We start from the raw sequence: 242,694 nt of genomic DNA, 5'->3' as shown, positions 1-242,694 counted from the left end.
ATTCTAAAGCACCAGGAATACCTCATTAATATTTTTCCTGGTAACAGCTGTTGCTCAGAGGAGTGGCACTAGCTAAGCAATATGTCAGCTTTCAGCAAGGAAGCCTCTTGTTTGTCTTCTGGAAGTCTATGGTCTTCTCAGCTAATCCTTTGTTGATTTTTCTGTATTCAGGGAAGTTTCTCCCTTGGCTTTCCCATCACATCACACTGTGTTCTTATTTTATTCTGCTCCACCTCAATTTTCCCTCCTCTGAGGACAAACCTTTCAGGCAATTCCAGTCTTCTAGACAAACTAATAAACTTGAAAAACACTGTTTACGATATAAGACGTCCCTCCTCCTGTTACTCTCCCATTTCATAAAGCCATCAGTCTGGGGGAAACACTGGCCTTGTGAGCTACATAAGGAGGTCTAGGACCTTGCAACCACAGTCTCAGCTGTGATCTCTATTAGTTCATACCGTGCCAAAATTTTTTAAAGATTCATTGACTCAGGCCATGTCCAGCCTACTGTGTACACAGGCTATGGAATTTTTTCCAGGAGGAGATTAAAACACATTCTTAAGAAGGGTGTTTTACAAGCAATGGGCACAAACCAAACATCAGGAAACACTTTTTTACTGTGAGGGTGACTGAGCATCGCACAGACTGTCCAGAGAGGTTGCGGAGTCTTCATCTTTGGAGATATTCAAAAACCATCTGGACATGTTCCCAGGCAACCTGTTCTAGATGTCCCTGCTTGATGACCTTTAGAGGTGCCTTCCAACTTCAACCAGACGGCGATGATTCTGTATTTCCTTTTCCTTGCAAAGCTCCAAGCAACAAGCTACCATACCTGTGCTAAGCCATTCCCCTCACTGCTTCTGAGAAACAAAGTCAAGCTGAATTTGTGTAACTTCAGCTCTACTTTCTCATGCCTTTGTCAGAAAATACCATTGTCATAGTTTAGGCCCAGTCAGCAACTAAGCACCATGCAGCTGCTCGCTCACTCCTCCTCACTCTGGTGGGATGGAGAGGAGAAAATATAACAAAAGGTTCATGGGCTGAGACAAGGACAGGGAGGAATCACCCACCAATTATGGTCATGGACAAAGCAGACTTGACTTGGGGAAAAAAACAGTTTAATTTGTTGCCAAGCACATCAGAGCAGATTAATGAGAAATAAAACCAAATCTTAAAAACACCTCCCCCTAGCTCTCCCTTCTTCCTGGGCTCAGCTTTGCTCACAAATTCTCTACCTTCTCCCCCACAGCTGCACAGGGGGACACAGAATGGAGTTTGCAGTCAGTTGCCACATGTTGTTTCCGCTGCTCCTTCCTGTTCACGGGAAGGACTCCTCACACTCTTCCCACAGGAGACAGTCCTCCACAAACTTCTCCAATGTGAGTCCTTCTCACGGGCTGAAGTTCTTCATTAACTGCTCCAGTGTGGATCCCTCCCATGGAGTGCAGTCCTTCAGGAACAGACTGCTCCAGCAAGGGCATCCCACGGAGTCGCAGCCTTCTTCAGGCACAGCCACCTGCTCTGGTGTGGGGTCCTCCACGGGCTGTGGGTGGATCTCTGCTTCACCATGGACCTCCATAGGCTGAAGGGGGCAGCCTGCCATCTCACGACAAGCTGCAGGGGAATCTCAGCTTCGGTATACCTCCTCTCACTCCATCTTCACTGATCTTGGTGTCTGTAGAGTTGTTTCTCTCACATTCCAATCCTCTCTTCCTACTGCCTCGCTGGGCCTGACCGGCCTGATGAACCCCAGAGGCTCTGGTGAGACAAGCTTCACTCAGCGGGCACTCCAGAAGCAGGGAGCTTCAGAGCGCTCCCCGCGTCTCGATTTAAGGGAACAAAGGCCCTTGGCCAGTGCCACCGGGCTGCAGGTTGCCACTCCCTGGCCCAGGACCATGCACAGGGCTGCGAGGCACCTGGCTGCGCTGCTGGGACCAGTGTCCCACGGCCAGGAGAGGGGCGGCAGCCCAGCGCCGACAGGTGCCCGTGCAGGAGGCTGGTGGTGAGGGTTTAGGGATTTTTTCCCTTCTTAAATATGTTATCACAGAGGTGCTACCACTGTCGCTGATGGGCTCGGCCTTGGCCAGAAATGGGTCCAACGTGGAGCCAGGGAAGCTTCCAGCAGCTTCTCATGGAAGCCACCCCTGTAGCTCCTCCTCCGCTACCAAAACCCATCCACACAAATCCCATACAGCCACGTGTGTGTGCAAAACACTGCTAGTGCCACATAACAAAGTTACTCCTGTCAGTTACATGCCGTAGTGGCACCAAGCCATTTCTGCTCACCAGCCCTTGGGTCAGACCCCCCCTGCCTGCAGAGGAGGTTACACTAGTGATAGGGGTCCTACAGGAAAGCAGCAGAGGAACTTTTTACAAGGGCATGTAGTAATAAGACAAGGGGTAATGGCTTTAAACTGAAAGAGAGTAGATTTAGATTAGATCTAAGGAAGAAATTCTTCTCTCTGAGGGTGGTGAGGCACTGGAACAGGTTGCCCAGAGAAGTTGTAGATGCCCCATCCCTGGAAGTGTTGAAGGCCAGATTGGATGAGGCTTTGGGCAATCTGATGTAGTGGAGGGTGTTTCTGCCCACAGCAGGGGGATTGGAACTAGATGATCTTTGAGGTCCCTTCCAACCCAAACCATTCTATGATTCTACCTGAGCAAGGCTGAGACGCCATCGCCCCTGGGCCACTGCGCCACCTCGCTTTGTTGGGGAGCACAGGCAAAATGCCAACCCCAACCTGTACCTATGCAAACAAAATAACTGGATGAAAAATTACGAGGTAACAACATGAGAAGTGCCAGAAATGAGAAGCATTAAATATATGATGACAGGGAAGCAGTAGCTTGAAGGAACTGCTGACCCAAGTAGAAAATACAGAGGCTTTACAGTACGCTGTCATACCAAAGATACCGCTGTCAAACCAGTCAAACTGGGGGCAGTGGGTTGAAAGCAAACAGGACAGTCTGTTTGGGAGGGGATGAGGATGGTAATGGGAAAGAACTTAGGAGGAGAATGGTGTTTGCTGCTGGTCTGCCCTGGTGCGGGCCAGCTGGCTGGCTCTGCTCTCCCTCACCAGGTCTCCTCGGATTCTTTTGTCCTGGGCTGGTATTTGCTGCTTCGCCTCTCTCCTTGCCTGCAGGTGGGTTTGGCCATCGGACGCTTTGCTGAGAGCATGTAGCAGCCAGTGCAGCACTGGTCTGTTTAAAGCACCATGAGTCTATGTGAGCTGGGCAGACAGAAAGGTGTGTCAAGCAGGTACAGAGGGACAGGAGAGGGAATGGGTTAGCTGGCACAATGATCGTGCAGGGCCAGGTCCCTGTGGGAGAGCTGCTGAGCTCCTCTGGCAACCCCGCAGCTCAGCTGGCCCTGAGGAGAGATGGAGGAGCTGGGAACAGCCAGGGGGAAGGGACAAGGGAGAAAGCAGTCAGATCCTCACCAAAGAACTGGAGAGGAGAAGGGCTTCCTGGTGGCTGAGAGCAGGAGATGTCCTTGTCCCTTGGTCCTCCCTGAGGACAGGTCAGCAGACAGCTGACTGTCAGCGTTGTGGTGCCAAGCCATGACCTCGGAGTAGAAAAAGTCTGTCTTCACCAAAGCCATGAGTGTCCATGGGGTCTCTCCAGCACTGTCACTGCAGGCAGTATTTCAGAAGATGTTGGCCTTCTGTGCAGGGAAAAATGACATCAGAGGCACAGCAGGGAAGCTGCTGTCCCAGATAGCACCCAGCATCTTACTGTCTGCTACTGTGGTGTCTGTGACATGGTGGCTGGGGTCACACGTGCAACTGATGTTCTCCGGCTGGAAGTGGGTTTCCCTTTACCACTCATTTTTCTCGGAGGAATAAACTAACACCCTGTGTGTACGTGTATACGTGTGTGTGCGCGCGCACATGTGTGCCTTTGGCCGAGGCTCGTTGGGGTCTAGCGGTGCCACACTGCTGGCTGGCGATGGCAGCGGGCGGTGGCCAGGCTGGGTCATGGCAGGCAGCGCAGGCTGCTCCCAAGGAGCAGCCGAGGTGATGGGTTAGGTGCGGAGGCCTGATGCAAGATGAGGCCTGAGGCAAAAGTCCCTGCCTAGAAAAACTCAATGAGGAGTGTTTACAGAAGAAGCAGGAATGCAAGGCATTGAGCTTGGGGGACACGACACACAGACAGTGTGACCTCAGGATCAAGGAGCAAAATGAGGACAGGCAGGGATGGCCGGAAAGCCTTGAGAGGGGTCCTGCCCAGCTGCCACTGAACCACATCTTTCTAACAGCAAAACCTTCACCACATCACACTCTGAACTCACAGAGAGCAGCGAGGGCGAGAGCAGGGGTTTGCATCACCAGATGTCACTGCAGTGCTGTGGGTACCACCTGGGCACAGGATCCTGCCAGCTGCCATGCCATGGGAGCAGAGAGGTCTTGTCCCCAGGAGGGGACCAAAAGCGGTCAAAGGAGTGATAGGAAGCACAACTGCCCGTCCAGCGGCTGTCATTGTCAGGTACAGTTTAGCAATACTGAAATTCAGCATCGTTGACTGTTAATGCAGAACTAATGTTGTCACCAGCTCCATAGGGCATACACAGAGACGTAGCATTCCTGCACCCTCGCACTCAGCCTGCATCACTGATCATTCTCTGCACCTGCTTAGAAAACCTCTACTCATTTCTTTGGAGCTTCTGCAACTTTGCAGATGTTTTTCAGCTTCTCACTTGGTCCGCAGCAGCTTTGTTTAGCAGATCTAGAGGCTATTTTTTGAAGATTATTTTTTCATGGTGTTCACTGTGTCTGGAAACCCCAAGATATCCAAAGCGCAGACAGAAGTGTAAACAAGTTCTTGCATACCATCATCTGACTTACTTTAAAGCTTTCTCTTAACAGATGCCACCTGTAATTATCTAAAAACACACACAAGTGTTACAGGATGTTCTTGATAAGATCAGAGTTCGGGAGCCTGCAGTGTATTTTTTTCCCTTCTTGGTAACTGTCAGATTTGTTTTGCATTGAGCAGGGCTTTGCAGTCTGTCGGCAGTGCGTATCAGCCTGGCAGAGCACCTGTGTGTGAACTACCACAGAGTACATCCACTCCTGGAAAGGAGTCTCTACTGACGTCTACATATCCAGTCGAACCTACCCTGCCCAAACTCATTGAAGCAGATGCTCCTTTCTGCTAGATATGGTCCTTGATAGCTGTATTTCTGTGTGCTATTTCCTTTGTGCCCTCAGAGTTCGAGAAAATGATGTTTCTCAAGAAGTGAAGCCACACGTATCCCAGACACCAGACATGCCTGATGCACAGGAGTGTTCATGCACTACCAGGAGCAATGGCAGGCACAGAGGCTCTGGTCAGTGTGTCTGTAGGGCTCCTAGTCCTGGGTAAAAGTGATGCAAAACACTGAGCTGGTAGAAATGTGCTCAATGGTTTGTCCAGAAAGTATTGAAGAGACCTTCAAGCAGTATCAATGCTGGCTGAGGTCCCTCACTGTATGCTGGTTTGGGTATCACCTGTCATCCTAGGGCTGGCCTTGAAACTGATGTAAAAGCATAAAGTTGGCATAGACCCTATGTCATGTGCACTAATTCAACAGAAACATGTGTTTGCCTCCAGGCGACTCAGGTCAGCTTTGTGTGCTGTGTGACCTGGGAACCAGCACTGGTGTTACTGGTGTGGGACAATTCTCCTGCAGGTCACAGCAGAGACGTACCCTGAAATCAGGTGGAAAAGCTGAGATCACTGCATCTTCTGCTGTAGCTGAGGGACAGATGCAGTTAAATATTAATGTTGCTGTGATGTAGCTACAGCCTGGCCCAAAAGTGTATGTAATTGCACATGCTTTATCACTCACTTGGATGTTCCCCACAAGTATGACTAACCACCCTGCCCACCCACTTCCACTCTTAGGCACTCATGGAGATGTATTTAATGATGATTTAGGGTCACAATTTCCTGGTACACTCATAGTCCACTTACTCTTGTATTTATGGGAGCAGCCCAATAATTCAGAAGTTGCTGGGAACCTCTTGTACTGAATGGACAGCTTGCTCCATAGGAGAGTCAGGACGTATATTTTACAAGGTCACTCAGTCCTAAATACCTCCCTGGAGAGCTGCCCATGCTGCTGGCTCTGCTGCCTCAAACTTGGGAAACCAGAGTGGGACCAGCACTGTTTGCACGGCTGGCCACGCAGGTTTTGGGGAAGCTGTTCGTCCATCACCTGCTGAGTAACGCAAGACCCTCCCTGCACATACACCACCCCCACGTACACACACACAGGGATACACTGCTGTTCCCGTAGTTGGATTTGCGGCTCCTTCTGTGAATGCTTCCTGAACTTTGTCCTTGCTTTTATCTTTATTTGACTTAAGAGGCTGAGCTTCCGCACTCACTTCATTAACATGCTTGACTTGTTGCCTTAGTTTCAGGCCACCGAGACGGGCTCTTCCGCAGGGAGTTCCCCTGCCTTCACTTAGCCAACTCCTCCGAGCTTGAGAGAGGACCTGCTCCAGCCCAACAGTGCCCTGCATGGGATTTATGGTTCATCTGTACAAAGTGCCAAGTCCAACGATCTTGTTCCACCCACTCCCTTAGCTGTAAAGTGGCTAGGCTTTCCCAAGGCTATTTCATAGAATCATAGAATCATCTGGTTGGAGGAGACCTTCAAGGTCATCGAGTCCAACCATTCACCCTGCACTGTCAGGGTCCCTAAACCATGTTGCTCAATGCCAAATCTACATGTTTTTAAACACCTCCAGGGATGGGACTCCACCACCTCCCTAGGCAGCCTGTTCCAATACTTCACAACCCTCTCTGTAAAGAAATTCTTCCTGATATCTAACCTAAATTTCCCCTGGTGCAACTTGAGGCCATTCCCTCTTGTCCTGTCATTCATAATGTGGGAGAAGAGACCAACCCCCATCTCCCTACAACTTCCTTTCAAGTAATTGTAGAGAGCGATAAGGTCCCCCCTGAGCCTCCTCTTCTCCAGACTAAACAGTCCCAGCTCCCTCAGCCACTCCTCATAGGACAAGTTCTCTAAACCCTTCACTGGTTTTGTTGCCCTTCTCTGAACCCGCTCCAGCACCTCAATGTCCTTCTTGAAGTGAGGGGCCCAAAACTGGACACAGTACTCCAGGTGTGGCCTCATCAGTACTGAGTATAAGAGGACAATCACTTCCCTGCTCCTGCTGGCCACACTGTTTTTGATACATGCCAGAATTCCGTTGAGTTTCTTGGCTGCTTGGGCACACTGCTGGCTCATGTTCAATCAGCTGTCGACCAGCACCCCCAGGTCCTTCTCTGCTGTGCAGCTTTCCAGCCACCCTTCCCCAAGCCTGTAACGCTGCAGGGGGTTGTTGTGGCCCAAGTGCAGGACCCGGCACATGGTCTTGTTGAATTTCATACCATTAGCCTTGGCCCATCGATCCAGTCTGTCCAGGTCCCTCTGTAGAGCCTCCTGACCCTCAGGCAGATCAACACTACTTCCCAATTTAGTGTCATCTGCAAACTTGCTGAGGGTGCACTCGATCCCCTCATCCAGAGCATTGATAAAGATGTTAAAGAGAACAGGCCCTAACTCTGAGCCCTGCGGAACACCACTGGTGACCGGCCGCCAGCTGGATTTAACCCCATTCACCACTACTCTCTGGGCCCGGCCGTCCAGCCAATTTTTGATCCAGCAAAGTGTACACCCGTTCAAGCCATAGGCAGCCAGCTTCTGCAGAAAAATGTTATAGGAAACAGTGTCAAAAGCTTTGCTAAAATCAAGGTAAACAACATCCACAGTTCTTCCCTTATCCACTAAATGGGTCATTTTATCATAGAAGGACATCAGGTTGGTCAAACAAGACCTGCCCTTCATAAATCCATGTTGACTGGGCCTCATCATCTGACTGTCTTGTACATGACACATGATAACACTAAGGATGATCTGTTCCATGAGTTTACCTGGCACTGAGGTCAGACTGACAGGCCTGGAGTTCCCTGGGTCTTCCCTCTTACCTTTCTTGTAGATCGGCGTCACGTTTGCCAAGCTCCAGTCAGCTGGTACCTCCCCTGTTAGCCAGGATTGTTGGTAAATGATGGAAAGTGGCTTGGTGAGCACTTCCGCCAGCTCCCTCAGAACTCTTGGGTGGATCTTATCCAGCCCCATAGACTTCTGCACATTTAAGCTGTGCAGCAGTTTGCTTACCATTTCATCTTGAAAGAAACCTTGATAAAGCTCTCCATCTCCACCATTTGGTTATAGAGGCATATCACCCAGTGAGTTAGTCTGACCATTAAACACTGAAGCAAAGAAGGCATTGAGTACCTCAGCCTTTTCTTCATCCTCAGTTACTATTTCTCCCCTTGCATTTAGCAAGGGGGGGGAGATTCTCCCTCACCCTCCTTCTACTGTTAAGGTATTTGTAGAAGCTTTTCTTATTGTCTTTTATGTTAGCTGCCAGATTAAGCTCCATTTCACTTCAAAGTTGCTTGTTCAAGAGGCGACCAACCCTATGGATGTTCAAGGGTAACAGCATGATCTCACTGAAGCATGTGGGCAACTTCTTCTCACCTACTGCTGTCCCAAACAGTATATCTAATGGTGACCATCACTGTCTCATTGCTTCTTCCATCACCAATATCCACCCATTGCCTCATTTCTTACACTGGAGGCAGTTATTGGGGCACCTACTGCAGTGGGGAAGGGAGCATGGAAGCCTGCTGGGCAGAGCACCAGGACAGTTAACCACTGTGGGGGAAGACTCAACCAGAAAACATCAGTGTCTATTTCGGAAGTCCTATTCCACATGGTATATATTTGGCTTCAACCTTGCCTGCTAGCTAGTTTTCTTGCCCTTGAATCTGACTCCCCTTACTTCTCAGTTATAGGCTGCCCAGGGAGGTGGTTAAGTCCCCATCCCTGGATGTGTTTAAGAACAGGGTGGATGATCTACTTAGGGATATGGTTTAATGGGGATTAGGGACAGTTGGACTCGATGATCTCTAAGGTCTTTTCCAACCTAGAAATCTATGAATCTATGAATCTGCTCAGTCTCTTTTAGTCTAGTTAGTCCCACCAAAATTTCAGCAGCCCTGGGGATAAAGTGAGGCAGGGCTGTCTGCATTCATGATGGGTCTGAATGTGAGGCAGGGCTGCAGCATTCAGCCTCAATTCTCTACTGAAAGCCATGTGCTTGTCCATGAATGTTGGGTCTGTATGTTCACCTTGGACTTAAAACTACGGATGCTTTCTTGTCATTGCTCCTTGGCAGCTTTCTTTATCCTTGCAAACCCCAAAAGATTGTGTTTGCATTATCTCATTTGTAGCTGCAACTGGATTTGTGCCATCAGTATGTTTCATTATCTCCCAGAACTGTAGACCGATGTCCAAAAGTTTGTAAAACCAAATTACAAGATATCAAAACCACAAAATTTACAACACAAGCTAAGATATGAAAATAAAACTTAGGAGTAGGAGCTTGCAGCTTCTCCAGAAGGGAAGACTTAAGAACACCTATCGTGACAAGTAGTGTTGGATACCTTGTCTTTACTGGGGCAGCACCTCTCTTGCATCTGTGTAGTGTCAGAGGCAGCAGACCTGAACACTGAAGCTCACAGACAAACGTGCCATTTCTCAGCTACGAAAGGGCTGATTTTATAAGCAATTTGAACAGAAGCAATAGCTTCATACCCCACTGAGTAGAAAGCCCTTTTAGAAGCATAAATATTAGGGTTAGTAACGATTGTGTAAACAAACACTGAGAAAACTGCATCACAGCTGTGTGCATAGAATACTCCTCAAATATTCAAATTTGCAGAACATATTTGAACTCCTTTTGCATCGAGAAAAAATATATTCAAACTCAGAGGTAAAAAGTCTTTCACTAAATCTGTTGCACTGATTGATCCCCAATTATCATTTTTCTGGTCCGTTTTAACTGCTCCATGCTCTTTGTAATAAGTGCTGTGTGTCTGATTGCAGGCCTTCTGTCATGTGAAAAGCAATTTATAACCACACCAGAAGAGATGGGTGTGTTTACTCATTTCACAGAAGTGTTAAAATGGTGCTTTAACTGAGGACCATACAGAAAATCCAAGAATAATCTGCATAAGGACACTGAAGCTGAAGTCTTCTGGCATGGTGTAGGTGGGGGATTCTGTAATTGCCTGTCTTTTATTAGACCACGTTCACACCAGTGACCTTAACAGCTGCACGGTGATACACAAGGAGCAGGGCTGTCAGAAATTCAGAAAATCAGTTCTTATAGTGTTATACCACTTTTTATTCTATTAGGACTGGCTTGAGACAATCCAGCAGTCCAGTTAATGGTATTTTACTGCCTCAAGTATCGAATGGGATTTCAGCAGGGGTCAGGTCAAAGACAGGGGCTGCAGGAGGAGTCACGGGGGTCTGCCACAGGTTGAGGCAGGGCAGAGAGGTGAGTTTGGGGTCTTCAAAGAGAACTGATTGCTCTTGAGGAACAAGAGCAGTCTCTCCCCATGCCCTCCTGGTCCTCACCATCTTCCCTGGGTGAGGACACTTTGCCCCAGTGCAGTCTTGTCTGATGAGACAAAGGGTCATTCTCTCCTCCACACAGCCACCCATCCTTCAGAGAAGCACCCCCTTCTCCCCCTCCCAGTGGGACCCCACAGGGTAGGTGCTGTCCTCACTTTGTAGAGGTGGAGAAAGGCATGGGCCAAGGCAGAGCTCCAGAAAGCAATCACACCTCCAAGACCTTACTGTAAAATTAAATGTTTGTGATTATCTACGTATTAAAGTCTTGGTGACAGGGTCAGTTCTCAGCCTTTGTAGAAACATCAGTGTCCTTTGGCTGTCCTGACAGTAAACCTGCTTGCTACTTGCCAGTTTGTTTTTTCCTATGTTTTCTCTTTTTCTCTTTCAAAATCACAGGCTTCCTTTAAGCTGTGCTTGACCTGCAACCTACTTAACTCACCTCTTCCCTCTTATTCAAGACACGAAGCAGCTCCCACTGCTGCAGGGCTGCCAGTTCAAAAGGAGCATCTATACGTGGGAGAGAAGGAGTCAATATGTTTAAACCACCCCAGAAGTGACTACGCCCAGGGTGAGAGCCCTGGCCAGGTAGCTGCCGGTGCAGTTATCCAGTAACGCAGTATCTGACAGCGAAACCTACCTTCGTCTCCAGCAGAAACACATTATGCTGCCTCCTCAGTCCCCAGATTCACTCCATCCTCACTTGTTTATCCGGTCCCTTGTGTAGGATCTAGCCTTGTGACACCTGTACTGTTTGCACTGCTCATCTCATGTCAAGTCCTGCTACGCTTAGAGCAGGTATCAGCAGTTCACCTATCAGCAGAAATAACAAACCCAGGACTTAGACTGCTTGTTCTTTGCAGCCATACATGGCTGCTCAGCAGAAAGCTGAAGCCCTGGGACTGGGACCTGTGTGCTTCCCAGTCACATCGGTGGCTGTAACAGCAGGCTGAGTTGAGACACGAGGATAACTGCGGATGGCCTATACTGTACCTGTGCTGTCCTTTCCCAGAGCTGGGAAGGCTGTTCCGGCCAGGTCCAGCCTCAGATCTGCTGCTGGATGTAGTCACCCCTTCCAGTCAACTCTGGGAGGAGTTTTGTGAACTGGATGAGTGGGTGCGCTTAGAAGAAAGCTCTGATCAGCATTTAACAAAACCTGTGTGCTTTTCCTGAAGTGCCTAGCACACTCTCCAGGCTCTGCGCTGGTAGTCACAGGGCTGTCTGGACTGCTTTGCTGCCCTTGGTAACCTGTTATCACAGCCCCATTTGATAAGAGCAGCTATGTAAGTCCCAAGCACATTGTGGGGTGACCTTGCCGTCTCCTTGGGAAGTCAGCACAAAGCAGCAGGACCCTGGGGACCGTGGCACAGGTTCACAACAAGCCAAGCTGCCCTAGGGCCAATTCCCTTTCCCCAGGCAGCAGGAGCACCCCTCACTGTGGCCTAAGCAGCTCCTCACACAGCACTCAGGCAGCTCATGGACCCAAATATCAGTGCTACAGCAGCTCAGCAGTGCTCCCACCCTGGGCAAAAGCCATGCCACCTCGTGATTCCAGAAGTGAAACGTTCAGAGGACAAACTTCAGCAACACGTCCTGCGCTATGCCACGGCAAAAGCCAAGGAGTGAGGACTGTGCACTGAGCTGTCTTTGTCATAGAGGAGTTATTCCTAGGTTGCACAATACTAAGTGGCAATTAGTGTTCAATGAGAAAATGAGCTCAAGCTATGACTTTTGGATCAAAATAATCGAAAACTAGAGGGTTTTGCCAAATACAGTGTGATTATCATCTAAGAAAAATGTACTAGTAGTATGTGAGCCAACGATAAAGTACACTTTGTTTCTCTCAGTTATAAAATACATTCTCATGGTGCAAATAAATATCAAATGGAAACACATGTTGTTTGAAATAACTTGAGCAGTCTAAAAACAAGGTGTGTAGGCTCCCTCTATAGTCAGCTTGTAGATACCTAGCCCTCAGCGCTGATCTGAAGAGCCAAGATCCCATTACACAAAGCACTGGTGTATCACAGACTCTTTTGCAGTTCAAATTTGCTTAAACATTTTCTGACGGGCACCTTTCTCCCAGCAGGATTCACAGGAGATCGAGTATTGTCTGGTCACCCACAGTCAACCCCACCGTGCTCAGCACTCTATGCTGTGGTTAATTTGAAGAAATGTCCCCAAGTGTCAACATCTCGTCCAGATTAGCTGTGTACTGTCTCTTCCCTTGTGCTTGTTCTTCCTCAGCCCTTCACTGAGGCCCTATGATGACTGACTACGGTGAGATAAATCTAAACAGATATTTGCTAGAATCAGCCTCTGCCTGCTTAGCGAGTTGACTTAATTCGTGGACTATAGGACCAACAAGTGCCAGAATGGGCTGTAGAAAAAGTGATGGAGAGTGGGACATTCACACCAAGAAATCAGACTGGCTCACCCTGCCTCACATACCTGCACTCTAATGCAGACAGTGAGCCCCAGTGGGAGTACGACACACTGCTTGTTTGGATGGTTCCAGTGTTTCTCCACCGCATTCCTCTGAAAGTAATATGTGCTGCTCAGGTCCATGGTAGCACATGATTATGGCAGACAGCATTGTGCCCAAAGCTCCCTGTTAAACAGCTATGCTCTCATTATACTGACAGGAAACAGAGCTCTGAGAAAGTCCATATGAACAGGTAAGCACCTAACCAAAATCATTACTAAACGATGTGGATGAAAGAATAACTCACTGGAAGGAATTCAATGCAGAAATGTTTACTCATGCAGAAAGGCTGTAGGAGAACATCTGAGGAGGTACCTGAATGGAAATGTCTATCTGAGGCACCTCTAGTACGTCAGTTTAGCCTAAACTCTCACAGACCTGAAAACAAGTATCTCTGAAGAGCTAGCCTGTTAGATCCCTCTGCCTCAGTTTCTCGGTCTTCAGGAGTGACTAGCTCAGGTTGTCCCCCTCTCTCCATTATGATCTCCACCCCTGGTTCCTTTAGGGCAAGTTATAGGGTTAACATTGCAATGAACTCGTCCCCTTGCTCCCAGCCTGGCTGGCAACAAGGGGTTCCTGCTATGTCATGGGCTTACCTATAGCCACATGCTTCGAGATGCTCCAGCATGACTTCATGCACAGCCACTAATGATTCAAGCTGTACCTTCTCCCATGTGGACTTATCCATAGCCATAGATGCTTTAGGGTGTCTTGCTCCCACATGGACTTATCCACAGGTCACAGTCCCTTCAACTCAAGTTCACAGTGGAGTTCCAGCTTGTCCAGTACAGCAGCACAGAAACAGCAGTGATGCCCTGGTCATCTGCCAGCCCAGACACACGGCCATTGCTGTTATCAAAACTTTCCCGGCACAGCAGAGGAACATGATAAGCACTACAGCAAGCAGTAAAAGCAAAAAGCAGCTACTAACGAACACCAGCCTCTGATTTACACTAAAGGCAAATAAGCCCCATGGCAAGCACAGGAGCCTGCTGATTAATGGCTAAACACCTATAATTTCATTCTAACACATTCCAATCAAATCTGTCAGCGCAGGGCCACAAAGATGATTAAGGGAGTAGAGCATCTCCCTTATGAGGAAAGGCTGAGGGAGCTGAGTCTCTTTAGCTTGGAGAAGAGGAGACTGAGGGGGGACCTCGTTAATGTTTATAAATACGTAAAGGGTGACTGTCATGAGGATGGAGCCAGGCTCTTCTCAGTGGCATCCAATGATAGGACAAGGGGAAATAGATATAAGCTGGAACATAGGAGGTTCTGCTTAAACATGAGGAAGGACTTCTTCCCAGTAAGGGTAACAGAACACTGGAACAGGCTGCCCAGAGAGGTTGTGGAGTCTCCTTCTCTGGAGATGTTCAAAACCCACCTGGACATGTTCTTGTGTGATCTAATCTAAGTGGTCCTGCTCCGGCAGGGGGATTGGACTAGATGATCCTTTGAGGTCCCTTCCAATCCCTAACATTCTGCAATTCTGTGATTATCTCCAACCCTTTGAGCCCCACATCAGGCACCAAAAAGGACTGTCGTGGCCTAACACTGGCTGGTAACTAAGCCCCATGCAGCCGCTCGCTCACTTCCCCCTGATGGGATGGGGGAAGAATCGGAAGAGTAAAAGTGAGAAAACTCTTGGGATGAGATAAAGACAGTTTAATAGGAAAAGCAAAGCAAAACAAGGAATCCATTCACTGCTTCCCATGGGCAGGCAGGTGTTCAGCCATCTCCAGGAAAGCAGGGCTCCACCATGCATAATGGTGACTTGGGAAGACAAACACCATCACTCTGAACGTTCCTCCCCACCTTCCTTCTTCCCCCAGCCTTATATGCTGAGCGTGACATCGTATGGTATGGAATATCCCTTTAGTCAGTTGGGGTCAGCTGTCCCGGCTATGTCCCCTCCCAGCTTCTTTTTCACCCCCAGCCTACTCGCTGGTGGGGTGGGGTGAGAAGCAGAAAAGGCCTTGACTCTGTGTAAGCACTGCTCAGCAAGAATGAAAACATCCCTGTATTACCAACACTGTTCCCAGCACAAATCCAAAAACGTAATCCCATGCTAGCTATTGTGAAGAAAATTAACTCTATTCCAGCCAAAAGCAGCACAAAGATGCTTTCAGGTCTCTGAATTAGGGCTATTGTTTGACAGCAGAGTTATACAGACTATCATTATCACTATGCATTGCTTTTATGGATTAGACCTGTCTTGTATCTGTTTTTTTTTTTTTTCAGCAGTGTTTTAGGCTTTGCTTTGTTCACATTTCACCCAACCCTGTGAGCGTACATCTAAAGCTCAGAAAGCTCAGAGTATGGGAATGGTTACCTCAGCTTTTGGAAGGCTGAGATGTTTTAAAGCAGGCATGGTAATGCTTCACTACTGTAAACTCAAGGGATTACTGATTATCTGCAGCAAACTTGCCACAGCTAACATTGCTTCATGAACTTGCCACTACAGGGCAATACGGGTCTTCTGTGGGAGGCACGGATGCCCTCTGCTAACACAGGAGGTCCGGCTTTGTTTACTTTGCTTCTCTGGCTGCCTTACACGTTATACACTGATTGATGTCGTGCTGCTTTGTCACTCACCGGCCTGGGCTGCAGCTCCAAGGATGCTATTGCATCTTCCGCACCCAGGAGGAAATGGCCCACCTTTTGTAGGCAGGGTCTAAATCTTAGTTAATTATAACTATATTCAATTCAGGCCAGATGGGTAATAATAATTGGATGCCATAATTCCCCCTTTTAGTTTTACAGGTTTTTTTGTTTTCAAAGGTTTTTCAAGAAGGCTTTACAGTGAGCAGAGACCCAGTCCATTCATTCCAACTCCAGCACACTTCCCTCCCACGAATATCACATCAGGGCTTGCAGCTTTACCTTCTTCACCAAAGGACTCTTGCTCCAGCTCTGGCTCTTTTTGGCTCTGGCTCTCAGCTCAGGCTCTGGCAAGAGAGTCAGGGTTGCAGTCTTCAGGGTCTGTCATGTTTGTATCACGTCGGGGTCACCAGATGTCACTCACCAGCCTGGGCTGCAGCTCCAAGGATGCTATTACATCTTCCACAGCCAGGAGGAAATGGCCCACCTTTTGTAGGCAGGGTCTAAACCTTAGTTAATTAGTTAATTATAATTATATTCAATTCAGGCCAGCTGGGTAATAATAATTGGATGCCATACTGCTTCTGTGCGAATAGATAAAACAGTCAGGCTCATTTTTTATTGCCAGCAGCATGGGGCCTGGCACAGCTTACATCTGTATGCACCATCCCCAGCCAGAGTGATCTTTTCCATTCCGCCTACCAAAAACCGCCTGTCCAGCATTACCACCCCAAACACGCCCGGGCCTTGAGAGGACTGTGCTAATGGGAATTGGGCAAAACAGTATGAGGGAGGATGGTAAAGATTAAGTAGGGTGGATACGGGACAGCGCTTGAGCCCATACACAGTTCCGTTTAGTTTCTCAGTATGGATTTCACCCTGGCAAGCTGTCACACTGCCCCTGTTCATGAGGGTGAAGGTGACAAGTATCATACACTCTTATGTTGGTGGGGCTTCACATGCCATTATGCTCGTGGGATGGCCCACTCAGTTCCCCTAAGATTGCCTACACAGTTCCCTTAAGATGTTGCCATACACAGTTGAGAGCAGCTCAAATGTCAATATAAAAAGCCTCTGGATGTCACTCAATATCTGAAGCTACTCAGTTGTCACTCCTACTGTAGGACAATACTTTGCTCACTGGTGATACAAAAGAATACTCAAGTGACACTACAGGTTTTCCAAGAGAAAGAATATCAATTTACCTTAAAACTGGAGCTACAACCTTCTGCCAGCATAACTGGCATATGACACAACTGCATTGGTCTTCCTTCTTGCTCTCTCCGCCATGAAACTACACTAGGCAGAATCAGGAAAGGGAGTAAAGCACATTTCCAGGATGCTTTATGCACTTCTTGTTGCATTTAATTTGGCTTTGGCTGGCCCAGGTTTTAGCGGTTAACACGTGTCGAATATGTGTGCTGCTGAGTAGTCTGTGTGCAGGTGGGTGCAAGGTTGAAATGTTGCTATTGCAGTGAGGTCCTAGAGCATTAACAGAGGCAATAGCCCATTCCCTCCTTCTGATGCAAACCAGATCTGAACAGAGATAGGTAAACTTTTTAGTTGTAAACGGTCAAAGGTCCTGTCTTTTCTTAGCTGTGAAAGATGTTTATTGCAAAGTAGCAGTCCCGTTTGTGATTCATGACAGTTCCTAGGTATGCCAGTCATTGTAACTCAGCAGGGCTTGTTATTAATAGCCCTTAAAAATAGCACGTTACTTATCACCTCTATTTTCCTCCAAAGTTCATCGTTTAATTTTCTGCTTCATAAAACTCAGAGAGGCCAGTGAGTGCTTGCTCCTTGGGTGGAAATCAACCCAGTGACAGAAGCCTGCTCAGGGATTCCCTTCAGAAACACTAAACAAGCTATATAGCCATTTCAGTCTAGCTTAGAAAAAGGGGCAATAAAACCTATCTGCAGAAAATTTGCAGGCAGAGATCTTTGCCCATAGATGTTCTTTTTGTCCACATTCACACTTCTGATGTTCAGCTGCCCTGAACCTCTTCCAGTCCTCCATCATTGCTTACATTATTTGACACAAGCTAATTGTTTACAGGGCAGGCAAACAGGGAACAACATGAAAGGACGTTGTGCAACCGTGGCTATGGGAACACAACATAATCCTTCCCCCTCAGCAGAAGAGGCTGAGGATGTCTCCATTGCTTAAGCACACACTTACATTTTAGCATTGTCTGATAAATTCACATGAAATACCCGTAAAGTGTTGGTGAGACGGGGCTGTGGTTTATGGCAGCCTCTGCCTGCCACCTCCCCAGGGTACAGGGCAGGAGGCAGAGGGCAGGGTGGGCAGATGAGGGCTGATGACGGGTCTCTGGACCACTCTCAGCTCCTTGGGTGTGGGGCAGCCACATGTGAACCCTTGCAAGTTCAGTCTGGGCACCTCTGACTCAGAAGTGCCACCTCGTACTATGGCGGCTGGTTTGCTTCCTATTTGGGGCACAACACTCTTCTTTAGCTATTTTAGGTGCCTAAAAGAAATCTACCGTGTCATGTCTTCTTTGCTTTGTCTTCTGCAATGCATGCAGCAGCATGCAAGCAGTCATTTATATCCAGTGTAATTTTGAGTATAAAGTCCCCCAGTTGTATATACACGAGAGAGAGGACAACATTGCTTTTATGGCATTTATGGCCTCTGAAAATACTGGACAAAGGAATTACTGCCTATCCCATGCTGTGCACTGGCAGACTCTCAGTGACAGACTGAAAAGGCTATCATCTAAGACATCAGCTCTCGTATTTCAAGCGTGTCATATACAAAACAAAGTAACAGTGGAGGCCAAAACAAGAGAACCAAAGTTTGTTTAGAAATGGCTTTTGAGAAACAAAGGTGTGATGCATGGCTTGACAACTGACAACGTTAATTAATTATTTGCTTGTGAGTTTTGAGCAAACACTTCAGCTGTTATTTAAGCATGTACTGAAGGGCAAAGCCCTGGAAAGCAGCTAAGTTAGATATTTTAATGAGTTGCAACATACAAAGATGGCAACCTTGGATGACATTTTAGAGCAGATTGGAGAATTCGCCTTCTTTCAGAAACAAGCCCTCTTTGTATTATGTCTCCTTTCTGCTATCTTCACTCCCATTTACGTGGGGATTTTTTTCCTGGGATTCACCCCTGAGCACCATTGTCGCAGCCCCGGCGTGGCTGAGCTGAGCCAGAGGTGCAGCTGGAGCCTGGAGGAGCAGCTGAATCACACAGTTCCTGAGTGGGGTGGCCACGGGGCCAGTTTCGGCAGCCACTGCAGGAGGTACGAGGTGGACTGGAACGCGGTGGGCATCAGCTGCACTGACCCCCTCAGCAGCCTCATGGGCAACCGGAGCACCGTCCCACTAGGTCCCTGCCAGGACGGCTGGGTCTACGACTCCCTTACCTCTCTCGTGACTGAGGTAACACATAGTTTGTCCAGCAAAATCACTCTTGCCTGCGCACCTTGAAACTAAAAGATATTGGATTGGTAAAGTCTGCTTTTGGTGCACAGCCTGAGCCTGACTGCTAACAAATAGTGAATATCAGGACTTGCTAGGGACTGAGAGCAAAGATTTGTGTGGATAAATAATGGGAAATGATTGCTTTTCCTGGGAGGATAATACTGCAAGCTTGTCATCAATCACACAATGGCTATTCCCATAATTCGGTATTTCAGTCACCAAATTGAGGGTAACACCCCACAGCCCAAACTGAAGAATTGCACGTTTGGGTGATAATCCAAACAGACAATCACATACAATGAACAAGAAGAAGAAATGGGCTAAATTTGTGAGATGATGAGTTAGCAACACGGCATTCTTCTCTTCGAACTTACATTATCTAAACCAGATAATTTAGAAAGTGAAAAACTGCAAACCAGTATGAACTGTCTACAAGCCATGTAGACACCTGAAGCATAGGAAGGACGTCAAGAGAGATCTCTTCTACTTCTCCTCCAGTCTCAAGCCTGTATGAACTATACCTAAACCATGCCTAGCAGATGCTTCTGTAACTCATTCTTCTGGGTACTTCACAGCTTCCTTGGGCTGGGTATTCATATTCCCTTGCTTTACTACTGTCACCATTACAAAGCAATTCCACCTCACTTTCTCTTGGGACAGATGGGCTGAGGTAGAGAAGAGCACTCCCGGCTGTCCTCCACATCATTCAAGCCAGGGAAATCATCCTGAGCTGTTTGGTATGGCTCCAGCAAACTTGTCCGGGTTAGAAAGAGTTTAAAAAAGTAGACAAAGACATTCATGATTCTTCCTAGGTTGACGTCTAGCTACACCTGAATGAATACTTCTAGCTGTAGACAAGTTAATACCACTTTACCCTCCTCCCCTTGCTGGGTGCAGGTTGGTAACCTGTTAACTGTAAATCAAAAGCAAGTGACAGAGTACCGGGTCACTGTAGAAAAAAGTCAACCAAATCATGGGCACTTTGCCAGTGCTAATGAGGAGCAGGACAGTCACCTCGGCTCCCCTCCGACAGGGCTCATGGCAGCCCCGCCACCTCTCACGCCTGGCACTGCCTTCGCACAGCGAGACAATACACACACAGGCCCTGGCATCCGGGAAGGAAGCGATGCTCCAAGCATCCTCCAAATTTCAGTCAGATGGGTGGGGAGGAGAGTGAGATTTTTCTGAACATTCTAATTTGTTCAATCAAAGTTTCTCTCCCTTTCCCACTCTCGTTATGTGTCATTGTGCAATCATTTTCCAGGGTGTAACTTTTCCACAAAGTTTGGGAAAATCCGGACTAGATGCATGGCAGATGTTAGTTTAAGAAATTAAAAGATTTATTTTCTGGGGCCTGTTTCCTGGTTGTGTGTCACTGGTTTCATTCCATTATCCTTCCTTGAAAAGCCATGTTTTGTGTTGAATGTTCCCGCTCTTCTAACTTTGGCTGCCCTTGCAGTTTAGCCTGGTGTGTGAGGACTCCTGGAAGCTGGACCTCTTCCAGTCATGTGTGAATGCCGGGTTTTTTTATTGGATCCATGAGCATTGGCTACATAGCAGACAGGTAGGTAGTATAGACAGGTGTGACATGAACTGTTTCCTCAGGTTACTTGCTTTCTGCACGTCACTGAACAACATTCACGATTCAAAGAGGAAATGAATGTACTTAAACCTTGATCCAAAAGGCCCATGTGTCACTTACAAAGGGGTGGATGGATGGTGGTTCCTAAGCCCCAGCTTTCAAAGGCTGTTGTGATCCAGGAATCCATGGAAATGCCATGGTGTTGCTCCACTTTTATAGCCTCTCAGTGGCTCCACAGGGAATCTGCACATTCACAAGTGAAGAGATTTTGTTTTCTTCCGCAGTGGCAAACTGCAACATGATCTCAGATCTTGAGATGAAATTTTAACTCACATACCAAGATCTATTTGCCCGTCTTCATGACAAATTTGTTTCACATTAATTTTTGACAGTATCCAGATGGCCATCAATCAGTTTCAAAATAGGAGTGTTTAGAAATAGAAGTTGCTCCTTCTTAAATTTTCTTTGGTCCCCTTTTTGTCAGCTGGCTCTGTATGTAGCCAGATCTTGACCTTATTATCGCTCACCTCCTCTTTTCCATCACAAATGTCATCATACCATAGATCTGCCCACTGGTGTTTTGGTTTTTTAGGTTAGATTCTAAACAAATTTAATACTTTCTAGGTGACTTTCCTGTGAGTGTTTACCAAATTTTTCAGTAAAATGGTAAGAGAGGCTAAGATTGGAACTGGAGAAGTGAAGGTAACATAGGGTAAACAATCCTTCCGTAGAGCTAGTCTGTCTCGGAGAAATGGTTTTTTTTCCTTTTAGTCTCAAAACATACAAGAGCGCTGATGAGCAATAGCTTTTTCCCCCCATGCTGGTCAGACCTCAGAATCATCTCTGTTGGACAGATATTGCCACTATTCCCTTCTTTTCACTTTTGCCCTCCTCCACAGGGGAAGCTCTATGGGAAGGGGCACAGACATCCTCCATAGTACTTCTGCAGTGTTACAAAACAAGGATGGGACCGTGTTTGTCTCGCTGATCCCCAGTCCTGTGTTTCGTTGTGGGCAAACACATCATCTATTAGGTTGTGCACACCACCTTTGTGAGGAAAGTGGCTACCACAGTCCCAGCTAACCCCAACCTGTCCCTTCACAAGGACAAACCATGCACAGATTGGACTGACCACTCTCCAGTCCTCAGTAAACCATTACCTTACTGCCAGTGAACCAGACAATGTCGGAAGCTCTCTGCTTAAATGGATTTGTTATCAGAAGATAGTGATTTATCAAAGAAACTCTTCCTGGCCACATCTTGTGTGGGGCTGCACTTTTGGCAGAAAGCTCTCTCAGGTGAAAGACATCAAATGGCTACAGTAGTACCACAAAGATCCTACATCCAGTCTTCAGTCCTGGTTTGGAGTCCCCTGTCTGATTTGAAGGACAAAGGTTGACACACACCAATTTTTGCTTTTCTTCATGTGCATCTTGAAAGATTTGGTTTCTTTTTTGTGTCAGAAACATATGTCAGTCCCTCATCCTCTCTTTCCCTTAAACCCAATTCTTCTTTTCTGGCCAGTCTTCTAGTGAATTTGAAAGTATTACATCCTTTTTCCCAGAACTGATGCTGGGATAATGATGAACAGCTCACAGGAGCGAAGGAGGGTATACATGTCAGCTACTCGTCCAGCCATGACAGGACATGAAACAGCAGCAAGCAGATCCCATGACCATCAGAGGCACCATTCTTCAGATCACCTTTTCAGCACAGAGATGGATTAAGCAATAATGTTCACTAGCAAAGGCATTTCTTGGCAGCATATGGCTGTGCAAGCCAACAGAAACCGGAGCTCCCAAACCCACAGCCATTTATATCTGACATGGTCTCTCTCCATGTCAAAATACTGAAGGATCTTTTTACCAAGGCTTATTATCAAGCAGAAGTATGAAAAGACATGAGGGAATAGGATATTATTGCTGCTAAGATAACGCACACGCATGTCATAGTGTCAAGGGTTTTTCTACTGTTCTACTCGCTACCATTCTGCCAGTTCACCATGGTCCTAAAGCACTGCAAGCACCCAAGAGCAATACAAAATCCCATACCCATAGAGAGTTGTGCTTAGGGCAAAAAGAATCCCAGAAGCCTCAAATTTAGTAGAGGGAACAGGAAAAAGGCCCATGATTTTTTTGTTTCCCAGATTTGAAACACTCATCTTCTTGTCAGACAGCCTGAGTGCATCTGGAGTGCTACTCTTCCCCTACATGAGATTGCTGCAACTCTCTGTACTCAGGACAACTCCTGCACACGTTTTAGGTGCTCCAGGGAAGGTTTCATAAGCTCTTTCCAAATGCGCTTCTCTCGGAGGGATTGGACCTACTCATTTGCTTGATCGGTCACTGGGCACCCATCCAGGCACTGACTTTGACATTCCAGAGTCATAGGTGTCTTGGAAACGGCATGCCTGTTTCCCTAGACTGCTCCCGAGGTCAATGCTAACATGCAGCACTTGCACCTCTGACATTGAGAGCTGGGGCACTGGGAAAGGGCCTTAGAGGAGAGGGCTCCTCTTATGGTTTGATGAGGCTCTCTAGGGCTGGAGTTTAAGGCAAGTCAAAAACATCTGTATGTCAGGCTCATGACAGGAGGAAAATTTGAGCGATGGCATCTGTTGATGTTATTGTAGATAACAAAAGACATTTATTTGGGCTGGCATTTATTATCATGCTATTTTTGTGAGTGGACATTGACTAATTTAATGTTTTTCATAGATTTCATAGATTTCTAGGTTGGAAAAGACCTTAGAGATCATCCAGTCCAACCGTCCCTAATCTCCCATTAAACCATATCCTTAAGTAGTTCATCCACCCTTTTCTTAAACACATCCAGGGATGGGGACTCAACCACCTCCCTGGGCAGCCTATTCCAGTGGCTGACAACCCTTTCAGAGAAGAAATATTTTTTAACATCCAACCTGAATCTCCCCTGACTAAGCTTATACCCATTTCCTCTTGTCCTATCACCCATCACTAATGTAAAGAGCCCTTCCCCCACCTCCCCACCATCCCTTCTCAAGTATTTGTAGGCTGTGATGTATGTATGTAGTATGATTTCTATAAATCATACTTCTAACTGAGTATATATCTCTGTCATCTAGAAAATAAATGCCTTTCCAGTGTTCCAGTAAGCTTATTCCTTTTGGAAACAATTTATTTCTGACTACCAGTGAGTCACAGCGATACAGGGAATGACAAATAACAAGGATGTGCAAAACCCTCTTCAAGAAGAACTCAATAGCCAGTCAAGGTTGAGGAGAAAATAGGTAAAGATCACAGCTATCAAACAAGATCCCCATTAAAAAGCTATTGCAGCTTTCAAAGATGAGCTGAAGAGCCATATCAGACCGTTTCTTGAACTCATTAACTAAGTCATTAACCAGAAGTAATGACCTGAAAACACAGGACAGGGGAGTCCCCTGAGATTCCATTGAAGCACATGAAAACATGAGAACATGGAAAACATTGCAAAGGAAGGAACAGATGGAGACTCCTACTCAACATGAACAGGGAAGATGGGGACAGGGACTATCTCCAGCCTCTTCAAACCCTGTGGTTTGCCACCTGACCCTGCCAGCAGTTGAGCCTCTTCATCACTTTTCTTCTTTCCTTCCACAGATTTGGTCGCAAACTCTATCTCCTGGTCACAGTCCTCATCAATGCAGTCCTCGGGAGTTCTCATGGCCTTTGCACCGGCTACAGCTGGACGGTGATCTTCCGCCTGATACAGGGACTGGTCAGCAAGGGGGCCTGGCTGACAGGCTACGTCCTCAGTTACGGCAGCTTGCAATTACACTTGCTGGGCAGGAACCTCAAGGTTTAGCAGCAGGGCTGACCCCACTGGAGCCATCCAGCTGGAGCCAAGTGTAACCAGAGTAGACAGCGACACTGTGCTATATACCGCCAAAGTGCACCTCTTGCTTAAATGCAGGTGTTTATGACCCAAGCTTGCATCAGCTCATAGACATAAGTGGGATAATTAGGAGGCAGCTCTGAAAACTAGGGAGTGTTCATACCTGAAGAGACATGTGCCAAAACGAAGGACAAAGTCTAGAGACAAGAAATAAATGCTGCAAAGATGTAAGACACTTTTCTGGAAAAGGCAGCAAGTAGTGCTATGAGAGGTAACACTTGTGTTTCACGGGCTTTGTGCCAAAACAATTTTTACTGTGCAGTTTCACATGCTTGACAGAGAGGGATGCTCTGTTCCCAAGCCATATGGGAGGAGGGAGATGGAGACAAGCAGCTCTCTTTTATTTTCCTATTTAGTTCTCAGCTAGAAGGAATGGGAGGAAGAAAGCAACCTTTGCCCCATGTTGATGGGTGAGGGCCTGACACCCTCGAAGGCAGGGGCAAAGTCCCCAGCTGACTGATGGAGGATGAAGGGTCAGGACTTGCCCTGTGCTCTACACCGGAGACCCAGACCTGCTCTCATTTCCCATACAAACTCACATCCACACACTACACCATAAGGGCATGGCTACTCACAGGAGCTCCACATGGTTTTAGCTGGAAGGAGCTTTGGAGTCTCTCCAGCTCTCCAAACCAACTTATTTTCTCTGTGCCTCATGCAACTTGTCCTTGCAGTTGCAGAATTTGTTGGCTCAAACTACCGGAGAGCAACAGCTATCACTTACCAGATTGCCTTCACGCTGGGACTCCTCATCCTCACTGCCTTGGCTTACATGATTCCACACTGGAGGTGGTTCCAGCTCACAGTCACACTGCCCAATTTCTTCTTCCTGCTCTACTATTGGTAAGTGCCCTCTGCTATAGCTCACAGCAACGTCAAGTCAAGGACAGCGACTGTAACTGGAAGATGAGGCTTCTCAGTAGGGATCAGCCACAGTGCTACACACAGGATTTTTAAGACAACATCAGATCAGATCTGTCACTTTTCTGTTGTTCTGTTCCCCCTGCCCAGGGCTTTAGTCTGAATCACCTAAGAGCAAGAGACTACCTGCAACTTGTCGTAATGCTTCTCTGTTTGGAATCCTTGCCACCCGTCACAAACTAATCAGTCCTAATTCCTTGAACAGTGCTTGAGCTACTGTGAGAAGTGAGTTTTTCTAACAGTTGACTAAAATTACTTTTCTTTAAAAAATGCAATCAACAGACATTTGTTGAGTATTTGCAAAAAAAAAAAAAAAAAGAGTGAAAACACTCCTTAAAAAATTCCATAACCAGATCAGGGAACAGTTTTTTGTTTGGCTTTTTTTGCAAGTTTATTTTTAACATGGAGAAGCTGAAGGATCAGGTTTACAGATGTTCTTTTTTATATCCACAGCCTATTAGCCATTTCTAAAACATGTCAACAGAATTTGTCTCAGACTGATGCTTCCAAACTATAATAAACTGGATTAAGCCTTTAAAAAATTAAAAGGCTTAAAAAATTAAGCCTAAAAAAAAAATTAAAAATTGGGCTATGTTGTCATTCAAGTGGACCACAAATCAGAGTGCAATCACTGACAGATACAGCTACCGCTGAGTTCAATACCGCCTGTGGACATCCAATACACCATAGGATCCTAGCCTGAGAAACTCAGTTCCGTTTTCGTTTTCTGTGCAACAATAACATACATTTTCTTTCCTCATAGCTGTCATGCTTATATGTGTTGCAGGTGTCTGCCTGAGTCTCCCAGGTGGCTCATAGCTCAAAAGCAAAATGATAAAGCTATGGAAGTTATTAAGCGCATTGCCAAGGGAAATAAGAAGCAGCTACCTCTCTCTTTCCAGGTGACTGCACTGCATTTGCTGCATATGTGCAAATCTTGAGGCAAATAATATTATGAGTTTAGGATTGTTTTGGGTTTAGAGTAGGGAGCAGCTTGGCCACCAAAAGCACTGTAGTTCCCTAATGCAAAGGCAAGTAAGTTTTCTGCTCTTTGACTGCCTAGGACGTTTGCAGAGCATGTTTTGGAAAAGAGGCTTGAAAAATAGCCAGCAGACAAGAAGAATTCTTCCTTTCAATAGTATAGATCAACAGTAAATTCGCCAAATCTCAATGATTTAAAATTTCAGAACATCCTTATTCATTACTTTTTAAAATGCTGCTTCATGCCATGCAACAGCCTTATATAAATGGCTACATGGATATGAAGACTCTCTATATAAATTTTCATTTTTCCTTTCCCCAAAACACTCCGGAGAAGTTATTTTGCCCTCAGTTACTTAACTGGTAAATGAAAACCCTTTTCCTCCATTAATCCATAGGAAAATATTCATTGCAGTGTTCACCATCCTCTCCCCTGCCTACTGTAATCTCTTGTCCCTCTGTAACTTGTGCTCCTAGAATCTCAACACCAAAGATGAAGATGGAGAAAAGCTGAAACCTTCATTTCTAGACCTGATCAGGACACCTCAGATAAGAAAACATACGCTCATTTTGATGTACAGCTGGTAAGGGAATGCTTTTGCAGCCCGAATGGAGGTGTGTGATTCAATGCCCTAAATCACTGTCATTGATTTAAACCTGTTCTGCTCCTGACGAGCTGCAAATCTTGGTTCTTTGCAGAAACTCTCTGCCAAAGGGTTTGGCTTCATTTGCACCCTGTTCTCTGCCCAGGTTCACAAGCTCCGTCCTCTACCAGGGGCTCATCATGCACATGGGAATAGCTGCTGGGAATATATATCTGGATTTCCTGTATTCTGCCCTCGTCGAGTTCCCAGCTGCCTTCATCCTCTTGCTGACACTGGATCGCATCGGCCGTCGCTACCCATGGGCTGTGGCAAACGTGGTGGCAGGTGTTGCTTGCCTCCTTACAGCATTAGTCCCAGACAGTGAGTCATGCAAACCTCCTCCAACAATTAATTCTCTCCATATCTCTTGGTTATTGGCCTTGAAAATGGAAAACCATTCTTGCTAACCTGGCCCTTGTTAGTATTGTGATTCAATGAAGGCAAATACCATAAAAGCTGATTTATGTCCCACCATCAGCATTTATAGCAGCTAATGAGAGGCTGGACAAATGGGGTGAATTACATTTCAAAAATGGCATCAAATCAAATGGCAAGTCTGCAGGTGCTAGATCATGAAACAAGCCACGTTAAGTTCCCAATTTTAGTCTGACCTAAAATTTGGATTTGAATGTACAATTCAGGGTTTTCATCAAAAATACCCATGTTTTCAGTTTCTAAAAAGGAAAACGTACAGGCACACACACACACACTTAAACACCATCTGGGAGCTGCTGCCATGAATGTAGGATGTTGAGCAACCACAGTAACAGGCACTTGGCTTTTGTTTAGCTAAGTGTTTGCTCCAAGGCCATATTCTCAAAGCAATGTGTCCCTTAAGGGCCACTGAATGAAACATCTTTCCTTTTTCTTTATGGAATACAACTAGACTGAAACCACAGACAAAACAGTGCCAAACAACTATCAGTTCACAGGGGAACAAGGACAAAACCACAAAATGTTATGGAAAAACATCATGGGGAAAAATAACAAAGTGTCTGGACAATAGAAACTCATTTTCACAAGCAGCTGGGGAGTGCAGGGGCTATGCAAGGGACCGCTGGGTTTTGTTAAGGGAGCGCAGGGGTGGGAGTCCCGTGGTCCTGCAACTGCTGCCTGAGCCAGGGCACAGGAAGCAGCAGCTCCTGAGTGAGCACGTTGCACCAGAGACGAGTACAGCCAGTGAAGACACTACTGCCAATGTGGCTCAATCCACAGTTTAAACCCCTCCAAGCTTGGCAGCAGCATCCACCAGCAAAGACCCCAGTCTTCCCCGCTTTCTGGAGTCAGCACCACCAGCCCCAAGCTGAGCCACCTTCAATGCCCATAGCTCAAAGTCCAACCCTCCAGAAAAGGGTTGTTTTTCACCCAGACTGGCTCTGCAGAGCTGGTGGGCAGACAGAGCCACAGCAGGGAGGAGGAGATGGCTTGGGGCTCCCACAGCTGCAACTGCTGCAAACCACGTGCAGTGGTGGCTGGTGTCTCTGCTCTGGAGAGGCTCTGCCTCTGGAAAGGCAGCTATCAGTCAGTGAAGTACTGCCCAGGGCTTGATGCATCCCTTAGCTGGCTAAATGAGAGAGAAACTCAATGCTCCTCATGCGCTAATAGCTGAAACATCTGAAGCTGTGATCCAAGGTCAGTTTGGGATCTAAAAAACCCACGTGGCACACAGAGGTGTCCTGGACTGACTCTACATGCAGAGCTGGGATATTCATTTATTTGCAGCAGACGTCTGTAGCTCCAGGTGTAAAAGCAATTGTAGAGCACATACTGGGAGAAAGTGGGACAACGCAAACTTGTCCTAGCCTGAAAGCCATCAGAGTCTCTGTGGAAAAGTATGGAGCATCTTGCTAACAAGCAGATTTCAACTACCAAACAAAGCGGCTGTCCTTTCTTTAGTTTTAATGCAAGCAAGAAATGGTGATTTGCATAAGCTTTTGGTTGATGTATTGGATAACTCAAACTACTTTTTACCATCGGTTTCTCCTAGAAAAATCTCAAGTTATGGTTATTTGCTTGAATCCCAAGACAATTGCACTATGAAATTGAATATGCGGGTTGCAAATGAAACAGAACACCATCATGTGCTACTCTTCTGCTGTCCATTCATGACAGCAAACTTATTCTTTCCTGAAGTTAAATCTTTAATGCTGTTTTATATTAAAAAAAAAAAAAAAGAAAAAAAAGAAAAATTGTAGTTTTGTATTTCAACCTTAATGTTCACAATGTCTTTCCAGCTCTTTATTGGCTTAAAATGACTACAGCTTGCTTGGGCAGGATGGGAATTACCATGTGCTATGAAGTCATTTGCCTGGTAAATCCTGAGCTGTATCCAACATTTCTCAGGTAAGTGCACCATCATCTGTTAGCCGGTAAAAGCGCTGGGTGTTTCTCCGGGAGAGACCGCAAGAGGCCGACTCAAGGCTGTGGATGCAGTTGAGGAGCATGTGGCTCATGCACTACCCTGGAAAATGAGTTTGTATGTATAAAACAAACCTTTGCAAAGGTAAAGAAGAGCTTCTGGGTGGTGCAGCAGGAACCTGCCACCTTCCTTGGGCAAATCCCTTCCCCACTTCTGAGCCCAGCAGGTTTCTGAGGGGATGTGCAAAAACCTTCCCAGACATTCTCCAGGCTCCCCTTCCAGCGCAGTTCAGCGAACCAGAAGTCAAATGCTCATTAACATCTCTCCTCCATTATGGGGCTGGTCTTAACATCTTGCCTTGTCTAACTCCCTCGCTCCTCACCCGTTTCATCTTGCATTATTTCTCCGCAGGAGAATGCTCTGCCTATGCTCTCTTTTGATTATGTTCACCGCGACAGGGGCCAGACCTTTCTAAGTTACTTCCTAAAACCCAGGGTGTTATCTGCCTTTTCATCACTGAGGCTCATGGAGCACCCCTGCTCCCACCAGCTGGAAATCCCCTGAGCAGCGTGCTGACCTGCTCTTCAGACCCTGCTCCCAACTGCTATAGGTCCTGCTGGGACACTGAGGTGCAGAGCTGCACGAGGCGCCCCCAGGCAGAGTGGTGACATGTGTATGCACACATGTGCACACGTGCGTGTATGTACGTGCTTTGCAGGAACCTGGGAGTCCTCGTCTGCTCCTCCATGTGCGACATTGGTGGGATCATAACACCCTTCCTTGTGTACAGACTAGCAGAGCTCTGGCACGATCTGCCCTTGGTCATCTTTGGTAAGAGAGCTGCCAGACGAACCAGTTGTTCACAGTCTAGACAAACAAATACCCAACAAATGAGTTGGGTGACCTATTTCCCACCTTTGAAAAAAAAACGTGGAGAGATGTATATACACATGTATACACATGTAAGATATAGCTTGGTAAGTCCATTTCATCTCAGTGTTTGGAAGTCGTAGCAAAGTCACCTCTTAGCCCTTTCTGTAGTGAAGGGGACCCCATGTTTTTGAGATAGCTCTTTCAAACTTTGGCTTTCTCCTGCTGAGCCCTTCCCTAAAGAGGAAGGTCTTTGGGTTCTGCCTCTCTCACCTGCGGCATGGTTACAGCACCTGAGGTCCGAGCAGGATGGCCTCTTTTCTCCCCACACAAAAGTCACATTCCACCTCGTGCTGGCACCTCAGGGGGCCCAGTCTGGCAAAGATGCCATGGCAATTTAGGGTGGCAAAGCAGCATTTCAGCTGTGGCTTCACTAAGGGCAAACTGTGCCTGACAAATTTGGTGGTCTTCTACAATGGGTTTACAGCATTGGTGGATAAAGGAAGAGTAACTGATGTCATCTGCTTGGACTTAAAATTGCCAGATGGGCTGGTAGCAGCCTTTCATGCGTGTCCCTGTCCAGCCAAAAGTCAGGGTGAGAGCTAGCTAGTGTCACCCCCATCCCATATCAGCTGGACAACCAGAGCCAAAACCTGTTTCCTTTATATTGTGTGCATAAAGCAAGGGAGCCAGACCATCTCTGGATCTATGGCCCAGAATTTCTTTCCAGGCCTCAGATGCACCTCAGTAATGTCAGCAATTACTCTGAAAAATGAGAATCATGTAGATAAAAAGCCAAGTGTTATTGTCGCTCTGAGGAGTCATTTAATCATCGGGGCAGCTATGTCTCAGTGGAGATTAATTCATGACTTGGAATTAAACTCAGGCATGACTATTGCATTGCCTTTGTGATCCTTGTTCTATGTTTGCAGCTGTGATTGCTTTAATCAACAGCAGCTTGGTTTTACTCCTACCTGAGATGAAGGGAAAGACTCTGCCCAAAACCATTGAAGATGTTGAAAATCTGCACAGGTATGGCATTAAGCACCCTCCCACAGAGCACAGCAACTCTCCTTTATTTCTGCAAAATCTGCTAAAAGCAAACATTTATTTTACATCTCCGACAATCTGTTGGGCTTTGTTGTAGACATATAAATACAGCAGATGGCTGGTGGGTAACTCGTCCCCACTAGGAATATCAGGCTCTGAGCTCTCCTGTGTCATCTGAGCAGAATCCACTAACACCTCATGTGGGAGCCAGACAGTAAGAGAAGGTGTGGAGGTCGGTTGCACAGGCCATCTGAAAAGCATCAGTGTGGGCTTTGGTTGCTCCTTAGTCAGCACGTGCAGCCGCTCTGCCTTGGGAGGCACCTGCCAGCGCAGGGAAACGTGCCCTCCCTTCCACAGCCAGTCACTGCCAGCAGCTGAAGGTGGCTTTCAAACAAGAAAGCACCTTGGCACGGTGGCAGGAGCTTTTGGCAGCTCATTCTGCCATCCTACCTGCCCAGGGAAGGTGAGGCAGAAGAGCAAAGGCACAACTCCTAGAGGAAAGGCGAGCAGGTAAATGGTATGGAAACCCTACTCAAGCTGGCTGTTATATCTGTGTAAAGTAAAGCTGGGGAACATCAACCCTGTTTCATCCTGAAAACTTAGTGGTCCCATCTAAGCATCTGTGGCTGCCAGCTGCACACTGCATGTGCCCAAGGATGCTCACCACCCTGGTCTCACCTGCCATTCGCAGCTGTGCCAGTAAGGGGCCTGCTGATGTTCCCAGAGGTGTTCACATCTGACAGTGAGAAAGCTGTCTGAGGTGTGGTTTTAAATTTGGGGAAGTAATGCAGGGAAAAGGACCCAGCCTGGACAGAAAGGAATGATAAATAGTTTATTTTAAAAAATTAAAGGAATTATCTCCATGTTCTGACTTCCGAAGATGCCCCCAACTAAGGATGCATTTTGCCCTGGATCTGCCTTTGTTGGGGCAGGGAGGCAGAAGCGAGTTGGCAGCACAGCGTAGAGCATGGAAAGGTTGCCTCTAGGAAAAGTTAGGAAGTCCACACATGCAACCACACACCCAGGCGTTACTTTAGAAACCACCTAGAATAATAGCTTTTACAGTAGGAAACATCACAATTAAAGTTACTAATGCTACTCTTGTGATAGAATTTCCAGACAGTAATGTAGCTGCAGTGAGGACCCAGAAAGTCTCCAAAATAATCTAACCTCATTTGAAAAATCGCCAGTAATGAAACATCCATTAATTCTTGTTTTCAATGAATGTAAGCACATGGATTATTTGGTGGATCATGCTGTTAGCCACCAGGAACATCATTTGCCTTTTCCCTTTTCCTTTCACAGCCAGGAGAGAAGCAAAGAAAAAACTATTTATCTCCACGTTCTGACTTTCGAAGATGTTCCCAACTAAGGATGCATTTTGCCCTGGATCTGCCTTTGTTGGGGCAGGGAGGCAGAAGCGGGCCGGCAGCACAGCCGTAGCAAGCCCAGCCCCTGACCCCACATGCAGAGAATGAGCCAGGCCAATGCGGGGATCTTTTTCCCATTGCCCTCTCCCAGCTGACAGCAGTTTGTGGCCTGGGCACTTTCCAAGCCAGAGGTCATCTGCCCACATTTCTATCCCTCATGGACCGCCCTTCCGCAAATTTTTCTGTTTGCCTTCCGAGCACATTCTAGTGTCCCAGGGTATCTGGCAGCAGTGATTCATATGGCATGAGTGGGAAATTCATGAAGGAAAGCTTTCTTCTGCTTGTTATAAAACTAAAAATCTCTTCAGACTGCTCGCTCATAGCTCATTTCTGTAGTGAGCGCAACTGTCTCCTCCAGGCTACATGTGATTCTGCATGAAAGGAAGCATGTAGACAGTAACTAATTCCCTGACATAATTCCTCTGGCATCCCTTAAAATCTTGGTGCTGTCAGTCGGTCTATAGCTCCCGATGCCCAGCAGATTGACTTTGAGAGGCAGCTCCAGCTCCCCAGCAGCAGAGCCCACTTGGGGAGCCTGGGGCATCCAGAACCCCCTCTTCCCTCCCAGTTTGCCTATCTTGTTCCAGACAAATAAGTGGAAAAAAAAAAAAAAAAAAAGAAGCACTTCTAAGCTGAGACTGGCTTTTAAGCTTTGGCATCCCAGAATTTGACTGGCTATTAGGAAAGGTAGACAAAAAAAAGAAAGGTGAAGAGGAGATGGAGGCAGCAAAGCCTCATGACATGGGGTGGGGGGTGGGGAGGGTGCATTGTTAGGGATCAGTGATGGCATGGGGGGAGAAAAGCCCATCACAGACACCCATTGGGACCAGCATGAACAATAACAGGACACTGTGCATATTAAAGCATATTCATGTTTGCATTTACACATTTGTTTTCCTAATGCCATGAGTTTGGTTTTTCACATGGCCAAGCTTCAAAGGAGCTGTGAGGGATAAAGACTGAGGCAGGGGGAAAAGATGAGCCAAAAAAATGATATGGCTTTCTAAGCAGATGACCCTGAATAACATGCTGGAAAATCACTGCTCTAGTGCTTTTGGAGATTGAAGGGTCCTCTCCACAGCACTTGGGAAGCATTCAAAAAGTGATTCACATCATATTCATCAACTTGTGTATATTTTTTTGGAGTTGGGTTTGTCACCTGACCAGTCCCAGTTCTGGGAAAAGGCCCAATTTCTTCATGTTTTAAAACATTTACAGACTGTAGGATGACACAGCGTCATACAGTAGGGATGAGATTGAGCAAGTTGCAAATAAAATCTAGCACATGCATTGTTTTGATCACACAATAAACAGGGGAAGCTGGAAACCATGTAAGCTTTGTACTGGCTTGTAGGATATGATTTTCTGCCAATTCATGAACATGAACACACAAGAACACCTTAACAGAACAACATTGTTGAGATCACATCTCACAGACTATAAGCCTTAATGAGTCTCTGATACATGACAGAGCCCGTAGCCATCTTTGATGGGATAAAATTAACACTGGGGTCTCCAAATAGCAGCTATGCTGACATGGTGGTGTTTGGATGTCAGTGCTGACAGCAACAGCAGAGGACAAGAACAGTGCTTAGAAAGTGCTACCCTGGACCACATCTGCAGCCAGGCTGCCCATCAGACAATGCCAGGGAGAACACTAGAAACTTTGTAAAAGTAAAGAGCAGTTCTTTCCAAACCCCGATTACTGAAGGTTGGTAGGTATCCTGAAACATGGAGTTTTTATGTTCTCTTTAAGCACAATCCTCATATTTTGATTTTAAGTAGTTGGGAGGGGGACAGGGTCATCTTAAAAGGCCAGTCTCACTTTCAGTAACCTGGACATAGCCATGTCCAGGTGCTTCCTGAGTTGCCCGAGCCAGTCAATGGTTGGGCCCTGAGGTGCTCATTTCCAAGCTTCAGGGACAGCCCTGCCATCAACCTGGTTGCACTCCAGCAGCCCCAGGAGTGGACAAGCTTCAGCTGCTATTACTCGAAAGGGAAGCTGGCAAACTGCTGTTTCATCTAAGGCAGGATGTTAGACAGCTTGTCTCATACCCTGGAGCAGACACACTCCTACCACGTGCCCAGGACATGAAAGCTCTCTGCACTTTGGGAGTAACTATGTGCAGCTGGATCAAATTTGACATATTTCATCAACTTCTTAACTCTAGGAAGTAATACATTAATTGACAAGGTCACTAGCAAGGAAAGCAATAAAGCATGCTTGCCCTTGTGCTCATTAAGGTGCCCCCAGAAGCAAATGTCGATATAACTTGTAGGTGACTGCACAGTGAAGGCACACCAGACCCTGCCACCTCTGCAGCTCCTGCTGTGGCAGTAGCAGTGCTTATGGAAAAAAATGCCAGCATGATGGGTAAGGGTCTTGAGAGTCAGCTTTTGTAGTTACTCCTTTATTCATCCCAGTATTGGTTTTGCTTGGCTTCTTGGCTCCTCCCCCATTTTTTTCCTGCACAGAGTTTTCAACAGGTTTCAAATCAACAAAGTATAACAAAAACAGCTGTTCTGCCAGATTTCTTTTGTTGCAGAGTGGAGACATCTCTGCAATCACAGCAGGACACCAGTCCCGCAGGACACATAACTACATCCCCACTGTCCCTCTTGCCTGTCTCAGGACCAGATTGTTCCTTTCTGATCCTGATCCCAATATTAGTTTTGCAACTGCTTGGGCCAAAGTCACATCACTCCAGATCTGCCCTTACCTTCTCAGAGCAACCTCATCATGGCACTGTTTCGCTGGACAACACGCTCTCATGCCTTTGAGGCCCTCACAGCAACGCTGAACATGAACTGGGTCTCAGGCCAGTAGAGAGCAAGGGCAAGACCACCATACTGCCATACCAGGAAGCAATCCTGTGGGAACAGCACTGTCTGCAAGAGTTCAGCAACACTTTGCTTATCTGGAAGCTCTCTCCCTGCAGACGATCATTAAATGGCAGCTGTATCTTGTGCCTTGCATACAGCATCCTTATCGAAAACCAGCATTCCCCAACAATGCTAGGAACTGAGAAGACCGAAACTGTGACTGAGAGCCGTATCACCATTGTGGCTGTTTTCCTCTGCAACCTCAAGACTGTTACAGTTGCTAAGTGGGAAGGACTAGGAAAATTGTGAAAGGCGCTGGATATTTCTTGGCAAACCCAGCGTTGCTCCAACGCTCCCCAGGGCACAGGACCCCTGGCCAAATCCTAGCTCTGAGTCCTGCAGATCCTGAGCCCAGCTCACTCCAAAGTGATGCCCCTGCAGGACTGCCCCCTCCAAACACATAGCGATACAGCTCTGGCCTGGCCCCAGAACCATCCTAAGCCTCCAGTGCTGCAGGACTCTGGTGGAAACTCAGTTCCCTGGCAGTTGTAACATTTTTCCCACCCTGACTGGAGTCTCAACATATTTTTAAAAAAAATTTGCATGTCTGTGCATGCACACACTTATAATGCTACGGAGGCTTAGGAAAACACTTTTGTACAGCAAAAAAAAGTATAGATTATCCACTATGAAGATGTTAAGACATGAAGATTTAGTGATTACACACTGAAAACTGAGCAAGGCTATTACTCTATTAAAGACTATGAGTCTTTTTCCCATGCACCTCTTTTCATGCTCTGGAGTTGCCACATGCCCATCTTTGTGAGTTTGAGGATAGCCAATAAAATTCCCCATGAGGACCTACTGTAAAGACACATGGACTCACATGAACATCATAACAAATAAGGGCTAGCAAAAAAAAAAAACAGTGCAAATTTGTTGCAAGTTATACTAAGACTGTAAGAGGTTTGTAGTCATCTTGGCTCCATAACAGAAATAAACCTCTGTTATATTATGTTACCCCTTCATAAGACAAAACAACAAAGTCAGATTTCATGGAGGCTTATAAAGTTTTGTTGGGATGGAACCCACCATCCCCAAGTTAAGATCTGCCCTCATGTTGAGGTCCACACAGCTGGTACAAAAAGGTCCCAGCTCTGAAACGTATTTATACTGCAGTGTACAGAGAGGGAAGCAGCTATACAGTAACAGGGGCAATCCCACCAGAAACCTCCAAACATATAAACAAAGGATAGGCAGACAAAAAAAGAAGCAAGACAGGAGAGAGTATTTATTCCAATCTGCCCTTCCGTGCTAGCATCTTAAAGCAGGCTACCCGGAAAGAGTCATGTCTTCTTCAGTCATGTGCTTCTTCTGACGTTTGGACATGGAGATAGATCTTTTTGGCCTTTGGAGAACTTTGCCTGAAAGAATAACAAGATATGAGCTGCAAACTAGGAATGAAGGTGTTCAGTGAGCACGAAGTTCTTCACTTCCCTGCCTCTTCCCTAGAGAAAATGAGCAGCTAATTCTCAAATCCTCTAGATTTGTTCTGGCTTCTCAGTTGATACCAGTGCTTCACTCACCACATGAGTAGCTGCTATCAAGAATGCCCTTTTTCTGTTCCACAAGATTAGTTAGGATTTTTTAAGCACAAATAACATTTATAATAGTGTTGCTGCAGGTTTGAGAGACTATGCAGCTGTTCACAGGCCAGTAAAGGCCTATGCGGCTTGTTTTCAGATGCCTAGGTAGACAAGTGGTAAAAAGAAAATCTCTCTAGCTACAGTCTTGGAATTAACTAGCAGCTTCTTGGAAGCGTAGGAGGCAGCCAAGTAACCCCCAGGCTTCCCCAGGGAGCTGGAGTTCTGGGCAGGGATTTTGCACAATTTCAAGGGAAAACTGCAAAGAGTTCATTATCCTGACTCACCTGTGAAAGTTTTCAACATCTTCAACAGTCTCAGGCAAAACTCTTCCTTTAGTTTCAGGTAGAAGCAAAACCAATCCACCCGCAATCAAACCAAGAACAGCTTCAAATCGAACAGGTGCACAAAGCATATGTTAGCATATTCCGATTTCCAGCATACACGTCACGTGCTACTGTCTGGCATAAAGGACTCATAAATGGCATTTTATTTTGTTCTTCATACAAGACATGCACGTCAAGGCTCTACATGGAAAACGGGCGTACCACCTCTGGAGGATGTGGCAACCACATGGAGACAGCAATGAGCCACGTTCATTTGTGAATTACACACTGAACTACAACATCTCAGGCTGGACAGACAACTGTAAAGAGGAAAAAACCCTTTCTAGTCCAAGTGTGCCAGGAAACATTCAGTTTTTCTGCTATTTACTAACAGGATTTAGAAAATACATACACAATGTATTATCTCCTGCACAATGTGATTAACTTCTCCACTGATAATTTCTTTTACCCACTTTGTACATGTTTAGTGTCTATGTTTTAAATCTACCAAGCACCCTCCCAAACGTGCTGTCCATTAAAAACTGCATATTGCCATTCAAGACATTTTTCTATAAAATAGTGTGCTGATCTAAAGATTCAGAAAAGTTTTGCAGACCCTGATCTGAGAGTTCAGGTCACTGGTCTGCAAACACTCATCTTACATTTATTTACCAACCTTTTTCCAAACAGCTGGAGAACAGCCAGTTAACAGACTGTCAGAAAAGCCAAAGTGTAACAGCCATGGTCCATTAAATAGGCAATTATGTGGAATTCTAGGTTTTGGCTCCTGGGCTGAGACAACACATCTCACAGAAGATCAGTAATTGATCAGATTTGAATTCATCAAAATACTAATCTCAAAAAAATTAGAACATTTTTCAGCTCTCTGTCATCTGTCAAACCTGTATTCACCTCTAGTTTGCTTTAAAATACAAGGAACAGTAATAAAGGCAAAGGAGACACGAACGCATAAACAAGCTCGAGGCTTTTGTAGATGGGAAGGTGCTTCTGCTGAACTTGGGGCAACTGCCTTAGCTGCTTTTCTCTCCCTTTGAAATTTGGGCCTTGCTGCTGCACCCCAGGAGCGGCCAGCAAGGAGGTTAGATGGTACTTACTGAAGACTATCAGTGGCAGATCGTGCCAGACTTCCACCAGTCTGTAGACAATGAACGGAACGATGACTCCACCAATATCACACAAGGAGGAGCAGACCATTACCCCGAGGTTCCTGGTTCAACACCAAAGGGATCGCATTAGTGTCACAGTACTGCGGACGGAAGGGCACAGATCACAGCTCTGACCCTTGCACAGGGCACGCAGCTCAGCAGACCACGAAACACCAAACCAGTTTGCAAAGCCCTCGTTTTCCACTGGTGGACACATCCAGAAGTTATTTAGACTTAAATATTGCAAGAATAAAAAGCTTAGTGTACAGGAATAGGAGATTATATCTGTATTTTCACAGGCGTAAGCAAATTCCCAAGGCTATAGAAAAGAAGCAGGCTCAAAGTGTCCAAGAGGAGTCTCCCTCCGCATACAGTAAAAATGTAAAACCATTAGTTTCAGTACATCTTAGGTGACATAGTGCAAGGGGAGGCAAACAATCCCTCTGTTTGCTATACACCATTAATAACATTTAAAACTCCACTGTATTCATCATGGATAGAGAAATAAGATTAATAGAGCCCCATGATTTCATATGTTGTGTAGCTTCATATAATCAGTGTCTCTCCAATGAAGAAAGGAGGAGTAACATTCATCTGGTCAGTGCAGATTTCTTGTCTGCAGGCAATGGCCTACAGTCACTGGGTAGAAAAGAGGAAATTTTGAAGAAGAGTTAACACCCAAGCTTTAGATTCCTGCAGCACACATACCTACTTCTGAGCTATTCACCCTGCAGCCCACTTACAAAAAATCCAGTCCTCAGGTTAAGGACTTCACTTAACACACATTCTCCAGAGCAGACTCCACTCTGGACAGGTCCATTTAGATGATATTTTGATTCAAACAAGATAGAAATCCCACTTTGTGGGACTTCAGAATCTTCATCCACCTTGGTTGTCTCCACTTTTCCCTTATTTCGATCACATGAGTTTTCACCTGCCTTAAGGTGCGTTTGTTGTCTTCATGAATCTAGTTTTTAAAGCACTTGTGCTCCATCTACTGTATGTTCAGCAGTACCTGTGTAGTTCTGAAGCATTTGGGGATAACTTAGTTTAGCATAAAACATAACACACATTGGCCTCAACTATTTGTTTCCAGGACAAATGCCAGCAGGGAGGAGGATGCACCCACCTGATGTATGTCGGATACAGTTCAGTGTTTACAAAGCAAACCATTTCAAAAGCCACTGTGATTCCCATTCTCCCGATGCAAGCAGCAATCACTTTCAGCCAATGCATGTCTGTAGAGAAAATGCATCCAACACATTTAAAAGTATCCCAGCAGTTTAACAGGAGCCAGTTAACACATCAGTGTTATTTTAGCAGGGACCTCTGATCCCATATCACTTGAGGTTTTTAAGAGGCCTTGTTTCACCTAGGTGAATGAGGGAATGGGAACAGCCAGCTGTGACAGTGACCCTCCCAAAGTGGCATGGAGGACCCAGGTGCTTTGAGATTATTAGCAGTGCTACAAATCAACCTCATTTCACTTCTGCAGCATGAGGAGCACTGCTAAAAGTCAGAGAGGCAGCACCTGACAATGGACATGGGTTTGCAGGTCTTTGGGGCTGGACCTCAGGAAGAGGGAGGGAGAGGTGGGTGCTGTTCCCAATGCCAGGGTGGGAAGCCACTATGTGGCCTCATGCAGGTGACTCACCCTCTGGGACCAGAGCTGTGACAAGGCAGGCAGCCCCAGCCACCAGGTTTGCTGCAGCCCAGGGGTAGCGCCGCCCAACGCGGTCGATGGTGACAATGATGATGAAGGCGGCTGGGAACTCGACAAGTGCGGAATAGAGGAAATCCAGATACATGTTCCCAGCGGCTAGTCCCATGTGCATGATGAGCCCCTGGTAGAGGACGGAGCTTGTGAACCTGGGCAGAGAAACGCATCCCGGCTTCATTAGTCAGTCAGAGGACCAAGGTCTGTGTCCTACTGGAGCCTTCATAACCAGAGCTTCAAAAAGAGATCTCCAACATTATCTTCTTACCAGTTGTACATCAAAATTAATGTGTTTTTTCTCATCTGTGGTGTCCTGACGAGGTCAATGAGTGAAGGACTCTGCTTTCTGCCATCATCATCTTCAAATTTAATATCCTGCAGAAGAGCCAGTACAAAGTACGGTAAGTTTCTACTGGGAGGAACTGATAGAAAGGACTATCACGATGCTTGCTTACATGCATAAGCAAACCCTGAGCTCACCTCAAAATGGGAAGGCATCTTTTTCTGATTTTTTTTAGCCATATCACTGACAATTTTCATAGCTTTGTCGTTTTTTCCTTGAGAGATCAGCCACCTGGGAGACTCTGGAAGGCACCTACAACACAAGTGGATGCTATTATATACCAAAACATAAAGCTCAGAGAGTGCTCCCATGTATGGAGATTGTGGAGAGAGGGCTTTGGCTGAATAGAGACAGGTGGGTTTTTTCTTTGTTTGTTTAGTTTTTTATTTGGTTTGGTTGGGGTTTATGTGTTCCCCACCCCCCATCAGAAAAAGTAGTATATCCCACTGCTGAAATGGGAAGAGGAGCAGTTGTGGTAGCAGCTTCAGTCAGAGATTAGTTTACAAAGACAAATCAGGGAAGGGCTTTAAGTGAGAGTAGTGCTATCATTTTATTCAGCCCATTCACCACAAACTGGCTTCTCTTAAGGAGCCATTTTCAAGTTGTGCCACCACAGGTTAAGAAGTAGTAAACAAGCTAGAACTGGCTTGCCAATTCACAAATGTGCGAAAAGGAAGACAACAAAACTCTACTACTCCCAGCCTCTTGACCCATCCAATTTCTCAAATCAAAGCACTCAAACTGAAAAATATCAACCAAAAAGAGAGGAGAGAATCCAAAATAAAGGTGAACCCACATGCCTTCTTTTGGTTGACCACAAAAAGCTGCAACGTTTTCTCCTTAAAAGAATATGTAAACAAGCTGTTACATTAGCATTCAACAATCTCTCAATAATCATCTTTTCAGTGTAGGATCCACTAAATTATGTCAAGGCACTTTTTTTCCTTTATGAAATGCCTAATGAAGATATTATATGATATTAAACCACTGTACCCCAGTGTTTTTTGAAGTGGTCTTACTTTTAAACAGAAGCCAGATGCAGTGCATAGGCTAAGATGCAACAAAGTTTCAGTTGCTGAGAGGTCTTATTTCCGTCTCACCAACGTTTTTGCTGCATACCTCCTCTTTGCATTAAGAGGCACACACAACCAAAAAGCAGTGCCAAATCTCCCTCAGTGTCAAGCCCTGGGAGGCAGAAGCAGCTGTTTTTTCGGTCATGAGCACAGGTACAACAAAAGCCTGCTTACCAGTAGTAGAGCAGCAAGAAGCAGCTCGGCAGGGTGACGGTGAGCTGCAGCCACCGCCAGTGAGGGATGGCATAAGCAATGGCATCAAAGACCAGGAGCCCAACAGAGAAGGCTGCCTGGTAGAGGATGCCCACCGTCCTCCGGTACTTTGGACCGACGACTTCTGTCACTGCAAACACACACAGAGACAGGTGAATGACAGCTCAGTCATGACCGTTCAGCGCAGCAGTAACTTGCTCTGCAGGGACGCTGGAAGATCAATGCTGCGTTAACACCCTGAAGAAGCCATCTAAGTAATTGTGGGCTTCTTGGCATAAAGCCTCCAGATAAAAATCTCCTGGTGCTCGCAGACTAGGGTTTGCTTTTCTGTCACCTGAACTCTCAGCAAAGGAAAAGACACTGCTCCTGCTCTTACACTGGCCTAAGGCATCCAGTACTGCCCTAGGTCCTGGAAATCTCCAAGTGAACCAAACATTCCTCAAAGCACATAGTTGGATTTTGTTGTAAAATCTAACACCAACCTACATGATGTCACCAACCCAATAAGAAAACATGATATTTTGTTTTCTAAGTGCAGCCTTTCAGCCTGCATCTCACTCCAAGTGTGTAAGAAATGCATGTGCCATAGGATGGCACACAGCTTCCTGGTCAGGGTGGCTTCATGACTCATCCGCATTTTGCAACTGCGCATCACAGGATAGACCTACAGATTAAGTCTTGCTGATACAGAGCTAAAAGCAGCAGGCTTTCCAGCAGGCAGGCAGAAGCACACTGAAAGTTTTGCATCTGGTTGTGTAAATTCAAGAAAGCAAACTGATTAGAAAAAGAACAGAAAGCAGTTATTTAGCAACTGAAGAAAGTGCTGTGTTGCAGAGTCACAGATTAGCTAATACTGCTTGGCCAAACGATGCACAGAGGCAAAGACATCTCTCTTCAGGCTCAGTAGGACTGATCTTTAAGGTCCCTTCCAACCCTAACAATTCTATGATTCTATGACAGAGCTAAAAGCAGCTGAAGGGTAGACAAGTGTACCAGGAGCGTGAGACAAGGTTGCTCTGTCCTTGTACCTTTCCCTGGGCATTCAGTATTGGCCACCCTTAGGGAGAGGATACAAGTTTAAAGGGTCTTTGGGGCCGATTTTGGGTGACTTCTCTCACAAGAGAGTTTCAAGGAGAATCCAAAAGTAACAAGGTGTAACTGAGGGAAAATACCAGGACAGGGCAAGTCATTGTCCTGGTAGAGATTCTATGCTTTAAAATGGCACAAAGTTCCCCAGAAGAGGTGATGAATATTTCACTTCTGCCAAGAAAAGATTCAAGAGGCCAAGCAAGCACCTAGACTACGCACAGGAAGGAACAATCACATCTTGGCAGAAGACGATCTGGACTGCAGGCTAGATGCTTTGATTTTATTTATAGAATCATGAAATGGTTAGGGCTGGAAGGGACCTCAAAGAGCATCTAGTTCCAACCCCCCTGCCGGGGGCAGGGAAACTCTCCACTACACCAGGTTGCCCAAAGCCTCTTCCAACCTGGCCTTCAACACTTCCAGGCATGGGGCATCTACAACTTCTCTGGGCAACCTGTTCCAGTGCCTCACCACCGAGTGAAAAATTTCTTCCTTATATCCAATCTAAATCTGCCCTCTTTCAGTTTAAATCCATTGCCCCTTGTCCTATCACTACATGCCCTTGTAAAAAGTCCCTCTCCAGTTTTCCTGTAGGCCCCCTTTAAGTACTGGAAGGCTGCTGTAAGATCACCCCGGAGCCTTCTCTTCTCCAGGCTGAACAGCCCCAACTCTCTCAGCCTGTCTTCATACCAGAGGTGCTCCAGCCCTCGGATCACCTTAGAGCAGACAAGTGGATAACTGTGTTAGCAAGATGTCCCCACTAAAAGACTTAATAGAAGTTTAGGGTGTTTTTCCACTACCACAGCAAAGTGGATCACTCAGAGCTGTTTGGTAGAGCCACCTGACATCCTAATCCAGATAAGGCTCTATGGGGTGGCACTTAAAAATATTTGATTTGCTGTTTCAGTGACTGCTGGGTGTTGGGCGGTTTTGACAAGAGTCTGAACTCTGCACCAGAGAAGTCCCGGGCAGCTGGGAGCTGCACCGTAGGGGAAAGCCTGTCTTGAGGTAACACCCCTAACACAGCACCACTTGCCTGTGTTTTGAAGGCTGCTGCTGCTTCCCCCTAACGACAGTGCTTGAAAAAAATCCTCAGAAGTCAAACGGGGAGAAAACTCCTTGATAAAACACCATGGGAGGCATCTTTTAAATGGCTTTTGTTCGGGTTTTTTTTGGTTTTTTTCCCCCCTTCATCTTCTGCAGGCAGTCTTACTCCTGGAAAAAAAGTCTGTACTCACCCAGGATGTAGCCTGCAGTCCAGCAGCCCTTGCTGACCAGCCCTTGCAAGAAACGGAAGATGACTATCCACAGGTAGGTGGGCATGAAGACCAGAAGGATTCCACAGACAACATTTGCAAGAATTGTATTTAAGAGGCAAAATTTACGGCCAAACCTGGATTGGAAGATAATACGTGAAAAGCAAAACACTAGTAATGAAAACACGAGTGTTTTAAACTAGTAAGAGCTTTGTGCATCCTTGGGGAAAAAAAAAAATACCCAGCTTTACTATACAAGGGATAGATACACACTGACTTTGAAGTCTTCGTGGGCTCTGCATGACTCTCGTCAAGCACGAGATTTGTGCAAACCACCAGGTATGAGTTAAGAGACTGAGGACTTGCTCCTCATACCACGACTGAACATCCAGAAGGCTGAGCTTGTTTTGAGAAGAGCAGAGATGACAGCAGTTGCACAACCTTTCTCTGCCTTTGTCTGAGCTTAGCTGCTGAACACTGATAAGGAAGGTCAAAGGGTTTTACTGTCAGCCACACGTACCTGTCGGCTATGTAGCCAATGTTTATGGAGCCAATAAAAAACCCAGCGTTCACAGAAGACTGAAAGAGGTCCAGCTTCCAGGAGTCCTCACACACCAGGTCAAACTAAAGGAACAACCACAGTAAGAAGCAAGAGTGAAACAAGGAGCGGGCTCACATCCACAAGTTTCCTTTGCTTCAGTTAAAGATTTAAATTTGTTTCTGGGTCAATGACCGTTTTATCAGCATCAGAAACCCTACTGACTTAAGTGTCCAATATTAAAACAGGATCAAACCCTTGAACAGTTTCCTGGTATTTCCCATTCATGTCTTGTACCTCGTTACTGCCAAGAAGATAACTGAGTTACTATCTGTCAAGATCAGGACCTTAATTTGTTTTAGGCCTTGTTGATCAAATCAGCATGAACCTTATGATCACCCTGGGCTTTTCAAACAGATTTTTTAGTGTCTAATGGTGAACATTTTAAGCAGTTCCGGTTGCCTCATACCCTCGCATGCCACAGTAGTCCCTGCAGACCCCTCAGGACTAAAGGTCATGCCTTCACTAAAGGTATTCTAGATGCTTGCAGAAGCCTGCCTCATCCCACTTCCCACAGAGCACCAGTTCCCCAAAGGAGGGTGGGAGGTGGTATCTGCCTCTTCTTCTGAGGCTACAGCATTTCCTCTCTGCTCTGGCCTTTTGCTCAACTAATCCTGGAGATCAGCTATTTTGTATGCAGGGCCAAGCTTTATACCACATTGGTATGCACATACATTTGCCATCTGGCCTTGGTTCTCCTCCTCTTACTTCAGCAGATATACATAAAAGCTACTGGAGAATAACTTATTTCGAAAAGCTGTCCTAACACGACTGAGAATCCTTTCCCAACCTACTGGTAGCTGGGTTTATTTAAAGCTATGGATCTTTAATCAGCATAAAACCAGATATTCCTCCTGATGCTCTGTGGGGCTTCCCATAAGGATATTCTTCCATATGTAAATTTTTCCTTCGAGCAAAACAACCTGCATTACTCTGCACTATTCTTTCCTTTGCTTAGCTGCCAGAGCAAGGGACAACATAACAGAGCCCGAGAGCCTTCACAGAAACAGTCACATCCAGAAGCAAAAGGCATAAAGGCATTGTCAAAAATGCACACAGAGGGGTGTGATGTTTCTGGTTATCTTGTGAAAGAAGCGGACTGCAGGCCTGGCCATGCACCTCCTTCAGAAGAAAAGGGAAGATGACGGATGCGAGAGCGTGACTCCACGAGTTCACACAGGCTGCAAGTTTTCAGCTTCCCACAATCTCAAGAGGTCATGGTGGGGGCACCTGGACCACAAGCAGTGAGATCTGCCTGCTGAGCTGCTGCTTTGTAGAAGTCCTGGGTCACCTTCCCTTCGAGGTGTCTCACTTTAATGTCACACAGTCCATACTTCGCTGAAAGAAGTACACCACTTAAAATCTAGCTCCAACCTTTTACAAAACTATAAATGCTGAGGGTGCTAGAGTACAGAATTTACCGGCTCCTGTGTTTGTGCTGGATGTATGGGGGAAAAGAATCCTGACTTCCACCATCTCTAAAAACTCAGCGGAACTTTGTATGACAAAATCAAGTTTATCATCCCAGATATTGATTTGGTTTTAAAGTTAAGGCACCTAAAACTCAAAAGTACCCTAAGTAGCTTAAACATCCTTTCAGTTTATTCACACATCTTCTGAGAAAACACAAAACAGGCACTGGATTTTCTGCAATTTATTGCTGAATTAACCTGTCTAATTGTAGGAGGTGATTACTTTTGCCTCTCACCCATAGTCATTCAATCACATTTGAAACACACTTTGAAAGACTTTCTTCATTTAGAAAAAGAAAAGAAATCGAGACCTTCGCATGTAGGCGCAGATCCCAGCAAGCCCGGGAGGTGTGTGGAACGCGCCTGCCCGGGGATCAGCCGGTTTTGTTTGCAGTGGGGCGAGCTGCTGTTCCCTCACGGGGGCTGTTTACACACCCCCACCAATCAGCCCTCTCATGTGACGGGAATTTCATTCAGAACTGGACTTTATCTACCTAGAGATTTATTTGCTGAAACACGCTTTGCTCCCTGGCTGGAGATATAAGCCCCCATGAGCAGCCAGGGCAGCGCTTCACAGCAAGGACGGAGGGAGGACGACTTGGAATGCGCCCTGGGCCAGTTCGCAGCAAGAAGATCCCCTCATCCAGGTAAGCAGGTGTCATTTTAACACAGCCTGTGCTACACCAACCCTCTCCTGCATCCCTCAGCTTGTCTGTAATGGAGGGGGCAAGGGAAGGGGGGGTATTTTTTTTTACCTCTGTCACGAGAGAGGTGCCCAGGGAGTCGTAGACCCAGCCGTCCCGGCAGGGACCAAGGGGGACGGTGCTCCGGTTGCCCATGAGGCTGCCAAGGGGGTCAGTGCAGCTGATGCCCGTCGCGTTCCAGTCCACCTCGTACCTCCTGCAGCGGCTCCCGAAACCAGCCCCATGGCCATCCCACTCAGGAATCGTATGATTCAGCTGCTCCTCCAGGCTCCAGCCACACCGCTGGCTCAGCTCAGCCACCCCGGGGCTGAAGCAGCGATGCTCGGGGATGAACCCAAAGAAGACGACACCCACATACACTGGGGTGAAGGCAGCAGAAAGCAAACAAAGGACAAAGAAGGTTTGCTTCTGGAACCTGTCGAATTCTCCAACAACCTCCAAAATGTCATCTAGGGTTGGCATTTTGGCATCAAAACCACCCCAAAAACCTCATCTAGGTCTTCTCTGCAGCACTGATATACTCAGTTGGCAGCGAAGCTGTTTAAGTAACAAAGACATTTGACCAAAAGTCAAGACTAACTCCATAAATTATTAAACTACATGTTGCAAGATTTTTTTTAGGTTTCATTTTAAATCAGACCTTAATTCACCCAGGGAGAATTTGCATTTAACCCCTAATCAGAGCACATATGTTCCTTTTCCCCAGAAAAGCTGCTAACAGCCACAGCTCTTGTTTTTTTTCAAATCAGCCAAACCAGCTCCTCAAAGAAGCAGCGCTTTAAGGAACAAGAGTAGATGGAAAATTCCACCAACATGCAAGCAAACAAAAAGTTTAGTGCAGTGGTTGTTGGGCACCACATGCGAACAAGGCTTCTCAACTGGGTTCTATAAAGAACAGGTAAGTACACTGTGAAACGGAAGTGTCTACATTGAGGAATGTACTGGCAAAGAAACCGCTTTCCTGCTAACTCCAGTATCATGTATATCCCTGCAGCCACCCTCACTCTCCCCACTCCTCCATTTCCAAAGAAAACCTCTCCTACCTACAACTAGGGAACCCAATTTTCACTTGACCATATTTTTGCAGTGACACAAAACATTCACTAAGGAATTACAAACTGGGAACAGCTTTGGGAAGCCATAATATAAAATACTTATGGCCAAAACATCTATTTCTTACCACAGAAGACCTGCAAGATTTTACGTAGAATTCAGCGTGGGACATCCCCCCAAAAAATCCAGTTATATCAGGCTCCAATAATGTTTCATGCTGTTTATGGTAGACACTTGCTACTCCAATACCTTTTGCTGACAGCAGCTGCTTCCGTCAGAAGAAAAGAAAAGCATAAGTGAAGGTAACACTTTAAAGACAGAAAAAAGCAAAAAATGGTCTGGAAAGTGACTTACACAGTTTAGGCAAGCAGGCAAAAGAATTTAAAAACCTCCTCTCAATACATTCCAAAAAATAAACCAGCTTAGGAGGTCATCCTGGCCCAGGAACCAAAACTGAAGCAGTTCTTCACCTGGTCTCACTGCCCATCTGCCACCAGAGCAACAGTGGCCTAACCAGCTACGGAAGCTGATTTGTGGACCAGCACTCTAAGCTCATTCCTGCATGACACAGATTCATAGATTCATAGATTTTTAGGTTGGAAAAGACCTTAGAGATCGAGTCCAACCATCCCTAATCCCCATTAAACCATATCGCTAAGTAGATCATCCACCCTATTCTTAAACACATCCAGGGATGAGGACTCAACCACCTCCCTGGGCAGCCTATTCCAGTGGCTGACAACCCTTTCAGAGAAGAAATACTTCCTAACATCCAACCTGAATCTCCCCTGACTAAGCTCATACCCATTTCCTCTTGTTCTATCACCCAACACTAATGTAAAGAGCCCTTCCCCCACCTCCCCACCATCTTTTCTCAAGTATTTGTAGGCTGTAATCAGGTCTCCCCTCAGCCTCCTCTTCTCCAGGCTAAACAGCCCCAACTCCCTCAGCCGCTCCCCATAAGTTTTATTTTCCAGCCCCTTGACCAGTTTAGTCGCCCTTCTTTGGACTCACTCCAGGAGCTCAATATCTCTCTTAAGAAGAGAAGAGGAGATGCACCTCCTCCTCTCCTACCTCCTCTTCTCAGGCAGAAATGGCTGAAGCAAGGTTACAAGAACTCCTCTCCTGCAGCTGCTTACCACCGAGTTACTCCGAGCCCAGCACAGCACCACCCCACACCAGACTTTGCCTCCATGGCTCCATGTAGAGCAGAGGGCGGGATGGGGACACACAAGAGCACAGCAGCCACCACACTCACAGCCTGCCCCGCAGCCTCCCTCAGCAGGAGGACCTGTGCAGTCAGCTGAGGCCAAGGAAACTGAAATCAAAGCCCGCCTGGGAAGTGCATGAAGTTTAAAGCCATTAGGCCATATCTTAAAAACATACCCAAAAAAACCTCACATCGCTTCTTTCCTAGTGGTTTTGTTTAACCAGTCAGTAACAGTCTGCATTAAATTCCATGTGAGCTAAAAAAGTTTCAGTCAGACTGAGGAAATTTTTTCCTGATTTCCCACCACCCTCTCTGCAGTCCAGGCAGGGGTTGGGTGGCACTGTGCCATGCGGGCAGGTGTCCTAGAGGCTCACTTGCCAGGGAGTCGTGCTGTTGACTGGCAGGGTTTCTGCTCCTGTACGCACTCGTCTGATTCCCACTACTCTCATAACACTTCCCTCCCTATGGTTAAGCAGGGTATTCTACTGGAAAAAAGCAGTCTGGTGAAGCAAGTCACACATCCAGCTCTGAACAAGGTAGATTCAGCCAGGCTACCTACAAATGCCTAGATAAACAGCGGGTAATAATTCCAAGACTAGGCACCGAAGTCACTCGCTGCTGCCAGCTGCATATCAGAAACACACCATTGCTCTGGCTCAGGTAAGCGCCCCCCGGCAGAGCACCTCTGTTCTACCTGAGCCTCGCTCGGCACAGTCACATCCAAGAGACCATGTGGTGTTTGTTACACCTTAATACATGGGAAGTCATTTCATGCAGCAGTTCGTGGATCAAACAACTCCAAGATGCCAGCCTTGAACACTTGGGGAAGGGAAGCAGCACTCTTCAACATCCAACAGAGAACTGTTGCAATGGTAGCTGATGTTAAAAATACATTGTCAAACCTCTCATTCCTGCAAATTAACCTAATGCTAAACAAAAAAAAAAAATGCTGCTTTTGTTTCAAGTATGACAAGATGCAGCTTCAGCTGAACTGATTTACAGCTTCACTAGTGACATTACAAGAAGAAGTAGTCTGATAAAAGAAAGAACACACCACTGGGGCTTATCTATATGTTCTGATCTTTGTCACCAAACATCAGTTCTCATTTTCAGTGATGTGACCAAGATACTAGCTATCACTGCAAAAAAAAGTATTACCAGGCTGATGAGCAGCATTACAGACTAGTGTAAGAAAAATTCCAGACTTGAGATGTGGGATTTGGAATACCCACTTCGTATCTTTTATTGAAATTGCTGAATACTTCATATTACACTATTTTGATTCAAAATGGAGTTTTTATAAAAAGAAACCATTGTTGAAACTGAGTAAGCCAGCCAAAAGGAACAACGAAAAGTTTCAAAAAATTCTGACGCATGTACTCGTACGATGCTTTGAAACCCTGTCATCGCCCATAATTTAATTTATGCCACACCTGGAGAAGAGCAAGACTGCCAGAGGAAATTTGACTTGCATTCACTGCCAGCAATGTCTCAAAACAGTGACCATGGCCAGGACCGTACCATAAGAGCTAGAACTTAGGCTATCAGAAAACATTGGCCCGAATTTTTTTTCTTGTAATTAATACCAGAGAGAGGTATTGTGCCGACTAGGGCTCCTCTGGTTGCTGGGCTTTTCTTGGTGATGACAACCAGGCAGTGCAGATTCTATTACAGGAATTCTGCCTCTATGTCCTTGAAAACTCTGGTTCTCTGTGTAGTCGGCCTAGGTCAGCCATAATCCAGGAGAAAAAAAAAAATAATAATCTTTGGGTGCTTGTCAGCTGCTTCGGCAAATACCGATGAAGTCAGTCATATGACCAGTACCAAAAAAATATCATGCAAAGAACAGCAACCATTTCAGGCTAAAGCTATACAGAGCTGTACCTTTCAGTCAATACCTTTAAACCAATGATCTGTTTAAATTAGAATGGATATTCAAATTTACAGGATAAATTAGACCAGTTCCAAAATTTACATCAAATCACCCCAACACACAAAAGTTATATTTTTCCTTGTCTTACGATGGGTAAACCCATAGAATAATACCCTGCCGGCAGGAAGAACACGTTGCTATTAAGCAAACCTGAGTAGTGAGGATCAATAAATATAAGGAGTTAAAATGCTAGTAGTCAGATAACTTGAGTCTCAGGAGCCAGGGGCTTCATTAAGCCTTAATCCTTTCCTTTTAAAGGTTTCTTTTTTTTTAAGCAAGCATTTAACACCTATGCTGAGGCTTAAAAAAAAAAGCAGCGTCCTGGCTAGAGAGAGTCAACATAACTCAGCCAACTGGATGTTAGAAATCCAGTCATTACTGAACAGATCATTGTAAACAACCAAGAAATCTTTCTCCTCTTCCCTTTGCAATGGTTTCTTGTTAAAGGCAAAATTCAGAAAAATCTTTCAGACTGAAGTCCTCATATTTGGTTGGAAATGTTGTCCTGTTATATATAATCTCTCTCTATATATATTTGATTAGGCACAAGAGGGGTTATTAAACATTCAACAAGTCCTCATCACTATCATCATGAAACGATACTGTATTTGTAGAGTTCTGTGCCTGCTGCTGGCCTGACTTGGTTTTTGCTTTCCTTTCCTTGCCCCCATTTAGTAAATAAGCTTTGTCATCACTTCCAAGACTTGGTGGCTTCTTTTGTGGGTGCTTGCTCTTGTCTAGTCCTCTTCCTGTCTGAATCTTTACATCTGGAATGGTTAACACTTCGTCCTCACTGTCCAGGTCATCCACATGGAGAGAAGTAAAGGCTTCAGATTTAACAGACTTGGTAGTAACGTGACCGTTCTCCTGCCCTCCTTTTGCTGTTCTTTGATTTGGTGCTGCAATTTCCTCCATAAGCCACTCCGTTTCGTTCTCATTAGCTTCCTCTTCACTGTTTATCTGCAAGAAAAGAAAATGGAAGGGAAAACTGCGTGTACCACTCTAGACTCTGCCACATGCTGATCTCCCCAACTGCCAGACCTCACACCACACATTTCCTGAACTCCATCTTCCTTTCCCATTTCACGATATAAATGTAGGTCTCTCAGATATGCGGCTTTCCTGAAGCCACACAGTATGGTTTCCACGAACTCAAAGAACTAGGAATTAAGGGGCTTTATTTATTTATTAATAAAAGCTTTCTATCAAGAAAATTTGACCAAAAAAAATCTTTGATTTTGCCACTATTACCTTCGTGTATTTGTAGGAAACACCGGATGTTCTTCTGCAGCAGTTGGTTATCTTGTTTATTACGATTTCCCTAAAGAAGGGGAAGAATACTGCGTTAGTGAGACTGTATGCCCCTTATTAGCCCTCACTTTTCTTTACTGGATTTTTACCATCAACATAGAGCATTTCACCAGGCAAGCTGCAAGCTCTCACATAGTGACACTTGACCCTGAAACACTCTAACAAAATTCAGTACATGATGTACATTTTCCCCCTTACCACAGCTTCAAGGTGACTGCTCTGAAACACCTATGGCCATTACATCTAAGGGAAAAAAAAACCCTCATCTGGAAAGCAGAGAATCAGCAGGACTTGCTCTTGTTCCTTGCTGCTGTTGTATGGTTCCAGCTTGACACCATAAAAGGAGACGGATATCAAATACTAACAATATTATCACATTGTTTTATCCTGTTTAATTAGCAGTTGTGCACAATAGAGACTAGCCCAATTCAACTGTGTATTCCAGCCCTCTTAACGCACGTTCAGGCGGTAATGGGGAATTAAAAAAAAAAACAACAGTGGTTTGATAGTTGATGCTGCCAACTGAAAACCAGAACTTATTTCTCTAAAGTTCACTACTTCCCTTTCACTGAGGAAACCAAGAACTACCAAAGAAACTTCTAAAGCCTCACAATCATATCTTACCTCCTCTCTTTTTTGTAGAACAGCAAGATTATTAGGCATGCAGTGAGAACAACCAGGAGGACACTCAGCACCGCACCAACAGCCTGACTTCTCCTTGAAAGGCCTTTATGTACTTGGGCTTCCTGATCAGTCTGGCGCTCATTGCTTCCTGGATCATTGGTTGATCTAATAACATAAATTGGGAAGAAAAGGACAAGAAAGATCTATTGACCAGTTGCAGCAAGCTGGATTAGAAACAACAGATTCAAAGAAATTAAACATGCCACACCATCCTGTCAGTCCTACCTAAAACCTACAAAGAACTGAATTCAGGGGATTTTGTTCCAAGTAAAAATCACTGAAAAAATAAAAATGTATGTACTGTGCCTACATCTGATGTGCTTTCCAACACTGCATAACATTGACTACATTCAAGACTGAAGTGTGTGACCAGGCACTCCAGAGCTCACACAGCAGCAGCTATCCCCACAAAGTTTCTATTTTAGAACCAAACCCGCACCTGAGCATGCTGCAAAGGCTACAGCAATTATTTACCTTCCAGCTGACTATGGCACTACACAGATCTCAACGGCTAATTGCCTGTTTAAACCAGAATAAACAGTTTCCTTGTGTTTTCAAGCTAGCAGCCAGAAAGTGAACAGTCCTAGAAGTAGTTACTCCATTGTTTGCAATGAAGCTGCCTACATGTCCCGAATGCCAGTAAGCATCTGGATACGGTCACTCTCCTTTTAATGCTGTCACCTCATAGCTCCTTTTTGGATCTGTAGATAAGCTGATCATAATTAATTGCAGAAATATTTCATCATTCCTCTAAGACCTGTAATGATTTTCACTCCAGCCTAAAGGAGTAGTAGATAGAGGGGAAGGCCAGTCTTTGCTGTGGCTTTAAAGTTTTCCAGATAGTAAGACAAGGAGGACAAAAAGCCTTACTCAGATACCAGTTACTCCTTTCAGTAACATGAAACAGCATGTTCTGTTAGCTACAGTAGGTTTTACTTAGTGAGAACAACAGTTAATTCCATCATGCCTCTCCATTTTCCATGCAAACAAGCAGCTTCAGGTCCAGACCAACTTGGTGAGCTTTTATTTAGTGGTCACGTGCCAAACATTACACACATGAACACCAATTCCATCTACCCAGGAGTCTATTGCTTTTTAAGCTTTTCATTATTTCCACAATCACTGTGACAAACAAATATAAAAAAGCCTTTAGCTGAGAAGTGCTGACAAGAGCTGCTTTCAGAAAATGATTAACTACTCACATTAATGGACACACAGCAGATGTGTACCAGGTAAACAAATACTGGCAATCTGCTGTCTCATGAAGGAATTCAGGGATGCCTTCCTTTACTTGTGGACTGCAGTGGAAGAAAATGGTTGAAGACACAAACTTTGATTTATCTTTACCGCATCTGGAGTCTGATGAAAATATGACATCCAAGTCATCATCTACAACAAGAAGAAAACCTTATAGTTTACTGCTTCCTTGAGAATGCTATTAACACTAGACTGTGCAAAGTTATGCATTTGTTCTGCAGTAACAGCTTACACTTTGCAGTATCTGCAGGTGAGCTTATACTTTTATGTAGCTGATCCCATCAGTTGCTATGGAACAGTGGGCTAAGCTCTTCATAACAAAAAGTAGCTAGATAAAGCAGATCATTGTTTATGCAGCACAAGCACAAGGGACAACAGGAGACCGAGCCTTCTATCTTGCATTGTTTCTACCAAAGTCTTTCAACAAGTGTCAAGCCCAAACCCTATTAAGGCCACATTTGCAACTGAGCTTACACAAGAAGAAAAAAAACAAACTAAATTGTGCTATATAGACTCTGGATACCTTTACAGAAATGGATTAGCACAGACGTTGAGAAATAAGAACCATTTTCTGACGAAGCAATTCACATACGAGTATCAAGCAATTCTGGCTAGTGAGCAAGTACTTACCCTCAACGTAGTATTTAGCTTTTCTGGCAGAACCAATTCTCCGAAAGCGACGTTCATTAGTTTTAACCTGGCAGATGTTTGCTCCAGAGCATTCTGAGAAACTTGAGTTTCTTATACCAGAAAGTTGAATTTCATAGACATATTTATCACCATTTGTCCGAATGTCACCAGAAGCTGTGTACGACCTAAGGAAACAAAAGGGCAGGTCTATCCCTTAAGTCTAAACACAGATTTAGGTTATTCCCAAGACATATGACTGGCAGCAGTGGTAGTTGCTACCACTGGTTGATTCCAGAGCAAGTTGGACTGACTGATTCATCAACCAGAAAAGATCCCTGAACAATACAATGAGGATTATATTTAGCATAAATATAATCTAAGAAAGCACAAGAAGTAAACTTTTCTAGTTATATTGCCCTGAACGGGTGTATGAACATGTAAATACCTCCAAAGGATTAAGATCAACTGCAGACAAAAGCATGATTCAGCAGCTCATACGCAAGCTAGCCTACTGACCATAACAATCATATTGCATGCTCTGTAGCTATGACAGGGAATCCTGGCATGTATCAGAAACAGTGTGGCCAGCAGGAGCAGGGAAGTGATTGTCTCCCTATCTATGCTCAGCACTGGTGAGGCCACACCTGGAGTACTGTGTACAGTTTTGGGCCCCTCACTTCAAGAAGGACATTGAGGTGCTGGAGCGGGTTCAGAGAAGGGCAACAAAACCAGTGAAGGGTTTAGAGAACTTGTCCTATGAGGAACGGCTGAGGGAGCTGGGACTGTTTAGTCTGGAGAAGAGGAGGCTCGGGGGGACCTTATCGCTCTCTACAATTACCTGAAAGGAAGTTGTAGGCAGATGGGGGTTGGTCTCTTCCCCCACATTATGAATGACAGGACAAGAGGGAATGGCCTCAAGTTACGCCAGGGGAAGTTTAGGTTAGATATCAGGAAAAATTTCTTTACAGAGAGGGTTGTGAAGTATTGGAACAGGCTGCCCAGCAAGGTGGTGGAGTCCTCATCCCTGGAGGTGTTTAAAAAACGTGTAGATTTGGTGTTGAGCAACATGGTTTAGGGACCCTGACAGTGCAGGGTGAATGGTTGGACTCGATCTTGAGGATCTCTTCCAACCAGATGATTCTATGATAAATAGCATAGCTTAGCTGTCTTCTCCAGAAGGGTAACTAGTTCTACCCACAAGTGTTACTTAAGCACTATTTAAAATTGTATCCTTTCACACCGCTGGTCAGTCACAATGCTCTGAGATTCACAGCTATTTGTTCTAGTCATCTGCTCCAAGGCTGAGCTTGCTCAAACATGGCATGCCTTTAATCTCACACTACACCAAGTTTTATTTTTGTCCTGACTTCCTCTCCTCCTTTAGCCAGGCCTGTTTGATTTATTTTTTTTCCTCTATGCTTATAATGCTATCACGATGTCTGCAGAGCAGGTTTATTCACAAGACTTCTGCTCAGTTACTCCAATCCTTGTGCCCTGCAAGCAGAGTTTATTCTTCCCATAACACTAGTATGAGCAGATTTCCTTCCATAACACTAGCATTGATGCTAAATACAGTAGTTTATAAGAGATTCTGGACCAGAGATATGTGCAATGTGTAGTACAGTCAGTGTAACTGCCGGTCTCCCCCTCTATCTCCTGAGTTCAGTCATGCTTGACCATTCCTCCAGAGCTGTCCTTCCTCATTTCAAAGGCTTCTGAAGTATGGGCTCCTACTTCCCTATAGATTGTCTTAGAAGGAAAAAGGGTGCTATGTAAAAAGCCAGGGGATATTCCAGACACAAAAAAAATAATCAAGTTCTCTGGCATTGAACTGATGTCTATACACTACGGAAGAGAGCAATAACCCACAATAAAGAGATCTAACACTGAGGTGAGTATGTGTGTGCAGGTTTTAGACTAGTCTTGAGTACACCTGAACATGCTCAATGCTATAAGCCCAGCTGTGAGTTGCAGTACTAATCAGGTCTTTAAGTCAGTCACTGGTACAAGGTGAATTCAGTGCTGTTTTCACCTGACAGCTAAGAACTGTTAAGGCAACAGAATACTCACACCATGCTCTCTTTTCTTGCAGTACAGTTCTACAGGACTAAAGTGTTGTGGTTTTTGATTGTTCTTGGGGTTTTGTTGTTCGGGGGTTTTTGGGGTGTGTTTGGTTTTTTTACTTACTTGTAATAAACATCTCCTAAAGAGAAGTTTTTCCCAGTTGCAGGATTAATAACCGTTCCATCCACCACCTCCACCTCCTGCTGCTTCACAGCACAAGCTGCACGTGTCTCCCAGGTGATGTAGTAAGCACAGTTTTCTTCATCAATCCTACCAAATAATGGACACACTCATGATTCCAGGAAACAGTAACAAGTGCTTAGTATCTTGAAAAAGGGAAGACACACAGCTGCTAACCCACATGTGGTAACATCCTGCCTAAGAATCGTGCCAAGAGTCAGCTAAAATAGTCAAGAAGCACTCAAAAAATGCTCTTTGAAGAGTTGCACTGCACTTTTCTGCAGTTCCAAGACCTAAAAGACCTGGCTGCACTTGAACTTCCTACTTCACAAGTTCCAGAAGCCACACAGTGTATGAGAGAGTTTTATCAATATGTTTTAGCTAACAAACACATCAGGCTGCTCTTAGCAGGTTTAATGTGCTGCACATTGTGTAACTAGGACAAGGAGTATAAGCTAATCAGATCTTGCTGCCCAGTTCTTTGACTCTATACAGAACATCTTGCTCAGCTTCCCAATTCTATAAACAACATGCAGTTAACCAAAAGACCGAGCAAAACACCATCAAGCTTTCTTACTATTTGTGATCATGCACATATACCTCCCTTTGGACGACTTCTAGTTAAATAACCTGTATTGAGGCAACAGTAAACCATGTTTTATTAGCTCAGTCACTTATCTACATAAGTGTTCTCTAATAAACAGATTTTGAGCAAAGTTAAGTTACTACAACTGATATTGAGAACGACGGCATACCAGCCATTGTCAGATCTAATTTGGAAGTAGAATGCTTAAATTTTTGCCCAGAAATTTAAAAAGCAAAACAGAATACAAGTTTATGGAAGTGAACAGGTGCAGAAACTCCAGAAGATCCATGTCTTACAAGAACAGACCAGGATTATCTTAGGGACTGTCCAACAGAACAGACATTGTCCTGAGACTTACAGTTTACTAGAGAGTTACAAAAGAATAAACTATGAAGATCAGTGGAATGTTAATTTGTTACTCACCTCTGCAGCATGGGCATGCCAACTGTTTTTGCACACTTCAGTTCTATAATTGTCGTTACTTTCCTGTTTTTCCTACATTCCTGCCCACTGGAATAACTAATATACACCGTATCACCTAGAAGAGAAAAATGGTGACACTCCAGCTTTTTGTATGCAGCTGTTAGAAATTCCCTTTGCTCATTCTCCAGACTTCATTACTTTAGATTAACTTCTAGGATTATTTTTTTTTTCCCCTGCATAGATCATATATCAATTACAGCTCTTTAGTAATCAGAGGCCTTCACACTGATGACCATTTAAAAATCACACCTTTGTATTTATGTTTAGTCAGCAGTAATTTAAAAAAGTTCTTTAAACTGAAAGCTTGAGTAAAGTTGAGATTCTTTTTATTCTTTTTCTTAAGGGTGAAGCCAATGAGTCATCTTTCACATACTGCTTTAATTGAAGAAGTCAGTGAACATCAAACAAGTCTTTCAAAATGGGATGAACAAAAATAATTGCCCTTCCCACAGTTACAGAATCACAGACTGGTTGAGGTTGGAAGGGACCTGTGGAAGTCATCTTGTCCAAATCTCTTGCTCAAGCAGGGCCACCTAGAGCCAGTTGCCCAAGACCAAATGAAATAATTATCTTTGAATATCTCCAAGGTAGGAGACTCCACAACCTCTTTGGGCAACCTGTGCCAGTGCTCAGTCACTCCCTTTGTAAAAGTGTTTCTTGATGTTCAGACAGACAATTCACTTCTTACAGCTTTAATGACAACACTGTTTATTTGCTTCAATGTTTCCTCATGGCTTAAACACCACTTAAGTTTGAGCAGTAGCATTTACTGGTTTTGTTTTTAAACAGAAGATTCACTGATAAAGATATTTCAAAATGTAGGCTTCACCATGGTTTAAGAACCACTATAGCTAGGTTGTAAGATTTAACCATCTCTAGCTCTCACAGGAATAAAAGTAACTCTACCTGTCACATTCAGCTTCTGTGTATGAACAAGTCCAAGAACTTGAACATCTCCATTGTTGCTTTTCCTGCAAATACTGGCTCTTTCAGGACAGCCTGTGGGTCCTTCATGTACTCTCTGACAGAGATTCACATAGTACCTATAGAGAACATGGTAGACAAAACTTTAAAGTTAACTTAGGCTAAACCAAAAAAGCAAGATATAAAATCCTCATGGCAAGCTAGCCAGGTTGAAAGAAATTAAATACTCTAATTAGCTGACAGAATAAAGCATGTACTAAGGTTTAGCAGATTACTTCTGTCATTTTCAAGTAAATGACTGTGCAAAAAGATTGATCATTTACCATGTTAATTCAGTAGTTAATTTTGACCTACATCAAAACTAGAAATTAGAACCAAGTCAAGAAACGTCCAAAAGTTTTTTCAGCTATAAAAGTTACAGTACTATCCTAAACTCAGTGTCTCTTTGGAGCTATACCAGTCAAGTTTTATTAGAACAGAGGAACTAGTAGCAAGGCAGTAAAATGAAACAGTTTTATTAGCCAGCAGTTTATCATAAGTCTAGAACTAGATCCTCTCATCCTTGTGAGTTCACTTCTATTTGCTAACTGAAGGGAGAAGGCTGGAGAGGTTGATGACTTCCTGTCATTCATATTTTCCTGTAAGGTGATACTTAGAAGGATGGAGGTTAAAAAGCCCTACTTAAACCTTAGACAAGAAGTTACACACTTGAGTCAAAAGACAACTAAGTCAAGACTTTTGTTTAGCATAATTAAGAATTCAAAAAATTGCATTTGAACTACAAAATTACTTCGTTAAGATACCAGTTTAAATAGAATGCCTTTAAAAAGCTTTTAGTTTAGACTTATGCATCCTCTAAAAAGGGTTACCAATAGAGGGAACGGGTAAGGATGAAGACAGTAATCACTCATCCTCTTCAGTTAAAACGAGTTCCTTTTTTGGTTTGTTTTGGGTTTTTTTTTGTCTATATGCAGTGTTAAGCATTGACAATTTCAAGAAACGGTCAGCAATTTAAACAGAATCTGAACAGGGACCCAACAGAAGCACTATGCCACATTACAACTTCAACTGTATTGATTAGCAAGCTGCTCCCTGGGAATTACTCATTACTCACGAGTTTCCATTGTGGAAAAAGATCCATGATCCTGTCAGGGAAGAGAGCATTCTCAAATCGTAAGTTCTGTGTTTTTGCACAAACTTGCACTCCATCCTCTTGGGCGGACAAACGGCCTGAGTCTTCCATTCAAATGTCACAGCACAGCCAAGTGTCTCACTCAGAAAGCGTGGTCTCCCAACACCAGCATTTTCGTCACATGTGAAGATAATAGTAGATTCCCTTCTTGCAGTTGCTATAAGGAGGAAGGTTGGAAAAAAAAAAAGGAAAAAATATTTTGCCAGAGGCTGTCAGGCATGTATGGATTTTAGTGTAACAATTTTGCAATATCATCAAAAATTTTAATCAGGTATTGTTTTAGATAGCAGAGAGGCACAAATGCTTTACCTAGCAATTTTATTCCCTAGGTTAGCTTTCCTGCTTTCTAAAAAGTAGTGTTCCTTTAATCGCCATCAAAGCAGAGTCATCACTTATGACTAGGACACTTGTGATCTAAAGGCATGAATTTTTTATTTCAAAACTATTTTGCTTACTTTCTTGAGTAAAGTCAGGTTTGTCCCACAGATTCCTTGTCTTGCTCACTCCTACCCCTTTACTTCCACTGTATTGGCACCAAAGGTCTTTTGCCTAGCCTGATGACTAACTCCCTGTGCTAGCTCAGATCTTTGCACTTGAAGTAGAGGAATTTCTTACCATTAACACAAAATCCCCACTTTCCATCTCCCTGGTAGTTTCCAGTTGTAGCACACCATGGCCTATTCTTTTCTTCTGTAATACATTCCTCATAGTTCTTCCCTTTGTACTTGAAGGGGAACACACAAAGCTCTCCCTTTTCAGTCACTGAGAAAGAAAAGTATATCTCCTCTTAATAACATGCAGTAGAATAGCAAGCATATCCATATTTAGGAACATATCCAAAGCTTGTACTTCAATAGTACTTCAAGAAAAGTCATAGCTAGAGGCAGACAACAGAAATACTGAAACATTTGAGTCTAAATCCTATTAGAAAACTAGGATGTCGTGCACAGTTAGCTATGATCACCCCTACAGAGAAGTTGCATTCTCTCTTCTAGGAGATATATGTTGGTGTTGCAGATTAGTACGGTGCGTGTGATTTAGCGAAACTATGTGTTTCTAGTAATATATGCAAAATCCACGTTGCTTCCCTCCTATCACAGCGAAATCCCATATTTTAAGGGTAAAAAAAGCTGACAAGTTTTTATATAAAGAATGAGCCTGTTTCAATCTTACCTGTGGGGCACCGATCACCTCCTGTATATTGCAAGATGACCGTTTCATCCTGGTGGCTATAGTCCATTTTCATTTCCTTTATGTTTCCAAAAGATGACACACCACTTTCAGATGTCAGACACACTGCCCCATCTTTGCATTTTCCCTGAGGCAAGTCTGTTGCCTTACGGCATACACCAACATGGTAACTGTTGGATCCAGAAAATACCTGTGTGGACATCCAGAAGCATCACAAACAAGGCTGCCTCAGAGCCTACAGTCAATACTTACAAAGAACTACCTCAAGTGCTTTATAAACCAAGTCTCAGGCAGTGCTTGCATAACACAGGAGGAAAATAAGATAACAAATTTTGCAAGCCTGGCCTTCCTTAATATGGCAAAACTGCAGATAAAGTACACCCACAGCACCAGGATGTAGTCCGTTCAGCAGACTTGTTTTCATGTGTGCCACAGGCCAAGATTTCTCCTTCCTTTCCCCATCAGTACATCCACGATTTCCCTCTCAAAAACACTGAAAAACTAATATTATTCCCTCTGTTAGTGGCCAAACAAATATAAACACTGACTATAGCTGCAGCACATGCTTCAGTCTCTTCTCACACCCCAGGATGCTTAAAAGAAACAGCTACTTCAGTTTTAAAACATTGATAGCAATAAGCAATTAAAAAAAATATTAATAAATCACACCACCAGAAGGCATTACCTCGAATGATCTTCCAGACAGGCTGGTCAGGTTAAAAGTATAGTGTAGCTGTTCATCAGTCACAGAGCAGCCTGAAGTTTTCACTCTATCAGGACACACAACCGGAGTTTCCCACTCAAACACAAAACTGCAATCAAGTTTCCTTATCATCTTTGGCTTGCCCTGTTACCGAAGAACACAGCAAAACACATTAGGTTTAATTTTTGGAGAGTTTGTTGTTCTTTCTGCATTTCCTGCCCCTTCAACAGTTAGCCTCAGTTATAACTGAGGCTAGACTTTACTGAGTAGGACAAACACTGTACCTTCATATTACAACCAGTATCAAAAAAACCCTACAAATAAAGCACATTCTACCTAACTCCAGAAAACAAACAAAGCGGTAATTGAAGTACACAAGCCTTCTTATTGATTAAGGTCGAGATGTTGATGTTCAGTTTAGTTGCAAGTAGCAACAAAAGCGTGAGACAGATGTGTTTCCCCATGGTAGAGAACATTAAGAAAGTTCACTGAGTTAAGGTTTAGAGAGAATGCTGTTTCCTTTGTCATTTTAAATAAAAAATATGAGAATGGTCTGTGTAACATTGAGCGATCTAGAGTTTCAGCTCATACCCCATGTTGACAGAAAATAGTTCCACTGGGTATCTTCAACAAGCTCTAGTTTGTCAAACATCATACATAAGTGCTTCTCTACAGTTTGTTAAAGCATTGAAAAAATTCAAGAAGCATTAGATTCAAATCACCATGCAACCTCAATTTAGTGTTCAGGTGTCAACCTAAAATAAACGCATAAGTATCTAAATGCAAATTTTTGAAGTTGTTTATGATTGTGGAAAGGGTTACAACAACATAGGGGAAACATTTCACAGTAACAGCTTTACAAACAGTTACACTGGGTCTCGTGTCAGCTTATGGTACAAGTTTTTGGACCTAGACAAGGTGCAATAGGGCATTAAGTTTAATGTCAGCAGTAAGTTATCGCTACATTACTTCAGTGGAATCTGATCCTTGAAACCATCGGAGCCTGCTACTCTCAAGCCTAAAGTTCATGCACTCTATTTAAGTACTAACTATTTAAGTAGTTAAGAATACAAATACTAAGTATATTCCTTGTTGAAACAAGTCCATCCTTACATGATAGAAACAAATCCTTGATTAAGTTTTAAACAAAGCTAACACCAGGTACTACCCACTTCCCATTGCACACCAATATCAACATAAGTTTAACAGATGTCTTACCAGACTAGTTCCTTGGCTGCAGTGAAATACAATAAGAGAAGTATAGTTCAATTTGTTGTTTATCTGACAAGGAGTAGTACTGTTGTAAGTGATGTAAACTTCACTTACTGCCACATTTAACTTGGGAGGTTCAGTAACACGACCAATATCCTACACAAGCAAAAAATATGTGTTAAAAGACATATGGGACACATTCAGATTTCAGATCAGCCCAGAGATGCAGATCAATTCAGATTCATCTGTTTGGTTTACACAGGAGCACAACTATGGTACTTTCGGAAACCGCATTCTATATTCAAAGAACAGTTGTTGTATTTCAATCCTAACAAAACACAAGTTAAGCAGGTCAAAACACTCTTTGATTAAGCTTGACTAAAACACTCTAAGAAAAGCCAGGGAGGTTCTGCATCTTACAGATAGATTCTTCTTCAAGTAATTGTGCCAAAATACCAACACATCACTTAAAAATAGAGTAGTATTAATGATGGAGTAAGGTCCCTAGATCAACGTAGAGGTCCATGGAAAACAATCTCAACATTTTATATGCAACTTCTGCAGCTCACAAACAAGACCTCAAAAGGTAAGAATCTCTGTCTCTCAAGGTAATAACACAGACAAGTCAATCAATATTCTGTCACAGGTTTCCTATTCATGCAGCTGTCAAGTTCCCACATGGAGTACTAAATGCATCTTGAAGCATGCTAGGACATATTCTGCCTCATATTGCAACAGGCTATCATGGGATCCAGCACGTCACTTCTGTGCCACAGAATGGCAGACTAAGAGGCACTCTGCTTCCCAGTCTCTGTATTTGGCCAACACTACACGAAGAAATTCTCTGTAGTAATTTTTCGTATTTGTCACAGTATGGAATCTTCTGACATTCAAAAAAATCACTGGGGTTCAGGATAGGAAAATGCTTCTTCAAAGGGAAAAGTGATGAAAGGGAATTGTGCAGGGTAGATTTTAATTTAGTGTTCTATTTCTTTAACCCGTTGTCAAGCCTCTGGTTCAAATCAGGTCTCTAGGCAGGGCTACTGTTCTAAACTAGCAGTGAAATGCACATTTTGGTGATTCCAGGCATAGTACTTACTATTGGTGAGTCATTAACAGGAACCATGCAAACAGCTGCTCCAGGTGGGCAATTGACATCTTTGATAGGATTGAGAGGCTCACAAATGTTGATGTAGAAGTCTGGAGAAACATCTGTTACACCTTCATCCACAAAAGCTTCATAATATCCAGTGCGATGGATCAGAGGAGACAGGTCAATAATGGAACTGCCATTTGATACTGAGCACCTCACCTACGAGAAAGTATGTTTTGTTGCTCTTATTCTTTTATTACTTGCTTTGGTTTATTGACAAACGCTGTCCTTCATAGGGCCAGAAGTGTGGCTTCATTTAAAAGTTTCAGATTTGATTGAAGCAAAGCAGCATTTGTTACAATTTTTGTTTTGTCTATAGATACTAAGCACTACAAGCTACATATGAAAAACCAGTTATTTAAACATTCTTATGGAATAGAGTCCATATCAGAACAACAGCAAGACAAAGCTCTGTTATGCATACTCCAGCGTATATAGTCACTAAGTCTCCATGAGATCAGTAGATCCTACAGTTCCTTCTTCTCCCCACACATCATTGGACCACCTCCAATACACAAGCTTGGTTATGACAATGTAAAGTTATTGTACTGCAAGTTGATGGCCTGACCACTGCGTTTCCTCAGAACCTGTTTCATGCTTATGTATTAAAGCGTATAAGCTTATTGACAGCCTACCTGGAATTTGCAAAGTCTATTCTTGTTTAGATATTAGATAAGCAGCAACTAACAAAATTACTGTTTAATTTCAGGACAAATAAACATGACTGCTACCTAGCTATCACCACACTGGAATAGCTAGGGTCACTGCGGATACACTGTGAAAAGTGATCAGAAGTGCACAAACAATCACTGAACAGAGTTAACAGGCTAGAAAACACAATGGTTTTAGGCACTGTTGATTTGTATTGCAGCATGGTACATACTACTGAAAAGGAAACCAGAGCTATGTGTAGCAAAACTCTTACAAAAGGAGGGACACATGACAGTTGGGAAAGGAAAATTGGGAAATGTTTTTCCTAAATGGAAGCAAGAGCTGTGGTAGTATTGAGACAGTGATAAGTAAGAAAAAAACACTTTCACAGAGAATGATGGTCACACTAGAAGTAATCAAGGCAGTGAAAAGAATGATTAGGCAGATTCACAAAAGTTAATGTTCAGGTATTAAGAAAAGATCTGAATTTGTCTCATTTAGCTTTCTATTGTGATTGCTGGCTTTTATTCTGCGCACCCAGCACTGGTAACAATTTAACTAGCTAAAACTAACTTTAGTTAATTTAGTTAATTTAGCTAGTAACACTAGCTCAAAGTATTGCCTGGAACACCAGTTCATCTGGAGTTGATCAAATCACATTATTACAGCATGCATTATACAGCAGAGGCAGATCCTAAATTCACGCTATCAAGGTTTATCAGTTTTTGCACTGAGCAAACTAATCATACACATGTGCCTGGCCTCTAGTCACTTGCTTAGAAACAAAACCTATCCCCATGCAGAGATGCTGTCCATCCTCAATTCAACCTCAGCTTTGTTGGCCTGTTGCGTTGGAGGATCTTAACAATCAGTTCCCAAGAAGATGCCCTGTGGCTTCTGTTTGAGCTGTACAGAAAAACAGCTAAGTAGGTTCCACAGAGGGGTTATTCTGAAGTGTTAAAGTTTTAACTTGGCTCACCACGCAGTCCAGAAGTTTGCCAAGTATTGCTCATCCTTGCTGAAAAAGTCAGTAAGAAAAGTATTTGAGAGCTTCTATATGAGCTTGGGTTCTGTGCTACAGGAAGAGACCTTTCCCTCAAGGAATTTACAGCATACACTGCTACTATGCATAATCCCACTAGTGTTTTCCGTAGAAGTAATTCTTACCTCTTCCTCACAAGCCAAAGAAGTATGCCAAGAGAAGTAACTAGTGCATGTCTGCTCATCAAAAGACAGAAAAACAGGCCGGCTGTCATCTCCAACATCAGACTTGCATACAAAGCTAAAATAGCTTTTATGCTTCAGGTCAGGATCTGCAGGGCAAGGATCTCCATCTTGGTAGACAAGCTTTAACACTTGATCTTCATAAGTTAAAGTTTTACTCAGTTTTCCAGCATTAATTGGTTTTGGACCACCAGTGATGCAGACAGCTGAAGTAAAAAAGAAAAATTAACAAAACACATCAAGTCTGATGTTAACTGCCCTTCAAAATTGTACTTTATAACATGAACAACAGGAAACTTAAGATTTTAGTCTCACTTTAATTGTCCTATGAAAGATAGGCTTTTTCACACAATCCAGAGTTGCCATTAAACTGAGCTGAACTGCACTGAAAGAAAGACCAAATATTGTCTTCGATATTTCATTAACCAGCAAAATGTATTACATCTGTACACATTTAAGCAATCACAGAGCACAGCGTTTGGTTACCACTTCTCTGAAAATGAAGAGATTAACACAAAACGTCAGTCAGATTATATATAATTTTATCATAATGCCTCTTAAAAATCAAATCAAATCCAGTATTTTCACCTAACTACAAAAAAAATAATTGTTAATTCACAAGCGATACTACTATTTTAGGATTTAAGATGCTTAAATATTATCTCATATTCAGTTTGACAGAAGAGCTAGCAACTCAGCCTGCTAGTAAGCAGCTTAAAATGCAAGTTAACTTCTACTTGTGTTTCAGAAGCATCCAAAACAGAACAGAAAGCTAGAAAAAGTGTTGGCAAGGGTTTGAAGTGCAGACACAAGGCTCAGTGCAGACGCACTACAGCAAAACATAACAATGGAGCAATTTTTGTGCTCATCTCACTCGAGCTGGAAGCTTGTAACTTCTTCCTTTTCAAAACAGCCAAGAGGTGCAGTAGAAGCATCTACACCTTTTTCCTCATGTCCAAAAGAATACTTACCCATTTGGGCCTAAAGGGATTGGACTGGAAGTCAGTCTCTGTAAGTTTAGGAATGGAGTTTGATAGGAACACATCGCTTTATTTCCTAAAACAGTTTTAGGATCTTTTCCTAGCCAATTCAGCCACATAGGTGTCCTTTCACTCCTTCCACATTTGCAACAAAACCTGCCCCTTGCATTTTACTGTAAACTTGAGCAAAAGTATTTCCTTTGGGTACTCTGTGTTCAGTGGTTACAGTATCAGAGGGGATAAGATGCTTACCAGCTCCATTAGCACATGAACTTTTGGCTTCAGCGCAAACATTCAACTCAATATTTCTGTTGTGTGAATCACTGATGGTATAGCCAGACTCTCGCTTTAATGATGTCAAATCAAAGAGGTGGCCTGTAGGCAGATCAAGGAGTAATTTAATCTTTTTTTTTTTTTTCAGATTCAAATCAAGACATTTCTTTGTATTAAAATCTTTCAGTAACTTAATTTAGTAGGAAAGTCGACCAACCTCCACTTGCCTGCTAGCTAGAAAGGCAAACAGTTACTAATTCATATTAATAATTAGAGGCAAAACTACTTTCAGAACTATAGACTGCTTATGCTCCAAGGGACATTGCAGTACCTTACAAGATATTTCTACCCACCACACCAATAAGCTTGTTAGTTGCCATCCAGAGGAAGTGTCACACTGCCCTTTTCTAACAAAGTCCCTCAAAAACACAACTGTAGGAGTGCCACTTCCAGCAGCCTCTTCCACATATGAAATCCTGAGGCCTCCTCCTTACCTGTTGCAGGATTGGTTACCCGGCAGTCATTTTGCATGTTACTTTTAAGAGGACACGCAGCAGCGGTGAACCATAAGAAGGTATATTCACAATCTTCTATGGCCGTTATAAGTTCTGGCTTCGATTCCTAAACACGAAACAGTGCAGAGAGTGACATCTCTACAGAGTGATGCTGTAAGATTTCATGTTGTAGGGCTATCCCTGAAGCGTGTAGCTGAGCTCAATTCAAATGACAGTCCTAGGACTTAACAGACCATCGTGGTCTAACGAATTAACCCAAGGACAGAGTGTTTAACTGCGACTATTTCAAATACACAACAGTACAGAATTGTTATCAGGAGTAAAAAAATTGATGAGAGGTGAGCTAAAGGCAGCCTCGCTGGGCAACAGAAAATTCAAAAGCTGAGGGTAAGACATCTCACCTAATAAAGAGTACTTAACGGCAGGGATGTATGAGATTTAAGAACTACACAGCCAATAGCATTATTTACTACTCGAAACACTTCCCAACCTGCAATATGTTCATCTTTAAGACACAGACAAGTTGAAGCTATTACAGATGATAAAAATCTGTGCTAGCAGATAGTACAAAGAGATTTCAAAAACTCATATAAAGTCCAAGTACTTATAAGCCAGTCTGCTTACAAGACTGGCTCCCACCCAACTACAGACGATTAGAGAATAGGTAAGAACTGCCCACCGTTCTCCATACACATACAGTGGTATGAACAAGTCATGAAAATACAAAACCCGACCAGAAAGAGCCCACTTACAATTTTACTTTCATCACACTTGAGGCGCAATATCGTTGTTTTCTTGCGAATTTTATCTGGACACAGCTCCCCATTAATATATTTCAGAATAGAAATACCATTTTCTGACCAGGGACCATCAGCCACTTCCCCAAGACTTGTACATTTTGTACCCTCCATGAGGGAGGCAGCAGCATCAGAAGGACAGGAACCTGTACAAATGACGGAAAACTGTGTTGTTACTCCAAATGTTATTAAGGCTTACTTGCCTGGAATAAGACTCCACTACTCTACTTTCAGGTATGTCATGGCTGATCTACCTACAAGCCACTGTCCAAACTATACTCATTGGGACGTTTTTTCCCCCCAAAATCACAAGTAGAAGCAGCTGCCTCTCTTCACTCAAGGTCATGCAGAAAGCAATGGCAACTTCTACTGGAGAAGTAGACTACTATGAAGAGTGAAAGGCTAGAGTCTGCTACCTGGTCTTCCACTGCACAAAACAGGGAGTCAGAAGATGCCATAGAGAAAATTCTGAAGTTAACATCTTGTGCCAAAAGACTATTTTAATCTTTAAGAGCTATAGTAGACTTTGGGTAAGGATGGAAGAGCTAGAGTGATAAAGTTAGAGAAGATAAGAGCTGCTAATGAATCTCATCTGCCAAGCAGATGGAAATCAGGCCTACAATTTACCCTTCTCTCTGGTGCTGAAATTATATCACTGTCTCCACATACTTTCCTTCGTCAGTTTTTCACTCTGAACAACCAGCAGTACTGTCCTACACACTTGCCTCCCCTAGCTACAGCAAGAATATATTTTTATTTTGCACTTACTTGCAGCACCATATGGTACTAAGGATGTGCAGACATTAATATAGTATTTCTGTGCAGAAGAAGATAGAGCAATTGCCTCCCAATTCTCTCTATGCCGTGTCAGAGATGAAAAATCATAGAAGTTTCCTTCATCATCCCTGTCAGAAAGAAAGTATTCAAACTAGGAGGCATTTAAAAAAAAAAATCCAGTAATTTTAAGTTACAATTGTTACAATACTACAATAACTTTTAAACTAATAACTCTATAAGCAGAGTATCATGCTGGAAAAGAAATCTGCACCAGACTCATTGGTTCCTACATATCTCAAATTCAGTACAGAGATATATCACTGCACCAGACATCCCCACAGTAACTGTCCACATGCACACAGACCTCAGCCAGTGCAAGAGTAATTCTGACTTTTCATTGAAGCATGCCGGCTTTCAGTGCATGGCAAGCACAAATGCATTTACATTGGATTGTTTTGCCTTAGGGTAGAAACCTATCATGATGCCAGATGTTAAAACTCTGGGCCAATTATTAGCCACATTGACCCCACTTAACCAGTTATTAGCTCATTAAGATTTGATGTGACAGAAATAGATGACATTTTTCCTGGAGCTTTGTTTGGTGGAAGTTCCAAACAGACAGCAATTGTATTCTTGTTTAAATTAACTATAGTTAAATAATAACTGAACACTAGTAACAACCTAACATGCTCAAGAGTTCAACCATCAATAACTGCATACACAACAGTTCACTTTGATAGTAAGCTTATTCCCCAGAAGAAGCTCAAATAAAGTATTTTTCTTCAGTGAAAATTAGTTTTAGGAAGTACAAATTGCAAGAGTTACTCAAAATACATAGCATTGGCATTGAATGCCACATTAGCTGGTTACTGATTAAGTCAAAACACAATAGCTACAGTGGCAGTATTGCACTGAGTTGCAATAGGCTATATTTGTTTCTGTCATCATACAGCTCCATTTTAAGTTTGTGGAAACAACTCACTTGTAGGAGCACTCAGTAGATTTAACAGGTGGGCAAGCATACTGAGTATGCCATTCAAACATGTAGGTGCAATCTGGAGTTTCCTTCAAAAATACAGGCTGAAAGATCAAAATACAGAAGGAATTAACTTTCTCATTCAGACACACTGAAGCTACCAAAATGTCTCAGTCTTGAGTCAAAAAGATCCAGGAACTTGTATTTACATATTATCTTACAGCCACACTATGTCTCTGACCAGCTGAAAGCATGCCTTCTCCCAAACCTGACTTTATCCACATACACACTCCTGATAAAAGGGCAGCCATTAGGAGCTTCTGCCTCCCCCATGAAATAAGGAGAAAAGCAAAAGTAACTCTAAGCACCATTGTTTAAGAACAGTAAGGAAAGATACTAAAAGCAAGTAACCAGCTTATTTTGGTTGGGCTTTTCTGCAGATTCATCCTCCTACCTTTTATTTCTTACAAAGAAACAGCTGGTATTTTGGGGAGAACATCCCTTCCCAACATCTCCAAGAGCTTTGCTAATGGCAGGCATCCCTTAAAGGAACATGTCCTGACTTTCTTAAAGCATGACAAAGGTACCTTGCATAAATACAAAATTCAAAAATATTTCTAGGTTTTTATTACCTCACATGACCCTTCTATCTCCTGTCTAATCTGTAAATTAGGCAGTACTTGAAGTAGGTTGGTTTCTGTTCTTCACCTTACCCTTCCACACATTAAGAAGAGGGTGACTCTGAAAACAGTACATACAGGAAGCATATGTTTTGAAACTAACCTCAGATGTAGTCTTGTCACAATAGAACAATATGGCAGTTGATCGTTCGTATATGTTATGACATTTTTCTCCATTGGTGTAATTAATCATTATTAAACCGTTTTTGAAAGTCAGTTTTTCTGTAAGCAAGCCTAGAAGCAAAGAGTTGAGAAACGTAAACAGCTAATCCGGTAAACACACGACTGCAGTAATGCCTCTGGCAACAGGGTTACACAGACAGCAACAACGCACAATAGAATACTGACAGAAACACCTCGGCCTTCCTCTAAAACTTGTGACCTAGTTATTGATGGAGTACTACTCCAGTACACTAGGTTTGAGCTTATTCCTAATTGCGTGTCAAGATAACTATATGCATGACGTTTCATTTGCAAGTGAAGCAAAAGCAGTAGAGTGTTTCATCTCATAAGATGGACAAGATAAGCAAGAAGCCCTCTTCTATCACAGAGTAGCTTCAATTACGGCCTGGTTAATCTTCCCATTCTCTAAGTTCCATCCAATCAGGTGCTATACCTGCTACTTTTCTGAAAGTATCGTCCGTCTTCTTTACTTGACACGATGACACAGTGTGAGCCTCTGTTTTGCAAGGTTTTGTGATTTCTCCACAAACTCTGAAGTAGTAGTCATATTCATCTGTACTCACTTTTATGTCTTTATTGGCAAGTGGCTTCAGGTTATAAACATGACCATACCTTGGATCTTTCACCTGGCAATCCTCTCCTTCAAAAAAAAAATTAAGAATTTAAAATACAATTTAATGTCTATGAGTCATGCCAAATATACTTAGGACAATTAAGGCTTACTAGCACAAATAAGGCCACAAAAACGAGTAGCTGGCACTTTAGGGCAGTGATACTGAAGAACCATTTTAGTCCAGCTAAGCAGCTCGTTTTGGGAAGTCAACAATAGCTAGAACTATGAGACTAAGCTACAAATGGAACACCTCTTTTATAACTGCCACTAAAGCAAGATGCAAAAGTCACACTGTAGTTCAAAAACTACCTCAAAGCAACCTCACAGGTTCTTCCTTCAGCCATGCTGAAGGTTAAGTACAGAACCAGAGACACCAAGTCCAGCACTTGCTTAATTATCTGGAAAGAACAAGATCACAAGGCCAAAACAAAAGTTGTCCTAGATGTCAGTCTTGTGTCTTCTTTTAATAGGTATGAAGTTTGCCAAGTTAGGAAATAATTGATCATAGGAAATGTTAGCTACAGCTTACAGCTCTATCAAGATGTATACAGAAAACGTTTGGGAAAATTCTGGTTTGGTGAGTCTAATCAGCTAATATACATCAGTAACTTTGCTGCTGATTAAGTCCTGTTTTAAAGCAACCCTTTGCTCAATATTCTGAAGCTTTTAAAAAAACCCATCAGATGGTATCACATGACTGTTATGCTCCCCTCAATCATCCAACAGGTTGGTACCAAGTTCAAACACATCACATCAGTTTCCCTCCCTTCAAAACCACAACTCTTATCACCAGTGCCCTGTACAGTAACCATGTGCTACAGAGCCATAGCTTGTAAACCTTCCTCTTACATCACATGAAATCACTGGCAGTTTCAATAACGTCTAGGACTGTTGCAACAAATCCTTTACAGGAAGTCTCGATGTTTTATGAGGCATTATCTGCAAGTTGCAAAACAAAGCCTGCAAAGGTAGAAAAGATACCTGCGCACTCAACTTCCTATCTAAGAGTCAAACGAGTACCAGAACTAGAACCCGTGATTCCTTCATGCATGTCCTGGAGTCAACTGTAAACTCTGACACCCTCCTCACCGGTGTCTCCCTCACTGTCTAACAAGGGTCAAGTTTACAGTATAGCTGCCAGTCTTCAGTGAGGGACAGGGAACGACTGGCCAGGCAGGATCAGCTGCATTCTTATGAAACCTGATGGGTTTTTTTAAGATTTACAAGACACTAGCAAGTCTGCCTGTGATTTAACAAGGCAGTACTATGATTTGCCAGAGACATCGTTATCACTCTATCTTCTTTCCCTAGATAGGGAAGTACCTTTGCCTATCATCCTAAATTGTACTTTTAACATTAGATGTGACTCTTAGTTGGCTTAAAGCTTAAAGAAGAGGCATCCCTCCACAAGCCAGCACCCTTTACAGAAAGATATTCACAGCGCAAGAAACAAACATAGCTTCACTAAGTATTTACTACTTGTACAGATTCGTTTGATATTTTAAAGCTCAAAGAACTACGCTTACCTTCTGCTTTGTGAACAGGACATGCTGCCAAGGTTCTCCAAACAAATACGAACTCACAGTCATCCTCGTGCTCAAACACTGGTGATCCCTACAGAAGAGCACCATATGAAGGAGGCTTACTAACAATTATATTGCAACTCTCAAAACATACATGCAGAATCCTTTTTTGTTGCAGTTGCACAGTCCAAGATCTCTATTATCAAATTTCAGTACTCATTTTCACCAACAAGCTGCTTTTGGTGGCTCACAGGGTTCCATGACAGAGTTCACTGGTGTGTTCTATAGGTTCAGGAAAGCAGTAAGGAGAGACAAGGGAAAAGCCTGTATACATGATATTACTTTTTAGAACCAGCCTCTCCGTTCCAAGAGGAATAAACACTGTCTATTTTGTTATAGGAAGTCCAAGCTCTAAAAAAATCCTCATTAATAGCAATTGGCACAGAAAATTACCATTGTTTGATCACACTGGAAGATTATACGTGTAGAATAACGCTGCTTATCTTTGCATGTGTCACCATTCAAGTAGATAATGCTTAATGACCCATCAGTAGCAGCCTGTGGGTTTATCTGAATGACACCAAGATTCTTGCTTTTACCAGCATATTTCACACAAGATCCTATGGCACCACCTACAGGAAAAACAGAAAGTCTGCATTTTAATTCAAAGGTTTGACAACTACAGTTAACTTTATTGTAAAATAACATAATGGAGTAGCTCTAAGACAGCTTTGAGCATTAAAGCAGACTGTGTCAAATTCCTGAAGCAGAACACAACCAAAGGTTTTCATAAATACAGTTACAAACACCGTGTGCCTAAAGCTTTTGAGGAATAGACAAGTTACTGTCCTGCATTCACTGAAGTCTTTAAAACTGCACTAACTTATCTGCTCCCACAGACTGATAGAAGACTACAGCAACAGGTTGAATAAATCAAACTGGCTAGAAGGGCAATAAGACGTGGCATAAGCTTCTCATTCCAGCTTCATTCAGTTAGGAGGCTTCAACGACATTTACCTTTCTTCTTTAACAAATCGAATCAAGGATACAGGCAAATACTGTCCTCAATGCATTTTTCTGAAATGCATTCCCACACATCCCTGTGCAAGAGTCCTCAGGAGCATTAAGACTGCTCTCAGTTTGAGAAAGTCTGTTTATTATACCCTTGACATACCTCACCCAGATCTATGCAAGTTCAGTGACTTAATGGGTAGGATTCAAGAAATCCTACTAAAATAACCAGATGTCATTCTGCATAGAAGGTCTTCCATCAGATGAAGTCACAAGTTAAGAAATGCTTGCCACTCAGCTTACCAGGGCATCCAGGCACATAGGGCAAAGGCTTGCAGACATTCAAGAAAAACGTTCGCCCCTTTGCTTCTTTTGAAGTGTCTATAGCAACCCATGGTTCACCATCTTTGCTCAAGTCACTTAAGTCATACTCATTGCCAGCAGCATCTGAAAGATACGTGGTACATACAGTAAGCTGAAAGAAGACCTGTTAGATACCTGCAGCAGTATTGGGCTTGAAATGATACAAGTTTCACTGATGAACACACATAATTCAAAGTAATTTTCAGAATCACATTAGATATCCATCGAGAGAAGGTACTGTTGCCATAAAAAAACATCACTACGTCAAACATGTCGCTACACCAAACATAGAACAGAGCTCCCTTGACAGTGACTTCCCACAAGTAACTACTCCACAATTCACAGGTGCATTTTTCCAGAGGCCAATACTTACTTAATCCATTTTCTTTAGAGTTGGGCTGAAGCAGAACCCAGTTGTGATAAGGATTATAAGTTTGCAAAGTAGTTATCAGCTTTCTCGTGTGCACCACTATGTTTCACATTAGCTTCTTGCCTGCCTTCATAAGTTAATCCTACTTCAAACAACTTACCTCCTCTCCCTCTCTACAAGTTCTATGAAGACTTAAAGTCTTACAATTGTCTTCACAACAGGTATTCTTAAAGCCCTTCTCCGCAGAAGTTTGCTGTTCAGTTAATCCTTCCAATATTTGTTGGACAGAGTCCACCCAAATTCCAGGTACTTACCTGTAACCTGGCAGTCTACAGGAGCAGGAGCACAGGCCAGAGCTGTGTGAAACTCAAAAAAAGTATCATGGATATCCAGCACACTGTTTATCTCTTCATGCACAAACTTAAGCTCTCCAGGATATGAATCATTACAGATGAAAGTCACTGTGAACGTGTCTGATGTTCCTGTAAAATAAACACTTATTTGCTTCTGGTTCACTCAGTAATATCTGAATTTAAGGTCAAGCTAACATTTGACCTTAAAATTTTATAACAGTTTCTTAATACTAACTGCTTCAAGGAAAACACTACCTTATGGTTTATGGTTTTTTAACTGTACATACACAAGCCTTCTTTAGAGACCTGTGCTAAATTGCCAAGCAGCCACAACTGTGTCTCCAAATGGGAAATGGGAATATCTTGACACATTTCAAGAGCATAATTACCTTCACTGAACTGTACTTCTTAGGTCTTTGACATGATATATTTGAAGAAACAGAAAACATAAAACATCAAGTCAGCTGTACCAGCAATCTCCAAATTACATCACACACAAAAGTTTCAGGTTTGGGAATTTTGTTTGTAAGAAATTCAGTGTAATGACTGCAGAACAAATAATACTGATAATATTTAAGCAATATAAGTTGAGTTCTGTTTAGTCCTCCTCTCCACAGTCCACAAGAAATGGAATTATTGGGGCGAGTAGTATTTGTCATCAATGTATTCTAGTGTTATCAAAATGGTAGAAGCTCTCAAAGCAAAATACATGAGATCACTTGTTTCTTGTTGCACATTAGGTACAAGAACATCATGACTGGGAAAAATAAGAGATATCATCATAGCAATTTGTACAAAGAATGAACATGCAGGAGCATCTGAGGTCCCTGAATCCAAAATCCTGTTTTCCTAAAATCCTTTTGTTGTTAAGATGCCATATGCCTTTCTGTGAAAACTCAGTTTCAGTATAGTTGGAGAACATGCAAAATCCAAAAGCTAGATACACATTTTTGATTAGTCTTATGGGTGAATCAGACTTAAAATCCATATAAGACAGTATAAGTTTACTGAGAAATTACTTTTCAGATATAAAACAACTTTAGAGAGCATTATTCACGAAACTGAAGCTTAAAGTAATGACTTCGCTTAAAATCATAGAATGGTTTGGGTTGGAAAGGACCATAAAGATCATCTAGTTCCAACTCCCCTGCCAGTGGCAGGGACACCTTCCACTAGACCAGGTTGCTTAAAGCCTCATCCAACCTGGCCTTGAACACCTCCAGGGATAAGGCAGAAAAAGAAGAAAAAAAAAAAACAAAACAAAGAGCATTAGTTCATTTTGCTTGTTTTCCCAATCTGACTATTTGTTTCTCCATGCAAGGAGCAATATTTTTCATCAATTCAGTAAGGAAAAAAAAAGTCCTGTACGGTATTTGGTCTACTTCCAGGAGTTTTGAAATGTGCATGTATTACTAAAAAATGAGCCGTTACCATTCCGAATGATTTGATTTCCTCCTAAAATTTTCATATGAACTAGCTAAAGTGACTAACACCAAGCTCAGTAGGTTTTAGTACATGAACAAAGGAAGGAATGAAGACCATTCACAGAAAGTTTGTATGATATTAACATCCATGTCCACTGTATATTTCCTGAACTCACCTGATTGCACACGAAAAGGACCTCTGTAGGTAAGAGTTAGAAACCCTTCACCAGACAGATACAAGTTTTTGTCCAATTCCACCAGTCTCACGGATGACAGATTTTCTGCTTCACATCCAGCAACTGTTTTGCCATTGATTTTACCACAATCTGGCATGGGTCCACAAATGTTTAGCTAGAAGTTTTGAAAACATGTGGGTGTACACAGTATTAACTGCATCAGAAGAATTAGGTCCACATAGTCATTGCTACATCAGTAAAACTCACTTGTGAAGAACTATTTCAAAACAGCGTGAAATGTCTGCCATTTCTAGACTGCAAGACAATCAACTATAATACAGGAACAATATCCTCAATCTTCAGCTTATAGGGTCCACATTCTCCCCACTACAAGTACAGGATGTGTTTTAGCAAGTTTATTCTTAGACTAAAAACCACTATGGTAGTATCTGTGGACAGTCTAGGACTACTGATACACACAGATGGCATTAAGAACACTGATATGGACAGATTAAATCCCTTTCTAGGCTTCCACTGTCTGTTTCTTCAGTGCCAGCAGGTAAACTGGTACTATACAACAGAGTCTGTAACTGGAAAACCATGTACAGCCTCACAAGTGTGGCTACATTACGTTTGCTAAGAACCAGAAGTTTAATGCTGAGATGAATCAAGTTATCTTCCATTCCTCCCCTCAAGCACAGTACTTTCCTGCCAACTAAAATTTCGTAAGAGGACTGAGTCAAAGCTCCATTTAGTCACTACGCAAGATAGGAAAAAATGCAACAATAGCATCCATAAGCAACAGACTGTACAGTCAGAATCCTTACCAAGAACTTCTTCCCAATGCCACTAGCCATATAGCCTTTTTCAGAAGCTAATGGCTGCAGATCAAACAGAAAGCCAGTGTTTGGATCTCGCACAGAGCAGGACTGAAAAAAAATTACAGCAGCATTATTTTCTCCTGCGTTTCTTCTGTTTTAAGTTTTACCTCTAACTTGTTTAAAGAGACAAAGTAGTGATTTGCACACATTCCTAGCCCGTGTACTAATCAGTAACCTAATTTGGACAACTAGAATACAGTTCTGGCAGTAGCAATGCTTCATTCAATTCTTTTGCACAGTTGTCCATTGACATCAGCCACGTATGAACATATCAAAGTGCAATTTAACAAATGACATCTATCAGGTTAGCTACGAGCAAGGAAATTTTAACTGAAGGTTATTTTCACACTAATGTGTTTACATTGAGACCTGTAAAAGCAACCAAGTAGCTCAGTGTAAAGATAAAAAAAAAGAAAGCCTCATTTGATAACCTGTACACAAAGAAGGATAATATATACCCTTACATACAAACTCAGTTTTACTAGCAATCTTGTAAGGGAACGAAATATCCAGTGCCACAGCAAGTTAAGTTGCTCTCTCTCTCTCTCGTACTTGAATACTTTGGCCAGAAGTTACACATTTCAGGAACACTTGAAGAAGAGAGCAATAAGATACCACATGACTCCATCATGATCAACTTCAGACTTTACTGTAGTTAGTTTTCTCCAAGAGTCATTTAAACACAGTAACCAGGAGCACTAGAAAAAAATAGCACATTTATACTACGAATACAATTATGTCCCCCTTTCTCACCTGAGAATCATCTTTTGTTTCCTTGATTGGACAAGCAGCCTCAGTTTCCCATAAGAACGTGGCCACACACTCCTGAATAGCTATAAACCGTGGGCTGCTACTCTGGAAATAGATTACAGAGAGAAGACCAGAATAAGTGTAACAGCCAACACCTTCTCACATTGGAGTATTCCACTCTAAGAGAAACTGTCAGATTCTTCTAAAAGACTTCACTACAAAAGCATGCAATGCCAACCCTGTTTCCCCTCTCTCCTGTTTATGTTGAAGGTCACCGCTGAAAACTTCGTCTAGCTAAACACTCATCACATCATTCAACTTTAGCAAAGAACAGAATCTGACATCCAAATATTCAGATTAAATTTAATACTAAATCTAGACATGCATAACCAGATCTTGCCTCGGTCTAACCTTTGAACAGTTTTGGGGTATAACGCATAGTCCACTATAAAAAAAAAGTAAAAATAAAGCAACACAAAACTGTTAGCTGAGGTAACAAGGTAACAGGTGTATTAATTATATACATATCATTTAGCATTTTCAGGGAAAAGTAAAGCAGGTCATAACTGCTCCAAGTCACAGATTTTCACCATATCTCTTGGGCTGAAGATCATGTGAGCAAGGGCAGTAAGACCTCCAGATTCACAAACTAGCAAGAATTAAGCCTAGGCAACCCTTCAGTCTAATGACTCCCTCAGTCTAAACTTCAGTATGTTGAGTTGTATTTATAGATTTAAGTATTCCTCTAAAATCAACAAGCTACAGAGGATGCAGAAGCTAAGCCTGAAGATACATTTTACAATATTCTTCCTCTTAAGATGGTCTGCAATGTTTTCGTGTATTATCTCCTCAGTCTTAAGTCTCTGTGTATTTTGATGATAATTAGATTAGTCTGAAATATTACTGTCCACTAAGGCTGTTAGTTTTTAACTATTTCTTGCTTGAAACGCTCAGTCTGAGACACACACTTCTCTAGCATCTAAGTCAGCTTTGGTTTTACATCTCTATTTTAAGTCCTCAAGAAGTCTCTTGTATAGTGTATAGCAGATTCATGACATCTTCACATAGCTTCACGTTACATGATGGAAAAATCTACTATGATGAAGTAACAACTGAATGATCATTTGTTCTTACAAGAGTGCCCTCGGAACAGATGAAGTGGATGGTGGTGGTGTAAGTAGTTTTCTTTCCATCAGCATCAATGCACACAGAGCCATTTGCATAGGTTAGAAAAATGTGTCCACGTCTTTCAACTACTAGTTCTTTGCTGGCAACACCCAGATTACTAATAGAAGTAACTTCGGAGTAAGAAACCTAGAAATAAAGAAAAGCATGTCAGTAATTCTAAACTCAAGTGAGGAGTTGTAGGTACAGTCAAAAGAAGAAAATGCCCATCACAATAATCTTGTACACAGAAGGTCATCTTGAGATTTTTTTAAGATAACAAAGGAGTAGAGATCACTCCATCTTTCTCTCCCAGTTTCAAATATTTAACAGACAAGCACCATAAGCAGGCGTGGTTTGTTTTTATATTTAGTATAAGGAGACTGTAGTGCCTCACAATAGCCACCCTCATCTCACCAGCTACACATCTTAGGAATTTAGGGACGTCTATGCCTCATGCACAGTAAGTAGGATTTAATTTGTATGGCTTTTTAAAATGCAGTATGTGGAAGCCTCCAGGCACTCTTAGAATTGACCTTAGGGATATGCCATGCTTAGCAAAACCTAAAAAGCACTACCAGAAACTGAGCATTAGAACAACAGTAGGTGCTACTACCAAGGTCCAAATTAATCTTCACTTCTGCAAGATAACTGCTGTTTTCCATTTTTAAGAAACTGGTTTAAGTTAGTGACAGCAACAAACAGAAGAATACACATCCAAAGCAGCTTTGTCCACAAAGACTTCTGCGCTTCCTCCTCTTTTTTTTTTTACCTCTGCATTTAGGTTGACCCTATGTGCTTGCTTTTTACTTCAGTGTCTTCAGCAATGAAGTAAGTAATGAAGCCCTAATGGGTCTATACATGCAAAGTAAGTAGCTTGACACAACAAGGACTAATGCAGGCACAGGGAACTAGTAATATTTAGCTCAAGTGCCATGATGGTGATGTACAGATTCAGTCACTCAGACATCCTCTTTAACAGTATGGAGGGAAAGTGTTCTCTCCATTTTACAGAAGGAATAAGAACAGGTTGGTGAGCCTCTAGTTCAACTTTCCCTACAGCTTTGAGTAGCACTGAAGCCAGGGCTTGGGCAAAATTCAATCCAGCCCGTCAGCACAAACAGTCCCATGATAAACAGTTACACTTCAGAGAAATACAGAAGTAGAAGCCTATAACTACCACCATCTTTTTTTTTTTCTCCCTTGTTTTGCTTGGCAACTTCTGCTTAATCTACACCTCAAAGCCAAAGAGAGCTCAGAGTGGAGTGACAAACAATCTTTAAACACACTTCTTTCACAGTTCAATCTAAACCAAGCCAGAACCAAGGCAGAATATCCAGGAGAGCAGCTTGTTCCTAAAGCAAAACTAGCAGTCTCTGAGATTGCAGCAGTTTACACAGAAGAGATGCAGTTTGACTTTGCAACACAGGACAAAGAATCATGCATGTCAAACATGACATTGGTACACTTGTAAAAATTAAAGCTTTGGTCTTTAAAGAGGTCTTCCATTCTGCAACGATTATGCCAACAGTACAGATAGACAGAATACTACTATATTTTGCACAAAGAAGTCAGAATTCATGTGCCTATCTTGCATACCCCTTAATCTCACTCACTTCACAAACCAGCTCTGAGCTGGGATGGAAAGGCTACTCACATGATCATGCCGATATTCCATCTGACAGACAGATGCTCGACGGTCACATCCTGGGACAGCAATCAGTGGTCGACAGACATTTATGTAGTACTTCTTGCGCTCATTTGGTCTTGAATTCTCCATGGCATACCAGTTTTCACCTCTCTTCTCAGATTTTGCTAAGCTGAGCAGGAAGACAAAGTTCTACACTAAGAACACACATTCTTTATAGATTCTCTCTAGCTTTCTCTATCAGTCTTAAGAAATAGAGCAATCATGAGGCATTTCAGAATAACTTTTTCCCCTTATTTTTAAGAGTTACAATTAAAAAAAAAAATACTTCTTGGAAGTAGAGTACAGCTGACTAAGTAGTAAGTTTTTATTAAGCAAAACCATCCCAAAAAGTCAACTTCCATCTTAGGAGGCAAGTCCATATACTAGAGGGAAATACTGTCTTCATATCAAGATACTTGCAGTTAAGACTTAACTGGACTTCATCCAGCGCCAAGCTATCAGCCAGAACACTAAACTAGAATAGTCAAATCATGTTGCACATGTTACTTTCCTACCTTGACAAGTCATATTGGTCCATGGTGTTGGGATCAGTCACAACACATTCCAGTGGCATTTCAGGACAGGCAAATTCAGTGTACCACCTGAAGTTGTAGGTATAGTTATCTTCTGTCTAAAAAACAGAATAGGTCAGTGAGGCTTTCCACACAGAATACTTTGGCTCACACCTACTCCTCTATATGTTAAGCTTGTTATTTCACTTTGGTTCTGGGATATACCTTCTCAGACTGATTTGTGTAGGTCTGTTCTGTTGTAGAACTTGTCATTTGCTGTGTCACCAAAAATTACTCTTTCCAAAAATCACAGAACCAGAGCAACTAGAGTGATGTTAACTGCTGTCTGCTGTGTGACACACAGTCCTACCACTTGTTACTTGTTAGCTAGTTTGCTTTTGTTCAGCTAGAAATACAAGATGATCAACAGCACTAGTAATTACATGGCCCAAAGAATGAAGAAGAGAATGAAGAGAAGAATGAAGAACCTGGATTCAGACAAACAGCTTACTGTTCAGTGGTCAAAACGAGCTTTATGGCTGCAACAAGAGGAAGATATACCAAGAGAAATAACTATTTCTCTTAGTCTGCTTTACAGATACTGGATATTTCCATCCCTGAATTTCAGCTTGCACTGGCCTAGCAGCAATTACTGTTAGGATTTGGGGATGGAGATCCTTTCCTTCTTCATACAGAACTTCTTACCTGATATTCAGGCTGACCTCTTCCAGCCTGATGGTCACACAGGAAAGTTATAAGTGTAGATCGCTGTGTTTTCTTCTCATTATTGTATGCAGTACCATTTTTGTAGGTCAACTGAATCAGACCATCATAATACGAAAGTTTGGAACTGGGAAGTCCAAGACTCCAAAACTGATCCTTACTAGAAAAGAAAAAGTGGGCTTTGAGACTGAAGGCGAAATTAATTCTGTCTTTAAAAGGCAGCTTACAAGTAGGAAGCACATGGGTAAGTATATAGGAGATACCATAATAAGACAACATAATTAGGTAAGGTTGACTAGATAGAAGTGAGCTGGGATCAATAGAATGCTGCCAAAACGAAACTTAAAACATGAACAGGTGTCGTTCTTCGGAAAGGAAAGGAAGTTGCACCTTGCTTGAATATCTAGAAAACTTAAATGCTCCCTTTTCTAGAGGAGTGACAGAAATATCAAGTTCCCATTCTCCAGAGTAGAATTCAAACTGGTTCCATGCAAATACACGTGGACAGTGAAGATCTAGCACTGCACAACAGCAAGTCTTCTCAATCAGGGAAGAAAACTGCCTTCACATGCTTTTAGCCCAGGACCAGCTTCAGTTCAGGCAGGCTGCTTTACTGTGGCTTAACACTGACTTCATCAGACCTATCCTGACCGCCTTCCCCTGAAGAAGGTTTTTCGTACCTGCAGTGAACTCTTTGGCTAGAGAGTAACTCAGAGTCAGCTCAAGTACAACTGCATGTGTTTGCGCTGTACTACATCTCTGGCAATAGGCTGACATGGAACCTGAAGTGTATAGATGGTATCTCAGACATAGCTTGTAGAAGATAATAGCAATGAGGCTGTTAAAGTAGCAGTACACACTGAGACTGTGCCTGCACAGCACTGTTAGTAATGGAAATACAATGCAAAACCCAGACTCTGAGCTCCAACTCTGTATAAGGCAGCCACAACTCATCCCAAGCAAAACGGTGCTTCTTTAGGTCAGCTCTTAGAAACCAGCTGACACAGAATTCAAACTGTGGGGCGGTTTAATACAGCTGCAGCACTTAATCTACAGCTTGCAGTACGTACAGGAAACACAAGGGAGAGCAACAGACATTCAATCTCAAAAACTAGCTTAAGCAAGATTACACGTGTGTGCACTTTGCTTAAAACAGATGGCAGCATTAATTACTGCACTACCAAATAATATTTTACATGCAAATTAACTGAATCTATTGCAGGTAGCACAGTAATTACTTTACAGGCAAATTGCTTGCTGTTACACACAGAGAACATCATGCAACACAAGATATTCTATTACAGATAACAGGACTAGTTACTCACCTTTGTGTTACTTGGCATGCTGCTGATTTCGTGTGACAAAACTCATCCGGCACACTGCCACAGATGTTTATGTAAAACAAGTATTTAGTAGTATTAACTATATAGGCCCCGTTTTCCTTGGCCAGAGGTGATAAATCAAAAGAGAAGCCTAAGTAGGAAGGAATAAACTTTATCAGTTTTATTTTTTCCTGCCATCTTCCACAGGTTTTGATCCCACCAGACACACAGCTAGTTCACTCTGTCCCACCAAATAAGTCTCCTTCCATGTAATTATTTTTCCAGGAACAATTTCGACACATTAAATGCATGTTTTCTTATATAGAGACATGTACGGCAGTAAAATGCATATTACACCTATTCCCCCTCCAGGGGAATATTAAGCTCGTGCTGTTCTGATACTCCATGCACACGTGCTTAAAACTGCTGTGCTCAACTGTTGTGGGTGTTAGACTTCAGCTGAACTCGCTTTGCTCTTGTGCATCAAAAGAACTGTGCTGTTAAGAAGTTCTATCCCTCATGACCTTTCAATCTGCTAAATATAAATACCTACCTGCCTGAGGATCAGAGACTTGACAGTTATCTCCTTCAGTTTTAGACAGGACACATGCAGCAGCAGTATACCAATCAAATGCATATGAACATACACTCTCAGACATCAAGATTGGAGCACTTTCTAGATCACCTGGTATCACAAGAGAAATGTGTTACACAGAGAGAGACAGGCTGCCAAAGGGAACTATGAATTTAAGCCTAGGAACACTAACTCCTCCCCAAGAGCAGACCAAGATTAACTGTTGAAGTACCTCTCCTCTGAAAATGAGGACTAAATAGAACCAAAAATTCCTTGCACAAATTCTTTGCACCCTACTCCCCAGAACAAAAGTTTAGTCCAAAGGTGAAGATGCACTGCTCAGTCTGTTCCTGAGTACTATCATAGTCTTTGAAAAAAATCTTTGCTTTGATACTCAAACCTGGTGGTTTGCTACAAAGCAACAGCTTTATTAGGAAGTTAGTGCATAACCTCATCCTAATAGCCAGCACACTTGGAGAAGTCAGCTTCCTCAGTCTCATGTAGAGCAATACAGGTTTTCTATTTCCCTGGGAGATGGTTAAACTAACGGACTATTACATGGAGATGAACAACATTAGCAACTTCTGCAAATGCTTTTGTTTCTCCCAAACTGCAAGCAGTTTAGACACAAAACATGCTTATTGGAAAAGGTTAAAGTATCTGATCTCAGTTGGGAACCAGTCTTTCCCATCAAGACAGTTTAAGGATAGAAAGTGCTTTGTATAGCTTCCAGGTATTCGTGGAGCTTTAAAGCATTTAAATGTACTTTTAGCATGTTTGGGAGAATCTTAGTTCAAGAGACTTACTCAAGGGTCTTTAAAGAGTACTCGTATAAAAGCTGAACAGAGCTAAATACCTGCAATCACACTGTTATCATCCTAGTAAACAAACCACAATGCTTCAGCTTTTGCATAGAAGGAAATGAGACAACGGAACATGCTAATATTTAGCACTCGTGTCTGGGCATATTAGATGACCTCCAGTTTTTAACTGGATCAGAGAACAGGGTGTGGATATTCTCACCTGGTCTGCACATTAGAGTGATGACAGTTTTGATTTTTTTGTTAACACCACAGCTGTCTCCATTTGAATAGGTAAGTTGAATATTTTCTCCAACCTTTTTAGGAGAAGACATAAATGTTCCAAGATTCTTACTCTTGTTTTGTTTATCTGTAAAGACAGTAAATGCATCACTTTTGTTTCCCCGGAAAGAAGTGAAGTGTACACTATTAAGAGACTATTAACTAGCAAAACGGAAAGTCTTAAGAAAGCATATGATTAGGAGTTTGTTTTCAACCTCACCAAAACCATGCTACAAAGCCTGGAGGAGAGTGTAATATCATTCTTTAGTTAGAAAAGGCTGCTTGCATTGTTTCTTCTCGGAAGAAACAAGAGAAACATGCTCCTAACTTCTGTTTCCTCAAATAACTGAAGGCACTCAGGGCAGTCAACTCCATTTGCAAACGAAGTGCCAAGCCTTCAGAGCCTTAAAAAAAAAAAAAAACACCAAAAAAAAACCACAAAAAAGACTCACCTACAGAGCAAACAGCAGCAGAATCTGGGCAGTTGGAAGCTCCTCCTCTCTTCAGCACTTTATGGCAGACATTGATGTAATAATGCTTCCTCCCTACCTCCGAAAAGCTACTGTCCACAGCTTCCCAGTTCTGGGCTAACTCTGAAATACAAGCGAGTCATTAAGAATAAGTCATCTGGCTTAATTGTTCTAGCCTCTCCATGGCAAAATGCCTTTATCACAAAAAAGGATCCACATTTAAAACAACTTAAAATGACAGAAACCAAGGCAGTCATGGATATGACTACTTTCATAAGGCATTCACTCCTTTTGAGATGAGGAAAGTGAATGCCAGTACCCCAGAAATCAACTAAGAAAAGCCAAAGCTGATTAATATTCAGCTAAAGAATTGCACGAGAACTGGCACATAAACTCAGGACAAAAAAGTAACTGAAAGCTAGTTTTCATTGCCATACCTGAACTGCGGATCAGAGGTGACAAGTCATAGTGTTTTTTCTTATCGGCAACTCTGCAAAGGAGATCTTCTTTCTCTTTAACACATGCATATTTTGTATCCCAAGTAAAAAAATACGTGCAGTCCACTTCACCAGTAAACACTGGAGTTCCTCTACCATCATTACCTTAACATTGAAGATGGAAAAACAGATGTTACATTTCCAGTGAAAGAAGGAGAGAAAAGCAACGAGTCTTGAGGACTAGCAATGAGCAAGGAAGATAAAAAGCCTTTTGCTGCACCGGACTTGAGTTTGTGGTTTGTTTTCGTTTGTTTCAGTTTGGTTTTTTTTGTAGTTGGGTCTTTTTGGTGTTTTGTTTTGTTTGGGGCGGATTTTTTTGGTATGTTTTTGGTTTGGTTTGTTTTTTACTGTTGGCGAAGAAACAAGGCTCTTTTACACCTCAAAATTCTTGATCATGAGTGTAAATTTAGAATAGTGCTGCTACTACAGAGGACAAAACAATCCTGCCAACCATAGAAATAATTAGTGCTTACTCTAACAGTATTTATTCCTTGTGTTAGCTGTGGAACAAAGCATGCATTCCTTTGAACATAAGGTCTACTAGCAAGCACAGAAGTCAAACCCTGAGCTGAGTCATCGTCACTCATTCAACTCACCTGCTGTTTCATTGCACTCAAAGTTTATGACAGTCATCCTCTGAAAGCCGGAACTACACGCATCCCCATTCGGATAAATTAAAGTGAGATCCCCATCAGAGTATCTGAGTAAAAAGCCAGTTTTAGACAGAAACATGGGATCAGACACAATCACGTAGTGTTCTTCACATAACAGAAGCCACATTCTTGTTTATTTAATAATTGTCTCAAAGAGAAAACAAACGCTTGTTCAACATTAATACTGACATTGCTACTGCAACAAAAGCTTGCATCCACTGATTTTTCCTGGTTACTTTTCATGAATCTGTACAAAGTTTAAAGAACTCTCTAAAGCTATACCAGCTTTGAACAGAATAGAATATCTGTGCTTTCAGTTAGAATAGAATATTTCAGCTGGAAGGGACCTATGATTATCATCTAGTGCAATGCCTCACCAATTCAGGGCTGACCAAGTTAAAGCATGTTAAGGTCGTTGTGCAAATGCCTCTTAAATGCTGATAGGCTTGGGGCATCAACCATGTCTTTGGAGAGCCTGTTCCAGTGTTTAATCACCCTCTCTATAAAGAAGTGCTTCCTAATATCCAGCCTAAACCTCCCTTGGCACAGCTTTGAACCATTCCCATGCATCCTATCACTGGATACCAGGGAGAAGAGATCAGCACCCTCCTTCTCTACGTTCCCTCCTCAGGAAGCTGTAGAGAGCAATGCGGTCACCCCTCAGCCTCCTTTTCTCCAAAGGTGGAATATCTGTTCCCATTAGTCTATTGAATGATTATTTTTGCAGGTGGAAGAAGTCATACTTCCTGGAAGATCGCTCCAAGTCTGTCACATGCTTACAGACGGAACGGAAGACCATATCTAGGTGAATAATCTCTGCTTTGCCATCTCAAGCAAACTATTGTCCCAGTACACCACTTGGGAATCCTGAAGTTCTTAAAAAAAAAAAAAAATCACAAAATCCTGGACTTGAGTAGTCTTGGATATGATTAAAGCATGCTCTTGCAAAGAGATGTCCTCTGGTTGAGGACGGCTTCTAAAACATCCAATCCTAATGCTACTTCATATGGAAAACTTGAGGAAGGCAAGAGACAACATAGCACAATCTGCAATTCTGACACCCAAGTTGATTAAAACTTCTTCCCTGTCTAGGCAATGGCCTCTACCAACCCCATCTGCTCCTTCATTCGCTAATACTGCCCTGGTATACTGTTAATGTTTTTCTATACAAAACAAAAAACTTGCATTTTGTATCAAATACTGCTTACATGACAAATAAGGGCTTCAAATTAGGAAACAAAGATCAGTCATTCAGAGAAGTTAATAGGGCTAAAGAGCCTTTACACACCTTAGGGTTTGGTTCTCAAATCTTCCTGCCACTTTTTGCTGGTTATTTGAAGATTTTACTTGGCAAGATGAAGTGTATCCTGTGCTGTCCTTGCAGTTACCTGCAGTGGTTTTCCCACATATATTCAAGTAATAGTAATACTCTTCTTTATCATCTTTGGCTAAATATGGTGTGACATAATCTGAATGAATAAGAAAAAGAAGAGAGTTCTAAACCACAGCAGAACAGATGTAAAACAACCAAATATCTATAGAGGAAATTTTTCCTGTCTTTAAACATGAAACTGGAAAATTGACGACTCACATCATAAAAGAAAAATAGCGAGCTTACCTGGAAGCTGAGTAAGTGGTCTTAAATCAATGGAGATATCATGTTGCTCATTAGTCAGAAGACAGCTCTTACTCTCCAGGTAATCCCTGTGACAGGCATACTCAGTAACCCACTCAATTTCATACCGGCAATTTGTTTTTGCTGTGAGTTTGGGACCTGCACTCTGATACAGAAGTGAACAGAATTTAAATTCCAAGCACACAGACTTATTTGAAATATAATCTTAAAGCAACAGTATCACATTCATTTAGGGTCAGTAATGACTAACTTCACCTGTAAATTGCTTAACAGCTGCAAACATTGTCTCTGGCCTCTCAGAAATAGGTGTTGAGAAGAAAGTAAAACAGCTCTTATTAATGATGTGGCAAACTAGAAGTCTAAACAGAGGTGAAGTATCAGGCATTAGCAGAAGGTCAGCAGCAGTAACAGTACATTAAAAAGCACTTTTCCTTAACATGTTGGCAAAAGCAGAGATACATAAACCCAAATTGCTAAGCACAGCTTGAATTGTGTTTGCCTCAGAGGAGTCCTCAAAGAAGGGGGCAGAGATCAAGCGTTCTCCAAAGGCAAAGCAGCATCTTAGACACTGGTGTTTTAGCAACTTTGATTCCCTCAGTCCAAATCAAGACTGAAAGACATTTGAGAATTCTATAGCAACCACTTATCAGATGCATTTTCTGTAGTGAAATATTTTTTGCACCTCTGGGAGAAGGGGTAGTCTTGTTTTTCCCCACTTTAAAGTGAAACATTTAGAAGCTCACTTTGTTTCATAACTCTTTCTGCCACTCACTAAAACAACAGGCTGATACACAGGAAAACTATCAGGTAAGTTACAGGCACAAATAACATTAGCAATACTATTCATACTACACCTGTGCGTAGCTAGAGCAAGGTATTACAAAGTGACAGTAGAGAAAGACCTATGGTTTGTTTCTGCAGTGATGAGGATGAAGTATGGTATCTATCTAGGTCAGATGAGAGACAAAACATTAAACTAAGTTAGCCAGATGAGAGTTCCTCCTTCACCAACCTGCAACCACAAACACCACAATATGAAATGGCAGAGCATTAGCAACAGCCACTCCAACCCAATTTAAGGAGTGCAGGTGACTGACATTACCTGGCATCTCAAAGTGCTCACCATACTGCATTAAAGCTAAGCTAAAACTGTGTCCTGTAAAAACTGAGCTACTGCTTAACACAACAGATTTTACTTTAAGGTAGCAGGAATTAATGAGCCTGCTTAGTAAATGACAGACTTTTGCCATGCAATGATACTTGCTAGCTTTTTTTTTTTTCCCCTGAGGAGTGCCAGACTAATAAACAAGTTACAGACAACGGTCATAAGCCTGCTAAGCCTGACTGATGATGGAAGAGCACTCATCAGCAAGCAGAGCTCTGGGCCAAGAACTAACACTGTACTAACTCTGTCCTGTTCTCAGAGGAAAGCTTTGAACCCAGTAAAGGGCAACCAAATTCACCAAAACAAGAAAGAACACACCCCTGGGAAAATGTTATTTAAGTTCTTGTTCATTTCTTATATTCCGAAAAAAGTCTTCTAGAATTTGTTTGGATTCCTACACTCTTCACAAGCTGCAAACCAGGAGGATTTCTATTCCCTTCAGCCTTCGATAAAAATGAAAGATAACGCACACAAAAGTTAAAGACCAACCATTTAACACAAACTAAAACAGCAAAGTTACCTCTTCTCCCCTCTTTGATGGGCATACAAAAGTGATTGTCACTGCTGGATTATGGCCTAGGCAGAAGTCTGGCTTTTCTTCATCACCATATATTTTCTCATAACTCAATACCAGCCTAGAAGTAGAAAACAGCAAACCAAAAATACAATTAAGACACTATGCATTGTACAGAAGGAGGATATTTTTGAAAGAAAATCCACCATTTGCTAGATACCCTGGCAGGATATAACAAAGTAGCCCTGCTCCTGAAAAATGCTTTTATGGAGGTCTTTATTCCTTTAATCTTACGGTTAATCAAAATAAAGATTAAGACAGTCTCAGCAAAATTACTTAATACAGCACCCTCTTGCACCCCAGTTAAGACTATGCTCAATGCCTTGTAATCCATATTGTAGTGAGAACTTGGCTGATAGTCACAAGAACACTCTAGCTTTGCTCTCAAACTGCTGGAGAGCAGATGTGATAAACACTTTTGCAACTTTTAGAAGTAATAACTACTCATGTTTTACCACATTCCCACACTTTACCACCTCCATACGTATAATCTCTTTCCGTTCTGCTCCCAGAATTAAAAGCAAGATGAACTCATTATTAGATTGACAGGAGCAAGGCAAGTGGGACAGATCAGATAAGGCAGGAGTAGAATGAAACATGGTAACTATCTGACAGGGAGAGATAAATAGCCAGATGACTTGGATGAGAACACAAGACGACTAACACAACTTCCCCAACTAAGCATTACTGTTGTGTACAATCTAACAGGCAGAAGACAACAGCTCAGAGGAGTGACAGCCTGGCTTGAGGTTAGCCACACCTGTAACTGCCCTCTCTATGCCTTAGGACACAGATACACAATCATCTGACTCTCTTTCCAGACCACCCTGGTCTGATTGAGCACATACAATGAATTTTCCTCAAGCAATGAAGAGCTCTTCAATCCTAGCAGGGATAAGATAAAGCTTTCTCAGCAAGCACTTTATATTACAGAGTACCAGTTGCACTTTAATATGAGAACAAGCCTGTGCCTCCTCAGATGTAAGCTTCTGCCTTGGTACAGAACACATCTGCCACTTGATTCATGCTGAAGAAAAAGCCCTGCAACAAAGGACTAACAACGTAATTTGTAAACTAAAAGAACACCCACAATCCTGTCACTGAAATAACTCTGTTATTAAACTGATTTATTCTGCTTGTTTTCTTCAGCTTGTATCCGAGATAAAAAAAAAAAAGTACTGCAGAAGTCAACAGGGTAGTATTGACCCTACAGACAAGGCAAGCAGGCTCAGATGACCTGAAGTTCAGAAAGATCAGCATCTTAAGTCCCCAGAGCCACAATGGGTAGTTTAGGTGGGGTTTTTTTGTGGGTTGTTTTTTTTTCTTCTGTCGTTTTTGGTTTTGAGTTCTTTGGTGGGTTTTGTTTTGGGTTTGTTTTTTTTTTTTTGGGGGGGGGGGGGGGGGGGGGAAGTTTTTTGTTTGTGGGTTGGTTGGTTTTTTGGTTAGTTTGTGGTTTTTTTTTCCTCTTTCAAGCTACACTTCCAGTACAAAAGGCAGCAAACAGAACAGAGGCAGCATCAAGGAAACACTTTCTCCTAGTCCCAGCTCTGCCACCACCAGAAACAATAAGCCTTTCATTGCTTATCTATTTCTTCTATTAAGAACTCATTCATGCAAAAATACAGAAGGGCAACATCCATTAACTTTTAAAGTACTCCTGGGCAGTAGAGTGAGCCAAACACAGTGCATAAACCCAAAGAGAGTCCAGTGCATTTACCCTGTGCGCCCTCAAGACGGCAGGTAGGATAGGGTCAAATCTCACTCATCTGCTTGTGGGCAGAGAGCAGCAGTCATCCCTCATTTCTGAGACTTTTTCAATTCTGTAAGAAGGAGTCTTTCACAACAGAGAAGAAAATTCCATCTGTTATGGCAGTACAACAGGATGCCTGAAAAAGACTCTGCCCTGCCACTATTTGAAGAATTTTTTTCTGCCAGTGCTTCAAAATTGAAGTGATATTGATGTTCTAAGTTTTAGAAGACTCATCTGTTACTAAGATTGGTTTTTCCAGCCCAGATGCCTGAGAAGTGTTCACAGAAGTATCACCACAAAAGTTACATACCTGTCTTTGTCATGAAGTTCCAGCTGCTTCTGTGGATGGCCAACATCGTATGCCTGACCTTTGTGTAACAAGCAAGCAGCACTGCCCGCAGGGCAGTTTGTGGTCTCTCCACTTGAACCTCCTGTTACAGAATACAGAAAACAGAATATATGACTCAGTTTAAGCCCTGCTGTACCTGAAGTATCTTGCTATTTTATTTGTGGGCTCACTTATCACTCATTGCTTTACTCTTTTCTAAAAAAAAAAAAAAAAAAGACCTTTAAAACAGGTTACATTCAAATGTGACACTGGCAAGACAAAACCTGAAGTGTTTGTGATACATAAGGGGAAGCTCACGCTGCCCTGTTTTTGGACAGCAAATTCATCCTTCCTGCCAAAGTAGCTGCAGCTAGTTTCCAGTTGCTAGCATAGCTGTTGGATGCGTAGGGCTTTTTGAATTTCTAGAGGTGCGCAAGTTTTGGGTGAGGGTTTTTTTTTTCCTACACCACCAAAATGATACCAAGTAATGCGTAACCCCTCCTTACAGGGAAGCTTTTTTCCCCCTCCTTTCTTATAAACCAGCTTATTCAAAGCTGTCAGCAAAAAGTTTCAGATTAACAGGATTTTTCACAGAATAGACCTGCCACTAAAACTAGAAGCATTAAAGCCATAACAGGCACAAAATACATATTTAACTGCAGAATAAAAAACAGTGAGAGTATACAGCTAAACTAGCCTTTTCAGCAAGTTTCAAATGAGTGATTTCACTGGTTTGATTCCTTACATATATGGCTCCCAACTGACATGAAAGTGCTAGCTATGCACCATTACTTACTCAAGCACCGAAACACTATCTTAGATGCACCTCAGGACATTCACTTGGAACTAAGCAACAGCCTGAACTGGAGCCCAAAGTAATAAACGTAGAGCAAAAGCAAATCGTATCGTGGGCTGTATCAAAAGAAGTGTGGCCAGCAGGTCAAGGGAAGTGATTCTGCCCCTCTACTCAGCTCTCGTGAGACCCCACCTAGAATACTGTGCTCAGCTCTGGAGTCCCCAACATAACAAGGACATGGAGCTACTGCAGCAAGTCCAGAGGAGGGCCACGAAGATGATCCGAGGGCTGGAGCACCTCTGCTATGAAGACAGGCTGAAAGAGTTGGGGCTGTTCAGCCTGGAGAAGAGAAGGCTCTGGGGTGATCTTACAGCAGCTTTCCAGTACCTAAAGGGGGCCTACAGGAAAGCTGGAGAGGGACTTTTTACAAGGGCATGTAGTGATAGGACAAGGGGCAATGGATTTAAACTGAAAGGGGGCAGATTTCGATTAGATATAAGGAAGAAATTTTTAACATTGAGGGTGGTGAGGCACTGGAACAGGTTGCCCAGAGAAGTTGTGGATGCCCCATCCCTGGAAGTGTTCCAGGCCAGGTTGGATGAGGCTTTGGGCAACCTGGTGTAGTGGAGGGTCTCCCTGCCCATGGCAGGGGGGTTGGAACTAGATGATCTTTGAGGTCTCTTCCAACCCTAACCATTCTATGATTCTATATGAAGTGCTATGAACCATCTCAGTCCTATCTGGCAGTAAACTGAAGCAGCTACAAGGCAAGCTGAGCTCTTCCACTCATTCCAGTTTAAGTCAACTTTTCTAACAGTACTTGTCCATCCAGAAGGGGTATATCTCTGAACACCTCAATAGCTGGAGACTAAGACTTGGCTTCACAGAAAGCAGCCTTCAAATCATCAAAAGTACCTTGAAGCAATAGTGCAAAATACTGATTTTTGGTCATAGGACAACCTCAACTGAGGCACTGGAAAAGAATCACACTACTAGAAATTTATACACCAACAGGTGACACGAGCAAGTGTTCACACCTAAGTCCCTGCAGATGTTTATGAACAAAGAATCATCATCAGAATCATCCACCAAGTAGTGTCCTGAAACTTGGATGAGAGGATTCAAGTCATGTTTCTTCAAATCTTCATCAAATACATAGCAAGGGACCTAGAACAACAACGAAAAATTACATGCAATCCATGCTACACAAGTAGGGAGAAGTTATGAACAGGCATATATAAAGACAAGTTAATACATGGAAAAGGTTTTTACTTCTTGAAGCTCAAATACTAGACTAGGCTAGTACTAAATATTAGTTTCAAATATTTATAGTTTCAAATACTAAAGCTAGATAAAACATGACTAAAGGCATGCAAAGTTAGACTGTTCTGCTCTAGATTTTTAGTGGAATTTTACTATAAACAACCATCCAGATGGCAAAAAAGCTTGAAGAGTTATTTAAAATTCTCAGCTCCACCCAATTCCAACAGATGCTTTATATGCCTATGAAAAAGTTAGGTCTATGGAGGTTGTTTAGATGCATTTAGGGTGGGGGCAGCTGGTTAGAGTAAAATTGCCAGACATGTGAAGAGTAACTTCTGCATGGATAGTACATAGATTACCTCTTTCACAGGTTTAAACAAGTCTTTCTTGCAAGCCACAAAGGTCCTCCATTCAAAATAGTGTACACACTCTGTTGCTGTTACAAATTCAGGGGCACCCTATATAAAGTAGAAAAAAAAAATAATTCTTTGAAAGACAGACTTCAGTTTTATTCTACATTTGTAGACAGCACGAAGCTCATTCAAGAAATTAAGAACAAGAGAATACAGCACATCACAGAGCAAGGGCATACAGTTGCTTAATAGCACTTGTTAACAGCAGGTTTGTTAATTAACAGCTTTGTTGAAGATGCAGGGTGCCAAACCCTTCTCAGACTGTATATGCACCAATTCTCATTAACATGTGCCAGTCCTAATATGCAGCAATTGTACTGCATCTTTTACAAGCCCTCACTATGCCCATTGATATTGGCAGAAGCACCAGTCACATCTTGTTGCTAGAAAGGAAAACATCGATACAAATATGTACACATAGACAAACTGCAAGGCAATGCATTGTTTACCAGTTCCCTGTCTTTTATCCTACAAAGAAGGCTGATTAGCAATCTCTTCTGCTACACGGAAAGAATACCTCTGATTTCAGCTACCCATTTTTTATAGGCTCATATTACACACATTTCTATCTATTTCATGAAGGTTCTACCATAATTCAGGGCTGGACATTCAACTAAATATCTCTACTTTGAGAAAGACAACAAACAGATTTTTCCATTCTCCTTCCACCACCTCATCTAGAAGCACTTCAGCATATTTAAACCAATTCCCTCCCTGTTTAACTCTGCCATAAAAGCGTTGGAAACAAGTTGTTCCAGACACGATTATAACACCCTTTTATGAGGTCACATGAAAAATAGGTGTTAGAATTCTGCTACCTAGAAGTTTGAAGACCTTATGATCTGGTGTTACAGCTGAAGTTGAGCAATAATTTTTAATTTAGTTTAAAGTGTCATCTGCTGAAACAGAATAGGCAGTATTTAAATCTTTGCTGCACTGGCACTTTGTTTGAATTGGCTAGATTTCCAAGAGGGGCTGTGCAACAGCATCATCGGTGTCAACGGTGGCACTAGTAAGTACTTATCTCTGATACACAAACATGTAAAATGATCACAGTCTGTACAGAATGTCAAGCTGTGGTATCAGTGAAGTGTGTGGAAGATGTAACTCCAAAAGCAGGTGCAAGTGAACTGCACACACACACACCCTTAGTAATTTTTTGGAGCTTTTCATTCACACTTCAAGCAGATTCGCACAAACAACTACTCCCCTAGAAGCCCAGCTGGACATGTAAGCACTATTAGCTCAACGATATGCAGACAAAATTTAACACTTACTGTTGTCACGTATGCTGACCCATAACAGAGGTCAGTCGTTCTCTCCAAAGCTATTCTATTAAACAGCCATGCTAGGTCCACAGCTTAAGCACAGCCAGTGTTTTTCAAATGCTCTCATTGTTACAGCACCCTGTACACTGTTGACCCATTCCTCCATATTATGCTCTTAAAATATTATAGTACAATCTCTGTGAAAACATTACAGAAGAGCCTGTGATCAGAGCTAAGCTGCCAATCTGCAATTATTTTCTACCAGGACTGAATTTTAAAAGCCACAGTAGATAATTACCTCAATTTGGTACTAAAACATAACTGGCTCTTCCTTAAGCTATGAAGCTCAGTAATAAGTACATCCATGAATACAAGTCTCCTTAAAAAGCAAGTCAGAAGTGCTTGCCGTTTCCACTGAAAATAAGAACATGTGATTTAGACTTACCAGTGTTTTCCCACATAGGAAGTTGAAGTTGCTTTGAATTTGGTGCTGACTGCCTTGCTGCAAGCAGTTTTGTGTAGTGTTGAGTTCCAGAAGAGCTTTAGACACTTTTAGCAAGCTTAAGTCACCTAGAGTTTAAAATAAAATGAAAAGAAAAAAAAAAGAAAACAGGAGTTATCATGATACAGTGCCTTCACAGAAACTCAACAGATAGGCTCTAATGTCAAGCACTGAGCAGCATAAGACATATCAGCCCAGCTGAAGACGGCCTTTGAACAGAGTACAACTGAAGACTTTCCTTGCAGTTCTTGCAATTTGGAAGACTAGATCCAAGTTAAGATAGTGTTTGATATCTCCAATTACACTTCTACTTTCTCAAAGGTTTTTAGCAAACACTTTGAGCATTAAGAAGTCTAACAGTAGGTGCCACTACAAACTAATTACTGCCTTAGGAACAAGGGACCCCATCAGAAAACTGTTACCAACTAGTTTCAAGTACCACAACTCCCTCCTTCCTCCCACCAGCTTTCATTTATCAGCTTTTTAGCCTTTAAGCTATTTATGTCAGTAGCATCAGCACAATACAAGACAGAGCCTATCATAGAATAGTTTGGGTTGGAAGGGACGTTTAAAGGTCATCTCGTCCAACCCCTCTGCAATATGCAGGGACATCAACTAAATTAGGTTGTTCAAAGTCTCATCCAACCTGACCTTAAATGTTTCCAGGGATGGGGCATCTATAACCTTTCTGGGGAACCTGTTCCAGTGCCTCACCACCCTCAAAGTGAAGAATTTCTTCCTTATACCTAGTCTGAATTTATCCTCCTTTAGGTTAAAACTATTACCCCTTGTCCTATCACAACAGGCCCTGCTAAAAACTTTGTCCCTATCTTTCTTATAAGCCCCCTTTAAGTATTGAAAGGCCACAACAAGGAACCCCTGGAGCCTTCTCTTCTTCAGGCTGAACAACCCCAACTCTCTCAGCCTTTCCTCATAGGAGAGGTGTACCACCCATCTGATCATCTTCCTGGCCCTACTCCAACAACTCCATGTCCTTCTTAAATTGGGGGCCCCAGAGCTGGACACGGTACTCGGGGTAGGGTCTCACAAGGGCAGAGTAGAGGGACAGAATCACCTCTCTTGACCTGCTGGCCACACTTCTTTTGATGCAGTCCAGGATACAGTTGGCTTTCTGGGCTGCCAGCTCACATTGACAGCTCTACTTACATCTTAATCTTAAGTCTACTTAATGAAGAACCCATTGGTGCCTGGGCACAGCCACTGGACTGGCGCTGCCTGCAGACAAACCCAGCACAGATCCAGTGCCTCAGTGCATGTCCTCCTGCAGCTCCCATCCCCTTTAGCATGGCTTGCACGCTGCACAAAGGCTGCAGTCAGTGCTGCATCGCTGCACATCCCTCTACTCCCCATTACTTGCCATGTTAAGGAAAGGTGAAGCATGTTCCAAGTCATGATGAGCATCACCTCAGGCCACTGAGATGTTCCTGCTCAAACCTATTTTGGATAGCATTAAGCACCAAGCCCTTTTAGATCTAGCATGCCACCTCCACTCCGTCCGTTTTTCATAGGCAGATTTTCATTCTGCAAAGAGTTTGTGCTGAACGATAGAGAATGCTACAAAATGTGAGTATTGACTGGCTTCTCCCTTCGCATTTTTGTTGATGTCCACGCTAGGGGGAAGTTAAGTCAAATCTGCAATTGCTGCAGACAGCAGCATTGCACCTAGAGCCAGATGTTTTTTCATCCTAAAAACACACTCGCTGGAACTTTGTCCAGCCTGTTATCTCCTCACTCAAGGCAAGCAAAACTTGCCTTGAGTGAGGAGATAACAGGCTGCCCAAGTAATATAGTCTTGAGAGCAAAGGGAGCAGAAGTAATTGAACCGGGCAGGAAGAGAGCATGAGAACCTCAAAAATACAGTCAAGGTAATATTCTGCAGAAACACCATTACGGGCACCCATATTCAAGGCTGTTACCAGCTGACAGTGCTTCTCCTAGTGATGGGCACTTTTTGGCATCTTTCCAGAAAGTTCCCCAGCACTGTTTTGCAATCCAGTCCTGTAAAGGCACCGGGAAGAGATCTATTTATGACTGTTTCTGATTATCACTGGTTCTGTTGAACTGTGGCAGAGAGAAAGTGACTACAGCCACCAAACTTGCAGGTAAAGCTGAAACGGTACCCGTCTGAAGAGAAAATCAACGCTAACCCACATGGCATCCTCTCAGTAGCTCATGGCTTTTCTATTCATGCTGCATGTGCTTACAGTAACTGCAGTGCAGGAAGGCACATTAAGATGCTCACACCTAAGCAGCCATTCACAGCACTCTCTGTATAACCAGGGTGACAGGTATTACAGACAGTCCAGTAACGCTCTGCCTTCTCAAGGGAAGGTAAGAGTGGAGACGTGCCAGCCCAGAACGGCAGCACAGACTCAACCTGTACATGCGCGCATGTGCGCAGGCTGAGAACCTGCCACAGTGGAACAGGTTACCACCACCACAGTTCGATGCCACCTTCCAGGCACCTGGAGACTGTCAGTAGTTCACACCTTTTGTATTTCCTAGTACTCTTGTTATCAAAAGGATATCTTCAGGTTTTAATACTTCTAGCACTGGTGCTGACGAAGGTGCCATGTAGCCCTTTTAAACCTAAGAGCTACATGCTACTTTGAGAGCAAGATTTCTACTTATCACATTATTGCTTAGAAGATGCTGGCAAAGTGTCCTCTTTTCTTCCCTAGATTAGCACACATGATTAAAAACTCTCTGGTTATAAATGTACACAGTTTTAAGCCCAAATTTAGCAGAGAACTTACGGCAGCACCATCTGAGGACTTACCTCAATGCTCTGTAAGCACTAGTTTTCTCTCAACTCTGAGAACACACTACAGTGCTCTAAAGGCCATGTGAGCTGACTCCAATTTCCTCAGTTAAAGTGATATTCAAGAAAAATCAAGTTAAGCTAGTACATCTTGTTTACTACAGACCAATATGCATGCTCCCCTCCCCACTGCACGCTTAAAACTAGTTTGGGAACTTGCTAAAAATTTTAGCAAGAATCTCTTCAGTGGCACACGACTCCTCCCATTCCTGCTCACTGAGCAAGCAGTCTCATTAACCATCCACTCACACCATCAGCTTCCCGTGAGCTTCCTTCCAGAGCACCACCTCTACAACCACCTCTTCCATAACATCAAGCTCTCTCTCCAATGATCGCTCATATTTCTTCATGACTTTAGAGATGCCTTCCTTCCACAAAGTAACACACTAAAATGAGCTAGTACAGCTCACAAAAATGAACACCAAATACTTCATATTACACAGTTGTGCTAAATCAGTATCAAAGGCACTATCCTCAACACCTTTTACTCATTGACTCCTCCATTTGTTCAGCTGTTTGAAAGGAGAAAGGCAACCATGGAAGACATTCAATCAATTGTCCATAAGGAGGGGGCATTTTGGTGGCAGCTATCATTCCATGTCTAGTCCTTCTACTGCAGCTGGACAAAGCACACGTTTCACCACTCACATGAACAGTTAAAGTAATATTTCCATTTTTAATTTTAGTAGTAGTTCAGCTAAATGGCACACGAGCCACCAGGTGTCACACTACGTTAAATAAGTACCATCATTTCCATCCTCACTGACAACCAATAACTAAGCATTTGCCTACACCTTGAAAACTTCTAAGGTCAATGAGTGAAGCTGAAGAGCTTTTTCTAGGAGGGGCCTTTGGGGTCTCAACACCAACACTGGTACATCACACTGACACACAGTTAACATTAACCACAAGGCTTCCCTTGGATACAGACCGATCACAGTCACAGAGCATAGGGCCTTACCTCCCTATCAAAGGAGGATCAACAAACAGAACCAGCTCTACAGCTGTTACGTCTTGCATAGCTGATATTTGAAAGCAAAACTACTGTTTGCAGTGGAAGTTTCTTTCTGAAGTGTCCTGGTTTCAGCTGTGACAGAGTTAGTTCTTATTTTAGCAGCTAGAAGAGCTCCGTGTTTTGGTTTTAGTCCGAGACTTGCTCTGAGAAGAACGCTGACAGCGCACTGATGTTTATAGTTGGCACTGAGGTCTCAAGGACTTTTCAGCTGCCGTGTTCTCACCAGTGTGCAGGAGCACAACAGGACAAAGGGGAGCATGGCCGGGACAGAGGGTCCACGACTCTCCTTATGATTTGTACTTAGATTTAGGATTGAGGGCCAAATTGGCCAATGAAGTACTCCATATCATCCCCAGTATAAAAGTGAGTGTCAGCTGGAAAGAAGGGCCTTTGCTCTTCCAGGACTCTCACTCTCAGAGTGCGCTCTCACTCTCTCTTTTCAGGCCTCTCGCTCGTCCGGGATTGCGGTGTTGGGACTTACCTGTTTCGGGATCGTTAGTTTGGGACGAGACAGGCCTCGGTCAAGGGGTGGCGAGCAATTACACTGTGCATCACTTGTTTGTATATATTATTACCATTGTACATATATGGTAATAATAATATTCATATAGTAGTAGTAGTATTAAATTGTTCTTATCTCAACCCACGGGTCTCCTTCCCTTTTCTCCTTTAATTCTCTTCCCCATCCCCCCTGGGGGTGGGGGAGGGTGAGTGAGCAGCTGTGTGGAGTTTAGTTGCTGGAGCAGCCTAAACCACAACACCAAGGAAGGAAGGAGAGATCTGATTAAGCCCATATTTGAAGAAATCTTACAACTTAGCAAAGTTTATCAGCTGGCAAATTGCCCTTCTTCCCCAAATCAAAGCCCTTCAGCTGCGCTCAGCTTTGGCATACAAGTAATCTTGTATCAGCTTGACGACAGGTATGTGGCTTAGCTTCCAGGTAAGTGGAATCTACACCTGCCTAGACATGGATTAAGGAGATTCCTCTTTCTTTTCCCATTAAGAGTGATTTATTTTATTTTTTTTACAAACTAAGAGGCCTGGCAATCCATTAGCACGATCTCAACTCAGTGTGATAATGCTGAAGCTCCAGTGCAACTAGAGGTAGTATGATGAAGCACATCAAGCGTCACTAATAAGCCTCAGACTTATCACAAACAAAAACAAAACTTAAGACAATTTGACCCATAAAACACAGCAAAATTCAATGTCAATGTTAACTGCACTATCTCAATTTCTTAATTTATTGCAGGGTGGTTAAAAACATATCTTACTTGAACAGGATCTGTGGCTTAACCCTCTGCAAGACCAAGTTATAAATTTTTGCCAAATCCTTTTCCACCCAGTAGCAGCCAGGCAATACAGCAGCATATTTGGTATTTTAATAATGGTCATCACCCAGCTCCGTTCTCCCTTCCTCTTTCCACAAGAAGCTCGGAACAAAACCTACACAAGCCTCTAGGTCTCACACTTCTTTGGGAGGAACGGGCTTCCTCAATCTGCCACATTCCTGTCTCACTCAAAAAAAGCATGTTGAAACAGATGCCCAGATGCTGCTTCCTTTCGTAATCCACAGGCAACTGAAGCCTCAACCACATATGGGTTGAGACCCACATGAGCAGGAAACAAAATTATTGCTGTACATTTTAGGAACGAAACACATTAACAGCATCAAGTGGTCTACTGAGATGTCACGCTCCTCAGAGTAGAAGATGCTATCATATGCAATTGCAGTTTGAACTCAGATGCATCTAACCAGTCGACCCAGAAAACCCTGGAGCTTGGATATACCGCACTACATAAAACACGCAGCCATGACCTGAGATATACTTTTATTCATGCACCAAATGATTTTATGAGCCTAGGTCACAACAATAGTAGTTTGTTTGAAAAGCACTGATTGACCACAGTATCACACTGAAACCAAAGTATCTCTAAAGTTAATAGAGAGGGCTGGGGAGAATAGAGGGTAACTAGCTGCTGTTCATCTGCATATAGGTGAGAATCATCTTCCTCCTCACCATCTTCCAGCAGTTCAAGTTCAAATACTTTTATTGAAAACTCATAGCTTCTCGTAAGAGCTGTCTGCCAACGGAAAGCAAGATTGGCAAGCATGTTAGATTCACATCTACAGGGCTAAGAGGTAGTCTGAAGAGATTACTCCTCAGAAAGGTATTGCTTTATTCTATTAGAAGTAATGGTCAACTAACAGAAAATCTCTTCATCAGTATTCACGTTTTATTGTTTCATTAGCTGAAGAACAGAAGCAACCTTGAAAGTGACAAGCATCCATGAAAAAAAGCACAAATACTGTTCAGAGCACAAGCTGCTTCTGACTGATGAAACAATGTGCAAGCATGTGTACACGAATATACCAGTTTCATCTTTAGATCAGCATGCAGAAGTCCACCACTCCTCAGAATATCAAGGACTACTGTAGCAGCCACTTGAATTGACAAGTGTAACTAAAAACAGAGGACTGCATGCAATTGACTTCCTTTCTGTGTGTAAGAACTTAGAAGACAACAATCCAGAAGCTTAGCAATACTCCAAGATCACATTATAGAGAGTAATCTGACTATGAACAAAGAGCTGATGTAACATCAGGCTAGGCTGTGGTACAGTTTAGTTTTAATTCAAACTTTATCCTGTATTCAGTACCAAGCTCCAAAGAAGGCTGTGCACACAGTGCATATCCTACCACAGGTAGATGCAACACTTGTTTCTACTTGAGATAGCCTTGCACAATTTCACTCTAGAGTACAGTTAACTAGATCATAAGACAAGTTTCACTGTCCTGTGATTATCTGCAATCAGATCATGTTTTCCCAAATCTCCCCAGAAAATCTACAGTAGAATAAAGTTTTACACTGTTCTGAGAAGGAAAAAAAAAAAATCTTTACTAACACGTCAAAGTTTGCAATAGTTACAAGATCATCCATCAACACAACTCTGAACTACTTATGAGGAAGGACACTTGTTCACTTACCTACGGACAGATGTTTCTTCTTATCGATGTCATAAGCACAGACTGCACTTGATCTTCCACATTCTTCAACACCAGAACAGAAGTTAATTTTATAAAGCACATGTTTGTCTGCATCAATTGCTTCCCATGTGTAACTGAAAAGAAAAAAACCTGTCAGTTGGTATTCATATTGTCCGCACTGCCATCCTCTAGATACCATCCCCTGAAATAACCAAGTTATAAAGCTAAGAGTACCACCAACTCAAGTTTCATATTCGTGTTCTATATCTGTAAATACCAGAAATAATTGTTAATCTGTCAAGGCCAAGAACAAAACAGATTTAACCACCTGAGGAATATACATCAGGTCCATTTTCCCCTTTCTTGAACACCCAACTGCCCTCACCTCCCCCTCAAATATTTGTGAAGGCCACTCTGACTAGGTATATCATAGGTGCTGAACCTTTTTCCTTGAAAGCCTGATACAACTTCCCAAACATCTTTGGCAGGCTGCATACTACCGCACTTTATCAATATCCAATAACAGCTAAGTCAAAGTGGAATAGAACAGCCAGCCACATCCTGCCGGCCAGCAGCTGAGCCACCTACCTTCACAGTCAAAATTGGAGTTGAGATTCTCACAGAATTCACACTGAAAAATGCTAATAATGCTTATTAGGGCCTAGTTGCACCTTTATGCACTTACATATATCTCTCAATATTGAAAGGACAGTTCCTGAAGGGTGATGCCAGAAGCTGGAAAGCAAGCAGAGCTATACAGAAGAGACTGTGAAAGACCACGCTAGCTAGCTACAGCCATATCAGAAAGTCAGCCATATAAAAACTGATACAGGAATATGAAGCTCTGGGTGAATACAACGAGGAATAATCAGAGTAACAGAAGAAAAAAAAATAAATGCAGTATAGCTCAGAGGTAGAGTAAGGATTCGTCTCCTTCATAGCAAGCACTAAGACTGCTGTGAGATATGAGCAGCCACATGACACAGCACCACACAGTTCCAAGGCAGGTCCAGGTCAGCTAGTTTGGGGTCAGGAGCTCTTTAAACAGCCTGGCTTACTAGTACAGTGCTGTGGCCAAGCTCTGTTAACAATGCACAGCTCAGTAAACATGTACCATCAGCTTGGCTCAGCTACACCTCTCCTGGCACTGGCAGCGGCCTGCATCCTCTGGACAGTATTGATTTTTGCAACATAAGAGATTCTCCAGCTTCCCTGCTATCCCAAGCAGAAACTTCAGTAGGATTTAATACATCATCATCATATCAGAAAACTGAGGACAGCATAGTGACTTATTAGGTATTCTCATTATTTACAACTCATATTTCATATTTACAACATTTACTCACATTTTCATATTTACAACAAGGTTTCATGTATCTATCCGACCCATAGAAGCATTTATCCTGATCTACAGATTAGTATCAAATCCAGCAAGGGAGCCCAACTCTCCCCTCTCAGCTATCAAGAAATTAAAAGTGACCAGAAGCTTCACCCACTAAGGTTTGTTTGCATTAATCTCTAGCTCATAGGTTTGACATCTCTAGCTCATCATTTGACATTATCATATGCCAGATCCCCCCAGGACAAGAAACCATTCTTGTTCCACTCTGAAGCAACAGCAGTTCAGCTACTTTACTCTAGATTTTGAATCCTCCCAAAACTCTTCTCAAAGAGCTAGCAGTTAAGATACCACCTACTCTTTCGTTTAAGTACTGACTATAGGGTTCTTGGTACTACAGCAGCCATATTAATTTCAATCTGCTAACAGCTGGAACAAGTTAGAGACAACTACAAGAGAGTTCTCTCCGAACTGAAAAAAAAAAAAGGTCTTTATATCCTAATTATATTAGGATATAAAGGCTCAAATATAATAACATAAGGCTCAAAAAATAACTTAACCAGGTACTGAGTCATCCCCAAAACACCATTAAAATTACTTTTTAATCAGATTCAAGGACTGTGTCTCAGTCCTAGACAATTACTTGCCATTATTCTTTCCTCACAAGCAGGCAGAGCTGACATTTTACAATCATACTGATTAGTTCTCCGAGCTACTTTCTTGCATTTCTGAAGTTGATAAAGACAATCCCGATGCAGGATGATGATGATGAGAATTAAGCTACAGTACAGAACAATCAAAGTTCAGTAATGGAAGAAAGCTTGACAATACACACACAAAAAAGTTACAAGAACCTGATTCTACCTCCAAGGGCTCTGAAAAAAGCAAGAGATTAAGACTAAAGCCAGTTTTATCTCCAGCAGAAAATGCATTTCAATCAAAATACAATTTCTTCACAACGAAGTCCCAGAAGGTTAGCATTTCACTGAAAAACTCCCAAGGGCTCCAGTACTCTTTTTTGACTGGTTTTGGAAGATGACAGAAAGGTAACGTATAATACTAAGGCATGAAGCTTTTGATCAAGCTAGAATATTCTTCAGTGTCGGGTTTTTTTTTTTTTAGAGAACTTGCAAGTTAAAATACATTTGTGAACTGAACAAAAATCTAAGTCTTTCACACAAGAATCATCACTCTATGAGAGATTAAGAGTTTTGCTTTCCCAGTTCCATGTTACGAAACAGAGGAAATCAACATCTTCCAGTCAGTTCACTCACATGCCAGAAGTCAAAGAGAAACAAGATGTGCAGCTTACAGAACAGAAGCAAAGCAGTCACTGAAGCCAGCTCTTCCCTCTGCCTTTTCACAGGCCCCTGGACAGGGAAGGTTGCAGAGTCCTTCAAAACAGTCCACAGAAAGGAAGTAAGAAATCCCATGTTTAATCATGTTCCAAACCACACCTTCAGTGGCACACGAAAGTGAAAATCTAACACAGTTTCAGAGTCATATTACTTTCAAGGAAGTTCAAGGGAGTTTTTTTTTTTAATGGGTGGGAAAAGCAGGGCAGGATTTATTCACTGGGAGTTACAGTAGGCTGGATGCAGCCTCAGCAGCTGTTCGTATCAGATACGCAAAACGCACTTTCACAGTAAAAGCAATAATTATTTTTCTCACACGTAAGACTCCTGGCATTAAATCAGTGCCTGGGAACAGTTTCAAGTTGCATGTGCTCTACTTTCCAGTAAGATACAAGCCAACGCCTCCACTGCATCCTGTAATGGAAACAATCCTGGCCACGGCTGAGCCTCACGGACCAGCTCCAGTGCTCAGCACTCACCTCACACCATCACCTCCTCGCCAGGGCCAGCCAAGCTGTTCTGTTTGAAGTCCTTAAGCTATCCCGGATCCCATGCAGCTGAGCTCGTTTAGGGAGCTGTTAGGCAAGAGCATTAGAAAGGGAGAGCCGTGGTGACAGGGTGGGGCCTGACACAGCCTCTGCCCAGGGGGTGGTTCGATACAGCCACCACCCCACAGCTGACACCCTTCCAGCAGCCATTTTTTTGGTGCCATTCAAGATCCGGACTCAAACACGGTGCCTGCCTCGACTAAAACTGCATCAACCAGGTATTTTTGCTGAAGTCACATGACACCTGTTTCCAGATTAAACCCAGCCATGGACTATTCCACAGTTAGAGGCCTGAAACACACCCCCACACCAGCCCCCCCGGGCAGGCTCTCCTCCTCTACCCTCCCCGTTGCTGGCCCCAGTGCCTGACACACGCCGGACACAGGGACTGCCCTCTCTCAAAATTAACTCGGCAAAAACAACAGGTGTGCGCGCATGTGTGCGGAGAGGGGACCGAGCCGGGCTCGCAGTGCTTTCTGGCCGTGCACCAACAGCGGGAAGAGGCCGGCAGGGCAGGGAGGCCAGCAGGGAGGCTGTGCCAGCCCAGGCCTCTGTGGAAAGCAGTTGTGCAAGCAGGGTCCAAACGAGTTACTGGGAATAACCTGGCCTGCAGGTCAGCCCTTCCAGCTGCCTAGCTTTGTTTTTATAATACTGAAGTGACAGCATGAAAAAGAAAATAAAACTACTTTCTGGCAAGTCGTAACATCAAAAGAGCCCTCTGCATTTTTTTTGACAAAGCAAAGCAGCAACGCATGGAAAAAACAACATAAGAAAGGGAAAAGGGATATGAGCATTAGCAAGTCCAGTTCACCTTGCAAATCAGTAGCTCAGGCGCTGAAGTCAGACAAGGTGCAGATGCCTAATGGCTGTCACAGCAGGTGTGTCCCTACGCCAGAGCCACTTTGAGGTCTAAGCACTAGTGAACCGCTTCAAAGAGAGCAACAGAGCACCAGAAAGTCTGTTGCTACCGTTCTCAAAACCACACTCAAGTTTTTGGTTCCTAAACTCTGACGTAAGGGATGGCTGCCATGAAGAAGAGTACATCTGCTCCTAATAGCTACAAAACAGTTCATAGAATGGTTAGGGTTGGAAGAGACCTCAAAGATCATCTAGTTCCAACCCCCCTGCCATGGGCAGGGACACCTTCCACTACACCAGGTTGCTGAAAGCCCCATCCAACCTGACCTTGAACACCTCCAGGGATGGGGCATCCACAACTTCTCTGGGCAACCTGTTCCACTGCCTCACCACCCTCAGAGCGAAGAAGCTCTTCCTTCTATCTAATCTAAATCTACCCTCTTTCAGTTTAAGGAAACACACGATTTCTCTCTGGTGAATGCATTGAAGTGGCTCATTTTGCTGAAGGAGTGTTACACAAGACAACCTGGCACAGGGACACAAGGCAACCTACAATCACAGAGCTGGAAAGCTGATCCATATGTGATTATGCATCCACAGTGCTTTGTGCCCATCAGCTCCTCAGCCATAAAACATCACAGAGATTAAACTAGTATCTGAAGCTCTTTACAAGAAGGTTCAACCAACTTGATCACAAGTAGACAAGCTCAGGAACAATTTCCAGAGTGATCATTTCAAATTTGAAGCTGACACCTCAGATCCACTATTTGCCACAGAAACCACTATTAGACACAGCTAATGTTTTAGCACAAATACGTAAATAAAACTGTTTCTATATCAAAGCCAGTTCTCCTTACAGAAAATGAGAGCTTGAATGACACAAAGGTACAAAGCTAGCGCTATGCTTCAAGAGCTTTTTAATGCATCCCTGCACATGCTTAGCTCTGCTCTAGCTTACCTGTCACTTTTTCCAACCATCACACACAATACATGTCTTCAGGCAAGTTTTCTTGCATACACATCATGTGTAATAGCCTTACAGTTACACCACAAGCTGTTCATTTTCCCCATCCAAAAGACGTTTTGCCTTTCATACTATACTCTAAACTCATCTACCACATCATGTTACAGAACACGTAAGAAAAGTGTTAGCAATTTGAAGCTCAAGTACACAAGAGCTATACGAAGCTCATATGCTGAGAAATCACATTTAAGCCATTATAATGGCAGCTTCCCAGGCATGTGGAGCAACCGTGCACATATGCAAATAAGTCCAGTAATGACTTATTTATGACATCTCCCACTTAAATATGTCAAAGCACTTAATAGAGCTGAGCAAGTTCACCTAAAGGTCACCTCTCTACACTCAGCACACGCTTCTTCACTGAGGCTAAGCTGAATGCTAAACTGAGGGTTTCCAGCAGCACACAAGAGCACAGCTGTGGTTTCACGACAAGGGCTGAAAAGACAGTCTTTGAATGGACAAAACTGTATGTACAGTCAACTGTAGGAGTTAAAGACTACAATATTAAACATAAAGTAAACTTGACTTACGACACCAAAATTCTGCATAACAGCAACCCTGAGATGTACAGCAGTTTAAGTTTTTCCTTCCACTTGAGAGTCTAAAAATTATAGAAGTTATGCACTAACTCCAATCCTTGCACAGTAGACAAAAACATTACCTGTCATCAAATCAGCTCTCATCCAGAGTAGATTATTAGACAAAACAGTGGGCAGAGGAGGCAGTTTGTATTTGCTGCTCTGCCATCACACTCGAAACGTTTCCCGACATTTTTTTTAGAGGTGAAGGAAAGTTTTACAGTAGCTTCCCCAATGTTACATGGAAGGTGAATCCAAACTGTCAAGCTTTCTTTTGTTTTTAAAGTAAGTGAATTTAAAGAACAGTTCACAAAATTAGCTCTAACTCCAGAATTTGTTTCTCCTGGTTGTCTCATGAAAGAAGTAAGGGGAAGAAGGAAAAACGGGGAAAGAGATCAAACTGACTCGTAACTTCCTATATCCAACCAGTTCCCCATATTCTTTCCCAGGTACTGATACTGCAACAATCCTGGAGACATCTCTACACAAAAGATGAAGATGGAATTCCAATTGCAAGTCACATGACAGCACAGTCAACTGTCAGAGCACAAAACAACAAGAGAGAGCATGAAGAAACCAGTCACTACGACTCATGACATTTGACAAAGTTTCAGAGAATGAAAGCTTTTCTTCTTCACCCAGACTGTCCAAGCACACCTGAAGTAAGGCTACACAAAATAAGCAATAAAAAAAAAAATCACTAACGCAAATTTAAGTAGCCCCATGCCACAGCTCTTGCACAAAACAGTTACGATACTTTTCCTCCTCCCTGCAAGATAGCTTTCCTAATGCTGGGTATCACTCCACTCATTTAAAGGAGAGTCAGCGCCTCTCCTAATCCCCAATATTTCCCTTCCTTGCACACTTTTTGACATTCACACACTAGACATAGAGGCTGCTGCAGCTTCACCAGCCCTACTGGGCCACACAACAGTCAGGACAGTATCTTCTGAACAGTTGTAAAACAAATCAAAACCTTGTCTTAAGGCAGTATAAAAATAGGTTGGTCACGGGCTTGTCCTGCACACCCATGTTGTATCTTTGGGCTGAGACATCAGCCAGTAGTGTAAATGTTTATCTTGCTTAACTCCATCATCCCTCACTTGGTAGCTTTTCTGCAACTACGTCTGAGATGACACTTCACCACTAGTCTCCATGGGGTCTTCCCACCTGTCAGACTGCAAGCTCTTGTTTTTTCCTTTACCTATCTAGATTACTAGGCATAAGTCCTTCAGAGCAGTTTCTCCCACCATGGCACAGCAGCAAGTGCATGTTTTTGAAGCAGTTCATCTTAAAAGGAAAACTGCAGATTTTGCTATCTACTAACAATTTATTTTTCACTTGCCAGTAACAAAAGGGAACTAGCTTAAGTAATTTGCATCCAAACGAGACTGCATGCCTCTCAACTGTACTCCCAAATATTCTTCTAGGTCACAGACGTGCAACAAAACTAAGACAGACATTGATAGGACTTACACTATTCTCAAAATAGGAACTGCTTGAGAATCCAGTAATTAATTTAGGATAGCGGGTTTTTTTGAAAAAAAAAAAAAAATAGAGTCAGATGGGTTAAATTCCCTCCAGAAGCCACAAAATAGTTTCTCATTTCTGTCTCAATCTACAATTAGGGTGGTCATTTGACAAAACCATTTTTGACACTCTCATGAGTTAATCTTGCAAGTAAACCTACTTTTCCCTCTTTTTCATCTTTCAAAAGTATCCTACGCCAGATTCCACCAGGAGAAGAGTCCATTCCCTCCAGTGACTCAACCTCTGCCCTCAGTACTACCTTCACTGTGTTACACTGGTGACAGCCCAGTGCCATTGGTTGAGATAACGTATCCTCAAAGTACCATGCAAATAACGAAGAAATGACACTTGCAAGATACTGTTGCCAGACTAAATTCATTGCTGAATTCAGAGTAGGAACGTGCCAAAACACGAAGAACAGTGCAATTTCCACATAGCAGATCTCCTTTCTCAAAGCTTTCTTAACTCCCCCGTAAGTAACTTAATGCAACCTGGCAATACCCTCAGTAAAAAGACGACTATCAAGTGACATGCCTTCCAAATAATTTTGGTTTTTTTCCACACTAGAACAGACACAGCAACACAAACCAGCGGTCCTGACCGCAGGCGACTTGAACAGAGCGAGTCTCCCCCCGTTCTCACACGCAGACTTCCCACACCTGGCAGAGTCACACGAGGAGATCCCAGAGGGGACTGCTCCACCTGACACCCCTCTGTCCCCGCTCCAAAGAGACTCACGCACTTTCACCAACCTCCCACAGCACCGCGGTGCGTTCACCACAGACTGAGCTCAGTCCTGTGCCTGGGAACACCCGCACGCCCAGCCGCAGCCGGCGTTTCCCTCAGCGCTCCCCAGCCTGGCCCTCACAGGGACGGGCGACCGAAAGCCCTGCTCGGGCCGCCCTGGGGACGGGGCCCGCCCCACCGAGCAGCCCCCCGGGCTGAGCTCTCGCACTTCCCGCTCCTGGATACGCGGCCCCGCGGAAGGCAGGAGCGAGCACGGGCACTGGGAGACCCCCCCCTCGCCCCGCACTCCGCCGGTTACAGCCCCTCCCCGCGGGAAGGCCCCCTCCAGCCGCCGCGTGTTCTGCCCCGCCGGTCGCCCCCGCTGCCCACCTGCACAAGTCCCGGTAAGCGTCGCTCAGGGCCGCGGCGGCCCCACCGCCTCCCTCCGGCCCGAGGGGCAGCGACAGGAGGACGAGGAGGAGCGAGACGAGCGCGGCGGCGCGGAGCCGGGGCGGCGCCATGCGGGGGGCTGCGGGTGCCACGGGCCGGATCGGGCCAGTCGGACGCGGCTGCCCCGGGACGTCAGGCGGCGCCGGCGACCAGCGGCGCGTCATGTGACCCCCCGTCCGCCCACCACCGCGGTCACGTGACCGCCGTCACGTGCGGGCGCGGCACTCACATGATGCGCCCCTTCCTCTGCCGGCGGAGGGGGCGGAGCTTTCCGCTGTCCCCTCACCGCGCGGCTGTGCACGTGCTGGGCGCGCCCACTGACAGCGTGCCAGAGCCCCGCGAGGGCGCGCGCCCGCAGCGGTTGCACGGCCTCAGGCTCCGCGCTGCGGCGCGATCAGTCCGTCAGTCTGTCTGTCAGTCAGGGCCGGGGCGGGTGTGCACCAGCGGGCCCCGCTACCGTGGGGCCGTGCCGCCGCCCTGCTACCCGCTCACGGGAAGCAGGCGGCCCGGGTCCCTTCCTCTCCGCGTCCCCCGGTGTGGTCTGTGGGTGCGCGGGGCAGAGCTGCTCCCTGCCTCAGCTGCCGCACAGGCAGCTCCGGGGATGAGTCATCCCCTTTCTGGAGCACCAGCTGCGGGAGGGGTGTCTGCACTGCCGTGTGCCGTTGGGAGGGAGACTCGAGGCCTTGTGCTAGGCTAGCTGCTGGCTGGCTGGCTGACTTTTAGGTGAGGTGAAGTGTGCCGAGGCTCGTTGTGTGGAATGCACTGCAGGTGACATGGTGGCTGAGTCGAAGGCACGCTTTGGAAAACGAGGTTTTAAATGTTACTGAAAACATGCTGTGAAGTCTTGGGAGAGACCAGAAAACTGAACCAATTAGGGGTGAAAACTGAGGAGGTAATGACAGCGACATGGTTGGTTATATGGCTGCAAGAATTATTACTACAGCAGGGAAGCTGGTGTGGTGTGGAAATTATCCCCCATTTCAAACGGCGGGCAGGAGGGGAGGCTTGCATAAGGCAGCAGCCTCATCAGAGGGAAGTGGAAGACACAGCTGTCCTTCCACCTCTGCGTTGACTACTGAGGAGAGCCAGCCAGCCCAGCCGTTGTAAAATAGATTCTTTCCAGGATTTTGCAAATTTTAACTGGTGTGCTTAAGATTCAAAAGAGGAACTTAGCGTTTAATTTTTATGAAACCACAGTTGAGTAGAAACACCTTTGAGAGGGAGAAGAGGCATAAAGGCAGGGAGAGTGAAAGAAAAATAAAAAATACTCTCATTAAACAGACAGCTATCTTACTTGTGTGAAGAAATTCTATTCACTGATTATGAATGCTTTCCAAAAGTCATTTGCACAAAGAAATGCAAAAGCCCTACAACTGAAATAGTTTCTGTTTCTCTTGCCCATTTCACTGGCATCCAAAGGAATAAGACAGCACTGAAGATCTGCTTCTATGGCAGTTCAACCTGATTCCAGGCTGCTGTGATCTACCCCTTTCCTCCTCCTTTCTCTCAGTTATGTGTTCTGCTTCCCTCCTTCTCAGTAACATTAGTTCTTCTGCAGCAGGGCAGTCAGATGGCTCAAGGTGCGGGTCTGGCTGAAAGCTAACGTGTTGATTGTTCCATGTAAGTATTTAGCGGTATCGGCTGCGTGACTTGGCTCACTGCATATCTGCACAAACACCGACACCAGCTCAAGAAGGAGGACAGGAAGGCATAGCTGGTGCGGCTGGGGGAAGAGGCCCTGAGTAAGATCAGCTTTAGCTGCTTTGGAATTTCACCGGACCAGAGAAGTGAGAAGTTACAGCTCAAGTCTAGCTCACCACTAGCCACACGTGGCCTCAGCCCCCCAGTCCCTTCTGCCTGTCTGCTTGCACAAGATGTGCTGGTACTTGTGTAAAGCCACTCAACTCAATTCAGCTCGTTAGTCCAACAGAAAAAAATCACTTGCTGAAAAAAAAGGAATAGTTTTCTGTTGGCTCAGCAGTTGTAGCAGCTTAGTGAAGTGATGAATCCTGGTACAAGGGCAGAGGAGTAAAAGGAAGGTAAAGCAGAAGGAGGGCCACATTGGTTTGCCTGTTCAGCTGTGATGGCAACTTAGCTTTTAGAGTAACCACAGCCTGACCTAATAGCAAAGTCCTCAGCTAATGAAGAGAGGAAGACCTTCAATCTTTATGCTGGAAAGAGAGTTGTGACATCAAACAATAATCAATATATATCTTTGCTCAGAATCTAAGGAAAAAAAATGATGAAAAGGACTGGGTAAATGCTATTATGCTTGGCAGTTTTCTATTACTACGTGATGGCTGATTGCCAATTGCTCTCTTATTTTAGCCTCCAGTGAATTCCTTAAAGCTCCAAATCTGATTACTCAAGAATCCCACTTGTCTGCTTTTAAGAGTCTAGCCTGTATAGTTTAAGAACAAGTTTGATGTCATGAACTCAAAGGCTTAAAAGAAGACAAAAGCAGTAGACTAAAGGAATACCAAGTTTATTATTTTTGTGGTTATGTTTCTTAAACTTTGCTGCTCTGCTGGCAGTATCAGCATCACTCACTCTAGACAGAGCAGTTCAAATACATAAGACTTACTGTTAAATTCTCTCTCTGCTTACCGAGTTGAATTAAAAATGTATTGACCAGGAAATTCACTGCAGACAGCAGTGCAGGCAGACATTCTGTAGCTTCTGATCTTACTAGCTACCTGAGTTTCTCCCAATAGAGATTTATTCCTGCAATGTTCTTTGTGTACATTTAAGCATGTGAATGGCTCCACTGAAGACAATGTGACTGCTCACTTTGCTGACATTAAGAATGCCTGTAAAGATCTGCAGTGTCAGGGCCTGGCAGTGTATAAACACTTAATTTCAGTTATCTGATGAGAGTTCATTCAAAGTTGTTTACTGACAAAATAATGAAGAAGTTTATACTAGTTACAATCTTCATTCTGCATACTGCTTTGTATGCGTAGGCCCCTATGTTTGCACAAGGCTCAGAGACTGCAGAGTAGTTTCTTTGCATGCAGAGAAAAATATGTGAGCAGCTACCTAACAAGAAGGAAAGAAATTGAAACACCAGGAAAAAAAATCCCAGTTAGAAAGGGAAAAACCAGAAATTCTACTTTCATCTGCAGTACTAATACATATGCATAAACCTAACAACGAATCAAAGTTGCAACACAGCAAAGATGGCTGTGGAGCTGCATAAATACTGACATATGCAGTGTAAATACAAATACCTTTGAAATGAAAGTATAAAGTAAAAGTCTGCAGATTCCAATCCTGTGACTGTTTTCCATTTCCTGTATATTTTCATTAACTTTTATAATCTGTGGGATCCAGTGTTTCTCTAAAGATCCATGGAATTTCTCCCCTATTTATGCTAAGTAAATGCATAAAAATTGTCAGGAGCTGTGTGTCAGTGATTTCTGTTTCCTAAACTACGTTTTGCAAATAGGCAGGAATGTTTCATTCAGAATATCATTTATCAATAAATTATATCGGCATCTCAGCTAACTGGATACCATGGCATGGTGTTAAAATATTGTGAAATGTAATCTCATAATCTTACCTTTTCCTTTTCCGCAGGAGAGGCTCAGCACGGTGACTGCCAGTTACATTGCAGTAAATCCAGGTGTACCTGGAACTCATGCTGAAACTTCCAAGTTATGGATGGTTCTCAGTAGGCAGGGTATCATGAATAGGTAATGAATAAATAGGTCCTCTAGAATTCCTGCTTGCAGCTTGCCAGGTGTCAAATGTCACATCATTTCATGTTCTTCTCATTCAGTCTTGCTTCATGTGGCCAGTATCAGCTGTGCAGTACAGTCTGGCAGCTCGTTTCTATTGCTGTTGTCTCAGTTCCCTTCAATACTCATATCTCACCTCTGTCTTTTCAATAAATAGGAAAAAACACTCTTTCAGAATCCAGAGCTGGTTTTATATTTGATTGTGGGAAATTCTTTCTCCAGTGAGGTATGGAGATTTCTAGCTGTCTGTAAGCAACACTATAATCAAATAATTATTTTTATGAAAACTTCGTAAGGCTCTTCCATGGAGCCATGCTGTTCTTCACAAAGCACAGAGGCACTGCTCGCTAGGTTGTTTTCTCTTCTTTCCCTTTTTCCTGCGCACTGCACCTAAACTTTAGTCTTCCTAATCTTACACCCATTGCTGTTATTTCTGAATGCTCCTTGTTCTTTTTGCTGCTCATGCAGTCTTTCACCGTTTCTCTCATCCTTTCTACTCCTTTTCCTTCCTTTTCTGTTCCACTTCTACTTTTCCCTGTTTCTTTCTCTCTAGTGTTTTTCAAAGGCAAGCTTTTGATAAGAGTTACCTTCTGATTTGTTACGATGAGTTATCCTGCTTTATAACAATTTCAAGTAAGACTGTTGAGGAAAACAGTGCCTGATAACTGTTTCACAGACTTAGGTTTAGGCTTCCCAATGCAGTTAGAGAGATAATTATGGCGTTTCCTAATCTAGCTGATATTGTTCAATGAAACTGCAAAAGAATATCAACACATTGACTTTATTTGAAGTCTTTGTCTTGTTGGAAAAGTCCTTACATGCTGTACTCGGTGTATACGCAGAAAAGGGCGCTGTTTGGTACTGCAGCTTAGAAGATTAGAAGACGGCCCTAGTCAAGGCCATTCCTGAGTCATTGCCTGAGCAAGTCTATAGCAGCTTTTCTGTATTCCTCCATCTCTTTTCATATCTTTGGGCTAGCTTTCAAGGAATATGAATCTTGGCTATTTATGCTTGGGTCAGAACTCAATATTTTATAATGATGAAGGATCTGATTCACCAGCTATGGCCTAGGTTACTTGGTGGACTTGCACCGAGTAGAGCAAGGACTGTAAAATGCAAACCACTTCACCAGAGTAAAACAGTAGTACTTTCATTGGTAGCCAATGAAATTTTGCTAGTGCAAGTTTTTTATGTCAAAGGAATATGATTTGATTCCTCTGCTAATACTGTTTCGTTTGAAGCTCCTACTAGAAATTTATCACAAATGATTTATCCTCAAAGCACCTTACCTAGACACTAAATGTAAAGTGAAAGACTCTTCAGTGTTTTAAACCTTGTTACCCCGTCCTGGGCGCTTTTACTTCAGTGTCACTCTTCACACTTTGATCTGTTCTCCCAGGAGCTTTTGTCTCTGCGGTCCCTTGTTGACAGCCACCTTTGAGCTGGCCACCGTCCTTTGGTTCTGTGACCTGTGCTAATACCGGACGGGCATGCAACACGAACCTGCTCTTGCTGACCTCGTGGTGTTCCCAGAGAGCGTTCGTTCTGTCAGACGAGCAGATATAAGTGTGATGGTAGCGAACACAGCCCCCACCTGCAAGGCAGGCTTTGGAAATTAAAATGTCCCCAAATCTATTTGTTATTTCAGAATTATTTTCTGACAGTTCCCTCTATGCCTTTCCTGACTTACATTTTTCAGCAATCTCTCAGGCTCTTATCTGTTGTCATTAACCACGTACTCCAAAAATGTCACTTTCTCTTTCCAAAAATGATAATCTATCACATTTTACTCTCCAGTAACTTCATTTTTCAAATCACTTTTTAACTTCTGGAGATGAAGCGTTTCTCTTTCCTGCATCCGGGACCTCATCTGTAAATTAACTATCTCAATGTAAGTCGCAGCTCAGCACAGAAGGATGCGATAATGGGAAAAGATAACCTCTTGCTACCTCACCTACAGTAGCTGAAAACAGTTGTGGTTCCTCAGTCGTGAAAGAAGTGCAAGTTAGTACAAGATATGTAAAGACCACTTGCCAGGGCAAAAACCTGCAGGTATCTCCTATGGAGCTGAAGCGAATAAATGAAACTTCTTATATCTGGAAGACTTATTGCCTCATCACGTTGTATTTTTATTCTGAGACAATAAGTAACTTTTCTTTTCCTAATTCAGGAGTTATTTCACCTAATTCATTAGTATGGCAGTAAGTTGTTGTCTTTTCCATCTCGATTGTCACAAGGTAGCTGATGAATTTCTGGTTTGCTTCATTTTTTCTGGCTCTGTGTAGTGTGACTTCTTTTTCTTGTAACTGAAGGACACTAAAATGAAAATGGCATCTTCAGCATGACACTTAAAAATTAAAAAACTTCATACACAGCAGAGAAATGATCAAATTGGTTTTGTATAAAGCATCAAGGCTCAACCTACATTTTCTTTTTTCATATTCCTCTCAGGGAAAAGCACGTTTCTTGCATAATATGCTATTTGTGGAGGACTAAAATATGTGGCATAGTTTATTCAGTTGATTCTTCTATCACCCTGTCTTGCTAGAATGTATTTGTATATTCTGTCCATGTGTACACATTTGTCTTCATAGCCACATTCATAAATATGTTTATGCCAATACTAAATGTCTTCTAGATATTAATTTTATTTCCATTACATTTGTCTGCAAAACATTTTAAGATATCTGAAGTAGAAGAATAAGAAACAAGTTTACATATAGATTCATTTAGAAGAAAAGTAACAATCTGTTTCTTTCTTTAATAACAAATACCACATTTCCCTGTATGTTTTATATTCACAAATTGCTGAAGGAGATAGGGTAGAGAAAAATAACTATCAATAACAATGTAGATATGAAGGCCCAGTTAAGCCATTACAGGATTAATGCCAAATAACAACATTGTATAAATGATTCAATTAAAGATTCATATTAGATTACAATAATAAGATTGCCCATGTAGATCACAAGAAAAGAAAGAGATCTCCAAACTGCACTTTTTGAGTCTGTAATATCTCCCCCTGAGTCAGTGGAAGTAATCCAGATTTTCCTTACATTTTTCCAGTCAGAACCTCTGGTCTGTCTGGCCCAGCCTGTCCCCTGGTTAGAGGCAAGTCCCTTCCCAGCTAAGCCCAGGGAAAAAATTATCAGAATTACCCAAAACAAAAACTGTCGGTTGTATATATTTATTTTCACCAAAATAATTACACTTTGTTGTAGTATGTAATTGAGTATCTTCAGTGAGCTTAGAGTACTAAAGAGAACTTTTTTCCTATAAATAATATATAAAGTTATATCTGAAACACGTATGTCACTGAGACAAAAAGTAAATCCAGGTAGATCAAACAAAACATAGAACATAAAACACTCTTCTCTAATGCATGTAAGCAAATGTTTTTTTCATCTGAGATAGAATAGTGACACCAGGGTATTCACTCCATCTTCTGCACATGGCTGTTAAAACTTTTACATCTCTTTGTACACTCTTCATGCATAAAAATACTTGCTACTATAAATATTTTGATTTATTCTTTACGTCAATGATCTGTTACCTTTTATCATTAATATTTATTTGTTATAATGTCCTATTGTCAAGGCTCGTATTTGTCATGAAGTAAATACTTAATGGGATAAATAAATACTAAATTTAAAATTACTCCTATTCTAGAGACACTTTGTGTCCAGCCAAAAAAAAAACAAAGCCAAAATTAGTTGCTTAGTGTCACTTCTTGCTTAGTGGTGTTAGAATGATAGAATCCAAGTAAGAATTTAGTTCTTCTGCCCTTGAGGACAGTCCTTCAGGGCGACCATGAAATACTACGGAATAGACTATAGAGGAAAGATAAGTAGACAGTGTTAGCGGTGGAGTAATTGTAGCAGATTGAAGAAAGTTCAGGATAAAAATCACTGTAGCAAATTAACATGTTAGTCTAGATTTCAAACCTATGGACTAAAATTCCAGTTGGAATACAAAAAAAACATTTTTTATATTTTCTGTGTCACTGGCTGCCCAGCCAAAGTGCTGGCAGCGATCAAAGATGCCATGAAGGCAAAGCCCAGGGCAGTAATGCGAGGTGGGGGTTACCCTATGGCAGAGTGATGGTCACATCAGAGCGTGGGGCCAAGGCGACCGTTTTAGGTGGTCAGTGACTCTCCAAGGAGCAGCTGGCACAGGGACCTGTGAGGAGAAAAGCATCCCCTGACTTGACTTGACTAAGTAGCATGTAGGACCTGGTTCAAAATGCCACTGTCAAAACATTGCTGGGCAGTAGCTACTATAATACACTCAGATCGTTGCAGGAGCAACCAAATTGTGTACACTTGCACACGGTGTCAAGAAGGGAGCTCCTTAAAAGTGAGGATTTTTTTTTAAAAAAGTAAGTTGAGGAGGAAATATCTGATGGGAGATACAACAGGAGTCTGTTAAATCACAAGGGGCACAGAAAGGCTGGCTGGAGCAGATTGTTCATCTTTTTTCCAACACAAGAATTAGGGACATTGAAAGATCTAGGAAGTGGCAGCTGAAAACAACCTAAAGGACTGTATTTTTCAGAAAACATTTAATTAAGCTGTGAAACAGAGTGTTGAAGACACAAAAAAAAATATTGTATGGCCTCCAGTGAAGGTCGGAAGTATTTGCTGAAGAAAAATCCACTGAAAGTTACCAAATACAAAGATTTCTAGACAAGGAAGTCTCTGAGCTGAAAACTGTTGAAGGCTTGGAGATTACAAGAAGGAAGTGTGATATGTGTTTGTCCTGTTTCTTCTCCTCTGTAGGCATTCGCTTGTGACCACTGCTGGAGATAGGATTTAGGGCCAGATGGACACTGCCACATCCACTCCTTCTCCTTTCCTACCCTCCATATTTCTGAAACAAGTAAACAACTAAAGCAAGGATTCTAGAAATATTTACTATACCAGCAGCAGGTCCAGTCTGTGCATTTAATGAGGCAAAAGTCCAGTTTGGAAAAAAAATATAGGTTGTAATCATATAATTAAAAATTGAATTATTATATACAAGGCAGAAATATTAGAATCATGCAGGCTACCTCGTCTCAGTACCTCTTCTCTGAATTCAGAGTTTTGCACAAACAATACATTTCTTTGAATGTAAATTCTGGTGCTTCATCTTTTAGGCTTGTAGGCATCAACTGAAAAAGCAAAATAATTCCATGTGGGCATCACAGAAGTGTCCAGGCAACCACACAGAAACCAAACTGTCCTTCCTGTTGCATAGGTAGCTAGAAGCTCTGAGTAGGAGATTTTAATAGATTTTAATAAATTATGTCTCCATGGAGTTAGGAAGAGAAGCAGCAGAGCACACATATGGCGGGCAGCATATTATGGCAGCTACACAGAAACTCACACTGATTTTTCTGCTTTCCCGTGACCTAGGCACCATCTGAGAGTACCCTCTGCTGACTGGTATCATCACGGCAACATCAGCAGGCCCTGAATGCCACTGCTTGGACTAAAGGAGTAGCTGAAAGCCACAGGCAGTAGCTGTTCTTTCTGCTGGAAACCAGGCAGTGTTGGGGGAGGAGAGGTGGCCACTCAGCTGGGTCTTACCGTGGTACCCACTGCAGGTACCGAAGGGGTGCACACCCCACCACAAGGTCTGGAGTGCACAGCCCACGTCTAGCATAGCAGGCTAAGGGCTGTGGGTATTTGCAGGTCAAGAAAGCAGTGCAGGGAAAGAATTGCAGAATATAGAGGATAAAAGTCAGCTAGGAATCCAAACGGCCTCTCTGGGCACCATCTAATCAGGCATCCATGATACAGGGAACTTAAGGAGTCATATGCAATCCCTTGTACTACTCTGCTCACAAAACCCAATGGGTGATGAGACTGGCAGAGCCAGAGGACTTGGGAAGGAGTCTCCCCCAGGTGCATTCAGAGCCAAGCATCACAGGCTCCCAGAGGGTGAAATTACCTAGGACCTTGCTGGAGATCTATCTAGGACTTTTTTGAGGACTCTGCAATTGAACTGTCCTTCCTATCCTCCTATTTCATCTTCCCTTAGAGGATTTCCCAGGCTAAGCTCCAGGCTAGAAGTAAAATGGGCAGTATGTTCTCCCTCACCTTTCTGTCCTCTCTGTCACAAGGATCATTCACAAAGTCTGTGAGTTATAGAGGAAAGCTGCTGCATAAACTCATTGCATCATTTTGGACCTAAACGTGTACAGCAACCTGCCCCATGTCATCCTCTCCACCCAGGGGGTAGCTACGACAGAAAAAAAAACTCTTTGTAGTGCTGAGGGAGGTGACTTGCCTCTCTGCATTTCTGACCATGCTTTTATATCCCACAACATTCAGTAGTATCAAGTAGAACAGAAGGGTGGTAAAGACAGTTTTAACAGAGTAAGCGCTATACTAGGCATTTCTTTCTTGAACAATTCCTTGTCTTGTCTGCATATTGCACAAGGCAATCCTTATTGCCCTGGACATTACAAGAGATAACCAAGACATAGTTCTGTTCTGAAGTGTCTATAGAGTAAATGTGAAGGCGCAACACTGGAGAACAAAATAATATAATCGTCATTTTATAGGCAGAAGGGGAGGCACAAAAAATTAGATGCCAAGACTGAATTAAAACAGAATCTGCATCTCTCAGCTCCATGGTTAGTACTTTACCCACAAGACAATCTTTCCTATTGTGCACCACTGCAAAGTGCTTATTAACACCATCTGATACTCACAGGGTTATTTCACCGTCTCCCACAGATGCAAATCATTTTTAAAAATGCAAGCTACTGGAAAATCACATTCTTGTTGTGCAACAAATGAAGTGTGTCACATTTTCCTTGTTCTTTTTTTTAAATAATGGAATCATCTGCTTATCTCTTCCCCTTATACTGCAGCCTGTCTGCACAGAGAAGTGTCATCAAGCACTGTGATAAAGAAGAACATCCCTAAGATATTTTTATCTATTGACTGGGAAACATTAATCATTTTTCAGCTACTAGCTGTTCACTCTTATTCATCCTTCTGGATGTTCTTCTCATTACGAATGTTGATTTTGTCTGCTCTGTGTACTGATCTATGGACAGTTGTCCAAATTCTGAAACATTTGAGGGCATGGCCAGACATAGGTGAAAAAGGGTAAGAAGCTAAAAGTCCTCGAGCACCTATTTAGATCACAAACACTCAAATTGCCCTGCTGTATATTATTGCCTCTTCAGATCTACTGCCCTGGCTACACGCGTAGTGATCCTTAACCTAGAACTGTCACAATAATCCGAGTATGTTTAAGCACTGTAAATAGTATGCCTTGTCTCACCTGAATCACTTTGAGAGGGCTGTGTTACATGTGGGGTTACAGTGGCAGCTTGTTTTTGAACATGCCTACTGCAGATTTGCTCCTCTCTCTGGTTCTGCATGTGATTATTGTAAATGGTCTTGAATTATGGGCAGGGGATGGCTTTCGAGCAAAGTCTGGGATTTTTTTCTGGTCTAGATCTTCCTTAGTATTCAAATCTATGGCATATATCAGTGTTGATAATTCCCTGACAGTCCCCGAGCCCCTGGCAGATGCATGGGCATACATGCCACATGTATGTGGACGTCCCACACACTCATTCCCCCTGACCGTCCCACAGCCCTGCTCCCCATATCCTGTACTCACCATCAGCAATGGGAAGCTGCTCTGCTCATTTTTCATTCCAGCAGTACAGCAGATCACTGCCCAAAGAGAGAAGTGGACTGCACTCATCTACCACCTGAATCAATAGAGGTGACTGGCCTGAGACTAGAGTTTCAAAGAGAAAAACTGGGACAAATAGAGAGGCTGTCATAGGTAAAGGTTTCAATGAAGTGAGGGAATTAGGAAGATATAAGGGTAACCTCTTCCTTTTCCTGAGTCTTTTATGCAGGGACGCACTGCAACACTTTAATGTAAGGAGAAAAAGGCACATGCATAGAAGGAATATTTGTTCATCTGAGATCTCTTCTCTATGTGAATTCCCATCCAATCCTCAGTCTTAATCTACCATTTGCCTTATTCCAGTACTGGCAATCTTTCAACAAAGGAGGGGTAGGTTGTATTTTTCTTTCCCCAGTTAGCTATTAAGTGTGCCAATGGAAACTTGGCGGGAAGATGAAGATGCTGCGTCTGTCTGTGGCAGGAGGTCTTGGTTCCTGCTGAATTTGGAGCTTCATGGGGGCCAGAAGCAAATGCATCTCCCAGACTCCTCTTTGAAAGTGCCACAGCTCTCTGACTGCCCAGACCCCCTATACTCTGTGTCTGTATGGTAAACCCGACCTAGTCCCATCCCCTCCTTGCTGTTTTCTTCCTCTCTGCTCTGCAGCTAGGCTATAGTTGGGCAAGTGGCCCTGGGAATTAAACTCCACAAAATACCAGCCCCAGTACCCTGGCATACAACAGGAGGCGGTTCAGCTGGAATGGTGTGGCTGGAGTGTAGCCCCAAGTTGTGCATTGTGTGAGGCACCTTTCTTTTTTTCTGTTCATCCAAAACCAATTGTTATAAAACAGAGAGACCACACGAGGAATATATATTCTCCAGAGTACAGCGGAGTACTGAATACGTGGCTGGGACAGCAAGGCTTGGGACTGACTTTCTCATAGACTCCTTAAATAACAAAACCTACAGGAACACTGACATTTTGAGGATAAGCCAGCCCCACCCTTCATAATTAGGCCAAAAGCCCTCCGTGAATTGACATCATCCCTATGTTGCCAGCTACTCCTGTGTGTCAGGTACTGAATAATCCAAGGACCCAGATAAATGTTGATGTCACTGGAAATTACACAACATATGCTTTGAAAAGAGGCTCTGAAGTAGCCCCTTAACCACAGAGGAACTTGGCCATTTACTGTGGACGTAAATGTCTTACTAGACCAAAGCTACTCTGTATGTTTGTGGGTATGTGTGGGGACTTACTCTCATACGTGGATTTCTTCCTCTGTTCCCTCTGGGGAGCAGCTCTTTTGCGCACTTGAACAAGTTGGAAACAGTTGAAACTAAATCCCAGTATGAAATGCGAATCCTGCATTTAGTGGCTTTGACTTTTAAAAATGAGAATACACACAGGCCCTGATGACTTCAATAGCATTTATGGGTGCGCAGTGCTTGTATAAATGTCACACTATTTATAACATATTTCTGTGTCCTTTTTTTATATTCTCTGTTGGCCTATCTCTTTTCCACTGTGGTATCTTTGACTGACATAGTCACGTCAGGATGTTGCATGTGTTTGAATAATTAAGAAAATACAAATAAAAGTTATCTTTATTCTACTCCATATTTTTCCATTGCTCAACCACCAAAGATAACAGTGCCATTTCACCACTGCTTTTTACATTCTATGGAAGAAAAACACTTCTAGTTTTGCAGTGGTTTATTAAACCTTCCAAGTCCAATTACTTGCCCCTAGAGTTTCCCCCCAAAGCTTTAGAAAATTGTTTCAGCTATATCCAAACTCATGCCAACTTCCTGGCTTCTTGGCCGCAACCCATCAGCGAGCGCTCTACTAAGAACCACTTTGAGGCTCTCCTTGAACCTCTTCTTCTTGCTGCTTCCTACGAAGAAGTAAACAAGGGGATTGATGCTACTGTTAACGGTGGAGAGAACAACAGTGACGTGGTTCTGCTGGCTGAGCAAAGACGACCAGTGGTGGTAATTCAGAAGATACAACAGCCTCATAGGCATGGCAAAGATGAGGAAGACGATGACAGTGGCCACAATGATGATGTAGAGCTTTGACGAATGAGGTCTCAGGGAGTTACGATGAATCCTGATAACCAAGATCAGGCTGGACAGAATCATTAGAGGAATGAAGATCATGAAAGTCAGGATCCATGTGAAGATGAGCAGTGCTCGGCAATGGTTGGCATTGTCGAATTGTTCCCTCGTTGAATCATCTTTGCATGTTAAGTATTCGGCTACTGTCATTAGAAAAGACAGAGTCCATAGAACTGCACACACAATTGCCGATTGGTGCTGTGAGCGGTGGCATCGGTACCAGATGGGGTAAACAATAGACAGACACCTCTCAATACTGATGGCTGTCAGGAGATAGAGACCAGTATTATAGCCAAGAAGGAAGACAATAGATAGTGTGGTGGTTATATAATAGTAAAAACCATACGCGAATCCAAAACCAGCAATGTACTCAATAGACAGAATAAATGTACAAAGCAGTAAGGAGATGTCAGCAATGGACAGGTGTGTGATGTACGCAGTGAATGGGTTTCTTTTGATCTGGAAGCAGAGGCACCAGAGGACAATTCCATTTTCACAAAAACCCAGGAAGGAGATGATCATAATTACCCAAAGTGGGGTCAATATCTCCCAGACCCTTTCCTGTGCAGAAATGTTTCTGTGCATTGAGATGTTCTCTGTGCCTTCGCTGGGATGAAACGTTATGTTTGACTCATCCATGGGGAAAGCTCAAGTTTGATAGCACAGCTCTTCCTTCTGTAAATATGTATAAAAATATACTGTGAGCATTATGTGCTCCTCCCCTCCCCTTTTTCTTTCTGTTTTGTGGACCCTCATTTTCTGGTCTTATCTGAAAGCCTTAGCAAAAAGAAAACCAGCTGTGGTGCTACCTGAAACCCAGCTGGAACTACTCTTGGCAAAGTTAAAGATTGCTAAGCCCACCATGCTAGCAGAAATCCTGAGCTTTCTTCTCTATGGGGTTCAGCATATGCATGCGAAGCCACAGCTGAAGATTTACCCTCAAAGATCTCCTGGACAAGCAACATCTTCATCACATTGCAAAGTTTCATGATATAGTGGTCACAGATAGCATTGGTTGTTCTTGTCAGAGCTCTAGATTGTTCCCAGACAGGTCTATTCAGCTCCCATTGAGGCTAATGACATTAATTTTGAGTTAAACATATGTATTTCGAGTGAATTTGGCTCGCAAGTTTTTTTGTTTTTCAAAAAAAAATTGATACCAACATCTCTTTTCCAGGAAGGGCTTTAATTAAGTAAGTAAAAATTATATGTAGTTACTCAGCATTGTATTCCCTCCGAGTACAGAGGTGGAGGGAAAGCAAAATGCCACTGTTTTGAGACAGTCATTTTTGACCAGCTTTAAGTGTCATTTATTATCACATAACATAATTTAACCATATTTACACACTCTGAACACTTAGCACAACTGCAATATCCTGCAAACATTACAAATCCAACCCATCACAAGGAGAAATAGTTGTTCAAGTTCCCTGTCATTGTTATAATAGTTATAACTGTTGTTTAGCTGAGTTACAAAACAAGTTCTCCTTTTGTATGTCTTCTTTGATCTCATAACACAGAATTAGCAGCATTGGCTTCAGCTCATTTTCATGTGAATATTTCATGCCCCCTTCCCCGTTAACTTCCCAGCTGCCCCTGTGATGGTACAGAGTCACATTCAGGACACTTGCCGATTTACTGATGTTAACAGGGACCAACTGTTGGCAATAAGCTTGCCCAGCCGACTTGGTTCATCCATATAAGCAACCTTGTTCATTAACATGCCATAATGGGAATTTACCCGTATCCTCAAGCAGTTAAGAACATCAAATGCAAAGTAAAGAAGTTTTGCTGGGGCTAACTTTTACAATTATTATTTAAACAGAGCCATTCACCCCAGTCATAAATTTTCTCTCATGAGCCCAGGGTTTCCCGGGTTCAAAGCAGCTTCTTAAGACACAATATCACAGTCTAAAAAAGAGCGTTCGTTAAACAACCTGGGAAGCCTCAGGGCTTCCTGGCATTTAAACCTGCGCAAAAATATTAATGCTGATCCCACCTGGGTGTTGACCATGACACCACCTGAGACTCAGTCAGAGGGAACAAAAATAGATGGCAACATAGTAGACAAGTGAGTGTGAATGCAACAAGTAAATGCAGTGACTAGAATGAGCAGCAACCTCCCACAAACAGTGTTCTGCAAAAACTGCAGAGGGAAGGTGCTCAGACTGTGCTGCTGCAATTGTAGTAAAGCTTCACAGGAGAAATGGGAGAGGAGAAGCTATCTACTTCAAGTGTTAAAACAAATAGGAAAGGAAAAAAAGAACAGTATGAAAAGAAAGTTCTTCATTCATATCTCTATATAAATGGGATATTTCTGTCTGGACAGTAAAATGAAGAGGAAAAAGTTCTGGACTTACTAAGGTCATTCCCATGTGAAAGCATTCAGAGATGAGAATGGAAAGAGTCCTCCTCTTCCAGATACATCCATGATCTGTTCAGATTTCCCTGAAGCTATTGAAGAACTTCCTTGAAGAAGCTGAAGGTTACCTTCTCCAACCATTTGCCTTTGGTAAGAAAGAGGAGCAAATAGTGACTGTGACCATGACTTCCTCAAAAAGTAGTGTGCAGTTCTCCCATTGCTCCAGACGTCTGAGGCATGCCAAGCAAAGGGCCCCAGGCTCATCATCTGAGGCTGTGTTTCAAATGGCATCACTCAGTAACTGGCAGGTCATCTAGCTGAAAGCCTGGGAGTTAACTCTTGTGGGAACTGAATGGCAGTATATGGAAAGTTGTCCTGAGCTGCTACAATACCAAGAGACGTAGTTTAAACAAACAACCACAAAGTGAGCAGGAAATCTATTTGGGGATGATAAGATCTGAAGGAGGAAAAATCTCAAATTTAGAACTGTGCCACCAAATGCCTTCTAAAATAATACAAGTTGATTCGTAAATTTGTCTTATATTTTTTAATATGAGAAAACAAGAAAGCAAGAAATAGAGGGAAAATGAATGAGAAGGAAGAGGAAAAAGATCTAAGGTGAGGAAAAAAGAGGAAGGAGAAAGAGAAAGAGAGAAAGAGAAGGAAGGAAAGATGGAAAGAAGGAAGGGAGGAAGGAAAGGAAAGAAGGAAGGAAAGGAAGGAAAGAAGGAAAAAAGGAAGGGAGGGAGGGAGGGACGGACGGACGGAGGGAGGAAGGAAAGAAAACTAATTCACAGAATGAAGAAAATAGACAGAAAGAAACCACAGCACAAGGAAAACAGCCACATCAATGCGTTAGTCTCATACATCCATTCCTCTTGGTAAAAACTCTATCTTAAGATTATTATACTAAAAAAAAAACAGCCATGTGAAGTGAAAATCTGTTCTTGAGATTTAAACAGTCTCCCCTGAAAAGTTCAAACAGGCTTAGGAGCAGATAGACTCTTTGAAAAGTCCCCTGAGGATGTCCCCTGCTTTTGCCCCAAGTATTAGGTTGTTTTTATATTCAGATATTAGCAGAACAAACATTCTTAGCCAAAAAAGGAGAGAGTTTGCTTGGTCTTCTCCTTTAGATGTTTCACTAAAACTACCAAATCCCCAAATGGGAGAAACTACTAACTAATGTGAGAAATAAATGACCCCAAAGGGAGGGTCAGAATAAAGTTAGGAAAGTAACAGAGTGAAATAAAAACAACTTCTAATTGCTTTTGTTGGCTTTAAGCTGTAATCCACGTTACATTCAACAGCTATGGGACCAAAAATTTAAGCTACCTTTGAGAAAGAAAAAAGCTTGTTCCTTTTCCATAAAATGAGGTATGTGTATGAGTAATGAGAACAGTCATTGTAGGAACATGTTAACATTTCAAGATTGACCAGGTACCTGGGTCCGTAGCCCAGTTTGCTGTGCAAATGCAACCCAAAATCAGGGATGCCTTGGACCTCCATGTCTCCACGGGGCGGGTGGTTTGTGACACCTCTCTCACACGCACTTCCTTCATGACTGGTCCCTGGGGCACCATTAGTCATCATCTACATGGCCAGGACAGCAGAGTGAAACCTGGACTTGAGGGAAATAGATCACAGACACAGCTTACCCATGGTGACTTCAGGAGTGACAGGAAGGTTGAATAGCATGAGGAGACCCCACGCCTGCTGAGCATTGGAGTGTTTATATCAGATGCTGCCAAGGGATGGAGCGGCTATTTATGAATCAGTTTAACTATTCAGATATTGAACAAGGGGACTACAATAACAAAGCATGGAACCCCAATAGATCTTGGGACTGGAAGTTAGTATCAACAATAAAGATATGATGGAAAATAGAGATACTTTGTTAATTTCAGTCTAAACTGAATGTACAGCAAGATGTGACATGAATAATAGTTTATCCTAAAAATATTTTCTCATACACTAACCTAGTGGAACAGCGCAGCCTTGCAGAGGATGTAAATTTAATGTACTAACTTTCAAATATCCTGTATGTACAAAGCTAGCAGTGTTACCTTTTTATCGTTTTGCTTTGAGCTGTTGAATTATTTCATGTTCTTATATCTCCAATTCCTGGAAGCAGAAGGCAACCTGAAAAGAACTTGCAATCCATTCATTGAACAAAACTCAAAACCCTAGGATTTATAATCCAAATTAGAGGGGTTTATGTGGTTGATACAGGTGCCAGGATACAAAAAAGCCTCTGTGTGCCTGGGAGTCATATCTTCTAACTGTATACTTACATGAGCCATGACAAAAACCCCTAAGGGAAAAGCTTTGGCAGAACTTTCAGGTAGTGCAATTTTTCCTGGTGGTCGTTCAGTCATTACCACTTTCCAGCTGGAATTAATTCAGTAATTATTCAGCTCAGCCAAAGGTTAGGAGTTGGGCTTAGGTTTCAGAAGAGTATGGACTGAAGAGCTGGGCTCAAACAACTAACAGAGGGCTGAGGGGCACACTGGAAAACCGAGGGGTTGTAAGACGACCAAAGCCCAAACAGGGCTCCAGGGTGCCATGGAGAGCAAATGGTGGGGACAAATGCACACGTCTTAAGTGTCTTAAGATCCATTAAGGCTCACAGATACTAGAAGAGCCAGAATCATAGAATGGTTAGGGTTGGAAGGGACCTTAAAGATCTTCTAGTTCCAACCCCCCTGCCATGGGCAGAGAATGACTTATGGTTACTCCTCAATAGGTGATATGAGAATATCATTAAAGTAGGAGTTAAGCTTAGGTTACCCTAACCCAAAACCTACCACAGAACTTGCTAGACATCTTTTATCCTACTCATATCACCCATCATCCTAGCGTATGCCCAGTTCCCTAAAGGGTGGTGATTGATGGATTGTGTTTTATAGGCAAGAGGCATGAGACCTGGATTTATTGTCGGCTTCTGCAAAGCAAGGTGAAAGTATGTGTCACCAGCTAGTTTTGAGGCCAGCAGGGATCATCTGTTCATAGTTAGAAATAAGGTTATGGTGGCAGTTAAGATTCAAGAAAACAGAAGATAAAGACTAAGAAGACTAAGTCCAAAATCAGGGTTATGGTGAGAGACTCCTTGATGGCTGCTCAGTTGTTATAAGGCCAGTTGTAAAATCCTGTAAATAGTAATCATAGAATTGTGGTTTTATGAGAACAGTATGGAATAGCAGGCTCCAAAAGCAAGGATTACTCTTTAATCCTGAAATCCTACTGAGAGATTTTGACACCTAATGTCGGTAGGAGTGAATTAATCATATTTTTTTTTTCTGGGTCGTTAAGACCCGCCGCATGTTGTTTATGAAAATGGGTTTAGGGCCTGTGGCAGAGGGCCTGAAAATTAGGTGTACTCTGAGAACCTGTGAAGAACCTTATCCGAGGTAAGAATAAGGTGGCTAGTGAGAGATGGGCGGTTTGTGGTCACTGTTGGGACTGTATAGGCCCCTCAAATAGTTTGGTAAAGCTATTTTCAGGTTACTTTTCTATTCTTTGTCAGAGATGGTTCTGGATGATTCATGCATTTTAGGTTCTGCTCTGAAATGGCCAATGAGAAAAGAGTAGTTAATAGCGAGCAGAAAGCTAGGGGTAGACGGGCCCGGAAACGGTGTGCCAGGCTCTGGAAACCCCTGGAAGCAAAGCGAGGCACCTGGCCCACCACCACGTTGCCCAGGCTGGTGGCAGGTTAGAAGAATTGTTTACATGTAAGTTCACAGACTGACTGCCACGTGAACATGGGAGGGTTTGGAGACGCTCCTGCTCCTGGCTCGAGCCGCGCCTTCCCTTTTCCCAGCGCTCGGCGCGGGTGGTGTGGCAGCCTCAGCGCTCCGGGGCAATGCAGAGCTCCGGTTCTGCGGCGCCGGGAGAGGCGTGTGCTGCCCGGGCACACCTCTGTCACGGGGGAAGGACAACTCTGGGCTGGTTCCGCTTGTGCAACCCCGCAACCAGAGGGGAAATCAGCTGGTTTCGGTGCAGGAGCTGTACAAACGCGTTCGTACGATCCCAGGTGGCCGCGTGTACCCGCCGGGGTGCAGCACAGGTGCGCCAGATCCAAACGTGTACCTCTGTGTCCTGTCAGGGAGCTGGTGGTGAGGTGGCCAGAGGGCAGTTGCAGGGGGTTTCCCAAATCAGAGAGGGGTGGGGAGTGGAGGGAGAGCACCAGGGAGCAAGAAACAATTAGTGATGCTGAGAGCTTAGGGAGGAACTGGTATAAAATAACAGCAAGGTTTCCTATTGCCCATCTTTCTGTGGGGTTTTTTTTTGAGAAAAAAAAATATTAAAATTTTAAAAGTTATTAAAAATGAATGGAAAAAGTATTCCTGGGCAAGGAAAATAATACATATCTTTACTAAAACTCGCAAGTGTTCACGTCTCAAAGAATCTCCATAACATATTTCTATATCTAAGAAGTGTCCTTTGTAAGTGGAAGTGTGCTCTAGCTCTCTGCCTGCCTCCCACCAAGTCATGGAGAGGGGGATCCTGGGCCTTGATGAAGTACAGAGCAGCTGTTTTCTTTCTTCACAAACCAGCCTCACATCTTTCTGTGCTCTGATCCATTCTTGGTTACACTTTGCCTACCTGAGTCTTTGGCCATTAGCATTCATTTCCTTGCGAAGCCTCACCAACATTTTGTTCCCTATTTCCCTCTTCGTGAAAAATCGGCATGAATCCTTCACAAAACCTTGCTTATTCAGACCGCTCCTATCTTCAGTCAGGTTGAATGTGAAGAGATCTCCTCTATCCTTGGGTTTCAGAGGCTCTTCAGCTGTTCTATAGACCATAGGACCTTTAGTCCTAATGCGTGGCAGGCGGCAGCTCTCACCTTGGGGACAGTGGGGTCTGTCCCCAGCGGAAACCTACCCTTGCTAAAATAATTCTTATTTCCTTCTCGGGCCAGTCAGCAATGGCATAAATGCTAGCACCAAACCCAGCATCATCACACATCGGAAGAGAAAGTACACTGCACCTGCCTGCTGACAGCCCCACCAGCTGCCAAGCATTAGGGCCACCGCTGCTATGTAGTGTAAGACGATACTGGAAGCAGTATTTTCATTCTACATTTTCATTTTAAATATGTAAGACGATACCGGAAACCATTGGGGAGAGAATAGGATAAGAACAGAAGTAATAACTTGGCATATATGATTAGCTTGTACAGGCAGTTCAGACCATTTTAGCTTTAGTTGTGCAAAGCAAAAGTTACAGGATTAGAAAATACGAGAGATGCATGGCAGAGATGAGTCAGAGCTTTCTGTGATAAAAGGTTGGAAGAAAAAGATTGAGTGCCACTAGCCAGTAAACTTGAGTTTTACTTTGTTTCAGTTGAGATAAGACCGTGTGGTTATACCCGGTTACCCCATATAGACTAAGACATTTTGTATTACTGATAAAGATAATGAAAGAAGGATCTGGTACCACAATGCTCTGTCCTTCAACCTCTGTTGTTTCTGGAGGTTCCAATCAACAAATGTCCAAATCCTTCTTGAAACAGAGTTGCTGATCAGACTGAGTTACCTGAAGTGCCTGCCCTAGTAAGAAAGACTGCCCTGAAGTAATCTTTACTCCTGATTTCACTAATCTGCCTGTCTTCCTTCTTTTACCCCTTTTTTTATTCTGTATCCCATATTTATCATTTACATGCGTTTCCAGCCTATCACAGAAATTAGCCATTATTCTGTGTTTACTCTCTGCACTGCAGGAGTAGGTGGTTAAGTAAAATCCTTGATGCTTGTTACTGTGAAACCTTAGTCTCTCTGGTTGGGTCCACTGAACACTCACATTTTTTCAGCTGAAGTCTGGTGGTCCACCTATCTCCCTGCACTCTTCTCATACACACAAGAGGAATAGCTACAGTGCTGAGAATCTCTTGTATTGGAAAACTATTTAAAAGCATGATAACTGCCGTATGGAGACACCAATACTTAAAAAAAAATCAACGTACATGGCATAGGAATTGTTGACAGCCTTTCCTGAACACTCTTTGAACTCAGCCAGGATAACTCTGTCACTCCTTAAGGCAATACCTTTACAAGTCATCTAATGGTATGCTTGCAGATGTAACTACTGTATATGGATGTAATTAGATAATAAGCCGTCAACAAGAGCTTTATAGTGCCATGACTGAAAGAGCTATGTATTGCTATATGATACTGGGATTTAATAAAGGAATTTCTGTCTGAACTGTGAAAGTGGTCTAAAAGTCCATGGATTAATTCAGTATTTTAAAATCAAAATTTCATTGTGGATATCATATTGTGGTTCTGCAGGGAAACTGTAGCCCAGTTTTCTCATGTCTCATTTCTCCTTCAATGTATTGAACCTCCCACTGTGCACCATGGAATAGGACTTTGTAATACAATCCTCTTTTCTCTTGCTGTCCTATTGGGAGGCTGACTGACAGAGATGAACCAGAGCACAGTGCATCAAAACATCATTTCAGAAGAGAAAAACTTCTTTCTCCTTTAGGATTTTTCTCAAATGTTGAGTTTTAAACATGAAGAATCTCAAGTAGCCAAATATTTTCATTTGCGTAAAGTTTTTCCATTATTTTAAACTCTTTATAATATTAGTCTCTTTTTTCCAAAACAAAATATTGACTCAGAGATAATTTGTGTTTTTCAAGGTGATCCAGCTTGCACACAAGTGCAAAACAAGCTCATGCAGTACATTTACTGCATAAAGCCAGAAGGTCACTGGATGAAAACACTGAACTGTCTGTCTCTTCTATCAAGTGTATATACCTGGAGTGGATCTAGAATCCTAAAATACCAAAAAAAGCCATTATATTTTCTGCAAAAGGATATTTTTAAAGTGTAGCAAGAGTACAAAACAATGATTCTGAGGGTAGAAATCATGAGGCCTGTGTTTACTGTGTCTCGGACTTCCTCATCTTCATAAAAACTCCTCCTCTGCAAAATGGGAGTAACATGGGAGCACTGGGAAGATAACTTCAAATCTGTGAGATGCTTAGCTAGCATAGTAATATAAATATTAAAAATACAAGCAATTCACCTACTACTTAAACCTCACTAACACAATAAGAACACAATTTGATTCTATTACAGTAAAAACAAGTGGTCCTGGCTTTTGTTATTTTTCCACCTTTTCCAGTCTTCTCTTTTATTCCTGCAACAGAAATGGGACAAGATGCTCAGCGGTGGTAAGTCGTCACCAAGCCATGGAAATCAGTGTCAGTAAACCAGGTAACAATTTGGCCCTTGCACATGAACAAAGGCTGCTCTTGAGGACTCCAGCTTTAGGATTTCTCGTTCCCACAGTGATGTAGTAGTACATCTCAACAAAGCTTCATCATGAACATCTATATTGGCTGTGTCATCGGTTTGCTTCCAGAAACAGTATTGACTTGTCCTCTTCTATTCATAGGTTGGTTTGGTAACAGCATTTGCTCTGCAGGGTTGAGATAACACGAAGTAAGTTAGGTAGCGAACAACAACCAACTGAATTGCAGCTGGAGATACAGAAACTGATGTTCTGCATATTTTAGGAATTCCACTTCTTCCTGCGTGTCATGGTTTGATGTGGACGGGGGGGGATAGTTCTGGTGGCAGGAGAGGGGTTTTGCTCCCTGCGACCTCCCCGGTTTTGGAACCGGGTTAGGCTTAGTTCTGGCCACCAGATCAGACAGCTATCCCCCTCGGGGTTGAGCCAATAGGGCGCCTCTGCGAATTGCCCTATTTAAGTCAGGACAAAGGAACCGGAAAAGGTGCTTTGCCCAGGATCGAGGAGAGAAGGGAGGAGGGCACTGCCCCCGCTCCCTGGCTCCCGGCCGGGCAGCTGCCTGTCGGGCCGGCGCCACCCACGGAGAATGGCGGCGGCGGAGCCAGCTGGGGAACTCGGGGGCACCCCACTCCCGGGGTGCCCACTGGGCTGAGTTCACCTGGAGAGGACTGAGATCTGAGAGAAACAGCCGCATCAGCAGCAGGTCAGTGAGGATGGAGCGGGAGGAGGTGTGCTGGAGCTGAGTTTCCCCTGCGGCTGGTGGTGAGATGGCAGGCGGCCCCCCTGCAACCAGGACAGCCTCGGTGGAGCAGAGACCCACTCGCAGTCCGTGGGGAGAAGATGCCTGAGCCTGAGGATGGTCGTGTTGGGATGCACGACAAGGCAGAGAGGCATCTGGAGTCTGCGTGACGACCCACGCCGGAGCGAGTGGCTACAGCTCCCTAAGTACCCGAGACTGTGGTAAAGCCCACACCGGAGCAATCTGTGGGGAAGGATTGTTTCCAGTGGGCTGGACTCATGCTGGAGAAGTTTGTGGATTTTTCCTCGTGGGTAGGGGATCCACTGGAGCAGGGGAAAAGGGTGTAAGGACTCCTCCTCCTTTAAGAAAGAAGCAGCAGTAACAGCACGGAATGAACTGACCTGCACTCCCCCAGTCCCTGCCCCCTGTGCTGCTGGGGGGAGGAGATAGAGCCAGGAGAAAAGGAAAGGGGGGGGGAAGGTGTCGGTTTTAAGATCTGGTTTTGTTTCTTTCTGTCCTCTTGAGTAATCGGTTTTGTTTCCCTTTGTCCTTCTAAGTAATCATTAATAAACTGTTTTGCTTTGAGAAAGCCCTGTCTGTTTTGCCCAGGACCATGGTTGGTGGGTGCTCCCTCTGTTCTTGTCTCAACCCTCAGTCCCTTTGTTTTTTTTCTCTCCTCTCTACTTTACTGGAGAAGGAGAGACTGTGTGAGTTTTAGTTGCTGGATCAGCCTAAAACCACGACACTGCGTCAAAACATCAGCTTCCTTCTTCCTCTGAGGTGGACAGGTTAAAGACGCCACCACATTCTCCCTCCCCTTAACAGGGACTTCCAGTAACTAAAATGCGTTCAGACTCCCTTGAAGTCTGTCTTTTGTTAATAAAAAATATTTTTCCTCAGAATTTAGATGCTCCAGGGACTATTGCTGCCTCTATTTCCTGCTGGACGCATTTCCTAGGACTGTGGTTTTTCTTCCTCGTCATGCTTTCCCTTTACCTTTTGAAGTCAAGGACACACAATTTTTCTTGTCCTTTGAGCAACACACCAGCACTTCTGTGTGGCCCTTGGCCGTGCAATACGTACGTGCTGCTGGCCACAGTGGAGCCGGCCGCAGGAAGGGCTTTGGGCATGTGGCAGGATGGGATGCAGGGCGGGATGCACCCAGGGCAGGATGGAGCGGGGCTGAGTTGGCTGCACAGAGGAGAGCCAGGGTAGCCCAGAAACGCTGAGGTTACCACCAGCCCCCTAGCCAACACAGTCCCAGGGAAAACTACGGGACAGAGCCCTGGCAAGGAAGCACTTCACTGCAGTTTAACTGCTCACGAGGCACTTAGGTTAAAAAGCTAGAAGGTTGGCAGCTCTGTGTTGTCTGTTCTGTTTGCTGCCTCACTGTCCTATATTTTTTTCTCCCAGTTCCTGGCCTAATCTTTTAATACCTTGTTGTGGTTTACGCACACCCAGGTTTCCATTGATAGGCATATGCATTCCCACTCAGGAGCAGAGTTTACACTCATGACTCAAGGCACACTTAATACCCATAACAGATTGAGTTTTCTCCACCTACGTTTTCAAGTGGCCTGTTCTGCTGTGGTACGAAGAAATCAGACTCTGATCTGAGATATATTCTCAGCAAAGCTATTTCTTTAGTAGTCCTCCAAATATGGATTGATGGAAGGAGATGATGAGGTGTCAGTCACAGACCCAGGCAGCACCTCCTCATCAGGCTGTAGGTACCAATACTCCAGATGACTATATAGTATATAACATGCATAGTATTTATATGCATACACATACCTTGCCAAATTAAACTTACTACTCTCCTGTGTGAAGAAAGGCTTAGTTTCTTGTGTTATTTTTTTTGGAAACAGGGATGGAGGAAAGAAGAATCAGGAGGAGACTAGAATACAGTTGATGGTGTAGAAATTATATTAGAAGAAACAAAGCAGTTAAAGAGATTAGTTAAATAACTAGATGGACTGTATCTCTTTCTTTCACTGGAAAGTTTTGGAGACATTGTGATGGCTTAAGACCAAAACCAGAGCTGTCTTTTGACACCATGTAGAGATCGAGTGCTATCCTTCAGAGCTGCCAGGTGACTCCAGGGACAGAGTCCTGAAACTCGTGCTGGAGGGGTGATAGGCTGCCACTTCCTTTTCAGATAAATTAATAAATTAATGGAATTAATAGAGGAGCAGCAGAACTGCAAAAGCACAGAGCAAGGAAATGGTCTCAAAGTGGTCAGCCACTGGCAGGTCACCACCGTTCAGGGCCAGCAGCGCCAGACAAGGTGCAGACATCCAGCACCAGCACAGAGCTGCCATGGCATCCTTGGTGTGTGCTACCTGCGCTGCCTGCTACTGCCACGGCTGGCCTTGGTGCTGGGCACCGTGTGGATGAATGAATTTCTGAAGCTGGTGCTAAAGGGTCTACTTGCAGTCATACCACTGTTGTGATGATGAGAGAGGCCATGGAACTTATCCTCTCCTGCCTCCGTATGCTGCCAATGATCTGTGTGTGATGGGGAGCTCCAGCCGAGCTGTGGAGACCATGGCTGGTTGCCTCGAGAGCCACACACAGCACTATGTCAGGACGACAAGCCAGTGTAGTTCATCTCTCGTGTGGCAGACGAGTCACTGGAGTCCATGTCTCTTGGATCTTGACCATCAGTTTGACGACGGTGCTGTGACAGAGGCAATATGGGAGGATGCTGGCCAAGACCTGTAAACGTGCGTTTTTGTTCCTATCACCTGTGACAGTCTCCATGTGCATCTACTAATCTGGTTTTGGCAGAGTTGAACTACAGTACAGAATTTGTGAGCCCAACAACAGGGAATGAGCCCCAGGCTATAGGGTGCTTCCTGATCCCAGCTAACTAGTTTTACAGGGGTTTCTTGCATCTTCTCAACTACTTAAGCAAGCTGGTATGTATGCCTGAGGATGGGATCAAGGTGGAGCCTCTGAATACAAAGGCTTCATATGGTGTACACACCACTAACTCCTCTGAAAGGCAAGCTCAATTCAGCGTGGCGGGAGCGTGTGGCTTAAATCACATCACCTAAATTCAAGCCTGTGTTCAGGCACTTTATTCAGTCAAGGCTTAAGCACTTCAGTCCTCACATTTTCATCAGCGAGGAAGAAACAGCTGAGGGGGTGGCACTGTCTGTCCCATAATTGCAAATGCAAATCTTTCTCATTACGATCATTAAGCTGCAGGTGTGGGTTTCCTGAAGGCATGTTGTGCCAGGCAAAACAAGGCCAGGCTTTTCAAGCATTCATCCCCTTGTGTCAGTGCTGAAACAGACTTCTCTGGTGGAAATATGATTGAGTAAGCCTAATTATACCTTCTGGCTTCTAAGAACAGGCCTTTATGTTAATGCAACAGGAGACACATTCTCTGCCCTAATTCACAGCTGAGAGCACTCCCTGACTGCAGTAACTGGCATGATCTTCCAGAGTGGCAATGCTCACTAATTCGCTTGTTCCTCGCATATCTCAAATGCACAATCCCTTGGGTCACAAACAGATCAGCCCCTTGTGTCGCTCTGAGACATGGCTGTTGTAGCACCACCAGGCGAATTAGCGTGTTGGTGCTTTGAAAAGCCTTTCTTTTGGTACAAAACATTGCATAAGAGTCAAAATCCTTCTGGAATAGGCACAGGTGGCCCCTCCCTTCTAGGGTCATTTCTTTCTCATATGCCAAAGCCAAGCTGTTTCCCTCAGATGAGGATTTGGAAACACTTCTGGGGAAAGGAGGGGAAGCGTTGCCTTTTTGGCCTCTGCCCTGGTGCCTTCTACTCTTGGATAACTTCACAATCTGATGAATGCAGAAGGCAGAGATGCCCTCCTGGGGCTAGGCAAAGGCCTGGGCTGCCAAATCGTCTGTTTGACAGCTGATTTGAAAACAAACAGACCTTAAAATAGTATTTCTGCCATTGCATTGGCTTCAGACTTTCAGCCCTGCGTTGAATTTGACCAAGGAAAAGGAGCGGAATAAGCAGCGCTAAAATGACTGTTGTGCCTCCTTTGTCCTCCATATTACTCCAATGTCCACAGCTTTTATTTTTTAATTTCCTCTCTTCTTCCTTTATGCCTGTTTCTTGATTTTTGCTCTGCCCTTTCTCTTGTCACCTACATGCTCTGCAACTCTCCCTTGAGATGTTAACTTCCTTCTTGTGACCACTCGAAGTGCCAGACAGGCTTGAGAGTTCGGGAAAATGAGAAGAATGATGGAAAGAAAAAAAACTCCAAGCAAAAAACCCACGACTTCTTCCTTTACTTCAGTGCAGGCAGAGCCCGCAAAGCACAAATAAAACTAGTATGGAGAGTGCGCATCTTCAGTATTTCCCTGCAACATCCCATCATTGCATTTCTACCCAGCAGGTCTCCATACTCAGTCTAATCATACCCTGCTTCATGCCCATCTCTGGTCACATCACCAGCAATAAAAGCCCTTCTCTCTCTACACACTCATTCCAAAATCACCTGCTTGCTCCAGTGGGCTGCCTTCACCCTCTCTTACAATGTGCTCCTTCTGCCTCAGACAGACAATTTATTTTTGTCTGATAGTTTGCATGAGGTCTTTATTTGTGGTACAGGTCTTCCAGGACACAGACATAGACATGAAACAGAGACTCTCAGAAGTTTCTTCTCTTTCCAAATTCAAGCAGAGAAGAAAACCATCTCTTTCATCTCAAACCTTTAGATTCACTGAGCATTGAGGAAACGTTATCTTCTTGGAGGCTTTGTGCTGTCCCTCCACTTACGACATCAACTGTGGAGCTTCTTCAAGTGCACATGGTGACCTACCTCAGCTTTGCCTTTTGTGCTTCCTCTCATGTGGCTCATCTAGAGGTCCTGAGACATCACTGACCTGCTCAGCGAAGAAGTTGTGAGCTGCATTAGCTGAGGTTCCTCTTGCCACAAGCATGATGGCTGCCACTGAACCTGTGCAATTCTTCATGTGCACAACTACCCATTTTCCTCAAAAATTAGTATGCTGGCATTATTCAAGATAAAAGTAATTTTTAAGCACGTATCTTAAACAATTTAATTACCATAGCAGCTCCCATTGAAACCTCTGGCAAAGCTCACGCCTCGGTTTGACTGGGAACAGGACCCAGCCTGAAACTTGCTTGAAACTTGACTTATATTTTTCTCCTGAAAAACAGTGGAAAACTGCCTGTGAAGCACATTTTTTTCTTCTAGTTAGGAAAAGACATTGTCACTTATGTCAGATGTTATCTAAAAGTGTCAGAGCACTTTGACCCAGCTGACAAGAATATATCAGCTCTAACATGGTAGTGCATCTGGGCTGGAAAGCGATCTGGTCATCAGAGGACTGTGGTTTCTGGACAAGCTGGGAGAAGAATGGGCAGAAAATTCTGAGTACGTTTAGGAAGGAGTATGATCAGCTTAAATATGGGATTTTTTGTTTAATATATAATAACAAGAAATTGGGATTTGGAAAGAAAGAACTCCCTTCTAGTCCTGGGTTCCCACTTACTTCAGCACATTAGTCAACTCACTTCAGTTCAGTGCAAAAAAAAAGTCAGTATATTCTCCTGTGCATCTCTTCTGCTTTTGGGAATTCCAGACTCGAGCACTGTGCCTGCAGCAGTGGTATTAATAAAGTCTGCTTATTTAGCTTTCGTCTAGTTTGTGGGTATGTCTGGGACTTCCCATTCCTGTATGACCAGTGGCCCCTTCAGCATTCCAGTTGCTTCATTTTGCAAGTCTTGCAAGCAAGAGAGTTGTCTGAGAAAGAAGGTGGCCATCTCCAGCGATTCCCTGGACACCAGAGCAGCCTTAAACAACTGCAAAAGCAAGTGTATGCCCTTGCGCTGTGCCCACTGTTCCTCTTCAAGGGAGCTGAAAAAGCATGCGAGGCTGCCACGAGGCTCACGTTCTGCCCCAGCAAGGATGCCACAAAGATGGTAAGTGTGGGCACTGGAAGCATAAAACAAGAGTCTTAGCAAAGGAGGCGGCCTACTTTGCTTAGGAAAGAAGAAAAATAATTTGAATTGTAATACTGGTTGGCTTATTGTTTTAAATCAATGCCATCTAGTACTCAAATTTTTCAGAGTCTTTTTAATTAATGGAGTATATGAAAACAGCCTAAAGAGTTTTTGCCATTTCATTCAAAACTCAAAGAGATCAAATGCACCAGAATGAAGATTTCATCCCAAACTTAAATTATTTTTTTCCAGTTTTTCATAGTCTTATTTTTAAAGAGCGATTGTAGGGTTTTATTCTTTTTTTTATATACTTTTAAAATGCCTCTAGGCATTCCCTGTTAGCTCTCTAAAAGCAAACTGATAAGGCGGTGCCTTGCCTTTGTTGACAGGAGATAACCCAGGACACATTGGGGAAGGTCAGGGTGACAGAGCTGAGTACCCAGCCCTTCCTCACAACAGACGTATTGAGGCTGTGTCTCAAGGCAAGGAGCACAAGCCTCAGGGAGCACAAGCCTATAAAAAAAAACAATCTCTCCCCCTTTCTGTTGGATATAGAGAACGATTGAAATCAGCACACCAGAGCTGGAGGGATCAGTGTTGCACCCCTGGCTAGATCCTTGGAGACAAATTACAATGAAGCTCATGACTCCTGGAAAATGTAGGCCCTAGTCCCACAAAGCATTGAACATTATCAGTTGTTATTACTATAAATGGAGTAAAAGATGCTCGGTACTTTGTGCTTGGTACTTTTTCCAAGCCTATATATATATGAGCAAACTACACTAAATAGCAAAAGGTGCGAGATCAAATGACGCTGTGAGTTATGGATATATACTTGTGTATATTTATGTACTAACACAATGCATTAATTGCCATTTTAAAACAGAGAGACATAGATAATTTTGATCAATGACTTTGTGTGCTCTAAAAAATGACAAACTTTTTGGTTACATAAACAAGACTATCTAGCTGTGGTGATTTTTTTTCTTTGATGGTAGTTACAATTTTTTCAGATTGGTTTCCATGAAAAGTACTTAGTAGCTCGTTCTAATATAGATAATTTGCTAACATGGTCACATTTGCTAGGTCTTTATCACAAAAGAAGCATCCTTCATTGCTTTGGAGCTCCAGATTCCTAATACTCATCCACGAAAGTAAGATCAGTAGGCCCACATATTTTTTTTTTCCTAGTTATTTCTTTGCATGCAGTGCTATTTAAAAGAGAATCTCTGCTGTGCCATCAGCTTAATACTGTCAGCTTGGACATTCTTACAACTTGCAGAATTTTATTTCTAACCATTGCAGAGGTGTTCTCCAACGAGCAGCTTTCTCTCTGCAAGGGTTTTTCCCCTGCCCTTTTCCTGCCTGAGCTGAGATCTTTGTAACCCTGCTGTAATGGGGAACCGGGAATCACTCAGTAACTAACAGCTGTTGTAGAATACACAATACAAAATGTATGTGGGCTTTAACTCTGGAGTGTTTGATAAATGCATTTCTCCTTTGGTGAAGTCATTTGCTTGATTAAAGTAACATTCAGAGGCTCTGTTCTGTTCCTAATACATTGGACTCATGAGAAATTAAGTTCTTTGCAATCTCTCTGAATTATAATACCTATGAACATTTAAGGTATATGATGAGAAGATGCTGATATTTTTCCATCAGCTTCAGTAATGCAAACTGATGGCAGAATATCCCTGTCTGCTGACAGAAAAGAGCTCACGCTTCATGTGACACTATGACAGAGTCAAACACCATGTTGTCCCTCATTATTGATCCAGCAAAGCCTAATGAGACCGAATCCTAACGAGAGGCTCATGGACCTGCAGTCACCTGTTTCAGGGGAGCTTCTCAGCTACCTCAACTCGGTGCTGGGCATCGTTTTCTCTGCCGGGTGCAACACCAGTCCCTTCCTTTTGACAAATAAAGGACTCGAAAGCTCTGCTTGCCGAAAGCTCTGGGAGCAGCAATGCAATGATTATCTTCAATTCTGTCATCAGTTACCTCATTTTCACCCTTCTCGTGGTTCTCTCCAGTTTGCTCTTGTCCACCCCTGTCCGAAAGAGGCCCATGCAGCCATTGTCACAGCATTCCTCATCTTTGCCATGCCTGTCAGACTTGCTAGCACTGTGAAACGCAGGCTTCCTACATCGCTGCCATTCAGCCTCATTTACGTTTCTGCTTTGTTCAATATCACCGACAGGAGTGTGAACCCCCCGCTCTCCATCTGCGTTGAGGGATGCAGGAAGGTGAGTCTCAGAGAAGCTGTTCAGAGAGCACTTCAGAGAGCTTTAAAGGATGGGACAGGGAGGGCAAGGTGAGAGCAGGAACAGAACCAGGACAGGCTGGAAACCCGGGAGTTTAGATACAAGACCCTCTTGAGGGAATGAGCTATGCAAGTGGATGAGTTTTTCAGACTTATGAAGACTGTAAAGACAGCAAGTCACCATGGGAGATTGCTGAGGAAGATGTGGATTTGAAGGGGTGCTGAAACAAGCAGTGGGCGGTGTTGTCAGACCCACAGTGCGACAAAAACCCCACATTTTTTCATTGGCAAAGAAAGGCAGTTTTTGAAAAGTTAAAAGTGAACTCTCCGTATTAATTTTTTTTTTCAGAAAAAAAATGCACCATTTTTGTGGTGAAAACTCCATTTGTAGGTGTATTTGGGATTTCTTGAAAAAAACCCCAAAACTTTAATACAACAGAGCATTTCATATCTTAAAAAATGGAACACAAGTGGCTACAGGATGGGAAGCTGCTGCTCAGATATTGCAGGAGTAAGGAGTGAAGGAAGTAAAAACGTTCAAACCACCCTACCAGGCAGGCACCCTTTCCCTGACTAGAAAATTAAAATCAAACAAGGTCCCTGCCAGAGTGATTTGAGGGAAATTTCATCCCAGCCTCCCCTGACTGAACAAGCCAACTGGGCAGACTAAAAGCGGCAGGGAAAGCAGCTCCAGTGCGGAGGGCCAAGGATGGGCAGGCTGCCCAGCGCCAGGGCACCGGCATGGGTTCAGGCTGGCTCCAGTGCCCATGGAGAGCTGGGTGCAGAGTGGGGAAACCATGGCTGTATTCAGCTGGCCCGGGGACACCTGTCTGGGGATGAGACACCTGCAAACACAGAGCAGAGCACCATCCCTGAGCACCGTCTCTATGCTTGGAAAAGTGTTGGGGGCAGCGGGAAATCCGTACTTATAAAGAAAGCTGCATCCATTTTTATACTTTGGAGCTGGAGGAGGAGAGTAGCAGGAAAGAAAGACTGACCCTTGTTGCAGGTTGCCAGCTCCTCACGTCAACTGCTCCAGCCCTCTTGCCCATCTCTGGTGGGCTGGGTGGGCTTCACACTAATGTGGCAGCTTAGAGGGTGAATATGCAAAACCCTGAGAGAAGTGATAACCTTCAGTGAGGTGGAAGTGATGTGCAGGTGAAAAGTGCCAAAATCTCCAGCGTTGGGCTGGAGCCCAGTTTCACCCTGCAGATCAGCAGTAGCAAACCCTCTCACATCACCTCCAGCTCCCAGTCACCTATTCCTGCCCGTCCTTTCCAAATCCAACTTCTTCTCCCAGCCCCACTCCTCTGCTGAGGAGAGGCAAAGCCTGTCTCTCTCCTATGCTCACTGACCCTGGGACCTGGTGGGGGCCAACAACTGGGAAGAAAAGGTGAGTCCAGGGTTCTCTGGTACTCTTGCCTTGCCACCAGTGAGGCTGCTAATCCTGGCATATGTGCCAGGAGTTCATGACCACTGATCTAGCACAAATACTAGTAAAAGCAGCTGACAGGCAAGCACAGCCTCCTTGGGAACTGCCTACAAAAAGGGGACAGAGCAGTGCTTTGTGTAGCAGCAGCCCTGCCTCCCGCTCGATGTGACCCCACCACGGGCCAGTGGCCACCAACACACACGACTTGTTCCTCTAGGTGCCTCCTCCAGCCGTAACACCACTGGAAGCACACAGGTAGAGGAGGCTAAGCTTTGTAGGGAGCAGGTGTGGAATCGGAGGTCCCAGTCAGACTGCAAGTATTTGGGAGTCTGAAGATGGCGACAGGTGCCTGTGGGTTTAGGAAGAGCTCCGGCTGCATTTCTGTCCCCCATCACCATGCTTTTCCCTTGTGTTAAGTTATGGCATTGTGTAGGATATTCATCAGCGCAAGCTGTGGAGCAAGAGCATCCCCCCTCCACAGGGATGCCTCTGGCTGCAGACAGCCACCAGACACCCCTCGCTGAGCAGACAGCCCCAGCCCATCCCCTGGAGGCTGCCCAGCTGCTGGAGGCTGCAGGACCGCAGGGGAGGCCCAGGAGCCCAGCATGTCTCCTGCGGCATCGGTTCCCATGACCCAGCGGCCCTATGGAACAATTACATCAAGCTGCTTCAGTCCCACATCCCAGGGGAGGGGGCAAGTTTTGAGCACTGCAGGCAGCTGTGGGAGCCTGTGGGTTTGCAAATCCTCCCATTTATGTAGGAATGGCAAAGTCCGTTGTACGTGTTTCATGCACAGGACAGATGAGTTCCAGTGGGCGAGTGAACAACTGCCTCTTTTGGTTATGCTGGCTGCACTTGTAAGCAAGCAGCTTGGTAAACAACGAGAATTTATAGACAGCATAGCCTTTGGTAACCAAAAGCTGGAGGCAAAGCGGAAATTTCTAGCAGCATCTTTCAGTGCAAGCTCAGAACATGCCACGGCTTGCTCTGATCACTAGTGCCAAATTTTATAGGACAAATAAAAGAGTTTGTATTACTTCAAAATACAGAACGAGGATTGCCAATTACTCTTCCACTGCTTAGAAACCCAGGTGAATTCCCGGGGTGTCAGTGGGCTGGACCAGGTCCAGATTTAGAACTACATTAGGATTTCCTCAATTTGTATGTGCCTGGGTGGTGTTGAGTAACCCGTTTTCATGTTTTAAATATGTTTTTTTTTTCTTTTGAACTGGAGATTTCTGCCAGGACACGATGTGTTTCTCCTGCGTCGTAACCATTACCTCTTGCAGATTTCCATCTCATAGGTGTTTTAAAAGCAAGCTTACAGCACTGGCATTAGGTTCTTTGCCAACAGTCTTGCTGTTGCCATCTCCTTTCAAAGCCTGGCTGTAGAAGGTCTTGCATAGGACTATGGGTTAGCACTCTTGCTCCAGAAACAGAAGAACCAGTGTCAATTGCTCCTGTGTCTGGAGGGGGCCCTTGGCTCTCCTACGCGGGGAGGAGGGGTGCAGGTGCCCCATCTCCATCTTGCCTTTGGTGAAACATCTGTCTGTTCATCTCTATATGCTCACCTGTTTGGGGAAAAGTTGCAAGAGGATTTGACTACTCACCTGTGTTTCAGGATAATGACAGGAGAGGTGCATTTGAATCCTCCCGCACTGAGGATCTGGGTCTTGTTCACCTGCCCAAGCTGCAGGGCAGGGGTCTGAACATCAGGCAGGAGCACTTCTGCATGCAGTGCCTGTGCTTAAAAGTGAGTAACCCCTGCCCAGGTACCCCTCAGAGCTGGACTGCCTCATGCTCATTCCCTGAAGGTGAACCTAAAGGTGCTCACACGATACGTGAAGTATTAGTTTTGTTAAAACCATGAACTTGAAGAAGGCAGTTTCTGCAGCAAGAGAAAGCATAGATGAACTGGGCGAGACACTGGGCACAAACTCTCCCTCATCCCCCATGCATCCTGGCAGTACAACTCCTCTTCACTTTTCATGGCCTCCTGCCTTTCAATAAACTCACAGCTCCTCAGGGACCTCCGAGGGATCTTCCTTTCCATCACCTCTGCCTGTTTATGTTCTCCTTCCAGTCTCCATTCTTGCTGAGCCTCTCCCTTCTGCCTGCCCCAGCCTTTGCCCCACAGCCACCCTTGGCCATCTTCTGCCCCATGAGCTCCATGTGCCTCTGGGGGAACAGGTAGGGCTTGGGGGCTGCTTGCCTCCCTCCCAGCTGCTCAGCCACAGCCTTTGTAACAAATTACGTGACACGTATGTATAGTGCTCACATATATACTTACATGGGTAGCTCTCCACCAGCACACTGGGGGGCAGGTGGGCTAGCCCCAGCAATGGCTCTGTGAGCCAGCCGTCTCCTTTGTCAGCTGTTCCCCACCATGAGACGCACCACATCTCCAGTTCAGCTCCAATCCCTTGCTTTTGGGCTCCTCCAGCAAACCAAGAGATATAGAGATTTGTGCTCTCCCTAGCATCGCTGGTCTGTATCTCAACATGCCTGCCTTACAGAGGGGACCAGAACAACACAACGCTCCTCTTCCGAGGGTCTCTTGGGTCAGACTGGGTATAATCACCCCTTTCCTTAAGCATAAGGGTTGTCTGAAGAAATATGGCCACACCATTTCATGCACTGCCTTCTTAATTAGTCTTCTGGGGGAGCATTCTCCAGTGGTGGAGACTACAACAACCAGCAGAGAGGGGCTGTTGGGAAAAGCCATGGGGAAAAAGGGAGATAAAACCAGAAAATAAAAGCCAGATCTGCTGCTGCATATAGAGAGGATCACAAGAACGCATTAACAGAGCCATTGTACAACAGGGTTCTCCAATGTCTAAGGCACATAGAAATTTCGTCAGTCACTTCATCAGAGCACAAACTTCTCATCCAGCTGTGGTGCTGCGATACAGCTAAAGAGCCATCCTGCCTTGTTGGGCCACCTCGCACCAAGGGGGTGAGCGATGCCAGCACTTAGCAGCAGGCTGGTTTCACTTGATTCATCCAGCAAGACATTTGCAATCTCACTCTTCCAAGGTGCACCCAGGTTTTCAGCTGTGATGTATTTTGAATGAATGTATAATATTAAAAAGAATTGTCGATTCACACCATTAGAAAACATAGGATTATATAAAATTTTCCTCTATATAAAAAGAATACCTTGGCTTTTATGAGAGGTAAACACTCCCCTCCTCCAGTCCCAGTGTGTACCTGGTGTATCACCACTGAAGCCACGAGCAGTAAGAACAATGTTTTAAAGAATATTTAGAGATAGTTTTGGTTTTTCCATGTATGGATCCATAGACATTTTTGCATAATTGAGGTGTTGTTTGTGTGGTGGGTTTTTTTTCCAAACTAATAATAAAAATAAAATTTATCAACAACAGTCTGATATGACAGTATTTCTTTTAATCTGAGACAACGCTGAGCTCCTCCATTGCAAGACTTCCACTTTAGGTATTCAGCAACAGCAGGCACCCGGAGAGGCTTCCCACCAGAACAGAGATATTATCTCAAAACCTACATATTTATTCTTGAAGATGTAAAAAAAAAAGTCAATGTATCAAAAATAAAACTGTTCTTGAAAATAGATATATTCTGATCTGCAATGCGCCGTTTCCAGGGTCATAATTTTAACATGCACCTTCACAACTTGAATTCTAATATCTTGTTTCATTGAGGGTTGGAATTATCCTTTCCAGCCTTACAGCTGAAGTACAAGTTTCTCACAGTGCTGAGAAGCAGGTGTGCCGCAACTGCTGCTGGGGACTTTGCTGTGGTTTTATCACTGTCTTAGGGAGACAGGTTTGATTTTCTGAGCTGCCAGCGCTCAGAGCCACTCAGCAACTTCGACATGCACCTCTTCAGAGCCAGAGTTATGAGGCAGGCCGCGCCACCTTCCATTGGCTTCATGAGAATCAAAAGTACCCCTTGCTCCTTGCAGAAGACACGCAAGAACAGGCATAACCTGAACTACTTTTGAGACTTCCAACTTCAATTAATAACAATTCCTTAGTCTGGAGCAAAAGCAACAGCTGAGGTCGGAACAGCCAGATTGGCACGTTCAGGGAGATTTTGTCTTGATCTACAGCCGCTCAGAAAAACTTGTAGATCTGTTCCCACAGCTAAAAGCTGCTGCTCTAATTTGTTAGACTAGCCCCCAGCTAACCCATTTCATGGGAATTGACTGCTAGTACATCTGATTGATGTCTTTAAAAGGCTCTGAGCAGCAAGTGACCCTAGGTTATTACAGACAGGCAACTTGTTTCTGTAAATTCTCCCCTAGGAGGGAGATCAGAATATATATACTCAACCCGCTCTCATTTCTTCTTCATGTATTTACTCTGCATGTAAACTTAACTGATTTATAGCAGGAATATCTAGTAGATCTACAGCAATTGTTATTTATAAGTTCTTTCAGCTCTAATGCAAGAAAGCCAAGTCTCTTGATTCACTACACTATGTTGCCACATGAGGTATGCCTGTCCCTTGGAAAGGGAGAGGGCATGGTCAGACCCAGGGGCTATTTCTCAAAAAGGGGTGAAAGATCTCTGCTTTATTCCACAGGGAAGCGTGTTTCTCTATAGGGTGAGCCAAGACAGAGAATAGTACTGCAGGGAACTAACTCACTCGTTATTTGTCTACGTGCCACTCGGAGAAGAAAATGGGAGGAAGGGAGCAAAATTTAAAGGCAGAACAAACAATTTCTTTGTTCCTTCAAAGTGCATGCTCCCTTAAAAACTGCTGTGCTTCTCAAAGGTAGCAGCACCTGTATCTTCGTGATCCCCAGATTGCAAAAGTTACATGCAAGTGAGGCTGCATCTCCCCATGTTTAAATAGCTAGGTGAATCCAGACCCCAGACAAGGGTATTATGTTTCCCATATCATAAGCCAAGAAGAGTGTTTATATGGGAAAATGCATGCTACTGCATGTAACACCCAGTGAAAAAAATTCCCAAATCTACACAACACACAGAGCCTGTGCTCTTCTTGATACAATGAGGGTCTTGCGACACTGAAAGACAAAAAACATCACAGAACAAACACAGAGATACTTACACTGGTACTTAAAGGAACATTGTGACAAAGAACCCCCTCACTGAAGGGGCTACCAAGAAAAAGGTCATCAAGAAATCAGTTACTTGCTTCTCTGGGAGGTAGCTTATGAAGTAAGAGCTGTAAACCACAAGCTGTGCAGAACTCGAGAACCACATCTGAAGATATACGACCCTTTTCTCCTGAAGAGCAGCAGAGCAGCAAACCGTTCGCAGCAGAGAGCACATGATTTTCAGGCACACTGCAATATTGTGCTGCTGCTTTAAGGCCCTCTGTGGCAACTCCCATTTTAGAGTCCATTAAAGGCAGAGTCTACGTATTAGATGATCATCGGCCCCATCCAATTAGGGCTCACAGATGAAATCTAAGGACCATTATCCGGACATCATGGATCAGCAGTTTTTTTTAAGAGAGGGAAATTCATAAAAAAAATTTCTGCCGCAGTCCATGGACTGACAGATATTCCAGCCGTATCAGAGAAACTGATCAAAGACTCATGACATTTTTTGGATAAAGGAATGCTCACATGCTGTGCACTAGAAGCAAAGAGAAATGCATGCCAACTCACCTGACCTATGTATATTCTACATATTGGAAGCTGGTAAATTCCACTTACCTGTGTTTATCCTCAGCTCCACTGCCACTGAAACTAAAACTGGAAGACACTGACAGCACTGCAAATTATTTACTATTCCCCAGAATCCTTCATGAGCCCCAAGAGTGGTTTCTCCATGAACTCTGCCCATTTTCATTTGGTTAACAGTGACATTTCCCCTGCTTTACAACTGAATCTAAAAATAGCCCCTTTCGTGTCATAATTTCCCAAACTTCATCAGAAATGTGTTTTATGCAGCAGCACAAGCACTGGGAACAAACTGGGGTTATGAACAGTTCTGAAAAAAACAACAGAGGACCAAAGTAAGCATTGAAAAAACTCTCTCTCCCTCTTCAGGAGAGGACTATACTTTGAACAGATTACCACAAATTGGAAGGCAACACATCCTCTTTAAAAGCACATTTCCAAGAAGGCAAATAAAAACACTATTCACAGTGGTTTGAATTTTTTTCTCATAGTTTATTGAATGGAAAGAAATTAAACAAAACAAACCATAGACAAACACACACACAAAAAAATCTGCGTTCCTCATGTCTCATCTGTAAGGCAGTCCTTTAGAAAGAACAGCAAGAAGCTCCTCCGAGTACAAAAGCCAAGACAGACCACAGTGCCACAATACCAGAGACTCTAAAGGGCAAGAATAATAAAATGCTGTCAGGCTACCTGTATTTAGGGGTTAATTTTGTTCTTATTAAGCACTGAGATTCTTTTCCAAACTCTGTCACACCAGAAATTCACCCTTCATGATCATCACTGTCACCATCTCATGAGAGGGATGCACTTTGAATCTGGAATTCTCTCCTACTACCGAGCTTTCGACTCTGCTGTAGGAAAAAAACCACACATTCATCCCACACCTGGGAGACACTGCCTCTCTCTCCTCAAGCTTACTAGAGCTAGCAGTACAGCTCATTAAGATAACCCCCTATCTGTTCTGACAGCACATACATAGTTTTGCACTATCCATGATGGGGTAACATTCCCCAGTTAATCAGGATCAAGATGAAAGTCCAGTTGCCCAGGGCTGTAAGCTCACAAGTAGCCACCCAGCAGTAGGCAAGCGAATTTGCTTCTGCACCCCCTGTTCTCCTGAAGGGCTGGCAGAAGCACACTGCAGAAGAGTGGCAGGCTCCTGCCGTGGCAGGGCGAGGCACCCCGAGAGGGATGCCCTTCCCCACTCCCCATTCCTGTGATTGCTGTAACTCACTGCAGCAGGCAGTTCACACGCGGAGAGTGCCTCCAGTGACGATAGATGGAAACCGGCAGATGAGGGTGATGCTTATAATCTCGCAGAACAAGCTTGACGCTGTAATGGAAGCGGATGTCGTGAGCTGTGGTTTGCAGGCTGCTTACAGCATCCCACAGCTCAGGACAGTAAACTCTTTATCTAGGAGTTGTCACAGCAGGAAGAGGGTGGGATGAAGAGCTGGATCAAGGAGGATCAAGGGACAAAAAATTAGGACTTCCCGGTCACTTACTGCTTGAATTTATTGGAGAGCAGAATGAACTGGTTCTTTGAAAGCCGTCTGACATCAAAGCGACAATGAGCTCTAAACTCTTGGTAAACCTGCCTTTCATTCAGCCCTGGCCAGCCTTGGACATGGACAACCAAGGCAGGGGGATACTGGCAGGGAGCATCTTCCCCAGAAAAATTCTGGAAAACATACAATACTGAGACATATCCGAGTTCAGAAATACTATTAAAGCACTACTAATATAAACCAGAAAATACGCAAAGTGTGACACATAAATAAGACAGGCTGTAAAATTATTTTTCTTTTGTTCCATGGTTCTTCTAAACGTGAGTCATAAAAGCAAACTGTCACGACTACCATGGAGAAACCACCAGAGAAATAGCAATGTAAACTGACTACTGCCATGTTAGAGGATAACGATATGAATGCATTTAACAAAGCAGAAATTAAACTAATTTGACATTTTGAAAGGTCGTTTGTGTCATTTGTATGACAACTTCTGCCAAGGTGAGCCCAGGCACTGGTGGATTTTTCTCCTCTCATGAAGCCATCAACTAGGCTACTGACCTATGCACCCCACAAACTGGTCACAGACCTGCAATTTATACGCACAATGCTTGAAACACCACCTCGGATGAAATTCACTTTGTTCAGATACTCGGCTAACACGGTGAGATACTGAGAGAAAGAAGGATCAGCCTCCACTGCATCACTACATCAGAAAACAAAACGGAACAAAGTTTTGTTTCTCCAGTGCTGCACTGCTGCACAGTGACTCTGGAGTACAGAGGTCCTGAAGCAGCTCTTTTAATTCATGACAAAATAGGTATTTCAGATCTTGGTATCTTCTACAGAAGTCAAAAAAGCTGCAAGCAAAGGGAAGGGATTTGAACAGTTGCCTCTTACGAACTTAACTGAAGGCACCGAATCAAACAGACTTCAAAAATGGAAACTAATGGAAAATGATTTGACCCTTTACCCAAGCGATCTGAACTCGAGAGCGCATGTCCATGGATAAAGGCGTCACAATGCCATTTTCCAACCTCTGAGCCATTGCACGGCCCCTGACTTCATTTTTAAAATGTCAGCTTTGACATAAAGCTACTACTTTCAGATTTATAAAATAAAAATCTAATTAGAACAGTGACGTTTCCAATAACGCATTCTCTTATCTAAAAGTAAGGCCCGTCTGCAAAATGGAAAGTCAGCCAGAGTGAACTGACGACTGCTTTCTGTAGGACTCATCCATGTAACCCAATTTTCAGTGAACATTTAAACATCACTCACACTGTGGATCTGCACAGTAGCAAATGAGCTGACTTCAGAAGAACTAGAAGAAGAAATAATGAGGTGGCATTAGAACAAACCTAAAGAAACATACCAAAACAAATGGAAAGCAAAAACTCACTAAAGTGCAGCTAAGTTACTAAGAGCAACAGACAGTGTATAAACAAATATTTCTGAGCATCAAACAGAGCTACAGAGCAGGAAACAAATTGCCAAGTTCCAGTACAAACTCTGAAGAAGTGTTTAAGAAGCATTTTACCTGAACCACAGAGAAATGCATCATAGCCTGCCTCGTGAGGAGATTTCTTCTCAGCTGTAAGTGTCCGACAAAATCAAAAAGGAGTAAACAGCTTTAGCACGCTGTGGAAACCGCTCCACTGCAGAATCCTAACATTCATAAGATCCATTGCTCCGGAGTTTTTCCCCTCACCCTCAGCTCTGTTCCCTTCTTCACCCTGAAACCTTTACAGCCCATAGAAAGCCTACACTTCTACCATGCATTTTAAAACTACACCAACAGAAAAGCAGTAGTTAACACAAATGGCTGAAAAGCTTAGCGAGATACACATTAAAAAATTCTAACTTTTATGAAGATCTAAATCCAATTGTGCTGTATACGTTATTGATGGTATGGGAATCATTTCAAAACACAGGAGGCCCTGCGCTGCAGGACACCATCCTGCCAGGAGAAGCCAGGAAATGTCTCCCTCACAGTCAGTATCCCACCACATACTGAACACCACCTCCTGCACACGCAGCACCACTAACCCTGCACATGAGCCACTGAGCTCCTGCTACTTTCTGGGACATCCCTGCCATTAGCTCCCACTATTTTCTATTCTAGGACCACTGCTTCCCACCTCATCCTGCCCCTTCCAAGGGCTACCAAACTCTTCTCAGCCTGACTGCGCGTAAATGTCATTTGTGCTAGCAGTGTGATGCAAACTTGCCCTGCAGTACCCTTGGCAGCTACCAGGGACATGCACAGCACATAACATTCTGGGAGACGAGGCTTTGAGTCTGGACAAAAACGTGTAGCAGCTTGGTGCCAATGCAGCAGACTTACTGGCACTCACTAATGTTTTGCATGTGGACATCCACAGAGTGAAAAACCACCATTTTTAGCTACTGGACTTTGAATATTTGCTTAAGAACATACCATATCTCGAGCAGTCACTTGCAAGAGCTATCACAGGGCACGCTGGATCTTTGGGATTTAGGTTGCTGCAAGACAAGTGGATGCGTAAGATTTCTGTCTTTCTTTATTACGTTAGAGACAAGTTACTGTCCTCTAGTGACCTATGGCTTCATTTCAGAAAAAGCTATTTAAGACTTCAAAAGAAACTTCGGCAATATTATTTGAAAAGGCTAAGATACTTACCTGAATAATATCTATCAGTTTTCTTCCTGAAAACTAACTCCTAAATACTTCCTCAGCCTCTTCCCCCCATCAAACCTTCTAAGCAGCAAATCCGCTCCAATTGCGTACAAAAAAAGTGTGAACAGAACTAAAACTCAATAGGAAATTCCAAGGAAAGGGGCTGACTAGATGGTTCTATTTGAATAGGGAATTCTGGAAGACAGATTAATAAACATATACCCATGGAATGACTGAAAAGAAAGAACAAGCAAGCACAAAAACGCATGAGAATCTGCAGTTTGAAATTGCTAAAACAAAAAAAAACACACAACAGAATCCCAGTTCTGTTTTTATAAGCAGTAGTTTTGCATCTCCTTCTAGGCAGTAGGGGGTGAGGGGAAAGAGGTGAAATTTTTCTTTTCTTAGTAAAATTGACATGAAAGCAATTTATCCACAAAAGAGGTGTAAAAAAGGTAGCACATGATATCTACTCAGGTGCTGCATTTGAACACTGTATTTAGTTACTGCTTTGGGCTCAGTGCAGCTCTTCCTTGAGAGCTGGCATTTGAAATTAGGGTGTATTTTTTCCACTGAGACCTGAAACTCACTCATTTCGTTACATGACATAAGCAACATACAACTCTAAAGTTGTATGTAAGGCTGCCTGCAAACCAAACTTGTGACCTATGGAGGACAATATGAGAAGCAACTTAGAACAAATAATTTACTGCACAATTACTTTATAAGAAAGATGAGTAAATCTTTTGTTCTTAAATTTAGAAAGTCAAGAAAACCAGCTGCAAAACATTTGGGAGGAGGGAAATGATGAGCATATGAAATGACTGACTTTGAAGTATTTTTCCCAAGTAAACAAATGGATTGTTGAAGGCTTTACAGCCCACCACTTACCTGCACAAAACCATATACACCTCCAAAAGATTAGATACTCGAGGAAACGGACTTTTCTATAAAAGAAGAACATGTTAGAAAACCAACCAAGACAGATCTTGTGGTACATGAGCTCATTTACTGGTATCACTGATTCATTAAATGAGATCTGCGGAGAATGGATTGAGAGCAGCCCTGAGGAAAAGGACTTGGGAGTGCTGGTGGATGAGAAGCTCAACATGAGCCGGCAATGTGCGCTGGCAGCCCAGAAAGCCAACCGTATCCTGGGCTGTATCAAAAGGAGCGTGGCCAGCAGGTCGAGGGAGGTGATTCTGCCCCTCTACTCAGCTCTCGTGAGACCCCACCTGGAATACTGTGTTCAGCTCTGGAGTCCCCAGCACAAGGAGGACATGGAGCTACTGGAACGAGCCCAGAGGAGGGCCACAAAGATGATCAGAGGGCTGGAGCACCTCTGCTATGAAGACAGGCTGAGAGAGTTGGGGCTGTTCAGCCTGGAGAAGAGAAGGCTCCGGGGTGATCTTATAGCAGCTTTCCAGTACCTAAAGGGGGCCTACAGGAAAGCTGGAGAGGGACTTTTTACAAGGGCATGTAGTGATAGGACAAGGGGCAATGGATTTAAACTGAAAGAGGGCAGATTTAAGTTAGATATAAGAAAGAAATTCTTTACATTGAGGGTGGTGAGGTACTGGAACAGGTTGCCCAGAGAAGTTGTAGATGCCCCATCCCTGGAGGTGTTCAAGGTCAGGTTGGATGAGGCTTTGGGCAACCTGGTGTAGTGGAGGGTTTCCCTGCCCATGGCAGGGGGGTTGGAACTAGATGATCTTTGAGGTCCCTTCCAACCCTAACCATTCTATGACTCTATGATCTAAAATCAGAATGTCTCAGGGCAATACTGAGAACTGGTCACAGTTCTGTAACCAAAGGGCACTGAAGAAAGATACCCTCTCTCTGGGTGAAAGACAAGCCTTTACTCCAAAAAGAACTTTGCATCTCACCTTCCAGATTGATTTTGTTACAGTCTTGGTGTCTATGAGGACAGGAAACAGGTTGTGAATGTTCCTTTTAAACTCCTCATAGCTCTCTGAAAGCAAAACATACATAGACAAAGACATCAAAAAACTAAGGAAAAGCAAACAGTACTTCAAGTGAATAAGAAAGAGAGGTGAAGTCAGAGGAACAATGCACTGCTTCAGCAGTTAGAGCTCAGAAAAGGCAACTAGCACTGCTGCTTGCTAAGCACTGTGGGTGTCTGGGGTGGCAAATGACCACTGTGCTTAATGTCCCATCCCCACTGCAAAGGCAGCAGCCTGGGGACAGCAGCTATGTACAGCATTACCTGGAAGGGGCTTGTAGAACTTGTCATGAAGGTGCATAAGGTCCATAAGCATATTGTGTCCCACCAGGGGCTATGGGAAGGAAAGAAACAACAGCCCATTGGAGCATATTTTTGAAGAGAGCTCAGAGATAACCAACTGTAGGCATGCTCAACAGCTGTAATGCTTTCCTCCGGTGGACAGTATCCACACACGCTCACCCAAAAGTCATTCAGGCTGCAAGGCTCACAGAAGGACTACAGCTTTCAGGAAACCAGACTTGTGGACTCTTTGAGGAGGGTATTTTTTCAGCAGCATTCTATTTTCAGTGCACCTAAGGAGCTAGGTGGATTCTCAGTTCAGCTAAACACTGGTAAAAATCTTCCAGCAATCAGATTTATAGGCTCACTCACAAGGGGAGGGAGGGCCTTTGCCTGCACATCACCCAAGTCTTCTGAAGCTGAAATTCATTCAATCATCCACATACAGAACATAAGAATTTTCAAACACAAGCAGACCAATAGCCCACACGGTCCAAAACCTGGTCTGTCACATGCTGAGAACCGTAACTTGCCCTAAAAGCAAGAATCATTCTGAGGGTGGTGAAACACTGGAACAGGTTGCCCATAGAAGTTGTCCCCTCCCTGGAAATGTTCAAGGCCAGGCTGAATGAGGCTTTGAGCAATCTGATCTAGTGGCAGGTGTCCCTGCCCATGGCAGGGAGGTTGGAACTAGATGATCTTTAAGGTCTCTTCCAACCCAAACCATTCTATGAATCTGCTTAGTTTTCTTAAATGGTGACTCATTGTCACTCTGTGTAACACAATGATTTTCAACATTCCAGACTCCTTCATTTTTTCAAGTGACATAAGAAACACATTGCAGAATGGGTTCTGGCTCCCTCTCCCCTGGCTGTACTTGAGTTGCATGAGTAACAGAAAAGTAACACAGGGAAACGTAGTGTTTGGATCCACAACTCTGAGCATGCTTTGGGAGTGGGACCTGGTCAGTAACACGATATAATGTTTAACACTCATTTCTCTAACCACGACTGCAATCTAAAAATTCATCTCAGTTTTTCAGACAACTAAACAGGATGATCACACTGAATTAGTTGAGTCATTTAATACAAATTAATACTTTATATTTTATTATCCCTTTACGTCCAGTGTAGTAAATCAAAAAGAGATGAAAAACGAGAGTAGGGATGAGGCATTTTACCTTCTTGGCTTTAACAAATGTCTGGAAGAGGTTGGTGAAGCCCCGGGCAGACAGGAGGATGAGTTCTTTCTGGCAGTAGTCATAAGGAGAGTTCTCCAGAAGTCGACGCTGCTGTGGACTCACTTTTTTCACCATTACCTAAAAAGAACAGTCATTGGGTATCACAGTCTCCCATGCTAGCTGTATGTACATTGCCTCCTGGGGTTCAGTAATGCTGAGGACAAGTTCAGCTTCTAGGCTATGAAGGATAGAGAAATAATGCATCCTCTGGGACCTCAGGACTGTCTCACTTCTCTTCCATATGGAGATCAGTGCTCCAGTAACAAAAGAGAGCTGCTCTAAGGATGTCATATTAATGCTTCTCTTGTTAAGAGGACTGTTCGTACCACACTTTTTTTGGAGCACAAAGGAACATAATTCAACTTAACTCGACACCAATATCATAGACTCATAGAATGATTAGGGTTGGAAGGGACCTCAAAGATCATTTAGTTCCAACCCCCCTGCCATGGGCAGGGACATCCTCCACTACACCAGGTTGCTTAACGCCTCATCCAACCTGGCCTTGAACACTTCCAGGGATGGGGCATCTACAACTTCTCTGGGCAACCTATTCCAGTGCCTCACCAACCTCAGAGTGAAAAATTTCTTCTTGTATCTGATCTAAATCTGTCCTCTTTCAGTTTAAAACCACTACCCCTTGTCTTATCACTATATAACCCTTGTAAAAAGTCCATCTCCAGGTTTCCTGTAGGCCCCCTTTAAGTACCGGAAGGACTTCTGGTAAAGTTATGGCACCGAGAAACAGAAACAAACAGCAATCACACATACTGAATCCACAAAGGCAATGCTTCAGGTGAGAAGGCTGGCTACATCTCTCACTCTGTTGGCACTGATTATCAGACCAAAATAGTACTAATGCCAAAAAAAAAAAAAAGGACTTCTATAATCTACTTCAAAGAAACTATCATACTCATACCAGGCTTTGAGAAGTCCACAGCCATAGGTTTAATTCAGAAAATACTGCACCAAATGCAAAACAACAATAGTAAATAGCAAAACAGCAAGCCATAAAACAGACACAGTAAAAGTCTTCAAAACAATTACACAGCAAAAGTCAGCAAAGGAAAACCACAAAAAAAAAAGGCTAAAAACTGTATATTCTTGTGGAAGTATTGAAAGAGAGGTCTAACAGAGTCTGGAGACACAGAGAAGGTCCCTCCAGAAGTTTCCCAAGGCCAAGCACTTCCAGCTCTAGGTATTTTGTAGCTACAGGACAAACAGAAACCAAAGTTACTCAGTTTTCTGAATCCCTTTTCTTGGGATCCCACAATCAACACTTCCCAGAACACTCCTTTGTCATTGTCTTCTCCTCCTGGGCCCTGTATCATTAAAAGTACAAGCAACACTTCAGAGTCCCTGTAAGAACACCAGTCTGATCTGCCTAGATAGAAACCCTCTTTTCAAAAGGTCCGAATTTCCATCTCACCTTCTTGTCTCCAAGAGGCTGTGTCCAAACATTTTGGAGAGCCTCTCTCAGAACCAGCTGAACTTCAAACATCCGATGGCCTGAGACAAATAAAATAAATAAATAAATAAATAAATTAGTAGTAAAAACCTCAAAGGTGCAAACAAGTCTATTTTTCTAGACAGAAGGACTGACCAGATGTTGTAAAGAAAATATTCCTGAATGTAGGATCTTGGTACATTACCATACACGATGATGAGACAGAGGAGGCAAAACAAAACAACAAAAAAAAGGTCACAGTGAGATTTCAGGGAAACAAACTTTGGTGAGGCCATAGAAGAAAGGAAAAGACTAACTGAAAAGAAGAGGGAGGAAAGCTACTACTCTGAAAAAGACTGACTGTGGTTTTGGAAGGCTTCAGAGCAACACATCCAGAAGCCAAGCACAGACGGGAGGTACCAATGCATTTTCCCCCAGAGCTGGTAAGGAACTAACCCAGCCCTCTTCTGAACAGCATGCAAAAAGACATCTTAAGCAGTCTTACTGCTTACTTACATAAATGTCTTTCTTTTCACAGGTGCTCACTATTGCTAGACCCTATTAAACAATCAGTATTGTATCTACTACAGCTGACATAGCAGATACAAACCACAGCAACTTCCCACCCCGCTATATTCCACCCACTGCAAAAAAAAAACCATCAACAGGCAAAGCCTCAAATACTTTCTGTCCTTCCTCACCTTTTCTGTATTTTATTCCCTGACCTAAAGCGCTAAGATTTGGTTTCTGTGAGCAAACTTACAAAATATTCTCTGCTACAATTTCCTGTCCCTCAACTACTCCAAAACAACACAGAAATGCCTCAGCTCTGCTAGAGTGCTCCCAAAAGTTAATGCCAGTAGTTAAGTGGCCTGTTTACCCCCACTGGCATATATATGTGTCTCCATGGGTCTCCTTGTTGCTCCACACTAGAGGGAACAAACTCTGAAAGCAGACCCACCTTTCCCTTCCCCAAGGGGAAGAAAACAAACAAAAAACAGATCACTCAAGACTTTAAACAAGTCAAAAGCTGTCCTGATTCAGCGCAACTTCTTCAGAGCAGCAACTGGAGAATTTGAAGCACAAATGGAAGCAAGTTACCACAAAGCATGCTCCAAGCACCTAGACATCCACTTTCACTACAGACTCACCACTCCAACAGAGCAGAAAAGCAGAGCTCAAAGATGCAGGCCTGATAGGAACTGAGGTGTAGACAGGGGCAAAGAGTTGTAAAGGCAGGATGGGCACAGGTGTTTTCACTCTCAACAGAGCCATTTAACAGAACGGGCAGCAAAGGACAGTAGCAGCCCCAGAGGTTCAGGAGAAGTGATGAAGCCACTCGGAGCCCGCAGGTGCCTAAGGGAGGCACCCTGTTTCATACCACTCAGATCCTGCAGAATCATAGTCTCCTCTTCCTCTGCTGCAGCTATCCAACAGGTCACTTCATCAATAGCCTTCTTCAGCACATCCCTGTCCAGAGCACTAAAGCAGGATCAGGGAGAATGAGGCAGAGTGTGAGAAAAAGCTCTTTACAGAGGGAGCCTTCTGCCTTGCTGTGGGAATGCAAAAGCATCACTCCCCAACATTTCCCCAAACTCTCCAGATTGTATCCTGTGATCTCAGTCTTCCTTCAGACAGATCTCAGCGTGCTGGAACAGCTGGCAGCAAGGCATATAGGCTTTAGTATTTCTACAAAACGTGATCTGAGTGAAGGGGAGCTGTGAACGCAGACACATATTCTCAGTACTGAAGCACTCACCTGCTGACTCTGCAGCTGCCCGCTAAGAGATGCTGGCTAAGCATCTTCTCCTGTACCTCATTCATGTACGGGATTCCATCTTTGAGGAACTGAGAGGGGAAAAAAATGCCAGGTTGGTTACTCTCCCCTGGACTTTCTTGCAGCAAATTAGAGAATAGCAGAGTAGCCAGGTCCAAAACTGGCATATATTTAGGAGATGCTGCTGTTCCTCATTCTCAGAATATCCTCTTCAAAACCACAAACTGTAGGTAATCCAAGATGCATTCTTACGTAAAGGAAAACATGTTTACGTATGGACGAAAGAAAAGGATTTTTGTCAACTGTAATCCATTTTTTGCTCTGCTTTTATCTTTCCTTTAATGAGATCATGGAAGAATCATAGAATCATTCAGGTTCAAAAAGACCTTTAAGAACATCGAGTCCAACCATTAACTTAACACTAAACCATGTCCCTAAGCACCACACCTACACGTCTTTTAAATACCTCCAGGGATGGTGACTCAACCACTTCCTTGGGCACCTTGTTCCAATACTCAACAGCCTTTGAATAATTTTTTCCTGATATCCAATCTAAGATTCTCTTGGTGCAACTTGAGGTCAATTCCTCTTGTCCTATCACTTGTTACTGGGGATAAGAGACCAACACCCACCTCGCTACATGGTGGGGATGAGGTCTCCCCTCAGCCTCCTTTCCTCCAGGCTAAACAACCCCAGTTCCCTCAGCTGCTACTCATAAGACATGTGCTCAAGACCCTTTACCAGTTTCATTGCCCTCTTTGGACACACTCCAGCACCTCAATGTCTGTCTTGTAGTGAGGGGCCCAAAACTGAACACAGTATTCGAGGTGCAGCCTCACCAGTGCCGAGTACAGGGGGACATCACTTCCCTAGTCCTGCTGGCCACACTCTTTCTGATACAAGCCCGGATGCTATCGGCTGCCTTAGCCACCTGGGCACACTGCTGACTTGACAGCCAATACCCCCAGGTCCTCTTCCGCTGGGCAGCTTTCCAGCCACTCTTCCCCAAGCCTGTAGAGTTGCATGGGGTTTTGTGACTCAAGCACAGGACCCAGCACTTAGCCTTCCTGTTCAAAATTGCTAAACAGTGCTCGTAAGTGATGATATAGTCCGAATTTTAATTCGGAAACGTGGCAATACACAAGATGCAGGGAAACTGAGACTTCCCCACCTTCATGGCTAGTAAAGACTCCTCCTCGAGTCTGTCCAGTATCTCAGTATCTCACCAGAGACAGGTTTTCTTCTTTTGAGGTGGGAAAATCTGTCAGAGGCTGACAAAGATGTGGTTATTGCCTCTACGACAGAGCAGAAAAAACAGCACTCACTCTCCCTGCTGATAATGAACCACATGATATATTCATACTTTAGCAAGATGCTATTTACCCCAGAAACATAGCATTTAGGGATATTAATCCTAATTTCTCCTGTAATTGCACAGACTTCCTCTGTTCTAGATTTCTGGCAGAGAGATTACATACCTTATTATAGTCAAAGCCATAATGAGACAGGAACTGAATGCTAGAGGCAGAGAGGGCAAATTCGACATCCGTAACCCCGAACGTTGAGGGAAAGACAAAAAAGTTGTATGAATGCACCACATACCTACGATGAAACAAAAAGTCTCTCTAGAAGATGATTACAAGAAGTAACTCCTCCCAAGAGAATTCTGCATACAATTTCAACCGCATTGTCTTCATTCAACAGAAAACTGCTTTTTTACTTACTGGTTTGAATTTTCATTTGAGAATATTGCCAGCCCTGCAAGAGAGAGAAACCTCCATTGAAACGGCAATGTTTAGCTGGATGTCTGCAGATACTGTGAAAATTAGGCAAGAGCTGTGGGCATCCGCTGATGGAGTATGTGTTTTCCATTCACTAACGCCACAGTGCAAATCTTCACAGCAACTGCCAGGCCACTCCCCAGCTCTCTGGGCACTGAACAGGGACAAGCTTTTAGTACTAAGTGGGAAAAGAGTCAAGTCTGATTAAATAGCAAATAGACTGAGCAATGGGTGAGAAGAAGCGAGCTGATGATGCAAGTCTCCAGCTATGCATACACAGGTCTGCGGGTCCAACTACACTACAAAAGTATTTAGAAGAAGCTAGGCACCATAGAGGACTGAAATATGTTTTTTACTACTTCTACTTTTTTTACTACTTTACTACTATGGTTCTTTCCTATTAATTCCTAAAAAGTATGTTGAGATGTTACATAGCCTAAGACTTTGAACAATATTTTAAACATTTTTTGAGCTGATTTCTTGACTCTAACTGGTTCTTAACCGTCAATAGCACTCCACCACCATCACAGGCCCTTTCTTGCACCGATTGTTTTATTATTTTAGGAATATCAGAAATAGTAGCCTTTATTTTCATCTCTGATAGTTGCCTCACTCACACACTGTATCAAATGACACAGCCTTGAATGGGAACTGCTGTCACCTACTTCTTGCTCACATCCTCTATTTTAAAAGTCCTGCGTTTGTATCCGCAATCTTTAAATATGAACAACTTTAGATCAGTAAAAAACATACAGCCCACCTGAGTTTACGTTATTTAAAACATTAAAAAGTTGACAGCACTAAACTTCAGCTGGAGGGTGCGCAGGGGTGTGTCAAAATAAAACCTACCATGGCAAACAAATGGCTCTGTAACATGTGAATTAAGAGCAGAGCTACTTGCAGGGCTCACCAACTGGCAAAAGGCCAGTTACCACTGAGACCTCGGAAGATGATTTTCTGCATCAGAACAGCACTTACCAAGCTGAGTAACAGTGAAGCGCTGAACACTCTGCCTGGCCTTCGAGTACCGCTCCTCGGGGGAATCAAACAGGCTGTGAACAAAACCAGAATTGGGAGGAATGGAAACAAGAAGGTTTGCAATGCACAGGTTGTTCTCGCAGTGCTAGAGAAGCAAGCCTCCCCCACCTCACAAGTCTAACAGCTTTACCTGGGCTCGTTAATTTGTGGGGAAGTTGAATATAAGCCAGTAAACTCCATATCAAAGGCTGGAGGTAGAAAGAACACAAAAAAATTCTGAAACATGAAGCATGCAACCCACCAGCATCAGGACAAGGATCTCTGAAACACGTCTCTTCACCGTGACCTCTGTGTCAAACCCACGGGTAGCAATCTCAGAGGAAAGGCTGCTGCAGCAGCGGAGTCTCCTGTTCCCGCATCCCTTCGGCAAGATGAGGAGAGGACTCCCCCCACCCCGGGAGGGGCCCGCTTCACCCCTGGGAGTGTGTCCCCCGCTGGAACCAACATCCCGAGCCCCCCCACCCACCGACCGAGACCAGCACCGCAGCAAGGGCTCTCTCCAACCTCCGCTGCCCTGTCCTAAAACCCAACATCTCAGCATGCGCTATTCTAGCGTACGCCAGCGCCATTATCTGCTAAAATACACCTCCACGCCCGCGGCCTCGCCCCTGGCCGGGCACAGGCCCTGCCGGCCCCGCTCAGCAGGCGGCCGAGGGCAGCGCTCACGGCGGGCCCGTCTCACCCAGGAAGGCGGCGCGGCGGATGCGGCCCCGCAGGCGCGGCAGGCACCGCTCGAAGCCCTCCGCCCCCACCTCCATGGCGGCCTCCGCACCGCACCGCCCCGGCCCGGCCCGGCGCGCCTGCGTGCCCGGCGCGTCCCGCGCTGCTCCGGCGGGGGCGGCTCTTCCCCCGGCTGCAAAAAAAACCCAGTCAGAACCCATAGGAACGCGAGGCTGACCCGGGAGTGCCGGGAAGGGGGTCGGGCAGCCTGCAGGGGCGCGGAAATAAAGAACGGGGAGGCTCAGACTCCAAACGTGCACGGCCCAGAAGCCGCCGGGCAGAGCCTTCGCTCGCACAGCTCCTGCTGCGCATCTTTATCTTCCAGAAATAAAGATCGCACAAAGGCTATCGCGGTCTGGGAACTACTAAGTATTATGAAAGAGCACCAACAACTAGGTAAAAATTCAGGAAAACACTGCGATTTTTTTAGCCGAACACTAAGGATTTAATGCAAACGCCAGAACCGGGCTGGTCTCACAGGGCACGCTGCTGAACCCCGGCACAACCTTGGCGTTCGTTTCACCTCTCCCGGCGTTTGCAAACACTTGGCACAGGTACAGCAGCGGGCTGCAGGCACGGGAGTCACAATGAGCAGGGTGGCCTCTCTGAACCCCGGTGCAACCACGCCGCGCCGCTTCTCAGAGGGGCTTGCACTTACTGCGCGGGATTACGCAGCCTGGACGCGCTCAGGAGCTCTGCCAACCCATCGGGCAGGCGAGCTGCCGGCATCGGGCTGTGGCCAAGCAGCCGGCAGACACAGAAAGAGGGAAAGGGGCATCTTCCTCCCTACAGTTGGCATTTGTGCAGCTTCCCTCCTAGACCTGCGAGGCCCAAGTAGTTAGAATCTCAGTGTTGCCAGAAAGGTGCAAGGATGAGTTAGGGGAATTTAATCTTTTTACCAAGTTTAGCACATAGCTTTGTTACAGTTCTAAACATTCACATGATGACAGCATTTTGCTAAATTAGACTGGCAGTGTACAGGGATCAAATACCTAAGTGTTTCCAGTGTGGTTAGAACAACTACAAAATCAAATATTAAAAGTAAAATATGCTTTTAAATTATTGAATTTTCAAGTAATTTCTGTTAACCAGTCAGGGTGCTATTATAACAGCTTATTCCAGCCTTAAAGGTGTTGAAAATTTTAGAATCAAGAATATGACACACTTCTGTTCATTTAAAAATAATTTATTGTAAGATGCCATGTTCCAACTTTTTCCAGCTCTGGACCTTCACTGTGCCAGTACACACACTCCTAAAGAAGTGATTGTTGTTCCTTGGAAAGTTTTCCTAACGGTCTCCTTTTTACTGATAGATTCTCCGTGGCTCACGCAGAACGACACCACCCTCCTCCATAGCTTTTTCAAATTCCTGAATCTTGTTTAAAAGATAGAGATATGAATAAATACAAAGAAAAGCCATGAGCACCAAAACATCAGTGGGGACATGTTGCGTGGAGGGGCAGAGGTTAACTGAAGCATAATGCCAGGAACTGCGGCTTGTCAAAGCTATCATTTTGAGTGTTGCAAGAAGGGATTGTCAAGCCAGGTAGTGGCTCAAATTAGAAAAATTAATGGTGAAGAGGAGTAAAATTAATGCATAAAAAGGAAAAAAGGGCCAAGTAAGTGTAAAGAGATGGGTACTTGCCGAGTCGCAACGACGTTCCCAGGGGATAACAGCTTTAAAGTTCACGAAGTTGATTCCTGCTTCCAAACAGCGCTGTGCCATTATGCGGCCAAGGTTTTTGCATGCCGTTACTCCCTTGGGACTGTACAGATGTCTCTTTATGGCCCACTCTCGGGTAGAGGCAGATACCACAACATCTCCATTACAGCGCTCAACGAAGGCTTCTACATAATGCTGCGTCCGCTCAAGCCGTAATCTGAGTGAAAGAAAGAAATAACACGGGATTATGATGTCTTTTCCAGATGTAAAGAGAGATCACATTCAAATGCTTAAATGCCTAAGTGACTCACTTTATGAAATAAAATTGAATGTACTAGAACTATTACTATAATAATGAATTCTTAATATTGCTTTTATCATCTAGGGTTTTGCTTATTAGGACATAAAATAGGACTTGTATTACCAGTTCAGCAGAGTGAAATTCCAAGAGCAAGTTCTCACCAGTTACTCAGGTGCACAGTCCTATGCTGCCTCACGCCAGCACTTGCTCCAAGCCAAGCGCTATACACCTGCACAGTGTGGTACAGGTGCACATGAGCTAGATCAGGGGAACTGCTCCAGCAGAAATGTAACTTTAGGTTTGTTACATAGCCTCTTAAAAGCTTGTGCTTACACAGCAGGCAATGATGGCGAGTGGTCAAGCAGTACTTCATAAGCCATAACTCATAACCACAGAGTATTAGGAGCAACCATTTCTTATTGCAGTGAGACAATATGAGATTTCCAGGTATGAAGAAACTGGACACGGTTCTCGTCTCAAGAACAAAACGATGATTTTTGAATGCCCAGTTTAAAATGAAACTTATTTTCCAGAGGACAAGAAATCAGCATTTTCTAAAAAAAAAAAAAAACCAAAACCCACCCCAAAAAAAAACCACCCCAAACAGACTATTAAAGGGCCTCAAATAAAACAATGATGCATGGTCAGCACAGGACTAGGAGAATCCTAAGTTAACAGCTGTTGCTTAAGCAATATTACTGCTACCTTTACAATAGGTGGAAAGATCTTGAATGCATATGCTAACTTTCACATGATTCTAGCCTACTGTTCAATGCACACAGAAGATACCTGTTGATTAAGAACTCAGGAGGCAACTGATTCAGCAATTCAAAAAGCACGTTTTGTAGAAATTTCACCTGGAGGGTTTCTGGGGTTTGTTTTGGGTTTGTTTGGTTTGCGTTATGGTTGTGTTTGGTTTTTTTTTTTCTTTTGCAACCTTCATTTCTGATGGCGACTTTCTGACTCACCTATGCCAGAATTCACGCTTTGGCCATGTTGTTTTCCAGCCACGTTCCTTCCTAGCCAGGGCCAGCTGCTCCAAGTTCCGAGGATTCCTGTTAGTGAAGTCTGGGGCAACAACCTCATTTTCACTTGTGTCCACTTCAGTCTCAGTTTTCAGACTGGCTGTAGTTGATGCAAAACGAAGACCTTGGGAGAAAGCAGGAAATAAAATTCCACAGAGTTAAAAAAAAAAATATGGTGCAGACAGTAGAACGAATACAATACAGCATGACGCAGCTTGTAAAAGTTAGTGAAGCAGAATCAGCTATTTTTTTCTTAAACGCTAAATAGATGGATTACCAGAGCTCAATCTGTTTCTCCAATTTATGAGATGAATTGTAAGCTAAAAATGAAAAGTAAAGTACATTAAATTTTAACACTGGTTCAAAAGTCGTGCATAAAATATAAATTTACATATGATTAGAAGATCCCTAGGATTAATGCTTTACAAAATACTGAAAGTGAAGTATGCAAAGAACCAATGACAGCACTACCAAATAACAAGGTAAAAACCCTCGATCCTGTCAGGCTAATCGTCACTCGCCAATTAACCTAACATACCGGAATTTGGAGTTAGACTTGCCAACTCACTCTGCTACACAACTTCCCGCTCCAGAGAGGCAGCGGGAACCTCTCGCCTGAGACGGAGCGCCTCTCTTTGCCACAGCGCCCGCCCCGGCCGCAGACGCACCAGCAGCGCCCCCGTCCCGCAGCAGCCCGAACGGCCATGACAAGCGGAGCCCAGCGCACACCGGGGCCTGCGCACGGCGGAGCAGCCCCACCGAGACACCCGTCCGCCCCATCACCTTGGGAGCGGCTCTCCGCCGGCAGCACGGGGGACGCAGAGACCCGTGCCGGGAAAGGCCGGCGCGCCGAGCTGCAGAGGGGCTGAGCTTACCCGCTCCACGTGCCTGGAGCCTGCCGGCCGCCAGCAGCAAGCAGCTGCGGCTGCTCAGCGCCATGAGGAGCCGGTGCCCGCCACGGCCTCGGACGACAGTCACCGCCCCGCCTCTCAGGGGCACCTGGGCGCCGCCATCTTGGTGAGGGCGGCACCTTCCCCCGGAAGCCGGCTTCGCGAGGACTTCCGCCCGCAGTTGATGATGTCACACGGACACAGCCTGTGGCGGCGCGGAGGGGGCGGCTCGCGTTTCTCGACAGTCCGCCGCCGTGCACGCCAAGCCCCCTGGCGAAGCGCACAGTTGTCAGTAAACTTCTCCCTGACGCTGAGAACCTCTTTTAACTTTTCCCTTTGGAAGAAACAGCGTGAGGCGATACCCACCCGCAGAGACGGGGGCTACGCCTCCTGGAATGGAGTCTAATGAAGAGCCCAGGAAGCGGACACGGGCGCATGGCAGACGGGGAAGTGGACTCCCGTCCTCTCCCAGCGCCTGTGAGAGCCACAGGACAGACACCAGAGCCGTTGCGCAAACTGCCTATTTTTTATTAAAAGCGCAAAACTATCTCCTTTGCCCTGGAGACGGCGCATCTACCCGCACCGAATCAGGCGCAAGCGGGGCCGGGAGGCGCGCCATACCGCCTATCCCGTTCCTAGGCCGCTGCAGGGGTGTTCGGAGCTCTTACAAGCCCCGCACCGTTTGGGGGGGGCCCGGAGGGCACACACCGCCCGGCACAGCGCGACCCTACCCAGAGAAAGCCTCCGCCGGCAAAACGCCACCTAGCGCCAGGGCCGCGCCCTGGCGAGGAGAAGGAGAAGGCGCCGGCGCATGCGCAGCAGCGCACACCGCCTTCTAGAACCTCCTCGAAGTCCTTCTGCCGCTCCGCCGGCGTAGCGGCTTTGTTCAACCGCACGCACCAATCGCGGCTTGAGGCTGGGCCGAGCCGCGCCTCTGGATTGGGCGGACGGGTCGTGGACCCGCCCCTCGCGCACGCGGGGCTGTTCCCTGTCCGTCGCCCCCCCCGCTCTCTCTGGGCGGAGGGGTGTACCCAGCGTTCCTTGCGGCCGCCTGGCCATTCCGTGACGCTGCGCGGTGCCTTCCCTCTCCCTCTCGCGCCACGGCCGGGCGGGAAGATGGCGGCGATGGAGGGGCCCCTGGCTGTCTTCGGCGAGCGGACCAGCGGCGATACGATCCGCACGCAAAACGGTAACGGCCGCGCGCTGCCGGCAGGGGCTTGATCAGCGGTGGGGGGAGGGGTAGAGAGGAGGTAACATGGCGCCGCCGTCACCGCCGCCATGTGCTTACCCGCCTCTCCCCCCACCCGGGAAGGGCTTCGCCCCGCCGTCGGCTTCTCTCAGTCCCGGGCCGCTAGGAGCCGTTGGGAGAGCCGCTGCCGCCGGCGGGGAGGGCGGGTGGCGCTCCGCATTCTCTGCAGACTCCGCGAGGAGACGCGCCGCTCCCTGGCGTCTCGATGGCGAAGTAATCCCGCGTCTCTTTTCTTGGTAGAAGCACGCAGCGGAAGAGAGGCGGCTGCTGGGCAGAGATGGGCTCGGTTCCACCCCGAGCTCGTAAGGCGTTAGCCGGCAGGGCCTGCAGCCCGGCCGAGAGGCCTTGTTGGGGAAGGGGCGGCTGGGGAAGCTGACTGCTCCTTAGCGCAGGGAAATAACCTGCTTCGGAACGGGAGGATCGTCTTCAAGACGAGTGTCTTTAATTGTAGTTCTCAAAAACGCCCCACCTTTCCTAGGATTTTATCTCAAGTCTTGGGGGAAGACTGAAAGTTCCTAGACTGTTCTCAGTTTCTGAGTAGGTAGAAGACAAAGGAAGAATCTGAAGATCTAATTCCTGATGATCGCGAGTCGTGCAGCTCTGATGATGCTTTAGGCAGAACAGTTAGAATGAGAATTACCTTAGTCTGTGGCTGAGATACTTGATAATGACGACTTTGATGATACAACGGTTTGTTCTTTTGGAAAGCTGCCATTACTCCTCTGAAACAAAAATAGTTACGTTATTTGAAGTTCGAAGTGAAGGTCTAACTTGTCACTATTCCCATTATACTACCACTTTTTCAGTTTCTGGATTGAGTGGCTATGCTTGTGGGATAGAGAAAAACTTGCCACGGTCTGAAGGAAAAGGTTGATTGTATCTTTTTCCTATATGAAGTTGGCAGAACAGCCTTTAAACAAGCTGCTATGTTAGAGCTTTCATGTTATTTTAGTAGTGACTTAAAGGTCAATTTTGTCTTTCTTGATTTAGTTACAGAATGTATGTTTTGTTTCAGTCACAGACATAAGCGAGGCAAAAAATGTGTTATTAATTGATACATGGTTATACCATTGTACCGTATCTGCCTAGAGCTGAGGAATAAATGATGTTTCATGGCATGACTTGCTGCTGCCAGAAGAAACAGTGCTACCAACCTGTGCTAAGCTACTGCTACTGCTCTTCTGACCTCAGTAGTGTCCTCTATCTTACCAAGCCAGCAGAAACTGGTTCTTTTTCTGATCTGTTACTTTTGCCAGTTTAGTTAGCTGATCCAGCTTGGAGAGAAGAGCAGGACAGAGTGTCCCAGATTGTCTTTTTTAGTAGCAGCAAGCCCATTACTAGCTTAGCTAGGCTGAAACCTAATCCTGCATTAGGTCGCTTTCTCTCAGGTTTCTAAGTCGCAAGTTCTTGGCACGTTTTCTTGTAAACCTGAATCCCTCTGAATTTGGAAAGATAACACTTCTGTTATTTTCTCTTTCATTTATTCAGTTACTGCTGCATCTGCTATTGCCAACATTGTGAAGAGTTCTCTTGGGCCAGTTGGTCTGGATAAGATGTTGGTGGATGATATTGGGGTAAGTAAGCTTTCTTTGAGAAGCACCAGGAGGACTTGTGTTCCTGTGTAAAAGTGCTTCCACCTGGTGTGCTTCATGGGTCTAATGTGCACATACCTGTTTTTTTCCGTGGTTCTGAGAGATGTTAGGAGGAGAACTGTGGTAAAATTAAGCATCAGGTAATGCGTGGTACATCATTTTAGTTTAATCTAAACTGTAGTTTATGCGATGCAGTTGTCTCCTTTTTACATGTAAGTTCTTGTCACCACTTACAAGTATTGGTCAAATTCACAGGAATTAATATCGCCATTAAAGTTAGGCCTTGTGATGGTGTTGTTTTTGTCGTGGTTTAGCCCCGCCGGCAACTAAAGGCCACGCAGCCGCTCACTTACCCTCTCCCACCCCCAGGGAATGGGGAAGAGAAAGACGAAAAGGGAAGAAGACTTGTAGGTTGAGATAAGGACTGTTTAATAAATAACTCATGAAAAAATATTATGCGTATACTAATATATACAAAGAAGTGGTGCACAGTGTAATTGCTCACCACCTGGTCACCTGTCCCATCCCAGCAAACAATCCTGAAACAGATAAGTCCTGACACTGCAATCCCAGATGAGCAAGAGGCCTGAAAGGAGAGCAAGATAGCACTCCAAGAGTGAGAGCCCTCAGAACAGCAAAAGTCCTTCTTTTCAGTCAGCCCTCATCTGTATACTGGGCATGATGTTGCGTGATATGGAATACTTCATTGGCCAATTTAGCCCTCAATCCTAAGTTCAAATCAAAAGGGGAGTTGTGGGCCCTTTGTTCTGTCTGTGCTCCCTCCCAGCCTGTTGTGCTCCTGTACACTGGCAAAACATGAAAAGCTGAAAAGTCCTTGATGTCTCAGTACCAATTGTAAACATCAGTGCGCTATTGACATTCTTCTTATGGCTAATCCCGGACCAAAACCAAAACATGGTGAGATGTTCAAAACCCGCCTGGACGCGTTCTTGTGTGATCTAATCTAGGTGGTCCTGCTCCGGCATGGGGATTGGACTAGATGATCCTTTGAGGTCCCTTCCAATCCCTAACATTCTGTGATTCTAGCTGCTAAAAAGAAAAACTAACTCTGTCCCAGTCAAAACTAGGACAATTTGTATAGCCTCATCTAGGTTAGAAGAAAACAAAAAAAAGAATTCACATAATCTCACAACAGTTTTAAAGCAATATTTCATGTTTAAAAGTATTTCAAGCAAATGAGGAAAGTTTGCCACTTTACAGGCTGCTGTAATAAAATATTGTATCAGAGGGTAGTCACAGCACTGCTACTGATCCGATATGTGCAGAACATTTGGTGAGTTTCTGTAACATAAAAACTTTTCTGATAAAGTGCAGATTCTGCACTGGTAACATTTATGTTGTTACAGTAGGACTCCTGGTTAAAAAGAAGCAGTAAACATGGTACGAGTAGTTAGTTTATGGGCGTTCGCAAAGAATGATTAACTTTCATTTGCATAAACGTTATGAAACACAACGGTAAAAACATAATAGAAATACACCTCATGTTAACATTTGATTTCTGAAAATTAGGACGTGACCATTACTAATGATGGTGCAACCATTCTGAAACTGCTAGAAGTGGAACACCCTGCTGCAAAAGTTCTTTGTGAGCTGGCAGACTTGCAAGACAAAGAAGTTGGCGACGGGACAACCTCAGTGGTATGTAGAAAGTTTTACAGGCAGATACACCAAAAGTCAGTGTTTCGTTATCACAGTGCAGCTTTTGATTTATCCATTACAAATCTTGATGCAACATAGATCCACTACACAGAATGAAAAAGCTTGAGGTTGACTGAATATAAACAGTTTTTTAAAATAGGTTACAGAACAAAGCAATTAGGATTATGGATTTTTAGAGATGCTGGTTTCCATATGCAGCTGGTGACCTGGAATGGAATTTGCTTACTGCTGTTTCATGATTTATTTTTTTTTTCCTTTCTTGAACATTGAGGATAAATTCAGAATTAAAATTCTTAATTTTTAACAACCGTGAGAAATTAAAGTGTTAGAACTAATATGGATGTTGTGTGTTGAAAACTTGCCTGAGGCTTTTGACAACTAGGGGTGGGGATGAGTCAGGTGGCTTCTACCTGATGTCAGAAACTGGTGATAATTTCAGGTTGCAAATACTTATTTCCACTGAGTAGACGTTGGACAACTACGAGTCTACTTTCCGCTTAGTGGCAACAGGTAGTTACTTTGCTTGCATGGAAACATGTATTTAGTATTTGTATTTCAAACAGGTAATTATTGCTGCAGAACTTCTAAAAAATGCAGATGAGCTAGTGAAACAGAAAATTCATCCTACCTCCATTATTGGTGGATACCGACTTGCTTGCAAGTAAGAAACTAATAGAGTTGAAGTTGAATTTTTTTAAGGTACAAAAACTGCATGTTTTTTGTTTATTTCTGTACTTATGACTGCATTAATACAGACTTCTTGGTGCAAAGCAGATACAGTGTTTTGGTTTGGGGATGTGTTTCTGGCTTTTTTTGTTGGATTGTTTTTTGGGGTTTTTTATTTTGAATTTCTGTAGTTTCACATAAAAACGTCACTTTGTTTTCCTAGCAGATTAATTGATTTAATCCCAGTGTTCTTTGAGATAACATTTTAAAAGGCTGAAAACACGTAAGATTTTTGTATTTGCGCAGATGGAATTCTTTACCAGTATTTGTCTTTATTCTACAGGGAAGCAGTTCGCTACATCAACGAAAATCTTATTATTAATACAGATGAATTGGGCAGGGAGTGCCTAATTAATGCTGCTAAAACATCAATGTCCTCTAAAATTATAGGAATGTATCCTTTAACTTAAGTTATTTAAGTGAGGGTGATTGGTTGGAGAGCTTGAGTAGTTAGGCTCCTTTCCTTTGCAGCAGGTCTTAGGAATGGGGTATATTGCTCAAGTTGTTTTTATAACCGATGTGAAAAACTTTTCACAGATACTACTATCTGGCATGAGAAGGTATTGTCAGGCTCTTGCAATTCATTTAAACCTGGTTGGGTACATCACAATAGCTTTAACAGTGTATTGTTCTCTTAGTTAGTAAGACTAGATAAGGAATTTCATGAATGAAAATGTATCACAGAAGTCAAGTACCTGGTACCTGGGGAGTGAAACTAGAGAAAAGAATGTGGCATTTTACTTCATAGTCACAGAAAAGCCTGTGTTTTTAGCCTTTGTGCTAACAGGGGAATGCAGACTGACCATAAGATAGGTATTTTTGTTAAGCACTTAAAACGCAGGCATCACACTAGCCTGTCCTAATTTTATTACCAGTATTTCAGCTTTGAGAAGTCTCATTCCTTCAAGGGAGTGGTAAAGAGAACTAGCACTTCCATACTTTTCTGGAGTTCTTTTTTGGAAAGTTTTTGACTCTTAGCTTGGGCATTGTTAGTGGCTTCGTTTTCTATTAAGCATAATACTAGTTTTCTTCTTCAGTTTTAACCTTAACAACATTGTAGTGATGGTGATTTCTTTGCTAACATGGTGGTGGATGCTGCACTGGCAGTTAAATACACAGACCAGAAGGGTCAAGCTCGGTATCCAGTCAACTCGGTTAATGTTTTGAAGGCACATGGCCGCAGCCAAAAAGAGAGCATCCTTGTGAATGGTTATGCCTTGAACTGTGTGGTGGGCTCGCAGGGTAAGAACATGCTGTTTTGTAAAGCTCTTGTGTGAACTCAGTCCTCTTAGTCTTTCTGCGTGGATCTTCTTACATCATTAGTTGCAAATCATGTGGGCTTTCAATTCTAGAACAGCTAAACAAGAATGCAAAAAAACTTTAACCACTCCATTGTAGTTTCTAGGCTAGCGTCTGCCAGCTAGTAGTGATCCACAAAGTGATGGTAGGTTACTGTGGTTTCCCTAGCACAGTATCAGCATGGTAACACTGTGATCCTCTGGAACATAAGCACCTCCTTTGTGAGGAGCCAATGTCAGGTTTGTAGGGAGCTATTACATTTAGCGGAGCTGTGTTGTGATTAGGTAACTTAAAGGATGTGAGACCAATGGGTCAGCTTTTCGTGATCATTCACATTTTGGGGATGGGGGCTGTAAAAAGGTAACAGAGGTTATAGTAGAGATTTTTTAAAAAAACTTCTCTCTTTGAAAGTCTTTGTTAGCATTTTTCTCTACTAGGGCAGAACTGGAGGCAGAGAAGCAAACAATAGAAATCTGAAATGTGAAAGTAGCATTAGTTTTAATGCCTAATGCTAGCTTGATGTTCTATTAATTCGATTTGACAAAACAGTTTTTCTTGTTCTCTCTCATCAGGTATGACCAAGAGAATAGTCAATGCAAAGATTGCGTGCCTTGACTTCAGCCTGCAGAAGGCAAAAATGAAGCTTGGTGTTCAGGTTGTTATCTCAGACCCTGAGAAGCTGGACCAGATCAGGCAGAGGTGTGTGAAAGCTTGAGTAACTGAGTCATTAGGGTTTCACGGGCTTGTTTTGGTCTCTTCAGTTGAGGTGGCTCAATGTAATTTTGGCTGAAGGCAAGAGATAAAAATGTTTTAAATATTAATGTTTCCCAACGATACCAGATATTAATGGTGAAAGTCTTCTCTTCTGAAGAAAGAACTAATATTAAGTCAGTTTTTGAGAAAGCCAAGTATATTTGTGCAGTGATTCCTTCTCCTTGCACAGCTCTGCATTAAGATTTCAGGAAATAGGTTGTCAGAATGCGATTGCAGACTTTAAAATACGTTTTTAAAAATTTGACTTTATTCTTGCAGAGAATCAGATATTACCAAAGAAAGGATCCAGAAGATTTTGGCCACTGGTGCCAATGTTATTCTCACCACTGGAGGCATTGATGATATGTGTCTGAAGTACTTCGTTGATGCTGGTGCTATGGCGGTACGAAGGGTTGTAAAAAAGGACCTTAAGAGGATTGCTAAGGCATCTGGAGGTATCTGGGGTTTTTTTTCCTTCTTCTTTTTAAGTAAAAGCTGCTGTTACAGTATTAGTAACTAATTTTCAAAACATGGCTTGTTAACATGCAAGCAGAGAATGAGTAGAGCTGAGCAACTCTTGGTTTTAACTTTGCCATTGCTTTTTTTGACTGTTCTGTCAAAGTAGATGAGTACCACAAGAGTTGACTGCTGAAGATCTACAGTGGGGAAAAAAATGCTGTCTTGTGGAAAAGGGAACCAGAATCTGTGTTTATTTAGAAGTCTTTATTAAGCACACATTTGTAAGCGTCTGGAGCATTAAGTACCTTGTTCAGATAGTTCAAGACAAAGAAAGAATTCCTGAATCATTAAATACATACTGAAAAAAATTTTGGTCCTATACAGGTTTTTATCTGTCAATTCTTAAGTTTGCAAGAAAGCCTTTTCATTATGGTAAAGCGTAGGAACTTGTACTAGCTGTGGAAAAGTGCTGTAGAAGTTGAACAAGAAGAGCAGTATGGACTATAAACTGTAGAATATTGAATTGCTACCGGAGAATGAGAAGTGTTGTTGAGTTTAACAAAAATGTAGTTATGCTGCTTTTATTTCTGTTTTCAATTTGTTTTTCTTTCTGTATACCTGTCCTGGGAGGTTGGCAAAGGATGTGCTGAAGTTGAATGCTGATACCACTTTTTTGTTTGTTTAAAGCAACCGTATGTTCAACCCTTGCAAACCTTGAAGGTGAGGAGAGTTTTGAGGCCTTAATGCTGGGACAGGCAGAAGAGGTGATTCAAGAGAGAATCTGTGATGATGAGCTGATCTTAATCAAGAAGTAAGAATCCTTAAAATACCAGTTTTGTACTAAGTTTGCGATAAAATCCCATTTATTTACTTCCATGTGATCTCAGTGGTTTAAGTAGTGAAATGCTAATGGGAAAGAGTATAAAAGTCCACTGCAAATTAGAGGTGAAAGTATCAGTATTTAATCTCTTCTGCTAGGGCTGGACACCTGTTTCATCAACCATAATGTGTGAGACAATCAGATTACTAGACAGACTTTACTTAAAATTCTGTTTTAAACCATTTTTTTCTAAAATTTACAAAAAATATGTATTAAATTGCTAGAGACACTACTACAGCATTCAAGTCATGTTCCTTCACCTGGCTTTTAGCAGTATAGTCACATTGGCTTCCCTCTACAAACAGTAAAGAGGAATTGGTGCCGTATGAGTTACTTCATCTGAATAAGGAGGTGCAAGCTAAATCTTGCCATTTGTAATGGAAGACAGGGTTTACTTTTGCTGATTTCATTGCGTCAGTCATCTGCTTGGTAGTATGAAATAGACCGCGTTGTTAAAAGGTTATTTTATTTTATTAGGGTTTTTTTAATGGGTAAGAGCAACAGTTACTAACTGTCCACATGCATGGTGTTTTCCTTTGACGTTTTTAGTATGCCACTGCTGTTTGATACCTGAAGACTTGAGTATCGGTTTAAGAGGAACATACTTTGGATATTAATACTAATCCCTTCTCAGTGTTCAACTTCCTGTAGTCTCATTTGTCCCCTTATTTGATGGGAAAACATCTTTTCTGTCCTACTTCTGTCAGGTAGCTTTCTCTAAAAGACTAAAATTAGTTTCTTGCATATTAGAACTTACATTGTAACTTAGTAAGAATTTACATGTCCTGTAAGGGTGCATAAAAATGTTAAGATTGGCTTTTAAATGTTGACAAAATCTGGCTCAACTGAACTTGGCTTTAGAAGAAATATTTCATCAAGAATAGTTCTAATATATATTCTGTTCAACACAGCTGACTTCCAATTCCTTTCTTCCCTAGTACAAAGGCTCGTACTTCAGCATCAATTATCTTACGAGGAGCCAATGACTTCATGTGCGATGAAATGGAGCGATCTATACATGATGCTCTCTGTGTTGTTAAAAGAGTGTTGGAATCCAAGTCTGTTGTCCCAGGTGGTGGTGCTGTAGAGGCAGCACTTTCAATATATCTTGAAAATTACGCAACCAGCATGGTAAGTCTTGCACAAAGAAGTAACAGTGTGTATGTGTTAAACTAGGACAATGTGAATTTTCAAGCATTTATTTTCTACTAGAAGATGGTTCTGTGGTTTATGAAAACCTAATCATCAGACAGAATGTAAGATGCGTCTTTAAAACAGAGGCTAGGAGTTACTCTTGCTCTGATAATTAGACTTAAATGGTTCTTCAGCCTAAAATTAGGCTTTTCATGTGAAAACCCCTATCTACTGTCGCCAGTCTTGATCATAGCTGTGTTTTTTTTCTCTTTTGTTGCAGCAGCTGGTTTAAAAACTTTTTCTTCTTTTTAGGGATCCCGTGAACAACTTGCAATAGCAGAATTTGCAAGATCTCTCTTAGTAATTCCAAATACATTAGCAGTAAATGCTGCTCAAGATGCAACAGATCTTGTGGCGAAGTTGAGAGCATTCCACAACGAAGCTCAAGTCAACCCAGATCGCAAAAATCTGAAATGGCAAGTATCTATCTGTAGGAAGGCTATTAAAACTGAGGTGGGTTGATTGCTTAAATGGAAAATTCTTCTGCCAGTTTAGTGAACCAAGATTTGCATGTAAAGAAAAAAAATGGAAGTAGGCCATCACTGAACTTCCCTCCCTCTGTCCTTCAGTCCTGTGTCTATATGTGTGTCACTGGGACGTAGCAGTAGTTAAACAGTGTACTTCCAACTCTATTTCTACTTTTTCTTCCTCTCCATCTGACAACATTTCTTCTTTTCAGGATTGGTCTTGACTTGATCAATGGAAAACCTCGCGATAACAAACAAGCTGGTGTCTTTGAACCAACCATGGTCAAAACTAAGAGCCTGAAGTTTGCAACAGAAGCTGCAATTACTATTCTTCGAATTGATGATCTTATTAAACTGCACCCTGAAACTAAAGAAGAGAGAGGGTGCTACGAGGATGCAGTTCACTCGGGAGCACTTGAAGAATAACTTAGGTTTTATTTATGTTTGTCTAACTTACACTTCCCACTCTTGTAACTAAAATGTTAATAAAACAAGTGGTTGAATGCTGCTGCTATTTTCTTGTGAACAAAATTTTTCAAAGTGATGTTAATCCCAGTGTTGAGAATTTAAGCTCTAGCGTGTGTTAACTAGAGTGCCTGCAGGAGCCGCTAATCTTTTTGTCAAGGCAATGATTGACTGGCAAAAAGTAATGGAATAAACTTACTTAATTTTAGGCAAAACAAACAAATGTAAGCTCCATGATTAGAAGTTTATTAGTAAATGTTTCAAAGCTAGTTAAGTTGGCACTAGCTATTCATTCATGCACGTTTATCTCTCGACACACATGGCTATTCCCATTCCTCCTCCTATACAGAGAGCAGCAACACCACGTTTTCCACCTGTTCGTTCCAGTGCATGTAGAAGAGTAACAAGGATGCGACAACCAGAGGCGCCAAGAGGGTGGCCAAGAGCAATAGCTCCACCTTGAATATTAATCTGAAAAAAAAAAAAAAGCCAATGCAGAAAGTCCAAGTTAAGAGATAATTTAGCTTAGTTGAGTTTTAACATGAATTACTTCACTGGTTACAGTCCTTGATTGTGAGTAAGCCTGAAACTGCTACCACCATTTCACGGAGAAACTGAACGTGAATGCAGCAACTGTTAAAATCAGTGTTTCTTCCGCAAGGGGCTTGCTCATCTTCAGTCTCTGAAGATAACAGCTGAATTGAGGGAGGGGAGAGAAATACCTGCACTTTTTGCAATTACTGGAAGAAGGCAGTGGCAAATACCTTTTCTGCAGCAAGTTCAAATTCTGGAGTTAGTTAATTACAAGCACACTCGAGCAGTTACCCAGACGGGCATACAAATCCACTATAATAAAGCTGTAGCCTGTTCAGCTGGGAAACGTGCAAAGCAAGCCTACAGCAAGGAAATGCCTACCAGGGTTCCCAGCCTTTTCGCTTATGGCAAAGTGATAGGAAGAGCACTGCTCTTGCCTCTGGAATACAGTCCAGAGGCACAGAATGGAACAACTTTGAATTACAGGAGGCAACTAATTATGGGCTCAAATATATTCATTACCTTTTCTGGATTTACTTTCAGTTCTTTTGCTATTGCAACAGAGAGTGATGCAAAGGCTTCGTTAATTTCAAACAGGTCAACTTGTTCCAGAGTCCAGCTGGCTTTGTCAATCTGAGAAAACAAAATGGAGACTTTATTACCTTTTAGGTTTTCCTCAGCACCAGAGGAAGCTTTTTACAAGACTTAAATTGGGTGTTTGAAGCCATCATTTCTAAAAAGCTGAAGGAAATTAATTTTTATAGCCAGGGTTGATGACAGAGTTCTTGAAGACAATAGACAAAACTTCAGTGTCAGCAAAAGTCAGTACAATGTGCTGTAACACACTGACTGCTCTTAAAAAAATCTTGATTAATTTTACACACCTATTGGTGACGGTGCAATTGTCGGACTCGAACTGCGTGCGATGCCCTTACCAGAATCACAGAATGGCACAGGCTGGAAGGGACCTCAGAGATCATCTAATCCAACCTCCTTGTCATGGGCAGGGACGCCTCTCAACTAGATCAGGCTACTCAAGGCTCCGTCCAACCCAGCCTTGAACACCTCCAGGGAGGGGGCATCCACAACTTCTCTGGGCAATTTATTCCAAAGTCTTACCACCCTCGTATTGCAGAATTTCTTCCTAAAATCTAATCTAAATCTGTTCTCCTTCAACTTAAACCCATTTCCCCTTGTCCTATCAGTGGACACTCTCGTAAAAACTCCCTCCCCAGCCTTCCTGTAAGTTCCCTTCAGGTATCAGAAGGCAGCTATTAGGTCCCCCGAAAGTCTTCTCTTTTCAAGGCTGAACAATCCCAGCTCTCGCAACCTGTCCTCGTAGCAGAGGTGCTCCAGCCCCTGGATCATCTTTGTGGTCCTCCTCTGCACACGCTTCAACAGATCTATGTCTCTCTTTCAGAAGTAGATTTTAACAGAGGAAAATCAAGTTCCTCAGTACGTAAGACTGATTCCATTAGAGATTCTCTGCTTAATACAGATTTTTACATAGAAAATAGTGAAATGACCATCAGTGATGGGTGTCAAGTGTAATTTGTCCAGTCTTTCCTGCCTTTAAGTTGAAAGTTGCCACTTGAAGCTTTTCACAGGCAGCTATTTTGGAAGATGGTTTGGCTCATGTCTGCACTTGACAAACTCTTGTGGTGCAATTGCCTACTTGGGTACAGGCTTAGGCATGTTTCACGTATTTATTTTTAATTCCACTCACTTTGTTTCTAATGGCAATGCTTTATCTGCAGAATCACCTGCAGCAATGATGTTTCCCAACCAGCTAGCCAGGCTGGTGCATCTCCAAGACTACAATGGAAACTATTCACCTTCTGGGAAAAGGTAAATCTTTAAGATTTACTATGATGTTGCAACACTAAAATGCATGGCCTAGTCATTCACTATAAAGTCCTACTATGAATTTCTGAAGGGAGAAACTGATAACATGGTGGGTGTGAAACGTTTGACAACACATAGTACAAAGTTTGCATTAAGTAGCAGTGTGCCCTTTTTCAGAGTACCGATAAAATTGTAAGTACTGTTAAATACACCTTGTCCGTTCTACAATTTAAACTAAAAATTGTATTTTATATATATTACAGCATTCTTGATTTAAAAGAACAGTTTGAGATCTGATAAGAAAAAGCCTCAGCATTACAGTTCAGATTTTCCCTTTGAAAGCCGCAGAGTTTGGGTGAGTTCAAGTCATGCTTCTACACTGCCAGGACATTTCAGAGATGGACAAAATAAGGCCTTTACACGGTATACGTAAAAATAAGAAGGAATACTACAGCAAATCTATCCTTATCAGCTGTACAAGAGCTCTTTTCATGCTCAGTTTCATAGCAGTTTTAACAAATAATCAGCTGGGGTTTCCATGGGCTACGCCTGTGTTAGCAAAGCAGTGTGGTACCACAGGGGCTGCTCCTCAGGGCATTGTTTGAGAACCTTGTCCTGTGGACTGAACACAGAGCGCATCAGTGAGTGCAATAATGGTCTGAGCACATTAGATATGGTTCTGGAGTGCACCTTCCTGTTCAGTTTGGACTGAAAGGAATGCAATTTGCATGCTGCAACCCTTTCCAAGGGCAAACTAAAGCACAAAGGGCACCATCACGTTTGCTAATGCGGATGCATTCTCTGGCCCTTCTCTCAGTGTTGTACCACTGCAAATACAATCAGGCAGTGATCTGAAAGTTAGCCTGGTCAGACACAGCATCAGAATCATACCGTGGCAGGACCAAATCATGCCCAAATTAGGTTAGTATACACATCCGTGAAATTTTATCTTTAGCATCCTAGGTTATCTAGATGGCCTTCCACAAACCTGACTAGTTTATGTTTATGTTCTGAACTCCATTATACACCTATACATTCTTTTTTTTTTTTTTCCAACAAGTAGGCACTAGCCTGGTAGCACTAGAAATCTTAATCTGTTTTAAGTCTTTTTTAATCTTAATCCATTTTAAGTCTTGTTTTCACTTAGTCTACTAAGTCTTCCTTAGAATATAGAAAAAACAAGACATGGTTAGAAAAGAGTTGTTGAATAATAGATAGGTAAAATTACTTACAGCTTTTGTTATTGCTGAAATGGGCCCTACTCCCATTATAGATGGATCTATACCTGTCTGAGCCCAAGATACAATCCGAGCCAAAGGCATAAGACCCCTCCTAGCAGCTTCCGATTTCTTCATTAGAATAACAGCTGCAGCTCCATCATTTATACCTGTGGAATGACAAACAACTTTTATGTATTCGTTGGGCCTTATGGCTTTTACTGCACCACCTTTTCCTGCTTGCATAAGTTCACAATCTAAATAAAACAAAAAAACCCACAAATCATTTATTGGTTTAGGTCAGTATTTGTTTCAGATCAGTCAAGTCTGACCTCTGACACAAACACTTAAAATGAGTAACACATCTATTCTGCTGTAAATGTGACACATCTGTGACTTCTATTTAGAAAGCAGCAGGTGGAAGAATTGAGGCAAAATCTGAAAAAGAAGCGCAAGAGATTTATTAAGTAGACCTTGGAACAGGCAGCATAAGGACCAAGGAAGAAGTTTCAAAGCTGCCTGTGGCAGGAGTGTAAGTCTGACAGGAGTAACATTTTCAAGTATGAATTTTTAAGTTCCCCTTTGTCCAGACCTGCAGTATTAGAAACCGCTAGACAACTAGTTTTAAAAAAAGGATACAGTTTCTATTTGTTCCAGCTTATCAAATATTGCTGCTGTTGTCCAAACATTTGTATTGCCTCACAGAAAACAAGCAAACAAAAGACAACTCATCTGTAAAGAAATTCTCCACCACAGTTCCACTTGAGTTCTACCTATGTTGTCAAATGCATTGCCATTTTCTGCAAAATATATTCAGCATAAACCACACAGCAGACAAACCCCTCACAGAGACCCTGCCTTGAGCCCCAAGCAGCTACTGTTCTTTTCCATTTCCGTTTTAGCCAGACGGACCAACCTGAAGCATTAGCTGCTGTTACTGTCCCAGTTCCATCTGTCAGAAAACAGGGCTTTAACTTTGCCATCGTTTCCAAGTTGCTCCCATGTCGAGGGTGTTCATCCGTTTTAACTTCTATAGGACCTGCAAAACAGCGTTGTGCTCACAGGAGGGGTCTGATCGATCACACACACACACTCCCCCCTCCCCCCCCCCCCCCCCCACAAAGCCAGCACAAACAACAGGCTGATGGGGAATACACACCATTTTCCTTTTAACCAACAAGCCGTTCTTACTTTGGAGGCAGCTTCCAACTCGGTGCAATTTGTTCAAGCTCCCTCCAGCTGCTTCTAGCAGGACAGACAGCTGGGTTTTCTGAGACAAACACTAACAACTAAAATACTGTCTAGTTGTACAAAAGGAGATCTTGTTCTTGCTGTTCCTAAGCCAACAGCTTCTCTTAATGGCAATTAAGCAGAAGGCTATCTTCCAAGTGATACTTGTAGGAATCTCATTGCAAAGAGTTGTCAATTGTCATTAAATATTATCTGAACTGGTATCAGGAAAGCTTGTCATTGTAAGTTACTTTGTTACATTGGTTACTTTGTTGCCAGCCTAATGCCAAAACTTTTCCCACAGGGTCTAGTCAATGCACATATTGAACAACTGATTCTTGATATCTGTTTGGAAAACTCAGTTTTTTGCATCCACCTCACAAGGAGCTGGGGGAATTCTCCTGCTCTAGAAACAGATCTTTGGCTCAAGTGCCATATTAGGCTTGTTTATCTCTCTAACAGACCTAAAGAGAAACATATCTAATACATGTAACCTGACCAAGTTAATTAACTAGTAACCCTAATTTTTGTCACTGTGTATTTCACTAGGTGGGCAAGGTTTCCCAGATCAACATGACTGGTCTAAGTTTGGTGCAGCAGGAGTCTAACAAAACAAAGAATACTGATTTCAGTACCGTATCTGAGCCTATGTTAAGTCAGCAGTTTGCCTGAGTAGTAGTTAGATCTCCAATAAATCAGTAGTAGTATTTGCAGAGAGCTACATTTAGATATTCCATATTGGCATTGCTTCTCTCTCATTTAAAAGAATACTGAAACTGAAAATTTCAGCTGAAAATTGAAAAAGAGAGCAACAGGTTACAAACTTACAGCACAGCTTACAGAAAAGGCTGTATAACTAGGAAACCATCCATTGATTATAGGAGACATAGTAGAAAACATTTTTATTTAAATTCAGCTCTTATTATTCATTCACACCTACCTTTTTTAGAAGGTACCAGAACAGGAACAATTTCTTTTGTAAAATAGCCAGCTTTCTGTGCTGCCTCTGCCCTGTTTTGGGACTGTACAGCAAGTTGGTCTTGTTCCCCTCTGCTGACTTGCCACTGATTAGCCACATTTTCAGCTGAAATAGGAACAAAATGCAAATTCCCATGAGAAAATGCTAAAATTTTAAGTTGTAAAACTGTAAATACCAAGGTGGCCATTAATGTTTGCTGTAGCAAGCAGCTAAGCTTGTCTAACAGTTTTCATTCCAATTTCCTCATTTTGTTTGTTCATGATTCGCTGCTGTATTTTCATTTGAGGGTGAAAATTTCTGTGCGGGATCTCCTCCCAGATGTTATATCAAGGTAAATACAAATGTAAACAAACTTTTCTAGTTTATTGCTTCTCTTGACTATTATGCTCAGATCTCTCTACAGCTACTTCAGAGGAGGGAACAGTTCTGAAGTTACTCTGTTTCATAAGCAGGGTCTGAAAAAGGAGTTAGCTGACTATCCCATCCAGGATATAACAATCTGAAGTTGCAGAACCACGTGTAACCACAGCACACTTTACAAAATTCCCCCCCACTGTACATCTGTGCTGCTGAATGCTTCAGTTATATACAAGGATTATTTTGGTTATTCTCCCCGAAATCACATTAAATTGCTCAGATGCAAAAGAGTTGCAGTGAGATTAGCTCAGATAGGAAAAAAAAAAAGAACAGTAGCTTTACAAGCAAATCAGAAAATCCCTTCAGTGTTGGGGATTTCTTTCTGTTTCATGACTACAACTTAAGGACAGCTTGAAACAATTTATCTAAAACTTCGGTTTTCTGAAATTTCCTATCAATGATTTCTTCCCCCCTCCCCAGTTAACCACTTCGTTTTCTGAACTGTCACCACTTACCTGTTATACCCATATGATACTGATAAAAAGCATCTGTAAGGCCATCAAGGATTATAGTGTCCTGCAAGGAAGCCTCGCCCATTTTCACCCCAGCTCGCATGTGAATGACATGAGGAGCCTGCAAGAAGGTATTTCAAAAGGAGTTAGATGTTTTGTGTCTCCAGGGCACAGTACAGCCAGACAGCTGAAGAGATGGGCCCCTGCCTTGCGGTTGTAGGTATCCCAAATCCCGGCAGTCTCCCCAGCTGCGGGCTCCGTCTCTCCCTCCAGAGTCTGCCAGCTGGCATGCTCTGTTTGGCCTGTGTATTTCCCGGGCAGCAGATCACCAAGCAGCAAGTGTTTTCTCTCCACATATTGAATCAATTGTCCCTGCGGCAATACAGCAGTGGATCCCCCATCCTACCCATCTGCTCTACATGGTTCCCAGTTGCACTCTGCTGCCCGCAAATGCCAACATCACTCTCAGCACAGGCAGCTTGCGAGCCCCAGCACAAGAGGCCACTCACATGTTAGGCACCAGATCACGAGCCCAATGCCATTCCTCCGTATAGCCTTGGGCTGAAAACCTTAAAATGAAAGCCCTTTGCTTCCTTCCCAAGCTCAAATTGCTTGGTGAACAATAACATTTCCAGTTACGCCTTCTTTGAGCTTTCTTTGCAAAAGAACTGTCTATTGCCAGCTGTCGCAAGCAAGTCATCCACCACAACAGGGCTAGATGGAAATTAAAATGAAATTTCAAACGTGGTGTGTGTTTGCATGACACCTTTTCAGTAGCTACAGTACCAGGCCTTTTTTTTTTTTTTAAAAAAAAGCTTTTGAACTCAATTGTTGCATGTGTAAATTCATCCCCAAGTGCAGAAGCTACTCTTTCAACCCGCCTCCAGAGCGCTTGCCTAGAAACACAGGGTTTCAACATAACTTGATGCTGTTTGCTCCCAGTGAGTCAGTGCAATGTGAGTGCAGTTATTTGCTTTACCTTGCTCATACTTTCCATGCCTCCTGCGACCACGATGCTGGAGTCTCCCGTCAGTATGGACTGAGCAGCCAGACATACCGCTTTCAAGCCAGACCCGCAGATCATCTGGCAGCTCCAGGCGGGCACGGAGTAAGGGATTCCTGCAGCAACACTTGCCTGCCGGACAGGGTTCTGGCCAGCACCTGCAGGAACAGGGAGCATTTTTCCTTTGTCTGTTCTTAAAAAAAACAAATGTCGACCTTGGCACTTTTCACAACATGTACTCCGACTCCACCAAAATTTAGAGCTTGCTCCTATGTTCAATTGGTAGAGAAGTTCCCAACAGTAAACAGGAGCTCAGTCACCTCTCTCATTTATATCATTGATATAAAATAAAATATCTGCAAGATCAGGGACTTGCTACTGATAGTTTTTTATCTCCAACTCTGCTTTTGACTGCAGGCCAGGTGAAACGCCTTCTATTCAACTTCAAATTAGCACTAGCCTGTTGTACACATGTAAAATAAGAGTTCATTTCAATTGCTACTTGCTGAAGGGTTTCTTTTGACATTTCCTGTACATCACGAACGACAGACATCTTTCCCTAGAAGCTCCTATGGAAACCAAAAGCACAATTATAAAAGGACAGTCCTGAAAGCTTCCATTCTTTGTTGTAGTCCTGATGGAGAGAATAGGAGCGCTATATTCAAAGAGAACATTCTTCATTTGCATGTCCGCATGCCAAAGTAATGCCAACTCTTTGTATGCAAAGGGGTAAGGAGAGCACATCATTCAGAGAGCTAAAAACATACTGGAATCTGGATCAGCTTTAAGCAAGCCAGAAATATTTATTTCCTTTATTTTCTTCCTCCATCTTTAAAATACAAATCTGCCCTATGACTGTGGTGATTAAACACTACCCTGGAAAAAGAAGGGGATAATTTCAAAACAAACTTCCCTATCAGCCTGCATTTTCATTAAATCAAAATTTTTGTCTCTAAGCAAGTGGCACCACAGATCTCGCAGGTCGGCCTGGCAGACAAACCCAAATGCAGGCCTCGCTCTTGAGATCTCAGAGTGACCGTTACTTACGATGTCAACACTCCGAGATGACCCACGCGAGAGAAGGGATGCTGTAACGAAGAAAAGAAACTGACTTTCGCACACACACCGTTAGCTACCTCGGGGATTTAAAGAAACCCGCCAACTGTGCCCCGACCACATCCTTTCCAAAAACCCGGCAGTGGGTTGAGTCATCCAGAGCGCAGGGAGAAGCGGCCAGGATGCAGCTCCAGCCCTTTGTAAGCGAGCCGGGCTCCCACCGCGCTGAAACACGAACATCCGAGCGGTCCCAGCAGGGCCGCCACGGAGGGACGCGGCCGCCCCGAGGAAGAGCCCGTCCGGCACCACCCGCCCGCGGGAAGAGGGTTCTCCGCCGCCCCGCCCGCGTACCTGCGGTGAGGACCTGCCCCAGGATCACCTCGGACACCTCCTCGGGGGCCAGCCCGGCCCGCCGCAGCACCTCCCGGATGACGGCGGCCCCCAGCTCGTGCGCCGGCAGCGCGGACAGGCCGCCGTTGAAGGAGCCTGGGTGGACACAGAAGGAGAGAGCTCAGCACCGGCACCGGCTCCGGCACCGGCGAGGCGGGGACACCCGGCCCCGCCGCCGGCCGGCCCCGGCGGGATCACCTGCCGCCCGGCCCTGCCTCTCACCGACGGCGGTCCTGGCGGCGGAGACGAACACGACGGGGTCTGCGCTCATGGCGGCGGCAGCGGCGGGCGCGGAGCGGCGCGGCGGTGAGGAGCGGGAGCGTCAGCCGCGGCCGGACAGAGAGCGGAGCCGGCACCGGGGCCGCCCCTCGCGTGTTGCCGGTCCCGCCCCTCGCCCGTCGCCCGGCGGGGCGGGCCGCTGCAGGGAGCGGGGCGGGAGGCGGGAGCCCGCACGGGTGATTCGTGGCCCGGCCCCTGAGGAGAGCGGGGAGGCGGGCCGGCGGCGGGGCCACCTGTCTCCGGGGGCGGTGGGTAAGGGCGTCCTCTGCCCGCTCCCTCTCGGAGGCGGCGAGAAAAACGCCCGGGGCCGCCGCTTCCCTCCCGCCCACCCTGCTGATACACCCGGGCGCTGTTCGGCGCCTTTCGCCAGCGCTCGTTAATCACTCGGTTTGCTTTTTTTCAACATAAAACGCGCGGATCAAATGCTCTGTTATTACATTGTGGCTTTAAGGACAGCTTGTTTATTTCGTGGGGGCATTTCACAGGATCTATGTGAGCAGAAAAAAACCCAACATTAATAATTTAAATCGAACCATACAAAATCGCCCATCACTGATCCGCTCAGCAACAGTTACTGACACCCAGAGATGACCAACACCCAACACACTTTTTTTTCGTTTTTTTTTTTTTTTTAATTTAACGGAAGCCTAACATATTTCTTTTTTTTTTTTTTTTTTCATCATAGGCACTGCTACACCACTGGCCCAGGAGCCGCTCCTGTCTGACCTGCACACGGGGGCAAGCAGGGGGCTACTCCCAGGCTGCCTCCGCGGGAGGCGAAGGCTGCAAAGGGAAAGCCGGAGTAGCCGCGAGGGAGCCGGTGCTGGGAGCAGAAGCTGCCGGCAGCCAGGGGGGCAGGGGCTGGAAGGAGAGGAGGCGGCAGCAGCGATGGCCGCAAGCCTCAGCAGGGCAGGCAGACAGAATGTTCCTCTGGGAGGAAATGTAGCTGTGAAGCCCGGAGATGTGGGATGGGGAGCAACAATATTAAGACATTTGGAGGAAGAAGGGACAGCATAAAGGGAGGAACCAGTAAGTCAAAGAAAGTAGCAGCAGTAAAAAAGTATTCATAGATGGGCTGAAATCACTCATCTGTCTCACAGCCTAGACCTTCAGTCCTTATCCCTTCCAGTGCTGACTCGGTCGCAGGACTGATACTCGGCCTAATGAATGTGCCAGCCAAAGCACCGCATTGAAGTTGCCACTGAAGGCCAAGAAGATGCTTAGATAATGTTCTGTTGCTCCTACCTTCACTAGTGTATCAGCAAAGTTGGGGGAATATATTCTTCTATCAGCACAGTAAAATTTGCTTGGGTTTTCTGGGCGGGGAAAAAAAAAAAGGATGAATGAAGTCCTAGAAAAGCACATAGTGCGGGATGACAAACATATATAACTGTGGATGCACCAATACACCTATGATCACATTCTACATGTTGGCTAATCTGAGCTTGGTGGTATTACATCTGCATGCATAAAATGCATCTGAACCCTCTGCATGGAAACACTGAGCAACAGGAACAATACAATACCAGAGCGGGATTCCTCTAGCTTCTATCAGTCACTGCTCTTGCTTTACAATGTAAAAAGCTACAGCATTACTAGGTAAGGAAAAACCCCACTTCTGCTATGGAAACCAAGACTGTTAGCCTAGATTTCACCAATAACTCTGTTAAACCACGCTGGTCAGAGTAACTCCACTCAAAATAAGCTTCTCCTTTTAGATATTTCAGTCTGACTGAAGGATAAGGCCAAAGGAGGGAACCATGTGTCATAAGATTCCTTCAGTTACTTTGGGGTTTTCAGCTTTTGGCAAGAGAAGAATCCCCTCAAATGTCTTCAGGAAAGGAAATCTCTAGAAAATTCTGTGGGCAGCCCCAAATCCTTACATGGACTGATCTACCCGTCTCCTAAGGATGCATTAAATGGCAACAGGCATGCGCTACAGCTTTTCTTTAACGATGCTGTGCACTCAGGGCAGCTGATAACACTAATGAAGGCCTCAGATGGGATGGGAAAAACATGTTTGGTGTCTTTTCAAAAGACTCATCACTAAGTAATTAGTAGATCTACCATACAGGCAAAACCCAGGAATACATGATTTTAAGCAACACGGAGTGATTGTTTTAGAAGAATATTGTATAGTTCCTGAGCAACCCTATAGGACTGAATGTAGTCTCTGCACCTTTTCAAAATTCAGTAAAGAATGAGTAATACAGATGTACAAGGGCAGCACCAAGTGACCTAGTTTATCAACTGTATCACAGATCAAGACGTCATTCTTAATGTAATATTTGACTGATTACAACTTAAGGTCATCAATGCAAATACAAAAGCAATAATGTAAGATGAGCTCAGATTAACACTAAATGTTAGCAAGTGTGCAAAGTCTCAAAACAACAATACACCTGAATTAAGCCTTACAGACTTGTAGTTAGAACTTTGCAAATATCACCATAAATACCTAACAGAACATAAAGTGAGGCTTCAGCCCCTTCCTTCCCTCTCCCCCTCCAACACTTCACCTTTAATCCACCAACAGACAGAACGAGTTTGAATGTGAAGCAGCCCCAGGGACTCCAGGCCAGCTCACCCCGCAGAGCTGACCTTCTGCACCTTTGCTCTCAGCTCCAAACAGCAGAATTTTGCAACGCAACACAAGTGACAGGCCAGGCTGCAATGTTGGGCCACACTGAAACAACAAAGATGAATGATTTTTATCTTGGTACCTTTGTCAGTCTTGCAGTACTCTATTCAATTCTGCTTGGACGGTGTCCAGGATTGAGATCCAAATGCATAAAGGGACATGCAAAGGAACAAAGTAACGTAGCAATTGCATAAAGGCAAATAATTATGAAATGTGTATGGTACAGATGAAAGTTAAGTTATTTAAATGTAGGAAAAAAATATGAAACATGACTAGACAGCTGTGCTTTTAAATTCAGTGTAGTTAATGAGCAGCATAATACTCAATAGTAAACTACTGCTGGTACATTTTAACATTTCTTGGAAATCTAAGCTCTGGGAAATCAAGCATGTCAGTAAAAATTAGGACATCAAGTCAGGACAGACAGCTTACTTACTATCAGTAAAAGAGTAAAGCTATGTTGCGCAAAGTTTATCTATTGCCTTTCTATGAACACAATGAAATGGACTTCTGCTTATGTGAAATACTCAAAAGTGTAAAGATTTTGACATTTTCACTTGGTAATGGTGGCTCAGTTTTATTATAAATTGGCTAAAATTTAGAGCATTTCAGTGTTCACTAATTTACTCTTCTGCTAAAAAATGTTTCATAAATTTAACCTTTACAGAGATCAGTGTTGTTACCAAAATGTGAAACCCTTGCTTTTTTACCATAAATCTGACACTTAGTCAGTGAATATTTACAAAAATACTTTTGTTGGGATGTGAGTTTGATAAAAAACAAGCTGCACCTTTTACAGGCAAAAAAATTGCAAAGAACAATTACTTTAAATTTGTAAATCTTCATACTAGATCATTCTATATATTTTTTTTTTTAAATTAATTTTACAACTTGCTTGTAATAGGAAATTTTCTAGTCTTTAAAATCTTACACATAAACAACAGTACTAATATCTGCTTTTTGGGATCCTTACAGAAAAAAATGCACATGGCATTCCTGAGGGAAGGAGATGTGGCTCCTCTCCTTCCTCACTGATGTTGCCTTCCATCATTCCCTACTGTACAGCCAGAAGAAAATCGTGTGCTCCTCTGGTCACTTGCAGAAATGTAACATTATTCACATTCTCATCAGTGTTCAGTTGATCTGCAGCTGTGTGGGAACACCTATGGCAATGAAATAAGCAAGTGCCAATGTGTTGCCATGATCAAGACCTGAATTAGAAGCAGAAGTGATCCATCTTCATATTTTATGGAACTGTCCTTTTGCTGTAGGATGTGATACTTATGATACTTAAATTTAACGTCAAATAATGGGCCAACATTTGGGACTTCTGTTACTAGTAGTGATAAGAGTATCCTACTTTTCCTTATTTCTCTTTTGTTCTTTATTCTTTACCATCAGCATGGAACACATTTGACTACTTCTGCAGCAGTGTGCATTAAAACCAGCATCTTCAAAGACAGGAGTCAAACCTTGCCACAATAATTATGTCAGACACCTCATAACCCTTGATGCTTTTGGAGTCCATAGTTCTCATTGAAACCACTTAAGAGGCATTCACCCTTTAAATAAAGCTTTTCTGTGCTTTGTGTTTGAAATAGCTATTGCTCCTGATTGGGAATAGGAATTGTTCTTTGGTTGGTCTAAGCAAAAAGTCAGCTTGACAAAGGGAGAGCAAAGTCACCCTTTTTTTCCCCAAAAAAAAAAATTTCATCAGCTGCCAAAACAAGTGAGCTCAACAAGCATCATTTCATGAAAAACAGTCTTTTTCATTTGGGAAAGATATGAGGAAGCCTTTCTCTTTCTCCATATATTGTGACATCATGTCAGGATATATAGGGCACTCAGGCTTGCTGAGGACCTTTAGTACCTTAAGGCCCTTTCTCAGGTCCAGAAAGACATTTCTTTCTTTTTCTAGGTTTTCTTACCAGTGAACTGACACTAAGTTGTCTATGGGTAGGTTCAGCACATAGTGCATACCTCAGATAACAAACTGTTTTCCCAGTGAGGATGAGATTTACATTTTCTAAAATTCCTCAGCCTCAAACGCCAGCCTGACTGATTTGGTCCTTGGAAATCAAGCTCCTGATAGGCAAAAAATGTTCTTGGCTGCGGTATGAGCAATCTGTGTTTTCCTTGAATCTATTTTTGTCAGGGAAAGCTCATAATCTAATCAGTGTTTAATAAAAAATGCTGTTTTCTCCTCAAACAGAAAAGCTTTTGCATTATTAAAACCATCATGGCCTTTCTATGGCTTAAAAAATGGGTATAGCAAATATCTGGTTTTATATCCTTAGCAACAATATGCACACCTGTACTCCAAATGCAAGCTTCCAGAATTTAGCAAGCATCCCAACACTGAATTCAACTCGAGTCATCGTTTAACTGTAATTGTATGTTGACTGATTATCAGTCATGGATTGTCTTCAGGAGAGCCTCTGGAGTTCACTCACTGCTGTGGTCAGCTCCCTAACAGGAAAAAAATTCCTGACCACTATGTTGCACGCACCGATTCACAGGTGTGCGGTAGGTAGCATCGCAAACGCTGCCATCTTCTAGACAAGAGGTGCAAATCTAATTGGCTCTGTGGAGCTGTACGTTGTCATCCTGCTAATTTGATATGCTCTCGCAGAGTCTTATATATATAAAACTGTAAAAAATTACTGGTAATTAAAAAAGAAGTCCTTATAAGAGCTTTCTGAAGAAGTTTAATTACTTCTTGCTTTAATAATGGAAGAAAAATACGTGATAATTCCAGTAAGACCCTTAAAAACATCAGGGAATATAAAGCGAGCATTAAGTCTGCAGCCTAGTGTTCAGGACACTTCTGTAAGAGTGGGAGAGTTCCTGGAATTCAAATCTGGGCTTGTTGCTGCCCAGATCCTTACCGAGCAGTTACGTGCAGGACCTCTCTCTGAAGGACTGTTCACAGTGCAGCAGTCCATACTTTTTATCTCCCCCCACACACCTGCAGGCTACAGCAGCCCTTCCTAGTGATCCCTCCCTCCCGCCCGGAGCTCGCTCTCTGCTCCAGCAGCAGATGTACCGCGGTTTTGCCTTCCGCCATCTCGTGTCCTTACAAGTCAAGGACGACCTTTGCAAGATTAGCCTTTCGTTAGTTCCTGGTATTTTAAGATCCTTTAAAATGCTAAGAAATGCACATAACAGTACTCCAAACTTTTTTTTTTTCTGGTGCACAACGCTTTATCTCACTTTTTCCCTATTTCCTAGCTTTCCTGACCTGCAGAGTATTGAGTCTTTTCTACTAGTAAACAGCGTTCCTTAAAGCCTGCGTTTCCCACGCCACGGTATTTCACCCGCCTCCCCCTCTCCGGTCTTGAAAAGCGGGAGAACGGCGCTCGCGCTCCCGGTGGGACGGGTGGAGACCCGCGCTCGCGGCTCCGCAGCGCCCCCACGCGGCCGCCGCCGGGGCGCCTCGCCACGCGGGGGGGCAGCGGCCCACCCGAAGGCGTGACGGGCCGCGAGCAGAAAAACGAGCCCCAAAAAAGGGGGACAAGCAGCACCCCTTTAACTTTAGGACAGTCTTAGTGCTTGCGTTGTTCAGCTGGCGTCCGTCGTAAACCACGGGGCGGGGAGGAAACCCAAAACCGAGCTGCTGAGAACAATTACAAGCCTTCCAGTCAATAGATAACCAAGTTGATGAACAACACACTGTCATTCAAGGAACCTAAAACCGGATGAGACAATTCGAAGAGATTTAAAACAATAATGAGAACCGTTTCCATTCACATCTCCCGAGCAGGCCCTGGGCTGAAACTGGCGCCAGGAGGAGGGTGGGCAGCAGTGGGGGAGCACGGGTTGGCGGGGGGGCGGGGCTTACTCCGATGCAAAACGACCATCTCGATGGTCAGGACGTTCTTCCTCTTTTTTGAATCAACTTTTCCATCAAAGCCAAACGTAGAAGAGAGAGGGAGTATGCAACGATTTTACCATACAATTCACATGACCTCTTAAAACAGAGATAAAACACAACATACTTAATGAAAGTGCAGTGGTTATTTTCGCCTTAAACATACCTATTTCTTGTGTTTAATTACGGCAAGCTGTACTGCCCACACGTTCATAATCTGGTTCCTATTTCATCTTATCATTATAGATGAACAAATATATGAATTTTGCTTTTTTGTTGGTGCTTGGACAGATTATCACGTGTCCTCTCGTCTGAGGACAAACAGTGCTGCTGGGGGTTATGCTAGCCCCTATTTGAAAAGGAAATTTACTCTCGTTCCTAAAGACAATTCAATGAAGGCATCAACATGTTTATTCCAGTAGCACCAAAAAATCCCAACTTAGTTCTCATTGCGTTAGGTGATGTGCAAAGAGAATAAAAGACTACTTCAGTTAAACATCCTCTTCCCAAAAGTATCAGTGGACCAGTTAACAAATTGCTGCTCTTATTTTCTCAAATAAAAAAATTTAAGTGTAGGCTGATAACACACGTGTTAATTTGAAGGGACAGAAAGAAGGCAGGCCAGAATATAAAGCTCTGCAGATTGATTCCTCTTACCTCTAGATGTCTCTGGCTGGCTGCCTCTTGCTCGGCTCCCACCTTTCCCACAAATGTAATCTACACTTGCAAAGATACTTTTTAAATAACTAAGTGCTGCTAAGGGGTAAAAAAAAATAAAAATCATGAATATTTCCTATATGCTCATGAATACAAACAACAGGCACCGGTGGAAGGTTCAAGGTCCTGCACCTTATGGTGTATCTGAACTAGTCCTTTACCCGTACTATTAAAAAGACACAAGGGAGGCCCGGTTTCTGCAAATAAAGAATAGCCAAACTCCAGGTGAATATTAGGAAATCTTGTGTTTAAATCACCACTGATATACACAAAACGTGATATACACAGAAGAGAAACAGCCTTAAGTACAACTCTACATCCTTTTATATGGAAAGATTCCATTTCTTGTCCTACTTGGCATGTAAGTATCTTAATGTTCACATTTGTGCATGAAGAAATCAAGTCAATTTGCTAAATTAATGCTCATATTAAGGACTACTCTGGTATTTCAGCGCCTCGTCCATGCTACCATATCCTGTGGCAGCTTCACCTGTTAATCAGTACCTTGAAAGCTTAAAATAAATACCTGAAAGGTATTTTCAGAGGAAACCAGTAGGAAACCCAGAACAGTAATCACAGCGTATCTTTTTTTTCAGTTTAAAAATAAGGTAAGAGTTCAAAGGAATTTATTCAAGCTCTCTGTCCTTATGGTCACTAATTACAGGATCCTTACCCCTTTTTTTGAATAACCATGTCAAATCACTTGTAGCATGGCTTGGTCTTCAAAATGTTCTCACTGAAAATCTGTGTTTATACATATATATGTGTGTGTATATACATACACCTACATACAGATGTGGGGTCACGTACATTGGAATCTATTCTGTAGCAAATATTCTTTCTGCTACCGGTTAAGAGAAACAAGAAAGCACGTTTCTGGAGCATTTTCAATGTAGTGAATGATCATCAATCTACACCTATGCAACCCAGCTGATAGGCTAATTTAGCCGACAGAAGCTTTATCACTTTGCTGGCAAGAAGGGAATGTATTTACTTGTCCTAGTAGTCCTGCTTGAGCAATCACAGTAAGAAAGGTAAGTTCGATTTTAAAGTAGCAGCTCAGTGATAGACTGCCATTAAGGGCAAACAGTATGCTTTATGCTCCCCAAACGGTGAAACTGAATTTCTTCAGAGGCAACTAGAATCTACCTCCCTTTTCTTCCATTGCTGATTGACGACGCTGACTTGCACCAACACCAATGAACGCGGTTTAGCCGAGTGAAAACGATAATTCCCCAACCGGCAGACGGGCAGACAGGCCCAGCAGTCAGACTAGGAAGGCCGGCGCCCATCTTGCACGTTATTAACTGCTACGCGCAACTCCCCTTTCTAAAGATGTCATCTTTTCCTTCAGCCTTCCGAGAAGCCGCCAAGCAGCCCTCCCAGGCGGCCTCCCCGGGGCTCCTGCCACCGCTCCCCATCAAACAGTTTCACGGGCGAGACCATAGCGGCGGCGCAGACTGAGGCGCGAAGGGTCAGCCCCGCGACACCACTAGCGAGGGAACCGCTGCCCCCGTCCCGCCCGGCGGCGGCAGGAAGCGGGAGACACCAACCACTCCCACGGGCAGCCAGCCGCGACGCGCCGCTCCCGTAACCTTCCGCCCGCCCCAGGATGCCCCGCGTCTGGCTGCATGCCGCCCCGCCCCTCTGCCCGTTTAACCGACAGGCTTTAAATCGGCGTTCAAACAACCCAAGCAAACGGCCGCACCAGCACGGCAGGGGCACTCCGGCACAGTCTCCCGGTGGGGCTGGGCAGGCGAGGGGCGAGCCCCTCAGAGGCAGCCCCATAAGCGGGCCAGGGCCGAGCCGCCCGCCGCCGGAGCCTTCACGCCGTGCCGCACTGCTGCCGCAACTCCCACCACTCCCGCCGCCTGCGCGCGCAGCCCCCCGCCCCTAACGTGGAGGGCGGCCCGTGGGCGGGGCGGCCGGGCGCTCATTTCCTCCTTGGGCGCCATTTTGTAGCGCAGAGACTCCGCAAATAAAGAGCGGGCGGGAGCGGCGCGCGAGGGAGCTCGGGCGGGGGAGGGGGACGCGGTGGCGACCCCAGTTCTGGAGCGGCGGTCCCCGTTGAGTCGGTTGTGGGCGCCGAGGTGGTGGCGGCGGCGGCAGGCGTGAGTGGTGGCGGTGCTTCGCCCTCGATGTGACGGGCGCGGCCCAGGCAGCTGGTGTGCCGGGAGAGCGAGGCCTCCGCGCCGCGGGAGGTGAGTGGCCGCGCGAGCGCTCCTCCCCGCCGCCGAGCCCCCCCCCCCCCCCCTTCCCGGGCGCCGCCGTCTTCCCCCTCATGGAAGGTAGCGGGACGCGCCATGAGGGACCGGGCACCTCGCGGTCCCGGGGCGCCAAACCCTGACGGCGGCTCCGTCCCTCATGTCGCGCGGGGGGCGGAGCGGAAGCACGTAGAGCCATTTTGTGCGAGGCCCCGAGCCCGGCCTGCTGCTCCGCTGGGATCTTCCTCCCCCAGCCTTCGGCAGCCGCCACGCCCAGGCGCGGCCGCCGTCGCCCCCTCCTCTCTCCGGGCGCGGGGACGCGTTTCTCTCATCCTTTGTTGAAGACAAGCGAGGGCGGCCGGGCCCGGCGGGGCGGGCAGTGCCTGGGCTTTGCGGGGGCGGCGGTAGCGGGGTCCGTCAGACGCCTGCGGGGAGCCGGCCGGTCAGCGGCCTGCAGCTGCGCCTGGCCCGCCGCCGGCGGGGTCTCCGCGCAGGAGGCGGGGCCTCGCCGGCGGTAGGGGGGCGGGTGGGCGCGGGACCCGGCCTCAGACCGCGGTTGTTGAGGCGACTGTGAAGTCTACCTGGTCAGAGTGTGATTTTAAGGGTTTTTTTTTTCATGTTTCGGGAGCCTGGAGGCTATGCTGAGGCTTTCTACATCAAACTCTTTTTCATATCGTTAAAATAACTGGCAGTTACTTCAGGCGTAACTAGTAAAGCAGTATATCTGGTATTATTTAATTACTTTGCTTCTTAGGGTGTTTTTTTTTTTAATCCTTAAATCTCATGCTTTCTAAACATTGTAGTAAAACGTGTACAAGCTACTAGAGTTCCCAAAATTAAAATGTAGTCCCCATTTCAGTTCTCTTCATATTAAAATTGCCATAAAATCCTAAGGCTTGATGAGATTGCATAAAAATTCCTTCAATGCCCATGACAATGTTAGTTTAAGTATGGACTGTGGTTTTATATTGCTTGTTGCCGGGAGCAGGTATGCAGAAGGAGTGGTGTGTAGCAGTCATTGTTTCCCCAAAATCATGAAAGTGCTTAGTTAGGATAGTACAGTTAAGCTGTTCATCATATAAGTCACAAAATATAATCATGTTCATTCTAGTCTGTTATACAGAATGTTGTTTTTGTTGATTTGGGTTTTTTTAATTGCAGAAAATAGCACTTCGTTATACTCTTGCAGAATATTTCTGATCTGTGTAGGAGAGAGCTCATCTGGTCTTTTAGAGGTGAACCAAGTGATGAGAAGCACCTGTTGCTGTACAGTACTTGAAAAGTTACTGTATTAAATTCAAAGAATGAACATTTTGGTTGTAATGTTATTGTCTGTAGCATGCGAATTTGTCTGTTAATTAACATCAAGCTAAGGCAAATCACTGTGACGACTGATGTGGTCAGCCTGATTCTCTTAAGCTGAAAAACACTGGGCAAAATGGTAGAAATATATAGCAGTAATAAATTTCTAGGCTTCTGGTAAGTTACTGTAGGTGCCAAAAAAGCTGTTGCATGGGAGTAATGAGGTGAAATTCACACATACAAAAAGAGCACTAGTGTTTATCTGTAGATATGATCAACTTGCTTTTCCAAAATAACCAGTAGAATGTTTTTAGCTATTTTTTTTGTTTGGTGTTTTTTTTTTTTTAATGTAAGGTTCTGTCACTGCAAGTGATAAGTGACAGTAAGACAGTAACTTCTGTAATGCAGTGGCCTGTAACCTCTGTCTTCAGCACTTTCCTGCTCTTGTCTGAAAGCAAGAGATGGCTTTGTAAATGGTGGTGTGCTGGGCATAGAGGTTAGAGTAGCCAGGTCTTGTGCTGCTGTAGAGAACTGAGTGCTGGAACCTTGCACGTGGTCTGGAGATACTAGATAGACCACCCTTAGGTGAAGTATCAGCCTTTTATTTCTTTCAGTCATCATTGTGGCAGCAATCAAATGTTTATAGTATGCTGCTGCAGGGTCCACATGCAGAATCTTCGGGGGCAACTCACCTTTTTTGGTATTTGTATGCTTCTGGTACTTTTCTGAAGAGCGCACAAATAATGACTTGACATCATCTGTGCACAATTTAATCAGTGTTAGCTGTAGTTTTGCGGGACATCTGAAAAGCATGTTTCTCTCTGTCAAGGACTTAAATCTTGCTGAGATTTTTCAAGACTACTTCCAAACACTGAAGGAGTTGAAAGATTCTAAAAATCTTTAGGGAAGTTATAGTGCAAGACGTAGGCAACATAAATACAGGGGTCATGAGCATTCCCCTTGTGATCTCAAGTTATTTTGTGCTATTTTGGATGACTGAGTTGGGCACCAATAAGTTTGTATCGATAGCCTCTTATGCTTGAATATATTTGAGGTACATTTTTAGTAAAACAGTCTCAAATAAGGACCTGCATCCAGAAGTTAAAGCAAAATGCTTGAGTGACTATTGTGTGTGAGAGGGAAGGTGGTGGGCGTGGGGTGACTTCTTAAGCTAGGGAAGCACTTGTGTTGCCTGTGTTTTATTAAGACTAGGAATAGGAAGCTGCCGTTCATGAGTGACATGCTTCTACTGAATGTTTTTAGAAACCTTTTCCTGGGTTATAATGTCAGTTTTTATTTTGTGAAAGGCTTGGAAGTTTTTTTGTTTGTTTGTAGGGGTGTTGGTTGTTTTTGTTTTTTGTTGGTTTTGCTGGTTTTTTTAACCAGGGCTTTTTCGTTTGGTAGAGTGCTGTGTATTTGTCAGTGGTTAGTGTGGGTTGAAGAGGCTCTGCTTCATTTGGTGTGTATTTGTTTGTCTTATTGACAAACAAGTTTAGGATTTGTCTGTTTTAGGATTACGGAAAGTTAAATTAGTTCATTGGGAGTCGTTGTGAAAATACCTATGGTAGCCTGTACAAGTCTCTTTGAGAAGATAAAATCTTTTTTGTAACTACTTAAGAGCATTGTTTTTGTGAAGCTAAGTGTTCACAACCAAGGAGTTGACCCATCCTTTACCTGGCATACGTACGTCTCGGCAGCTTTACAGGATTGTCAAATCTTAATATCACATGCAACTTTTCTGTTGCAAAGATGCATGCCTCTAGCAAACCTTGCATGCATTTTTACTTGTATGCTTATAATCTTTGCATACTTGATTTTTTTTTTTATGATATAATCATAGTTGTAGAAAACATTATGTATTATCCTTTTGAGGTAGGGAAGCATGTCCTGTAACTCAAGGAAGTGTGAATATTTAACCTAGCACGATGCAATCCTATTATGCTACATATGCATAAGAGGAATTTAATTTGATGATATATTCAGGCTGTTTATTTTACATCTTACTTTTCCTAAAAATAGTCACAAGGCTTTTAAAACAACTGCTTAATACTGTTTATCAGAATCTTAAAAGAGAATAAGGACTTGCAAGAACATGCTTTTTTGACATAACTGAAACATTAGCACTAATGTCCACAAATTAATTACTTTTATTCCAAAGAGATACTGAAGTAGTAGTGTAAATTGCTTTCCTCATACCCTGATTATCCTCTACTTAGTAAGATAACAGTGTTAAATAGATGTAGGCATATAGGAAATGTCAGTTTGATCTAAACATATGGACAAAGTTGGGTGGTTTTGCATAGGAAGAATTGATTACTGATAGGAATTTTGGGCATCTAAAGGCATTTTGGTTAACCTCTATGAAAAAAAAAGCATCTGTTGACTTTGTACCTAGATTGTAGCAGCAAATTTGTCATAATGTTGTTTTGTGTTCTCTGGCTCTGCATTGTGTGAAACCAATATTACAGTAGTCTAATTAAATTAAAATTAGACAAATTAAAACAAATAAGGCTAGAAGTACTAGTGTCTGTCTTGTTCAGTATTTCATGTACACTGATAACTGTACTAAACAAAGCTTTTTTTCCTCCCCCTTCAGAGTTCACAATGACGAATGAAGAACCTCTCCCAAAGAAGGTATGTTTAAAAATACTTGTGAATTGCCCCCCTCCCCAGGTATTCATGACAGCTTGATAAGTTGCACTTTTCCTTTGCTCCATAGGTTCGCCTTAGTGAAGCAGATTTTAAGGTTTTACCTAGAGATGAGCTTATCCTAAGGTAAAGTAAACAGCAGTTTTCTAATCTCAACATTTTAGTGAACTTGTAATGGAAGATGTGTGACCTCCCTCTTCCACTGTTTTTAACATCCTTGTTCTGAGAAAACTATTTTATCCTTTTCATGATACGTCTCTTTTGTGAAATTCTCATCTTGTCTTAAATATTTTTATATGTATACAGTTTGGGGGAAACACTTTTCAAGAGAGACAAAATCATGAACCATATTTTGTAAGAGTGTTTTTTCTTCATTTGTAACTTCAGGAGATGTGGTTGCTTACATTCCTTGCTAGATAGCAAGTTATTTATAAACATCAGAAAAACGTCAACTCCTTACTCCTACAGTAAATTTTAAATGTTCTTAGTCTGCGCAGTCTTTTTCTGAGCATGTTCGAATATTAACAGTAAAATGTCAAAATGAATTTTAATGCATAAAGAAGAGTCTGGCTATCTTTTTCACCTTTCAGAAAGCTAAATGTCACCGTGGAAAAAATAGGCAGGCCTGTCATGCAGACCACCTGCTTAAGGAAACCAACCCAAGCCACTTGCCTCTGTGTGCCTGAATTTCCTGATTTGTAAACAAGGAGCTAACTAAACCAGGCGTCTGTGGGTCCTCTGTTTATCTGTGGGAGTAGTTTGTGCATTTCGGTGAACTTTAGTTCTTGGCTCTTTGTACACTGTAAGTTATTAGCATTATTAGGATCTCTCAAGTTAAATATTGCTATTTCATAGAACAAAGACTAAACTCCATAGAAACATGAGGATACAAGTACATCACTTAATGTATATGATCAGCTACTCCCTCTTCTGGGCAGATGATATCCTGTCAGCTACTTCTGTAATGACAGTTCTTTCCAGGGGAGTCAAAATAGTCTGGCTCCATCTGTTTAAAACTGGTTTCTGGATTCCTCTATCTAGTCTTTCGGGTAGTAAAGGATAATGTATTTAAACAGTAGGAAAAAGGCTTCTTTGAGTGGTTTAGGCCTAGTGAACCTTTTTATAAAAGTTTCTGTACACAATATTATCTCTGGGAATAGTGAATTCCAAAGTCTGTATAGCTATGCCCTTACTTCCAGCTATAAAATTCCTATCAAAGTATCAAAACATAGATTCTGTGCCACTTGCTTTCTGATTGATAGCATGAAAACAAAAAAAGGCTTCCAGCTGTGATCAGTTTCTGTAACTTGCAATGAGAAGAGATTCATTTCCAGCATATATTCAAGTGAGAATGTGATGGAATACAGCAGCTGAATGGTGTTAATCAAGAGACAGGAGGGAATTGGCTAGTGACAACTGTGTTGCTATCGAATCTTGTCAGTGTAGCAACTTCTGCTCTCAAAAAGGCTCCTTGATTGATTTAAGGAGAATAACTGTCTGTTATACCCAGAAGTTGAAACTTAAATGCTGTTTTGGCCATGTCTGTTTTATTTGTTTGCATTAAGCAGTCCTACAAACACTGTTGTTTTTTCTTTGAATGGGATTCTTATTTAATGGATTTATAATAAGTTCACCTGTAATTGTGATTTCATGTAAAGCTAGCGCTTGCTATGCTAACTGCTGGCTTTGTAGGTTGAAATGAAATGTGACACTATTATATATGTATCATTTTAATGAGAGGCATCTCTACTACTTTCAGACATAGAAAAGCATGTGTTGACTGCTACTGGGTTGTCTTTAAGATTTGAAATGTGGGGGTTTTTTGGTCCATGCTTTGGTGAGGAAAATGCTTTTTAAGATACAGGCATGTCATCTGCTTTTGGTCTTTTAGGTAATACATAATACATCATCATCACTGTACAATTGCACTGGTAAAATACATATGTAGAAAATACTAATTCTTCTTTTTGTCAGTTCCTGTGCCATGAATCCCAATTTCACCATTCTCTTCCAGAAGTACATAATTTAGGTTTGCTCATTTAAACTTCTGTTGACTAAACACGAGCAGGATCAACAAGAAGCCTTTTCAGTCCAGCCTTTTGGGAATTTCAGCTTATCTCATTACTTGTTGCTGTGTACTCATCTCCTCATCTTTCCGCCTCCTCTCTTTAATGCAGTAGCTACTTAGCTTGACTGTGTAGAGCTTCTGTGAAGAAAGAAGAGCCAGGAACATGATAACAAAGCACTCTGTGGATCATAGCTAAAAATCTGATCAACATTGCCCTGATTGTTTAGCCTAGTGTGGTTAGTCCGTACAAACACCGAAGCACCTTGATTTACACAAGCAGTTCTGGGGAAGTAGTGCTTTTACCAAGCTTCAGTCAACATGGACTTACAGCCAGTCGCTTTTGGAACGGCTTAGGTGCAACACTGTGTGTGCTTTGCCCTCTAAGTGCTTTCACTTTTTTTTTGGGAAAAGTGAACCCCAAAGCTCAGCATAAAAAAATGGGTGCTCCAAGAAAAATAGTGGTATTTATAGAGGTATTTTAAAGCTATGGAGTCTTAAAGTCTGCTTAGTATTTTTACAGAGTGAAGGGAATTAACTAACCTGCATAATGCTGCTCAGTTACCTTCTAGAGAGACTGTAAGTGACCCCTTGAATGGAAATTGGATTCAGGGCTGTCTTTCTAGTTCTATGTCCAGTTCTCTGTGTTCTTTAGTGCCTTTCATAGAATCACAGAATCGTCTGGTTGGAAGAGACCTTCAAGATCGAGTCCAGCCATTCACCCTGCACTTTCAGGGTCCCTAAACCGTGTTGCTCAACACCAAATCTACACGGTTTTTAAACACCTCCAGGGATGAGGACTCCACCACCTCCCTGGGCAGCCTGTTCCAATACTTCACAACCCTCTCTGTTAAAGAAATTCTTCCTGATATCTAACCTAGCCTGATATCTAGCCTTTCCAAGTAACACTTCAGTGAAGCTCTTCAGGTTGTCACTGCTTAGCTGTCAGATTACTGACACGAACTACTAAACAGATTAAGAAGCCAATATTGAGTGGAAACCAAACTGATTATAGAAAAAAAAGCTGGCTTGTAGCCTTTTTCTTTTTTCCTACTCAAGTTCACCAATGAGTGCCTGAGTCCCCTACAGATGTACCAGAAGGAGCAATATGAAGCAAGGAGGTCAAGGCAACTCTCACTCTTGCTTAAACCAATGCATCTCTTAGATTACCTGTGAGAAGAGACCCATCTCCTTCTTGGATCTTGGGAGGACAGGCTTCAGACTTAAGGTCTGGCCAGCAAGTTCCTATAAATCACTAGTTTATTTAGAAGGTTTTGCAAGTATGTGCAACTTCTTAAATAGTTTAACTGAACTGGATTTTTATGTCAGTGAAAGTGTTGATTTTACCTATATGTATTAAAAAAAGTTTGAATTAATGCAGGTGTTATGTATAGATGAAACCTGGTGGAAGGGTTATATCATCTTCAAGTAAGACAAAAAAGTTTCCCAGAGGGGAATGCTTACCTCCTGTAGTTGAAGATATGCTAGTAGCAATCTTCAAGTTTTAACTCTGATGTAATTTGCAGGGGGAGGGGGGGAAGAAAAATATATTTGTTTGTATCACTAGTGATGTTTTTGAATGTGTTTCTTTTACTGAACTTCAGAACGTATTTAGGGGCAAAAATCTTTTCGCTGAAGAGCCTGTAAAGTGAGCTAGCTGGAAAACGTTTGAAGTATGTAATTTTAGGAATGCTATTTATATAGAAACTTTCATAATTCATCAGGGTCTTTAATGTGTTCTGGTGTCTTATGGGGAAGTTGCATGTTTTTATGTGGGAGGATTACAATATTTCTGGATACAGTTTGCATTAAAAACTGGATCTGAAATAAAGACCTAATCTGTGGCATATAATGATGTCCATGAGTTGACTTTTTCTGTTTCTTGATAGCAGTAGGGCCTAATGGAAGCTTCAAATCATACTTTTTGCTCTTTTTTGGTGTTTTTTTTCCCCCGTTTTCCTTGTTTTGTTTTGTTAAATCATAGCTCTGAACCCTTGGACTGTACTGGCGTTGTGCTTGGTAGTTAGGATTTCTAATCCACTACGACATTAGCCTCAGCTTCTGATGTCCGGTTTCAGTATGGCATGGCTGAGATTCCATAACTGAGCAAAGTCATCCTTACAATGTTCCACAAACTTGCTGTCCTTTTCACCTCTTTAAAGCTCTCTGTGGAAACATATGAGACTTACGTAGTGGGAATGCAGGCTCACCTCAGCCTTGCGTGTCAGCAGCTGCGAGTCCATATTACTGAAAAAAGTATTGAAGCAAAACTGTTGTGCAAGGAGATTCAGTTGTACAATGTAAGACCAAAGTCATGCATCTGGAAATACTGCCCTTTTATTGTTCAGGTAGAACAGATTTTCTGTGAGAATTGTTCATTTAGGTAATGGTGTCACAGACTCCAAACACCATTCATGTAGTCACTTGAGACCTAGATACAGAGTTTTACACCTGTCCTGTTTGATCGTAGTATCATCTGGTCTTCTCTACCAGTGTAGATGTAATAAATAGAGAAGAAGGAATAAACAGATAAGAGTTAACGTTCAAAATTGGAGAACTAAAAATATTGTCAATGATCTTCAGCATCTTTGTTTTTTTTAAACTGTTTCATTCTGTCGTATTTCTTTATTTTCCTTTTTATTTTCTTTTGTGTAGCTTCAGAAGCTACAACTTTGCAACTTCAGCTTTTCAAAAATCAGAATTCCACTTGAATTCCCTCTGTTAATGATCTGTGCTACTATTGTAAACAAGGGGAAACAGAGTGAAATAAGCTGGAAAAACAGTATTTAGGAAAATAGATTATTAAAAAAGGCACTCAACATGAAAAGTTACTACAAGAGACTTGAGAACTTAAGACTTTAAACACCTTTTATAATTTCTAAGTCTGTTAATAGACACTTAAGTGAAAACTGAATTCAGGGCTATCTTTAAAACACTTAAAACTAATCAAACTATAAATATATAAAAAAAGAAAATCTCTACTTATTTATTTTAAATACTAACAGTTGTTGAGAGGTGACTTAGAGGCTATGTGGATTTTCTTTGTGGGTGGTATTTTTTTTTTCCTTCCTGGTGGTGATCTGTCATGTCTATTTAACTGGTGTTTCAGGTCTTCATTTCACTTGCTCTTTGTATAGCTATTATCAGAAGAGGGTCACAGTTTTGACAGAATTATTGCTTTTCAGGCAGTGAGATGTAACTTAGAAGTCAAGTAATTCTGCAGCTGTGTTTGAAGACCAATGCTTTTATTTCATGTAAATATGTCATGTAAAAAAAATAGGTTCTTTCTTCCTGGGTTTGCCATTTAGTAGACTTTCAGTTTTAGTTGTGAGGGTTTGAAATCTCCTGAACTAGCATAGGACTTCTAGTGATCTAACAGTGAAACTTTTGTTTCTAACAATGTTTTTAGAGCAGAGAGATAAGTTCAATGGTTAAGTGGGAACACAGCTGTTCTCCCCTGCAGACCTTGAAAGGTAATTCATGCTGATACCACGTTCAGCTGAAGAGATGAAAAAAATTTTGTTGCTGCTAGAAGGAAAAGATCTTTTGCTTTTTCTGGTAATGTGATCTCACTTGCTGTTACAGATCTGATGCTTTTTAGCACCCTTGAATGAGCTGTTTGAATTCACTAATGGGACTAAAATGATCTAGAGTTAGATTTTATAGTTTTGATTGAGAGTGGTGTAGGTTAGGGAGTTAAAATACAGCAGTTGTCATGAGTCTGGCATAAAATAGGTGTCAGGGAGAAAGAGTAGTTGGGAGGAGGGAAGACAAACCTTCCCCTTCTGTGGTGGTAAGCCATTACATGAATTTGTTTCACAATGTGAAAGTGTACCATCATGAGGAAGACACACTGTTAGGAGCAAAGTACTTCTTTAAAAACAAACAAAAAAACCCCAAATACACCATGCAGTGAACTTTGTTGGTAAGGCATGTCATGCCAAGCTTCATTGCAGGTTATTTGCTACTGATTTAATGGTTTGTATCAAATGCAATGCTGTTTTTAAGTGTGAGGTTTTCTGACTATGGATGAATCGCTTAAATAACATGCCTTCAAAGAGTTATAAATCTGTTTGACTTCTGGTTGATGAATATAATCAGAGTATAGTATTGATTTGAATGAGCTGGTATAACTACTTAACCTAGACTGCCAATTCTAGTGTATTGTGATATACTTCTACTTGTTCAATTGGTAACAGACTTAATGTTGTCTTTGTATTATGGTTTCTGTTACAGCATTTTGTTTGAATTGTTCTGCTTTGAGAATGAGATGTATCTTAGGTGCTTTACACAGATAACTGTTTGATCCCATTGTTTGTCTGAAATATTACAGTAAGTTTTAAGATGTCAATTTTAAGTGTTGTAATGCACAACTACCTTTATCCTTTTGAGATGCAAAGTAGATTTAACTATTTACATGACCGAAAGTCCCTTTTTAAAACTGGTGTTGTCTTTTATGCAATTGCATAATTCCCTTTTGACATTTTCTGATTATGGTATGAATGTATACTCAAAATTTAGGAATGAGATGCCTTAATAAACTAAGCTTCAGAAAATTCTTTTTTTCTCTTCGTTTGTGCAACAGGTGGAAGCAGTATGAAGCATATGTGCAAGCTCTGGAGGGCAAGTACACAGACCTTAATTGTAAGTTAGCCAAGTTTCAAAATGGCACAAGTTACGTGAATGTTTGCATAAAGCAGAGTGTTCAAGTAATGTCTGTGCTTTTTAAAACTGTTAGAAATAGGAGATAGTAATACACAGGAAAAAACTTCCTGCTTTTTCTAGAGTAAGTTTTCAGCCTTTCTCAGCTACTTATTTTCCTTTGCAGATCTTACGCAGCATCTGAAAAGTCTATTTTTGCATCTGTAGGACCATCTGTACCCATACTGCTAGGGGAAAAAAAAAAGGTTCAAAACATAACCCTGCAAATAGGTGTGTTTGCAGGACTTTTCCATTAGAAAGGAAACATTATCCTCTACCAAAATACTCTGTGAATGTTTATTCCTTCATTAGTTTCATTAGGTTGTAAACCACAGGGAGGGGGGAGTAGTTTGTTAGAGGTAAAGGTCTAAAATCAGTCCTCAGGTAATGTAATCCCCAAGTAAGTAATGATCTAATTAGGCAAATTAACTATTTGATTGTAAGTCATGGTCTTTTAAACTTGGTCTGTTGTCTGTTCTTCTGTCTTTTAAAAGACAGTATAGGGAAAAAACATCCTACAGTCAAATGGGAAAAGCTGGATATGTCGTGGAAGTGGCTGAATCGCCAATCCTAAGTCACTTTTAAAAAATTGTATTGGCAGCTAGAGATGGACTCCTTCCTGTTTTCCTTCTCCTTTCAGTTTAAATACTTAAAGACTTAGTGTCACTGAGTTTGAAGGGTATTTTTCTGTCGTCCAAACGAATGTCCTCTCTCTTTCCTCTGTTGTTGCATCCCTCTTCTACTGCCAACCCATAATGGTTGAGTTTTGAAGAGACTGAAATATAGCAAATGTAAGCAGTTGATTTTGTTCTAATCTCAGACTGCCCTAACATAGATAAATAAGTTGTTTTAACATTCCCACTTTCTCAATTTTAGGAACTCTAATACAGGCTGTAGTAATCATTATTACTGAATTATCTGCAAAAAAAAATACTTAGAAATAATTGTCCTGAAGCAATTTGTGATGTTCTTAGTTTACATTTACAACTGATCTTTCTCAAGAAATTAGAAAAAAATAAAAATAAAAATAAATCCAATTTTCCATCATTTTATACATGACAAGCAGCAGAGTGAATGTATACTCTTTGTTTCGGACTGCTTGTACATGTTACTGTTTGAGTATTTGGAAATGTGCATATATAAATTTTCATAAATGTTGGTGGATCAGAAGAGTTCTAGTTGTGACTGAATTGGCGTTTCTGAAGTTCTTGAATGTCTTACGGTTTGTTCCTGGAGTGTTGAGACCAGTTTGAGGATTGACCACAAATGGCACTGTTTTACAGACTGCAGATCTTTTTTTTCCAGAGTATAGACTTGCCCCCTCCTCCACCCTGGCCTCAACATTTCTTATCGATACCAGGACAGTTTCAACTTACTGAGTTTCAGACTGCAAGTAGTAATAGTAGTTGATTAAGCAAACAATTTTAAAGTTACTTCCTCTATAAATAACGAAACATTTTCAAAAGTTTAGTGAAGTCTTAAGGAAAGATCAGAAAGATGTAGTTAAAACCAACTGTTGTCAAACTTTTCTAATACTTAATGATATTTTTGTTTTTATTATTAATGCTTTTTATATTATGCTTACTGTAGTTATACTTATGACTTGCTGTTTATGAATTTGGTTTTAAGATTCTTTTAGCTGTCTTTAAAAACTGATCATGAGAGGATGCTATAAAATGTACGTTTTGTCTGTTATTACTTACATTAGCTAATGATGTGACGGGATTGAGAGAATCTGAAGAGAAGTTGAAACAGCAACAGCAAGAGTCTGCCCGAAGAGAAAATATTCTGGTGATGAGGCTGGCTACTAAGGAACAGGAGATGCAAGAGTGTACTGTAAGTATTCAGAGAGGATAAATGGTTTCGGTTTCAGACTGTTGCAGGAATATCAGCTTTTGAGCCAGTAACTATGTGGTTTGGTTTTTGTGTATTTATAGCATCACAATTTCTGTGCTTAAAGAAATAGCAAGGCATTTAAACTTTCCCTGAATTAGTAAAGATCACTTCTTAAAGTTTGCTTTTTTAATATTAGTTATTTCAATTGATTTTCAGCAACAGTTGTTCTTGAAAGGATGTTTGCTTCAGAACCAAGATAATGCTTGCATGAGCCATACTTATTTTCTTCTAGGATTTATCAACTGTGCATGTTTGCCAAAAATGTTACTTCTGACTATCATTGGATGCAGGAACAAATTGAAAAATAAAGGATGAGGTTGAGTTTGCTGGGTTTTATTTAGGAGGTTTTAGGCTGATATTTAGGTTGGATTTGGATAACAAGGTATTCGTAAGCTTCTGAATCTGCGTGGCTAGGTAGAGGAAAGAGCTACTGACTTCTTCAGAGGGAGTTCTTCTGAGATTTGGCACATCTGCTTCTCAGGATTTCTAACGTTCTTTGTACTGAATATCTTTTGTTGTTTTTGTTTCTGCCTCCTTTATTTAAGTGGATTTTCTGTGACTTTGTTTTCTTCTGTGTTTTGTTTTGGTTTCTTGAAATGATCTACCGCTTTTGGACTTTCAACCTTTTTCAGATTATGTTCTTAACATAATTTTCACCTGCTGCTTTAATTTAGCAGTTCTTGAGAGAAGATTGTAAAAAGCTTCTTAGTGCTAGCTTCTGTAATGTATTCCTGGGAGCTTCTCTTACAAAAAAATACAAGCTCTCTGCAAAGCTAGTAACTAGTATTGTAGTTTTCCTCTTTTACTTTCTTTTAGCCTGCCTTTTCTTTTTTTGTCAGATATAGGAGTGTGACACTTAACTCTACCCAGTATTTTCACTGTTCTTAAGACCAGACTTAGGTGTCTCTAACTTTTCTTTAATTGATAGTAAGCATTGGTATGAAGAGGAAGAAAAGAGGGGGTAAAGCTTAATTTGCAGTGGGGAAAAAACGAATCACAGATCACTGACTTAGGAAGGGACTTGCAGTTTGTCTAGTCCAACCTGCCTGCTTGGAGCAGGGTCAGTTAGACCAGGTTGCTAAAGGACTGTGCACAGTTGGGTTTTCAGCATCTCCTAGAATGAAGACTCCAAAACCTCTCTGGGTGACCTGTGCCAGTGTTCAACCGCCATCACAGCAAAAAGCATTTTCTTATGTTTAAGTGGAATCTCCTGTGTTTCAATTTGTGCCTGTTGCCTTCTGTGCTTTCAGCAGGCACCACTGAGAAGAGCCTGCCTCCGCCTTCTTTACTCTTCCCATCAGGTATTTGTGCACATTGGTAAGATCTCCTGAGCCTTCTCTTCTCCAGGCTGGACAGCGCTAGTGCCCCAGCCTCTGCTTGTATGTCAGATGCTCTGACTGGTTAATCCTCTTCATGGCCCTTAGTTGGGCTCACCCTAGTTTGTCCATGTCTCTCTTGCATTGGGGAGCCCAGAACTGGAGCCAGTACTACAGGTGTCACCACTGCTGAGTGGAGAGGAAGGATCATGTCTCTTGGCCTGTTGGCAGCACTCCTCCTAATGCAGCCCAGAATGCTAATATACTGCAACACTTCCCTAGTAGTAAGACTACTATATTGATCCTGTTTCTCTTAGTTTTACTGATAAATTCTGCTGTGGGGAACAGCAGTAATAAGAGGTTTGTTTTTTTTCTGTTTTGAACTTCTAAGCATATAGCTGAAACAATAAATACTAAAAAAGTAAAAAGAATGTAAGTTTTTAACCGACACCAAATTTCAAATATTTAACACTAACAATTTTGACAAGATTGTGAAGACAGTAGGATTTTTGGCTGCACTTCGTTATAGATGCTTATAGCTGTAATGCTTAGGCTTGCCAGAACATCAGTTTAAAAGTACTTCTGAGGAGCTTTTATTCATTTCAGTGTACTTAAAAAAAAAAAAAAAAAAAAGAGGGCAAGTGGGAAACAATACACCAAAAAGGAACAAAAATCAAACACACATGCAAGTGGCTTGTATTTTTCCAGGTACTGACACGTGAATAACATCAACAATGTAATCTCTTCCATAGTGCATGGAGGTAGGAAGATGCATCCTTGAAGAAGGCGGGTAAAAGCTATAACGAAGACACTGGTACCTTACAGTGTTTTCAAGTTTAAATGCTTATAGTTTCAAGACAATCTGGAGATCCACTTGGCTTTGTATTATTAGATAGTATTTTTTCTGGTAAGGTAACAGTAACAAATCATGTTGGATGAGATGCAAAGCTAAGCTATAGGCTGCAAATCTTTTCATAAATGAACAAAAACTATTCACAGTGTGTTATTTATCATGTCTAATTTTTAGCCCATAAAATAACTTTTCTTTGTTTTTATCATAGTTAAACATTTTTTGTAACCCATGTTTACATGAAAAATACACCAATGATGGTCTTTTATATGTAAACCTTTAAAGTTTCCTGTCACATCTTAATTAGACTGAGCATCTATGGTGTCAAGTTTCTTGAAAACTACAGGTGAATGTATTTTAGTACATTTTTTATACTTACAAACTTATCACATTCAGGTCACGTTCAAATTTAAATGGATAATAACTTAAAAATACCATACCATATTCAAGTGATAGTAGTTGACAAAGACATAAGTCGTTTTTTTGATGAGCGATGTGTGAAACACCTTGCTAGTTAAAGTATACTAGCCCTTTTAAAATAAGGTGTGATACATTCTGTCTTAGTTGCTGGTTTAAGTTGTACCCTTGTTTTATCTTTTTAAAACACAATGAAACCTACTTCATCTTACAAAAGTCACCAGTCGTTGTCTTGGAAGTGGAACTGTGCATGTCAGAGTAGCGGAGTCATTGTCCTGATCCTGTTTCAGTACTCTTTTTGAAGAAGCAAGGTGGTAGTTGAGTGCAGAGCTCCGTTCTCTCTCATGCTCTGTGCAGAATCTAGTAGCAGGATATGTGGGTTCCTTTTGAGCTAGGAGCTTACTGCAAGTCTGACTGGTGTTGCAAACTTACCTGTATAGTTTAGGGTGGCTAACTGAAGGTCTCGATTGACATTTAGGTGTTGAATACCTCATGTGCCTTATTGTCAGCAGCAGCCTTGAGCTACCTTCCCTCCAGCAGGAACAATCCCCTAAAAGAGTTTGCTGCCGTTAGGGAAATACAGAGAAGGTATTGGATACCGTTTCTATGTAAAGCTTTATTTCTGGCAGAGGTGGTGATGGTTATTGCTACTTCAGGGAAAGGCCTTAACCCCTTCCCAAGCTACTGCATAGTTACTGTAGGTCAATAAGTGAACAGGCATTTGGAAATATTTGCTACTCAAATGGGTTTTCCATGGAACAGATAGCAATGATTGGAAGCTTCCTGTGGGTGCAGTTGGACTATAGTACCTAGATAGTTATTACTCTTAACCTACTTATGGTTTAGGTTACAGCTCTGTTGTGGTTTTTTTTTTTTTTTTTCTCCTCTTCTTTGTTAGGCAGTTTCTTCCCTCCTACTCTTTCCTTGTAAGAAGGGTATATAGTTGTACTTGTTGCTTACATTTCTGTTAAGCACCTGTGTTTTGTTCTGTTAAATTCTTCATGCCAGAGGATCTGTTCTTTTTGGATGTTTTTGGATAACTTCAGGTGAAAGGATTCAGCTGTTGCCAAGAATATGTGAGAAGCAGAGGGGTTGAAAATGTTACTATCTTAACAAAACAAAACAAAAAAAATCACGCAAACAAAACCCCACACAGCCTGATATCCTCTAAACAGACTACTTTCAGCAGTCTCCTGCCTTGGGTTAGAGCAGAGAGAAAGCTGATACCAAGGTTTTTATTCTGTTTGTGAAAATTCATCCAGATCTACCCATTTGACAGGCTTTTGAAAAATATCAACTAGTGTATCCTTTCATGTTTGGGAATATGAATAGTTGGTAGGCATTTCACGTGTTAGAGGGGGCATGTCCTGGAGTCTGACACTGGACATGACTATTCCTGTATATTCAGCTCTAGCCTGAAGTTGTTCCTGGCTGCAGGCAAACTCTTTTGCTCCCCACCACTTACCACCTAGAATATCAGTGGTAGAAGACAGTACCAGAGAGTATTTAGAGGGAGCAAGAATGGGAGGCTTGGGCTGGCTAAGCAGGAAAAAGAATGCAATAAGGAAGTAGGCAGAAGGGTGAAGAGGTATGGGCTTGCTTTGGGAGTGGGTTGTATGGGGGGAGGTTGCTAGGTCTAGGTGGATGAAAAGCCTGACAGGTGAGAATTCTGGAGTTAGAACTGGAGAAAGCACTTGTGGAGGGATGGAGAAAATTTCAGTTGGAAAAACTGGAGGAATAAACAGTCTTTACCTTTGGGGAGGGAATGAGCAAGGATTGTTCAGCTTAAGTAACTTCTTTCTACACTGCTGTTGTAGAAATGACAGGTGGGATGTTACGTGGAGCCTATGCAAGTGCTGTCTGCTTGGCCTAGGAGCATGAGCTAGAGGTACCCAAATGAGACTGTTAAAAAACAGCCATTGGACAGAATGAGGTGGGTCCTCTTGAGTGTTCCGGTGTGTTTCTGCCGTAAGTGAGTAGCAGGTGGCTGCAATTCTTTGCGCTACTGATCCAAGGAATCAGTTGTTGTTCTTAGGCTGGCAGTAGAAGAGGGAGGGAGCTGGGCCTGGGTAAGATAAGGAACACAGTCTTTTTTTCCCCTCGGTGATGCCTGCCTAAAAATAGGTTGGGAACCATGTTGATGTAGTGTAATTATATTTCTGGAATATGTTGCCAGCTGGAGTGTCTGTATGTGTGCAGACATCTGTTAAACTAGCTGTTTCACCCTCTACTAGTGCTAGCCCTCACATAGAATTGCCAGGTTGTTGAAATACTTCCAGTATTGCAAGCATCAGAAAGTTGAACGGGTAGAAAAGACATATCAATAGCAATAAATTAAATAGATCTTTATTCAGTGAGCAACATTTTGTGCATTCAGTGAGGCAAAGGACCCGTGGGGGTAAAATGCCATTCAAGAAATGTTAGGATGATGTTAACTTGGACTTCGTGTTTCTAAGTAATGTTTGTAGGTGGGTTTGAATGCTATATTTCTTGAAAATATTTTTATGCAGTGTTTTATTCCTTTTGTATTTCTTTCTGAACACATAAAAGTTTTGTCTAAATAAAATAACCATCATACTTTAAGTTTTATGGTTTTTTAAAGTAGCTAAATATTTTTACTTTGATAATAAAAAATTGATGTGGAGTCAATGGAAACATATCAGTTATTTCAATACCTTTGAAATCGCTTATTTGAAATAAAATCCAAGAATTGTTGCTAGTTAACAATACATAAATTAAAACATAGGTTGTCCTCAATCAAGAAGTGACTGAGGTCACTACTGCACATTTTTAAGGTAAATAGAATTTTTTTACTTACACTTTCTCTTCACCATTGCTGTGTAAAGACCCCAGAGTAAATGTACATACAGGAAAATAGTTGAACTGGCAGTGCTTTTGAATGTGCTGCTTGTCCCAAGTAAAGCAAATTGTGGAGGGAGACTTTCCCTTCATCTTGCTGATGATGCCTTGTACTGTTGGTCAGTGGAACTCTGTTTCTATCAAGTCTGGTTGCAAGATGGTATGTGCAGCAGGAGACAAACCCCCTGACTTTCAATTAATGTTTCTTCTTTAATTTCATGTAATTTTATTCACCTCTTGCTGATGAAGAAATGTGTGTGATACAGGGAGCATAATAAATTAAATTTAAGAATGAACATTCTCTGTGTAGGCTGATGTGATTTTAGTGAATAGCTGGATTCTAAACATGTACTGTTTAGTACTTTTTAAGATTGTCTCTTGTGATGGATTAAAATATAAGAAACTTCCAGAAAAGCTAATCCTATTTAAATACATACAAGTTTTGACTAATGAATGCTATATTTAAGAGAAATCCTCTCACAGTTACTCCTTCTGTAATTTTGACTGTATTGTAAGTCTTCTGGGTTACAATTTATAAAATTGTAAATCTTTTGGGTTGTGGTTATTGCAAGAGAATCAAATCCAACCAAAACATGTTTCATTGATGTAATATTTCTAAATTATTTTGGTTTAAAAATAAAAATGTTAACTTGCATTATAAGTGACCATTGCATTTGGGAAAAAAAAAAAAACAACTTAGAATTTTGTAAAACCTTTTTAGTAGTGGCTTAAAAATATTATTGGTCAATAGTAGCTGTAATGTTCCATAATAACTTCCAGTGAAGTTGCATGGAAACTAGCTGTCTTGTTTTAAGCAGATAACTCTTTGCATATACTTTTTTTCCCCAAAAAAAAAGTGTGCAGGCAGATGTAAAAGAAAGGAAGCATTCTAATGCTCCAGTCATTGCTTTGGCAACTGTAAACTGACATGTAGAAAACGATTTGAAGCAGAAAGGGGCGGAGGGGAAATTGACCTTGAAAGTTTAAGCTTGACAGGTGGGGTGATTGGGTGAATATGTGCATTGATAGGGTGCAGGTAGGCAAAAGTGATTTTTATCCTGCCTTTTCCAGGTCACAGTGTTGAAAGAAGGCAAGCTTCCTTGATGTTATCTTTGGAATAATTATTTTTATTGATATCTAAATGACTTTATTTTTTTTAATGTTGTATGAATAACAGTCTTTTTTCTTATTTTATGCAGAATCAGATTCAGTACCTCAAGCAAGTCCAGCAGCCTAGTGTTGCCCAACTGCGATCAACAATGGTGGACCCCGCCATCAACTTGTTTTTCCTAAAAATGAAAGGTGAACTGGAACAGACTAAAGACAAACTGGAACAAGCCCAAAATGAACTGAGTGCCTGGAAATTTACGCCTGATAGGTAAACAAAACAAATACTCCCCAGTCAAGACTTCCCTGACAGTCCCACTACGAGAATGCTATGGTGGGACAGCCAAGTACTCGTTTCCACACCAAGACTCAGACGTTTTGAGGCAAAAGCCACATTCTTATACTGTCCAGCTTGTAATGCTTAATGTAAAACTTACCAGATGAACCTTGTGTTTCAGCTTTTTTCTCCCCCTTTGCTTCAGAGGCCTGACGGCGTCGGACTATTCTGAAGAAATGGCCATCTTCGGAAAAAAAAATCTTTTCTAGAACATGTAGACATTTGCAAAATTGTTCTATTTGAAGAAAATAGAGGGAGAAACAGAAGTCTTAAGTCTGTGGCACACTGTGTCTACAGACAGTTTGGAGGAGAGAGAACCTAGAGATTATAAATCATGAATTGAACATGTAAAATTCCCGTAAAATGTAGAAGTGGAATATGCTTCGCTCTTAACCTTGAGCCTAGTGACTTAGAGACACCGTAAGTCAGTTTTGCCAATAAGACTGTGGACTTCCTGCTTGTTCACTGAACTGCTGGGTCAGAACTCAATGAGACGAATTTTGCGTTAAAGAGTTTACTTGCTGACCAGTTTTGAATAGCCATGAGAGTGCTACTTGATATCACAACAGTGGTAGTGTACACATTTGACTGTTTAGCCTCTGGGCTCTCTAGCACTTGACGGAGCCTTAAGGCAATGTTGCTAAATAACGAACTGTTTCCTGGATGGTTGGTAATACCGTGGATGCCTCAAAATTAGGACTGTACGAAATGTACATTCTATCTAATTGCAGGTTTAAAATTGTCGGAAGCAATATATATTTGATCACAACTAGCATGTATAAGAAAAACTGGTTGTGATAAGTATTTCACTGCATGTTTTTATGCAGAAATGAGAATTTTTTTGATCTTCTAAGAACTGATCTCAAACGCTCGATACAGAAGGCACACAATGGCAACTGTCTTCAGTGTTGGAGTGTTTTTCTTCCTTTGTACGCCTGTTTTTTTTGTATTGCACTTCTATATAAAATGTGCCTTGAAATAGTTGTAATATATAGTTCAAGGAACACTACTGGTTATACTGTTGTATTGTGAAACTCCTGGGATGAACGAGAATTGAACAGGTTGTTATTTCTGCATTGTCTCGTTCTCTGAAAACGAAGTCAGTATCTTAACAAACCAAGAAACCTTAAATGCATGCCTTTTCATTGGTGGAATCAGTGAAAGGAGCCTGTGCTACTCTATTGGTGCCTCTGTTCTGTTGTCCCAAGTTACTTGTAAGAGTAGCGGTCCGGGACAGTTGGGAGTGCATGTCTGAGGTGTGTAAAGCAAAATGCAGATTTGGTACAGCATGTGTGTGTTTGTTTTTTTCCTTAGTGAATTGAGTTCTATTTAGTAATCTTGAGGTTTTGATTTTCAAAACAGTTGGGCAACGTTTTATGACTCAGTCTGATCCTAGAAAATTCAGTTTTAAATTAAAAAAAAGACATCCAGCTGTCACAGAGGTGATGTATTCTAACTGTTTTGATGACTTTTATTAAGATGGCATTACGTATTTTTAATTTGGAAGTATCTTAATTCGGAAGTATCTTAACTGTTTGTGCTTCAGATGATTAATATGAGATGGAAGAGTAGTGTACTTATGCAGGTTTACTTTTTTTTTGCGTGAGTAATGACTTAACAGCAAAAGAAAAACCTACAGAAAAAGTTTACCTTTTTAAAAGTGATACATCTGGAATGATTTTGCTATAGCAGTATCTAAGATTTTAATGATCTAGCATCAAAACAGAGGTAAGACTTGCATTAATAAATTGTTAACGTGTTACCACGCCATTTGTAAAGCTTACTATAATGTGCGGATAGAGGCATGCCGTCCAGATTGCTTGTTTAACTTGGGAGTTCAGAAAATTATTTAATACATTTAGATACAGGTTGGTTGTTAATTCTTAAGTCTTCAGGGTCTATAAGTGTGTGTACAACTGAGGAGAGAGAAGTAATTTACCACTCTCTTCCAAGCAAAAGCATCAAAAGAAAATTTTACTATTTCTGTAGCTGCAACATACCCTAATATGCATCATATTAAGTCAGTGGTGTGAATGTGCATAATTCATATATGCGGTAGCTGGAACACAGAAAATTGGAGTTATTTCCTGGTAAATAATTGAGGCTGTCTGCATTAACTGGGTTAAAATTCATTGGTTTCTGTTTCTGGAAAGGTAAAGAAATGATGACTCATGTAAAACATTTACAGGATTTTTCATTCTCTTTGCATCCTGCCTGCCCCTCCCCCTTTTAATTGCTCTAATTGTCATCTTTGTATGCAGCTACTCTTATTTCATGGCATCTGACCTAGTTTTTGAAAGAGATGATGCTCATATTTGGATCCTTAACAGATGTTCTTAGGGTACCATGTTAACTGCAACCCTAAGTGATGTTAGTTCTGAGCCTCAACTGTAGATAAGGGCGTACAGCATAATCATTGCTGATGTCTGGAGGGAGAAATAAAAGGGCCTGTAATGAAAAGAATGGCTATGCTAAGCCATTTCAGCCATCATTAGACTTAGCGTATACACTTGGATTAAAAATTAGTAGAGATGTTTTTTGCAGTAAGCCTAGTACAACAAACACTAGTCTTCTGAAATTTAACCACTTACATTCTTACAGGTTTTGTTGCATGTATGTTCAAGAGCGTTTGTGAAAACAATGCCAAACTTAGTTATACAGCTAATAGGAGTTATTTTAATAGTTACTGAATTTTATATTCTTGCATGTGTTGTCTTTTTTGTAAATGGCAAGGGGATGTTACTTGGTGCCATACTAGTTCAGAACATCTGGAAAAAATTTGACGGGAAGAAATAGCATTATAGGTAACTATGCAAATTTCTATACAGGTAATAAATATTTTACATTTTGGCAGGAGTTATCATGAAGAAATTAATGGGATTCTAAAATTGTCCCAATTCCAAGGTAACTGGTACTTGCTAATTCTACAGTTGATGATGTTTTGTGAAGAGAAAAGCATTAAACGACTTAAGCACTGTGAACTTCTTCAACTTGGCAGTGATGATGAATACAGTAACAGGAATTTGCAAATGGCTAAAAATCATTGCATGTCTGCCTAATAACTTTTGGGATATTTCACATTGGTTATCTCCAAAGTGGTCCTGCATTACAAAGAATGATCATCTCTAAGGAAACTGGCATCTTAAGTGTGCGACTTGGACTGTATTAGGTCAGCACAATTTAAACTTCAAGGACCTGGCATTGGACATCACATCAAGAAAGAAAACAGGTTGCTGCCTTTAGCAGAGTTTCAGGCTTCCAGGACTTTACACAGCCAGATTCCTTCTGGAGCAGCCCATCTGAAAGATTTGGGAGAGTCAGTCGGAAAATGTTAAATGGGGCAGAGTTGGCAGAACTTAAAAGTTGTCTAAGGCTTGAACGCTTAAAAGGTAGTTGATAAGGAAATTATTATTTTAAATTCTTTTGGTTGGGTGCTTTGGTTGCAGGAAAGAACCGTGGCTGTGAATTGTAGCAGAAATTTCCTGTTCTACTTTTTTAACCTTCAAGATTTCTTTCAATCTTTGTCACTTGTTTAAAAGCAAACAAACAAAAAATTAAATGACCTTCTTGGTCTTGAAAAGTAATGCAAGTCCTGCCATTGAATTCACAATAAACCTGTTGAAGTTTGGGTTGGTTTTTTTTTTTTTTTGGTAGAGCTTAGACCTCTGTAGAAAAGAGGACAGACTCATGTTGCTGAACCTGTTAAAAGGAGAACTGTTTGTGGTTGCTATTCTGGCTTTGGCAGACCAAGAGTCTTAAAGGACTTTTAATTTTTCTCTTTTATGGAGTCAGCTGTATTGCCTATATATTAATTTGCATACTACTTCCTATAATGCTTTACAATGCAATTTTTATCGTGAAGATTAAAGATGTGTGATGTTACCCGTTTAGTAAAGAAAATCTTGTCAGCTCAAAATATTTTTTTTCCTGCCTGTTGCCCTTTTCTTTCAGAAACTCAGCATCCTAATGATCATTACTCATCATCTGAAACCTTGACATTCTAAAGGAAGTAGATTAATAATATACTACTTCCTTAATTTCCTGCCAATTGTTAAATACATTTTACTGTCTTCTCACCATGCAAGATGTTCTTAGGAAAAGCTGACCATAGAAATAATGAAACAAACTGTGTGTGTTAGTTTCAAATATATGAATTGAGTTGAAAAATGGACATCTAATTTTTAAAATAAGACTGCCTGGACAGCATTCAAAAGAATGTCTAAGCCTCTTAAAGAAAAATGCATCTCACTACGAAAAATGAACGTGGGATTTAATATTTCTCCCCAAGCAACTTTCTTCTCTTCACCCGAATCTAATTACTAAATTTTACTAGTACAATAAATGAAGAATACTTTTGTTTATAATTCAGTTTACACTTCTAATTTTTGTGCAGTACTTGATCTTTGAATTACAAGGCACATCTTTAATCAAATATTTCACTCCATTGAGAATTAGCACATGCAAGATTGTGCATACTGATAATCCAGATGTTGGTGTCAAAAAAAAGAACAATATGCTTATTCGTATTTGCAGTAATAAAACTTGCCTTCTGCTTTACGGAACAGCGACAGAAGATCAACTGGCATTGGAACAGCATGTGGTAACTATAGGGAGACTTTCTGCTATGACAATTATGTTGAGACATAATGTTCCTTGAATTGTGACATGCAGAAATTGCATCTCCTTTTTGTCTGTAATTGTGATTGAGGAAGATTACTGAAGGTTTTGTATTCATTTTGTGATAGATGGCTCTTTCCTTTGCAGCCAAACAGGCAAAAAGTTAATGGCGAAGTGTCGAATGCTTATCCAGGAGAATCAAGAGCTTGGAAGGCAGCTGTCCCAAGGACGTATTGCACAGCTTGAGGCAGAGTTGGCTTTACAGAAGAAATATAGTGAGGAACTTAAAAGCAGTCAGGATGGTAAGGGATTTTTTTAAGAAAATGGGAAGTTGCCTTGCACTTCGGCTAGTTTAATTTCCTGATGATACGCATACTGTAAAATCATCTTTGCCAGAATGAAAGGGCAGTATTGAGTAAAATATGACAATTGTAAGTCTTCACTGGGAGTCTTAATTTGAAAAACAAACAAACGAAAACACCACAGCCAAACTTAACTTTGGGGACTGGTGGGATTTGCAGCTCCAGTAATGCAGTGTTTGAATTTGAAATTGCCAGATTTCGTACTGTAGGCCTTTCTGTTTAATAGGGACTGTTCAGACTGCACAAATTACTGGTGAATAAGATGAAAACTGTTAACGTATGAAGCTAAGCATGCACTGAAAACAAAATGCGGCTTCTTAACTCTGGCTTACTTTGAAGTTGTTTTTAAAAAATCAAAAACTTTTTAACATGCGTAAGAATAAGAAAAATAGGTTTTTTTTTTCTTAGATAACTCAGATGAACTAAAATATCTCATTATTCTGTTTGCAGTCTAAATTTTACAGCATTGTAAACCTACATTGAAATTACCTATACACTCTGACCTCTTGGGTAATTTAAGTGAAGGGGAAAATGCAAATTTAAAAAAATCTTCAGTTGACAATTCTGTGTTACTTTGGTAGAAAGTTACAGAGTAGGTTATCTGATTATTACAGTAACTCTTGGGACATGAGCTATTTAGACATCACATAAACCTAGATATGTTTTTGGTTTACAACTGAAGTCTTTAAGATAGCATAGTCTTGATTTAGCATTATTGAAGCCTGACACATCCTACATTTTTGAGGGTAGATTTTCTCCCCCCCCATAGGATAATATTTTTGAGAAAATATCAGTATAAAATAATATATAATAACTAGAATTCTTAAGGTAAATTATTCTTTGTGTAATGACATGATGTTGGAATAGTCACCCTTTTGCTTCTTAACTGCTCTCTAGTTAATGCGCTTCATATAAATTTATCAAGTTCCTAATTGAAGCAAGAGTGGACATTCTTTAAAGGTTTCTACTGTTGAATGCAGTGCAGTAAAGTAAGCTCCGGAACTGAGATGTGTTCTTTAGCCCCTATTGCTTCTTTCCTGTATGAAAAAAGATGATAATAATCCTACAATAGCACTTTTCCTAATGATTTTTTTTCTATAGCAGCAACACTTTAATTTTATGAATTTTTACTATAATAAGCAGTTTGCATTTTATTTGCTCTGTTGTATCCACGGTGCAGTTGAATTGAAGACTAAGACAGTCAGTGTGTCTTTTACTGTTGTCAGGTCAAATTTGCCTTGCTCCAAAATGCAATCCTGATTGTAAAATCCTTTTTCTTGGTACATTAAGTGCTAAAACACCTTGTGGAATTAGCAGTTTGGTTGGTAAGAATATTTTTTAGTGTCCCATTATGCAGGATTTAAAGGATTAGAAACAGTAAGAGCTGAAACTGCCTTGAAATGTGGCTAAAATCTTTTTTTGTCACTGAATAGGCTTTTGTAATTACTCAGCTCTGTTATATACAGATGTGATTCATGGTCACCTTTACAGTATTTTTGCTAAGGTTTTATACTAGAGTAAAAGTAGTTACACGAGGATCTACTTGCAAAATACTAATTGTTGGAATTGAACTGTTTTCCAGGTATCCTCCTTTCTTGCCCAGAGGTTAATTTTCTTCCCATATATTCTGAATAGTGTAAAAAGTATACAGATGATAATTAAGCATTTCCTCCTTCAGAGGCAGAGTATTAAAACCAGTGCATACCTGATGGCTGAAAAATGTAGTCTGTTGAAAAATTTCAGCATAAAATGTTGAGTTACAGGATTTTGATTTTTTTTTTGTCTGAGATTCAAGCTATATATGGGCTATTAAGTATTTGCAACAAATGTGTTTTCTTTATTATATAGAGTTGAATGACTTCATCATCCAGCTTGATGAGGAGGTAGAGGGTATGCAGAGTACCATTCTAGTTCTTCAGCAGCAGTTGAAGGAGACTCGCCAGCAGTTGGCACAGTACCAGCAGCAGCAGTCCCAGGTCTCCAACCCAGGTACCAGCAGGACTCCATCTTCTGAGCCTACAGACCAGGGAGAGGCTGTGGGTAAAGACTGCAGCCGCCTGGCAAACGGACCAAGCAATGGTAGCTCCTCCCATCAGCGGACGTCTGGGCCTGGATTTTATAGGGAGGGTAGCGGCGCGGAGGATGACTTCCCAGCTTCTCCAGGGAATGGTAATAAGCTGTCCAACCACTCTGAAGATAGAACTGGTAGAGGAAGTGGTAGCTACATAAACCAGCTCAGTACTGGGTATGAAAGTGTAGACTCTCCCACTGGCAGTGAAAACTCTCTCACTCACCACTCAAATGACACAGACTCCAATCATGATCCTCAAGAGGAGAAAACAGTGAGCATGAAAGGTAACAGAACTCTGGGTTCTCGTCATGTCCAGAATGGTTTGGACTCCAGTGTAAATGTGCAGGGTTCAGTTTTGTAACGTTTTTCTGCAACATTTTTATACAGTGTCATTTAAATTGGGAGAGGATACTGTCCAGAAGCCGTTTAAATTAGTGCATACTTGTCACAATTTTGCCTTTCTGTGGGTTTCTTTTTGCTTCAATACCTCTGCCACTTTGGAAATTTTAACAGTTAATTACGTTGAATGTTGCTAAAAGGACGTTTGTGTAGCTCAAGTTATTTTTATATGAGTTAATGTGAAGTTGAAATGGAAGTTATTTCCATAAAGTATAACATAAACGATGTCTGTACAAATCTGTGTATATCTAGAACCTGTGCTGTGTAAGGGCATTCTTACTCATACTGTTATACTTACACCACCTTCAAGATTTGTCATAATAGATGTGGGTTTATGACTGCCAAGTTTGCCCAGTACAGTAGTTTTATCACTAAAAGATGGACTTTCTGAAGGAGTCCTGTAGTAGTTTCAGTGTTAATTACAGTTTTTCCCACCATACATCTGTGCATTTTCTCCTTAGGTGACCGAATGTTTATGAATTGTGTGCATAGTTACTCAGTTTTTAAGAACTGTTGTATCCTGTTTATGCATATTGCTCTGTGACTCCAATATTATCTTACCTGTACTGACCAAACCTAAATAAAAACTTTTAATAATGTAATTTCCTCATTGTTCTGCATTGGCTTACATGGCTTATTTGTATGCAGTGTCTTTACAGTACTTGCTTTTTTTATTGAATTTGTTCCTGTGTCAGTCCTATCCGATACAGCTTATGCCAAATACCTGAAGTTAGAGTGTGCACTATCATACTAATTAAAGGCTAGCCTGATAGTGCTTACTCTTTCAGGTTTTGTCCTTGCTGGCAGATAAGGGGAGGGTTGGGGGGAAAGGGAAAAAGTTAATAGAAATAAACCTTAGAGTCGGAACCTGGCTTTTGTAGAGATTAAAGAAAACCCCAAAAGCTGTAAGTATCCAACAGGTAAATATACAAATTAAACTACAAAACTTTAAGGAGTTAGTAATTCAGCCTCTTAAATCATATATAACTCCTCTTGTTTTTAAATACCTACCTGAGGGAACTGACTTAACAGGTACAGAGAACGAAAAGATTACCTCTAATTAAGCATACTTGTATTGTTCAGTAGCAGTGAGTTATGAATTTCTCAGAACCTGAATTTCTGGTGGTTATTTTCTATCTACTACTTCAGTGGTGGTAGCACATAAGCAAGAAGATGAAAAAACACTGGCTTTTAAGCACTGTTCAAAGGGAAAATAAAAGCACTTAGTATAGTTTCAGGTAGACTTAAGTCTAATTTCAATGTTTTCTATCTGTGAATCTTGTAATTACCAGATGACTAATAGTTTTATCTCGTGTAGCCACTAAAACAATAGCAAATAGCTTATAGCTTTGCAATTTGCTGTGGAAACAGACTCTTGTTGTTCAAAAGCAATATTTCTAGGACATACATGAATTTGTTTCAAATTTACACATTTCTAGATTATAGAAGGGTTCCTGTGGTACAGTTTTTAAGTGGCATATATGAGAATTAGCATCTGCAGTAGTATTGTCCAAGATGGATGTAATTAAAATGCCATCAGCAGCTGTCATCCATGCTGAAGACATGCTAGACCATGTATCACTTCTATTTTAATTTTATAGGGTTCACTTAAATGTATTAAAATGACTTAGTAGTTGTCACTGGAAGTGTAAATTCCATTGGCAATACCCAGTTGTTTTTTGAAGGTTACACTAGCCCTCATTGCCTGAAAAATAGCAGTTATTAGGCAGTTGAATGCATGAAAGGGAAGTGACAAGTATCTATAAAAAAAAAAAAGTACCACTATCTGGCACCCAAAGTAATTTCTGGTTTACAAAAATCCCTGATGGTGATCTAAATCTGTAGTTGCTGGTGATTTGTGTTTGGTTTTAGTATCATATTGCTTGATTGTCCATAGTGCGTGTATATATACATGGTAGAATATAACATTGTAAGAAGCTTGAAATGCTGCTAACAGATAGTAACAACGGCTTTATATGGTAATACAGATGGTAAAGAGCCTTGTGGGGAAATCTGTGATTGTGGTTCAAATCTCAGTCTAAAATATGAAAGCCAAGAAAATGGCAGACATCTTTTCACCTAGTATAAGGAATTAGATGTAAAATATCTTTGGATTTACAGTAATTGCTATTAATTGTGGTAAGGTTAAAAAAAATGCATGGCTTTCAGGCAGTGATGGCTTGCTACTGAAATCTGTCCATTACTATAGGACATTCATGTCTTAAAACTCCATATAAGGATCATTTAATTTTTTTCAAGTGTGTGGTACTTAATTTTTAAATAATAAAAAATTAAAACTTAGCTGAAGAGCTAAAAAAAAAATAGAAATAGGAATTACACCCTCAGACTAGAAGTTAGCTTAGTGTGTTGAAAGAATGTAATTGTAAGGCTGCTTAGAGTATCTTCTAAATAAGCAGGCTGGGGTGTTTTATTTGTTTGATTCCCTCCTGCCCCAAATGAATGCAACCCAGAAACTGCACCAGTTAATATCAAAATGCATCATATTATTGACTTGCTTTCTTGAAACGCTTACTGCAAAGCATTAGTGAATTGCAGTATAATAACACATACAGAAATGCTGCAACCAGTAATGTTCTTGCTTGGTTGTCAATGCTTATTTAATAATCCTAAATATAGTTGGTTCATTTTAACAAAAGATGACATTTTATTATCACCACTAAATACAACATGCTCCTCTTTGAAATTAGGTACTGCCTAAATCTTGCTGTATGTATTTTCAGCATTCAGGGGAAAAAATCTTGTTTCCAAACCCGTTGATTTTGGGCAATTCACCATTTATCATATCTATTGATAAAGCAGTTATTTTCACTGCTCAGATGTCCAGAGAGTACCACTAGCTGATAGGTGGAAGTAAATTAACGTGGTTTTCTAGGGCCTTTCAAGAAGCAGGAGGACGGACACACACCACTGTACTGTGCCTTGCAGTGGGCTGAGGTTCCCTGTGTGGGTCTCTCCGGGTGGATTTCCTGGCAGTTTCCAAGATAAGGTAATTTTCAAGAAGGTTGTTCGGACCTAAACCCCACTGAATTTTTGTAACTTGTATTCTTATAGTCTGATAAATGTGGGTTCTGTAAGATCTTAGAATAGACGTGTTTGTTTAAATAAACAAAAGCCAAAGACTGAGGGTTTTGTGGTAGCAGAGGTGATTTCTATGCAATTCAAATTTTGCCTGATGTTTATCTTGTCTGTGCAGTGCCTCCTAACTTAGGGAAGAGTTCCCCTCGCTGACCTTTCTGGAGAACCAATTTTTAATGGGTCTTTGAACTCGTTTGCACTAACTATGCCGATTATTTTAGCTGATGGGGTTAAGGTACCCGAATAAAGGATTTTCATCAGCGCTCAAGGCCGTTGAATGGCTACCAGGAGGAAAACAGATGTTTGGAAACAGGATGCGCACAAAGACTTGAGGAAAAGAACAGAAAAGAGCCGGAAAAAGTAAGTCTTAGACAAAAAAGCTGAAAAGGTATTTGTAAGCGCTGCTGGTCCCGTCAGTAAACTGACAAACATTTCTTCACCAGGCAGGTTTTCAGAGCTTACTACGTCTGTCGTGGCCCTCCATCGCCTCCGGTGCCCAACAGCCGTACAACGAGCAGAAGCTCCTCGCAGGCAATTTTCTGCCGTGGTAGCGGCTCCTTAGTCTAGTCCTCCTCCTCGGCGTCAGCCTCGCCTCGGCTTGCGGCACTGAGGGCTTGAGTTTTAGGATAACGGCTTTATATAGTGGTTCTGTTACATAGAATGCTCAAAAAAAAAAAAAGGGTATTTTTCTCAATATGAAGAAACACGGTGATTGCAACTGGGCGAAGCCCACGTCCCTCAGCCGCCCGCCCCGCGCACCGCCCGCCTCGCCGAAGGCGCCCGCCCCGCGGCTCCGGGAAGGGCGGTGCGGAGGGCGGGCTTCAGCGCGGTTGCGCCGTCGGTGTAGCAAGGAAGCCGCCATGTTGTGCCGCCTCGCCTTGGGGGTCAGGTGAGAGTCGCGCAGCGGAGGGGTAGGGGAGCGTAATGTCGGCCAGGGGCCCGCGGTGGCCGGACCGCCCTCGCTTTCCGCGGCCGAGCGGTGGGCGGGAGCGGAGGAGAAGGAGGCGGCGGCGGGGTCGCCCCTTCCTCGCCCCTCGGCGGCTCCCCGCCATTTCGGGAGGAGGGAGGTGACGCTGCTGCCGACCGCTCCGCAGGGCTCGGCACTGGCCCGGGCAGCGGCGCGGCCGGGGGGCTGCTGGCGATGGTCCCTTCGCTCTCCCGGGTTCTGCCCTCGTCCCCCGCCGAGGGGCTCTCGACACCTGACGTGGTGCTGCCACATCCCCTCGTCTTTTCCAGCCGGGGTCGCTGCCCTCGGCCGCTCTGCAGGGCCGTGAGGGTTTTGCTCTCGGTTTGTCCCCGGTTTATGGCAAGGTCACCAGCGGAACGTGAAAGGGCCTCGGGAGTTGACCTTCCTCCCTCCCAGCCCAGCGGTTCTCCTTCCGTTGTGGTCGTTGTCACGTCTCGTGACAAGTGCGAGGTGTTTAAATGGGGAAGGGCGACCAGAGCCCGTGTGGTGTTCTGTGGGGGACATCGCAGCTGCCCATCATCACGCAGCGTGTGGATTTCCGCTGCCTGCCACAGGGAAAGGGGAGCACACGTGTTGGCACAGGAGGCGTTGGTGCTGAAGAGGTTCAGTCCTGGGAACCCAGTGACTGCGTTTTTCAGCCTTTTTATTTTTTAATGCAGGGACCTTTTGCCATAGTGAGGGAGGGAAACTTAACAGGGACATCTTGGCTTTTGGTTTTCATCAGTAAAGATTAGGCGAAGCTTTGAATGTCAGCATAGTACTGCCGGCTTTCCCTTTCCTCAACTTTCCCTTGCCTGCATGTGTGGGAGGGCATGTGACTCTGCAGTGGCTTGGGAGGCTTCATTTGAGATGTGGCAACTTTACACTGTGAAGCCCTAGATCTGTGGCCTTTACGTGAACTCATCTCTGCAATTAAGGTACAGAGAATGCTTCCTTTGAGCTCTAGAAAAATGGAAGTTTGACTTCTTTATCTAAGATACCACCTTGTGTACTTACAGCAGCTTATCATAACAGTCATGGTTTCAGTGGTAAAGCCTAAGTACTGAATAAGACTACTTCCTTCTGTTTTTTCTTTTCCAGAAGCGGTGCCAAGTTGATAGCACCATTGGGATGCTTGGTCTCTAGGCAAAAGCACACTCTTCCTGACTTGCCGTATGACTATGGCGCTCTGGAACCTCATATTAATGCAGAGATCATGCAGCTGCACCACAGCAAACATCATGCCACCTACGTGAACAACCTGAATGTGGCGGAGGAGAAATACAAAGAGGCACTGGCAAAAGGTTTGTATATCCACAGTCAATAGAGGAGTTGGAAGAGATTGAATTTGGGTGTCAGTTATGCCCGTGGGTCAGATGAAGGGGTCACATAGTTCACATGCCAGTGCGAGACTCTAAAACATACAGCATGCCATCATGGGATTATTTGTTAAGATCTTAAATTGAATCTTGAGATATGTTGACTTCTATGAAAACTTTACAGTTGTTCTGGCTGGACAACACTGAAAAGCATGAAATGTTTTTTTCAAATCTTTCAGTCTGTCAGTTGGACTGATGGAAATGTGTGAAAGAGCATGTGTATGTTTTTAAAAAGGTGGAATGTTTTCTGAGTTTTTTTCTGTTGTGATGATCTTTCTAAAGAGTATCACTTTACCCCTAAGAAGTCATTACTTTATAGGCTCACTTCTATGTGATTACCAGGTGGGTTCACAGTGCAGTTTAACTGCTTGGGCTTGAGTGAATGTGAGAATTGTCAATATCTGAGTAAACTTGAACCCTTTAGCCCTGGCTAAATGCTAATGTGCATGAATAGAGAAAGTTGGTTACCTGTGAAAGTTTAGAGATTTTTCGAGTGCCTAAGTTAAGAATCAGGCAATCAAGATTGGCTGCTGCTTTGTCCTGCCAGTCATGGATCCAGGAAAGTTGTACTCTGGAGATTTAATTAGTGCAAACAGAATTGAGGAGGAAACCTGAACTGTAAGAAATCAGTATAGCTGCTGCTGTTACTTACGCCATTTAATGACCAAGGCTTCAGCCAATAGTGCAGGCCGAATTTGTGGTTAGCAGGAACATCCGCAGTGTTGTGGATCCTTTGAGGTGTTTTTTACAAATAATATCCTTCGATAGGCTTTCATTGCTTGCCGAACAAGGTGTATCTAGAGGTAGAGGTTAATCTTTCCCTGAGGATTTTGCCGACGTTGTTTTGCAGATGGATAGCGTACTGCCAGTGGTCATGCATATCAAAGCAAATATCTGCTTTCGATACTTGTGTTGTGTGTGCGCGCATTTTGGTTTGGCTTTTGTTTCTCCTTAATTGATGTCTCAGTATACTACTGTGTGTAGTATTTTGGCCCTCATTAGAAAGACTTTTAAGACTAGGGTTTACGAAGGGGCAAAGTCTGAACTGCCACCTCATTCTCTCAATATTGTAATTCTTTTTCCATATTTAAAAACTGAGCACGATCAAAAATCTTTCTGTGCTGTGTTTCAGTGTTGAGTTACACAACATGTCTAATCACTATCTAACATCTCTTCTGGATAACAGAACCTTGTCAATGGCTTTTGTTCAGCAATAGAAAGTGAAGTATTCTCTTCAGATCATCTTTAATGTTGTCTTCTCCTAGCTATATCTGCTTAGAAAACTCAAATAAAACCTATCCTGAGTTGAGACCCCTTGGCTTATGTTAGCTCATTTGAAAATGACTATGCACTTCTGTGAAAGGTGCAGCACAGGACTTTGTTTTTTATTTCAGCATAAGCTGGTTCTGATTACTGGTTCATCAAAACGCACAGGATTGGCTAATTAAAGGATATAAACTTGAAACTTATTTCAGTGAAGACTTGTGCCTACCAGAATCTTCCCTGCTCTTTTCTGACTGTCACATGACCTGTGGTGCTTTACTTACTGCTCTTACAAGGAAACAAATAACTGTCAGTAGACTGAGAAACTGAGCTGACTACTCTCCAGAGCACTTCTAAGCTGCCTGTCTTGGTTCACTGAATTGTCCTCTGTGGTTGTGTTGAGGAGTATGGTAAGCTGGAGCAAAGGCCAGGGACTCTGTATGCAAATAAATTCCAAGGTACTTTTGCTGTGATTGAGTCCTATTGCAGTTTATTTTAGCAAAGCATTGAATTCTGTATTTCTGGGGACTTGTGAGTTATATTGGAACAGCTCCATGCAAATGTTTTATTTGTATGAAGCTTACCAAGACTGTTGCAATTTCTGAAGGGTATGAGGAGATGCTGGGAACCCAGAATCCTGTATGAAAACCTCTTAGTAACAGTTATGCTACTGCTTTGTGGCTTGCCTTCACATCTGTGTTAAGATGACTCGTTTATTGCTATAGGAAGACTTCTACTATTCATTCCTGAAAGTGAGTGGGAGAAACAGCTGCCCCCGGCTGATTTTTTATTAGAGAATGTGTCGGAGTGGTGGAAGAAGTTTCAAAAACCTTTGAAATGTTTCAATTCTTCTAAAAGCCATAATAGCATTCAAAACATTTGTGTTGAAGTGTTGCAACACCATTTAGAGGCACAAGACACTGGTGAATTCTTTAAGGAACATGGCATTTTGTGGAGAGGGAGGAAGTACAGGGCTGTCTGATCTTGATTTCAGATGCAGGGTTCTGTGGTGCTGACTAAAATTATATGGGTCACTATCTCTTCCTGCAAGTACCTCATTCCCAAAAAAAACACTGGAAACAAAACAAAAAATAGGAGGGAGAAGAACATTTTGTTACATGCACACTGTACTCAACTTTCTTTGAAACACAAACTGTTTGCTCTGTACATTTTTTAAGAAGGTGTAAAATTCTTCGTTTGCCGATCAGTGAGCTAATGGATGAACAGTGTTCTTGTCTGGTAGCGGTAATACTGAGCAATTTACAAGTGCTGAGTCCTTAAAATGCTTTGACTCTACTGGTTGCTTTATTCTGCTGTAGAATAGGAGTAGATCTTATGCATGTAGTACGGGTTGCCTGATAGATGCAATATTAGCAGATCGCATCATTACAGGAAAAGAAAAGGTAAAAGATAAAGAAATCTTTAATGTAGTTTATGTCAGTGACTATCTAAAATATGTATAACAGTCACAAACCTTATCTTTTCCATAGGCATGTTATAGACTAGTAAGACTTGAAAGATTTTGGAGATGGATGGAGGCTTAGAGGCAACTTAATGGCTGCTGTGGTGATGATGATGTTTTTATTTATCTGTGTATTTTTTTCTTCTACGTCCTTAGGTGATGTTACAGCTCAGGTGTCACTTCAGCCTGCCCTGAAGTTCAATGGTGGGGGTCATATCAATCACACCATCTTCTGGACAAACCTTTCTCCTAATGGAGGAGGAGAGCCTAAAGGTTAGTGCTTATTACAGTGGTTTATTGCATCCATTTTAATTGACCAGTAGAACTGATGATCTTTTTCTCTCTTTCAAAGAGTCTAAAGGATCTTTATTTTTTCGGAATGAGTTTGCCTTTCTGTATGACAGTTACCACAATTCTGGGGAACTCAATGGTTTTTTGGATGCGAGCCAAGAATATAAAAAGCTAGCTCTGTGCTAGGTATTTTTGATTTCTAAAGCTGATTATGCATACACTGCAAAATTGGCTATTACTGTATATTGTCCTTTCCATCTCCATATGAGAAAATAGTTGTACAAAGCTGTGCTAATTAAGTTGCCATATATGTACTTGGTTCACAGAAGGAAGAAGTGTGCTGCAGACCACCTGACCTAGTGGCTGGATTTTTGCCCCAATTTGAATAGGGATAGTTTAGCAGTTAAAGCCTAAAGGAGGGATCCTTTGGGAGGATAGAGTAATGATTATCTACAAGTGACCTGAAATTAAAGGTAAAGGCCCTATAATACAGATCTCACAAAAGCTATTGTGATAAACTTGAGGAGTTTTGAATGAGGTTTATGTGCCTGTTTGTAAATTGGTGGGCTTCAGGTACTTTGTACTCTGGTTCAGTGTTCATAGGTAACATCTACTTGTGAATTTTAGCTCTACCATGGAGATACAAAGGTGCTCTGAAGATGATCTAGTTAAGACTAGACCATAAAGCTTTGAAGCTTCGAAACTGAAATGTCAACAAGCAGTTGTGATACCAGTCTGTTTCTGATAGAGCTTGTTTTCAGATGACGTTCTCAGGAAAGATGCTTTAAAGCCTTTATTTTTGTCTCCCAATTTCTGTGAACTTTCAGTGGAAGTTGGTAAGCCTAAAATGTAATCTTTCAGTTTCAATGGAACAGTTCAAGGCTTATGTAGGAAGCCTGAGAAAGCCTGTCCTGAGATGCACTTGCAGCTATCACCAACAGATTTTCAAGACCATCCATCTGAAGGTGGAGGAAACAAAGAATTCTTCAGCATTGCACTGTATGAAGTATTCTCACATATGCAAATCAGAAAGCTAATTAGAAAGGAGCATAGACACCTTCAGGTTTTGAGCAAACACTTAAATATCTGAAAACCAGAAATGTACTAGGGTGTAGGGGAAAGTATGTAGTTTGGCAATGTGTTGTTACATCAAACAATTCTAGTTTGTTCCCTTTTGTCCCAGCACAAGTTAGCTTAACTGTATAATAAAGAAGGGATCTAATCATGGAGCCTACGTGTCCATATCACATAGACTACTTAAGTGTAGAAGCAGATGTAAATCTGAAATCTGAGGGAAGTGGTTAAACACCTTTTAACTATACGTAGGTTCATTATATTGATGTCAAAGATGTCCAAATATTTCTTTGTACTAAGACAAAGAAATCACAGCTACTTAATGTCCTTTTTGATAGGCAAACTAGCTTTTTACCTTCTTTCCTAGTCCTTGTCTGTGATGTTCTGTTTCCTTTTAGACAAAAATGTAAACACCTGAGTGTCCTCTTGAGAAGACTCTGACTGTGTCTTTGAGGACAGAGTGTTTGAATACTGCACTAATTCCTTTTCAGTCTGCTTGTCCTCTTAAGCAGGTTGGGACAGAACTGTTTATCAATGATGCAACTACTCGGTCTAGTCACTCCCTTCCCACAGAGCCCAAATGTTTCTGCTCCTCTTTCCTTCTTTTTCCAGATGATATCTGGAAATTGAAAGATGTTAAGTTACCTGATGTTCTGTGACTTTTCTGTGCTTTTTTTAAAGGAGAGTTGATGGAAGCCATCAAGCGTGACTTTGGTTCCTTCTCAAACTTCAAGGAGAAGCTGACAGCCTTATCAGTTGGTGTTCAAGGATCAGGCTGGGGGTGGCTTGGCTATAACAAAGAGCAGGGGCGCCTACAAATAGCAGCTTGTGCAAATCAAGACCCTTTGCAAGGAACAACAGGTCAGGTTTCTTTCCTTCCCCGCTACTTCGCTCTTTGTAGATTTCATAGGCAAGCATGTGAGATCTGAAAAGGGGTTGGTGGACAAATGCTGAGAAGAAATTGCTGGGTAAAGAGGGCTGGAGGACTGAATATCACTACTAGCAGAAGTGAAAAACAGTTGCAATTTTTAAAGCATAATTTGTAAAGCAGGACTTAAAAGAGCAGTAGGGTTTAAAGTCTGTCTAGTCAAAGGGAAAATAGATGGGGCATATTGTGAAGGTGCTCTCTGTTAGTCAATGGTTTTAGCTTAGGCTCCTTTGGATTATTTTCGAGTAACTGGAGTAGCTCACCTGTATTGAGGAAGATTAAGCCTCTTGCCTTTAGATTGTTCTTTCTGGCAGAGGGGCTATTCACGGAACTGTCAGTGTAGGCCAGACAACAGGAGAGAGGAAGGAGTACGTAGTAACTCTTTCTTACTATGTAGGCTGGGTTTAAAATGAAAGGGTTGTAATCTGCTTCCTTAATATTGGTAAAGAGTAATGAAATGTCAGTTAAATAAGCCTTGGATGGGGATAAATCTTGCAGCTAAGCAAGCAGCATAATACTGGCCGTGATCGCTTTTGAATATATTTTTATTTGCTTAGAGTGACATGGCAGTGATGACAGCAGGTTGGACACCCTCCACAGAGGGAAGAGCTCATGGCCAATGAGAGTCTTGCCCTCAGTGGCTGTTTGCCCAAATTCTATTGCAAGAATCTTTAAAACATATTCTGTAGAGTTCATGCAGAATGGCAAGGAACTTCATGTATTATCAGCAGTCCGTTTCTCACTAGAGGGGAAAAAAAAAAGGAATAATTTTATTATACAGACATACAGCATAATGTGGGTAAATTTCACACCTCCTCCCATGAAAACTCCCTGTTAAAAATTCAGTGAGAAGGATATTTTAGCACAAAAGCAAGGAAAGTAATTAGACAATTGATGACTTGTGGTTAAAATATTGGAAGCAAACTGGCGTGGCAAGACTCCTTCCTGATACAACTTTTCATGAAAATGCTTGCATAACTGTGCAAAAGATGTAAACCTTTCAAAAATTACTTTATTGGGTTTCAGTTATGTCTTCAAGGCAGTTCTAGGATATTGTAGGTGTTAATCAGCTTCTTCAGTTTATGCAATGCGTGTTTGTGTGTGTAGAGCAAACAGTTCTGTAAAATGTTACAATAAGCACCTATGTGCTGGAGAGCTCTTTGTCTCCCTGCAGATAAAGACTCAGAAACTGGGTACAACTTTGGGATGAAATGTAAGACTTTACATGTAAAGTGTGTTTTTGTAGATTTACAGAATTTATCCTTTTATTTTTTTTACAGGTCTCATTCCTTTGCTAGGAATCGATGTATGGGAACATGCTTATTATCTTCAGTATAAAAACGTTCGGCCTGATTATTTGAAAGCCATCTGGAATGTGATCAACTGGGAGAATGTATCTTCAAGATATGCAGCTTGCAAAAAGTAGAGTGGAATTCTTGCACAGACTATTAAAATGTCGCCACTTCTACTCTGATACCACACTTGTAGTAGTGCCTGTGGCTTACAAATGCATTGCTCTACTGCAGAAAACACGTAGCTCATCCAACAAAAGCATTTCATAATCAAGCAAAGTGTCTGCTTGTTTAATTCTGTGAGAGGTGTTTACTTAGATTTTTTGAAGCTTTAAACTGTTGTGCAACAAAGGGACACACTTTAAATCTTTTCCATTGCGTATAGAAACATAGATCACCTTGCTGAAGCTTATTGAGGTATTGGATCTCCTTGTTGCACTGGAATACCTAAGTGGAAGCATGTAGTTCATGTTGCTATAAACAAATAAAACTGAAAAGAAGAATCTTCTATAACTATCTATAAGAGACTCATTTTTAGTAGTAGCTGGTCTGATGTGCGGAAACAGACTCCACAACTTGGAAAGTTGTAAAGTAGGTATGTTTATTGCAGCGCTGGGTGCACGGGCGATCGCTCCACCACAAACGGGCACACCCGCCGTAGCAGTTTTTCTTGTATTTGTACAGACATACTCATCACCCCCTCCTCCAAAAGGGCAGTCTCTCCCTGGAGATCATTTCCATAGCCCCCGCCTCAGGATCCGCCTCAGGCTCCTCCTTGACACGCCTCCTGGTGGTCGTGGGCAGGGGTCTTTGGGATGAAGGCCGTAGGTCTTCCTCGCTGTGTGTTTTCACTTCTTCCCTAAAACTCTAAAACTCTTGTTTTGGCTGGGTCTGTAGAGCCAAACCGTTTCCCTGGCCTTGAGTGGACACCTGGTTGTCTCCTACTTGTTATTGCTTGAAGACAAATGTTAGTTCTTGTTAGTCCTTATCTCTCCTCTTTGTCTGTTTTTCTCCCTGTGGGTCACGAGTTACAACCTTGCCATCATTTATTTTGTCTCTCTTACCGGCCTTCTTTTCGGGTAGTTAGTGTTTCAAAGCAGGGATTAGAATTTGATAACTTCTAACAATTCACAGAGCTATTTCACAGAGCTATGTATTTCCCAGAGTCTTATGCCGTCTTATGCCTATTCTTATACCTATCCATAGAAATAATAGCTAATATAGTCTTATGCCTACTCCTATACCTATCCCCGTATCAGGTCCAGTTACTTACTTGATTTGGACGTGGTTGGAGAAGGGAAATGCCTTTTGTAATTTGTTGTGTTACAGGGTATGGAGCTTTCCGACAGATTAAAAGGGTAGGTGAAAGGGGAAATAGGTGTTGCTGTACCTGCCTGACTTTACTGTCTTCAGTCATCCCTATTTTTTCCTGGATCTCTCAAGTGAGGTCTTCATGTATTGCACTGATGCTGTAGCTTTTGAGGTGTTACCTTGGGCAAGACTGGGTACTGGGTCAGCCTGAATTTTTCATATAAGAACTAAAGGACAGCATGTGATACTCATTCCATACTAGCTGTTCAAGTATATCCTAAAGTGTCCTTTAACTTAAGAGACTGATGACCTGCATATATCAGGTATAAATTGTCTCTGTGGAGCTGCGTTCCAGAAGCCATTACAAGAAATTAAAGTTTGAGGCTGGAATGAAGTACTGTCTGGTGTAAAGCAGCATGCTCAAAAAGTCTTGAAAAATACAAGAAATGGTTGGTGCATTTTGGGTTTTTTACTAATTCTGTTGTGAGTATTTCAGAATGGATCCTACTGGACATACATAGTACCTTGGGCCTAAGTTTTCTTTGAGCTTTCTTTGTATGCTCCTTTAAGTTCAGGATGGATTCTCAGGGAAACAAGGAATAGGCTTACATTACCATACTGCTAGGCTGCTATTTTGAAGTATCAAGTAAGATTAAGGGGAGAAGTGCTTATAAAGATATAAAAGAAGTGCCTTTCATTAGCAGATGCAGGGAGGGAAACTACTACCACCACTGTAGGAAGACTCCACCTGGTTGACCTTGACCTGGTTACCCAGGTTATGGAGAAGGCTGAGGTACTCAATGTCTTCTTTGCCTCAGTCTTCACTGGCAAGAGCTCCAGCTGCACAGCCCAAGTCACAGAAGGCAAAGGCAGGGACTGGGAGAACGAAGAACCGCCCACTGTAGGAGGAGATCAGGTTCGAGACCATCTAAGGAACCTGAAGGTGCACAAGTCCATGGGACCTGTTGAGGTACATCCACGGGTCCTGAGGAAGCTGGCAGATGAAGTTGCTAAACCATTATCTGTCATATTTGAGAAGTCATGGCAGTCCAGTGAAGTTCCCACCAACTGGAAAAGAGTAAACAGCCCCCATTTTTAAAAAGGGAAAAAAAGAAGACTCAGGGGAACTACAGGCCAGTCAGTCTCACCTCTGTGCCTGGCAAGATCATGGAGTAGATCCTGGAAACTATGCTAAGGCACATAGAAAATAATTTTTCCTACTGTGGATATTTTTTTCTCTAGGTCTGTTTCTCAGGCAGTTTGAGCTTCTGCTTAAGTCAGGATTACTTTATAACCTTGTTTAAGACTCATCATCATCCTTGGTAGTATGCCTCTGAGGGTGTGAGAGCAGTGATAAAGAAAAGCAAGTGTATTGGTAATCAGTATCGCAGCTTTTGACTTGAATTAAAAAAAAAAGTGCCTACTGAAGGGTCTGTGTTTTTGCTGTCTGCAAAATCCTCTGTAATTCTGGAGAGCTGATCAGCGAAGTCTGTCACAAAGTATGCTCAGCTTTTCTTCTTAGAGGAGAAGCCTGGGACTCCGTGAGTAAACCCTAGCATCACATAGATTTTTCCCTGACAGAAGCTTCTGGCAGAAAGAATGACGCTTTCTAGGTGTCAATTCAAAACTAAATCTTTGCTGTAGTTACTTACTGGGGTGATCAGTTTATTTTGAAACCCATCTTCCTAACTTAATATTCTCAACCTCTGTCCTCATTTGTTTCCTTCTGAGCACTTCAGAATGCTTAAATTAATGCAAAAATACTTCACGTAGCCCACAGTATTCCTGTTGCAAGACTGTTGAGGCAAATCCTTCTCAAGGACTTGATATTAGTTATAGTTGATTAATATTGTCGGTAATTTTGGAGAAAGGAACAGTACTTACCGTAACTTATAAGTTCTGTGTAGCTAGCTATAGATACAAAGCTTAATTTAAGCAATTGTGTTGGTATCTGGATTAGTAATAGCCAATACTTAGGTTTTAGTTGGCAGACTTGGGCTTACTGAAATCCTGCAGATAAGGTGGATTGAGTGGGGATGAAGCAGTGGCATTTTTTTAGAGGAGGAACAGGCACTTCAAAGAGAATCCTCTGCTTCTTACTTTCCACAAGTACCTTCAAAGTACAGAGGAGGCACGTTGTATTTGCCATGGAGCTTGCCTGAAGACGAAAAAGCAGAGTCATTTTTACTTTCCTTATTCAAGACTATATGATATGGTGAAATATATAGCAGAGATCAGAAACCCGAGTGGACTGCTCCTTCTCAATGAGAGAGTGCTACAAGTGCATGTGTTGGGCGTCTTCTTGGTATCGCACGCTCTTAAAGAGGGAGAGGTAGACTGGTGCTCGGGAAGGGAGTGCTTAAGCTATGGAGGAAACCTGGGTTAACTTCAGGCAATGAAGAGGTAAACCATGGAGGGCTCTTCAAACAGGACCAGCTCTTGCTGAGGCTTTAAAGCCAGTAATTGAAACCCAATGCATGCTGGTAAGGCTCAGCTTCTGCTGTGCACCAAGTTAAGAAGAAGCTCTGCTCATCTTC

The 242,694-nt window shown here is 42.8% G+C and overlaps 10 protein-coding genes and 1 non-coding gene across 15 annotated transcripts; 5 read left to right on the top strand and 6 right to left on the bottom strand.

The window, feature by feature from the left end:
• The first annotated feature begins 18,567 nt into the window (after positions 1–18,567).
• LOC104384581 (solute carrier family 22 member 2-like) lies at positions 18,568–35,901 on the top strand. The gene is given in 12 exon segments (XM_086625991.1): positions 18,568–18,975; positions 20,477–20,548; positions 20,550–20,581; positions 24,220–24,374; positions 25,189–25,357; positions 26,223–26,337; positions 26,894–27,000; positions 27,167–27,381; positions 29,295–29,403; positions 30,138–30,250; positions 31,222–31,321; positions 35,751–35,901. Coding segments are annotated over 12 exon segments (1,746 nt in total).
• Positions 35,489–48,815, bottom strand: LOC104384580 (solute carrier family 22 member 2). 3 transcript variants are annotated; one of them, XM_009993002.2, is made up of 11 exons: positions 47,244–48,815; positions 44,939–45,042; positions 44,401–44,555; positions 42,035–42,203; positions 40,925–41,039; positions 40,713–40,819; positions 40,382–40,596; positions 39,857–39,965; positions 38,677–38,789; positions 37,523–37,622; positions 35,489–37,016 (listed from the first exon to the last, which is right to left on the bottom strand). In XM_009993002.2, the coding sequence occupies exons 1-11, from the start codon at positions 47,652–47,654 to the stop codon at positions 36,950–36,952; spliced, it is 1,665 nt and encodes a 554-aa protein (XP_009991304.2). In that variant the 5' UTR covers positions 47,655–48,815; the 3' UTR covers positions 35,489–36,949. The 3 variants fall into 3 exon arrangements, with proteins under 3 accessions (XP_009991304.2, XP_086487649.1, XP_086487650.1); XM_086631523.1 differs by lacking the exon at positions 37,523–37,622; XM_086631524.1 differs by lacking the exon at positions 35,489–37,016 and having other exon boundaries at positions 37,583–37,881.
• Positions 48,816–50,660: 1,845 nt separating this feature from the next.
• On the bottom strand, positions 50,661–113,200 carry IGF2R (insulin like growth factor 2 receptor). The gene is made up of 48 exons (XM_086631522.1): positions 113,055–113,200; positions 104,707–104,840; positions 97,804–97,928; positions 96,037–96,135; positions 95,452–95,581; positions 93,601–93,721; positions 91,487–91,601; positions 89,784–89,946; positions 89,454–89,634; positions 88,109–88,212; positions 87,453–87,617; positions 86,998–87,138; positions 86,487–86,633; positions 85,443–85,574; positions 84,893–85,040; positions 83,550–83,727; positions 82,848–82,963; positions 82,300–82,462; positions 80,613–80,792; positions 79,482–79,583; positions 78,675–78,776; positions 77,848–78,022; positions 76,209–76,376; positions 75,465–75,608; positions 74,604–74,782; positions 74,154–74,241; positions 72,448–72,654; positions 71,935–72,065; positions 71,158–71,255; positions 70,167–70,303; positions 69,354–69,544; positions 68,581–68,707; positions 68,066–68,188; positions 66,777–67,039; positions 64,905–65,117; positions 63,812–63,961; positions 62,576–62,737; positions 61,873–62,080; positions 61,315–61,461; positions 60,622–60,856; positions 59,490–59,626; positions 58,524–58,638; positions 57,458–57,604; positions 55,271–55,455; positions 54,586–54,772; positions 53,324–53,488; positions 52,640–52,709; positions 50,661–52,348 (listed from the first exon to the last, which is right to left on the bottom strand). Exons 1-48 carry the CDS (start codon positions 113,183–113,185, stop codon positions 51,947–51,949), a joined length of 7,431 nt encoding a protein of 2,476 aa, XP_086487648.1. The 5' UTR covers positions 113,186–113,200; the 3' UTR covers positions 50,661–51,946.
• Positions 113,201–126,266: 13,066 nt separating this feature from the next.
• MAS1 (MAS1 proto-oncogene, G protein-coupled receptor) lies at positions 126,267–127,256 on the bottom strand. The gene has a single exon (XM_009988336.1). The coding sequence runs from the start codon at positions 127,254–127,256 to the stop codon at positions 126,267–126,269; it is 990 nt and encodes a 329-aa protein (XP_009986638.1).
• A 25,578-nt stretch (positions 127,257–152,834) lies between these two features.
• On the bottom strand, positions 152,835–166,727 carry PNLDC1 (PARN like ribonuclease domain containing exonuclease 1). Its single transcript, XM_086626744.1, has 19 exons — positions 166,652–166,727; positions 166,100–166,157; positions 165,910–165,983; positions 164,875–164,908; positions 164,629–164,752; positions 163,133–163,221; positions 162,755–162,855; positions 161,356–161,435; positions 159,867–160,004; positions 158,669–158,738; positions 158,328–158,413; positions 157,333–157,388; positions 156,223–156,287; positions 155,323–155,376; positions 155,064–155,106; positions 154,389–154,488; positions 153,780–153,955; positions 153,509–153,607; positions 152,835–152,928 (listed from the first exon to the last, which is right to left on the bottom strand). Exons 1-19 carry the CDS (start codon positions 166,725–166,727, stop codon positions 152,856–152,858), a joined length of 1,596 nt encoding a protein of 531 aa, XP_086482870.1. The 3' UTR covers positions 152,835–152,855.
• Positions 166,728–167,860: 1,133 nt separating this feature from the next.
• On the bottom strand, positions 167,861–170,678 carry MRPL18 (mitochondrial ribosomal protein L18). Of its 2 annotated transcripts, none has more exons than XM_086626722.1 (4): positions 170,511–170,678; positions 169,622–169,804; positions 168,335–168,569; positions 167,861–168,064 (listed from the first exon to the last, which is right to left on the bottom strand). In XM_086626722.1, exons 1-4 carry the CDS (start codon positions 170,615–170,617, stop codon positions 167,993–167,995), a joined length of 597 nt encoding a protein of 198 aa, XP_086482848.1. In that variant the 5' UTR covers positions 170,618–170,678; the 3' UTR covers positions 167,861–167,992. The 2 variants fall into 2 exon arrangements, with proteins under 2 accessions (XP_086482848.1, XP_086482857.1); XM_086626731.1 differs by having other exon boundaries at positions 169,622–169,802; positions 170,554–170,675.
• A 933-nt stretch (positions 170,679–171,611) lies between these two features.
• TCP1 (t-complex 1) lies at positions 171,612–181,504 on the top strand. Its single transcript, XM_086631520.1, has 12 exons — positions 171,612–171,757; positions 173,306–173,391; positions 174,940–175,068; positions 175,653–175,750; positions 176,099–176,209; positions 176,876–177,057; positions 177,687–177,813; positions 178,147–178,322; positions 179,014–179,137; positions 180,145–180,337; positions 180,653–180,816; positions 181,080–181,504. The coding sequence occupies exons 1-12, from the start codon at positions 171,685–171,687 to the stop codon at positions 181,291–181,293; spliced, it is 1,677 nt and encodes a 558-aa protein (XP_086487646.1). The 5' UTR covers positions 171,612–171,684; the 3' UTR covers positions 181,294–181,504.
• Positions 172,597–172,732, top strand: LOC147529253 (small nucleolar RNA SNORA29). The gene has a single exon (XR_015222057.1). It is a non-coding gene; the product is annotated as a small nucleolar RNA SNORA29 (small nucleolar RNA).
• Positions 181,505–181,635: 131 nt separating the features above from the next.
• On the bottom strand, positions 181,636–190,726 carry ACAT2 (acetyl-CoA acetyltransferase 2). 2 transcript variants are annotated; one of them, XM_086626706.1, is made up of 9 exons: positions 190,678–190,726; positions 190,417–190,551; positions 188,986–189,197; positions 188,010–188,127; positions 187,099–187,242; positions 185,845–185,967; positions 184,944–185,098; positions 182,389–182,499; positions 181,636–181,803 (listed from the first exon to the last, which is right to left on the bottom strand). In XM_086626706.1, exons 1-9 carry the CDS (start codon positions 190,724–190,726, stop codon positions 181,636–181,638), a joined length of 1,215 nt encoding a protein of 404 aa, XP_086482832.1. The 2 variants fall into 2 exon arrangements, with proteins under 2 accessions (XP_086482832.1, XP_086482839.1); XM_086626713.1 differs by having other exon boundaries at positions 188,986–189,167.
• A 9,336-nt stretch (positions 190,727–200,062) lies between these two features.
• WTAP (WT1 associated protein) lies at positions 200,063–227,717 on the top strand. Its single transcript, XM_086631519.1, has 8 exons — positions 200,063–200,164; positions 204,066–204,103; positions 204,189–204,244; positions 210,769–210,827; positions 212,593–212,720; positions 219,422–219,600; positions 224,431–224,585; positions 226,494–227,717. The coding sequence occupies exons 2-8, from the start codon at positions 204,074–204,076 to the stop codon at positions 227,075–227,077; spliced, it is 1,191 nt and encodes a 396-aa protein (XP_086487645.1). The 5' UTR covers positions 200,063–200,164; positions 204,066–204,073; the 3' UTR covers positions 227,078–227,717.
• Positions 227,718–231,036: 3,319 nt separating this feature from the next.
• On the top strand, positions 231,037–239,030 carry SOD2 (superoxide dismutase 2). Its single transcript, XM_009983572.2, has 5 exons — positions 231,037–231,100; positions 232,259–232,461; positions 235,418–235,534; positions 237,308–237,487; positions 238,835–239,030. The coding sequence occupies exons 1-5, from the start codon at positions 231,072–231,074 to the stop codon at positions 238,978–238,980; spliced, it is 675 nt and encodes a 224-aa protein (XP_009981874.1). The 5' UTR covers positions 231,037–231,071; the 3' UTR covers positions 238,981–239,030.
• The last annotated feature ends 3,664 nt before the right edge of the window (positions 239,031–242,694 follow it).

This window comes from Tauraco erythrolophus, chromosome 2 (genome assembly GCF_009769465.1).
Source record: "Tauraco erythrolophus isolate bTauEry1 chromosome 2, bTauEry1.pri, whole genome shotgun sequence".
Classification (NCBI taxonomy): domain Eukaryota; kingdom Metazoa; phylum Chordata; class Aves; order Musophagiformes; family Musophagidae; genus Tauraco; species Tauraco erythrolophus.
This window is presented reverse-complemented; position numbering and strand designations above follow the sequence as displayed.

Coding starts and splice junctions, on each gene's coding strand:
- MRPL18 (XM_086626722.1), bottom strand. CDS start 170,617: ATGGCGCTGAGCAGCCGCAGCTGCTTGCTGCTGGCGGCCGGCAGGCTC. Junction 169,805..170,510: donor CGGCGCGCCGGCCTTTCCCG/GCACGGGTCTCT, acceptor TGCTTTCTCCCA/AGGTCTTCGTTTTGCATCAA. Junction 168,065..168,334: donor GGGAACGTCGTTGCGACTCG/GCAAGTACCCAT, acceptor CTTTTAAACAAG/ATTCAGGAATTTGAAAAAGC.
- LOC104384580 (XM_009993002.2), bottom strand. CDS start 47,654: ATGCCAACCCTAGATGACATTTTGGAGGTTGTTGGAGAATTCGACAGG. Junction 44,556..44,938: donor ATTGGCTACATAGCCGACAG/GTACGTGTGGCT, acceptor CTTCCAATCCAG/GTTTGGCCGTAAATTTTGCC. Junction 37,623..38,676: donor TCTGCCACTGATAGTCTTCA/GTAAGTACCATC, acceptor TTCGATTTGAAG/CTGTTCTTGGTTTGATTGCG.
- ACAT2 (XM_086626706.1), bottom strand. CDS start 190,726: ATGAGCGCAGACCCCGTCGTGTTCGTCTCCGCCGCCAGGACCGCCGTC. Junction 182,500..184,943: donor TTTCAGCAATAACAAAAGCT/GTAAGTAATTTT, acceptor TTGTTTTCTCAG/ATTGACAAAGCCAGCTGGAC. Junction 181,804..182,388: donor TGAAAGTAAATCCAGAAAAG/GTAATGAATATA, acceptor TTTTTTTTTCAG/ATTAATATTCAAGGTGGAGC.
- TCP1 (XM_086631520.1), top strand. CDS start 171,685: ATGGCGGCGATGGAGGGGCCCCTGGCTGTCTTCGGCGAGCGGACCAGC. Junction 176,210..176,875: donor TCCTCTAAAATTATAGGAAT/GTATCCTTTAAC, acceptor ACAACATTGTAG/TGATGGTGATTTCTTTGCTA. Junction 180,338..180,652: donor AAAATTACGCAACCAGCATG/GTAAGTCTTGCA, acceptor TCTTCTTTTTAG/GGATCCCGTGAACAACTTGC.
- IGF2R (XM_086631522.1), bottom strand. CDS start 113,185: ATGGCGCCGCCCCGGCTCCGCGCCGCCGCGCTCGTCTCGCTCCTCCTC. Junction 79,584..80,612: donor TCTGTTCCGAGGGCACTCTT/GTAAGAACAAAT, acceptor ATCTATTTCCAG/AGTAGCAGCCCACGGTTTAT. Junction 72,655..74,153: donor TCCTGTTCACAAAGCAGAAG/GTAAGCGTAGTT, acceptor TTTTTTTTGAAG/GAGAGGATTGCCAGGTGAAA.
- MAS1 (XM_009988336.1), bottom strand. CDS start 127,256: ATGGATGAGTCAAACATAACGTTTCATCCCAGCGAAGGCACAGAGAAC.
- SOD2 (XM_009983572.2), top strand. CDS start 231,072: ATGTTGTGCCGCCTCGCCTTGGGGGTCAG. Junction 231,101..232,258: donor CGCCTCGCCTTGGGGGTCAG/GTGAGAGTCGCG, acceptor TTTCTTTTCCAG/AAGCGGTGCCAAGTTGATAG. Junction 232,462..235,417: donor CAAAGAGGCACTGGCAAAAG/GTTTGTATATCC, acceptor CTACGTCCTTAG/GTGATGTTACAGCTCAGGTG.
- PNLDC1 (XM_086626744.1), bottom strand. CDS start 166,727: ATGGAGGTGGGGGCGGAGGGCTTCGAGCGGTGCCTGCCGCGCCTGCGG. Junction 157,389..158,327: donor TAACAAAATCAATCTGGAAG/GTGAGATGCAAA, acceptor CTTCTTTTATAG/AAAAGTCCGTTTCCTCGAGT. Junction 156,288..157,332: donor GTGTATATGGTTTTGTGCAG/GTAAGTGGTGGG, acceptor CTTGTCTTGCAG/CAACCTAAATCCCAAAGATC.
- WTAP (XM_086631519.1), top strand. CDS start 204,074: ATGACGAATGAAGAACCTCTCCCAAAGAAG. Junction 212,721..219,421: donor AGGAGATGCAAGAGTGTACT/GTAAGTATTCAG, acceptor TATTTTATGCAG/AATCAGATTCAGTACCTCAA. Junction 219,601..224,430: donor TGGAAATTTACGCCTGATAG/GTAAACAAAACA, acceptor TTTCCTTTGCAG/CCAAACAGGCAAAAAGTTAA.